The 226,276-nt window shown below is 36.9% G+C and overlaps 1 protein-coding gene across 3 annotated transcripts; it reads left to right on the plus strand.

Moving 5' to 3' along the window:
* Positions 1-26,770: 26,770 nt before the first annotated feature.
* Positions 26,771-192,475, plus strand: NOX4 (NADPH oxidase 4). Of its 3 annotated transcripts, XM_030333009.1 has the most exons (18): positions 26,771-26,852; positions 27,507-27,602; positions 47,990-48,100; positions 49,965-50,049; positions 53,387-53,484; positions 57,345-57,372; positions 64,808-64,880; positions 69,448-69,528; positions 87,551-87,767; positions 90,101-90,265; positions 90,398-90,460; positions 115,597-115,657; positions 141,193-141,274; positions 167,666-167,785; positions 170,011-170,119; positions 177,999-178,067; positions 179,499-179,599; positions 191,545-192,475. In XM_030333009.1, exons 1-18 carry the CDS (start codon positions 26,796-26,798, stop codon positions 191,663-191,665), a joined length of 1,737 nt encoding a protein of 578 aa, XP_030188869.1. In that variant the 5' UTR covers positions 26,771-26,795; the 3' UTR covers positions 191,666-192,475. The 3 variants fall into 3 exon arrangements, with proteins under 3 accessions (XP_030188869.1, XP_030188870.1, XP_030188871.1); XM_030333010.1 differs by lacking the exon at positions 191,545-192,475 and having other exon boundaries at positions 178,769-179,567; XM_030333011.1 differs by lacking the exons at positions 26,771-26,852; positions 27,507-27,602 and adding an exon at positions 27,383-27,456.
* The last annotated feature ends 33,801 nt before the right edge of the window (positions 192,476-226,276 follow it).

Below are 226,276 nucleotides of genomic sequence, written 5' to 3' on the forward strand. Positions count from 1 at the left end.
GTCTTCTGTAACATGACATTTTGCAAAATGGGGGATACCTGTATATACATACACATGCACGGATGCATATAACTTTATTGAGGTATCACTGATAAAAATTAAGCCACACAAAATGCAGTAATTTAAAGGGTACAATTTTATAAATTTTGACATATGAATACATCCATAATATCATTACAACTAGGATAACGAATATATCCATCACTGCCAGAAGATCCCTCAATGTCCTCCCTCCTAGATACAATCCCTTGTTGTAATAACTCTTAGGCACCCCTCCCTAGTCCATCCTACCCTATCCACAGGATATCACTGACCTGCTTTCTATCAATATAGAATAGTTTGTATTTCCTAGATGTTTTTAAAAATCAAATCATGCAGTGAAAACCCTTTTATGTCTGGCTTTCACTCAGAATAATTATTTTGAGATTCATATACACAGTATATATGAAGAGTTCATTCCTTTTTATTGGTGAATAGTACTGCATTGTATGGGTATTTAAAAGTTTCCCCTAAATTATTTATTGATTCCTTAGTATCACTGATAGTTTTTTTTTTATTCTTAGATATTCTGATAGGTATGCAGTGATATCTCATTATAGTTTTAATTTACTTTTCCTTTTTTAAAAAATATCTATTTATGATTTTGAGAGAGGGAGAGCAGGGGAGGGTGTAGAAGAGAGAGGGAGAGAGAGAATCCCAAGTAGGCTCTGCATTGTCAGCGCACAGCACAGCCTGATGCCAGGCTCAAACTCAAGAACCCCAACACAGGGCTTGAACTCACGAACTGTGACATCATGACCTGATCTGAAACCAAGAGTTGGACACCTAATTGACTGAGTTACCTAGGCATCCCTTAATTTTACTTTTTCTTACTGATTAATGGTGTTTCACATCTTTTCCTATGCTTATTTGCTAACCATATAACTTTAGTTAAGTATCTCTATACTTTTCATTGAACTATTTTTTTCTTTATCATTAAGTTTTGAAAGTCTTTTATATATTCCAGATCCATGTGCTTTTCAGATATATAGATTGCACATATTTTCTCCAAGTCTATAGCTTATGATTTCATTCTCTTAACACTATCTTTGATGAGCAGAAGTTTTTTTTTTATTTTGATGGAGTCTAATTTATCACTTTTTCTTATAAATCTTTCTTTTAGTGTTGTATTTAAGAAATTTTTGCCTAACCCAAGGTTACACCATCTTTTTTCCTATATTTACTTCTAGAAGTTTGGTAATTGTTGGTTTTAAATTTAGGTCTATAATATATTTTACATTAATATCTGCATAATAATGGAAAATAGAAATAGAACTCTCTCTTCCTCATCTTTCCTTTCTTTCTCTTTTCTTGCTTCTTTCCTTTCTTTCCCTTCCTTCCTTCTTTCTTTCCTTCCTTGCTTACTTTTCCTTCCTTCCTTCCTTCCTTCCTTCCTTCCTTCCTTCCTTCCTTCCTTCCTTCCTCTTCTTCCTTCCTTTTCATATAGGAGTATCCCAATATTTCAACACCATTTTTAAAAAGAATACATTTTCTCTACTGAATAGTCATTGGAATTTGGTCATGAATTAGTTTTCTGTACATGTGTGGATCTATTTTTGTGTTGTCTATTCAGTCCCATTGCTCTGTCTATGTTTATTCTAATGCCATACTGCCTTGACAACTATCATTTTATAAGTCTTAAAATCAGGGTAGTGCTAGTTCTCAACTTTTTTCTTTATTTGAAAAGTTGTTCTGGCTATTCTTGGTCATTTTTATTTCCATAAAAGTTTTAGAATCAACCAATTTCTACCAAAAATTTTTCATTGATATTGCATTGAATCTACATATAAATTTGGGAAGAATTTACATTCTAACAATATTGAGTCTTCCAATCCATGAACATGGTATATTGGTCCATATGTTTAGATATTCTTTAAAATCTCTCAGAAATTTTATTTTAGTTTTTTTTTATTATTAAGGTTTTATATTTTAAGAAAATTTTTAAATAGAAGGGGGGGGTACAGAAATTTCCCATATACCTCCTGCCCTCACACATGCACAACCTCTTCCATTATCAACACCTCCCACAAGAGTGGTACATTTGTTACAATTGATGAACCCAAACTAACACATCATAAACACCCAAACTCCATAGTTTACATTATGATTTACATTACATTACAACATTACATTTAGTGTTGTATATTCTATGGATTTGAATAAATATATAATCATATATATCCATCATTATGGCATTATAGAGTATTTTCACTGCTCTAAAAATTCTCTATGCTCTGCGAATGTATCCATCCCCACCCCCAACCACTGGCAACCATGATCCTTTTATTCTCTTCATAGTTTTTCTTTTTCAGAATGTCATGTTGTTGGAATCATATACTGTATAGCCTTTTCAGATTTGATTCTTTCATTTAGTAATATGTACTTAAAGTTCATGTCTTTTCATGGCTAATTAGTACATTTATTTTTAGTGATGAATAATATTCCATTATTTGGATGTACCATTTTATCCATTTACCTTCTGAAGGACATCTTGGTTGCTTCCAAGTTTTGATAACCATGAGTAAAGCTAATGTAAACATCAACATTTAGGTTTTTGTGTGGAAATAAATTTTCAACTCCTTTGGGTTAAATACCAAGGAGTACATTTGATGGACTGCATGGTAAGAGTATGTTTAGTTTCATAAGAAATTGCCTAACTGTCTTCCAAAGTGGCTGCACCATTTTGCATTCTTACCAGCAATGAATGAGAGTTCCTGTTGTTCCACATCCTCACCAGCCTTTGATGTCAGTGGTCTGGATTTGACCATTCTAATAGGTGTGTAGTGATATCTCATTTTAATTTGCTTTTTCTTGATGACTTAAGTTGTGGAGCATTTGTTCATGTGCTTATTTATCATCTGTATGTCTTCTTTGGTGAAGTGTCAGTTAAAGGTTTTTGGCTCTTGTTTTATTTATTTATTCTTTCTTATTGTTGAGTTTTGAGAGTTCTTTGTATATTTCATATAATGATCCTTTATTTCAGATGTGTCTTTTACAAATATTTTCTCCCTGTGACAGATTTGTCTTCTCATTCTCTTATTATTGTCTCTTACAGGACAGTCATTTTAAATTTTAATGAACTTCAACTGTCAGTTATTTCTTTCATTGATTATACCTTTGGTGTTGAATTTAAAATATCCAAGATCATCTAGGTTTTCTTCTAAGATGTTTATAGTTTGAGTCATTTTTAAGTCTTGTGATCCATTTTGAATTAATTTTTGTGAAGGGTGTAAGGCCTGTGTCTAGATTCACTTTTTTGCATGTGGATGACTGTTGTTTCAGAACCATTTGTTGCAAAGACTATCTTTGTTCCATTGTATTGTCTTACCCCCTTGTCAAATATCAGTTGACTATATCATATGGATCTATTTCTGGATTCTCCATTTTGTTTCATTGATCTAGATGTCTGTACTATCACAAATACTATACTTTCTGATTACTATAGCTTTATTGCTAGTCTTGAAATCAGGTAGTGATAGCCTTTCTAAGTTTGATATTGTCCTTCAATATTGTGTCACCTACAATATCCAATGTTGGATCTTCTACCTCTCCATATAAACTTTAGAAGAAGTTTGTAGATATCCACAAAATAATTTTCTGGGATTTTGATTGAGATTGCATTGAATCTATAAATCAATTTGGGAAGAACAGTCTTTTAAGCAATATTGAGTCTTCTTATCCATGAACTTGCAATATCTCTCCATTTATTTAGTTATTGGATTTCTTTAATCAGGTTCATAATTTTCCTTATGGATGTTTTGTAGTTTTTCACTAACACATTTGGACAGATTTAGCAGTTTTTTTTTTAAATTTTATTGATGTTATTGTAGAAGGTATTACATTCTAATACCAATTTATATTTTTTCAAGTTTATTTATTTATTTTGAGAAAGAGAGTGCGTAAGAGAGCAGAGAGAGAGGGAGAGAGGGAACCCCAAGCTGGCTCCATGCTGTCAGTGCAGAGCCCAACACGGGGCCCATTCCCGTGAAACAAACTGCCACAAGATCGTGACCTGAGCGGAAACCAAGAGTCAAACCTTTAATCCACTGAGCCACCCAGGTGCCCACTCATGTCAATTTCTGATTCTTCACTGCTAGCACATAATACAGTTGATTTTTTTCCCTTGATCTTTCCTCCTGCAACTTTGACTAACTTCCTTATGAATTGTACAAGTTTTTTCCCTGGGCACCTGGGCATCAGTTGGTTAAGCTTCTGACTTCTGCTTAGGTCCTGATCTTAGAGTTTGCAAGTCTGAGTCCCCCATCAGGTGAGCTCAAGCCTGGCTTTGGGTGACCATGAGCCTTGCTTCAGGTGAGCATGAGCCCCGCTTTGGGTGAGCCCTGCTTCTCTCTCTCTGCCCCTCGCTCACTTGTGCCCCCAAAAAAGAAAAAGTTCTTTTCCCCCTTAGATTCCAATTGAATATTCAGCTTAGATGAACATGTCACTTGTGAGTTAATATTATTTTATTTCTCTCTTTCCAATCTGGTCACATGTTTTCCTCCTTATTATATTGGCCAGAACCTCTTGAACGATGTAATGTTGAGTTGAAATGGTAAGAGGGGATGCCGACTTCTTGTTCCTGATCTTGGGATAAAAGCAGGCTTTCATCATCAAATATGAGGTTTGTTGTAAGCTTTTTGTAGATGCTCTTTACCCAGTTGAGGAAGTTACTTTCAGTTCCTAGTTTTTATAGAGTTTTTATCAGATATGTAATTATGATTTTATTAAATGCCTTTTCTGCATTTGATATTGAGATTATCAATATTGATTGATACTTGTTATTGAGATCATATTTTCCCTGTTCTAGTTTTTTATGGTCAATGTATTTATATTTATTAGTTTATTTTTATTTTTATTTTTTTGAGAGAGAGAGCGAGTGAGATCAGGGGAGGGGCAGAGAAAGAGGGAGAGAAAGAAACTCAAGCAGTCTCCACACCCAACACCCACACCCAACACGGGGCTGGATCTCCCAATTATGAGATCGTGACCCGAGCTGAAATCAAGAGTTGGACCCTTAACCAACTAAGCCACCCAGGTGCCCCTATATTTATTTTTAAATATTAACAAACTTTGCATTACAAGGATAAAAGGGACCATTTAATAACGATTAAGAGGTTACTTAATCAAGAAAACATAAAAATCCTAAACATTTTACTCCTAATAAAGGAACTTTAAAATACATGAAGAAAAACTGACACAACAAAAGAACAAAAAGATAAATCCTCACTTACAGTCAGAGATTTAAATACCTCTCTCTCAATAACTGGTAGAACATGTAGACAAAAAAATGAAATTTGAAGATGTGGAATATTTAACCAACATTACCAGCCAACTTGACCTGACATGTGCTGAAGACTCCACCAAAAAAAAGAATATATATTCTTTTCAATTTAATAAAATGTATCAGATTTATGGCCAGAAAACAATTAACAATATGTTTAAAAGGATTCAAGTCATACAGTTTTTTTCTCTAACCACAAAGGAATTAAATTGGAAACTGAAAACAAAAAGCCTCTGAGCAAATCCCCAAATATTAGAAACCAAGTGATAAACTTCAAAATAACCCTGGCAATATGTTTTACTATGAAATCTATTTTGTCCCATCTGAAATAGACACCCATCTTTCTATTTTTAGAAGCTAGAATAATATATCTTTGTATATATTTTTTTAAAGATCTTATTTTCAACTTACTTATGTCTTTGTACTTAAAGTGTGTGTTTTCAAGTGGTTTGTATAGTTGCTTCTTGCTTTTTGGGGGACAGTTGTTTTATGCAGTTGGACAATTCCAGATTATTAATTGGTATAGTTAGACCATCTTAATTTAATGTGATTAATTTTGTTTTGTATTTGTCACATCTCTGCTTTGTCCAATTTTTACCCCTTTTGTGCATTATTTTGGATACATTGAGCACTTTTAATGATTTAATTTTTATCTCCTTTGTTAGTCTGTTAGTTAACAACCTTTTGTTTTGTTATTTTAGTGATTACTCAGGGTTAACAATATACATCTCTCACTTTTCACAATTTATATTCAAGAGATTTTATACCACTAAACATTTTGTGTAAGAATCCTACAGTGGAGAGTTCTTTTTCTCCCCATCTCCAACCTTCAGCTACTGTTGTCATATATTTTACTTTTACATATGTGTTAAAGTCCATATTGCATTTTTGATAGTTTTGTTCTATTGATTTTTTAACATTTAAATACTATGAAAGGGGCACCTGTGTGGCTCAGTCAGTTAAACGTCTGACTTTGGCTCAGGTCATGATCCTGCGGTTCTTGAGTTCAAGCCCCACGTCAGGCTCTGTGCTGACAATTCAGAGCCTGGAGCCTGCTTCAGATTCTGTGTGTCTCCCTTTTCCTCTGCCCCTCCCCCACTTACACTCTGTCTCTCTCAAAAAGAAACATTAAAAAAATTTTTTTTTAAATCATATGAAAAAATCTTATACACTTACCCATTTTAGTCTTCCTTTGCAATGATTGTTATTCTTCTGTATAGATTATATTTCCATATGGTACCGTTTTTCTTTTGCCTGAAGGATTTCATTAACATTTATTATAGTGTGTGTCTGCTAGTGATAAACCCTTTCAGCTTTTGTGTATATGAGAAAGTATTTATTTCATCTTTATTTGTGAAAGATGTATTTACTAGGTGTAGGTTTGCAAGCCTGGGTATTTTATATTAGATAGTAGACATTGAATTTTACTTTATTTGGTGTTGGATAGTTTTGTATTCCTGTAGATATTCTTGAGGATTTTTTCTGGGTCTCAGTTAAGTTACATAAAAACAGTGATTCTGTTGCATATTGATTTTAAGTTTTGTCTTGTGGATCAAGACAACATTTAATCTAAGGCAAATTTTTCTCCACAACTGACATAAGAGCCTCCTGAGTACACTTCCTGATATCCTGTGAATTGCATAATTTCCAGGCTGAATGATGTGAAGGGGCACTCTTCCTGGCCCTGTATGGCCACTTTGTGTTGTTCCCTCTTAACTTTTGGATAGTCTTTCTCCATTTTCAGGTAGTTTCTTCACATGCATTTACTGACAAACACTCAAGGGAGACCTCTGAAGATCTCTGTAATTCTCTTGCCGTGCATTTTCTCTTCTGTGCGAAACCCCTTGGTCTTCCAGACTCTCAGCAGCATCCTGCCAATTCAGGAAGGCCATTGGGTTCCAGCTTGTCCCCATTGCCCACACCTCACCCTAAAAACTCGTAATACAGTACCTGCAGCAATTGTAGGACTCACCTTCTATTGTTTCCCATTTCTAGAGTTCATTATGCTTCATCATCTCATGTCCGATGTCTTGAAAGCCATTGTTTCATATATTTTGTCTGGTGGTTTAGTTGATTCAGAAGGAAGACTAACTCCTACTCCCTGTTTTACCATTCTGGTTGGAAGCAGACATCCAAATAATTGTATTGGAATGTTTTTATGCTGATAAATAGTATCACAATTTATAGTTAATTTTAGAGTTTCAAGATCTCTGTGTTTCCTTAACATTACACTTCCAGCGAATGACACAGCGTGCTTACTCTTCGGTAAATTCTTCCCCCAGTTATCTCCTTACTAGGTGGAGTCTGCCTGTATTAGCATGCTAAGCCTCATGGACTTCTACACTGATATTCTTTCTGGAATATCCTGAACCCAAATTTTCACCTAACTAAATTCGACTCCTCTGAGTTTCACCTTAAATATCAGCTTCTCAGAAAGGCCTTTCCTGACCCTCACTTTTCCGTTATTCCCATTTATTCTCCATCCAGTGCTTTTTTTTTTTTTTTTTAAGATTTATGCCACTTCTGAATTTATATTGTTTACTCATTTAACAATTATCTGTCTCATTCAAATTTAATCTCTCTATACTTATTTTGTCTTTCCCCCTTGTGGACCCAATTCACTTAATGTACTTTGTGTCTAGCAGTTAAGACAGACAATAACAATGTCTAACTTAAAAAGTGCCATAAAGAAAAAAAAAAAAAACGAAGGTGATACAGGAGTTTATAATGAGGAGAACTAATCGTCCGGTGTCAGGCTTTTCTGAGACCAAAGTAGTCATTAATCTGAGACCTGCCAAATAGATGAGTAACAGCTAACAAAGAGCGATGGGTAAAGAAGAAATTCCTGTACTTAGCCTGAGGAAAAGAGGGTTGCCGTGGAAGCTAGACAGAGGTAGAAGGAAAGGTGATAAGTGGCATAGCTACCTTGGCATGTTTGAACTGTGCCTTGTCAAAGAGAAATTAATCATAACCTCTATCACTTTGGTGTTCAGAGGTGAGATAAGAGAATTAAGGTGGTAATTAAAGTCAGGAAATTTTGACACAGTATCAGGAAGATCTCTCTAACATCTGGAACTGTCCAAAAACCAATTATTTTAAAATGCAGTAAATTCTCTGAAATTGGAGGTGCTCAAAGATTGTCTGACCACAGCTTAAAGGAATAAATGTGTACATTTCCGCATTCATTCAAAATGTAATATTCTATTCACAAGGACTCTGAAATATAATTTACACTGGGACTTAGACTAGCAATTGAATTTATCCATTCATTTATTCAACAATTATGCAGTGGATACCTACTATATATCAAATTATTATTATAGGTACTAAGTGAATAGAGGTCTTTAAGATAGCCCCAGTTCCTGTCCTTGAGCTTGAAATCTAGCAAGTATCAGTCCAGATATAGCAGTGAGACTTTACATGCAATACTCCTCCTTTGAGAACTTTTTTGAAACATCTTTGTGTCCTCAACGTGGCTAGTGCAGACCTTTCCTTGAATGAAAGCAACAATTTAAGAATGAATTGATTTACATATCTCTACAAGCTTGTTTTTTTTTTGTTTTGTTTTTTGTTTTTTGTCTAGAACTTTTCCTAACACCTCTTCTTTTGTCTTGCTAACTAGTACTTACACATAAGACTCAGCTCAGCAGTCACCTCCTTCAGAAAGTCTTCCCTGAACAACTATCAGTACTTAAGAGTACTTAGTGAGTACTTTGCAGCACTTACTCTTCCCTCTTAGCAGCTGGTTTGCTGTTCCCTCCTCCTCAGTTCGTGCTGACCCTAGACAAATGGTCATTCTGGGCAGGATATTTTGGCATCGCTTCGAAATAAATTCTTTAAATGTTGTTAAGTGTTTTTTTAATGATAAGAGAAACTGAGGCGAGGGTAGAGACAGAAGACTCTTGTCATGTCCAGTGACATGCTTCTCTCCTTCATTGCCGCCAGCGCTTACTTTGGACGCATACTGGGCATTTACACTACTCAGACTTGCTCCAGTTAAAAAAAAGCTCTCATTTTGAAATCCTCAGACCAAACCTCCTTTGTTTTGGAGATCCGCTTCCAAATTATTTACATGAAACCTCTTCTACCATTCAGAATTACGGCATCCAGTTCCTTGTCCCTTCTATTTTCTCTCTATTCATCAGCCTCCTCTCCCTCAAGTCCTGTACGTCTAGCATATATTTTTTAGTCTGCTGCCACAAGCATTTTTGTCATCTTTCCGTTTCCTTGCCCCTTTGTCCAGCCAAGCATCACAGATGACTAAATACAAGCTTCTCTCTGGATTTCTGGCTCTGTGCTCATGAAATTCACTTAAAGACAATGGTCCAGTGAAGCCGGGAAGTTGTTCTCTGACTCATGATTGCCTCTTTTAACTGTCTCAACCAGGTCTGGCAGTATTCCTGTGTTTCGCAGGTTAGCTATTTTTCCTACTTTCTAAAACTAGTATTTTAAACTTTCTCCATTCTCTTCAAACTTCTGATCTCTTACCCCACTTCCACCAATTTCAGCAGGTAAAACTTCTTCTATTTTGCAGAGAAAAATGGAAGTCATCATGAGGAGAGCACTTCAACTTCCTGTTTCCAAATTTATAAATCTTCCTGTATCTTTACTATCTTTTTTCTCCTTCCTTCCTGTTAAAGGATAAAGTCTACCTGTGATATGGATCTCATTCTCTTCTACCTGTTTAGGAACATTTCCTAACAGCTAGTCCCATTCTTCTTCTTCTTCTTCTTCTTCTTCTTCTTCTTCTTCTTCTTCTTCTAACTCTTATTCTTATCCCTATTATTATTCTTTCTTCTCCTCCTCCTCCTTTTTCTCCTTCTCCTCCCTCCTCCTCCCCATCCTTCCCTCATTCTCCCTCCACCTTCTACCTTCCTCCTCCTGTCCTTCCTCTTTCTTCTTTCACCATTATCTACTTTATTGGATCATTTACATCAATATTTAAACACATTCTCCCATCATTAAAAAAAAAAAATCCCTGGAGTTTTTCACCCTGAACTTTCAGCTAGTGTCCAATTTTTCTTCACCCGTTCATGGTCAAACAGTTGCAAAAGTACCCATCTCCATTACTTATCTCCTATTAATTTCTTAGTCCACTCACCATTCGTCAGTCAAAACCACTTCTGCTAAGCTCTCTAATGACTCCTGCGCCAATTATATTAGTAGCTTCTTTAAGTCCTCACTTTGACTTTTCAGCAGCTTTCTGTATAGTCAGTCATACTCTATTTCTAGGAGTACCATCTTATTTTGACTTCTTAACACTAAGTGTTCGGTCAGCCTCCACCACTGCCAACCTCTGCTACTTTTCTGATCACTTATCAGTTTTCTTGGGTTTTCTTCCTCTTTGATGTGAGCGTTAGATGTTGAATATCCTCAATGCTCTGTCCTGGGCCTTTTCCCATTTCCTTTTCTGCTCTCTTTTTCTGTTCTTCTCTCCTTTTCTGCTCTTTTCTTTCTATACTTTTCGACCTTGACAACTCAATCCACTCTCATTATTTTATTTTATTATTTTTTTAACGTTTAATTACATTTGAAGGAGAGAGAGACAGAGCGTGAGCGAGGAAGGGGCAGAGACAGAGGGAGACACAGAATCCGAAACGTGCTCCAGGCTCCGAGCTGTCAGCACAGAGCCCAACACGGGGCTCGAACCCACGAACCACATGATCATGACCTGAGCTGAAGTCAGTCGCTTAACCAACTGAGCCACCCAAGTGCCCCCACTCTCATCATTTTAAATACCATATACATGGTAACAGCTCCTGTCCTCATTATATATATATATATATATATATATATATATATATATATATTATATATAATATATATATATAATATATATTAAATATATACATTATAGATCCCAAACATCTATGAAAATTTAGACCTGTATATCCAAATGCTACTCAATGTTTTCCTTGGGTGTCACATAGGCAGCACAATGCATTATTTCAGGTTGCAATCTTTATTCTCTCTTCTTCACGAGGGGATGTAATACAGGTTGGTATATGTCATCTGCGTCTACTAGCTGCTGGAGCCTGAGAGTATGGAATGACCTTTGAAATCTCACCCTTCTTCAACACTAATATCCAAATTAATCACAATTTTGGTAGTCCTAGCTTCTAATATATCAAAAATCTATCCATTTATTTCCATTTTAACTATAAGAACCCTGTTAAAATCACTGTCATCTCTCATCTATCTGCTACATTAGCCTCTGATCTGGTTTCCTCATATCTGCAATTGCTATCTACAGTACTCCTCAGGAAGAGATAATGTTTTAAAGGCAAAACCACATTGCATCCTTACTTAAAACCCTCCTATCTCTTCCTGTATACCTTTGTACAGAGTCCAAAATACATACATTTGTGTTTAAAGCTCCAAAAGAACTGACCTTGCTTGCTTGTCCTGTTTCACTTTGCACCACTTTCTCCCTCATTCTGTGTTCTCCAGCAAGACTAGCTTGATTTCAGCAACTTAATTGGGCTAAGAACTCTCTTCCATCACAGGGAATTTGCTCAGCCTTTTCCTTTACATGGATTTCCCCTATGCTTTAGGTGTCAGCTTAAACATTGTTTTTTTAATTTATTTTTTATTTTTAAGTTTATTTATTTACTTTGAGAGAGAGAGAGCAAGAGATAGCAGGGGAGGGGGAGAGAGAGAGGGAGCGAGAATCCCAAGCAGGCTCTGCGCTGTCAGCACAGAGCCCAAAGCAGGGCTCTTTCTCAAAAACTGTGAGATCATGACCTGAGCCAAAATCAAGAGCCGGGTGCTTAACTGACTGAGCCACCCAAGAACGCCTCAGCTTAAACATTTCTTAATCAGAGAAGGTTCCCTAGCACTCTAGACTAAAACAGCTTTGTTTGCTTTATATCTTATATCATTGTCTACCTTCCTTGCTGTTAATTATTTAGTGTTATAATTATTATTATGTTCTTTGTCTTTCCACTTGACTGTAAATTCCAGAGGGGCAGAGATCATGTCTATCTTGGTCATTTACCTTCAACTTTGATCTAACATCGTGCCTAACACAAAGTGCATTGTTCAACTAACATATGTTAGATGAGTTTTTAATGTTACAGGATGGATTGGGAAATGTGTAGAATCATAAAACTCTACAACCAGAAAACACCTTAGTAATCATCTGGCCCATCCTACTCATCTCGTAAGTTAAGACTTCAAAGTTTAGAAAGGTTAAATTACTTTTCCAAAGTAAAAGAAAACAATTCAGTGGCAGAGCCAGGATTCAGTGCACTCTGGTCTTTGAACTCCAAATTCATTTCTCTGTCCAATAGATCCGAATGCCTCCCTAACACAGCATTTGCAATTTCATAACTGACATTTCACTTATGAGGAAAACAATACCATATCCAGTATTAATGAGCTTGAAGGAGGAAATGAAATTTGATAATCAACAGGAAAATGAGTGGTAGTTTTTCCTTCCATTGTGTTAAGTACTGTGGCCCAGTTATATTATTCCTGTGCTCTCCACACATATTCTTTATATATTCTGTTAGTGACCATATTAATGAGTATTGCCACCCAAGTAATTATCACAACGAGAACTGGATGCTTTTCCTATTTAAATTGGGTTTGCGTGGAAGAGGTTATTTGAGGACTTATTTCTATGTGACCTCATAATATTTTGGAATACTGTAGTATGGAATTTGCCACTGAAAATTTGGCTGTGAGACTATAAAAAATAGGAAAAGGAAGTTTTAAATCTTCTGCTAGCAAGCACATCTCCACACTTACTTACTAAATACTTTGTCCTCTGCTGTTCTGTGGCTGTAAAAGTAAATGATTAGAATTTTCTAAGACAAATAAGTCAGGATAAAGGGCATTTTTCATTCAGATAGGACAGATATGATGAGTAGTAAGTAATTCAATTCAAACCTTGATGAGAAGGCACAAGGCTAGACATTAGGGCAACAACTATAATTAATAGATAAAGGAGGTAGATTAATGTTCATTTAAAAAGGTATTTGAATCACACAGCCATTCTTATACTTTGCTATTGTCATTATGTGAATTACTTGATTAATTAATGAGAGAAATATGCATTGATTACCATGTCAGACAATAGAATAAATGCTAGGAATATGAAGATAAAGATACAGTCCCTTACTTATCAATAACTTAAGATGTACTGAAAACATTTAGAATGTTAATATTGTTGTGTTTCTAAATATCAAAAATAGTTCTTCATGATCAATCTATATTTTTATAATCTAATTATAATACATAGGGTTTAGACTAAGCTACTGTAAGATTAAAAGCACCAAAGACACAGTGAATTCATCAAGGTGGTACATTTTTCTCTCTCTAATATAGGAGTTTGTTCAATCTTGACTAGCAGGGATTTTGCTCCAAGGGGATCATTCAGGGAAACAATTTCTCCTACTGTGTTGTGCAACTTTCCTCCAGAGTATGGTCCTCTTGATAAAAAACAGTTCGCTGACCCATCTTTGTTCCAGTGCTATAAAAGGGGAAACAGAGAGGAAGTGAAATGTAAGCGATTCCTATGTAATGGATGTGACTAGAAGGTTTAACACATTACTTCTGCTAACATCCAGTTGTCCAGAACTTAGTCACCTCTCTCTTACCTTAAAGGTAGGTCAGGAAATGCAGTTTCTTACTGTAGGTTCTATGCTTAGAGAAACTCTGGGGGTTCTATTATTAGTAGACTAGGGCAGAATGAATATACATGGACACTTAGCAATTTCTGTCATACTTTTCCCTTTTAGCTACCTATGTATGTATCCTCATCTTTCCTCAAAAATACAGTCAAACCTTCTACAAGGGAGCTGCCTAAAATCCTTTCTAGTAATCCTTTCTAGTAATCCTATCTAATGCAGTTGAAAATCCAGGATCATAGCATAATAGTCTTCACTATTCAGTCTGAAAGTGGTCTTATGGTCTGGTAACCCATCAACTAAACACAAGTTGTAAGTCTTTCCCAATTCCAATATACAATGGTAGAGTAGGAAAAGGGCTTCCCCCCAGTTGTGTTATCCTGAGAAGGACACATTGCCTATGGAAATTTCCAGTCACGAATATATACAATGGAATATTAATCAACCATAAAAAGGAACAAAATTCTGACATTATGCAATAGCATGGATGAATATTGAAGACATTACGCTGAATGAAATAAACCAGACACAAAAAAGGGGACAAATACTGTATGATTCTACTTATATGAAGCACCTAGAAGAGTCAAATTCACAGAGAAAGAAAGAAAGCAGAATAGTGGTTATGAGGGGACAGGGTGGGATGGGAAGCTGTTGTTTCATTGGTACAGAATTTCAGTTTGGGAAGGTGAAAAAGTTCTGGAGATGGATGGTTGGTGATGGTAGCACAATAATGTGAATGTCATGAATGCCTCTGAACCGCATACTTAAAAAATGGTTAAAATGGTAAATTTTATGTTATCTATATTTATCACAATTGTTTTTTTTTTTTTTAATTCAAGAAAGAAATTAAAAAAAACACCCTTTGAGAAATGTAAGGAATGTAAATCTCAGTACTTTTCAGCTAAATTCAAATATGAAATTCTTCCAGGCAGGAACTGTGAAAGCTTACTGCTGGTGGAGGAAGTTTCTTGGTCACCCTGCCCTAAAGTATCTCCCTTGTTCATTGTTCTCTTAGGCTTTTGTTATGAGTGTTTGGGAGGTTTCTCCTGCCCACCATCCATATCAGTGAAGGCAAGAAAGAGTGCTCTCCTTGAGGCAGCTTCAGGAAACTACGCATTGGGTTAGAGATTTAATAATCATAGGCTCTTGAACACTAGACTTGTGATTTCTTGGGTAACAAATTTCCTCAATACCTTAGTAGTATTCTTGTCTTTTTGCTTCTAGTCAGTTCCACGTGCAATAGCCACATTCAAAGACCTCTTTTGGATACATTTCCACAGAGTCTATAGTCACTCATCTTTAATTTATTCTCTTCTCTACACTGCTCATCTCTCTTCCCCTTAACTTACTATTGGCTACCTTACTGCCATCTGAAACTGAAGTCTTGGGAAGCTGGCTGGGAAGCCGGTAATCTTTAACTGATCTTTGCCCCTCAGCTGGCTCTGACCACAATGTTATATCATGCTCTTTGGGGAATGGAAGCACTTGACTTTCCCAACCTTCTAGGGCTTCAAGTCAATGGCATTTTAATCCATTAAATTGCATTCACAGACAGATAGGCTCCACATTCGCAGAGCTATATTCCTTTCCATCTCTATATGCGAATGGGTCATTTTTGTCTAACTTTACCTCATGCCTCTTCTAGCACTTGGCTAAAAATTCCAAGTAGCAGCCAGTTCTCAAAGTTGTTTTTTTTTACCTGATTCTCCAAAGCTACGGGCTTGGTAGCAATGTGGTCTGTTTCCAAGTTAGCATATATTTTCAAGCAGCAAACACCTTTCTGGCCTGACTATGGTCCTCTCTACCTGCAACACAACTTGCTAAATGAATGCCACATATTTTGATTTTTATGATGATGGTATTTCATTTCCAGGAGCCAGTTTCTATAATAATAGAGTACAAGCTCAACAGATATAACCTAAAATATAGCCCCTGATATAAAGCAGAATTTTTATTTCTTTCCCTTACACCAATCAAGAAGTGAGCTCTATAGAGGGGAAGTTATAACTCACCTGCAAAGTTATCTAGGTTCTTAGTATCTTATTTCTTCATTACCATTCATTGTCCTTACCTTCATGTTCGAAGCATATTTCCAGGCTGCATGACAGGCAAAAAAGAAAGTGGAATGCAAGCAATTTCCTTTGTAGTAGGGATGTACACATCCCTTCTGCTCACATGGCATTTGTAGAAACATAGTCAGTGCCTACTCCTGACTGCCAGAGAGGCTAGGGCATGTAACAGCCAGCTGGACAGCTATGATTCAGCTGAACCTCTGGGTGATTTATTACTCAAATGAAGAAGAGGTATATAATAGGGGAAGATTTTCAAACTCTGCCGCTCCAATGAAATCCCACTGATATGGAAACAAATATGGGTAGCAAATAATTGCATCACAGTGTAACGTCTGAGCCTATCTAAGTTTGAACTAAAGAATTTGAAAGATTAGAGGAGGCACAGTGCTTCCTTTGGTAGGGATCTGATTCAAAAGGGGCTCCAACTAAAGAATTGAGGAAACTTTGAAGAAAAGGGGAAGAGGAAGCAAGAATGCAAAGCTTTTCTCCAAAAGTTTCAATTGTAGAATATGAAGCTGGAACTCTAAGTTGTAAGATCATTCCAGTTTCTTTTAAACCTTTGATCCCATACAGTATATTTTTTCAAGATCAGTTAGGCTACCCATACATTTAAGTTGCTCTGTTGGTCTAAGTGAGTCAATATGAGAGCATGAGAATAAAAACAATACTTCGAAATCTCCAATCTCAACTTTTTGGAGAGTGGAAAAAAAAAAGTTTTACCTGAAGGTTAAATTCCATGAAAATGGAGGAGGAGATAGACAAGGAAAAGTGAGTTTCTTTTCTTTTATGTTCTTGAACTTATTTCCCATCAATTCTAATGTTAAACCTTTGGCACATTCTGGGAAATTAGAGTAAGATTGGTGAGTGCTGATTTCTTATTTTGAAAATCCACCTTAACTGTTATTGTGTGCTAGGCTTTCATTCGTTCACTCATTCATGCAATATTTTGTGAGCAACTAGTATGTGCCAGGTTTTAAATAATGAAGAAGATTTTTCTGTTCTCAAAGTGCTCACATCTAGTTGAAAAAACAACAACCTAGGAAATGCATCAGTAAATGCATCTTGATAACTGCTTGGAGAGAGGGCTGCACACAGGGTGAGCCTGTGTTTCTGACCCAGCTGGGAAGAATCCATGTGGGCCCTAAGAGGGAAGCATACTTGTTGTGAGTTTGGAGACTAACTGAGTACCACTAGGTAGGGTGTGCCAGGAAGCAAAAATAACATGCACACCTGGATGAAGATGGGGGAAAACTGGATAATATATTTGGGGATGCTAAATAATTAAAGAAGTTCAGAATACCATGTCCGTGTAGAAAAGGAAAAGTCAGTGTGTAAATATTATGGTAAGAGAAGCTGGGAAATCTATTCTCCTCCTGGCATTCATCTCTTTAACCCAAAATAATCACTGGGCACTTAGTCATGTTCTAGGCCCTGGGAAATGAGAATGAACAAAAACATTACCTTTGGGGAGTTCACATTTTATAACAGAGATGGACATGAATCAAGTAAGCTCATGAATGAATATATAAATGCAAGCTTTCAGGTTGTGCAAAGGCTCAGTGGTATTGAGGGATGTTGGTGAATTTTAAGAGCAGAGAGAAGGGCTTCAGCTTCCTCTCTGTAAGTGGAAGTTATGATGTTCTCTAAAACTTTTTCTTATTCAGATGTTTTTGTGACTCTAACATGCATATCATTTAACATAGATTCTAACAGCTATGACTTCAGATTTTTATGATATGTTCAGAAAGTGATGCGATTCTGGGAGAGAAGTCCAATCTTACTTCCTTAATAGTTCAAAGCTATTTGAGGATGTGAGCAGAAATATGGAAGCAGGTGTTAAGAATATCTTTTGGCACCCTGGGACACTTCTATTTAAAACTTTAAAAACAATAAAACAACACAAACATCCAGGAATTATTCTGTTAATGGCTATGTTTAGGGAATGCCATGCAATAAAAAGGACAAATAATATCATAAACAATAGATGAGACAGTCTTTTGAGAATGTGCACCATCTGGGGAGTATAAAAGCCCACTGGTAAATCCCTGTACGCCTCAGATGACTGGGTGACTTGCCAATCATAGCTCCACTTGGAGTCTGAAATATTAGCTCAGAACTCATGGAAACCCTAGTCCATAGTGTCCAGGAAGGAACAGGGTATCGGCTTCTGGAATCTACTCCTTAACGTCTTGGTGATTGTGATATTGTGATTTATGATATGAAATGTATATTTGGTCTTTGTTCCCATTTCTGGCACAGAGCTTCTAAAACCTTTGGAATTTCCAAAGAGACGGATAAAAGATATAAAAGTATCTTTTGTTATATTAAGGAGGTGAATTTTGGAAAGTACCTAAGGATGAGGGCTGGTTGCCTAAGGAGCCAACCATGTGATTAGAAGGTGGGAATTTTCAGTCCCAACCTCCTTCCATCCCCCTACCCGAACCCTGAAAGGTAGGGGAGAGGGAGTGGAAGTTGAATGGATCACCAATGGCCAATCATGGTGATTGGGTTAATCAGTCATGTGTATGTAACAAGGCCTTCAAAAAACTCAAAAGGACAAAGTGTAGAGTTTCTTGCTTGGTAAACATGGGGTGCTAGGAAAGTGGCACCCCTGGAGAGAGCATGGAGGCTCTACACTCTTCCACATTCCTTTCCTTATGGATCTCTTCCATCTGGCTGTTCCTGAGTTATATCATTTTATGATAAACCAGTGATCCAGTTAGTAAAATGTTTCTCTGAGTTCTGTGAGCTGCTCTAGCTAAATAATTGAAACTGGGAAGGGGTTGGTGGGAACCTCTGGTCAGAAGTACAGGTAACAACCTGGGCATGAGACTGCCGTCTGAAGTAGGGTACAGAGTAGGGACAGTCTTTTAAGACTGTGTCCTTAACTTGTGTAATCTGATGCTATCTCTACATACATAGTGTCAGAATTGCGTTGAATTGCAGGACAGGCAGCTGGTGTGTGGAGAATTGCTTGTTGGTATGAGGAAGCTCCCCTCCTTCTCACTCTCCACACATTGGAACTGGGTCCAGAAACAAAAGAGTGACCTTGGGCAAGCTAGTTACTGTTCATGTGCCTTAGTTCCCTCATGTATAAAATGAGGGTGAAGATAAGAATGTCTGTAGCCATCTTATAGAAAAGATTTGAGGCTCAAGTGATGAAAAATAATCTGAGGAGAGAGGAGGAGAAGGAGAGAGAGAGAAAGGGAGGGAGAGAGAGAGAGATAGAGAGAGAGAGAGAGAATATAATGAGTTTCTGTGGAAGCTAAAGGTATTCAAAATTTCTTACAATTTTTATTTATTTTTGGTAGAAATGAATTTTCTTTAATAAATATGGAAGTGCATGATATTCTTTTTTTTAAAAAAAATTTTAATGTTTATTTATTTTGGAGACAGAGAGAGATAGCGCATGAGTGGGGGAGGGACAGAGAGAGAGAGGGAGACACAGAATCAGAAGCAGGCTCCAGGCTCTGAGCTGTCAGCACAGAGCCTGACATGGGGCTCGAACTCACAAACTGTGAGGTCATGACCTGAGCCCAAGTCAGTCGCTCAACCGACTGAGCCACCCAGGCACCCCAGGAAGTGCATGATGTTCTTGTTTATTTTTCATTTTAGAAGTTATCCTTTGCAGCAAAATTTGGATGGTCTGTGTTGGTTTCATTTTTTTTTTTTTTCTGTTGGAAATTTTGTCGGTCTATGAAATCTGGAAGTTTAGAAAACTGTTCTATATAGGGCAATTCCAAACAAAAATTTATTATTATTCAGTTGTATTCAATGAAACTATGTCCCTGAGACCCTTGGCAAGAAAGAGCCCCTCAGGAAACCAGCGAGAAATTCACAAGTCTGGGGACAAGTTCCAGACAGTGACTCATTGTCATTTCTATACAAAAACAAGTGTAAACCATCATCTGATTCAGTTATTTTGGAATGTCTACTGTGCACTCACACAGCTAGGTCAGTTCTTTGAGAAATACTGAAGCTAAAGAGGTTCTTACTCCCTCAAAGATACTTTGTTGGAAAATAAGGCTTACAAAGTAGTTTGCTTTCTCTTTAATGTCAGTTACTCCCACCTCTGGGATTCTCTGTCCACTCTGTCAGTAACGCTGGCATCCTAGGACAGATTTCCTATTTTCCTCTTTTCTGTTCATAAGAAAAACACACAGGCTCTTTTCATCTTGAGTTTAATGCTTATCACTCCTGATAATCAGATATGGGTTAACAAAAATAGTAAATCCAACCAAGTCAGGAAGGGGCAAGGTTCCTGACTTCTTGATTTCTTGCTAACTAGTAGGAGTCTCAAATTTTACTTCTTTCTTAAAACGTTTTTTTCATGTTTATTTAGAGACACAGAGCACGAGCAGGGGAGGGACAGAGAGAGAAGGAGACAGAATCCAAAGCAGGCTCCAGCCTCTGAGCTGTCAGCACGAGCCCAATGCAGGGCTAGAACGCACGAACCATGAGATCATGACCTGAGCTGAAATTGGGTTCTTAACCTACCGCCACCTAGGCACCCCTCAACTTTTATTTCTTAAGGTGAATTTCCTACTACAAGCCTGACATATCTACTAGGGAAATAAAATTAACACATGTTAATTTTGGTGTTATAGCAGGGTGAAAAATGACCACCAAAATATATCAGATTCTAATCCCAGAAACCTGTAAACCTGTAAATGGTACTTTAGAAGGAAAAGGGGAAAAATGGTTTTACAGATGTGATTAAGTTAAGGATCTTGAAATGGGGAGATTACTTCAGAGGGGGGCCAGACCCTAAATCCCTGAATATAATCAGGCATCCCTAGAAGAGAGAGGCAGAAGTGATTTGACACATACACAGAAGGCCAGTGCCCGTGGAGGTGGAGAGTGGAGTGGTACAGCCAGAAGGCAAGGTATGCCAGCTGCCACCAGACTGGGGAAGAGGCAAGGAACACATTCTCCCTTAGACTCTCAGGAAGGAGCGTGGCCCTGTCAACACCTTGATTTTGAACTAATCGTCTGATTTCAGACTTCTGGCTCCCAGACTTGTGGGAGAATACATTCCTGTTGTTTTAAACCATTGAATTTTTTTTTTAAATAAAGCTTATTTATTTATTTTGAGAGATACAGAAACAGTACCAGCAGGGTAGGGGCAGAGAAAGGGAGAGAGAGAGAATCCCAAGCAGGCTCTACACTGTCAGTGCAGAGCCCAATAGGGGGATCAAACTCATGAACCGTGAGATCATGACCTGAGCCAAAACCAAGACTTGGGAGATTAACAGACTGAGTCACTCAGGCACCCCTAAGCCACTGAACTTTGATAATTTGTTACTGCAGCCCCAAGAAACAAATTCAAGTGACAGCTTGTCTCAATTGCATATCTTATGGTTTGTGGTTTAGGTGACACTTATATTAAGGGGCTCTGGATCTATTGTTTGTCCTTACTGGTAATTAACTACCAAGCAGAGCAGAGACTTTTCTTCCATTACCAGAAAGTGACACTGGAGACACGAGTTTGAGACAGGCACAGAAAGAAGGAGAATATACTTAACTACTATTCACTCTGTAAGGTCCTGCTATGTTTTTTGTTTTTGTTTTTTTAATGTTTATTTATTTTTGAGAGAGAGAGAGCAAGCCAGTGAATGAGCAGGGGGAGGGCACCGAGCAAGGGAGATGAGAAACTGAAATAGACTCCAGGCTCTGAGCTGTCAGCACAGACCCTGATGCAGGGGCTCAAACCTGGGAACAGCAAGATCATGACCTGAGCCAAAGTCGGACACTTAACTGACTGAGCCACCCAGGCACCCCTAGAATTAAATGAATATGTGGAAAATGCAGTAGTGATTATGGGCACGGAGTATATGAGCACACAGGAGTTGGGGGCGGTGGCTAGGAAAAGTTTCCTGGCAAAGACATGCTTCTGAGCTGACACATAAAGGAGTGAACAAAGAAAGCAGGCCAGAGGGGTAAACTCTGATCAATATTTTTCCCCATGGATTTCATACTCTGAAGGACACTGTCTACCTTAGCCAGTATTTATTAAGTAATAAATAATAGATCAAAAACATCTCTAACTGCCAAACAGAGATTATAATCAGCATAGGATGGTCACTACTATTTTACTATTATTTAAGCCAAAAATAAAGGTATTTGTCATTTGATTTTTTTCCTGTGAAGTCTTTTCCTGGCAAAAATGTGATTTGTTTTTTCTTCCTTCCTTCCTTCCTTCCTTCCTTCCTTCCTTCCTTCCTTCCTTCCTTCCTTCCTCCCTCCCTCCCTCCCTCCCTCTCTCTCTCTTTCTTTCTTTCTTTTACTATGATTTTTGGAATGCTGATATAGCAACAGAATTCCTCATTACTTTCAAGGACAGGCTTTCCTATCTTGGTAAAGACAGTAACTACTTCACTAAACAATCTGGCCTAGGGGAAATGATATTGAAAAGAATTGCATTAATGAGAGTTCCTGCATGACAGAGTAATAGCTCTGTCCCCTGAGGGTAGCTTGCAGTATTGTTTCCCTGTAAGGCGACACACCCAGTCAGAACCTGAGCCCCTTCTGCAGAGCTCATACGAGATAATAGTGATCAATGTAATAATCAACACTTGTATGGCATTCTGTCGTTTTACAGAAGGATTTCACAAACGGGTCTGGTTATGGGTTGTTAGAACTGGAAGCAAATCCTGTTTTGCTATTCTGATTTTGATTTTTCTATCTTTATTTTAATGTTCTTATTCTTTCAGTTAACATAATATTTTTCCAGATTTATTGAGATATAATTGACGTAGAACATTATATAAGCTTAAAGTGTTCATTATGTTGATTTGGTATTAAATATGTTGATTTGATACTTATGGATTGTGAAATGATTACCATTGTAGCTTAGCTAACACCTCCATCACCTCATGTAGTTCTTTCTCTCTCTCTCTCTCTTTCTTTCTTTCTTTCTTTCTTTCTTTCTTTCTTTCTTTCTTGAGAAAGAGAAAGAGGAAGGCAGAAGGAGAGAGAGAATCTTTAGCAGGCTCCACACTCAACACAGAGCTGAACACAAGGCTCAAACTCACTATTGTGAGATCATGATCTGACCTGAAATCAAGACCTGGACACTTAACTGACTGAACCACCCAGGCACCCCTCTCATATCTTTTTTGTGGTGAGAACATTTAAGATCTACTCTCTTAGACACTTTCAAGTATATATTACAATATTGTTACCTATAATCATTGTGCTATATATTACACCTCCAGAACTTATTCATTATATAAGTGGAAGTTTATACTCTTTAACTAACATCTGCTTATTTCTCCCACCCTCTCAGGCAAGGGTAATCTCTTTAAGTTTCACCTTCTTTATCTTTAAAGTAGGGGCACTGACATCCACTTGGAGAACTATGAAGTGAATTAAGTGAGATTTTGAATATGAAGTACCAAGGACAGTGGCTGACAAGTAGTAGGTACATAGCAAGAGCTGGGTCCATTATTTTTGTTTGTTTTTCCCCCCCTAGAAGTAGCTGATCTTTAAAAAAAAAAAAAAAAAAAAATGGTCTTTGACCATCAACAAGGTGAAAAGACAACCTATGGAATCAGAACAAATGTTTGCAAAACATATATCCGATAAGTGGTTAATATCCAATATATATAAAGAACCCATACAACTTAATAGCAAAACCAAAAGCAAAAACAAAACAAACAGAAAACCTAAACAATTAAAAAATAGGCGAAGGTCCTGAAAAGACCTTTCTCCAAAGAAGATATATGAAAGATCACAGGTATATGCAAAGATGCTCAACATCACTAGTTTTTGGGGAAATGCAAATTAAAATCACAATGACATATCATCCCCTACTTATTAGAATGGCCATCATCAAAAAGACAAGGCATAGATGTGGAGAAAAGGGAACCCTTGTGTGCTGTTGGTGGATGATAAATTGGTATAGCAACTATGGAAAGAGTACAGAGGATCTTCCAAAAAATTAAAGATAGGACTGCTATACGATCCAGCAATGCCACCTTTGGAAATATATCCAGAGAAAATGAAAACACTAACTAGAAAAGGTATCTGCACCCTGGTGTCATGGCAACATTATTTACAGTAGCCAACACATGGAAATGACCTAAGTGTGAATGGATGGATGAATGGACAAAGAAGTTGTCTTTATTTTAATGTTCTTATTCTTTCAGTTAACATAATAATATGTACAACAATATAGTTGTACATCTATATACAATGGAATATTATTCAGATATTAAAAAAAAAAAAGGAAACCCTGCCATTTGTGACAACATGGATAGACCTTGAGGACACTATGCTACATGAAATAAGGCAGAGAAAGACAAATACTATATGATCTCACTTATCTTTTTTAAAAAAATTTTAATGTTTATTTATTTTCTGAAAAAGAGAGAGAGTGACAGAGCACAAGTGGGGAAGCACCAGAGAGAGAGACATGCACAGAGTCCGAAGCAGGCTCCAGGCTCTGAGCTGTTAGCTTAGAGCCTGACACGGGGCTCAAATTCACAAACCACGAGATCATGACCTGAGCCGAAGTCGGACACTCAACCGATTGAGCCACCCAGACGCCCCATATGATCTCACTTATAAGGGGAATTAGAGAAAAACAAACAAACAAACAAACAAACAAACAAAAAACAACTCAGAAAACTAGATCAGACTTGTTACCAGAAGCAGAGGGTCAGAGGAGAGGGGATTAGAGGAAGGTGGTCAAAAGTACAAACTTCCAGTGATGAGATAAATAAATATTAGAGACATAACATACAACATGATGACCATAGCTAACACTGTTATAGGATATATAGGAGTTAAGAGAGTAAATCCTAGGAGTTCTCATCACAAGGTAAATTCCCCCCCCTTTTCCTTTTTCTTTATTTTCATTTTATTTTATTCATATATTTCTATACGACATGATGCATGTTAGCTGATCCTATTATTATAATCATTTCACAATATGTAAATCAAACCATCTTATTGTATGCCTTAAACTTCTACAGTGATGTGTGTCAATTTCTCAATAAAATGGGGGAAAAAAGAACTAGATCAATTAAGTCAAGAAAAATTGCCTTTTATTTTACTATTCTTCAATTGCTTCATTCTTCTCCACTCATGGCAAGAACCAAAACGGTTTTCTGGACCTTCTTTACCTCACATCCATTGAACTTATGGCTCTGGGATGGTTACTTAGGGTGTAATTTGAGGAGTACCAGTGTGTCCCAGAATTTGACTTTCCCAGTGGTGACTCTCCTTGGGTTCTTTGTGTGGTATTTTTTGGGTCCTTTAGATATTACATGGTCAATATGAGTTTATAAACATGGGTTTATTCAATAATAAATTCCATAAGTAATAAATAACAAATTCAATATGAAATTATAAATAACATGCTTCTTATCCCCGGAAAGATTTAAAGCAGTTTTCAGGATTTGATATTGCATGAAACAGGAAAGTCCTTTACCAATGGAAAATGACAGGCTATTAGAAAGTTCTCTGCAAGAAATGTAACCCACACTTGATAGGGATTAATTCAAATTCTGAACTGAGGGTTGCAGTCATTAATCAGTTCATGAAATTAGTGAGGGAAGTACATTGCTGTAGTAAGAGAAGAAATTTCAGTTTCAATTACATATTAAGGCATGTGTTTTAAAATGAATTTTGTTTAAAAAAAAAGCTTAAAAGACATGAAATTAGGGTACTAGTGGCTTACCTTTTCTACCACTTGTTAGTTGTTAAAGTTTGGAAAGTCCTGATTTCATAAACTTTTGTTGAACACTTACTGTGTATCCGACATTCTTCTATGTGAATGATTTTTTTTTCTTTCCTAATATTGATAATTTGCGGTGTGCGAAAGGTAGGTAGCCTGTGTCAATGTCATACTCTCCGCACCCTTCACCAGGCCTCTGGCACAACTTTGAGAGGATTCCTATTACTAAACAGACTCTGATACTAGGTAATAAGACGCACATTTCTAAACAGAGTGAATCGGAGCTTCCCTAAAGCCCCTGAGAATGACGTCATCTTTAACCATTAAACCGCCGGGCTCTTTTTTATTCAAAATTTTCTTAAAAGCTTCGCAAGAATGTGGGTTGGGGTAGGGGTGAGGGACTGCGAAGAGGGAGGCAGAGGGAAGCTTTAGGTGAAGGTTGTCCAGGGGCCTTCGTTGGGGTTGGGATGCGTTCCTGAGGTTGGGCGGGAGAAGGGGGATGTTAGTACACAAAAGGCTATTTCCGGCTCAAATTTCGTTCCCGAGCGTCTTTGAGTGGAACTTTTTTGGGGAAAACGACCCATGCCTAGGAGCTAGGTGCGTGCGAGCGTACGAGGGGGCGGCGGGGTGCCCAGGGTACGGGTATCACTCCCCACATCGCGGTCGGTCTCCGCGAGCCTGCGGGGGGCGCCTCCCAGTCCCCAGCCGGGACATCCTGAACGGCGGCAGCCACAACAACAGGCTCGCCCGCAGACAAAGGGACTGGCGCGGCGGTGCAGACTCGCGCAGCCGGGCGGCGGGGCCGGCGAGCGCGCGCTCCGAGCGCGGGGCCGGGGCCGCCGAGCGCGCAGCGCAGACCCCGCGCGGGCCGCAGCCGCGGCGCCCGGAAGACCCGGCTCCGGGGCGCAGACCCCGCCCGGGCTGGCTCGGCGCCGGCCTCCGCTTCCACTCAGTCTTTGACCCTCCGTCCCCACCCGGCTCCCCCCCCTCCCCCCCCCCCCGGCCGCACAACTGTAACCGCTGTCCCGGCCGCCGCCGCTCCTTCGCGGGCCGGCGGCCGGAGAGCGCAGCGCGGCGGGGCCGGCGGCATGGCTGTGTCCTGGAGGAGCTGGCTGGCCAACGAAGGGGTTAAACACCTCTGCCTGGTAGGATGGCGGGCAAGGCTCTCTCCCTGCGTTTTGTCTGTCGTGCAGCAACTTTGATTCATTCTCTGAGCGTGCGCGGGTGGGAAGTTGGAAGTTTTGCCTCTAATTCCAACATTCTGAACTAACAAAACTTTCCGCTGTTAATACCTGGAGATAATAACGACACCCTCCCCTCACCCCTACTCCAAGTGCATGGGAACTTTCCTGCACACTGTTGGGAGAGCAGATGTGGAGGAAGAGAGATCACTTTTAGTGAACACAAGTTTTTCTTAACCCTTTAAACTTCTTTCCCCCTTTGCTCTTTTCCCGGATTGTTTCTGTTTGGTGTTGCATTTTAACAACATGCCATGCTCGGGACTGGGTGATGTCACTAATTTCTTAGTCTCGTTTTGTGCTGCAGGGGATATTTGCAGATGGTTTAGGAGACCTGCTTGCAACCCAGAATGCTTAATCTCAGGTGCAGGGACTGAGTGAGGTCAGATTTGTTTTCCTCTGAGTGGTCTTCAGCTTGCTGGTTAATTAAGAATGCTTTCTGCAACTACTAATCCAGCTTCCACTGAAAGTATTGTGTCCAACGAATGCACGTGAGGTTTCCACTTATCAGGTAACGTTTATTTTTAATTTTTGTTTTCTCTCTTTCTTTGTGTGATCTAGTTTGTCTGGCTCTCCCTGAATGTTTTGCTTTTCTGGAAAACCTTCCTGCTGTATAACCAAGGGCCAGAGTATCACTACCTCCACCAGATGTTAGGGGTAAGTGGGACTTGGGTGACCTGGTAGAATGTGTTTAAGGCGGGAAGACATTGCTACAAGGCTTGGTCAATTTTTCCATCTATTAAAGAAACATTGGTTGTTCACTTCAGAAAGGTTTGTCATTCTCTAAAGCGGTCAGGTTTTCCTGATGTATTATTTACACTCGTCTATGTTAAAAGAACCATCTTTTAAGAACCAAAAGATAACTATCTGCTGAAGTCAAAGGAATGAACCTGCAATACCAGGCTAGTAGTACCTGAGAGAAGTTGCTACATCTTGCCAGCTGCCAAGTGCCTTGAAGGATCTGCTTCACCATCAGGACCAGCCAATGACGGGCTTGTAGTTTTTACCAGTCAAGCCTTCAGCCTGCCCATAAGCTTATCCGGCGGATTTCTGCACTGTTTCCTTTTACTGCCAGTTCTCACAAAGTCTGTGTCCAATGCAGTTATTCATTTCTGGGCATTTCTCAACATCTTACCCTAGGTTTCTGGTTGATTATGGTTGCAGGGTTCTGGTCTAATATGAGAATGATTTTGTGCAGAACTTCACTCTGATTTATCTCATGTTGATATTCTTTTCTCTATTCCATGACATTTCTGATCTCATTATTTCCACTCCCTTTCTCCTTGACTCCTTAACAAAAGACAGAGGCACTGAGGACTTCTTACTTTGTATTAGGAGATAGCATTTTCTAAGCAACAAGCAAAAAGTATAAAATGTATTGAAAAATTTTGGGATGTCTGAAAAGGTAGATTTTGTCTTTCCTTTTCATTGGGCAAGAGAACCCATTGTGAGTAATAGATCCATGGTTTTCTTTTCCATAGTTTAATGATGATTTAAAATTGCTATCAGCTCACATGAATTTGGTGGAAGCAGCTTTCCAACTCCTGCTTTACATTTACAGATCTTATTTATCTTTAAGCCACAGCTCTGAGAGTAGTGTGCTTGGTACGTGCTAAGACTGCAATAAATTGCGGCTGAATTAGTTAGCGGGTGTTTTTATATAACAGAATACTATTTTTCATTATCTATTGATCACACAATGGATATTTTTAAGTTTAACACCTATTTTTTTAAGAGTTTTTTTGTTTTTGTTTTTTTTTTTTTTTGTTTTTTTTTAGAGCTGTTTAAGGTTCACAGTAAAACTGAGAGTAAGGTACAGAGATTTCCCATATGCTCCCTTACCCCCACACATGCATAGCCTCCCCCATTATCAGCATCCCCAACCAGGGCGATAACATGTTATAATTGATGAACCTAACCGACATGTCATAATCATTGCTCATCTCTGATTTTAACTAATGGGTTAAGAATAATAGTCTCAAAGATTAAACTCATTGCTAACTCTTAAATCTGAAATTTTCTTTCGTTTTTCATCCAACCAACCTTCCATTTAACCAGCAAACTGTTGTGAAACCTGCACTTTTCAAATGGGTACATACAGAGTAAGAGCTTGCCCCTGGCCTCAAGTTGCTTATAGTCTAATGGAAAATCAAACAAGTAAATACTTATAATTGAAGAAACAACTTAAGAAAAATTTTTTCTAATAGACATATAAAGGTCTGCTGACTTATCTTTTTAATTTTTTTTTTCCCCTAGAAAGTCCCCCTTAGGTGTGAATTAGTGAACACGAGATTTTTCAGTAGGAGATAGCTGGCCTATTATGTAACTATATGAATAACTTGAAGAAAACTCTAAAGAGTTATGATGGTAAATTTTGCTATCAAAAGTGGTACATTTTCACCAGGAGATATTTGTATTAAAATAAAATCTAAGAATAGACAAGTTGGAAGCCACAACTGAGTATTGGATCTCACTCTATGACATTTGTATAAGCTAAAATAATAACTTACTTACAAATTATGTTGGAAACCGAGTTAATTTTTCTGAACTTGGATGCGGTGTGATAACCTCAAATTTATTTTTGTTGACAAGTCAGATATGATGAAGAATATACACATACACACACATATAACCCAACTAATAAAAAAAACCCAAAAACAACGCTATGTGTGTTTTGCCTCTCTCTACTTCCATCTTACATTAATGCTTTTGTTTGAATAATATGACAGGCTAGTGAGGTACAATGGTGAGGCCTGCAGACCAGCTGGCACACAGGAAAGGCTCAGTAAATATTCATCAGATGAATAAAGAAAAAATGATAAAAGGACTAAATGGAAAACTATGAGTGAAAAATACAAGAAACAGATTAAAGAAGAGAGAGGTCATTGTAAATTAGTTTTTTTTTTTAATTTTTATTTTTTAATTCTTTTAAATATTTTTAAAATGTTTACTTATTTTTGAGAGAGAGACAGATCATGAGCAGGGGAGGGGCAGAGAGAGAGGGAGACACAGAATCTGAAGCAGGCTCCAGGCTCTGAGCTGTCAGCACAGAACCCAATGCTGGGCTTGAACCCTTGAACCCTAGAACCAAGAGGTCATGACCTGAGCCAAAGTAGGACACTTAACCGACTGAGCTACTCAGGTGCCCTGTAAATTAGGTTTTATGGAAACATAAGAATGATTGTATCATAGTGAGCTGACCCTTAAGCCATCCTGTCAGGAGTCAACATTGTATGAAAAGTCACCATGGGGAAGGATGGTTTTTCTTCTAGGCATCCTGCTGAAATGTGAAAGATGACTTCCAAACTTCTCATTTTTCAGTAATCACCTATTGAGTTTTCTAGGCATTAATTTATCTAAATCATTTTGGAATATTTTCAGTCTATATTACTCTACTTTTTAGTGAAAAAGGAACTCTATAATTTAACTATTTGCTTATGAAGGAGGATTTAATTTTATTTGTCCTAAGCTTATCTTTCCTAATCTTTTGATTATTATGGTATTACTTCATAGTACAAGAATTTGCAGGCATTTTTCAAATCGCAAAGAAAATAGAGTATAACAATAAGATATAATTAATTTTTAAATAAATATTTCTGGCTCCCATATTTTACATGTTTAATAACTATGCTTCATTATTATTAACTTAAGGTCACAGATAGAGTGTCTTTGGGCCTACTAAACACTCATAAGAACAAGGTCCCACTGTGATGAATTTTAGAAAGCCTGAAAAGAACATAATAAGTATTCTGATATTATTAAGTGTCTTTAAGGTGAATCCTAGGTTCATAAAAATCATGATGGTATTCCTGGAAATGAATTTGCTTCCACTAGAAGACACAAATGGAAAAAGTACCTCCAGTTGTTGAATATTTTGATAATAACATTGAGTATAAAGGTTGCTGTTACTCATCTTTAAGAGTAAGGTAATAATAAAGTTGCACTAGTATTAGGGGAAGAAAGGGTCCACAGAATATAGCCCATTTGCAAGAAGGCATAGATATTGAGAAGTAGTTAATTCTTAGTAGGTTGAGATCTCTGCTTTCTACTGAAAAACAACTATTCAACTGTTTCTTTATTACTATGATATAGCAGGCACTTTACAAATGTTTTTGTTTATGCGAGGAAACTATTCTTCCCATTTTACACATAGGAAAATGTAGGCCGAGGAAGCTGGCGACTTGTTCAGTGTCAGAGCTAGGATGCGAATACAGTCCTGCCTGACCTTTTTTGCTTTTTGCTCATGCTACGCAGATTTTCTAAATCACTTCACTGGCTCATCTCTGATACTTATGTCACTGGTTACTGTTACTCACCATCATTGCTGCCCAATAGAAATGTAGTATGAGTCATATGCAATTAAAAATTTTCTATAGCCCACTAGAAAAGTAAAAAGCAGTGGCATTAAATTTAATAATTTATTTTATTTTAAATAATAACAATATCCAAAGTATTGTAATAGATTGAAGTATTAAACATGTAGTCAGTATTTGTAAAAATATTCATGAGATATTCTATATGCTGTTGCCTACTCTTTGAAATATAGTATGCATTTTACACTTGTGCACATGAAAATTCAGTCACCAAATTTTCCTCAGAAATACTTGACCTGTGTTTAGATTTTGTAAAATTCTACAAATCAAAAAGTGAATGAATCCACATACCCACGTTGTTCCAAACTTATTTAAACATTTTCTGATAACACAAAGGAGTGTCAGCTCTTAATTAATTAATTAATTTGTACAGTTTATTTATTTATTTTGAGAGAGAGAGAGAGAGAGAGAGAGAGAGAGAAAGAAAGAGAGCCTAGCGTGGGTGGGGGAGGAACAGAGAGAGAGAGAATCCCAACCTGGCTCCACGCTGTCAGCCCAGAGGTGAGGCTGATGCGGGGCTGGAACTCATGGACCATGAGATCATGACCTGAGCCAAAGTCAAGAGTTGGATGCTTAACGAACTGAGCCACCCAGGCTCCCCTCAGCTTTAAGTTTAAATTAAAAAAAAAATTAATAAACCTAAAAACTCAGTTTCTTGGTAGGTGGGCCTACATACACTTCAAATGCTCAGTAACTCCCTGCAGTGAGTGGCTCCATCTTGGACAGTGTGAGTGTAGACTGTGGGGGAAAATATTCCTACTTTCATGGTCATATGCATGTATCATTTTGTTTTACAGCAAACAGCTGGCCACTAACCAGCCCAATAAAAGGACATCGGGATGTGGGTAGTTTTCTTGCTCTCTGTCTCCAAAACAGGAGTTGATATTGGATGGGAAGTTGTGGGCTCTAGTTATTGGTGTGTAACTATAAACAGATCTCTTCTCTCTAAATATCAGAACTTTTTGGTGGTGGGAACCTTTGAGAATGAAGGTAAAATCATTTAATTCTCAGAACCAGTGTACCCATTTTTTTATTTTTTTATTTTTAAAAGATTGGGTGATTGTTCAGACCAGAATTAACGATTAAAACAATTGCATAAGAATTGATAGAAAAAAGAAGATCTAAACTGATGGAAGATAAAATAACATTGAGGTTAATGTATCTTAAGGAGTTTTCATCATGACTGTTCTTTCCCAGGCTGGTCTGACCCAGACCTGGAGGCAGCATGGTCACGGCTGGTTTATGCCTGAGTTAATGTGCTAATCAGACTGTGTACTTCCTAGGAGATGTTTAATTATGACATGCTGTGAGTTTTGGAATCTTAAAATTAAGCTATGAAGAAACGAAAGTCTTTTGAGGGAAGCAAAACAACACACACACATACATACGCACACACTCACACACAACCAAACAATAACCCCCTCCTACTTCCCTAACAACCTTTTAAATAAAGGAGTACTTTGATTTTTTAAGATGACATCTATTTTTGATTTATTTATTTTCAAGGAATGGAAAATGTGATTGCTTGTACTTTACTAGAAAGTCCTAATGTGTTGTGACCAACTCAACTTTCGTTTCCTAGATTTTTTGAAATGTTGGAGCAGTTCAACTCAAAATATTATCCATAGAAGCCTTCATACTCAAGTTCACCTGTTTCTGAGTTATATTTCTGACATTTAATAATTAACAGATATAATTTAAATGATAAGAACATGTTAATTTGAAAAGAGAATGTGTTTTATGGTACCAGATTCAATGTGTCTTCATTTTATACCTTTTTCCTCCTAAACTAACATTTGTTTAATGACTGTTTAATTTCATCCCAGTTATTCCCATGGTGCCATAATGAGAAATTTAATTTTGTTGCTTTGTCACACAGTTATTATTTTATTTTTTTAAAGTATTTTATTTTTAAGTAATCTCTACACCCAGCATGGAGCTTGAACTTACAACCCTGAGATCAAGAGATGTAGGTTCTACTGATGGAGCCAGCCAGGTGCCCCTCACAATTATTATTTTAGATCTGCTGCATGGTCATGAAGATCTTCTCTTTTTTTTTTTAACCCCCCCAAAAAAAATGTTTATGTATTTATTTTGAAAGAGAGAGAGAGGGGCAGAGCACAAACCGGGGAGGGGCAGACACAGAGGGAGGCAGAGAATCCTAAGCAAGCTCTAGGCTATCAGCACAGAGCCCAAAGTGGGGCTCAATCTCACAAACAGTGAGGTCATGACCTGAGCCAAAATCAAGAGTTGGACGCTTAACCTACTGAGCCAGGTGCCCCTCATTTTTTAAACTTTGATTGAGATATGTATGTTAATTGGAAGAGAGCTGTGAGCACTGAGATTTTTTTCTAGTCTTGGTGATGATCTTTCTTTGGTCAATCATTATCGTCTCAAAAGTCCTAGAAGTTCTATCATAATTAACAATTTTCTGAGACAGAAATCTGATGTCATGTGAATTTGTTAAGGTCAAAGATTAGAGTCTCTGTACAAATGGACCCAGGATTTTAAGTTGGTATTGGTTTCATAGCTGACCCAGGTGGCTTTAGTTCTGTTGAGAAGGAGTATATACCATCTATTATTTTCTAGAAAAGGCTTGATCATTAATTCTTTCCATTTATTGCACAAAATATAATAGTTACTACCTAGATTTGCCCAGGTATGTATTGTGGTTTCAATCCAGGAGATATTTTTAACTGAATAGTTCTTTGTGTTTTTTGTTTGTTTGTTTCTAGCACTCTATTATTTGAAAATGATTTACTTCCTCTTTATAAACAGGTGAAATGACTTACATTTCATTGATGCAATCATATTCTTAAACTGTTTATGGTAGATAGAGAATTGTAGAATTTTAGAATTGGAAGTAAGCTTTGGTATCTTAGATTTCTTCCTCATTTTCTCAATCAGAAAAATGCAGTTAAAGTGATTTGCTCATCATCACCCACTGAATGAGTGGCTTGGTCACTTTTCTGGTCCATTAATCCTCTCGGTCCAATATTCAGTCCGTTAAGTTGACAATACATATGCACAAATTAAACACCACACTGTATAGACCACTAGCTTTCCATCTTAAGTGAACTGATATTTAGATGTTTAGCAATTTAAGAAGTCAAGGAAAATTACTGATTTACCCTCAAGATAACATTATTTTCAGCATTATAGTTGTTTTAGATTTGTCTCAGACAAATAATTAAGGTATTATGAGACATTTTTATTTCAATTATTTCTGTTTTCATAATATTCATCAGACTTTTAGCAATGTTTAACTTCCTTGTTATATACATCTGAATGCCCTCTGTATAATTTTCTTTTATCAATACCATCCAAAACAGTATAGAATTGGGAGGTGGAATTAAAATCAGAGATTTTCAAATCTTTCTTCATTTTGTTATTAATAATATTAGTAACATTAATAGCAGATTACATTCATTGAGGACTGTCTTGATAGCAGGTTTTAGTCTAATAGCTTTGTATGGACTAATTTGTTTAATCTTTCTATACATCCTGTGGATATACTTTTTTTAATGTTTATTTATTTTGAGAGAGAGAACAAGAGAGCATGAGCAGGGGAGGGGAAGAGAGAGAGGGAGAGAGAAACCCAAGTAGGCCCCACACTGCCACTGCAGAATCCAGCATGAGGCTCAAACTCATGAACATACCATGAGATCATGACTTGAGCTGAAATCGGGAGTCGGGCACTTAACTGACTGAGCCACCCAGGCACCCTAAGGAGTAGATATTTTTAATTTTTCAGCTGAGAAGCTGAATTAGGGAAATTCTGTAACTTGTTCCTGAGTGACAGAGGTGGGACTTCAACCCAAACATCCTGGTTCCAGAACTTATATTATTTTATTTTTTTAACGTTCACTTATTTATTTTTGAGAGAGAGAGAAAGAGAGCAAGCGAGGAAGGAGCAGAAAGAAAGGGAGAGAGAGACTCCCAAGTGGGCTCTGCACTGCCAGCCCAGAGCGCATTGTGGGGCTTGATCTCATGAACCCTAAGACCATGACCTGAGCTGAAATCAGGAGTCGGAAGCTTAACTGACTGAGCCACGCAGGCGCCCCAGTATCCCCAATTTAATGGAACTGTGTGATGTGACTGTAATCGAGCAATGTGGTAAAAGACCTTGTGAGAAGTAGTTTCTTTAGTGTTTTGGCAGAGTGGGACTAGAGAAAAAGTAGATTAAGGAGGAGATGGACTTTGCATGAGCAGTAGAATGTTTACGATTTTAGAAATTGGAAACTTGAATTTGACATTGATGCCTATCTATGGATAAATGAATCAAACACAAGTTCTATGGGGAACTTGCTTTAAATTACATGCTTTAATGGTTTTCATGAACTAGGAAATTGTTAAAGGTCTCCAGACGCATACCAAGGATATCAGAGTTAAAGGCAAGAAGAGATGAGTGAGGTACACAAAGTGAAAGTATTTTATAACCTGAAATTAAAAAAAAAAAACAAGTAGGCACTTCAGCACTAAGATAAATCTAAGAAATGATTTGTGGTGAATGCCTTTCTGACTATATTCCTTTTTCCTATGACAGGATTATCAAATAGCTGATTTCAAAGTGCAAGTAATTTCATTTCATGTGATCTTCAAAAGCTCAGGTGCATAGGAAGGATATGAAATGGTAGTGATCCATACAAGTTTCTTTTTTCTCCATGCTACACTTTTGATTCTCTTTGCTAACTTCCTCCCCCACGCCCCAAATGCTCTGACTTGTGCCTTCTGATTAGCATCTTACCTGAGTAACTGGCTGTCACCTTACCTTGAATGAGGACATTGGTTTCCAGGCTGGTGAGGGTGCCCCAAGAGAATTGTGGAACAAGAAAAGAAGAACCACCTCTTGAAAATATGTTGAAACAGGGTGATAAGAGTACTTTTACCTCTCACTGATTTCCCTTGGCCAAGTTGCTTTTGAGAAGTTACTTTGGGCCTTTAAGCTTTGTTAATTCTCTTAGTCTGAAAAGCATGGACCCAAAAACACATTTGTAAAGTGCTTTGAATTACGCAAACAAAGGTGAAGAATACTTTTTTCTTTCTCTCTCTCCCCCCCGCCCCACCCGCCCTTATAGCTCAGACTATCGAAAGGCAAAACTAACAAAGTTTCATCAGTGGTCTATATTAATGGATTCCAGTTGGAAAAAGAAATGACTCATATTAAGCCACAAGAATGCAGAGCTTCAATATGAATGTTCTTCTTCACTTGAGAACTAGCCTTTGCTGTTGGGCATTGTCTGTATCCCATTTGTTACCTCCCATGGAATTTTTCTGTAGGGGTGGGGCTTGGCTTGGACTGTGTAGAACCCATCACTGAATTATTCATTTTGATCTTGCACATTTTATAAAATGTAAGAGGGGAGGAATGAGTCAAATGAACATCTTAGAAGAGCTTATACTTACAATGGGTCTATAAGTTTACTTAATTTTGCTTTGCCTGAAGAAAACTAGTCTTGTACTTGTTTTAAAGCTTGAACATGTCATTCTTTTTTTTTTTTTAATGTTTATTTTTGAGAGAGAGAGCAAATAAGCAGGGGAGGGGAAGAGAGAGAAGGAGACACAGAATCCGAAGCAGCCTCCAGGCTCTGAGCTGTCAGCACAGAGCCCAATGTGGGGCTTGAACTCATGAACTATGAGATCATGACCTGAGTCGAAGTTGGATGCTCAACCAACTGAGCCACCCAGATGCCCCTTGAACATGTTGTTCTTAAAGAAGACAATATATCTTGTTAAACCCACAGATTTTAGATATATGAAATTTAATTTGTTGAAGTCTTATATGACATGTGTTCTAATTCTTGTTAAAACCAAGTGTCTGTGACCTTTTCCTCAGTATGGACTATTAGTTTAAATTTCAAATATAGTAATACCTGTGAAGATTCCAAAATATCAATGGAAACAATATAATGTAATGAAAAGAACATGGATTTTGTAGACAAACTGACCAAGTTTGTCATGACTTTGCCTTTTAAGAAATGTGTTTTTAAGTAATATATTGAAATAGTTTCGAACATAAGAAAAGCTTATGTTTCCTCAATTTTAAATTGAGAATTATAATATTAAGTTGAACTACATAAAAATTCCAGTATTAAAATGTTCTGTCTTACAAAAATGGCACTTTAACATAGTTTAACCTAATACCTCTTATAGGGTTTTGTTTTGTGTTTTGTGGAGAGGATTGAGTAGGATGAGGAAGAAATGAGTATGAGGCCTTCAAAAAGCATGACTTCCTGGAGCTCCTGAGTGGCTTAGTCAGTTAAGTGTCCACCTTTGGATCAGGTCATGATGTCACAGTTTGTGGGTTCGAGCCCCCATCAGGCTGTCTGCTGTCAGTATGGAGCTTGCTTGAGATCCTCTGTCCCCATCTCTCTTTGCTCCTCCCCCACTGGTTCTCTCTCTCTCTCTCTCTCTCTCTCTCTCTGTCTCTCAAAAATAAATAAATAAACTTAGAAAAAGGAGTATGACTTCCCTTTCTGGGAAGTTGTAGTAGACAGTGCTGGAATCATTTCTTTCAGGCTACATTTTGAAGTTAAAAATGTTTTGATGTTGAAATCTGTTTATAAATGGTTGCTAATGACTAAAAATTTCCAGCACTGAAGAGAAATTAACTCAACTCATTTCATACAATGTATACCTTCTAAATTATTTAAAGAGATTTTGCAGGTAGCAGTATGTTTTTCTTTCTGTTTATTTATTTTGAGAGGTGGGGGATCATGGGCAGGGGAGGGTCAGAGAGGGAGAGAGAGAATCCCAAGTAGCCTCCGCAGTGAAGAGTCCCGTAAGGGGCTTGAACTGACGAACCATGAGATCATGACCTGAGCCAAAATCAAGAGTTATATGCTTAACTGACTGAGCCACCCAGGTGCCCTGTTTATCTTTTCTATAATTCATTCCACTCTATCTACCTATCTTTTACATGTTCTCTCCTAGATTAATTCATTTCCTATACTTCTAAGTCTGATGTTGTATGTGTTATCATTGTTTCTTTTCCCGTAACTGTTATTTTAATACAACTGTTTTTTATTTTAATTTTTTTAATGTTTATTTATTTTTGAGAGAGACAGAGACAGAATGCGAGTGGGTTAGGGGCAGAGAGAGAGGGAGACACAGAATCTGAAGCAGGCTCCAGGCTCTGAGCTATCAGCACAGAGCCCGACATGGGGATCGAACTCACGAGCAGTGAGATCACGACCTGAGCCGAAGTCGGTCACTCAACTGACTGAGCCACCCAGGAGCCCCTTACCATTACTGTTTATATGACTTTTTGTTTGTTTGTTTGTTTAAATGGTTAATATTATGGGCAACACAGAAGAAAAAAGCCATGGGAATACAGAAATTAAATAATACTTAAAGTATTTGCTGCTTTCATCCCTTTAGTCATCAAGTAACCTTTAGATTTCTCACTGCAAACCAGTAAATACAACTGAGTGTCCATTTTTAGAAGTGCTCCATGTTTGACATCACCTCCACCTTTATCTTAATCTCACTAAAAACCATATTAACGAGTATATAGAAAGATCCTATGGTGTGTTACAATTTGAACAGGTTAGTTGTCCTTCAGTTTGGTGATATTTAATGTTGAGACCCATTTAAGTTGTAGTAGTGGTAAAGAACCAGTAACTGTTCTCACGCCCTCCCATGATCCCAGTAGTTCTTCTGTTCATTAACTGGAACCCCCCATCCCTTGCCAGCTGTAATGTCACTCATTATAACTTGCCCTCTTTCCTGTTCCTGCCTGGTTCTGTCCCATCCTGTTCTGTCCTATTTCATCCTGTCCTGTTCTGTCTGGTCCTGTCCCGCCCTGTCCTGTTGCATCCTATTTTGTCTTCTACTGTCCTTTCCTATCCTATATTGTCCTGTTGATCCTGAACTTTAAATAAAGTTCATTTAGATATGATCATTTAGAATAAACAATTTTGTATTTTCCTTTTAACATTTAGTGTTAAATATTACATTAGATTTATTTCTATTGTTATAGATTATGAAGCTTACATCATTAAACATACATTTCTTATTTTTAATATTTCACTGAATAAATACAAATACACCTATCTTAAACATTCCCAAATTTGTGCCTGGGTGGCTCAGTCGGTTAAGTGTCCAACTTCGGCTCAGGTCGTGATCTCACGGTCCGTGGGTTCGAGCCCCGCGTCGGGCTCTGTGCTGACAGCTCAGCCTGGAGTCTGCTTTGGATTCTGTGTCTCCCTCTCTCTCTGTTCCTCCCTTGCTCATACTCTGTCTCTCTCTGTCTGAAAAATAAATAAAAACATTAAAGAAAAAATTAAAAAAAATTCCCAAATTTTTAGACATCCAGTTGGCTTCTGTTCACTATTCCAGAAAATGCTGTGAAAAACATTGTGGGGAACCCAGGTGGCTCACTTGGTTAAGTGTCTGACTCTTGATTTTGACTCAGTTCATGATCTCATGGTTTGGGAGTTTGAGTCCCATGTCGGGCTTCGTGCTGACAGTATGGAGCCTGCCTGGGATTCTCTCTCTCTCCCTCTCTCTCTCTGCTCCTCCCCTGTTCATGCTGCATGCTCTCTCAAAATAAATAAATAAAGTTAAAAAAAAAATCATTGTACAGAATACCCCCCTCTGTTTTTATAATTATTTCCTTTGGCTATGTTATTAGAATTTCAAAGTATAATAACTCATTTAATTATACTTACTGTGAATTTCTTATTGTAATCTATCTGTTTAGTTCTTGGTACTTAATTGTTAAAATAAAGTACATTTCAAAAGAAATACATACTTCTGTACCTTGAATACTGGTGTCACAATAGAAAAAAAATTAGAAACTCCCCTTTACATCTAAGAGGTAACTAATGACTTCTGTATAATCTATAAACATAGAATCTATATAATCTGTGTTAATCTAGTCTGCATCTATCTCTCTATATATATGCCTATATATACAAATACACATATATGCACCTGCATATTAATTCAGCAATATATTATGGATATTGTTATTTAATTTCCATTATACAAGTTTCACTTATTTCCAATGGCTAAATACTATCCCATAATGTGTAGTTAATTTGTTGTATATTTCTCCACTGTTAGTCATTTTAGTTGTATTTGTTTTGTTTTTATATCACATACCATACTGCAGTGAGAATCCTTGTAGAAGTTTACATGCACACTTGGACAAGTATGTCTGTGTGCTGTTTTTTTTTTTTTTTTTTTTTTTTAAGAAATTCCAACATGAGTTATTTTGGACCTATTAAGTGTTAGCTTTTTAGGGAAAAAAAGATTATTTTTGATTTATACTTCCTCTCCTATACCGATTTATCATCTTACATTTGATGGAATGTGTTGTTCTACACTGTAAGTTGACCAGTTAAACTCTGAAGAATTTGTTGGAAGAGTCTAATGTGTAAATATGTATGCATCAGGAAGTTTAGACAGATAGTCTGTACCAAACAGTCCATTCATTCAGTCCATTTTACTGAGCACCTACTTTCTCAGGTATTTTGGGCATTTTGATGCATCCAGAATTCTTTTTCTTAGAATTGACAGCTTCTTCTTGGAGACAGTTTTTCATTTTGTTTTGTTTTGATTTCCTCTAAAGAAAGACTAGAAGAAATTCACCTGGATTCAAAGTTGAAAGCTAGGGTTAAAAGACAAGCCGAGTTAGCTAACTAGATTGCTAGTGTTTTGAGGGCAAAGATAGCACTTAAAGATAGCTTTATAGATTCAATGAAGAAGAGTTATTAACAAATAGGATTGAGTTCAGGAGGAGTAAAATAGAAATGCTTAATTGACACTCGTGTGAGAAAAATCTTAATATTGAAATCCTATATTCAGTCCATGAGTTTTAATATATGTCATTATGGATAGTCTGATTGCAGTCTTAACCAAGTGAGAACGTACCATTGCTATGACTGTTGTTTCCTTCCAAAAATTATTCCATGCATTCAAGCCACTAGTATATCTGTTTTGGCTTCTAAATCTTAGGAGGAATGTTGAGAAATTAAAAATGGTTTAAAGATGAGGAAGAATGATGCAAGGTTTTGGAATGATTGTTTCTGATGAAGAGTAGCTGAGGGTGACTAAATAAATATTCAGTAATTGTGATCAGATGTGCTGGATCTGTGATGGAGGAGAAACAGGGTCTGTCTCAGCTTTCCAGCCACCCATGCTCTACAAAATACATGCCATTCCTTGGTGCCTTTCCCTGTGCATGAATAATTCCTGCAGGAGGAAGAAATGTAGCAATGACATGAAAGCAAATGCACTGTAATTCTTGAGATCCTTGTTCTTGTGCTGTAGATAGGAGTAGAAGATAAGAGAGAGATAAGCAGTGAACATCCACAGGAATGTAAAGGGTGAATTAAAAAAAAATCCATTTTGTCAGCTAAAAAGGTCAAACCATTTTTATTTGATATATTTTTACCTTTTAGAATAGGTCTATGAGAGAAAGTGGAGGAGGTTTTTATTATTGTTTTGTTAAGTTCTGCAATTCTACATTTTAGAGGCAATGACCTTGGTAGAGGTCACAGGTATTAGCTGTGATAAAAATGCCATACCTCTTAATCTGGTGACCTGTTCAGTAGACAGCATTGCCTGTAGAAAGCCAGGAATGTGTTCAATGCAATTCTGGATCCCATTTATGTTGAACTTTAACTTTTGTAGACAGACACATGGTCTAGAAGTGAATCTCTTCTGTTCTCTGGGCTTTTGGCACAGGAAAAACAAGGTGGACAAAATCCGGACAGAAATACCATGTTACAATCCTGCTTTCTTCTCTCTATGTAAGAGCTACATTTCTTTCTGAGTTATAATAGACTTCTAAGGAAAGACTACATTTCTACTGTAGTCCTACTGAAAATGAAAGAAAGTTTATTTCTAGAAAGGGTAGAATGAAGGGTGATGACATATAAAAGAAAGATTTGAGTTAAGCATGAGGAAATATGGATGTAAAGTCAGGATGACTTCTGTTCTTTTAGTGGTCCCTTTAATTATATGGAAACAAATTTTTTCCTCCAGCTTCTTTCTTTAGAGACAGTGTTAAAAAAAAAAGGATTATAGATTGGAAGAGAGGTCGACTTGAGTCAAAAATTACATCATAGTTAAAAGTTTCCAGGGCAGTTAGTTGACAGAAACCAGCTAGGATCATTTGGCATGAATTATAGCTTATAATGGAATAAGGGACATTCATGAGCTTTTGGATATACCCCAAGACCACTGAATTGGTAGTTTATTGTAAAATTTTTTTAAAGAAATAATTACTCCAATTATTATTAACTGCTTTCTGATAGCTCATGGCATTTTATCCATTATTTTCATATGAAACTGTGTCAAAATAGGTAGTCAACTTTTGAAGTAACCTTTCATTGAAATATCATTTTTTTAATCCTTAAGTACAATCTTGTCTGCATGAAATAGCTATCATATTCTAAATTTATATCTCTTTTATAATATATTAATGGTACAAAGTGAAATTTAAACTATGACCAAAAGTTTGATTTAGAGGTATAGGAAAACTAAATTGTTCTGATTGTCTGTCATGGTTACTATAAAGACAATAAAAAATACCATTGCTTTGGAAAATTCTGTAGACTATGGGGTTTTCTCTCTTTGTTCATGTAACTGTCTCATGGTTACTTTTCTTTGGCTTTCATTGCTAAAAGCATATTTTCCTCAAGGAGTACTTTTTCAAGACAATTTTCACTATTAACAAGCATGAATTTTTGAGGTCCCCAACAACAAGAGGCAGTTTGGGCATTGCCATTTTGCAGTGCTGCCACTCTCTAACTTTGGGGGGGGGGCACAAGGAGATAAACAGGTAAAATATTACAATATAATGTGTAAAGTTCTGTAGAGGAAGTGTGGAGGTTGGAAGAGGTGGAATGCTATCACAAACAGAAGGAATGACAATGCATGAGCCATGGATGGGGAATGGAGATACGGGGTGAAACTTGGAATGACTAGTCTGGGTAATGCATCCAGGAGCAGCATTAAATATAAAAGTATAGCCAGTTGGCCCTATGAGGAGAGAGAGAGGGAGTGAGAGAGGGAGAGAGAGAGAGAATCCCAAGCAGGCTCTGTGCTGTCAGCACATAGCCCAAAGTGGGACTCGATCCCATGAATCATGAAATCATGACCTGAGCTGAAACTTCCCATTTGAGAGCAAAATGTTCATTTGAAAGTTAATTTACCAGAAAGGTTTTATTTTTTTTTTTTTATTTTTTTTTTTTTTTGCAAGTCAACTATTTCCACGGGATTTTGTTACACTTTAATAGGTCTGTCAAACACTTGGATGGAGAGGTGGAAAACATGAATGTAAAGTTTTCAGCTAAAGCAAAATTGAGAAGAAAAAAATATCAGAATATAGTATCTATACCCAATATGATAGAATAGTCTAAAACCATATCATTCTTGCATATATATATGCTCTCTCTCACCTTCATTTTTTTTTTTTTTTTCCACTGTAGGATAGGGGTCATTGCTTTGTAGTAACTCATGGGAGAAATCTCTTATGTTGTAAACTCAAGATGAGCCATTATGTAACATAGTTGCCCTATGATATAGCACAGTCTTAGAATTAGCAGAGATCAATCATGTGCTTTGTGAGGGAGATGAGGCTCTTCAGTACTGCCTGCTACTATTAGTCTATGTTGAGGATGTACTGAATTCTGGTGAACTGTGAAAAGTCACCGAGGTGAGAGGGAGTCCTAAAATTTTTTCAAGAATTTCAGAGACAACTAATTGTGTTTAGCATGAAGAAAACAAGATTGGACTAAGAAATCATTCTTTTATCTTCAGGTTAGGAATATTATTATCTAGAGGTGCCTGGTGGGTGGAAGTTACAGAGACATGGACTTCATGTAAGTGTAAGAAAGCAAAAGAGGTTTTTGACAGTGGAATGGCTGCTGTCTCTGAAACAATTCAACAGAAGCGTAGATTACCTTTGGTCAGAGCAATCATAGAAGGAGTGAGACTCTGGGGGACAGTGGGGTGTGGGGTAGGCTCTTTTAGTACTCCAGTTTTAGAGGTACATGTTTCAGTAAAGTATTTAGCAAAATAAATTCACTTATGCATACCATATTTAGTCAAAACTGGATCCTTTCTATATGCAAGACTGGGTCATAGTTACCGTAAGATGTAATTCTTGTCTCAAAATTTTTGTGATGATTAGCTGCACAAAGAAATGTGATGGCCCAAATTACTTTCTTCCAATTTGCTCTGCATACTTCCTTCAGACTAATCATTAGCACATTCTCACCTCTTTATACCGCCGTCCTACTTAAAACACATTCACTCTGCACTGATATTGGGATAAAGACACACATTCTTAATGTGACCTACACAAGCCAGCCAGGTCTATCCCTTCTCCAGTTTTATGTTGTGGCACCCTCAATTTCCAATCCTTGGATTGGAATCCTGACCTGCTATTAAATTCTCATATATACACCATATTCCCATTTGCTGTGCATTGGTTTTCACGCTGGTTTTCTCTGCGTGGATGTCTTTCTCCTTTTTGAATGACTTGTACTATCACCCTCAAGATCTCAGTTCACTTTTCAGGTAATTGGGGAAGCCTTCCTGACCTTCTTATTTAGCTTTCATTTCCTGTTATACGTGCTCATACTCTGTATTTCTCATTCACAGAATTGATCATTGTTAGAATTTACATTTGATTATATAGCTATTTGATTAGTGTCTGTTTCCCCTACTAAAATGCAAACATCTTAAGGAATAGGCATTCTCTGTTTTAGAACTCCTGGTGCCTTGGGATATGTACATATCACACAAAATATGTATTGAATGAATGATATAATGGAACAGATAACATTTACAGTAGAAGCATAGAAGAGAAAATTTAGAGAAAAGATGCGATATAGCGACACCAAGGCAATAAATTAATTTTGTATAGTGCTTGCATATTTTAGACTGATTTTTTTAGTTTTCACAAAAGTTCTAAGAGCTAGGATTATTGTATCATACCATATTACATTCATTTTACAGATAAGAAAAATTATCCCTCTTAATTTTGCAGAAAAGGACAGTTAACTAGCTCAAGATGAATATTAAATAGCAGATTTAAGATAAGAAACCATGTGTTTGAGATTTTTAGAAAAATAACCATATACTTGTTATACCCAGATGTTATATTATTTTATAACTTGCTTCAAATGGCATATTTCCTTATGATTTTTCTATAGGATTACATTAGGTCAGTCTGCTATAACAAAATACTATAGATTAGGTGGCTTAACGAATGTTTACTTCAGTTCTGGAGGCTGGGAAGTCTAAGATCAAGGTGCCAGCAGAATTGGTCTGGTGAGATCCCTTTCCTGGTTTGCAGAGAGCCACCTTGCTCTGTCCTCACAGAGAGTCTACAGAGAGCTGTGGCCTTTTCTTCTTCTTATAAAAGCACTAATTGCATAATGGGGGCCCTACCCTCAAAAACTTAATCTAAACCTAGTAAACTCTCCCAAGCTCTACCTCCAAATACTATGACATTAGGTTTCATCATATGAACTTGGGGGGAACAGACATCCAGTCCATAACAAGGAGGAAGCTATGTTTTCTTTGTATTTGCTCATCTAAAATATATTCATAGTTTTAAAATTACGTATAGATTTCTCAGTTAATTATGTTTTAGAGACCTTGACAGGTAGAATTTGAAACATGAAAGTAACACTGCCACCTAGTGACAACTAACTTGAATGAAGTTGGAAAAGCAAAGCAGCAATTAAGTTCTCTCAGAATGGTGACACAAGTCATTCAGGTAGAGTGGGCAGGGCACCAGACTTGGGCGGTCATTTCTTTTTAGTGAATATTTGAGATAGTTGATTCTTTCAATGATCATGCATTAATAATGACGAAACAAAACAAATTCCCTTAGCTATAGAATATTACCCATGTAGTAAATGGATAAAATGAATTCCTGGGAAATCATTGACTGGGATCTGTCTCCATTTTCCTCACTCTTTCCATTGCTTCCGAATGAGGGAGGTTTGTACTCTGATAACCTAATAAAAAGAAGTTTTCATCTTAATTTAGAGAACTAAGGATATTCAGGAACAAACATGTAGGTAGAAATGAGTCCTTGATAAAATTTCCGGTTAGATTTTACAGCATTGTAAGGAAGAGGTGGAATGCCAAAGATAAACTCCCATCTATCCTAAGGGGACACTTAAAGCCACTTTGAATTAAATTACTATGTGATTTAATGTAAGCACAACAATAAAACAGTTCCAGACATGCAGTAAACGTTTAGAAAATGAGGAATATAAGAATTTTCTTTAAATCATTGAACCACAAAGGAAAATTGAATAATTTATTTGTATCTTTTAAGTCCTACACTTATATGATAGATTTTAGCTGAAAAAATTTAAGTGAATTATTGTCCTGGTACATTAATATTGCAGATAAAATTATCATCTAAAATCCCTTGAGCTAAAATTTTCTTATCGTGTGCATATGCCAGATCAAAAGAGATAACAATTATTCTATTTCTCTGGAGGTCTAAATAACAAAAACCCATCACTCTGAAATGGTAATAATTTTGCTGATTGAGAAAAGAATGTTAGATTTAACTTTTTTTTTTTTTTTTAGATAGTCTGGAGGGGATTATTTCTATTTGTCTACTTAATGGTATATTCATTGCAATGTATCTCTAAGGTGTTCTAACTCATGGTGTAAAAATAGCCTAACTGGAAATATTAATTACTTTTTATATAAGTCAGTGAAAATTATTGTTTTCCTGACATGACTTATTACCCTCTCTCCCCTTCCGGAACAATATTTCATGTGCTAACAATAAACATTTTGTAATGGAGATGCTATTTGCCAAGAGTTAAGTTGGAAATCTCACGAGCATGAAGAATTTTAAGATAAGAAAAGCATCTGACTTATGCACATTTCTCAGTCAATATCCTTAAAACAAATACTTTTATGTTTATTTTAGGAGGAGAGTACAGATTTGACCCCATCTCTTGCTTTCATGTGCTACATTATTTATATGAAGAATGTAGATAAGTACCAGACAAGAGCAGATGACAATCTAGCAAGATAGTTGCCATGAAGTATTGCCTGGATACCAAGGGTTCCGATTCTTTGAAAAAAAAAAAAAAAAAAAAAAAAAAGATTGCACAATGTGGTTTTGATAATCTTCGTATGGGACACAGCTGATCTGGATCCCTCCTACCTTTGGGTCACTGAAGAACTCTAGAGGTGTAGTTCTTAAGGTGAAACCAGAAAGATGGGTAGAGTCAGTAAGGTGAAGAGCTGAAAGGCAGTGGTTTGGAAGGGGGTTGTGTAGTCAGAGCTTTGAATTTTTTGGTACCTTATCCATAAAAAAAGGATTCAACTACACCAGTGTGGAGGTGCATAAAATACTGGGGCTCTCTAGGGTTCTTAATACCCAGAACAGTATAGTGGGGGCAGAATAAGAAATTGACTTCACACCAGAAAAATGTACTTGGGTGATTCTAACACTAGTAGAAAGAGGGGAGACTAAGTTTCATGGCAGTATAGAGGAGAAAGAGACCAGTTTCTTTTAGGGGTTTCTGGTGAGAGGTGAGTTGTTCAAGATTCTTGAAGGAGTTGGCGTTTTTGCCATGATCCTTGAAGGAGGAACAGGGTGAAGCCTGTAGTAAGTTTGTAGTCTGTTTTTGCCTCGGCCGTGTTTTGACCCTTGCCTTATTTGTTCAGCTAGGATTGTGTCTAAGCAGAGCCTCCGCATCTGTTCTTAACCTCAACTGCAGCCTTATCCTTCTACCCATGTGCCGGACACTCCTGGCCTACCTTCGAGGATCCCAGAAGGTAAGCACGAATAATCCTAGTCACAGATTCCAGCACAGAAATCAAGTGTAACAGTGGCATGTTAGTAGCACTTAGTTTTCATGGTCTGATTTTCTACTAGACTGATTTCTCTTATTGGTTGTCATTTCCTAGATGAGAGTAAAGACCTCATCATCTGTCAGGATGATCCGTGAGCTACTCTGCAACGCTAGATAAGGGCAGTGGATGGGTAGAAATGGTTATTAATAGGGGCGCCTGGGTGGCTCAGTCGGTTAAACATCCGATTTTGGCCTAGGTCATGATCTCACCATTCCTGAGTTCTAGCCCTGCGTCAGGCTCTGTACTGACAGCTCAGAGCCTGAAACCTATTTCAGATTCTGCGGCTCCCTTTCTGTCTCTGCCCCTTCCCTGCTCATGCTCTGTCTCTCCCTCTCAAAAATAAATAAATGTTAAAAAAATTAAAAAAAAAAAGAAATGGTTATTAACAGTGGTATCAGGCACTGTGCGAAGCATTCCACATATGTAGCTAGGAATCCTCACAGTGATTCTGCAGGGATTGCTGATGAAGAACCTGAGGCATAGAGACGTTAAGTAACTGGACCAACATCATGAGACTAGTGAAATGGCAGAACTAAGATCAGTCCCAGTTCTGAGCTTTTTCCAGAATACTGTGCCTCATTGAGACCTTGTGTTTTCATTTAGTTAAGTGCAGGTGAGCAAGCGAGAGCCCTGTGGACTTTGGGCAATATATAGGGTGACTGCTGGTGTTGGTGGTGATTTACCTCCTTTTCAAACACAGACATGTTTTAAGCTATGTAGTAGGATTGGAGAAGATGTCTTGATTAAGATGTGATGTCGTGTGTGATATTTAGTGTTGCAAAATGAAGGTTGTAAGAAAACAGAAAAACGTTTTGGAAATTGAAACTCAATTGAAATTATTTTTTGTCTTCGGTTATCCTGGTGTGTGGTATATGTGTGTGTGTGTGTGTGTGTGTGTGTGTGTGTGTGTGTGTGTGGTTTCTTCATTGAGATAGTAAGGCATTGCTGGATCAATACTGATACTTTAAAAGAAGTTGTTAATATGAGGTCACTTTGATGTTCTGTGAAGTTTATATAAGCGGATTTACTGCAGTAAAACTTCTCAACCTTTTCATGTAATTATATTTAGAAACTCTTTACTTTTAATACAGTAATTTGTGGAAATAACTCTTTCTGTAGGTTGCCTGCCATTGTAAAATGCTAGGTTTTGTTGCCTATGGATGGCTATTGGCTTGGTGAGAAGAAAGAGAAGATAAACAGCAGGAAATGAAACGTGCCCACCTAAGTCTCTCAGTATTTAATAAGTCTTAAAGAACTGTCCCCTGATGTGAAACTAGGTACTCAAAGATGCTTGACATTTTATTTTTTATAAGATTATGAAGACATTTAAAACCATAGATGAAGTTGCTTCATTTAAAAATAATTTTATTTTCTTGACTACAAAAGGAAATAATATATATTGTACAACTCAAACATTACAGAAATCATGATCAGGGAAGGTTTCTCCTAATATTACTGATTACATTTTGGGGTAAATGCCTTCAGATTGGCATATACTGCCATTGACTTTAAACAATATGGGATTATAGTATAGTTTACATGTTATAATTGCTTTACCTAGCTGTTGTCTCACACATCTTTCCACATCAGTAATAAGCCTTCTTACATTCTCTGTAATGTTCGGGTGTTCCACTGATTAGATATATCATAATTCACCTCACCAGCTTTTACTTCCTAGGTTTCTGCTGTATTTCCAAAACTTTGACATCATAAACAATGCTTTAATGAAAAACTCTACAGGTATCTTATTTGCTGCATGATTTTCACCATGCCAAATTTTATTTAGGTTCCAAGCAGGAGAACCAGAAGACTGTTGGATAAAAGCAGAACATTCCATATAACCTGTGGTGTTACTATCTGCATTTTTTCAGGTGAGAAAACCAGAAGATATTAACATATTGTGTTAGAAGAACACATTTTATGAATGGTATTTTTATTGTTCCATAAATTATTTGCTGTCCAACTTGTGGTTTTCTTACTATATACCTTAATTTTTCTTTACTGTGTATTTAAAGAGAGTTGCCTAATGGTGTTACAGAAAATGAACATATCTTATACATTAAATATATATATATATGTGTGTGTGTGTGTTTCACATTATAATGTATGAAAGTTGGCCCTCAAGCTGCTAATAATTGTTTTCCAAAAGTAAATAATTTCATTCAGAAAGATGAAAAGAAATAGAATAAAAGTTTTTAAGGTTTAAAAGTGAAGATATGATAGGAGTTTAAATGCATACAAATTAGAATGTGAACTGTACCTTCATACAACGTGAGTCCATTCAAAATTATATTTGATAAATGTTTCTTTGATATTAATACTTGGGTTGAAGAGTAAATGTCAAAAAGCTTGTGGAAATGTATCCTGTTCAATTCCAAGTTAAAGTATCAAGTGAGAATCTTTTGGTTTTTAAAAGATCCTTTTAAAATAAATTTTTATCTTGAGCATTTATATGATACTTTTCAAATTTTTGGAACAGAAAATAATAAACATATTTATTAACTACATGGACTCTGCAGATGAATTGTGTACGCTCTATCCCCAACGCCCTCCTGCCTTACTGTGTGACATAAGCTCTCTGATCTTTGATTTGTTGTTGTTTTAATCATCAAATGGATTCACAATAGCACCTGCCTCATGGTTTTAAGACTAAAATGAGATCACCCATATGAAGTTTTTAGGATAGAATTAGTTTTGGTTTGTAATCTCAGGAGTTAATTATCTCAGTGGTGTAGCAACTGACATTTCTGTCTGGCCATTATTTGATAGGACATAGCTGTTTTGACACCAGGGACATTGGTCTGGATATGTATGTATGGCTATTTTGAATCAGACGTGTTTTGATGCAGCTATTATCAAGAGATCATTAAGCTTTCAGCTTTTAAAAAGTTGCCAAGTATTGTTGAAACAGGCATCTGCACCGTTTTATCCCTGGACATCCTCGTATTGGTGGTTTCCACCTCTGGAGGCGAGAGACAGGGAGAGGCTCAGGGGTGGGATCAGGAATCCATCCAGCCCAAAAGTCTGGGTATGGAGTAAGAATCCAGGATGAGATGAGGACCAAGGGTGTGGTAAGGGTTAGGGCTGGATTAGGACACAGAGAGTGAAAGGTCAGAAAAGGAGGAGCGTCAGGGAATGTTGACATATTTGTAACTTGATTTGTTCTAAACTGTAGCTGTGTCCAAATATTCTGGTTCAGCTGGCGAACAACCAGACTGAGACCGGGTAGAGTCTTGCCGTGAATAAACATTCCAGAGGGTTTGCTTTCTGCCACTCACTAGTTGTCTGACCTTAGCTACGTTGCCTCTTTTAACCTTAGTTTTTTTTTTCCTTCTTCTTTTTTTAATGTTTACTTACTTATTTTGAGAGAGGGAGAGAGAGAATGCACACCTGTGTGCAGGTGGGGGAGGGGCAGAGGGAGAAGGAGACAGAGAATCCCAAGATGACAGTATGGAGCCCCGTGCTGTGATCCCACAAACTGTGAGATCATGATTTGAGTGGAAATCAGGAGTTGGACACTTAACTTAACCGACTGTGCCACTCATGTGCCCCAAACCTTAATTTTCTTATCTGTAGAATAGGGATGCTTCTACCCACCTAATTGTTTTGCTGTGAGAATTAAATGGGAAAATCTATTCAAAATGTCTGGCCTGGCTTTCTCCCTGCTCCCTAAAATTAGAAGCCCTGAATCTAAAAATCTTTAAAGATCTTTTGACCTAAAAGATCTTTAAAGAAGGTGAATGTATCCCTTAAGGGTATATCTCATACAGCTGTTACCTAGGGCTTTTTTTCAGGAGAATTCAGAAAGAATGACCCATAATCTATGTATGTAGTTAACATATAAACCTTAAATTTAAAATGAAGGGATTTTTTTTAAAGCTTATATATTTCAGACATGATAAAGCTATAGGACACACAATTTTGCTTAAATTACACTTTATGCCTATGCCATAGTTGAGTCTCACCTGGGCACCCTTTTAAAAATTTCCTTAACTCTGTACTTGCTTGTTAGTTAACCCACTTCTAACTTCCTGTCTGCTTTTTATGGGACCTTTTCTTTTTTTGATTCTGGCAGGAGCTTATCAATCAGTTAGCTAACTTTTTATTTAGCATTCTAGTCTTTCTCTTACTTCTGTGTGCTTTCTGAGTACTTTAGAACTTTTGGCATATCTACATCTCATATGCTAGGTTGGAGGGGACCATAGAGTTTTCCAGTTTCCATACCATGTTTTCTGTTGAAACAGAAAATTTGTATAGACTGTAATGGTTCACAAACCAGTTTCAGGTTACTCATCTCATTAAATCTCCTATTTCTGTCATTGTCATTTTACAGAGAACTAATCTGAGGCGTTGGTAGGTAAACAGTGTGGCCAAGAAAACTGGATTTCCAACTATTATCTGTTGTTCTTTCACCTCCCTTATTTCACCTACAAGAAAAGATTGGGAAGGGGGAATGTGGTATCATTCAATGCACAAGTTTGTTTTCTGCTTCCTTTCCAGCCTCTTCAAGATAATTTTCCTTTTCCCTGGCCATGCCAAAATGAATTTGTCTTCAACTCTGTAGTAACTTCCTAACACGTGCATCTTTTGCAAGAGCTCTGAGTCAGTTGAGCTCTCTGTCTACTGTGCCACTATAGATAGATTGTTAAATGGTAATTATTACCTTCCCGAGTTTTTAATACCAACGAAGTGATTGCCAACACTTTTGCTGTTGGGTTTAGGATGCTATGATTTGAATTTATGGGTTGTGAGAAATTTTGACTAGTTAAAAGCCTTCCAGGGGGTCTATATTTTAGGTTGAGTGGCAGTGGAAAATCACAAGATATATGCAACAGATTTAGAGCTAGAGGAGAGATGAAAAATGTAGAACAACTCAAATATCCAGGAGCTGTTAAATAAGTAAATGCACGCTCATATCCTCATACATTTACGTGTGTAAGTGTGTATGTATGAGTTTCCTAACCCTCACTTGCTAGGGTTATTTTATTCTAGCTTTTGAAAATTCAGTTTCTTTACATGATTTCTAATACTAAACTGTCAGTAATCAAGATTTTTGTGTCTTTAAAATTTCCCCTTTCAATTTAATATTTTATTGCTCAGATCAGCTGTCAAAGTTTGACCCTGTGTTTACTGAGGGAGAGGAAATGAGCCCTCTTTGTGGAGCATATAGAAAAGCCCCACTGATTTGGGCCTCATGTGATTCCGTAGGTGTGCACGTGGCTGCCCATCTGGTGAACGCCCTCAATTTCTCAGTAAACTACAGTGAAGATTTCGTGGAACTGAATGCTGCAAGATACCGAGATGAGGTGGGTGGTCTCCCTCTTCTCATTTTCCTTTCACTTGTGGTGAGGTGACTGATGAAGGTCTGTGATTTTCACGGAAAATTTGTACCTTGCTGCTCCCTTTGAGTGCTTTTAAAATGCAGTTGTCAAGTTGAGTTTTGTTCCTTTTCAGTAGAAAATATAGGTAATTACTATTTCACAGTCTCTCCTGCTGCAAATGGGAGGTGGAGAGTGTCTACTTTTTATATTTCGCCGTGTTCCGACGGCTGCCACTCAGGCCTGCCTTCTGCCTCCCAACAGCGTTGTCTGGTTCCTATCCAGCGGAGATGGCCAGCGGTGTCTTTACAGGGCAAAAGTTCTTTTTTTTTTTTTTTTTAAGAACTTGGGCAAGAAAGGGCAGAGACCCAGGTTGACTATTTGAGGATCCTGAGTAATCAGTTTATTTGATTTAAAAAAATATTATTGGGTTCTAGTGGTTACTCGGTTTTGTTTTAATCCTTGAAATAGGTGACCTGGAGCTGAATTCTGGTGCGGGCATTGTTATTTAGGGCTGCTTTTCTCCATGTGAAGCCACGCATGAAGTGAAATTGTATGTGCGGGGTGGCGGGCCAGAGCCTGATGAACACACGTATAACCCTGGTTAGCTCTCTATTGCTCAGTACTTTCATCCTGACTTTTCCTGTCTTCCTTTGCTTCATGGCAAGACTGCATCAAAATCAAACTACTGGGCATCGAATTTGATCACACCCCCTCCCTGTTCTGCTAAGTCTGGTAGTGACTTTGTAGGATTGTTCCCTCTCTTCCCCAGCTCCATTTTCTCTTCCACGTATCACCTGAGTTATCTAGACGAATACTGCTATGGTTATGTGCTTGATCTCTTTTTCAAAACAAAACAAAGGGAACACCAACAACAAACACAGAAACAAGTCACAAAACCAAAATAGCAAGCAGCCTTTGCTAAGTTCTTTGACCAGACACTAGTATTCTTAAAAAAGTCAAAATGGTTTAACTGGTGTGCATTGGGGTCAAGCATTGATAATTGCACTGAGCACCCAGCATTAAGAACCACTGACAAATCCAGCTTCGTTGCATGCCAGTGGAAGCTCTTCACGTGTAATGATTTCAGAATGGAGCCACCACTTTTTCCATCTCCTGCTACCTACTCCTATTCCTGTATCCTCCTCTGCCCATAGCACACGGATTTCCTGGTTTCCTGCCTCTGCCACACAGAGACGTCCTGCCATGCCAAGGACGTCGCCAGGACCGAAGCGACTCCAGTCTTTATCTTTCCTTCTTTGCTTCTCTCTTTTGTTTTGGTAATCTTAGTCTTTAATAACTATAATGGTTCTATCATTTTTTTAAAAAAAATGTTTATTTTTGAGATGGACAGAGAGAGAGAGAGAGCAGGGGAGGGGCAGAGAATGAGGGAGAGAGAGAAGCTGAAGCAGGCTCTGCACGCTGTCAGTGCGGAGTCCCATGTGGGGCTTGATCTCATGAAACCGTGAGATCATGATCTGAGCTGAGATCAATAGTCAGGCGCTTAGCCAACTGAGCCACCCAAGTGCCCCTAAAGGTTCTATCATTTAAATGTCATATGCTTTTGCTTAATATTTTAATATTTTTAGTCATATTAGGGTCTGTAGTTATTAACTTTATTTAACTTTATGCAGCTTACATGCTCAAAAGAAAATATTTTAAAACTCTCAAGAAAATGAAGTTTAAAAAATGAAACCCTTTTCTCCAAAAGTAGCCACAGTTAATAACTTTCTGTTCTCTTATAAGATACTTTGAGTGGTATTTTATGAAACATACTCATCAACAATTTTCTTATTTCCATAATTACATGCACGGTAGCTTGCTGTATCAAAGAGTATAGATCTATCATTCTCTTCGTACTAATGTGTGATAGTTTATTTTAGACTTTTCCTTATTCACAGATGTTTAGGTTGTTGTTGAGTCTTTGTTATGAACCACTCTCCAATAAATCGACTTTTTTATATGCTTCCACTAGACAGATCCCTAGAAGTAGAATTTTGTTTCAAAGGTGTTCACATTTTTAGTTTTTTTATTTTTTTTATTTTTTTAAAGTTTATTTTTATTTTGAGAGAGAGAGCAAGCAAGAGAGAGCAGGGGAGGGGCAGAACCCCAAGCAGGCTCTGTGCTGTCAGCGAGGTGCTGGATGCAGGGCTTAAAGTTGCAAACAGCAAGATCATGACCTAAGCAGAGATCAAGCGTTGGCTGCTTAACCGACTGAGCCACCCACATATTTAATTTTTGCGACCTGCACATTTTTAATTTTGATGGACATTGCCAAATTGCCTTCCAAAAAGGCTTCACCAGTGGACATACTTCTACCAAGTTTGTCAGAATGCTTATAGCTACACCTGCCTTGTTTTTTGTTTTTCTTTAATTTCTGCCAGTCTGATGGATGAAAAATGGTAACTCATTGTTTTAATTTATATTTCTTTCTTTGTTTCCTTCCTTACTTCTTTCTCTTTTTTCTCCCTCTTCTTTATTTTTGAGCAACTTGTAGGTATCAGACAATGTGCTAGATGAAGATGAAAACAGAAGCACACGCACACACGCACACACACACGCGCGCGCGCACACATACACACACACACACACACACACACACTGCATGCATAAACAGAGTCTTCTGTGAGTTGTCTTTGAGAAAGAAGGATTTGTGACAAGCAACCTTTGTCCATGCTTTGTGGTCTCTGTCTGTCTTCTCCAGATTTCTAGTGACCCACCCTCGGGCTACTGGGTGGCACACTCTTTATGGCCTACCCGAATCTGCCTCATCCTGTCATGTGTGAAACTGTCTCCTGCTCTCTCACATTCCATCCTCATTCCCTGGCAGTAGTAATTGTTCCATCCTCTGAGTTCCCACAGCTATTGGTTCAGATTTCTGGTGTTACCTCTTTGTTCAGCTGGTCTTGTATTTTCACTAGCTGTTTATATATTAGGTTACTCTAGGTTACCCTTTAGCTATGTTCCTAATGTCAGAGATAGAAGTCATCTGGCCCCGGCAGGATGAAGTTATGCTCTTGCTGGGCAAGTGGCCCTTATTCAAGGCTTCTGCAATTATTTCATATAAATGGCTTCCCACTTTGTATATAGGTTGGGCTGACTCCAGCTTCAATGGAGGCATAGGAAAGAATTTCAAAAGTTGTGCAATATTAAGCACCATTAGGATGAAAAACAAATCCACAAATCTACTGGGGATTGATCTCAGAAGATACAAAGGGAGTTGCCTAAGGTCTATTACACCACAAGAGATGTAGTTTAAAGGAAAGATTACACTAACAAGATTAATTTTTATATTTCTGAGTAACAGGAACCCATCCTCTTTATTTGAATATTGTCACTACTTTTCACAGTATTTGAAATATTATAAGTGTTCCATTAGTATTCTTTGCACTGAATTTACAGTGTACAGCCCTCCCTATATATTTTATTACTTTTGATTTTCACTGTCTTGACATCTTAAAGGTGCAATTTGACAATTATGGTGGACAAAGTATGTATGAATGTTTCCACATTATAGCCAAAGCTATTGAGTCTCCAAATGGTCATAGTGTGGGCTTCAGGCCACTGCTACTAATTTGTAATTAGCCATGAAGTTGAAAGTCTACACTTTCTGACTCTTCATCCCGTGCTCTTTCTTTCTCAGAAGGATAGTCTTCTCTGTGTGATTTTGTACTTGTTATGATCTCCTCTAGTGTCATGAAAACATTATGAAACTTAATTGAATTTCTCATTTCCATTGGGAGAATGCATCTGAAATGCCTAATGGATCTGATACCCAGCAGATTCCTTGTAGAATTTTACATTATCAATGTTCTATTTTTCAGTCAATTTTTTTCCCTTTTTCTCAGGATCCTAGAAAACTTCTCTTCACAACTGGTAAGTTGTTATTCATTGCTCTTTCTGCAGATTCAGGGAAATCTTTGAAAATAAGCATCATCAAACTACATAGCAATTAAATATATGTTAAGATATAACATGGAAAATTTGCAACCAGAACCAATGTTAGAAGTTTAAGCGTAAGTTGCAACGAAAGCAGGGGACAAGGCAAACTGTGGGGTTCAGATGAACTAAGAGTAAAAATAAGTAAATGCATTTGCCTTCCATATGTTCTTCCAATAACAACAATGTGATGCCATAGGCTTTGTGCCCACGGCTGTGATAGTCCTGTTGGAGATGATACACATAGAATAGTCTCTTGCCCTCAAGGTACTGGAAAGAAACACCAAGCATTCTGAATATCCATGTGGCTCTTATAACTCAGTAATTTAGTAGGATATTTTGTCATCTTTATAATCTATGTAAAAAGGGGAGAAACAGTCATTAAAATCCATTAGTTTTCTTGCAATGGGACTCCTTTTTCATTTGTCATTTACTTTTCCTTTCTGAGCATGTTGTCCATGAAATCTCAGTCTAGACTATTAATTTGTTAAAGCGCATTTAAGCATCTCAAAATTTTGTCCTGTTGTTAGTATAATTCTTACTAAATTTCTTCTCTTTCTCAACCTTACACGATGAAAGGAGAAAACTGCATTTGGGGGATTTTTAGCACATATTTCAGTGGTAAGGACAATTAGGTAGTTGAGACGGTCTATCATAAAGGCTTGGCTATCACAAACACCCTATTAAGGATCAAAATTGCATCGGAGACTGAGGTGCATGGCTCTGTCAAATGCATTGTTTTTCTTTTCAATCAATATTATGATGAAAATAATAATAATTCAGATGTTTTTTCCCCTTCCTTGTCACAAGTGAGGACACAATGGTATATTTTGATTTATAAAATATGTTTTTTTTTCTGTCTGTGTATGCAAAGTATTCCACAGTTTTCTCTGTAGGAACACAATTTAGTTTTGTTTACAACTTTGCTCATTGAAAATATGTTTTTCATTTAAGCCTTAAGAATTGGATGAGAAATAAGAGGCAGAAAAAGCAGAAAAACAAAACCTTATGTGTGAATCAATGTATTTTTTGGTTCATATGAATTAATTTTACAGAAATATCCAAGAACTTTGTTTTAATATTATTTTGTACAGCACAAAGTATGGGTGAAACATGGAGACATTTAAAATGTTTGGGAAAGTTTAGTTTACAGACATATAAAAAGATGTCTCATATGACCAAGATATTACATTCAGAGTCTTAGTGTAATGAATACTTATATATAAGCAGGTGATCTCTCCATCTAGCATGAAACCCCACCATCCCATGTTTTTTCCCAGAAGTTTCCATGAGTGATGTTGGACTAAGTAGAGATGATACTTAAAAATACGAATTTCCAGGGGCGCCTGGGTGGCGCAGTCGGTTAAGCGTCCGACTTCAGCCAGGTCACGATCTCACGGTCCGTGAGTTCGAGCCCCGCGTCGGGCTCTGGGCTGATGGCTCAGAGCCTGGAGCCTGTTTCCGATTCTGTGTCTCCCTCTCTCTCTGCCCCTCCCCCGTTCATGCTCTGTCTCTCTCTGTCCCAAAAATAAATAAACGTTGAAAAAAAAAAATACGAATTTCCAGATTCCATTCTAGAGAACCTCTCTCTGTAGTGTGACCTGACCATGAATGTTATTAACCTTCCCAGGTATCTCAGGAGCTTCTGTTTCACCCTTACTGAACATCTCATCATACTGTTGTAATTCCCTTCTTGCAACACCTAACTTTTGTCTACTCTCTTACCCTATTCTCTCTCTCTCTCTCTCTTTTTTTTAACCTGCTCAGCTTCTGCTCAGCCTCCAGCCTCAGCTGACACACCCCATCATGCACAAATTCCTCCTTGAAGGCAGAGCTGCTCTCTTCTTTGGCATGGGTTCCTAAAGACACATAGTAAAATACTATGCTGGAGAATACTTTATTTCCTGCACATGCATGGTCTTTTCCACCTGAATGTGAGCTTTTCCAGTGTAAGGCAGGGCTTCCCCTAGGGCATGCAGAGCCTCAGGTACATTTTTTTGTGTTGTTTTGTTTTGTGGAGTTTCTGTCACTACAAACAATTTGAAAAACAAACCAGTATATCACTATCCTTTCAGTGTCCCAGTCTACACCATTTCATGAAAGAAATTCGGTGCTGGCCAGAAGGTGCCAGGTTCTCAGGTTGTCAGCTTGGAACACAGCCCAGAAGCCCTATGTATGAGTCTGGAGCTTCTAGAGCATCTGATTGACCCTACTGAGTAGTAGGTGAGAGACCAAAGCAGAATCAAAGAATGGCAATGGGAGAAGGGATGGTTTTCTACAAATAGACTTAGTCTAGCTTTGTATTACTAGTAAGTCTATGATTAAAATACCGTTTCATAGCTACGAATGTTGTTAGGTACAGTGCCGAGGAAAAATCAAGTTTCTTTTTTTTTAAAAGTTTTTTTTTTTTTTTGACGTTTATTTTTGAGACAGAGAGAGACAAAGCATGAATGGGGGAGGGTCAGAGAGAGGGAGACACAGAATCTGAAACAGGCTTCAGGCTCTGAGCTGTCAGCACAGAGCCTGACGCGGGGCTAGAACTCACGGACCGCGAGATCATGACCTGAGCCGAAGTCGGCCGCTTAACGGACGGAGCCACCCAGGCGCCCCTCAAGTTTCTTTTTTTTAAAAAAATTTTTAATGTTTATTTATTTCTGAGAGAGAGAGACAGAGTGTAAGCAGGGGAGGGACAGAGAGAGAGGGAGACACAGAATCCGAAGCAGACTCCAGGCTCTGAGCTATCAGCTCAGAGCCTGATGAGGGGCTCGAACTCACAGACCGCAAGATCATGACCTGAGCTAAAGTTGGACACCCAACTGACTGAGCCACCCTAGTGCCCCAAAAATCAAGTTTCTGATGGAGGAATGCATGCATGTTTTTAGGTGTTCTAGTGATAAAGTCTACCTTTTATTGGTTAATATATTTCTTAGATTTTAGGTTGTTTAATGTTACATAGAGTCTTCTCTCTGTCTTTACATATTTTTCAATGTAATCTACAACTGAGAAATTAAGATGGTTTTGTAGAAAATAAAGTCTGTGGCAGTTCAAGTGACATGAAATATGGTAGTTAGATCACTCAGTAAGAAATGTTAAAAACATTAAGAATTTATAAAATAAAACAAGTTTAAAAGATTGTATTATTCAAACATGGATTTCAAAATATTTAGTATGTCATTTCCAAATTTGGTAGTACCTTGTATGATGAGAATAAAATGCATACTATCCAGTTTCAATTAGAAAAGCCTTCGGGGCGCCTGGGTGGCGCAGTCGGTTGAGCGTCCGACTTCAGCCAGGTCACGATCTCGCGGTCCGTGAGTTCGAGCCCCGCGTCAGGCTCTGGGCTGATGGCTCGGAGCCTGGAGCCTGTTTCCGATTCTGTGTCTCCCTCTCTCTCTGCCCCTCCCCCGTTCATGCTCTGTCTCTCTCTGTCCCCAAAAGAAATAAACGTTAAAAAAAAAAAATTAAAAAAAAAAAAAAAAAAAAAGAAAAAAAAAAAAGAAAAGCCTTCAAAAACAAATAGAATTGTGTTTCCAGTTATGTTGGAAAAAAAACAGGATAATGAGTACAAGATGGTATATTTCTGACCACATCTGGATGTGGATGAAAACGTTCTGTCAGTTTCTTCTAGACTTGGGAGTATAGTGCAGTCCTTTTAAAGGCAACTAATTAATGAAATCTAATATGCATAGATAAAAAGTAATAAGAATAAACATACAAGCATGTCATTTCCTAAGGAAACAAGTGTAGGTTTTGCTTTATAATTTGAAGGATTCAGAGAGTTCATAATGTACTTTCTGGCAGGTAAGATGGCCCAGTAAGCTTTGACTAGCTCCATAATTTCCAACCTGTGCTTCCTGACTTTCGGAATGTGTGTAGTAATAGAAACTAATATATTGGGTCTTAGATGAGCTGTCATCGAAAGCTAGGTTAGGGTGCCCCTTGATGTACCCTGAAAACACTCAATGCTTAGCTCTCTTTCAGCACTTAATGCCCTTTGTTGCATTTGTCTGCTTATCTTGTCTCTCATACTGGACTAGAATTTCTTTTAGAGCAGGATTCATTTTTTCTATCACCTAATAGTACATTACAGATACCTAGAAAAAATACACTGAAGATAAAAGCCATTTGTGTAACTCTACTACTTGTTACATTGATCTTTACAACATCTAGATAATCAGTTAGCTAACCTTTGTTTAATTCCAATGTCAGAAATTGTAACTTCTTAAGGTACTCCCCTTTTTTTGACCATTGTAATTATAATAATTTTTTCCTTTTCATTGTTAATTATAAGTAACTTTTTCTTCTTCATTGAGCTGGCCTATTACTTTATAAATTACAAAGTCTGATCTTTTTATATTTCTGGGAGATAGAAAGGAAACATGAATCCTTTAGATAAAAAAGATAACTTCATAAATCTGAAAGAACATTAAAAAGTGTTGAATTGATTCTCCTCCAGTGAGATTAGAGTTTGGCCTAAGGGACAGTAATGGGAGCATTAATCCCAGGATGTGCATCCCATCGGCCAAGGTGTCTACTTCATCTTCAAGTGACTGATGTCAACTATTTCACCTCCTCTGAATCTTTCCAGTATGTTTTCCGTGTTCTGTTCTAAAAGGTGTTCACTGGTTATATGTTTGAGGAAAGATCTGTTTCTGGTTTCTTAGTGCTAGTACTTCCCAGAGACTTTAATATACTAATGTGTTCTGTGACTCTGTAAGGAATTATTATTATGCTTTTGAGAAATAGAAATTAATATCTCAAAGAATTACTGTTCAAATAATATACTTTGGAAATTATGCCTCTACACTAAACATACTTAGTTTTTTCAGGTGTCCTGATGAAGTGATTTGTAGACATTCCATAGCTAATCCTGGCATATTTAGAACCACATGGGAAGCCTTGTATGCAGACACAGTAGACCTTAATAAAGTCCCAAGAAAATTATTGGAAAGGCCTCTGCAACCACAAATTTTACATCATGGAGCCATCTGGGATTCTATCATTTATTTATTCATTTGGTCAAATAAGTTTTTTTTTTTTTTTTTAATTACTTGAAGCCAGAGAGAAAGACCACCTCTTTTTTTTTCTTTTTCAAATTTATTGACTTATAATTGGAGCCCAGTAGATAATGCATATGTAAATTATGCTATTTGATTTTTGACATATATATACACTTGTGAAGCCAAGACCAAAATCAAGATAACAAATATATTTATCATTCCACAAAGCTTTTTGTGCTTTTATAATGCATCCTGAGACTGATCTGCTTTCTATCACTGGAGAATGGTTTGAATTTTATAGAATATTATAAAAGAATCACAGAGTTTGTACTCTTGGAATTTTTTAAGTGGAAGAATGTCTGGCTGTTTTCACTCAGTCTAATAATTTTGTGATTCATGTATGTTGTTGCATATAGCACATGGTGGTTTTTTTAAATTGCTGATTAGTGTTTCAGGTAGAGATAATACCACAATTATTTACCCATTCATCTGTTGATGGAGATTTCAATTGTTTATAGGCCTTAGCTGTTAAAAAAATAAAGTGGCTATGAATATTTTTGAACAAGTCTTTGTGTAGATGTGTATTTGAGATTCTTTGGGGGAAATACTTGGGGGTGGAAAGGCTGGGCCATTTTGTAGGCATGCTGTTTTTTGTAAATACCATTTTTCTGTACTGTTAGTCCTTAAGTGTGAACTAGTTATATATAGTTGTCTTGTTCTTCTCTTACCCCTAGGAAGTTAGTATTCACCTGGGGCAATGGCAAAGAGGAAGGGGAGGGAGGGCCCTGGAAAAGAAGTATAGAGAAGAGATGATTTGGATTAGGCATATCAGGAAAGGCAAGTATTGTTAGGCTTCCAAATCTGTATATTGGGAAGACCAAGGAGGAGAGAGTGTTCAAGTGTTAAGCATACAAAAACTAGCTCCTTAATTTCTCATGTGGCCCTTTATAAGTAGAAACTTGTTTCTACTGTACTGAGATTTCTAGCATTTTCCAGTGATTCCAAACTGTTGGAATCCTAATGATGCACACCTGTATTGCTCCTGTATTGTTCCCAGCTTGTCTGCTTCTGCTAGTGGCTTACAGTTCATGATGGCCCTTCTATGTTCTAGGTGGTTCCCTGGCAAGGAGAGAAGTTGGGGAATGCCTATACTTTTGGAGACACAATTGTTTCAATAGCTTTCCATAAAGATTTAAGATGGAATCTCTCAGGTTATTTAGGGCTTACTGTTGCTTGTATGATTGTAAGAGCAAATAACAGTAGCTTATAGACGGGATATTTTATTTGGTATTAATAAGATAAATCGAAATGCAACTATTGTGATTTTAGTTGTTTTTGATCCAGCATATCAATTCTTCATTTTGGATATGCTGTACCGACTAACATTGGATTTAGCCATCTATCACATCAGTATCAAGTTTGCAAAGCATTGCACATTTTTTTCTTTGTTAAAAAATGATTATTATATCAGAAACGCTGATTAACAGCCTGTTTTTCCATACTAAGGTGATAGGCCTGCAAGTGTTCTTAAAACAGCAGCACTGTAATTCTTTTTTCTTGAACTCTACCATTTTTTGTTCTACAGTTGAAGTTGTGGTTTTTAGAAAGCTTTAGGTTTTGTTTATTTTTTCTTTAAAATTACTCCAGATAGTGAAGCCCAAAAGAAATTATTTGAATTGAGACTAGAGGAGCTATTAGTTCCATAAAAGGAGGGCTGAGGGAGTCAGGGAGTTTTCATACGGTGGTGGAAAAACCAAAACGGTAAAAGGTGTTGGATATCAACTCAGTCCCATTGCATATTTTTTCCTCCTTTAAAACAGCTTTATTCATGTAGAATTAGGATACAATTAATTGCATCTCTTTAATACACACTCATGTTTCATAAGTTTTAACACTTGGTATGTTTACAAAACCATCATCACTATCAATATAAGGAATAGATCTTAACACTCACCCTTTAAAATTTTTTTGTGCCTTTAGAAGTCTTTCCCTCCTGCTCCTCCTTGCCTCCCCATTAAACGTGTTTACTTTTTCTCTGTTGTTTTCATTATTGACATTTAATATCTTGTGTGCATTTGGGATAGCATGTCCCCGCAGAAGAATGTACACATCCAGCATTCTGAGTGGGATACATGAAAATACTAAGGTGGACTCTTCTTTTAAAGGTAGAAAAGATTGCTTTGTTTTAAGTACCTTGAATCTGTGCTAATTTTAAAAGGGCTTTTTTTGAGAAGGAACATACAAAGAGATATGTGATTTGAATTGGGCTTCCCACAGAGCACCGTAGCCCTTTGGATTTTAAGGTAATAATTTTTTGTACTTTTTTTCTCAGTATGGTTTAAGTTAAATGTACTTATATACCTTTTTTATAGTTCCTGGCCTGACAGGGGTCTGCATGGTGCTGGTGCTCTTCCTGATGATTACGGCTTCTACATACGCAATACGGTGAGTGTTGGGCCCATTATATCAATGTTTACTGGCCCGAGTATTTAAGTTTTCCTCAGATTATCTTCGTTTTCATATGCAGAAAAAGTGTTGATTAACTGGAATGCTTAGCAAGTGCAGCCAGTATTATGGTTAATGGACTATTCTGGAAAACTAAGAGTGAAGTAGAGACATTTCCATATATCATTTCCTGCTTTTGAAAAATCTCTTTGTTTAGTCAAATGTTCTGTGTTGGTAAGGAAACATGTGGAGACTTTTTGATGACTGAGGAAATTTGAGTTCTTCAGGGTCATCCTTCTGAAGGACAGTGTATCTCTACAAGACGTGAGATTGAAATCAACATGTATGCAAAGGAATATAACGTAATTATTTTATAACTCATTTCCTGTTGCAGTTTATTGTAGTATTTTAAATGAAGCTTTGGGAACATGGTTAGTTGACATCTGCTAAAATAATCAAAAATATCTGTATGCATATTTATTCTTCTGGTTACGAGATTTTGAGCAATTGCAGGCATACATTTTCATGAACACTTTCACATGTTCTTTTTGATAGATACATTCTGTATGTCATAATATTTTACAGCATCTTGTGTTTCTAGGTCCAACTTTTTGGTTCAGAAAGCAAAAAGAAGAAATAATACATAGTATTCAAAAATCCCCAATTATTGTACGTGAGATGGGAAATTTAATGGAAAAACATGCATACACATTTTGAAAATAATTACCTAATAGAATATCAAAATGATTCTATCTTTGCACTTCTGAGAACATCTCTGCACAAATTCACACACCCCAAAATGTCACAAGTAAACTCACCAGAGTTTAGCACTATAAACTTTCTGGTTTGATGTTTATAGGCTTAATCTTTCTTGCCTTTACTCACTCAGTCCTCACCTCCTACCTCCACCATCACTCTCTTTTTCCCCCTTTCACACTACTGATCTCTCTCTTCATATGTCTATGTATGTCACTAATACAGAATCATGTTATAGATGTTATTTTAAATCTGCTTCTTATTTAAATATGTTAGGAACATTTTTGTACATTAATAAATATCTCTCTGTCATCCTCTTTACTGTTAGAACAGCATATCATCCTATATACATAACTTTCCCAATTCCCCTATTGTTGGATATTTTAGGTTGATTCCATTTTTTATAGTATTTCAGTTCTGAAGCAAACACCCCCATCCATATGTCTTTGCATACTTTTGCACTTACGTCCTGAGGAAAACTATCTGGATGTAGAATGGCTTGGCAAAACAGTAAGCACACTTTTAAGACTTCTCATAAGAATTAAAACTCACCTTACAGAAAGGCAAATCAAATCTCTAACATTAGTGCTTAAGAGTGCCAATTTTGTGGGGAGAAATTTTATTTTAGTTAGGTAAGGCATATTAAAGAACATATATTTTTCAGTTTTCAGTGCTCTTAAAGGAAAATGAGGGCATCTGACATACTTATTTGCAAGATCAAAGATCTATGAATGTTCTATATCGATTAAAAATCCTTAATTGAGAGATAGTTTTATAAAATGGAGTATAAAGATCAGCTTCTATTTTCAACCGAGCCATTATATTTGTACTCATAATAATTCAGTGAATGTTCATCAATCTTCAGTTTTTCATGTCTTTAAAAGAGACTAAAACCAACTCTGCTTTTCTCCAAGCTTTATTGTGAATTCTTAAATGGATCACAGAGATAATCTTCTTCTTCCTCTTCTCTTTACCAGTGAGGAAATAAAGCATTAGAGAAATTAAGAGAATAAATGGCTCCAATGTTTGATTTCTTTTTTTCTTCTAATGGTTTATCTTTTTTAAAAAAAAGTTTTTTTAAACATTTATTCATTTTTGAGAGTGAGAGAGACAGAGCATGAGCAGGGGAGGGGCAGAGAGAGAGGGAGACACAGAATCTGAAGCAGGCTCCAGGCTCCGAGCTGTCAGCACAGGGCCCGATGCGGGGCTTGAACTCACGGACTGCAAGATCATGACCTGAGCCAAAGTCGGATGCTCAACCGAGTGAGCCACCCAGGCGCCCCTAATGTTTGATTTCTAACAGTTGAATGTAGTCTAGTAATCCACCAATGGTTCAGTATGGGTCAATCTATTAAAATAAGTAAATATTTTAATAGCAGGTGACAGGAATACAAACATTTTTATCTCAATAGATTTTTAAATGGTGGTTATTAAATCTTAGCCCTAGTTATGAATTAAAATAAGTAAACTAGGAATTAATTTCCTTTATAAAATTAAAAAAAAATAGAAAAGCCAGAACTAAACTCATGAAAGAAACATGAGATACATTCCTAAGAAAATTATGCCAAAAGTGATATTTTTAATTCTACCATTATTATATATGATAAGAAATGAAACATTTAGAATTAGTAGAAAGAATGCAACAATAAATCATCATTATTTCCAGAAAGGTATATGTAATTGTTCTGCCAGACAATCCAAGAGAATTATGGAAAAAAAAACATTAGTGTTATACCAAAGAAAAGAATTGTAATAGGTAAATGAATACAAAACAAATATTAAAAATAGCTTTTATATAATAGCTATTATCAGTTTGAAATTGAATAAAACTAAATAATAAAAACATGGAATATCTAGAAATAAACTTAATAAGAAACTAGTTAAAATCTATATAGAAAAACACAGAACTGCATTGAGGGAAATAAGTAGATATTTTAATAAAGATTGCATACTGCAAAAATGGAGTTCTTCCTCAGTCATTTTGTAGGCTTGTTGCAATTCCCATCAAAATCAAAGATAGAGGGGCGCCTGGGTGGCGCAGTCGGTTAAGCGTCCGACTTCAGCCAGGTCACGATCTCGCGGTCCGTGAGTTCGAGCCCCGCGTCAGGCTCTGGGCTGATGGCTCAGAGCCTGGAGCCTGTTTCCGATTCTGTGTCTCCCTCTCTCTCTGCCCCTCCTCCGTTCATGCTCTGTCTCTCTCTGTCCCAAAAATAAATAAACGTTGAAAAAAAAAAATTAAAAAAAAAAAAAAAAAAAAAACAAAATCAAAGATAGATTATTTTGTTTTTTGAATTCAGCAAAAACAGTTCTAAAGTTCACCTGAGGGAATATCCAAGTACATGTTCCAAAGAGAAGTAAAAGGGAATGTGGCTTACCAAACATTACCACAATTAAGCTTCAGTAACTTCAAACAGAATAGGACTTAATTGCAAAAATTACCAAGGAATTGAACCTAATGATAGAGTTGATAGAAAGCCCTGTAGGAGACTTTGATATATATAAAAAGCTGCTAAATAATAAAGATGCCATTACAAACTTATGAAGAAAGTAAGGCTTAAGTGAATGAAATTTGAGATAAATTAGAGGTAACTGTAAAAAAATTATGCCATTAAAATTTAAAAGAAACTTTGCCCAATAATAAATTCTTACAATCTTATGGAACATGCTTAAATTATATGGAACATGCTTAAAATTTAAACAGTTTACACACAACAATTAAGAAAAATATACTGTAGAAATGGATAATTATCATGAATAGATAAATCACAGAAGAATTTAAGGGGAGTAACACAGAAAGGAAATCATATCCAATTCCACTTACATAAAATAATGAAAATGTATAAAGAGGAGTTGGGGTTTGTGGAAACAGGCTCTCCTACTGTACAGTTGGGTTTATAATTGATAAACATTTTCAGAGAGCAATTGCCAGTGTGTATGAAAAACAAAATGAGTGTCCTTCAATGTAGCAATTCCACTTCTAGGAATTTAGGTTCAAAAAGAATCAGCTATGTGCAAAAAGGCGTATGATCCAAGAATATGAATGATCTTGCTTATAATAACAAAAGCTGTAGATGAAGTAAATGTCAAACCAGTTGGATATTGCTTATCTCAGGGGTTCTGAAAGTTCTAGGGGTTGTATCAGAATCCTCTAAGAAGCTTTTACTAATATCTGCCTTCCACCTCCAGGATTCTAATATTTGAATATCTACCCAGACATATGAAATAAAATGTTAGTCTTCTTACTTTTCTCAAAAGTTTTATAAATTGTGCTCACCATACCACTTCTTTTGAGGCTCTTTGTTTCCCCCAGGGCAGTAACACCAAGGTGTTTTTTTTGTTTTTTGTTTTTTTTGTTTTTTTTAACATGTAGGCTGTTCAGGAAAAGAATATAAAACTTTAATGAGCATCTATTTAGTTTCTCTCAATTTTACTTTCCTTTGGACTACTCTCACACTATGTATTAGGATAGGAGGATTATTTGTTTTAGGTATCATCTGAAAATTGAGAATATTGATCAAAAGGACAGTGAAAGTACATATTATCAGCCTATTACCTACTCCTCAAACTCATAATTACTTTAAACATTTCATTTTAATTCTTTCCATGTATCTTTATTTGAAATACAAAGAATCTTCAAAATTATGAAGTGTTAGTTATAATTTTGTCAGTTCTTTCTGCATGATATGTTAATACTTTTGTCTTAATAGATAAATCTCAGATGAACTCCTATTTTAACTTTCTTCAATTTTGACATATGTTTGAAATGATGGAATGTAAAGTGGCATTGAAATTAAGTTATTTGTTTTTTCAGAGTTTCTAATTATGACATCTTCTGGTATACTCATAATCTCTTCTTTGTCTTCTACATGCTGCTGATGTTGCATGTTTCAGGGTAAGTTTAAAAAATATTTAAAATATTTTTAAAATCATGTATACCTAAAAATAGGGTAATGATAGATAAATCTAGAGAAATTTTTATAGAAAGTGGTAAAATTATTTGGTTATATGGAATTGAGGGTAGTGTCAAGAATGAAGAAATAGTTCTGTTTTTATCATAGCATATATATTTTTTAAAGTTTTATTTTTTTGAGGGAGAGAGAGAGAGAGAGAACTTACACACATAAGTCTTGAGCAGGAGGGACAGGGCAGAGAGAGAGAGGGAGAGAGAATCCCAAGCAGGCTCCATGGTGTCAGCCCAGAGCCCGGCACAGGCTCGATCTCACAAAATGTGAAATCCTGACAGGAGCTGAAACCAAGAGTTGGGCACTTAACTGACTGAGCAACCCAGGCATCCCTATCATAGCATATTTTAATGAATCTAGTATAAAAGTATATTAAAATTGAAAGACAGTTACTTCTTTTACAATGTTGCAGTTTTTAAAGTCCATGTAGTATTATCGTGATAACGTCTAAGAGAAAGTTAGTAAGAAATAAAGAACTTCAACAAGGTATTTTAATGTTTCTTAAAAGTTTAGGAATTCCTAATGTCTTGCTGCTGTGGAATTTGTAACAATAGAGTTACCAGGTTTTAGTTTAAAAAAGCCTAGCAGCCTGTAGCAATATTTTTTCTAGATATGTCTTCTGAGGCAAGGGAAATAAAAGCAAAAAATAAACTATTAGGACTACATCAAAATAAAAAGCTTCTGCACAGCAAAGGAAAAAACAAAATTAAAAGACAACCTACTGAATGGGAAATGATATTTGCAAATGACATATCTGATAAAGGGTTAGTATACAAAATATATAAAGAACTTACACAACTCAGCACCAAAAAAACCAAATAATCCTATTGAAAAACAGACTCTTTTCCAAAGAAGATATCCAGATAGCCAGCAGACACATGGAAACATGCTCAGCATCACTAATCATCAGGGAAATGCAAATCAAAACCACACTGAGATATCACCTCACACCTGTCAGAATGGCTAAAATCAAACACACAAGCAGCAACAAGTGTTGGCAAGAATGTAGAGAAATAGAACTCTCCCCTTGTATTGTTGGTGGGAATGCAAAGTGGTGCAGCCACTGTGGGAACATTATGGGGGTTACTCTAAAGTTAAAAATAGAACTGTAGGGCACCTGGGTGTCTCAGTAGGTTAAGCATCTGACGTTGGCTCGGTCACTCTTTCATGGTTCATGGGTTCAAGCCCCATGTTAGCCTTTGTGCTGACAGCTCAGAGCCTGGAGCCTGCTTCAGATTCTGTGTCTCCCTATCTCTCTGCCCCTCCCCAGCTCATGCTCTGTCTCTGTCTCAAAAATAAATAAACATCAAAAAAAATAAAAAAAAATAGGACTATAGAACTACCCTATGATCTAGTGATGACACTATTGGGTATTTACCCAAAGAATACAAAAACGCTAATTCAAAGGGATACACATATCACTAGCAGCATTATTTACAATAGCTAAATGATGGAAACAGCCCATGTCCATAAATTGATGAATGGATAAAAAAGATGTAGTATATACACACAATGAAATATTATTCAGCCATAAAAAGAATGAAATCTTGCCATTGGCAACAATATGGATGCGCTTAGAGAGTATAATGCTAAGTGAAATCAGTCGGTCAGAGAAGGACAAATACCATATGATTTCACTCATGTGGAATTTAAGAAACAATACAAATGAGTAAAGGGACAAAAAAGGAGAGAAGCACAAACCAAGCAACAGACTCTTAACTCTGGGGAACAAACTGATGGTTACCAGAGGGAGGTGAGTGGGGGGATGGCTGAGATAGGTGAAAGGGCTTAAAGAGTATACTTATTATCATGAGCAATGACTAATGTATAGAGTTGTTGAATCACTATATTGTACACAAGAAACTAATATAACACTGTATGTTAACTATACTGGAATTAAGGTACAAAACTTAATGTAAATAAATAAAATTAAAAATTAAAAAAAACAAAAAAACAGGGACGCCTGGATGGCTCAGTTGGTTAAGCATCCGACTTAGGCTCAGGTCGTGATCTTGCTGTCTGTGAGTTCGAGTCACGCATCGGGCTCTGTGCTGACAGCTCAGAGCCTGGAGCCTGTTTCAGATTCTGTGTCTCCCTCTCTCTCTCTGACCCTCCCCCGTTCATGCTATGTCTGTCTCTGTCTCAAAAATAAATAAATGTTAAAAAAAAAAACAAAAAAACAAAAACCAAAATAACAACAAAGTAAAAAGGCCTACCCACAGTAGTGGTTGCAGAGAAAGCCTACATTGGTTTATAATGATCTGAGAGAAGGATCTGTCAATATCAGAAGATCACAAAGGGAAAAAGAAAGTATCCTAAGCTTGTTACAAAGAATATACACCAATTATTCTGAAAATGTGTGTCAACCCAAGCAGTGTACTCAAAGGTATAGTGCTTAAAATAATCTGTTTGGTTAGAGGAAGGAAATAATACATTTTTGTGTATGCATGTGTCTGTATGATCACTAGAGTGGACTATGGTTTTGTCTTGAGACTCATACTAATATGACACAATAGACCATTGTTTGGCATCAGGTTCACTTGATTGAGTAAGTGATACAGGGTAGAAATATAGAAAGTCAATAGGATAACGTCAGGTCGTTCTTCTGTGATGGTCTCTCTGGTTCTCCCACCTCCTCTCCCTTACCTCCCATGTAGTAGCTCAGTTTTGAGATTAATAAATAATAATTAATAAGTAATTCCAAGGCATAGACTACCTTGCTTTGGGTAAGACTCATGCTCCATAGGAACCAGTTTCTTGGTAGCGGCCCAGATCTCTTCAAGGGATACCCTCAGTTACAAGAATACACTGCACACAGGAAACTGAGGTCTGTGAGTCCTACATAGTTCATTCATAGTCTTCCTGGTGCAAATGCATTCCACCATTAATAAACAATGTTGCCTGGAAACACAGCTGGCATTCCCTGTTTATCATAGCCCAAAATGTTTCCAGGGAGACAGTGTTTGGAGAAAGCTTCAGATTTGCTGTTAATCTTTTCCTCAGAATGTTTTATAATGTACTTTGTCAGTACAGTAGGTCATATACATAAATTATGTATTTTTTTCAGGGTGCATGTTCAAAATGTTTTTTTTTTTCCTCTGATTTTGGAGGCCACTGATTTAAATAGCAGTTTTATATGGGTCTCTCTTCCATGTCTTGGCTCAATTTGTTCTATACTGGGTTCTAGAACATACAGTTGTAGAGCATCAGAAGCATGGCCACATATTATCATGGCTTCCAGTTAGTCATTCCTGCCACACAGGGAAGAGGGCCATGATCTGTGGAAGCTCTGGATTCTATTCTTTTCCCTTTTTTTTTTTTTTTTTTTGGGGATAATATGTTCTATGGACTATTAGGACACCAAGAAATCTCTCTGTACAAAAAATTTGTTTGCCTGTCAGAGCTATTATCATAAAATGGACTATGAGTAAGCAGATGTTACTAATGATAACAGTAATTGAAAACAATTACATAATGCTTACTATATGCCAAGGATAAATTCAAAATAATTGAGATACTTTATGTCTCCAAGGATCACAGTTTTATGAAGATAAACAATACTGTCACAACCCCTTAACAGGTCAGAAAACTGAAGTATAGAGAGAGTAAATAACTTCTGAAAGTTTACCTAACTGATGGATCCTGGATACAAATTCAGGCATTCTTACTCAAAACCTCCTTTTTTTTTTTTTTTTTTTTTTAACTGCTAGGTTCTGTATTTTTAGAGAGCTCTGTACTTAGAATTTAGTGTTAAGATTTTTTTTTTTTAAAGGTTAATATCTTGATTTGCCTGGGATTGTGATCTCTTTCATACATCTATCTGTAACAGAGAGAAAAATGCAATCATTTCTTAGTATAATTAATTATGCATTCTTTTGCCTTTATGTTGTATTAAGTTAAAACTGAAAATGTCTGTTTCTTTGTAATTCAAAATAGAGTCAATTTTTTTACAGGTTCAGGAGTTCAAACAGATTTCTTAAGCTTAAAGAGGATTGTATTGAGAGTTCTTCATTTTTTGTACATAAAAGAAGGCCTTCTTAAATTTTGCTTTTACTTTTGTAGAACAAGGGTCACAAACAGAAAGTGACTTTCATTTTTGCAAAGAAATAACAAAGGCATCTGCGGGATGAATTACATATAATCAATTTCTTATACCAATTTAATAATTATATATTATTAGTAAAAACAATTATTCTAATATTGAAATCAGTGTCATACAACAAATACATAATCCTATAAGCATTGTATAGTGCACAATTTTATGAAATTAAATTTTTATTTAAGTATAATTGACAAAATAATATATTTATAATATATTGCAAATTATATATCATTTAAGTTTTTTTTTTACAATGTGATGATAAACATATATGTTGTGAAATGATTACAACCAACCAAGTGAATTAACACATTCATATCACTTCAGTTACCTTTTTTTTATTTTCTGCTGGTGAGAACGCTTAAGATCTACTGTCTTAGGAAATCTCAAGTATACAATACTGTATTATTAACTGTAGACATCATGCTGTACATTAGATCCTCAAAACTTATTCTTCTTATAGCTAAAAGTTTTTAACCCAATGACGTTAAATTTTGAATACAGTCACACAGATAATGCTTCTGGTGTGGGAAAACTTACTAGTAGTAAATCTTGTGTTTTTTTTTTTTTTAATTTTTTTTTTAATGTTCATTTATTTTTGAGACAGAGAGAGACAGAGCATGAACGGGGGAGGGCCAGAGAGAGAGGGAGACACAGAATGTGAAGCAGGCTCCAGGCTCTGAGCTGTCAGCACAGAGCCCAACGTGGGGCTCGAACTCACGGACCGTGAGATCTGACCTGAGCTGAAGTCGGACGCTTAACCGACTGAGCCACCCAGGCGCCCCTACTAGTGGTAAATCTTACAGCTTTTTCAAAATGAAACATTTCTCAAAAAAGTCTTTTTATTCCTAAAGGATCTGTCTATAAGTAAATCTGTTGAAATTATTATCATTTGTGCCAATATTGAGAACTTAGACGTATCTTTGCTTATGAAATATCTTGATAATTTCATTCTATAACTTTTGGTTATATGAGTAAGGTGCAGTTATTCAAAGTAAGTTTCTTGGATTTATACTGAGATTTCTGTTAAAGAGCATACTTTAGATTGGAACAGGAAATCAGTATTTTCTGGGCATCTCTCCATCAGTGTGCTAACTACTATAATGAAGTATAGAAGAACAATATATGATCTTTAGTCTTCCAGCGTTGGTAATTAGTTTGCAATTAAAAACGTCAGTTGAAAGAGCTGGAGAGGGGTGCCTGGGTGGCGTAGTTGGTTAAGTGTCTGAGTCTTGATTTTGGCTCATGAGATCAAGCCCTGTGTCAGGCTCTGGGCTGATAGCATGGAGCCTGCTTGGGATTCTTTACCTCCTTTGCTCCATGCCCCTCCCCCATGTGCACGTGCTCTCTCACTCTCTTAAAATAAATAAATAAACTTAAAAAAGAACTAGAGAGAATTTTAGACTGCATATTTTCCAGCCATAAACATATTTTATTTTCAAGAATTCTAGTAGTTCAAAGAACAGAAGAATCAATGTAGGCTAGAAATTTTAGAAAATTTTAGACTTCAAGGATGAAGCCATGAGAAATTGTTGACTAGTTTCTCTATCTAAGCAGACTTTTGCAATAGGAAGACCAGTTGCTTCTGATGGTTTTCAAAGGTCCATTTTACTTTTGTAGAATCTCCAGTTTTGAAGGAAGCTTAAACGATATCTTGAGAAAGATGATTTTTGTCTCCCATGCAATCTAAGTAAATATCTAGTATTGAAAAGCCCATTCTGTCTTTGGGAGGCTCCTGTTTTCACAAAGTTCTTTTTCTTTTGAGCCAGAATTTATTTTACTTTAATTTAATCCAATGACTTCGATGTCTATGACTCTGTAGGCCATCAAAATTCAGTCCCCTCTCTTTTAAATTATGTTCATGTGTTCCTTGCTTTATGATATTTCAAGTCTCATCATTATTCGAAATTAAAAAAATACATATTCATAGTTAATATTCATTGAGTACTTATCTTGTACCTTACTAATGTTTGATCTCATTAAATCCTCCCAACAACCCTGGTAAAATATTCTGTTGTTATCATTATTATTAATATTTTATATTATTATTATCATTATTGCTATTATATCTTGTCCAGGTGATAGAACAGGGACAGCGAGAGGTGAAGGAACTTGTTAAAAGTCGTACATAATAAGTAGAAGAGTTTGGGTTTGAACCCAGGGATCATCAGATTCCTGAGGCCACATTCCTCATCACTAAATTAGGCTGGCTGCAGTTTGGTATGGCTTCCTTTGTATCCCCCCCCCCTTTTTTTTCTAAAGTTTTTTTTTTTTTTTTGAAGTTTTATTTATTTTTGAGAGAGAGCACGGGCGTGCAGGCACACAGGCACCTGAGTTGGGGAAGGGCGGAGAGAGAGGGAGACACAGAATCTGAAGCAGGCTCCAGGGCTCTGAGCCCTATGTGGGGCTTCAACTCCCCAGCCATGAGATCATGACCTGAGCCGAAGTCGGATACTTAGTCAACTGAGCCCCTTTTTTAAAAGTTTTTTTACTGATTTATTTATTTTTGAGAGAGAGAACTTTGTATCCCTTTTAAAGCTGGAAACCAAACTAAATGTAGTGCTCTGGTATATGTAATATGACATTGGCAACATAGAAAGTTTATCTTTCTCGCTGCAAATATTACGGTCATTATTTAGGACCTGATTGTCTTGTTCCATGATTATCCATGCACTTAGCTTAACTTAATTTTTATACTTGTTACCTATGTTTTGGAATTTTTAAATTCTTTCTCAGCAAATCTATTTATTGCGTGACATCCTTAAAAGAACACATTTCATACAAACCCAATCAGATGTGTCTTTTCGGTGGTCAAATGTATCTAAAATATGCTAATTTTCCTTTTCAAGAGATCAGTACAGCATGGCAATTAAGAGCTATACCATTAATAGCTCTATGACCTTGCCAGATAATTTGTCCTCTTTCTTAACTATTAGATGGGATTAATAAAGTCACCTACATTATAAGGTTGTCTCAGGTTTAAACAAGTGAATGTAGCAATATAGGCATAATAGAGACATACTCAAGTATTAGAAAAAAAAATTATACTTATACCAATACTAATAGCTGTATTAGGATGAAACTCTACATTTAACTGTTTGAAGAATCTTTTTTGTATAAATACACAGCACTTTTGAAGAGCCCAGATTTTCCTATCTGTAATCTGATAAATGTATAATGAAAACAGCTTAGCAGATCAAAAGAATATTCCTTGAAAGGGCAACATTTTTTATGACATTGTTAGGTCTCAAAAATTCAATTGGTGTTAACAATAAAGGTTTATTTTGGGATTTGCAAGACAAGCATCCTCCTGGGGAATTTTTTTCTTTTAATTTTTAATACACTTTTCTAGGAGGTTTGCTATTTGTGTGCTATATTATGGATATTTCAATTTGGAAGACGTTTGGGGAAAAAAAAAGCCAAAACTGTTTCCTCTTTTCAGACATGAATGTAACCGGACACTTCTTTATTTTCATTTGAAAAACTCATCAGGAGGAGATATATACTGCCATTCTCACTTACTGATAAAAGGGATATTGGAGTGAAAAGCAATTATGAGTGTCACAGAGCCTCAGCGGAGAGACTAACCCTACTCCTTTGACAGGCATGTGGAGAGAACATATTGTAAATGAGATCTGGCACCCTTGCCTCTCAGTCTTACCACAGTCACCACCCACTGGCTTTAGCTTGTATGTTGGGTGGATAATAATTGTATTTTGTTTTTTTATTTACATGAGAGAGGAATTATAATGTGACAATTCTTAAAAAGAGAGGGGGAAGGGCCTTCTCAAAAGCACATGTGGCAATGAGAGCCAGCTAATTGTATAAATAATTTTTTTGTGCTAGCTCTGCTGGGGCTCTCAGACCTCATTTTATTATATAAATTAATACATATTATTTATATATTACATAATACTTATTCTTTTAGACAGAGCTCTTTGCCATTTGGGACTATTTGCTGACAAGAGTTCATTATAGAGTGTGATTTATATTCTGTTTGAATCATGTTTTCTAGGGGGATTTAAAAGAATGGATTTCCATGTGCATGTTTCTAAAATCATCTGTTCTTTAAACCAGGGGGACACAGTGGGCAGCCTTTGTCAACAATGACATTAATGAACGAGAGGCACTGTTGGCTTCATAGGAGTTTAGGCTCAAGAAGTTAACCAGGGTTAGACAAACATTTATGAGGTTAGGCTTATTGCACTGGCTTATCCTCCTTCTACTATGCCCTTAGGAGAAGGAAATTAAGAACATTCTGTTGGGGGATGGAGGTATTTATGCAGTATAGACTAGTGCTGAAAGTTGCTGATTCCAAATATCTTCTCTTCTAGAAGCCACTTGCACTGAGTGTTCTTTTCACCCACACTGGCTTGTATGATCTTCCTACTAGAGAGAGGCATTTGCACTTAAAATGCCAATGGGAATTTGGTGAAGCCCAGGGAAAGGAAGGCCCAGAGGTTTTATGTTAAGCCAATTCTATTCTAGCACTGGGAGAGAAAAATTTATTTCCCTACACTTTCTTTTCAATTTTCCTTTCATTGCCTCTAGATTTGAATTGGCTATATAATTTATTGTTCAAACTAGACACTGAGAATGAAATGGGATACTGTGGATAATTAAGCAGTGACTTGTGGCTGAACCAGGACATATGGTTATTCTACCTATCCCTAGGCATAGGGGAAAGTTCTAGAGAGACTGAATCACAAAAGGAAACCTTACCTCAAATAGGGGCTCTACATGGGTACGTGGGAGCCTAGAACCTTCAAATAATAAACACAGTAGATTTGCCCAGCTTTGTCCCACTTTAGAGATCATAACTGGATGTGCTTTACCATGTTAGGTAGAAGGTTGAGGAGTTGCACGTTCATGGGAATTGCTAAATCTTTTGTATACTACGTGTCACCCTTAACAAGTGACCTGTTCTGAATAGTTTCTAGATGCTTAATTTCTACTAGGTGTGCATAATTATTTTAACGTTGATGCCCTTTATTTCTATTTCAAAATCCTACTTCTTTTTTAATAGAGTAGGAGTTCTCTACTTGGATTCATAATCTCTAGGAATCACTGAATGGGTGCCGGGGATCCATGAATTCCTGGAATACACCCACCACCCCCACAGTAGCTTGCATTAGATTCCCAAAGCTATTTGTGTCCCAAAGGAAGTTAAAAATAACTGAATGAAGCCTAAGCTAGGTTTTTACTAGAGAGCTATAATATTACATTGATACATCTTATATCTTCACTTGTTTTATCCAAAGTTAGAAACAATAGATTGTGGGGAAAATTAGAAACACTGGGACAATTTTCTTCTCACATGAAGGTTTCTGTAAGGAGAACTTACTGATAAATATGGTTATGCATCATCATTTTATTTTATTTTAAATGTTTGTTTATTTTGAGAGAGAGAGAGAGAGAGAGAGAGAGTGTGTGTGTGTGTGTGTGTGTGTGCATGTGTGCAAGCAGGGGAAGGGCAGAGAGGGAAAGAATCCCAAGCAGGGTCTGTGCGTCAGCTCAGAGCCTGATGGTGGGGATCGATCTCACAAACCATGAGATGATGACCCGAGCCGAAATCAAGAGTTGGACGCTTAACAGAGTGAACCACCCAGGTGCCCCTACATTATCATTTTAGAGGATAATAATGATACTATTGCTAATAATTTCCAAATTTTATATAATATTCAATGTTACAGGTACTGTTCTTAGCAATTTATGCCACATACATATATACATATATAACCTCTCACATGCACACATATGGAGTTTTTTGTTTTTTGTTTTTGTTTTGTTTTGTTTTTTTAATCTCATAGCACTATGAGGTCATTTTACAGATGGGAAAATGAGGCACAGAAGGTTAAATTAAATGATTATTTAAAGGCACCTGGCTAGTACCTGATAGGGCTGGGGATTGACCCACATTCTGACCCCAAAATTTATGCATTTAATTTCTAAACTTTTCTTGAATTAATGAATTATTTATTCATGATTTGGAGGGTACTTTGCTTTTGAATGAAGTATATTCATGTCATGTGAAAATCTGGGATAATTTTCTAATTTATCTATAAAAGTTGGCGAGTGTGTATGTGTGTGTTTTGTGTATTTTGAGTAAGAAGTTCAGTTTTGTTACAAGCTACATAGATTTCAAGGTTTTGAAATATAGTCCTCCCAGAAAACTGTAAGAAAATGGAACTTTTTTGTGTTGCTTTATAAATGTGTCTTAAAATGTACAACTTTGTTAAAGCATATAGTAAGTATATAATAATAAAATTATATCTATATAGTATTTTAACCTCCAAAATTATTCTACATAACTTGAAAATAGCAATGATTAAAGCTAGGATCTATACTAGAGCTAATAAAAATACAGTAGAAGAGATACTCTCACCAGTATTCTTGTTACACACCGTGGGTTTGTGGCTCTTCATCCAGTGAACAGGTGGTCCACATCTTTTTTTTTTTAATATTTATTTATTTTTGAGAGAGAGAGACAGAGTGTGAGCAGGGGAGGGCAGAGAGAGAGGGAGACACAGAATCTGAAATAGGCTCCAGGCACAGGGCTCGAACTCACAAACCAAGAGATCATGACCTGAGCCAAAGTCAGACAGTTAACCAACTGAGCCACCCAGGTGCCCTACATCTTTTAAAGTCTGTTACCAAGCCTCAGAATGGTGCCTGTCATTGCTACAATATAGATTAAGGAGAATGGGAATTGCTCAGAGAAAAAAAAAAAAAAAGAACCTACAGATACACTCCTTGAAAATATCCAGGGGAGAGAGGAATTTCACATAACCACCAAAAATCCTAAAGTACAGAAAAGTATACACTGTGTAAATCCTTATGTAAAAGGGAGAATGTTGGGCTATAGCTGAAGTCGAAATTGAATGGTAGAAAATTCCAGGGTTGTTTTCTGCCTACCCCATTATGTGTCTGTGAGTTCCAATATAAAAGAAAAAGCAACACAGCAATGATATATCGTAGGTAAACTATGGTGTTTTTGAGGGTCAGGTTTCTTACCCATTTTTATCAAGGGAATCCCTTTCACAAGGCATTACTCAGTTTGTGTTGAATTAAGGGGAATTATATTAATTGGCTTTTAGCTAGGAATTTGTTGTCCTTCTAAGCTCTTCCAAATTTCCTCAATTATCAAAGCACTGTCGGTAACAATAAAAAATAATCTGTGTATTTGTTTAAACGGAACTTGGATTCCCATTTTGGGACTCTCGTTTATATTTGTTGTTGTCTGGGTAATAAGTTCTTACACTGACTAGAATATCAATTCCTGTGCCAGAGGAATTAACTTTTAGGTCTTAACTGTTTTGGTTGTTTTGTAGATTGGCAAATTTTTGTTGGGGATTTTTATGTAATTCTGTGGCTAAAAATTCTTTGGATCACAGAAGAAAAAAAATTCATCTCTTTGTTTTCTTTTACTTTTTGGCCTTTGAATTTTTCATCCAAGTATATAGGGTGAATAAAATTCCTGGAGAATGAGGTCTTTCTTATATGAGATTCAAATCTCCCTCATATAATATTTACATATTTCCCATATGTTAATAGTATCATGTTCTATACAAATATGATCTTTAAGAAGTGGTTTTTTCTCCCCACTTCTAAGTTCCTATTCGTAGGACTGTTTTTCATTTTTGTGTAAAAATGATTCCTCTATATTATCCAATCTGGACTAAGGTCTTATGATTTATTTACTTTTGCTGATATTTTATACTGGAAAAAAGTAGGGGTAAGTATTGAGGTCATGTGGTATTTTCTCCCATAAGGATGCCATATGTATAGGTAGATATAGTATATACAGAGCATTTTCATGTACATAAATTCATTTGTGCTATAAGCTACTTTTGTTCATGAATTTTTAGTCTAAACTGAGTGTACTTCTCCTCCACTTAGAGGATAGAAATAGTGAGTTTTCAGACCAAATACTTTCTCACGTAATTTTAATCTCAGTTTTCCTCCTGGGACCTTATGCATAATAACAAGTGGTCCTGGCTGGAGGTACAGGGTAAGAAAGTTGAGGGAAGGAGAAGGAACAAGGTCTACATTTAAGAAACATTTTAGTACATTCATGTTTTTCTGAAATGTGAAGTAATCCTTTTATTCCCACTGCCAGTTTTGTAAAGCCTGAAAGCAGAGGATATACTAAGATATGTTGGATACTTACATATTTTTTTCTTCCCAAGAGATCAAAGTCCTTTCCTTTATATTGTGACTTAGACAGTAACATGTGCTATCTCACTTTTTCAGCCAAGGGAAATGAGAAGAAAAAAAAAAAAAAGAGTAAAATGGCCTGTTTAGTAAAATGGCCTATTTCACTTCACACACTTAGGAAACATTCTGGTCTTGAGCCTGTGTTCTTAGGCTCTAATGGTTAGTTTTGCCAGCTGCATAGTGTCTGTGGCTGGCAACTTCATTTGCAGGGCCCACTGCAAAATTAAACTGTGAGGCTCTTTGATAAAACATTACTAAGTATTTCAAGATGGTGACTACAGAGCATTGAACCAGCCACGGGACCTTTCTAAGAGAAGGTTCCTTGAGACTGCAGAAGTCACACACCTGTGATGCTGGCCCTGTGTTGCCTAGTCTCATGTCTTGGACAACACCATCAGCAAGAACAAGACAAAGTATGTGCTGCAGTCAAGTTGCAGGATGCGAATACACTCAGGCATCAGTTGCAAGTGCCCAGGAGAGAATGCAGAGGCAAGAAGCTGGCTAGACCAGACCAAGTAGGGATGGGAATAAAAGCTCTGGTTTGATACATACTCAGGTGCTTGGGGTTTCCCTGATGTGTGCTGGAAGTGGAGGCAAGCACTCCACTTCTACATGCTGCTACTAAGTAAGTAGGTTGATAACTTGACTCTCTTGATAATTTGTCTGCTTGATAAGAATTGGCTTAGGGTAAGGACAGGGCTGAAATCTTGGGTCAAACTTAGCAGTACTCAAGGGTAAAGAGGGATGATGTAAGTTGCAGACTGATTTTGTGCTATTTCTTGTATACATGGTTTACTTTATTTACTAAATATCATTTCCTAACATCTAGGCATCTTTTTTGAAGCTGGATTATGAGTTCCAATTCCCTTCTGTGTTTGTTAGAACCAGATGATGACTCAATCATGTGTTTCAACAACAACCAAAACAAAAAGTTGTTTGTACACTTCTGGTCATTCAGTAATTCATTCCATGAATAGATATTGAATGCTTGCTATAGATTGTATGCACTGTTCTAGTCACCAGCAATGCAGCTGAGGTACAGGACACATCCTTGACCTTAAGTAGTGTGCATTCTAGTGGATTCCACACAATCCAGTGAATTCCAGTGGGTTTTGAAGTGATGAATTAGGGTGTATTTTCTTAAGCTCTTTTTGTTTTTTTTTTTTTGTACTTGAAGCAGAGTAAAAAGAAGTGTCTGAAACAGGTTGTTCTATTTTTTCTGTAAAGACAAGAAACATTTTGTGTTATAGAATACTAGGAAAAAAGTAGGTTCCTCATGGGACAAGGATTTTTTTTTTCTCCACTGTAAAAAAGGTTTAAAATCACAAGCATAAAGGTTACGTAAGTGACACTGCATTTGTTAGACATTTTTAACGTGCAGTTAAAGTAGGAATGATTTTGTGTTTCTCCTTTCTGCAGTGTGGCATTTTGTAATATTTAATTTTTGCCATAAAATATTTTTATGATTTCTATGTTGTAACCTAGTGGGATTTATTCTGTGTATTGTATTATTTTCTGTGACTTTGTCATATAAAAAAATGGTAGTATGTCTATAATGCCTCTTAAGGAAAAAAAGGACAAAAAGAAAGAAACCTATTTTTTGAAACTCTGTTGAGTTTTGAAAGCACATCTTGAAATCCTTATGAGTACAAAAATAATAGCATCCACAACCACGTATTTGATACACCGTAAAATCCATGATTTCTCATGATAGAAGAACACTAGACATTCCAAAGATATTTCAAAATCTGTCCTTTGGAACATAATAAAACTAAAAAAAAATGAGTAATAAGTATTCCTATTCCTACACGGTCTGTGTGCTTCCTCCCCTTACCGCCTGCTCTGTCACTGCCTTAAGTTGGCAAGACTCTTTGTTTACCATTCATGGACATCTTTTTCCCTTCCTGGTTTTTCCTTTCAAATTATTTATCATTTAATATGAAAGATACAATAAAACATACAAGAATATTTTCTTTTTATTTTAACTTCTATGCACTTGTTATATTCAAACAAATTATGGGATTATTTGCTCTTAAAATCAATTCACTAGAAATTCATTGAAGATTTACTGTCTGCCAGAAACTTGCTAGAGAGAGGACAGGGTTTGGCAGTGAGTATGGACATATGGGTGGATATGTAAATGCATAAGACATGATCCCCTCTACTAATCTGGGAGCAAACCATGTGCATTTGTTCATACTATCCCTCTTACTGGAATGCCATTCTCCTGTTGTTAAACCATTAACATCTTCACATTTTTCAGTTGCTTCCTTCATGAATCCCTTTCCAAATTTCATAATCAAAGTTCACCATCCCTATATACTCTCAAGGGTCACCCTACCAATCTCCAATATGTGCTCACTTTGCTTTTTTGTTGTTACTGCTTTCATGTCTGATCATAGCTACTCAATTTAAGTTAATTAAAATGAAATAATGTGACAAATTCAGGTATTTGCCTGCACCAGTAAATTTTTGTTCAATATATACGTTGGTCTTTAATTTCATAGGTCTTTGTTCATAGGAAGAATGGAAGGGTGAGAGGGTTGGCCTTGTACAGGGGAGGGAGCATGGCCTTTGTTTGGACTTGGCCACTGGCTGACAGTGTGGTCTTAGGCAGATAACAGCTCAAAATGTGTTCACTTATTCTAAGATGGGGCCACTGATCTTTACCACATAAATTTGTTATAAAAAAAATAGGCAGTGAGGCATGAAGCACCTGTCTGGTATGCCCAGCACTTACCCTGTAAATACGGAGTTCGGAATGTGCCAGTATCCTTCCATATGAACCCATCAGTATCTTTTACTACCTTATTTAGCCAAATCTAACCTGAGATTCTGTGCTTGTGGGTTTTTTTTTAATGAATGATGTTTTTTGTTACCATTGTCTCTCTATAGATCTTTTCTCTCTTATCCATGACTATTTGTTAGCAACAATTACAAACCGAGACAAAGAAAACATTTTAATGGGGTTTTAAGACAGAGGTAATATGCCATTTAGCTTGAGTGTAGCTTAAAAGTAACATACAGCTTTCAAAGTAAAAAGGGATTTTACCATATTACATAGCCCTTGAAATACCAGGAATGGCAGTGTTTTGTTTGACTGAGCTGGCCCAAAGATTTGTACTGCATAGTAATGTTTGTCATTCTAAGGACCTCAGCACATGGGTCTTGCCCACCTGAACACTGTTAAGACTTAGGAGGAGTAAATAATGTTCCTTTTCCTGGTGTGTTAAACAGCCCCATCCAATACACACACACACACACACACACACACACACACACACACACACACGATCCGACTTTATTTCCAGGCGTTTGTTCATTTTGAAACTTCTTCCTTGATGTCTACTTCTTTAATCAACTGATTTGCTTTATATGATATAGGTTTGTAGAAGGAAGGAGATGATATTTCTGAATCCCATGCTTAGACTGCCATTTGGTTAATTTCTTACCCAAACAAAGCCTTAAGTTTCTCATCTGTGTAATGGGAAATCAAAACACTTATGCTGTATGATTATTTTGTTTTCAAGTTTAAGTGAGAAATAGATCTTTAAAAAATTCTTGACATACTTTCTTAATAAATATTAATCTTCCTCTTCCTTACCTTTTCACAGGTATGTTATAAGGATCCAATGAATTAACATTCTGTATAGTGACAGGTGGAGAGTTTAGAATTTCAGTCAGAAATGGGTTCAGATATTGGCACTGCCCCTTACCAGCTATGTGACCCTGGGGTGTTATTTAATATCTATGAAAATAGTTTCTTAATTTGTAAATGGGAATAATAATTACTTGCAGTTGTTGCATATATATGTGAAATGTATATGAATTGCTTTGGGGCCTGATGTCTACCAAACGTTACTAAGGTGTATTAAAATACTTTATTCCAGTTATTCGTGGTCTCAATTCCATTCAGCTTCTCCCAAGATGTCTTCTAACTAGATTTTATTTGTTTAGAGGTTCAGGGGCCAGATTTGACTCCTTACTGAACTTTGTAGAACCACCTAGAATAGTACCAAGTGCATTATGCCAATGGTTGTTCAATTTGAGGCTAGTAGAATAAATGTCTGAGATTTTTGACCTACCTACCTGATAACCACCACCCTTGGGATGGTCATTAGGAGCAACAGGTTTGGGTAATGGCCGCTGAATCAAATTCATAGGTTTTCTAACTATAATGCCACAATGATTGTTTTATATGACTAGAATTCTATGAAGGGTTCTGTATTTGGTTCACATTTCTGTAATAATAATTAATTCTTCTGTACCTAGGCCATATCTACTACATTACTTTAAAAGATGGGTGTGTGGCCTGCCATTGATGTTACATAATACATCTTGCTCCTTAATGATATACTATAACATATACTATATGCTCTTTAATGACTTCATTATGATTAGTTATAAGGAATAAAGTAATGTAAAAAGAAGGGATAAAAGGAATGAACATGAGCAAAAGGAAAACGATCAGGTTGAGTAGATGTTGAATTCCATAAAAGACTGCCTTGGCCCTTTCTAACTTTCCTATATTGGATCTATTTAGTCTTATTATTCGTGTTATAGTTTTTGTTGTTCCCAAATATTATCTTTGTAAAATCACCTATAAAATCACTATAGCTGTGATGTTCTTAAAATATACATTTTTTTAAATGTATTAATTATTTGGTAACTTAAAGAGTAATTTAAAAATATATTCTTGGCTAACTAGGAAAAATAATTTTGGACACCAAAATTTTAATGGCCTTAAAATAGAGCTAAAACACACTGACAAATTTCCAGTGCTTTTCAAAATCTTAATTTTTTCCTTCAAGATTTGCTTATGCAGTAGTGATCTTTTTGATGTTTTATATAATCTATCCATTGATGCACTATTCCCATGAAGTAGGTCTTGACTTTTTTTTTAAATTTATTAAAAATTTATTTAAAAAAATTTTATTATGTTTTTATACAAACATAGAAAGTAGAATGGTTTGTCTTAGAATGTCAGAAAATATACAACAATCAGAATTGATTTTAGGGGTTAGGCCCTCCTTCCTGATTACTTATTTTGAGTCTTTTATATGGTCTTCTTTATGGAGAAATTTTGAAAAGTAAACATGGGTAGGGTCTAATTGCTGTATATTAATTTGCAGACCAAACGAGATGCCAACTTCTAGTTCTTGTTATTGTGTTTGTTTAATATTTCTCTGTAAATCACCAAGGTCTGATTTATCCAGTCTCAGCCAAATCAAATATGATCCCTACACTTTCCCATTTGTGTTTGAAGATATAGCAAAAGTACTCATTATTATAGTATTTATTGAAGTGAAAACTTGTATATGGTTGTACAAATGCCTAATAGAGTTGAAATAAAGGCTGTGAAATTCCAGAGTAGTTGGAAATATTGATGTATTCTTCCCAACCATGTCTTTGTGGCCTTTGTTTAAGGGCTAAAAATCTTGGTTTAGTCCCATAGTAAAGAATTAATTAAAAGTTTTAGGATTTCTCAATTGCTCCTAAGTAAGATATATGAAAAGCACTTTCCAGATAAATGCTATGGAAAGTTAACAAGAAAAAGAGGCTATTTTCTCATACTATGTCCCCTGATTTCCATTTCATTTTCACCTTCTTTTTTTTTTTTTTTAATTTAATTTCAGAGGGCTGCTGAAGTATCAAACTAATTTAGATACCCACCCTCCTGGCTGCATCAATCTTAATGGAACCCACTACCAGAATATTCATTTACAAGATTATCTCTCAGAACATTTTCGTGAATCTTTTCCTGAAGGATTTGCAAAGCCAGATGAACTTACCCAAAAGAGATTTGTGAAGATTTGTATGGAAGAGCCCAGGTTCCAAGCTAATTTTCCACAGGTCAGATTGATTTTGTATCTTTGATGGTCTCTGCAAAGTTCATATTTCCATAATTATTGACCAACATTACATTTAAACATGTTTTTGGAGGTATATAAAACAATTGTTCTTGTAGAAAAGAACATTCTAGGATGTTTCAGCAGCAAGAGAGCACCTGTTTTTCCATTATAGGTAGCTGGTGTTCAAGGAGAAAACCCTATGATATTCTAGACTATGGAAAATTCCTGCTTAACTGACCATGTAATCTTTGCATACTGTGGCACTGGTGCTTGCCCTATCCGTTGAGAAAAGTAGGCTGAATAATAAAAACAATAGTGAAAGAACTAACACTAATAGTAATTATTATTATGGTATAGAATAATGTTACGGTACGATATTATGTATAATACTATAAATAATAAATTGTAAAGTCAATTTGTTGAATGCTTAGTATCATCTGTTATGTATTGTGCTAAAATGTACTGTATGCATAATTTCTTTTAATGTTCACAATAGCTCTTTGAAGCCATTACTATCATCCTTAATTTTCTGATGATAAAATTGTGGCTTAAATACATAAAATACCTTCAGCAAACTCTGCAACCTACTACATGACAGAAGTAGAGTAGAAAACCAGGTCTTTAACTAAAAAGTTTACTCTTAGAAAATATTCTTACCCAAATACCCAGTGAGTAGTTCAGCAAGGGCCCTGATCTTCCCATGTGGCTATGGGAGCTGTCCACATGGGAATTAACACCCTGTACTCTTTGCCTATAGCAGGTGGAAGTATGGTACAGTATGTCAAATGTCTGTTTTCAGAAGAGAAAAAGGAGTCGAAAAGTAGAGTGAATTTGTAGATGACTTTGGAATAAGTATATTAGTCTTGTGTTTATTGTCAGTAACAATCCTCTAGATTTCTAATAGACTTTGCAGTTTTCAGAATTTTCCGGGCTTCACACAGTGCTATATGTTAGGCAGGGCAGGTATTGTGACTCCCATTTTACTTACATGGCACTTGATGCTCAAAGGGTAAGTGACCATCTCAGAGTTGCCAGCCTGCTGCATTGCAGAGCTTGTCTTGTGATGTCTGCTACTCACACAGTAGCAAACAAAATATTAGGAAGAGGCATGATCTGTCTGCAAGGAAGGAGGAAGGTCTGAAATAGCTATGTAAGTAAGATTTAAAAAAGTAACCATTAAAATAAGTTTGGATCAGAGGTCTCCAAGTGATGAGGGAAATAAAGTGTGCAGTTCTAGAGGAAGGGTTGACCACACAGGCTTCCGTACTTCTGAGAGCATGCAGCTAGTTATCCTGGGATCTGGGATATCTATACAGCACACATGTGAAATTGTCACACTGCCCAAATTCTATATGTTATCTTCTGCTCCTATTACTTTTATTATGTAAAAGTTGTAAGCAGCATGCGTAGTATGTCCTATATTTTAAAATCTGTGCATAAACATATTTTGCATTGTATAAACGTGGAACAGATAGTAGCTGTACTTATCGTGAACATAGTATAATGTGTAAACTTGCCATATCACTAAGTTGTATACCTGAAACTAATGTAACATTGTGTGTCAACTACACTCAAATAAAAAATAAATAGATAAAAGTATTTAAAAAATACTCTAAATAAACTTACCTGACATTCTGAAGAATTCCAATTGCTCCTGCAAACTAAAACATTTTAATACCTTAAAAATAGAAAGAAAAATACATATATATCCAGGATTTTCTTTTTTTTTAACAGATATTGGAGTGGTACAATTTTTTCTGAAATCATCTTCAAATTGATTTGAACATTTAATTTCCCTTCTCTCTTTAGATAAAATACTGTATATGCATGCATTATGTGTTTATGGTATACATAGAGGGACATATGAAACAATGTATGCATACCTGTTAATATGGCACATCGGTTCCCCTTTTATTTTTCATTATTTATTTATTTTTAAAGTTTATTTATTTGAGAGAGAGAGAGAGAGTGGAAGAGGGGAAGAGAAAGGGAGAGAGAGAGGATACCAAGTAGGCTTCGCACTGTCAGCATGGAGCCCACTGTGGCACTTGAATTCACGAACTGTGAGATCATGACCTGAGCCGAAATCAAGAGTCAGATGTGTAACTGACCGAATCACCCAGGTGCTCCTCCCTTTTGATTTCATACTTTAGTCTTGTGTGAATAAGTTGCAGTGAGCATCTTATTTTTCATTCATTTTTCTTTACATTTTATTATTCAAAATATAGATTAAAATTTCATTACTGTAATGTATGACATAAACAATTGAGCAGGAGATAAGGATTCCTACGATACAAGTATTTCTTAAAGTATATTTCAAAAATTCTCCACTAGACTTGGCTTTGGATTTCTGGACCTTTGTGCCTGTATTGTGCTGAAAGACTTTACAGGTGTATCCGGAGCAATAAGCCAGTCACCATCATCTCGGTCATACGTCATCCCTCAGATGTCATGGAAATCCGAATGGTCAAAGAAAATTTTAAAGCGAGACCTGGCCAGGTGAGTCAGTGTTTAGTAACTTTTAAATTCCCTTTATCTTCATATAAGTTTTGAAAATCAGCATTCATGCCATCATTGGAATGCTTGAACTTCTCTTTTGGTCACTTAGAAACTATGTTTGTTGTTTTTTAGTATATTATTCTACATTGTCCCAGTGTGTCTGCGTTAGAAAACCATCCATTTACCCTCACAATGGTAAGAAACTTGTTTTTGATTTTAAGAATTTTTTTAGAGTGAAATGTGTGTTTCTTTTGTGTGTGTATATTCCACGTCATTCTAAAAATCATGCAAGGCTATCACAATATCCTACATGTCTAACTAAGCCTTTTTTTTAATCCAAAAAATATTATCTGTTCAGAAACTTTGTAGCTATTTATTATTTTCTGAGAGTTTACAATCCAGGAAGCAATACATTTAAATGTATTAAAGCTTATTGATTCAAAATACAGAAAATTTCCTGGCTATTTACATTTTTCCCATTATGAACTGTGTATCCAAATATAGTATGTATGGTTTTCTTTAGAGAGGTTGAATTTAATGATAAAGAGGGTACTCCGAGTTGAGTGGAAGCCTAAGAAAATCCAAGCAGTGTTTAGAAAAGAAAAAGTCCAGTGTAATTGGAGCCCAGGCTGTGTGTTGGGAGGGAAAGGAAAACCAAGTTAGAGAAATATAATGGAATAAATAATGGGTAGGGGGAAGATCTGGCTAAGTAATGACTTCATCAGATATTTTTAGCCTGTCAGCACATTGTTTAACATTCTTTTCTGCATTATAAATATAACATGAGTCTATTATCAAAAAGTAAACAATTCACAAATAGATGAGATAAAATGGGAACTTTTCCTCATTCCCCCCACTTTTCAATCCTTTCTTCCAGAATTTGGCATATATTCTTACAGACATTTTCCTGTAGAGTTAGGCATATATAGATGTTTGATATCTGTGTGCTAGATCATTTGTTTTATAATTTGCTCTTTTCACTCAGCAATATAACATGGCTGGAGAGCCTGGGTGGCTCAGTTTGTTAGGTGTCCAAGTATTGATTTCAGATCAGGTCATGATCTTACAGTTTATGGGATCTAGCCCCCCACTGGGCTCTGTGCTGACAGTGCAGAGCCTTCTTGGGATCCTCTCTCTCTCTCTCTCTCTCTCTCTCTCTCTCTGCCCCTCCCTCTCTCTCTCTTTCTGAAAATAAATAAACACAACAAAAGAAAACACAATATATCATGGACAGCTTTCCATGTTACTATATTTGTGTATGTCACATTGTTTTTAATGACTGCATAATATTTCACAGTAGGAAAGTACTGTAATTAATTTAGTATTTCCAATTGATGATGGAAATTGAGATTTTTTTTTTTCAATTTCTAGCAAAAGTAACTAAGAACAGGACCCACATGTTTAAATTTTTTTTTTTTTCAACATTTATTTATTTTTGGGACAGAGAGAGACAGAGCATGAACGGGGGAGGGGCAGAGAGAGAGGGAGACACAGAATCGGAAACAGGCTCCAGGCTCTGAGCCATCAGCCCAGAGCCTGACGCGGGGCTCGAACTCGTGGACCGCGAGATCGTGACCTGGCTGAAGTCGGACGCTTAACCGACTGCGCCACCCAGGCGCCCCGACCCACATGTTTAAATATATGCTTAAGATATGCAAATAAAATTGAACAGATGTGGGGGGGTGGGCAGCAAAATCACTGGTGCCTAAGTGCTGGGATGCAGGGGTAGGGTTGTACTGGGAATGGCAACCACTTTCAAATTTGATGTGTTATTTAAAAACATTTTTTTTTTATTTTTTTAATGTTTATTTATTTTGGAGAAAGAGACAGAGCCCGACAGAGCAGGGGAGGGGCAGAGAGAGAGGGAGATACAGAATCGGAAGCAGGCTCCAGGCTCCAAGCTGACAGCACAGAGCCCGACATGGGGCTTGAACTCATGAACTGTGAGTGAGATCGTGACCTGAGCCAAAGTCAGATGCCCAACTGACTGAGCCACCCAGGGGCCCCTAAAAATTTTTTTTTAACATATATTTATTTATTTTGAGAGAGAGAGAGAGAGAGAGAGAGAGAGAGAGGAAGAGCAGAGGAGGGGCAGAGAGAAAGGGAGAGAAAGAGAGAATCCCAAGCAGGCTTCCTACTGTCAGCGCAGAGCCCCATACGGGATTCAGACTCACTAGCCATGAGATCATGATCTAAGCTGAAATGAAGAGTCTGACGCTTAACTGACTGAACCACCTAGGCACCCCTCAAATTTGATGTGTTATGTTGAAAACTTGGAAACCTTGGCCAAGTTATTCATTTTTCTGTGCATTTATTCCACTAGAGTAATATTGCCATATAAACACATTGTCTATTCCTAGGTATGTTGTGTGTTTAAATGATCTCCTACAAGTAAAGTATGTAGAACAAAGCCTGGAACATGGAAAGTGTCAGGTACATGTAAACGTATGCTAGCAATTATTATGATTTGTATTTTCATTGTGAGTTTGTCCCTTGAGAACATATCCTTGTAAAGACAGCTAGGCCAGAAAAATCTATATTTAAAGGATAAAGGAAGCAGAAAGGAAGTGTCAAATGGTTAGAGAAAACACAGACATTTGCTCAATAGTATTTAATTGCTTCAAATTTCTCATTCTGTTTGTACATAGCAAACTTATTTATTAATGATTAAGGAAAGTTAGCTTGGGATCTAGTCCAGTGATTGACAATATCCCGTTTTATCAAGAAAGATGGGAATGCTGGCCTACTTTGTGGCAGACATTAATTTACAGTCGTTTATTCAGTCTGGTGACACCCTTTCATCTGGTGCCATGTGGGCAGCTGGATAGAGTGAGAAGGGAAATATGTTGTTATGAAGACCAGTGCAAACTTAGTTGTCCTCATGGGATTCAAAACCAGGACCACAGAGTCTAGGACCCAGCTGTTACCGGGAGCCACGGAGCCACATCATGGCCTTCACTCCTTTAGGATATGTATACCCTACAATGGGGTTAAATATTGCCCTTGTTCCATGAGACAGTAGGATGCTTGGCTAGTAAATGTGATGAAAAGACCTTCCTGTGTGATGGTTTGGCTGAATCATGAAGCCATTTTCACACAATTGCATCCACCACACCGTGTTTAGTTCTGATAGTTGTACGATGCATTTCCATGTCTCTGATTTCATACATCCCATAAACATGAAATTGGTAACAGTAATGAGAAAGGGAAGAATGGAAAAGGGAGAAAGTGCACACATATGTTTGTCTCTATGTAAGTAGTTTAAAAAGTTTGGTCTACTCTTGGGGTCATACAAAATTTACTTCCGAAGTTAATCTTGTGTTTGACTCTCTTTTTTTCCCAGCTTTATTGATGTGTAATTGAAAAATGAGAAATTGAGTATATTTAAGGTATACAACATGAGGCTTTATTTTGAAAATAGTTTCTTCACCATAACATTAAATAGAGAATATGGAATGAGAAAGGAAGATGGTTGCTGAATGTTAAATACAGAGAAGAGGGGTTTTTTACTTTTTTACAAAAATATTTCCCAACATACATAAAAGTAGAGAGAATGGTATAATAGACCTCCATGTTCTCATCATCCAACTTCGATAAAAACAGAAAAGATAGTTTACATTGTATCACTGAAAATGTTTATGCTCTCTCAAAACAGAAAAGCCAAGAATTTTTCTCCTATGCTACATGCCTAGTAGAAGCTTCTAGATCTACTCTCTGTTGGTTGTCCTAGGACCATTTCACAGGGCAAAAGGAGAAATTTAAAAGAGTGGCATGTAGGGCATAAGGGCTTTTGGCAAGTGCCTCCAGTGGCCTCATCTGCTTCCCAAACAGGTGCTGGGGAAAAAACTGTGATAGCCGTGGAGCTGGCTGCGGGCACAGGTAGTGATAGGAAAAATCTGTTATAAGATGGCCGACAGAACTGATAGGGAAATTCCGGTCCCACCCGAAGACTCCCCTCCAGGTTCTTCTGCCTACCCCACTTGCCACGTGTGCCAAGTTACTACTAATGTGGAATGCAGAAGTAACAGACGGTAAATGGTTCCCTCTGCTTACGCTCTGGGCTCAGACCTCTGGAGAGTGATCTCTGAGCCTGCAGGTGTGAAATAAACCTCCTGCCTTCCAAGATCTCCGAGTGCCAGAGTGCCACTTGGTTCTTCTTCCGGGTAATCCAGACCAGATTCTGTAACAGTAGGAGGGAAGGAAGAGGGGGCCAGGCGAAAGGCAGAAGAACTGAAAGTAGGAGAGAGAGTTGAGAAAGGGATTATATGTGATGAGAAAGGGTAGTGGGTATTCACACAAAGAACATGAAGTTGATGATTCAACCCCAGCTCTGTTGCTTATGAGTTCTGTGCTGGGAGTGTATTCCTGATGGGGGTCAGTACTTGGTAACTATACTATTATTTTTTTTTCATAATCTCAAAATGTTTCCTTTTAATTTGGATTATTGCCTTCACTTTTGCAGTTATGGTATATTGTTTTTTCTTTTTGTTGTTGTTGAGGAGCAGGGATAGGACATCAACATGTGGTTTTTCAATCTGAAAATGAGAAATTTGGGGGATATGACAGTCGTCTCAGCTTTTGAAAATCTGTCATGTAGATGAAGAATTAGATGTTTTTCCTCTGGGATCCTAAGGTGTACAAATAGCTAAAAAGTTTTAGAGAAATAAATTTTGATTCAATATGATAAAAACATTTCTAACAGTGAGACACCAGTCCAGAACCTTAGAAAGCTGTCTCCCCAGGATGTTTAGAAGGATGTTTGTGCTAGATCAGGACTTTTCAACCTCAGCATTATTGACATTTTGGGTTAGATAATTCTTTGATGTGGCATGTTGTCCTGCACATTATAAGATGTTTACCAACATCCTTAGCCTCTGCCAACTAGAATGTACTTATGGCAAAGGTGCTTGGAGGAGATACACTAAAGGCAAAGGGAAACAATCCATGGAAAACATCTGGTCAGAAACAATAAGTCCTTTTTCACCTCCCATCCCCCACTCCCTGGGCTCACAGTGGAAAAATTCCTTGTTCCTAATTTCTGTGCTTATCTGACAAATCCTATCAGTATTTCTCAGGTTTGACTAGCAACCCATACATTGAAATAGGTCTTTGTTTTGCAAGTTTAGGTTTTGTATTCAAATTTGTTCTTATTTTAAGTATATATATATATTTGTATCTCTATCTCATAGTTTAAATTGTAACAATGGTTGGCTTCCAAAAAAAATTAAGGCAAAGGAAATTCTTTTCATCGGACCATCTGTGTATCGTGTACTTGTGTAGGCTTAGGAAATGGTTTGTAGCCTTCCCAGATTTTGGGGGGTTACTGGCGGACTCAACTCCTACTATCCCCCAAGGGAGTTTCTGTTTTCATAAGAGGGAAAAGAGGCAAATCTTGCTGCTGCCTAGAAATGAATTTGAGTAAAACAAACATTTCTAAGCTAAATTTTATGTCATGCCATTATGTTAATTTATTGTCTTTTCCTGCCATTTCTTGTTTTTGTCCAATTACTTCTACTTGGCACTACATGTAAAATGCATGCTTCTCAAATATTTTCACTGGGTGTTTCCCTTAAGGGTTCCTTTAAAATAAAGCAAAACAAAGCAATTTCCCACTTGCTGATTCCCACTAAAAAGTATGTAAATTAGGGTTAATAGTCCCTACTAATTAAGTGCCTCAAAGTTCTTTCATAAGCTTTGAAAATATTATATTTTATTTATTTTTAAATTTTTTTGATGTTTATTTTGGGGGGGGGGAGTGTGAGTGAGTGGGGGAGGGACAAAGTGGGAGACACAGAATCTGAAGCAGGCTCCAGGCTCTGAGCTGTCAGCACAGAGCCCGATGAAGGGGCTCGAACCCATGAACTGCGAGTTCATGATCTGAGCTGAAGTTGAACACTTAACCGACTGAGCCACCAGGCTCCCTGAAAATAGTATATTTTTAATTTTTATTATATTCCTATGAAACACGTATTGTTCATCTTGTATGATGTAGAAAATAATGTGCCTCGGATTAAATAACATATGCAAAGTCATACAGCTCTTTTGTGGCACAGGTGAGATTCAAACACAGACCTGCCTGGCAGAAAATCATGTTGCCAGCTAAGCTATTCTATACTCTCTCCTGACTCATCATCCATCGATGTTCAGGGCATTCGTAGTTCTGAGACTCCTATTGCTTTTGGAAATCCTTGTTGCTGGAGAAAAGAGAACTGCCATTAAGAGAGAAATTTACTGAAACTATAAAAATGTTAGATAAATATGCAATTGAAAGTTTTGGATTGTGCATACTACTAAGTTCTTCTGTGTAGTGCAGAGTTGAAGTTCAGATTCCCCTACTAGAAAAGAATCTAATGCCTATTTTCCTATACAGTGCCAATGCACAGAAAAATAAAAACTATAAAATATACAACTATAAATTCAATAGTTTGACTTTTATCTCATTTTTTAAAAATGAAGATAAAACTTTTAAAACTGAAAATACAAAAACTGAGTACAAAAGATAATGTACAGAAGCACTATGTTATGTTTCACAATTTCAAAGTAAACCTAAACTTTGAGTACTGATTTAATTAGGCATGCAGAGGTTGGAGTTTTCATTCTTTAAAGTGCTTCAGCATTTCTTACACTTGACATTGACTTTCTTACACAAGGAACATGTGTTAATCTGGTGGTTGTTCCCAGGAATTCGTGATTATTTTCTTCGAATGCACCTGCATTCTCTCCAGCAGAACCACCAGGCATGTGTTTGCTGACAAGATTGATGGCAATCAGAGGCCATCCTGTAGTGTTAGACCATGGAGTTTGGAACCGTACAGCTTGGATTGGAGGCCTAGATTCCCCCACTTGGTCCTATGACTACTGACATAGTTTGGTTCACTTCTTTATTAAATGTGGCTAGGTTTCAAAGGCTCTCGAGGGAAGATGGCGGTGTAGGAGGACACTGGGCTCACCTACTCCTTCTGACCACTTAGATTCCACCCACATCTGCCTAAATAACCCAGAAAACTGCCAGAAGAATAGCAGAATGGACTCTCTGGAACCAAGCGTAGACAAGAGGCCCACGGAAGAGGGTAGGAAGGGCGGAGAGGTGGTGCGTGCTGCACGGACTGGCGGGAGGAAGCTGGGGTGGTGGAGGGGCAGCCTGCCGGGCAAGGTAGAGCCCCCAAAGTCTGGCTTGCAAAAGTGGAGGGGCCGGACTCTATGAGTTCAGACAGCCAGTGGGACCTAACATCTGGAATGTTAAAAGTCAACAGCTCTGCTCTCGGAGAGCGGGGAGGGCGAGAGGACACCAGGAAGGAGAGTTGCTCAGCCCCGGAAGACAGAGCTCAGTTCGGTGGGGAACAAAGGCGCTGGGAAGCGCCATCTCCCTCTCCCATCCGCAGCTGAAATTCCAAAGGGAACCAGCTCCTGTCACCGAACTTGCTTGCACCTTGCAAACACCCAATGCTGTGCTTCTGTGGATCCATCCCTCTGAAGGGTCTGCCTCCCTCCTGGTGCTGCAGGGCCCCTCCCGCAGGGGACCACTGACAGCAAAGCAAGCTAAGCCTGCCCCTCCTGCCCCTGTGTACCTTGTGGATCCACCCCGGCTAATATGCCAGATCCCATCAGAGCAGCACCACAAGCCCGGCAGTGTGCAAGTAGCCCAGACAGGGCCACACCACTCCACAGTGAGTCCTGCCTCTGGGAGAGGGGAAGATAAGGTACACACCAGTCTGATTGTGGCCCCAGAGGTGGGCTGGGGGCAGACATTGGGTCTGACTGCAGCCTTGCCCATGAACACAGGTTTCTCCAGACAGCACAGGGGAAGTGCCCTGCAGTTTGGAGCTACCGCAGGGTCTACCCAAAGGGACAAAACAGAAGAATTCTCCTCAAAAGAAACTCCAAGAAGTAATGACAGCTAACGAATTGATCAAAAAACGATTTAAGCAATAATGGATCAAGAATTTAGAATAATAGTCACAAAATTAATTGCTGGGCTTGAAAAAAGCATAGAGGACAGCAGAGAATCTATTGCTACAGAAATCAAGGGACTAAGAAATAGTCATGAGGAGTTAAAAAATGCTATAAATGAGGTGCAAAATAAAATGGAGGCGGCCACAGCTCAGATTGAAGAGGCAGAGGAGAGAATAGGTGAATTAGAAGATAAAATTATGGGGGCGCCTGGGTGGCGCAGTCGGTTAAGCGTCCGACTTCAGCCAGGTCACGATCTCGCGGTCTGGGAGTTCGAGCCCCGCGTCAGGCTCTGGGCTGATGGCTCGGAGCCTGGAGCCTGTTTCCGATTCTGTGTCTCCCTCTCTCTCTGCCCCTCCCCCGTTCATGCTCTGTCTCTCTCTGTCCCAAAAATAAATAAAAAACGTTGAAAAAAAAATTAAAAAAAAAATAAAAAAAAAAAGAAGATAAAATTATGGAAAAAGAGGAAGGTAAGAAAAAGAGAGTTAAAAAAATCCAGAGGTATGAAGGGAGAATTAGAGAACTAAGTGATGCAATCAAATGGAACAACATCTATATCATAGGAATTCCAGAAGAGGAAGAGAGAGAGAAAGGGGCTGAAGGTGTACTTGAACAAATCATAGCTGAGAACTTCCCTGATCTGGGGAAGGAAAAAGGCATTGAAATCCAAGAGGCATAGAGAACTTCCTTCAGACATAACTTGAATTGATCTTCTGCACGACATGTCAAGTGAAACTGGCAAAATACAACGGTAAAGAGAAAATTCTGAAAGCAGCTGGGGATAAACAGGCTCTAACTTACAAAGGGAGACCGATAAGACTAGTGATGGATTCATCTACTGAAACTTGGCAGTCCAGAAAGGAATGGCAGGAAATCTTCAGTGTGATGAACAGAAAAAAAGTATGCAGCCAAGAATCCTTTATCCAGCAAGTCTGTCATTAAGAATAGAAGGAGAGATAAAGGTCTTCCCAAAAAAACAAAAACTGAAGGAATTCATCACCACTAAACCAGCTCTACAAGAGATCCTAAGGGGGATTCTGTGAGTGAAATGTTGCAACGACCACAAAGTACCAGAGACATCACTACAAGCATGAAACCTACAGACATCACAATGACTCTAAACCCATATCTTTCTATAATAATACTGAAGGTAAATGCACTAAATGTTCCAACCAAAAGACATAGGGTATCAGAATGGATAAAAAAGCAAGACTCATCTATTTGCTGTCTACAAGAGACTCATTTCAGACCTGAGGACACTTTCAGTTGGAAAGTGAGGGGATAGAGAACTATCATGCTACTGGAAGTCAAAAGAAAGCCGGAGTAGCCATACTTCTATCAGACAAACTAGACTTTAAATTAAAGGCTATAACAAGAGATGAAGAAAGGCATTATATAATAATTACAGGGTCTATCCATCAGGAAGAGCTAACAATTATAAATGTCTAGGCACCGAATACAGAAGCCCTGAAATACATAAAACAATGAATCACAAACATCAGCAACCTTATTGATAAGAATGTGGTAATTTCAGGAGACTTTAATATCCCACTTAAAACAATGGATAGATCATCTAGACACAGAATCAGTAAAGAAACAAGGGCCCTGAATGATATATTGGATTAGATGGACTTGACAGATGTATTTAGAACTCTGCATACCAAAGCAACAGAATATACTTTCTTCCTGAGTGCGCATGGAACATTCTCCAAGATAAATCACATACTGGGTCACAAAACAGCCCTTCATAAGTATAAAGAATTGAGATCATACCATGTACACTTTCAGACCACAATGCTATAAAACTTGAAATCAACCACAGGAAAAAGTCTGGAAAACCTCCAAAAGCATGGAGGTTAAAGAAACCCTACTAAAAAATGAATGGGTCAACCAGGCAGTTAGAGAAGAAATTAAACAATATATGGAAAGAAATGAAAATGAAAACACAACAATCCAAATGCTTTGGGATGCAGTGAAGGCAGTCCTGAGAGGAAAATACATTGTAATCCAGGCCTGTCTCAAGAAACAAGAAAAATCCCAAATAAAAAATCTAACAGCACACCTAAAGGAAATAGAAGCAGAACAGCAAAGACACCTCAATCCCAGCAGAAGAGAAATAATAAAGATCAGAGCAGAAATAAACAATATAGAATCTAAAAAACTGTAGAGCAGATCAATGAAACCAAGAATTGGTTTTTTGAAAAAATAAACAAAATTGATAAACCGGTAGCCAGGCTTCTCAAAAAGAAAAGGGAGATGACCCAAATAGATAAAATCATGAATGAAAATAGAATTGTTACCACCAATCCCTCAGAAATACAAGCAATTATCAGGGAATACTATGAAAACTTATATGCCAACAAACTGGACAACCTGGAAGAAATGGACAAATTCCTAAGCACCCACACACTCCCAAAACTCAAACAGGGAGAACTAGAAAGCTTGAACAGACCCATAACCAGCGAAGAAATTGAATCGGTTATCAAAAATCTCCCAACAAATAAGAGTCCAGGACCAGATGGCTTCCCAGGGGAGTTCTACCAGACATTTAAAGCAGAGATAATACCTATTCTTCTCAAGCTGTTCCAAAACATTGAAAGGGAAGGAAAACTTCCAGACTCATTCTATGAAGTCAGCATTACTTTGACTTCTAAACCAGACAGAGACCCAACAAAAAAAGAGAACTACAGGCCAATATCCCTGATGAATATGGATGCAAAAATTCTCAATAAGATACTAGCAAGTCAAATTCAACAACATATAAAAAGAATTATTCACCATGATCAAGTGGGATTCATTCCTGGGCTGCAGGGCTGGTTCAACATTTGCAAATCAATCAGTGTGATACATCACATTAATAAAACAAAAGTAAAGAACCATATGATCCTGTCAATTGACGCAGAAAAAGCATTTGACAAAATTCAGCATCCTTTCTTAATAAAAACCCTTGAGAAAGTCGGGATAGAAGGAACATACTTAAACATCATAAAAGCCATTTATGAAAAGCCCACAGCTAATATCATCCTCAATGGGGAAAAACTGAGAACTTTTCCCCTGAGATCAGGAACACGACAGGGATGTCCACTCTCACCGCTGTTGTTTAACATAGTGTTGGAAGTTCTAGCATCAGCAAACAGACAACAAAAGGAAATCAAAGACATCAAAACTGGCAAAGATGAAGTCAAACTTTCACTTTTTGCAGATGACATGATATTGTACTTTGGAAACCCTCTAGACTCCACCAGAAGTCTGCTAGAACTGATACATGAATTCGGCAGTGTCGCAGAATACAAAATCAATGTACAGAAATCAGTTGCATTCTTATACACTAATAATGAAACAACAGGAAGACAAAGAAACTGATCCCATTCACAACTGCACCAAGAAGCATAAAATACCTAGGAATAAATCTAACCAAAGATGTAAAAGATCTGTGTGCTGAAAACTATAGAAAGCTTATGAAGGAGATTGAAGAAAATATAAAGAAATTCAAAAACATTCCATGCTCATGGATTGGAAGAATAAATATTGTTAAAATGTCACTACTACCCAAAGCTATCTACACATTCAGTGCAATCCCAATCAAAATTGCACCAGCATTCTTCTCGAAGCTAGAACAAGCAATCCTACAATTTGTATGGAACCACAAAAGACCCCGAATAGCCAAAGTAATTTTGAAGAAGACCAAAGTGGGAGGCATCACAATCCCAGACTTTAGCCTCTACTACAAAGCTGTAATCATTAAGACAGCATGGTATTGGCACAAAAACAGACACATAGACCAATGGAATAGAATAGAGACTCCAGAATTGGATCCACAAAAGTATGGCCAACTCATCTTTGACAAAGCAGGAAAGAATATCCAATGGAAAAAAGACAGTCTCTTTAGCAGATGGTGCTGGGAGAACTGGACAGCAACATGCAGAAGAATGAAACTAGACCACTGTCTTACACCATTCACAAAAATAAACTCAAAATGGATAAAGAACCTGAATGTGAGACAGGAAACCATCAAAACCCTAGAGGAGAAAGCAGGCAAAAACCTCTCTGACCTCAGCCACAGCAATTTCTTACTTGACACCTTTTCAAAGGCAAGGGAAAATGAACTAAAATTGCAAAAATAAAAGCACAAATGAATTATTGGGACCTCATGAAGATAAAAGCTTCTGCACAGCAAAGGAAACAACCAACAAAACTAAAAGGCAACCAACGGAATGGGAAAAGATATTTGCAAATGACATATCGGACAAAGGGCTAGTATCCAAAATCTATAAAGAGCTCACCAAACTTCACACCCGAAAAACAAATAACCCAGGGAAGAAATGGGCAGAAAACATGAATAGACACTTCTCTAAAGAAGACCTCCAGATGGCCAACAGGCACATGAAAAGATGCTCAACATCACTCCTCATCAGGGAAATATACATCAAAACCACACTCAGATACCATCTCATGCCAGTCAGAGTGGCTAAAATGAACAAATCAGGAGACTATAGATGCTGGCGAGGATGTGAAGAAATGGGAACCCTCTCGCACTGTTGGTGGGAATGCAAACTGGTACAGTCGCTCTGGAAAACAGTGTGGAGGTTCCTCAAAAAATTAAAAATAGATCTACCCTATGACTCAGCAATAGCACTGCTAGGAATTTACCCAAGGGATACCGGAGTACTGATGCATAGGGGCACTTGTACCCCAATGTTTATAGCAGCACGTTCAACAATAGCCAAATTATGGAAAGAGCCTAAATGTCCATCAACTGATGAATGGATAAAGAAATTGTGGTTTATAGACACAATGGAATATTACGTGGCAATGAGAAAGAATGAAATATGGCCTTTCGTAGCAACGTGGATGGAACTGGAGATTGTTATGCTAAGTGATGTAAGCCATATAGAGAAAGACAGACACCATATGTTTTTACTCTTATGTGGATCCTGAGAAACTTAATAGAAGACCATGGGGGAGGGGAAGGGGAAGGGGGAAAAAAAAAGAGAGGGAGGGAGACAAACCATAAGAGACTCTTAAGAACTGAGAATAAACTGAGGGTTGATGGAGGGTGGGAGGGAGGGTGATGGGTATTGAGTAGGGTACCTGTTGGGATAAGCGCTGGATGTTGTATGGAAACCAATCTGACAATAAATTTCATATTAAAAAAATAAATGTGGCTAATACTAGTAACTTCTCTAATGCAGTTACTCTGAATCTTAATTACAAAGGTATCATCAAGTGCTAAGCCTGGTACTTGGTATACAGTAAGTTCTCAGTAAGTTAGAAGCTGTTATGGTTGTAATTTCAGAGAATGACTGGAGAGCCACGATGCGATTAAATGGAATGGAATTGTTTCGTTTTGTTTGCCTCATTCTGCAGCATGCAGTGACTAAGTTCTGGCCCCAGATTGGTTTAGAAACAGTCATTTGGAGCAATGGAAATTTTGCCTCCTGTGGTTTACTAGCCTGTAGGATAAATGTTTTAAGTTGAGTTTCCTGGGAAACAGACTGAGAGGTAGAGATTTTCCTGAGGGAGGTTTGTGGAGAGCGCACTCAGGACAGCACCTGAGAACACAAGACAGGAGTTGAAATGCTGGGTAAAGGCTCAACAGAGGCCTCAGCAGGTCTGACAGCCACTACACATAAATGGTAGTTCAGGTTGTCCTGTATTGAGGTCAGGAAGCTACATCTTTGTACTTTGTAATTGGCTAGTCACTAGAGGTGAGATGTCTCCAGGAAAAGACACTTAGAGATGGGCATGCAAGCTTCCTTCTGTGGCTAGCAGTTCCTGGGGAGGGGCCTCAGGAATGAGCTCTACAGGAAACATTTTCAGCAGTGGGGAGGTTGAGGAATTTGTGTTTTAAACCTGAAAATTGGGAAGTGGGGGGAGGAAGAAGATGTGAGCAGTGCACCACCATTTCCACTACAAATGACATTTAAATGTATGTATTTAAATTATATATTTACATTCACTTATGTATTTATAAATACATTAAAAAGTATATGAAATACATATTTTGTGAAAAAAATCTTACTTTTTTAAAACTTGAAATTATATATGAGACACATAAAAAATCTTAGTTTATCAAAATTCATTGAACTTAAAAATATTGTAGTCCAAGGAGGATTAAGAGGTACAAACTTCCAACTATAAAATGAATCAGGGGTGCCTGCGTGGTTCAGTTGGTTAAGCGTCTGACTCAACTTTGGTTCAGGTCATGATCTCATGGTTCGTGGGTTCAAGCCCCACATCAGGCCGTCTGTTGGCAGCGTGGAGCCTGCTTGGGAGTCTTTCTCTGCCCTTCCCCCACTTGTGCTTGCTCTGTGCCCTTTCTCAAAATAAATACATAAACTTTAAAATAAAATAAAATAAAATAAAATAAAGTCACAGGAATAAAAACAGCATAAGGAGTATTGTCAATAAGATTGTAATAACTTTGTATGGTGATGGGTGGTGGCTACTCTTGCTATGGTGAGCATTTTATAAAGTACATAATTGTTGAATTAGTGTTGTACACCTGAAACTAATATATCATATGTCAACTATACATCAATTAAAAAACAGTTTGTAGTCCAAGCACCAGATTTATTTGTTTGCTTATTGTTGGGGAGAGGGGATATCTAAAGCATAGATTCTTTAAGTGATCAAAGCAAGTAACACCATTGATGACAAAGTTAGATCCAGAATTCATGTTTTCAGGTTCTTCTCCCTCTTTGGGCCTTCATTGGCTTAAAGTCCAGGTAGAGTTTTACATGTTGTTCTTCAACCGTGTAATGGATCTTTAACAGTGTTTTCCTGTCATGCTCTATAATTGCCAAAGTTTGGATTTTCTACCCGAACGAATCTATTCTATTCTGGTTTTTTCTTTATTCTATTCTTTAATCTATTCTTTTAAAGTATGCTTTCACCTAATTTATATATGTGAATCGGAGATGATTTTAAGAAGCCCAAGCTGGGGCACTTGGGTGGCTCAGTTGGTTGGGCATAAGGCACTCAGTTCAGGTCTTGATCTTAGGGTTGTGAGTTCAAGCCCTGCATTGAGCTCCATGTTGGGCATGGAGCCTACTTAGAAAATGAATGAATGAATGAATACCAAAACTTAAAGTATGAAAACTACTGCTTACAATGAAATATAGCATCTCTTAATATTTAACTGAGATAAACATTAATTATGTTCAATAATATTTTTCATGGATTCTCAACTAAAGAAATAATGCAGAATCTGTTTTTTTATGGAATTGAAGTTTGCATGAATACCTCTATATCCTTCCGTTATTATTTTTAATCAGAAGTACACATGTGCTTTCCTGACATCTGTATTCTAAGTTGTGTGATTCATTATTTTTAAGCTTGGATAACCTGATTTCACATATTTTTCCATGAGTCAGAGGCAAGTCTAGCTGTTGGTTTGTTATTGTCTGTGCTTTTACATAGCAAGCCTGTACTTGCCATCATTTTTCTGCTTTGTAGTTTTAATCTCTTAACCAGTCATTTTGGGAATAGTCTTTCCAGTTTTCAATGAAAACCAGACAAGAATGGTCATGGATTCCTTAAAGATTAGCAAATTTTTTGTTATTATTACTTATTTAATGTCTTGGGTTTAAATACAACCAGGAAGTCTGCATCAGCTGTTTTGATCTTGGGTCTTGCTTTCATTTGTGTAATTCTTAAAAAAAAAAATTGTTTTTCTCTAGCGTTTCACAAATCTTTTGCTTGGGCAGCTTAGAAACTCAGCTGGGATAGATGATAGATTAGCAAAGCAACAAGGTACCTTAACCATAGACCAGACATGGTCAAAATTGCCCCAAAAAGGTCACTAATGTTCATGAAACATAACAGGACATCTGAATTCCCTGAAAATTAAACATCTTCTAACTGCTGTAGTTTCATTTTTTTTTTCCAGGGGTAAAGAAAATATTCCTTCAGTGCCTAATGAGAACCTGCATGATAAATGTGAACCTAAATAGGTCAATGTATTCAGAGAAAACCAGCTATTTAATATTAAATTTGATTTATCCTATTGGTATTTTTAGATGCCTCCTTTTTACCTAGGTACAAAAGAGAAAATTGTGAATAAAAGCTCCTTTTTTTTTTTTTTCAACGTTTATTTATTTTTGGGACAGAGAGAGACAGAGCATGAACGGGGGAGGGGCAGAGAGAGAGGGAGACACAGAATCTGAAACAGGCTCCAGGCTCTGAGCCATCAGCCCAGAGCCCGACGCGGGGCTCGAACTCCCGGACCGCGAGATCGTGACCTGGCTGAAGTCGGACGCTTAACCGACTGCGCCACCCAGGCGCCCCAAAAGCTCCTTTCTTAACTCACATCTCCTTCCAGGTACATTTCCACTCATTTTGTCTTAAATCCACCAACTTTTTGCCCACAGCACCCTACAAAAACATTTTCAAGGTCAGCAATGACCATGTTACTGCTGCGTCCAGTGGTCATTTCTGAGTCCTTGATGGAATTGACCTTTTAGCAGCATTTAGCACAGCTGATCACTTGCTTTATTGAAACACTTTTTTCATTTTGTTTCCAGGACATCCAATTCACCTGGTTTTTCTCCTCATTTTCTGGCCACTTTTACTCAGTGTCTTTTTGCTGTTTCTTGCCAATCCTACAACTTCTAAATATCAGAACAGTTCAGTGCCCATTCCTTGAACCCCCTGTCTTCTCTAGCTAAACTCATTTCTCTCGTGATCTCATGCAGTCTTACTGATGCATCTGTGTGCTGTCATCTCCCAAATGTATATTTCCAGCCCCGCCTCCCAACTCTAAAATTCAAGCTCATGTATCCAGCTATTTTCCAGAAACTTCCATCTGGATGTCTAAAGGATATCTTAACATGTCTAAAACTCAACTCCTAATCTTCAACCTCCCAAATCTGTTTCACCCACAATCTTTCCCACCTCAGTTAATTCCAGCTCCATTGTTCAGGTTGCCCATGCTGAAAATCTGGATATTACTCTTGTTTTTTTGTTTGTTTGTTTGTTTGTTTGTTTGTTTTGATATAGTCAGTAATCTGTCCACTCATGTTCTTAGTTCTGTCTTCAAAACATGTCCACCATTTCTGCCGTGGCCCCCTGGTCCAGTCTACTACCGTCTGGTTAGCCTGCTAACTGATCTCCCTCTGCCTGCCCTTGCTCACCTGCCATTTAATCTTAAAGCAGCCGGAGTGATTATTTTATTTTATTTTTTATTTTATTTTTAAACGTTTATTTATTTTTGAGACAGAGAGAGACAGAGCATGAACAGGGGAGGGGCAGAGAGAGAGGGAGTCACAGAATCTGAAACAGGCTCCAGGCTCTGAGCTGTCAGCACAGAGCCCGACGCGGGGCTCGAACTCATGGACCGTGAGATCATGACCTGAGCCGAAGTCGGACGCTTAACCGACCAAGCCACCCAGGCGCCCCCGGAGTGATTATTTTAAAATGCAAATCAGATCATGTCATTTCTCTGCTCAAAATCAGCCAGTTTTCACCATGAGTTATACTTAATGCCAGTTGACTTGTAAGTGTGTATATGTGCGTGCCCAAGTGTGTGCATGGAAGAGAGGAGGTCAGTGTGGCTAGAACACAGTAAGAAAAAGGAAGGATGGTAGGAGATAATATCAGATAAGTCACGAGGAGTCAGCTTATGTAGGGTTTATAGGACATTGTAAAGATTCTGGATTTTACTTAGAGTGAGGAAGGGCCATTGGAGGCTTCTGAGTAGTGGAAGAGCATGATCAGACTTACTTTTTCATAGGATTACTCTTGCTGCTGTGCTAAGAGTAGATGAAGGGAAATGAACAGAAGTGGGAAGACCAGTTAAGAGGCTGTTGTGGACATCTGGTTGAGGTATGATGATTGTTTGGATGAGGGTGGTGACAGTGGAAGTAGTGAGAAGTGGTCATATTCTGAGTATATTTCAAGTTAGAGCTAACTGGATTTCTTTTTTTTTTTTTTTTTTTTTTATGTTTGTTTATTTTTGAGAGTCAGAGACAGAGTACGAGTCAGGGAGGGACAGGGAGAGAAAGGGAGACATAGAATCTGAAGCAGGCTCCAGTTTCTGAGCTGTTATTAGCACAGAGCCCAACTCAGGGCTTGAACCCACAAACTGTGAGATCATGACCTGGGCCGAAGTCGGATGCTTAACTGACTGATCCACCCATGCACCCCGATCTAAGAGGATTTCTTGATAGATTGGGTATGGAATGTGCAATAGAAGAGTCAAGGTTATCTTCACAGTGTTTGGTCTGAGCAGCTGGGGCTGCATTGAGATAGGGAAGACCATGGAGAGAGCAAATCCTGATGAGCATTTGTAGAGCTTAGTTTTGGAATGTAAATTTGAGATGGCATTTAGTGTGCATTCATTAAATATTTGCTGGGGTAATCATAAAAGTAGCAAATATCAGCCCTACTTTCCACTGTGTGGGTTATTCCTGCATCTAGAGCCCCTTTTGTCCCACCTCCGATTGTCTTTGGGTTTGTGGAAGGGTAACATGATTGTAGGGGTCAGATTATTTCACATACAGATAAGAACAGTTTCTCTTTCTCTTGTTTTTAATCATAAGCTGAGGTCTTCTGTGAGCAAAAGGTGGGCTTCTTCTTTTGCTCTGAGGTCTATTGCTCTGAGGTCTTCTGTGAGCGAAACGTGGGCTTACTTCTCAAGGTGACCCCACTTATGAAGGTAGTGGGGTTTCAGTTTCATCTGTTTCTTTCAGTCTATTCCCCAGCCACCATGTCATCCACATTTCTCCATTACAGATTTTGTTGATACCTCTCCATTGTTGTTATCACACCCCATCTTATCTTTGCTGTTTTAGTTTGTGTTTTTATATCCCTCAACTGTCATGTTAATGTTTTGTTTTTATGAAAGTTGAGATAAATACATACATTCCATCACAGTTCATAAACATTTCATGTACATACTTTTCCAGGATCTGTCTGTTTTAAGATTGAGTATATTTTTTCATGCAAGTATGCAAGTAAACACTAATTTTTTTCTTCAAGTTAACAAAGAGACATTAAGATGTTGTATTTGTCAAAATGTTTGGAGTCACATGTTGCATTAATTGTAATGAGTTCTGTGCTCCTGGCTCATTATCTCTTCTCTTACTTTTAGACAATCCTTATTTGTGAAATTGCATGAGCTCCTAGTATAGTCTCTGGAACACTTTGGACTCATTTGTTGAATGTATGAATAAATTATAGAAGAATTGCCCATTATTGAAGTCCTTATTCATTCTCAGGTTAATTCTCCAATACTTCACTGAATTGATATTTGAATGTATACCCACTATGGAAAATATGCTATGGATATACAGTAATGACTTAGAAATAGGCCTTGATCTCAAGACATTGCAAATGTATACTCATACAGAGAAAAAAATTACATACAGTTAAAGAGATGGACCATAATAAAGGGCATAGAAGTCAAATAATTTAGCGGGGGTCAGGGAAGTGAGGAATTTTCATGGCAGGGAAAATTAGGATTTCTTCATGAAAGTGGTAGCATTTGAGATGGGTCTTAACGAATTGCTAGTGTTCAATATGAGAAGTAGGAATGGAGGCTAGTAAGTGGGAAAGTGACGGGCAGGGAAATATATTAGCTGATCCATGTTGTCTTTGCTGGATTAGAGTGGTCAAAGAGGAACTTGCAATATAAAGTTGGAAAGAATTTGGAGCAGATGTGGTTGGCTATAGACTCTAGGAAAGAAAGAATGTGGGTGTTTTTCCTTAGGAGGACACAAAAGGTTAATCAATAGGAGATTGCTATAATCATACATTTTCTTTGGTAAGATTATTGTGAAGGACTTAAAAATTGATTGAATGTTGGCAGGAAGAGATACACATGATATTCCTCTGATATTTGAGCCCCTATTCTGATAAGGGCATGGGTTCTATGTTTGGACATAAAGGAATCAGAAAAGAAGGCAATATGGGAAGATACTGGGGTTTTTACATGTATTACATTTAGAGTGAATTTCAGGTGGGAACGTCTAACAGGGGTAGAAACTAGAGCTTTGGAAGAAGGGACTAAAAATAAGATCTGACACATTCTGTTCTGTGATGGTTTTCTGTGGTTTAACAAATTTGTTACATTGAAAATTTAGTTCTTAATATAGTAACATCCACTTTAGAATCATTTTTATTTTTTATTGCAAGGCTCTTGATTTAAAAACAAACACATTGTGGCTTTTAAATTTCTTTCCCATGTTGAATAAATCATTGTGCAGTGACATCATTTTTACATTTAGTTCTTAAATGTAAGATGATTACATAATATCTGTTTATATTTTTGTGGGGCTGTTATAAAATTATTAGTCATTTGAGTACTTTTAAAACTCAATGCCATAATGTACAAATAATTTGAAGGAAAACATTTTTACTCAAGGATATCAAAATAGAAACTCTTCCAGATCTGTTCTTACAAATTCTGTCACTTTATTTTCTTACCCTTAAAGTACGTGTTGTGTATTCTGGTGTATATATTATAGTCAACATAAGCCATACTCTTTGTCTTCATCTAGGAAACTTAAATGAGACTAAGTTGAGGGGCATCCGGGTGGCTCAGTCAGTTAAGCGTCTGACTTCAGCTTAGGTCATAATCTCACAGCTTGTGGGTTTGAGCCCCACATCAGGCTTTGCACTGACAGCACGGAGCCTGCTTTGGATTCTCTCTCTCCCTCTCTCTCTGCTGCTCCCCCACTCCTACATGTGTGTTCTCTCTCTTAAAATAAGGAAACTTAAAAAAAAAAAGATGATTTAAGTCTGAACTTTGAAGACAATGCCCCTTTTATCATCAAGCTTGGAATGGTTGGTAGTAGCCAAATGTGATACCAATCTGAGTTCTTTTTATTTCTTTGGAAGCGACTTGTTTATGTTTTCCATTCTGAAAGCTTACATAATTTTCCTTCACATTCAGAAATTTTGCCAAAATATTTCTAGGTTTAAATCTTTTTATCCCATTATATTTGATGGTTAGCAAATGCTTTAATATAAAAAAATGGCTTAAGATTATTGAAATTTATAGTCCTGGAGATGTTTATCACATTCACTCTATCCACCTCTTAGGTTTGATTACTTATATAGAATTAATATAACCGGATGGGGTGCCTGGGTGGCTTAGTCAGTTGAGCGTCCAACTTTGGCTCAGGTCATGATCTCATGGTTCATGAGTTCGAGCCCTGCATCGGGCTCTATGCTGACAGCGCAGAGCCTGGGGCCTGCTTCGGATTCTGTGTCTTCCTCTCTCCCTGCCCCTCCCTGCTCGCTCGCTCTCTCTCTCTCTCAAAAAATAAATAAATATTAAAAAAAATTAAATGAGACTAAGTTGAGACTCAGTAATATATTATTGCTTACATTTTAAACTTTTAAAATATTTAAAATTATAAACATTATAAAGGCTAATAATAATCTTAAAAGGGAGATATGTATGTAATGAATTCTCTTTTCTGTCTTCAGTTTTACTTCCCAGAAGTTAACATTCCTAATGCCATGTTATGTATTCTCTTCAACTTATTTCTATATATATATATAAAAATTCATATCTTTTTTTATATTAATAATGTGAACTTAAGTATGTGTATTATCCTGTAACTTTTTAAACCGAAAACTTGTCATAAGTATATTTCCTTATTAGGCTTCTAGGAAAGTCAGAGAGCCATGGATATCTGTACTTTACTATTTCATCCTGTTGAGAAGTTTTCTAAACGCTATTAAAAAGATAGTGAAGAGGCTTATCTAGGAAGAAGTTGTCATGGCCGTTGTCAAAAAGGTTACTCTCTGTGTTCTCCTCTAGGATTTTTATGCTTTCAGGTCTTACATTCAGATCTTTAATCCATTCTGAATTTATTTTCGTTTAAGGTGTAAGAACGTGGTCCAGTTTCATTCTTTTGCATGTTGCTCTCCAGTTTGTTATATATGCACAATGGAATATTACTCAGCCATAAAAAATAATGAAATCTTGCCATTTGCAATGACATGGATGGAGCTAAAGAGTATAATGCTAAATGAAATGAGTCAGAAAAAGACAAATAACATACTTCACACATATGTGGAATTTAAGAAACAAAACAAACAAACAAAGGGGGAAAAAAAGAGAGAGACAAACCAAGAAATAGACTCTTAACTATAGAGAACAAACATTGTGGGATGAGTTAAATAGGTGATGGGGATTAAGAAGTGCACCTGTTGTGATGAGCACTGGGTGTTGTATGGAAGTGTTCAATCAGTGCATCGTACACCTGAAGCTAATATTATTCTAACTGGAATTTGAATAAAAACATAAAAAAATAAAAAAGATAGTGAGGAGACATTAAAGAATCACTACACTATGTTTTTAGCTACATTAGTGAATCTGAACATTATTTGTGCAAAGCTGCTAGAATGTGATTCTAAGATCTCCAGTCATTGTTTCAAACCACACATGCTGAAGTCATTCTGTGTGTTAATCTGTGCAGGCCCCCTTCAAATGTGAGGCGATATGATTGGACAAAGACAATGTTAAATCCTGTATTCTTATACCTAGCTAGTTTGAGCAAGTATCAGTAACATAAAGGCATCTTTCCCAGACTTTGAAAGAAACCGTACTATGTTTTATCTGTTTGAAATCAGATCAACCTTAAAAACTATACTGATGCATTTGGCTGGCATCACATGAGGGAGGTTTATAGGCTCCTACAGGACCTGAGGGGGTGTTAAACACCACATGCAGTTATCTTTTGCAATGTTTACACTGAAAGATGGAATAGAGATATGAATATTTGGCAAGTTATATGTTTTCCTTTAGAGAATGAGATTAAATCAAATGCACACTCAGACTTACCAAAACTAACCTTTTTTGCTCTCTATTCTGATGCCTCCTTGACTTAGATCTTTTTTTAACCTAAGATGTAGTTCACAATGAGGGAATCATCAAGTGACATGTGGACAGATTGGTAGCTTAGGTTTTTGCTTTCTGGGAGCTACAACTTTTACTGCATTGAGGCTCTGGCCAGCCTTAAGTAGCAGGAAGTGAGAACAATGGTGGTGCCTGGGTGGCTCAGTTGGTTGACTTCAGCTCAGGTCATGATCTCCTGGTTTGTGAGTTTGAGCCCCATATCAGGCTCACTGCTGTCAGTGCAGAGCCTGCTCTGGATCCTTTGTCCTCTGCTCCCTTTGCCCCTCCCCCACTCATTCTCTCTCTCTCTCTCTCTCTCTCTCTCTCTCTCTCTCAAGAATGAATAAACATTACAAAAATTATGAGCGGTTTTTACAGATCACATCATCTTACTAAAGGTATGATCATTAAGATTTACTAGTTATAAAACTGATCTCAGAATTATTAAAAATCAGAATAAAAATGAAATAAATATTAAAGTCACAATTATAAATGAAATATTATAATTTTAATAGTATAAATAATTAAGTATTTTATAAGTGTTTTTTTTTTAAATTTTTATAGTGCTAACAATGATTCCATTAAAAACACTGATTGCAGATTCAGTGTCTCCCTCTCTCTCTGCCCCTCTTCCGTTAGCACTCTGTATCTCTCTGTCTCTCGAAAATGAATAAAAACATTAAGAAAAATAAAAAAAAAAAACACTGATTGCAGAGCAGTAGTTTGAAAATTCCGTGTTACGTTATTTCCCAATCCTGAACTTGATCACATACTTTTTATTAGTTTATGATTTGCTATGACCAAATGAGTAATACCTACCTTTTTATTTTAGTGTTTTCACTGGTTTCCAAGCTACCTTTTTGACTGTGGAGTTCTTTACGTATCTCCGTGGTGTGTTTATCTTCCCTTATTTCCTGTCCTTCTAGCACCCCAGTGTGACCTACATTAGTTGATTGACAAAGTGAATTTGAGGGTATTGGACTTGCTCTATTTGCAACCCCTTGTCTATCTCAGGACCCACCGAACCACATTGGTGCTTTGATTTTGGCCCATATTTCTACTTCATTCTTATTGTTGTACATGATTCTTGTAATCTTCAACAAATACTTTTCTCCCTCCTACTCCATTTGATCTCTCATGCTTACCTTAGTGGAGAGAGCGACTTGCCATAGTTAAGAACTATGTAGTCAGACAGACATGGGTCCAAATTCTGTCTTGTCTTCTTACTAGTTGTATGACTGGGCAAGTTAATATTTTTAAGTCTCAGTTAATTCAGTTTCCTTCAATATAAAGGACAGCTCACCAGGGTTATTGTGAGATTTTGGAAATAAAGCACTTAGCCCTGCCCTTGGTACATGGTATTCAAGGGAAGCTTGGTAGTCACAGGTTTGAGAAGTTAGTGTTGGAAAGGGGAACTAATTTCTGTAAAAATCAGGAAAGGACAGGTATTGTGTGGTAATAAAGGGATGTTTTAGGAGGTAGGACAGTTGAAAGAGCATATATCATACAGTTAAAAATAATAATGTATATAAAGTTCTTATCCATAACTCTCAGGTTAGATGTGTTTTCAGAATTCAGAATTTTGTAGATTTTAAAAGGTATGTATATTTCATATATTACATAAGATCTCTAGCAGGATATGGGGTAACATTCTTAAACAAATGGATATTTATGTAGGAAACACTTATATACGAATTTTTATACAGAAGTATTAGCCTCCCATCATTATCTCCCATAAATTCAAGTTAGATAGTGTCACCCAGTGAATTATGAAAAAACGTACTGTTACAATTTTTGAATCTTGGGGTTATGGATAAGTGTTTGGGGTTCTGAAAAATAAAAGGAGATTCTGCATTTTCTTATTGTGAGCCAAAAAGTACCATGTGGGTGTTTTCTGTATTTCCTGAACATGAGGCCATGGATACTTTTCTTACTTCCAGTACCCATGGCTCATTCTCCTTCCCAGATACCCTTGCCAGTTCACTCCAGATTTATTTCTTCTGAGAATTAAGGGAGGGAGTGAAATACAACTCTCTCAGTAGGAGTTTCCTTGTTGGACATGGAAAATTTAGGTCACATTGAGAAATATTTCTTTTCTTTGTTCCTGAAATTTGTTAAGATGTAAAGTGTATAATAATATCTGGGGAGAAAAAGACATTACAATCAGTCTCCATTTCTTCCTTTGTGGTTAAAAGCCATGTCCTCTGAAATATTTTAATTCCAAAAGTATTTGGCAATATTTGTCTTTAGATGTGATATCCTAACAGTTTTAGACTATGCATATTTTACCTTTTTTGTCTAAATACTTAGGAGCTTTTAGAGAAAGATATATTGTCTTATTAACTGGTTGATGTTGCTCTTTTTTAACTAATGAGGATCTATATGGATTTTCAGTTCATTCCTTCCTATTTTCTATTGACTTGGGGAATTTGCTATGAGAATGAAAGTTGTAATTAAATCATAGTTTGGTCATACATAACTGTTAATCAGAATTGATTCTACTATTTTATTTTATTTATTTTTTTTTTAGTGTCCTACTAAAACCAAAGCAACATTTGGTGTCCACCTCAAAATAGTAGGAGACTGGACAGGTATGTAGAATATAGAGTTTTAAGATACATGCTTTGAAAATAATGGGTCATATAATAGTTTGCATGTGTTTAAGTAATAGAACTACCAACATATCTAGATGTGTATATGTTCTCAGGCTGTGGTTTTGTTTTCTTTCTTTGCTTATTCAGTTTTGACATTCACATTTTCTTTTTGTAGGATGAATTTTTGCAATTCAAATACCTTGGATATCAATAATTGTTAATAATGTATTGTTTTCTCTGCAAATCATTGGTTTCTGCCTACTTGTCAGATGCACTGGCAATAGAAGGAACAATGAAATTCATGTTTTAGAAAACATGATTTTAAAATTAATGGTTTGTTTTACTCTCAAAATAATCAACACCTGCGATTGAGATCACATAAATTATGTTTCAGTTCTTACATGATCTTTTTGTGGTATTACCTATGTGTACATAGCAATTCCACAGCATCTTTGGAATAATGGTCATTTTTAATAGCAAGTCTATTGATGGATGATATGTTATTTATTCAATAAAAACTTTTGTGTTATCTGAGAGATGCATTGTATTAAGAGTTCTGAGTAAATAAAAAGAAACATTATTCATTCGTCTATTCCCTTGGTTCAACAGAGTAACTGACAAGTGAGTGCTCAGTATATATTAGCTTATTGGCTAGTTGTTTAGTTTGGTTGCTCAAGGGAAAGGATGTAGGTATAAACATGAATGCAAGTAGAAATAAAAATATTTTCGAATAGAATGCTAAACTAGGAGTTGGTTTGTGAAAACTACAGGGAATCAGCAAAAGGTAGATTCAGTGTAATCTAGGGTTATAGGAGCTTTACAGAGAAGATAGTATTTGAGCCAAACCTTGAAAAATCACACAAGTGAAGTAGGTCATTTAAGTAAAATTCACAGCATTGTCAAAAATCAGAGAAGGTAATGAGTAAACCATATTTGAGAAAGGTGTGTCAATCAGCTTAGCAGAAGCAAAGATTTCGTTCTGGGGAATACTATGGAATATCCATTTAGAGTCAGCTTGGTAAAGATTTTGAATGCCTTAACAAGATATTAAAATAACTTAGAGGTGCTAGAGAATGTTTGAAAGATTTAGAGCATCATAACAAAAATAGTATTTAATAATTTGCCAGTTGGATGGGTTAGAATCAAGGAAAGACTAGAAAACAGAGAAGAGTCAGTGGGGAGGGGTGGGAATGGGTACAGGACTCGAAGGAGTGGTTTTAAAAGCACAGGTTTGGGAAATTAGCATTGGAAAGGGGGGACTAATTTCTGGAAAAATCAGTAAAGAACAAGATATTGTGTAATAAGAAAGGGATATTTTAGGAAGGACAGTTGAAAGAGCTTATACAGTTAAAAAATCATAATGTGCATAAATTCTTTGTCTATAGAACAGGTAGCCAGCTTGGAATTGGAGACTTAATGAAAATGGAGAAAATATACAACATAGTATTTAATGGGAAAACAATGAAATTAATCAAAAGAGCTTTGAGCAGTAATGACCTATGGAACTGTGAAACATCAGGCTTAAGTATAGTTTAATACAGTCTAGCTCCATCCATGTATTATACCAAGTGAAATAAGTCAATCAGAGAAAGACAAATACCATGTGATTTCACTCATATGTGGAATATAAGAAATAAAACAGATGAACACAGGGTAAGGGAAGGACAAAAAGAAAGAGAGAGAGGAAGGGAGAGAGGGAGGGAGGGAGGGAGAAACCATAAGAGACTCTTAAATATAGAAAACAAATTGAGGTTTGATGGAGGAAGGTGGGTGGAGGATGGGTGATGGGCACTAAGGAAGGTACTAGTGATGAACACTGGGTGGTGTATGTAAGTGATGAATCACTAAATTCTATTCCTGTAACAAATATTGCACTGTATGTTAACTAAAATTTAAATAAAAAATAGATGAAGTTTATTTTATTGCATTCAAGAGAATATCATGGTAGCCCCATATTAGAAAAACACTGGTGTAAAAGAAAAGAAAAGAAAGGAAAAGAAAAGAAAAATGCTGGTGTAGTATGAAAATAGTAATTCTCATGATAAGCCCAGAACTAGTGGATATAATCGCAGCTGTTTTTCACCCGTTTGACAAATAAAGAAAGAGCAAAGTTCTTCTCTGGTAAGAATCCCAATAAAGTAAGAATTAGCTTCAGTAACGAATGGTAATCACTTAAATTCCAAAACTGAAGGGCAACACATTGAAGATATAATTGAATTTATCATGGTAAGGAGAAACTTCATGATAGATTATTACTGGCTATTGTTGTTGAGTTTCTTTATAAAGTTATTTTCTATTGTCAGTAGCTCATTAGAATAAATGATTATCTCATCATTTATTTCAATCTTTTCTATTAGGAACACTTAATAGTTTTAATTTTATCTTCCTATTTTATGTACTGTGCCATTGAGAGAGAAAACAGATCATTCTATTCAGAGTTTAGTTCCAGTCATATGCTTTTCAATTAATAGACCTTCTTGGTTGTTGATTTTAAATATTTGTTAACTTGGAAAAAAAATGTCAAGCATTCATGCATAGAACCCCTAAGAAGCAATCAAAGCGGCTACATAGCACAGGACAAGTCTGGCTTTTTATTATTTATTTATTTATTTATTTATTTATTTACATTTTAGAGAGAGAAGGAGAGAGAACATGTACGTGAGTGGAGGAGGGGCAGAGGGGGAGAGAATCATAAACAAGCTCCACACTCAGCATGCAATCTGATACGGGGCTCAATCCCATGACCCTACAATCATGACCTGAACTGAAATCATCAGATGCTCAACCATCTGAGTCACCCAGGCACCCCAACTAGCTTTTTATTTTAACCAGGTCTCTGTTGTACTTCTGAAGTGTGGGAAGAACTCATTAAGTTTGGAAGACTCTTCAAACCTCTTAAACACATTTCAGGTTTTTTCTTTAAATGATGGGAATAGAGGGGGTAGAGTGAATTACTCAAGTGGATTTATCTTTGACTTAACATTTTGTTGCTTTTCTAGAATAAGTCATGCTTTCCAATTTCAAATGCATGGTTACAGATTGCCTGTTGGCTTGATTACCATTCTGACTATCCAAAATTGTTTTGTTACTTTTTGCATTAGATGTCATTACTATTGAATAATGTCTGAGATCATGTTAAACTACTGGGTATTTTAATGGCCTAGATAGCAACTTACTCTAGAGAGGTTTAAGTTTTACTACAAAACCTTTTTATACATAATATCTGCATTCCAATTAATCTGAAAATTTTGTCATTTTTCCATTCAGTAATTAATGGATTGACAAGTGGATAAATATGCAACAGAGGGCTTATTGTATGTATCACAGAACAGCTTTTCCTTGAATCTTGGGTATTCATTTCCATATTGTCTATTGAAAAATCTTGCTACAGTCAGAAGATATGGTTGACTTTGAAGAATAAAAGTAGGAAAACAAGGCCATGTGACATCATGAATTTGCCTTGATTACATAATACATTGATACTCACAGAACAAGTAACCTTACAGTTTTAGTTAAAGATTAGGCCAGAGAAAGAGGTGATAATTCTCTCTAGACATGTTTTATACTTCATCTAGCTGATTGTTTATGAAAAGATTAAAACAATATGTGTGATGTATTAAAAGTATTTTTTTTTCATTTGGGGAGTTCTTTATAAGTCAGATTATGACTGTATGAATTATAATAATGTTTTTATTTTATTAAAAGAATGGATTTTGAACAACTGTGGTATCCACCTTACACTATATGTATCACAGGCTTTTAATTGCTGTAAGAAAAGCAAAAAATTAAAAATACTCCTATTGAATACCAATACTATTTTAGAGAACATGCCCCCAAAAAACTAGATTCCAAATAAGTTTGAGTAAACTGACCTTTTTGAACAGCACAGATCATACTTGCACATATGAAATATCATGGATCTTACATAGTGCATATTCACACAGTGTAAACTTTAGTTCAAGCCCAAAATAAGTATGAATTATCAATTGCTGTACCTGCAAAGGAGTGACTAGAAATACTCTTTTTGTTGTTGATATGACTAGCAAATTACAGTGGTTAGTCATTTGTGGAAAATAACATTTAGACTATCTGTTACTTTGGCTGATAATGAAATATAAACACCTACTGGATACCAGACACTGCACTGTGTCCGGAGATACAGAATTGACCAACACAGATAAGGTATCTGCACTTATAAGGATTATATTCTAGTCAGTAGAGATCTCCAGTAAACAAAAAACCAAATCAATGTATAATATGTTAGATAGTGATAATGCTATGAAGAAAAATAAAGGTAAGAGAGTAAGAATGATGAAGGGTAGGAGTGCTGTTTTAGATGGGGTGTTTAGTTACATGCAAGGAGATGAGGGAATAAGTCAAGTGGATTTCAGGAAGAAGTGTATTTAGAGTACGCAAAGAGAAAGTACAAAGTCCCTGAGGTGGTAATAAGTTTGGATATTCAAGGAACAGCAAGGAGGCCAGTAGGTCTGGAATAGAGACAGTGAAGGGGTGCGTAATAGAAAATAGATCAGAGAAGTGAGCAGGGGATTTGACACTATAGACTATAGGAAACCTTGTAGTTTTTAAAATTTATTTATTTAAATTCAAGTTAGTTAACATACAGTGTAGTATTGGTTTCAGGAGTAGAACCCAGTGATTCATCACTTACATATAACATCCAGTGCATTTTTATGTGACTGAGAAAAAAGGTATGGTTTTGAAATCTAAATCTGAATCATCATCCATTTAGTTTTAATACATACTACCTAGTGGTTATCAGGCTAAGGTTATTTATTTATTTATTTATTTATTTATTTTAAATGATTGAGTTTAGGGAGAAGGAAGAAAAAGTGGGGCTTCAGAGCATTGCAGAAAACAGGTCAAACTTTTTATTGGGGTGGGGAATGTATCATCATTTTAGAGATGATTCAGTAGTGGTTTTATCTTCTGCCATATGGTGCTGGTTTACAGGTTCTGGCAGCTTAGGGTCCCATTAGCCTTCATGGATGGTAGTAGCTTCTTTCTACTTTCTGGATTTGTCCATTGTTTTTGATTTAGCTTCAGTACTTCCTTCGCCTAAGTCATTAGTTCCCTGCATTAAATTCCTTTCACTTAAATCGTGAAGAGTTCACTTAAATCATTCTTGGTTTTGGTTGGATTTGGAGGTCAGCGAAGCCTTTTTGAACAGAACTCTGAATCTGGAGAAGTAATAGTGGGGAAGATAAGAGGACATGTAAAACCCTGAGGCAGTCCAATGTTTGTATTCAAGGACCAGTTAAAACTGGAATGTTGTAGGAAATAAAATCAGAGAATACCCATGGACTGGATATGGTAGGCTCTTATAAACTTCAATTTTATTATAAATGTTATAGAAAATCATTGGAGGATTTTGATTTGGGTCTGACTCACATTTTAAAATGGTAACTGTGGCTGCTGTATAGAGAATATGATAGGGGTAGACAACAGTGGGAATTAGAAGATGAGTTAAGACAGAAGCTCTTGCTGCTGTCTAGACAAGAGAAGGTGCTGGTATGCGTAGGATGATGGTGATTGGGTCATGAAGAGTGGGTGGATTCTGAGGGTATCTCACAGCTGTTGTTGAGGGACTGGAGGTGGGATGTAACAAGAGTTAGGAATCAAAGACAATTTAAGGTATTTAGTATCAATAGGTAAGTGGACAGTGCTTCTGTGTATTGAGATAAAGAACATTGCAGCATATCAGAGGCACAAGAGTGGACATTCAAATTCAGTTTTGTACATTTTAAATTTGAGATGCCTCTTAGACTTTCAAAAAGTAACGTTGAATTTTACATTGTATATATTATATATCGACATTGTATGTATTTGCACTGTATACCATTACATTAGTATATCTTTTATAGAATTTATGTACATTTTATATGCCTGCTTTACATTCTTAAAATGCAATTACAGATATTATGTACACAAATAACTTACAAAAACCAATATAATGTCCTAACCTTAGTATAAAGGAGCTATTAAGATAAAGTCATTTATAGTAAATGATTTACATTTCATATTTAAATTTTCAAGCATGACTATATTAGAAGTCATAATGAAATAGGTGACTTAAACCACATATAAAATGATCATGAATAAGACACTTCTAAATATAGAATCCCAATACAACTGAAATACTATGAGCACTGTTTTCTTTATGGTGTGATTTTACAAAATAGTGAACTTCTTTTGGTTAAATTCTAGTAGTCACAATAATTTACAATATTACTTCAGTGTACAGGGTGGTTGCAGTGTTGGGAGTTTTGGCACATATTTAGGTCATACAAAACCTTTGCATTTTTTATCTTTATAAATGAGTTTTTCATTTACGTGAATGTCTAGCAAGTCATGAAAAGCATGCAGGAAGCGAGACAATTCCTGATGTCTAATGTCTCTGATCCCTACCCTCTAAATTTTAGTAACCACTGATCATCATTGTGAGATCCAAATTACCTCCCCAAATTCTCAAAACTACTCCTACGAGGTGGCACTGTCCTGTCAAGAGTAACTACTTTAAGGTGTGTAGAGGGGAGCCTGCGTGGCTCCGTTGGTTAACCATCCAACACTTGATTTCAGCTCAGGTCTTGACTTTATGGTTTGTGAGATCAAACCTTGCATCAGGCTCTGTACCAACAGCATGGAGTCTACTTGGGATTCTCTCTCCCTCTCTCACTGCCCCTCCCCTGCTTGCGTGCTCTCTCTCACTCTCACTGCCCCTCCCCTGCTTGCGTGCTCTCTCTCACTCTCTCTCAAAATAAGTAACTTAAAAACAAGGAAACGTGTATAAATAGAGAAGAACTATAACAGAGCCCTGAGACTTTTTTAACATGTAGAGTCCAGCAAAAGTGACAAAGAAGGAATGGCCACTGAGGAAAGAGGGAGAGTTTGAATCCTGGACAGAATAGGGCAATATTAAAAAAAAAAAAAAAAAAAAAAAAAGAAAAGAAAAGAAAGAAAGAAAAAAGCATTGATCAATTGAAACAAATGCTACTGAGAAGTGGAGTAGAGTGAGGGCTGAATAAAGACACTGGGAGCTGTGTTTTTAATGAAGTATTGGGAACAGAAGTCTGTCTGAAGTAGGCTCAAGAGATAGCAAGAGAAGTAGAGATGGTCCATATAGACAAATCCAGAGATATGTTGGGGGCAGCTCCTATGAGTTCATTGGGTCATTGAATGCTTCTCTTCCAACTTTGTTAAGTGAGGTCATGTTTGACAGCTTTAAAATCATCCACAGTGTATTTATTCCACAGAAATTGACAGACATCATAAAATAAGGGTTTAAGAAATGTTTTTAAAGACTTGCCTGTTAAGTATTTGCCAAAACACTACTGGACAAATTCTAAGGAGTTTTGATATAAATGAAATAAAGAAATAAGTCAGTAGCTGAAGGAAGGAGGATATAGAGACAAGGCAGATGTGAGAGCACATTACAACATAAATACAGGTACACACACACACACACATATTTAATGTGAACTATTGTAATATGTTTACATACTTCGGGGAACAATGAGTAATGAGAATGAAGTAGAGGGAAAGAGCAGAGTCCACAAGGGCCTTTTAATGCATTTCACAGAAATTGGATTTCAATGTGCAAGTGGAGGAATTGACCGTAGATAAGGCATCTAGGCAGTTCATGCTTCATAACAGATTGGAAGACAGAGAAGATGGTTCCAGAGCATGGCTACCAATGGATTGGTAGGCTTGGATTGGGAAGTGTGGGATTTCTCTTCTGGTTTCTTCTGTTTCCTTGGTGAAAAAATAGTAAGCTTATCACTGAGACTGAGGATGTGGGAAGATATGTTGAATTTTGAGGAGGAGGAAGTAAATTGATGAATGAAGCATGGTAGCCCTTCTGAGATATGCCAATAGGCCTACTAAGATATGTGGTCCAAAATTTAAGTGAGACAACTTAGAATAATTGTGAGTTTTTTCCCCAGGATAGCTGGTCTTCAGATTAGCTACTGAGCAGGTAGGGAGATGGTGGTGTTGGATTTTACCAGCGTTGGTCCACTTCTGATTGAATTCGCTACAACTGTCACCTCCAATTCATTCTCTGCAGTGCAGCCAAAGAAACTTCAAAGCCTGAATCACATTAAATCACTTCTCTTCAATCACTTTAATAGCTTCCCATTGTTCCTAGGATAAAGATAAAAAAATCCTCATAGTGGCCTAGAAGGGCTCCCTGCTCTGGCCCTGACCTACCTCTCATCTTGATTCAATTTGTTTCTTCTTCTTTACACTATAGCAGCACTGGTCTTTTGGTTCCTTTTATTTTGCTTGTTTCCTCCCACCCCATGTCTGTCCTGATCCATATGTTTACAGTACTCTTCAGCATCCTGCTCACCCCTACCCATACATGTACCTGGGATCTTTAGACCACAGCTCAAGAGTCTTCTTCTGAGAAGCATTCTAGACACCTCAATTTTAGGTGTTTGTTATAGGCTGCTATATTTCTTTCCTTCTTAAATTTTTTTTTAAACATTTATTTATTTTTGAGAGACAGTGAGACAGAGCATGAGTGGGGAAGGGGCAGAGACAGAATCCAAAGCAGGCTCCAGGCTCTGAGCTGTCAGCCCAGAGCCCGATGTGGGGCTTGAACTAAGGTATCGCGAGATCATGACCTGAGCGGAAGTCAGATGCTTAACTGACTGAGCCACCCAGGCGCCCCATGCTATATTTCTTTCTTTAAGAGCAGTTATCTCTGTTGATAACTATATATTCAAAGTGTTATCATTGGTGTAGTGAGTTTCCTCCAATAGACTAAACCTTTTTAGGGTAGGGGGCTGTATTTTTTTTATGTTTACCATTATATTCAAAGGCCTATTAAAATGGTTGTTCGTGGTACATGTAATTATTTGTTAGGAAAAGGAATGAAGAGAGGAAGGAGAAAAGCAAGCAAGGAGGCAGGCAGGCATATCCCCTGCTTTACAAACACCCCCAACCTATTAGGCACAGGAGTCAAATACATAAACAAAGTGTAATGCTGTACTCCCCCAAAATGGAGGGTACAGATGCTTCTGGGAGGGGGATTTAGGAGGCTTTCTGGGCCAAGCAGTGTCAGGGTAAACAGGATTTGTCCATGGTAGGAGATTATTCCAGGGAAGGAGATAGCTTGAATAATGGCTCAGAGGTGTGAACTATCATGAAATGTGAGGAAAATGTCATGGGTTTGCGAGGCCAAGCTGGGATGGTATGCAAAAGCCATGTCATGGAGGAGCTTGTAGGAACTGCTGAGAAGTTTGGTCTTTTTTTCCCTAAAGATGTTGGTGAAAATTTGAAGGGCTTTAAATAGGAACTAAAGTAAAATTTGCACTTTATATGGATCATCTTGCTGGTATTATACAGATTGAAAAGAAGAAAGACCAGGTTAGAAGCAAAGACACCAAATTGAAGATTTGTAATATTGTCTAGGAAGCTGAGGAGATAAAAAGTTCTATTGAGGGAATGATCTATGGTGTCCAATTTAATAGGGCCAAACAATACCTATGGGAGAACAACAACTATGGGATTACTGCCAACTTTATAAAACTTATTGGGAAAATGCAGGGGAGAAGTTTGGGGATGGTATAGATTGCTGTGAATTACTGAGTATATTAGAGACCAGTAAATTGAGAAAATTAGTGTGCAAAAAGAAGCATATAGCAAATAGGCTTATTTCTAAATTCTTCCTATTTCTAAATTCTCCCAGATCTCTGAGAGTGACTGAATTTATAGTGTGGTCTGGCCTGTGATTCGTAGGAGATAAGTAGCAAATACATATGCAATTCTTTGTGTATTTATCTAGGTGAGTCTGGGTCAGGATGAGGATTAACATATTATGTCTTAATGTATATATTACATGTATAAGGGAACACTAATTCTGGTCTGATGTGAGTCTATGTGGAAATCATTGAGGACAATTAATTAGTTAATTTGATGGCATTTGATATAACGCATTTGCTATTATAATATAATAGATAATTCAATAAATATAAACTGGGGTTAAATTTCACATTCCATAGCCTCAGAAATCAAGGAAAATTTTCTATCAGGGAAATGAGTAATTTATATTATAATTTAAATGCCCATCTGCTCTCAGAAGAGAGTATAAATTATTTTCCCTTTGGTTTCTCAGTTTATGAACATGAAATCTGTGCTGTCATTCTTTAGTAGATGACAGCTCACTTATAATGCCACAGAATATGTTGAGACCGCTCAGTAAATGATTGGAGTTCACTACTCATTAAGTTTTATTCTACTGCAGTCATTTTACAACCTCAAAGACAGAGTAAAATGCAAAATTTTTGTTTTCTAGCCAATAAAAATTGTGACTTTTAATTCCTGAATATAAGCAAATTCTACAATTTCTGGACCTGGAAATAGAGTTGTTATAGCAAAGTGGTTTGTTTGCCTGAATTATTATGTTTTTAGTATGAACTGTTTTGTTTCTAAGAGAAGTTTGGACTTTCTGTTATCTACTATTTTCTGCTTGATTTTATACTATAATATGAAAGAAAATAAGAATAGTGAGGAGTTTTCTTGATAATATAATTTCTTAAGAATGTTAAAAATATGACAGTAATGTACTGGGCAGCCAAGAACATGTATGCCATTTTGCCAAGTTAGTCTAGTGTTATTGGATTAGCTAATTTACAAGAAGCCAAAAAGTCAAGAATTTTGTGCCATTATCATTATCATGAGGAACATTTTTAAGTATTCGTTTGTTTGATGCACTTGCAAAGCACTTTGTAAAGATTCTAGATGGATGTAGTTCCTGTTCTCTACACATACTATAATTTTTAAGGCAAAATTGTAACTTGATGGATTGTAACAATCCAGATAAAGTTCTTAAATGTCTTCCAAATGAACACACCAAAGACTTTAAGTATGTTAATACCAAAGGAAGGTGCTTATCTTCTGTGCATTCAAAGGAAACTGAGTTAGGGAATATGGGGAATAGTGTCTGGTGAAAATGCTACTGCTCTTATGATTTTTCAAGTCTAACAGAGGAGGAGGGTGAGGTATCATTAACAGATGTAAATAGAATGGTAAAATTAAATCCTTGCGTGAAGTAAGATTTTTAGAAAATTTGGAGGTGACAAATAATGGACATGAAATGCTAGAGAACCCCCCCCAAATGTGCCAAACTAAATAGACAGTAGAGTTAAAACTGTCTGCTGTATGTAGTATGATGAAGAGCTTAAAAATAGGAGGTGATCGTATTTTTTGTTGGCATTGTACTGAGAAACTAGTAAAATGTCTTGGGGTGCAGCTGTCAACACAATTAGGGAAGAAGGGAAAGAAGAGAAGATCTATGTAAAAAACTTTGCATATTCCAGTATTTTTAGTGACAATACCTAGTAGAAAGCTATGCCTCTAATTAGAACAAATAAAATGTGTTTTAAGAGTGAGACTGTCCTTTAAGGAATAGTCACGTGATTTGTCATCCTTTTGTCTCCCAACTCCTTCTCATTTATGACATAGTTCTCTGACTTTCTACTTTCACAGTAATAGTGAAAAATCTTTTGTTGATGCTGGAATGGTGGACTGTTCAATGGCAGTTTGAATATCGTGTCTGATCTGGTTGAGATAGTGTACTCAACCATGCAGACTTTCAAGGCTGGCAGTGAGCATAGAAGAAAAGAAAATCAGAGCCAAGATCCAAACCAATAGCTTGGGGATTTTTTCTTTTTTCTTTTCTTTTCTTTGCTTTGCTTTGCTTTTCTTTGTTTTGCTTTGCTTTTCTCTTTTCTTCTCTTTTTCTTTATTTACACGAATAAGTCTTCTTATTCTTGCTTTTTCCACAGAGTGGGAACAAAAGGCAACATTTTCCACATTAACTTTCAAAAAGAGGTTAAATTTTTTTTAATGTTTATTTATTTTGAGAGAGAGAGAGAGAGAGAGAGAGAGAGAGAGAGAGAATGAACAGGGGAGAAGCAGAGAGAGAGTGGGAGAGAGAGAATCCCAAGCAGGCTCCACTCTGTCAGCACAGAGCCCAACATGGGGCTCAAACTTAGAAACTGTGAGATCATGACCTGAGCCAAAATCAAGAGTTGGACACATAACCTACTGAGCCACCCACGCACCCCTCCAACAGAGGTTTTTAGTTGTAATGATTACATATTATATTTGTTTGCTTATGTATTTAGCTGGAGAAGTTAGCCTTTGTAAGCAGTCCTCTAACAAAAAAATTCCCTAAGCCTATCAAAGACATTAATTTTGTATTTATTATTTTTACCATACTAAAAAGAATGCACAGAGGGAAAAAACACTGATATAACTTCAATGAGAATTGAGAAACAAGCAATATTAAGAAAATGAAGGATTTTTTTTTTTTTTAAGGATAGAATAGTTCAGAGGGACATGCTGTTTCTAGCTATAAAGTCTGAATATTTAAAACTGTTAATTCTCCCCAAGGTAAATTACAGGCTTAATATAATTTCAGTTAAAATAAAAATTCAGGGGCACCTGGGTGGCTCAGTCCATTGTGCATTCCACTCTTGATTTTGGCACAGGTCACCTTCCCATGATTGAGCTCCCAAGTCTGGCTCCACGTCAGACTCATTCATTCATTCTCTCTCTCTCTCTCTCTCTCTCCCCCCCTCTCTCCCCCCTCTCTCCCTCCCCCCCACACACACTCTCTCTTTCTAAAATAAAAATGAGTAAATAAATCAAAATTCAAAGTCAAAAACAGTATTAGTGCTTATTTGAAAAATCAGAAGAAAATAATTAAAAATAAATTTAAAAATCTAGAACATTTCGAGTAACAAAGTAACACTGGCCCTATTAAAACGTGCTATAAAGTGAAATAAACTTTACAAACAAGCTAAGAATTTATAAGGCTAAAAAGATGTACTTAGAAACGTGAAGCTATTAAGTGGATCAGTTGAGATTTGAACTCAGGCTCATTGTATGCTAAAGCTTGTGCTAATTTACCACACTTCCTCCTATAATGTTGACCTAGTTTAATCTCTGTTACTAGAACAAAAATGACAAGAAATCTTTTAACAAAAGAGAAAAGATATCCTAGAAACAGGCCCTTAACTATGTGAAAGTATGTATCATAGATAAAGGAAGGTCCATAAGTCAATGTGAAGTATCAGTTTGTAAATAGCTAAAACAATTATCACTTAACTATTTAAAAAAATTAAATCTTTACTTTAGATGACCCAAAATTAATTCCAAATATATTAAATATTGTAACGTAAAAAAGTTAATCTGTAAAGGAATCAGAAGAAAATAGAAATTAATAATCAGCAAAAAAGGACTTTCTATCTAGAAGAATACACAGAGCAAACTAAGTAGGTTACACTATGTAAAAATATAAAAATTCCATCAAAACAGAAAATAGAATTGGACAGAATTTTATCTATCTATAAATATATAAAGAGCATCAATACATATATATGGTATAAACATATATCATACGTATGTATTGATCAATATATAAAGATTCCCTGGGGCACCTGGGTGGCTCAGTAGGTTGAGCGTCCAACTTCGGCTCAGGTCATGATCTCACAGCTCGTGAGTTTGAGCCCCACATCAGGCTCTGTGCTGACAGCTGAGAGCCTGGACCTGCTCACACTCTGTCTCTCTCTCTCTTTCAAAAACAAATAAACATTAAAAATAAGAAGAGCCCTGGAGTGCCTGGGTGGCTCAGTCAGTTAGGCTTCCGACTTTAGCCCAGGTCATGATCTCATGGTTTGTGCGCTTGAGCCCCACATTGAGCTCTGTGCTGACAGCTCTGAGCCTGGAGCCTGCTCCCGATTCTGTGTCTCCCTTTCTCTCTGCCCTCCTCTGCTTGCGTTCTCTCTCTTTCTCAAAAATAAATAAACGTTAAAAAAAATAAAAGAGCCCCTTCAATTTAATAAGAATCTCAAAAAGGGATAAATTATGTGAACATAGAAGATAGTAATAGTATTCAAATAAATGTTTATTAGGTAAAATACAGTATTATAGTTATTCTATCAGTTAACAGTTTTTTTATTGATAATATTTGTTGCTGTTAAGGATGCAAAATACTGACATTGGGAATGCATATGTAAAAAGAAAACCAGAAGTTTGTCCAATGAAACAACATAACAAAGGAAGCAGATTCGTGTATTTGCTTGTTGCTCTTCCCTAATCCATTTTATAGGCTTGTTCTTTGGCCAGGAGCTCCTGTATTTAAGAAAAGAGAAGACCCTCACTGTGTAGTTGGTTTTTATAAGCTTGAAAAGACCACATATTGCATGCCATTAATTTTGTTAGCCCAGGGTTTTAGGTTAGAACTTCATAAAAACATAAAAGAAAACCTCCAGTTTCTTTGGATCTTGGATAAAATTGCCTGTTCCTTATAGAATATGTACCCAGTGGGTATTCAGAGTTTGTGCAGAAAGCAGGAACTGAATTAGTATCAAGCTGAGTCTTGATCACTTTGAGGTGTTTCTTTTGTTGAATGCCAACATTGTTACAAAAGTGCATTTGCTGTGACAAATGAAAATATAACATTTTCCTTAAGAAGTGGATTGTGGAAAGCTTAGTAGCAATAATGTGTTTATCCAAAAATGCCTCTCTTATTTGCTTTCCCCTGAACCTCTGTTCTTTTATTTTTCCCTTGTCAATTTTTATTGTAGTTTAGCCTCTGTGGCAACGGAAGGGAATTTATGTTTTTTAAGAAGGCTAGTTATAGACATTGATTCACTGATGTATTAAGAGGCCAAGAAGTCTGTTTGCAGTTCTTTCAAAAGCTGCTTTTGAATTTTTTTTTTTAACAAGTATGTTTAACAAGTAGGACCCAGAATAATGAGTTTTAAAGAAACATACTTTTATCACTATGTTTCCTCTGGAAATAAAAGGATCCACTAAATAAATTACCTTCATATAATAGTGCACTGACTACCTTCAGACCTTATGATGTTAAAAGTACCACTTGTCTACGTATATACAGACTGTATATGACACTGCTGCCCTTTTCCTTCATTTTGTAACTCTTAAGAAGAAAGCAAGAAAGGGAGGAGGAGAGAAAAGGGAATACACCAGCATTTTCTCTCCCAAGAATGAGGGAAAGGAATAGTAAGGCAGCGGAAGGAACACTGGACTGAATTTTGAGGAGTTTGCTTTGTTCTTTAATCTCTTTGCCTCTTACTAGCCATGTGACCTTGGGTTGGTCAGTCCGCCTGTCTGGTTTTTAGCTTCCTCGTCTACAACAAGTTGCATTGAGGGAGCTGTCTCATTTCTCAGCTCATTGCTTGTATAAAGCTGTATAATTCTTCTCAGAGAAATAAGCTCTAGAATGTGGATAATTTAATTCCACATAAAGTAGGAATAATAAAAAAGATTAATGTTGGTATAGTTGAGAAAAGCTCAAGGGACTCTTGTGGAAGGATATATGTCAAGTACAGGATTTTTATGCTTCTCTTTTTTCTGCCATTTATTAAGGTTCTTGTTCACTTATTTGCTCTAGTTGTATATGCATTGTGCTATATGTCTTCATCTTCTGACTTACTAATGTGAGCTTGTTTTTTTGTTTTAATTTTTTTTCCTTGTACAAGACAAGCATGATTTTTTTTAATGTTTAAAAAAAGGTGGGGAGGGGGAGAGAAAGAAAGAGAAAGAGAACTTCAAGCACGTTCCTCTCTGCCAGCACAGAGCCCAATGTGGGCCTCGAACTCACGAACTGTGAGATAATGACCTGAGCCAAAAGCAAGAGTCAGACGCTTAACTGACTGAGCCATCAAGGCACCCCAAGATTTTGTTTTTTCATATTCCTTTGACATCGGCCTTCATATTTGTGGAGAAGGTAGTTAAAATAACCAGAGGGTTTAGCTGATTGCTTTTTTCTTCTAGAATTGCAGTCCATTTCCATTTTAATTCTACCAACAGATTTTTCTGTATCTCTAATATCAAAATACTTTTGCTCTGCAACTAGATTTCCTGATTTACCTAAAATAGTATTAATTTGAATGCCTTTGATGTTGCTTTGAAAGCAGTATTTTAAATAGCAACTATTTTTATTCAATACCGTTACCATGGTAATAAAGAACATTCACTTGATTTAAACTTTTCAGAAAAGGAAAACTTAGACTCTATATGTTTCTAGTTGGTTTGAATGTACCACTCTAAGTGTGCCCTTTTGTTCCTATTTTTTGAAGTAATTTGTTTTTCTAAGATTACTGTGCATATTTCTTTTTTTTTTTTGAGAAAATAAAACATCAAATTTTTACAAACCATTAATTTCTTTAAATCCCTAGGAGAACAGCTCTTCTTTCCCTTTTTAAGTAATTTTGTAATTACATTTTAAATCCCTTTTCAAGTAGCTCTAATGGAATTGCAATTCTTTTGTTGTCCTGGCATTTCCCTGTGATAAACAGAGCTGCCCTTGAGAATAAGAATCTTTTGTATTCATCATGTGTGACCAATAATAGGTACTTAATAAAAGTTTGTTGAGTGGGTGAATAAATGAATAAGATATGATTTAATTGATAAAAGTTCCTCCTGCTCAAAATATTAGTTTCACTCCCAATTTTAAGTTTTCTTCCATTACAAATTATTGATATATAGTAGACCACAAAAATATCAGCAGAATTATTTACTTCATCTAGCACCATGGGTCAGAAGAACTTCTTCTTTGGTCTTTGTTTCACTTTTTAAATAAAACCTGCCTGATTCTTTTGCTTCATATTACCAGCATATCCAGGCAATGTTGGTTGATCTGTTTTTATGGACCCTTGGAGTATACATTTAGCACTTATTTATTTGCAGGATACATATCTTTTGATGACATATGTGCTCATTACTAGACCTTAAGCTTATTGAGGACCTAACTTGGTGCCTGATCAATAAATATTTCCTGAAAAAGTAATTTTTAAATATTCATATTTTGTTTATATATTTAAACAGTACTTCCTAAATGTTATGTAAAAATAAATTTGTACCTTCTCTTTCAAGCAGCCGGTGTGTGTGTGTGTGTGTGTGTGTGTGTGTGTGTGTGCATGCATGTTGTGTTTCTTCATTGGTTTTATGACTTCCTTAGAAGGTAGAGGAGTGGACAGTGTTAAAACAACTAAAATGTAGGAAATGTGAATGACAAGTACTCTTGAAGACATGTTCATGTGTATGTACAATCATGGTATACACATCTATCTTTTAAAAAATACTACTCTTAGGTATGTACTATGGAGAATACAAACAGGGTATAGGTAAAATAAAAGTTAATGCCTTTTTTCTTTCATCTCATATCCTTAAATATATTCATTCTTGGTGTATATGTTTACAGACTTCTTACATATATTGTAGATGAAGTTATCCTGCACCTTGGGGAAATTGCACTGCTGGAGAAGATTTATTATGTATGATGGCTTATCAACTCCTTAAGTCCCATAAAGGATATTTTTCACTGTGGCTTTGGGAAATTCATTGGTGATAGGCACTCTAGAACCCTGAAAAACTCCCATGGTGACTCTTTGTTAGGCTAAGAGTGATAAGTGAGAGAGGCCATTATTGAAGTGGGGAGATGATGTGGTCCCTGAGAGGCGGGGGCTAAAAGACCACACTTAACTTATAAACTCAAGATGGCTGAAACAATGTTCTGATTCGATTGATTTGTAAGATATTTGGTGTTGACTAACTGACCATGCATCCTTAGAACTCAAATAGATGGGCAACCTATGGCAAAAAAAGGCATAATCTGAATCATCTCTCTACAAAGTACCGTCCTTCCACTCTCCAGACTTGAGCCAGTTCATAGATTTTGAACCCCTTTAATAAAGGGATAGTCAGGTCCCTTTGAGAAAAGACCCTTTTATTTGTCAAAATTAAACTGTACAATGATCTTATGATTTGGCAGGGTGAGTGCCTGGGTGAAAGGGGAACATTCAACCTTTGGGGAACTAAACATTGACTCTACGGTGACACTATATCCTGAGGAACCAAAACATTACTGTAGCAGACCACTAACAGGGCTGTTGGGAACTTAATGGAATTTTGACTCCAGTGTGTATCGCCATAGGCCCAGTGGTCCCTGACTCCACCCCAATTTCAGAATGCATGATTGCAATAAACATACTGAGCCACTGCCAGACACCCTTGTCTATATAATCTCCTTCCCTCCCTCTTTTATATTATATTTTTCTTACTCATGATGTTTTGTGCTTTTAGGTGGAAAGGAACATTTCCCATGTTTTATTGTTTGTCTGTCTTAAGTTTACTTCATCATCCATGCCATTGTTTTCTTCTTGAAGTCCAATAGTTAGACCCCATTCTTTTGTGTTTGTATAAATATTGTTAAAGATATGTGTTTAAAGACCTCGTTAACCATAACATGGTCTTTGCCAGCTTATTTTTTTACCTGCAATTCCCTTTCTAAAGAGAAGAATGTCCTTTGGAACTATTATTGCATTTTTATGATACAGTCAAAGGGGGTGGGTAGAAAATAGAGAAGTGAGAAAGAGGAATTTTCATTGAAATGACTTGTTTTCATTAAAAAAAGAGAAAGAACAGAAAATTGAATACGAGAGAGGAAAAATAGGAAAGAAAAAGGGAATTGAAATAAATACCTATTTTTCCCTATGAGCATATGAGCTAGAGACCCCTGGGATATAAAAGCTGCCTTGTAATAGAGAATGTTAAGATACACAACCCATGGAAGGAGTGTAAAGGAAGGTGTAAGAGGTTTGTGGACACTTAGAAAATATTCTTTCCTCACTCCTCCCCACCTTCCCATGTATCAATGGTTTGTTTTTGAGCAATAATATGAAATTAGAATTGCTTTATTAGTATCTTTTGATGAATTGTCAATCTATATTCACCATTATGCACAGAGACCAGGCCACCTGAATAGATCCCAATTACTGTAAAGCTATTTTTTTCCCCATAACATTGATCACCTACTAGACCTTCTACATATTTATGTGTTAAATTATCATCCTTGTGCATAGTTTTCATAAAATAATGAGTAACTTGTAAAGTAGGTGCTGATTCACTGTCAACAGATTTGATTGTTTTCATGTGTTCAATGAAATCATTATGGCCTCCTGGGTGGGTGGCAGATATTGACAAACATTTTGCTCAAGTTACATGTTCAACTCTTCTGAAAAAGTACAGTAAATTTAGTGTTTACTTTTTTATTAATCATTATGTTTTTTAGCTTAGTACTGTTGAAATGATTTCCTATACTTCATAATAAAGGACAAAATAAGAGCTTTCAGGCTGCTCTGTACAATTTAGGGTGGAGTATTTAACTCTAGTTCCTGTATAATTTTCATATCAGCCTAAATTATAGCTTTCTGCATTTCCCACCGACACCATCACCTGAATGAAACCTTGACGGCTGTGTGTATCTCACGGACTACAGCACAGGGTCTGGTGCAACAGGCTAGTATACCACATGGCCTGCAGGGTACTTAACTTACTTCTTCCACTATCAGCCCAACTGAATGGTGTTATTTGTCCCAAGGAATGTGTGTCTGAGAGCACTTCATTTTAACAATGGGCATCTGTACTTGTAATGAAGGTGTTAATTAGGTTACTTCTAGAAAGGGCTGGAAAGAAATTGATTTATTCTGACCTAACTACATGCATGTGCATCTTACCCAGTGGTAGCCAAAAACATAGCAGAAGCTCTACGCACAAAGTGGAGGTCTAACAAGGCCATCTGCTGCAGGTTGGGTTCACCAGAAACTGAGTCTGAGAAGTAATTTATGAATCTAAAATGTTTATTAGGGATCAGAGCCCCTGAAGGGAAAAGGAAGGATGTGGGATTGGGTTGAGGAAGAACTTGAACCACCATGCAGACTCTACGAAACCTTAGCCTAACTGGTGGGAAGCCCCGGAGCAAATACCAGATGACAGATACTTCACTGAAGCAGAATGTGGGGGAGGGGGTTGCTTCTCTGTATCAACCACAGCATCCCTAGCATATTTTATTAGTAACATTCAATTAAAAAATAAGATTCTGAGATGAATACTAAATTGAGCAGAATGCTAGCAAGTATAACCAGAACCGTCCTAGGTAAATCAAGACAGCTCCCTGTAAGATTCCCTTCATATCTCCCTGTAAGATTCCCTTCCGGAAGCATATGTTCTTTAAGGGACCTGAAGTTGAAAAGTGGTTTGAAAATCACTGAACTCATCTCACTCATTTGTATATTGAGAGAAGGGATTAAGAATAGAGGCAGAAATAGAGAACTCAGACTTTCTGACAACCAGTCTGGTATCTTTTCTAATATAACTTGTTGCTTCTAAGTACTGCAAACTATAAAGGAAGATTTGTTCTTTGGTCTACCCTGTATAATGCATATTCATTGATAATACTGCCTGTATTATGAGATAATCTTCAGTTTTCCTTGTAAAATAATAGTGATATTATGGTGTAATCATTTATGGATTTTGCTTGAATACTAAGAGCATGGGGATGATGTCTGTTTCCTTGCAACATTTATCTTATGGTTTCTGATACTACATTACTTTATACTAGTTATTTTTATTTTTATTTTTTTAATATGAAATTTATTGTCAAATTGGTTTCCATACAACACCCAGTGCTCATCCCAAAAGGTTATACTAGTTATTTTTAAAACTAAGGTTAAGTTTTTAACAAGTCTCTTTAATATCCCTTAAGGATTTTATTTTAATTCTTCTTGAAGAAAAAAAAATTAAAACTGGCAAATTAAGTGTAATATGAGCATTAAAAGAAAGAGGAGAGGGGCATCTGGGTAGTTTAGTAGGTTAAGCATCTGACTCTTGATTTTGGCCCAGGTCATGGTCTCAAGGTTTGTGAGATCAGGCCAGGAGTTGGCTCCATACTAAATGTGGAGCCTGCTTAATAATCTTTCTTTCTCTCTCTCTCTCAAAAGAAAAAGAAGAGGGAGAAAATTTATATCTATTAATAAAAATATCAGTAAATTCTTACCAGGTTTTTTAGAGCAACATTATCACTCTTTAGAGATGTTTTATTTGAGTTTCTTTCCTTGCCCATGATAACATAATACTTGAAGTAGTTATTATACTCATTTCCATAGTGGAGACTATGGAGAAACAAAGGTAAGGACAATGGATTACCTGGAAAGAAACCATGATTTGGAAATGGTAAAACTTTGACAGTGTTCCTCCAGCAAACAACAGCTATTTCTTAGGTTCTTATTGAAGATACCAATTAGGTGGCTATGATAACATCTTTAGATGCAAAGGACTTTTGCGTTACAGAAGGATGACATCATGTTTTCGTTTTCTTTTGTGCCTTTAATTTCCTTCTTTCTTTTTCTTTTTCTTCTCTTTTCTTTTTTTTTATTGTGACAGGGAGACTTTATTTTCTTATCTCAGGAGTTTGCATTTTGGTCTTTTGTTGTTATGAGAATTCTTTTTTTTTTTTCAATTTTTTTAAATGTATTTATTTTTATTTTTGAGACAGAGAGAGACAGAGCATGAGCAGGGGAGGGGCAGAGAGAGAGGGAGACACAGAATCCGAAGCAGGCTCCAGGCTCTGAGCTGTCAGCACAGAGCCTGATGCGGGGCTCCAACCCACGGACTGTGAGATCATGACCTGAGCTGAAGTCGGATGCTCAACCAACTGAACCACCCAGGCGCCCCTGTTGTTATGGGAATTCTTATTGTATTTGTTACATCTTATGTTTGGGGAGGATTACAAAGTGGCTGTTGTTCACAAAAGGGAAAATAAAGAATTGAGTCACAATAAATGTACAAAAGTTTGAGTTAGGATTGGAAAGATTATTTTATTTTTCTCATCTTTGATTTTAAATAATTAAGTGTATTGTCTCACAATTGATTGTCCAGAGAGCCCAAATCAGTGTAATCATGTGTAGTATGCCCTCCAGATCTGATAGCCTCAGGATCATTCTGTTGATTGGGAGAAGGGAAGAGTGGGTGAAAGTCTACAAAAGCTTATGCTAATTAAAGTATATCCCCGACTGGTAGAAAATCATGTTCAGACATCATTTCATCATTAGTCAACTCATCAGAAAATCCTCTCGTTCTTTTCATTGGCTTTAATGAAATTATTCTAAGAGCTTCATAGAAGGACTGAGATCCAGTGTTTGCATAACTGTCATTTTCTTAAGAAATAGACTTTGGGCCTCCTGAGAAAGCAGCTCATCTGGTGTGACATTTGCTGCAAGAGAATGAAGTATTATTTTAAAAATTTTGCTTCTTAACAAAGGAAATATCCGTCTGTTTTGGTCTTTTTCCCAGCGTCTGATAAACAATGGGTTGCTAATTAATTAGTTGATAGGCAGAAATCTAGGAGAGTAAAGAAGGACTAATGTAAGAATTCTAAATAATTTTTCACGTACTTGGATTTTTCTAAGGATAATTTCTTTTTAATGTTTATTCATTTTTGAGAAACAGAGAGAGAGCATGAGCGGGGAAGGGGCAGAGAGAGGGAGACACAGAATCTGAAACAGGCTCCAGGCTCTGAGCTCTCAGCACAGTCCCCAATGTGGGGCTCAAACTCACCAACTATGAGATCCTGACCTGAGCCGAAGTCTGACACTCAACCGACTGAGCCACCCAGGTGCCCCTCTAAGGATAATTTTTATTGTGTACTTTTATTCTCATAAAGAAAAAGTGAACAATCATACATTTATGGGATAAAGTTAGTCATATTTTGAAATTTATGAATATAATGATAAAAATAAACATTTTAAAAGGATGTAGTTTTAGGCTGCTATTTTCTATTTGTTATATGTGAACTTTTTTGACATTCATGATAGCTACTTGAAGGATCTTCATGTTTGCTTGGTATTGTTTGCATTTATGATATTCAGATTAAAGGATGCTTCGAATGTAGGAATATTCATTATAGATTTCATAGTTCAGGTGGCTTTGTAAATAATCTCTTACATGCTACTTTTGCTGTGTGTGTGTGTGTGTGTGTGTTTTAAATCCTATCAATATGTTATCTCTAGAGATTGTCTTCAGATTTACAATCAAATTTTGTGTGTGTGTGTGTGTGTATGTGTGTGTGTGTGTGTGTGTGTGTGTGTGTGTGTGAAAACCTCCAGCTATTTTATGTTATGGTTGTTTACATTAGGAATTCTGATTTTTCTTTGCATTTAAATCAGTTTGAGAATCATTCAGTAAAACTTTTATTTATATTTTTAGCACCCAAGGATATATCATATTCAATGTAGCTGTTTGATTGAACAGTTCTTTACTTGAGGTATAAAGTTCATGTTTGCTGTTGGGTTTTGGCTTTATTTTTCAAGATCTGTTTTGGGAAAGGGATAAATGGAGGGGGGAAAGGGAAAAGGAGAAACACTACAAATCATTCATTTAATGAAATGCTACAATAAATTGGAAAGTGCACTGAAAGACAATGGTCATATCAGAAGAATTTACTAGTCATTTCATTGAAATAAACATTAATTCTGTTCATTAAAAATAGCAGTAGATAAGTCAATAATATAATTTTATTTTTGAAAATATGAACTCAAAGAGGAAGTGTACTTGAAGAAGAAAAATAAATTGTGCTTTTTTGTTTCTGTGGACTCTTTTCTCAGTCCCTCCCCAGGTGCACTGTACGAATGTCAGAGTGGTGAACACAAGCAGGAGAATAGAGGCCAATTAAATATCTGGTTCAGTGTGTTTCAATAAATATGAAGAAAAATCCACATCCTGCTTCTCAGCCTACTTTGTAAACACTGTGTTCACAAATGTTTAACATCTGGCTCTTCAGTAACTGGGAAGTGGGGATTGTCATCAACTGCAGATTTTCAGTATTTTGTGGAAATTGCACACCTTCAGTTAGAGATGGATTTACTGCAGATTGGAGTTTCAGCTTTGCACTCTGTCTCAGCCTGATGGTGTGACCCTCTCAAGGCTGGAGGTCTGGTACCCTTGCTTTTCATGATTGATAGATGACCAGTTTTGCTTTTCTAAAAGGCATTATGATTAACTGGGGAAGTTTTCTTTATGCAATAAAAGTGGAAATATCATTTCAACTAATATTTACCTAACATTTTAATCTGTATCAGATAATGTTCTGTATCCTGGTGGCACTATACTTCTAGAGGGAGAAGGAGAGGTGTGTAGACAATTACACGTAACATTAGAAATGTAGGATGAAACATTCTGTAAGTGTAAGCACAGAGTATACTCAGAGTACACACAGTAGGGCCATCTATTCCAGATTTTGTAGGAGGAGAGAAAAAAAAGAGGAGGCATCAAGGAAGCCTTCCCATAGGAAAGACTAGAGGTAATGAGTATCTAGTTCTGGAAGTACGGGATTAGTATCAGAGTGATAGACTACTTTATGCAAGGCAGATAACTGTGCAGTACAACTATTTCTAAAGTAGAACTGAAGATCCTTCCTTACATTCCTCTTTTCTCTCTTTTTTTTTTTTGCTCGCATTTCCTTACTCTCTCTCCTCTCTCTTACCTTCTTCTCTCCCTCTTTTCTCCCTTCTTTTCCCTTCCCTCCTTCCTTCATTATGAACTTCATAAGCACAGAATTTTATTAATCAAATTTTTGGTTCATGGGCCAGTGCCATCATTGGATTATCCCTGGTCTGCATTCATTTATGTATTCATTTATGATGCAGTAGTTCATAGATATGAAATATTAACAATTATGACCTACCTTTTGCTTTTCTATTTCATCTTCTTACCCCTTCTAAAAGATAACCATTATCCTGGGTTATGTATATTATTCTTTTCTTTATTGGGCTGCTTTTTTTCATATATAACATATGTAAACAATACATTGGTTGTTTTTTTAACTCAATATATGATATTCTTCTGTATGTAATCTACTAGTATTTTTTCCACTCACTATTTTACTATGCTTTTATTTGTAACTGAATTCATTCTGTTTCACTTCAGTTAATATTCCATTGTGTGTCTATGCTACAAATTGTCAATTCTTCTGTTGATGGGCAATTGAGTGGTTTGTCTTTATGTTGTAATGAATAGTACTGCTATGAATGTTCTTTTACTTGCTGCCTAAGACATTATGTGACCGTTTCTGCAAGTATATACATCAGAATGGCAATAGAGGCATTTAGGTTGTGCAGAGGTTAAATTTAAAAGATAATCCCAAATTGTTTTCCAAAGCTATTGTACCAGTTTGCATTCCCACCAGAAATATATGAGCTTATGTTGATCCACATCCTAACACTTCATCTTGTGAGATTAATTTCTGTCAATCTAATGCCACATGATGTGAATGCTATCTATCCGTATGTAGTTTTGATTGCCACTTCCCAGGTTACTAATGAGATTGTGTATTTTCTAGGTATATTTATTGGTTATAAATATCTCTTCTAATCTTTCAATTATAAGATTTTGCTAGTCTACACTAATGAGTACTTTTTATATTTGTATTTGCAGTTGTTGCAATATCTTAATCATAAAAAGAGAGTCATTAAAGTAAAATAGACATATTTTAGTACTACATAAAATGGTGGGTACATTTCTAATAAAAGATGTGCAGTCAAAATAATTGACAAATTAAAAGAATAGGTAATAATTTCATTTTGACATTATTTTCATGAATGATTTTTTTCACAACTTGATGTTTATTTTTCTTTTGACAGAACGATTTCGAGACTTACTACTTCCTCCATCTAGTCAAGACTCTGAGATTCTACCCTTCGTTCAATCTAGAAATTATCCCAAGTAAGCACTAGGAGTTCAGTGGATCTTGGGAAGGGGAGGGGTGTGGTGACGGGAGAGATTTGGGAGGTAAAAAACAATGTTTTCTTTCTAAGGATTTCTGAAAAAGCTAGAATACCCTAACCTAATTAAGTAGGGCATCTCCTGTACTGTAATGTCTTAACCCACAGCTGGGTCAGAAAAAAAAGACTTGCTTGTGGTACAGCCCAGCTGTGACTGGGAGCATGTGCAGAGTGCAGACTGTAAGTTACCTGGTCTTATAGGTGCCTGACCGTGCTTCTTTTTGCTTGAATCTGTATCAGTAGCAACAGATATTTTGTGGGTGTTCCCTCATCTGGTTTCCTGTTTTCTAACCTTTAAATGCAAGGATTCATTCATGTTGTAATAAGTGGTTTTCAAATAACCCACATGTTAGCTATGATTTTAGTAATTTCTGTATATTCCTCTTTACTATCTTGATAATTATGGGAAGTGGAATCTCTTTCTTCTCTTAGATGCCAGAAGGTTACTTATTGGTTGAAGGAATATGCCTTCATCTTTCCAGAAAATAAGGAAGTAGCAGGGTTTTTTTTTTTTATTAGGCATCCTTTTCCCTAAAAGCTGATGGATGCCAGTATCTTGATCCCTCCTGTAGAAGCTCGGTGCACCTTCTACTTCATGAATGTCTTACTGTATTTACTAGCTACCATACAACAAGCTGGAGAGTGAATAATCTGGTATCTGATATAGAAAAGGAAGCTCACCAAGTTAAAGAATTAGAGCTTGATTTATATATATTTCATCAAAGCCAATCAATATGATAAATGACTCATTCTTTGGTTTGGCAGTGTTTTCAAGTATCCACTGAATTTCACTTTCTAGAATAATTTTTTCCTCTAATACTTAGCTTTGATAGTATTTCTTTAACTCTGATAACAAAATTAAATACAGAATCCAAATTACCTGTTCTTTGTCTTTGATATTAATCCAGATTTAATCTTAAGTAATAATCTTCTAGTCCCCTGATGGGGTTCCTCCTCAGGGACAGACAAAAAGCCTGGACAGCCTTCCATGCATACATGGTGTTTCATATACGTATTGACAGGGAGCACAGAGGAACCCGAAGGAATTGACACACGTCTGTCCGTGTTTTTGTCTCCAGCTGCTGTTTAGAGGCCACTGATGCCTGTTCTTCTGCCTCTTAGGCTTACTGTCCACCTGATACTTTTGCTTAAAGAGGGGAATCACAGTCATTTCTCTGTTGGTAATCTGTTTGCAGCTATTTCCCTAAGTTTCCTTAGCTGTATGTTCTTACATGTATCCTTTTTGCTCTTAGATTACTTTTCTGATAGTGATGTGATTCATGCTAATATTTAACAGAGATGCCATGTGGCAATCCTTTGTCAGTGTCTAATCCTTAGGGTAATCTTGTTTTGTTTTGTTTCGTTTTGTTTTGTTTGCATCTGTGGACTGGAAGAATAAAAGTCATCCACTGATGCCACATACCCCATGTCGTGGTGATTAAGAGTACAGACTGAAGCAGACTGTCTTACCAGCTGACTTTGTGACTTGGGTCACCTAACCCTCTGTGCCTCAGATCCACCTGTGTGGAAGGTGTGAGATAATAATACTTACCACTTAGGGGTGTTATGAAGATTGAATAAATTAATAAATGAAAAAATACTTAGAACTCAACTTGACACATACTTCATTCTAGCTGCAAGTGTTATTCGTTTAAAATTACATATAGAATTAACTAGAATTGCATGTTTCTAAACACCTTAGGAAAATAGATCGTTCATTGATCTTATAACAGGATACTTCTGTTAACCTGCCCTTACTAATATTTAGGGAAGTACTATTTATTTAATATTTCTAAACTATTGCTGATGTGAGGCACTGCTTTGGTGACCACTTAACAGCTTTATGAGTTTCAGTTTTCTGAACTATCAAATGAAAGCATGCTAATTAAAGGTTTCTGGGTCTGAATAACATTTATGAAAAAATTCTGGATTAAATACAGTTAGTTTATTCAAGTTATAGAATATTAAGCATCTGCATCCTCCCATTGCCCATATAATGTCTAGTTTGGCAGTGGAATTTTAGGAGGTGCTGAGAACAGAGAAAGGATAATAGAATTCTATTTGTGCTGTGCCTGAGGAGTGTTAAATTGGTCCAGAATAGAGCATAGGAACAAAAACTCTGGGCATGTAGTAATGCCCATGTAAAGAATGCTGGGGTAGAAGAGACCATTGTGCTAAGGGCCATTCAATAAATATAAGTGGGCAGGGATTTGTGTATGTCTAGACCTAATTTAAACTATTTTTGAATTATTCATGGTTTTAAATATCCTCATTTAGTCTCTCATTTGTGTTCACTTGCAAATATAATATCATTTATTTGTTATTGAAGATAACAAATAAGTCAAGGAATTTGTAATTTTGTGACATGCAAAAATTTCCAGAAAGCTGAAAATGTAATCAGACCATTAGTATTTGTTGCTTTCATTCATAATGCAGTATACCTGTTTACGCTAAGATTTTTTTCCCCTCACTTTTCTGCTTGTTTTAGTGACTCACTAAATACAGACTCTATTAGTGAGACATGTTTTAAAAGCTGAAATATGGTTTAAGAAGTAACTTGTTTGCCCTATATCGTGTAGTGTTACAGGGTGATTTTCGCAGAGCATAGTGTAGCTGACCTTCTAGTGATCCACACTCTACCCTGGTTAATAAAAGCTGATAAGTGGACAGTGGTAATTGAATTGAGGGTAGGATCTCCAGTCAGCATATTGTACCTATAATCTTAAGCATCTTGTTATCAAGAGATGACCTAACAGATAATGAAATAGGGAAAAGAGTACATTTTATTCAGTGAAAAAATATTTGTGAAGAAGAGAACTGACCAGTTCTTGAAGTGTGTGTGTGTGTGTGTGTGTGTGTGTGTGTGTGTGTGTGTTTTAATGGAAAGCCATTAGGGAAAAAAAAATGTTCCCTGCTGGGAAACATTATTCCAAAATATAATACTGTTCATTCATCACATTTTTACATTTGTGATCTTCCATTTGACCCATTGCCAAAGCCCAGCACATCGATTCTCATCAGGATGTATTTGGAGATGTTGTATCATGAAAATTCTTGGAGCATGAATAGGTGTGACCATTGTTAGAGACAGATGAGGGGTGCCTGAGTGGCTTAGTCAGTTAAGCGTCCAACTTCGGTTCATGTCATGATCTCACGGTTCGTGGGTTCGAGCCCCACATCTGGCTCTGTGCTGACAGCTCAGAGTCCGAAGCCTGCTTGGGATTCTGTGTCTCCCTCTCTCTCTGCCCCTCCCCTGCTTGCACTCTGTGTCTCTCTTTCTCAAAAATAAACATTAAAAAAAGAAACAGATGAATGAAAAGAAGAAAATGAATGTATACCCAGTACAAAACAAATGTTGATTCATAGGTTAGAGGAAAGAAATGGAGATAATGAAACATAAGGTTTGTTGCTCATTTCTTTGGTGTCACTGTCATTAACTTTGAAGGATTTAGGTTTATAATGTATTTAAACAAGAGAGTAGCTATAAATACTCATATCCTTATGGGTGCAGCTTGGAGACATAAAACGATTGGAAGACATTTGGAATAATTTTACTCACAAATGACTTGCAACCATTTTAGCAATTAGGCCAGCAAAACATGATCCAATGACTCTGGAAGTTTAACCAGAATGTGCATAAAAATACTGTGAAAATGTAGGAATAAAATGTTACATATCTTTATTTGGTTCTCATGAAGATCAAGTTCTCTGGATTTCATAATTATTAAGAGAAAGGAATATTATTTATGATAAAATTCAGAACTATTCCCCTTTGATGCGGTTTACTACCACAGGATAACCTTCATTATATAGACAATAAAAGCAATGCCTTACCATTTCTAATGGGCTGCTTAAAAATGGCTTCAAATGGTGATATCATGTGATACACTTAAACTGCGAAGCCTCAGAAGACTTTTCCAGATTTAATCTGTTTATTTAAATGAGGGTGAAGTGACTTATCCAAAATCATATGAAAGAGCTGGATCCCAAACTCAAGGTCTGCCTGGTCCCTAAATTATACCTAATTGTGCCATACTGTCTCTCATCCATTCTTCTCTCCACTTTTCCATTAATCCACCCTTCAAATATTTATTGAACAATTACTGTGCACTAGAGGCAGTCACAATTACTGAGAATACAAAAATAATAAGGACATAGCATGTGGCTTTGAGGGACCCAGGGTCTAGTGAGGAAAAGGCAGAATCAGACTTTAATGGAAAGGCCCATAGTTATAGATCAATGCACTAAATTCAGTGGAAGAAGAGAAGAGAAAGTGTCTTCCTATCTAGGTAATTCATGTGATGTTTAATTTTCCCTTTGAGTAAAGTCTTGACAAATGGTATGGAGCCAGATGAAGAGGTGCATAACAGCATATAGAGCCATGGAAGTGGGTTGTTCATTGATCACCTTCAGGTATTCTTGCTGAAAAGCCTTTGTGTGTGTGTGTGTGTGTGTGTGTGTGTGTGTGTGTGTGTGTACATGTGTGTATGTGCACATGTATACAATATGTGTGCACGTGTATACAATGTGTGTATGTGCACACGTATACAGTTTGTGTAAACACACACTGAAGGGCTAGGGTGTAAGGAGAAATGAGGGCAGGGACCACTCCATGAAGGAGCTGGATGGTCATTTACAAGAGCTTGGACTTTGTTGTGAAGACAATGGAACATCATAAAAGATCTTTAAGCAAAGGAGCAAAATCATTAGATTCACATTTTCATAGTTTACCATGGAGCCAGAGAGGGACATGAGGTACATGAGGACATGAGGGCTAGCACACTAGCTAGTTGATAATTTTATATTCAGGAAATCAATGAGAAAGGATCAATTTTGTGGTGATAGTAACAGGGAAAAGCAGGTAGATATCTCAGGATTTTAGGAGGCACATGACAAGAATGTCATGACTACTGGACAAAGGGCAGGAGGATGAAAACTGAAGGGGAGGGGCAGGGAGAAGAAGGAGTTCAAAGAAGGGTTTCAAGCATTTTCACTTGGATCACATCCTGGATTCATGGTCCTATGACTGAGGACAAGTGGCAGGTCTCTCTGAGCATTTTTTTTTTTTTTTGGTTTCTGTTTCAAATGGAGGTAATAATGGTACCATAGGAAAAACTCCCTATTTCTTTTACTCTCACATACAATTCTTCAGACACCAGATGTAGGGTGTGGTTTTTCCCACACCAGCCAATTCTTCAATACCAGCTGGGTGTCCTACATTCAATTCAGTTCAGACACTAACCAAAGTTAGTATAGACCCCATTCCCATATGAATGTCCACCCTCATTTCTAATGCCAACAGCAGGTAGTAGGTCCCCAGTGTACCCACAATCTCTATCCAAATTGGCTACAAATCAGAAATTCCCATGACCTTCTCCTCAGATTTAATCATTTACAAGAACAGCTTACAGAACCCAGAAATACTTTATGGATTTACTATGTAGTAAAGAATATGGTAAAGGACACAGATGAACATGAACAGCCAGATGAAGAGATACATAGGGCAAGGTCTAGAAGGGTCTTGAGTCCAGGAGCTTCTGTCACCATAGAGTTGAGCTGCACCACCCTCCCTAGACTGTAGATGTGTTCACCAACCTGGAAGCTCTCTGAACCCCACAGCATTGGAGTTATGGAGGTTTCATCACAGAGGCATGATTGATTATTAATTTCATTTCCTGCTCGGCTTCTCTCTCCAGAAAATATAGGGTAGAGCTGAACATTCCAAGCTTTTAATCATGGCCTGGTGCTTGTGGTGACTAGTAGCCCCCTTCCATGAGCCTACCAAGAAGCACCTCATTAGAAAAAAAATCACCCAGGAAATTCCAAGAGATTTAGGAGCTCTGTGTCAGGAGCCAGGGGCAGAGACCAAAATCAATATTTCTTATTATTTCACAAGTAGCTTCTCTCTAATATTGCTTTGAGGAATGCACAGTGCCTGGCATAATTCTACTCTGTAAGACTTTGTGACAGTTCAATAAAATAATACAAAGTACCTTGCAAATGCAGATTCTCTCCACCAGTCCTCATTCTCAGCTCTCTTCTGCCTTTTCTCGAAGCTGTGCCTTAACTCAGGGTGGGGGAAAGTTCCTACCACATGGCCTGCCTTAGTGTCTTCAGTCTGGATCCTGCCAGAAGGCACTCATTGTTCTGACAAAGGCAACTGTGTACAGCTTCCACAAGTACAGCTATGCCTAACATTTTAGTCTTGCCTTTCCCTAAAGGATTAATGTTTCTCATCTTCTCATCCCTGCACTTAGGTTTTCTTTTGTGTAGTGGGTGATATGCCAATACCCATCTGGCAAGAGATCTAACAAGTTGATATTCTGACTAGAGTATGGAATGCAGTAATGAGGATTCTCAGTTCATTTGATACTCGCAAAGGTAGGCAAGCAAGATGTCAGAATTAAGCTGGAAGTAGGTCCCAGCCCCTGGGCTGACAGTCACGCATAGAAACCCTGCTGTCAGGATTGCAGAAGCAAAGTGGACCGCCAAACCCTACAAACAACCCTACAAAAACTGAGGCAGTGCTGAAATTGGGAAGACTGGCCCAGACATGTGATAAGTCAAGAAATTATGTTAGTGCAAGGCTAGTGGGAAGGCAGCAAGGATACCTCAGTGCTGAGTGAGAGATGAGCTTATCCGGACTCAAATAAGGAGGGGATCAAGGATAGGGCCAAGAGGAACCTGCAGCTGGGAGGCCAGACAGCCAAAAATCCCAAAATGAGCTGAGAAAGTAAACAGTTTCTAGGGGATAAAGTACGCATGTGTGCTTTTCTATCTAGTGCCTTTGCGAGCTGTCTACTTACGTTGTTCTGCCCCGTCCTGCACTCTCTGCTATCATATATCTTCTCAGACACTAGGTATTTTTAGTTTCTGAGATTACTGTTCGTTGGTTTGTTTGTTTTGACTCAGAGATTGTCTGTCAGGTGAGAGAGAAAGTGGCCTGAAGTTCTTCTTTTGTTACAAATCTTAAATTCCCACCTTAACTTCCTTGGACTGGAACTACCTCCTTTTTTCATAAAGTGATTTCTAGCTCATTAACAATATTCTCAGCTCTACAAGAGGGTGGTGTCATCAGAGTTAAACCATGATTTCAGATGCTGTGTATGAATTCTATAGATTAGGTGAATTTTATCTTATTTATTCATTTTTTAAGTGTTTATTTTTAAGAGAGAATGGGGTAGGGGCAGGGAGAGAGGGACACAGAGAATCCCAAGCAGATTCTGTGCTGACAGCAGAGAACCCTATTTGGAGCTCGAACCCACAAACTGTGAGGTCATGACCTGAGCCAATATCAAGAGTTGGACACGTAACAGACCGAGCTACCCAGGGGCCCCTAGATTAGGTGAATTTTAAAGCAGTGCTGTTAGCGCAGAGCCTGGTTGGGATTATGTCTCTTCACCTGCCCCCCTCAAAAAATAAATAAACTTTAAAAAAAGCCTTATATTAAACTTATCAAGTCATAATGGTTTATGGTGGTATAATTTTAATAATATATCTGTTTGTTAGAATTCCTTGTCAGAATTTTTCTCTTTGCAAACCCTAAATTAATTAATGGCTTCTATTCATAAGACCTGATTGAATAATTCAGACTTTCAAGAAACAAACATCAGTCAAAGTGATTTTTTAAACAGTGTTGCTTTTATTTATACGTGATTGAATTAGGTAAAAAAATCACACATGAAGTAGAGATTTCTTAACCCGCTGCTGGTGAAGTGTCTTTCCTTAAGTTGTTCCTAAAGTCCAAACAATGTGGGCCATCACCTATCAATCCCACCAAGTCTTAACTGACATAGATGTTAAGGGCCTACCCTGATCAACATATTTAAAATCACCACCTGCCCCAGCTCACTCCCTATCCTCCTTATCTGCTCTACCAGCAACATCAATGTCACATGGGATAATGTTAGAAATAAAAATCTCAGATGTTAGCCCTGATTTACTGAGTCTGAAAATCTGGGGGTGGAACCCAGCCCTGTGTTTTTAATAAACCTTCTAGGAAATTCTGATGCACACTAATGTTCGAGAACCATTAGAGCAAGATAGATTTTAAATACCGTTTCAGCCTTTTTAACACCCTCTCACTTCTAGTTGTTTTTACTGATATGATTATCTCCTGGGAGTAGAATGGTCTAAAATTCCAAAACCATCCTCTCCAGAGAAACAGAGACATTCATCTTTTTCCCAGATAAAGAATTGTTATATGAAGGATGGCCCCAAACCCTTCCAGCCTGCAAAGCAGGATTTTCCAGAAGTTCCTTGGCACAGTGTGCCCTTTTCAGACTTTATTTGCCTTTTTGTTTTATCCCTAACCAAAATAATTTATTACTGTAATAAATTAATATGTGATCATTAAGGAAATGAGCTTTGGAATCAGACTCAAAAGGAACTGAATAAGTCTTTCCTGCCTCGGGAAAATTACTTAACATTTTTGAGCTTTAGTTCCTGGTCCAGCAAAAGGGGAGGTTATACCTCATGAGAAAGCTATCATGTGGATTAGGAGGGGAGCTGTATATAGAACAAGTGTAGGCCCTGGATTAAATTAAATGTTCAATGAAGAGTATCTGTTGTTAGTACACCTCATTTTAGGATTTGGAGCTAAGAGTCTGGGATAGTTTTTGATTTTTTTTTCATTAGAAGAACTTTTTATTTAAAGTGAAAGCTAATCAGATAAAGATAAGAAAGGAAAATAATTTTCCAAAAATGTACATTTAAATTAGCATTAAATGGATGCGAATTACAACCCTTTATTATTATTAATAATAATATCTAACGTTTGTCAAATGCTTACCGTGTCCAGGAACAGTGTTAAAAGCTGATCAGGTGTATTCCCATCCAGCTACATAAAATAGAAATGTAGCTTAAAATGATGAGGGCTTATTGTTCTCATGTAACAGGAAGTACCAAGATAATTGGTGGCTGGAATGTGTTCATCATCAGCACCTCACATCTGAGGTGTCTGTACCTCTCCTCCCGTTCGCTCTCATGGTTGCAAGAGGACTTCTCAGCTTCAGCCACCATATCCTCATTCCAGGCAGAAGGAAGAAGAGCAAAGTGCATGCAAGGTGCATGAGGGCTGAGTTGGCCTCCCTTTCAAGGAATTTCTCAGAACCCCAACCAAGAACTTCTTATACCTAGTTATCCTAAACTCTTTTTTAAGTGGGCACATTACTATAACACCACCCAAGAGTTAGGAATGAAGAAGGAAAAAGAGATAAAGGGTAGACAGCCAGTGGCCTTTGCCTTGCCTGAATTAACTCATTTAATCATCACAATAACCAGTGAGACATATATTGTTTAGGTCCCTGTCTATTTACAAAGGATGTAACTGAGGCACAGAGTGATAGGTAACTTGATCAAGGTCATGTAGCCACCATCTGGTAAAGCCATGATTTAAACTAGATCTGAGAACCTACATTCCAATTTTCTATGTTACTATATATTAAAAATATAGTTTTATTATCTTCCTTAAATTTTCCATAATAACTCTTTTAAGTTGTATTTTTCCTCCTACTAGGATTTTGAAAGGCAGATTTTTACTGTTAAAATTTCTGTACTGAAAAAAATTGCTGTGGAAGTTTTGAGAATAGAATATTTCACCCTACTAAGAGCATTCTCCCCCACAGTGAATGAGGACTTGACTATAGTGGTCTTGAAGTTAAAGGGAAATGAACATGTTGAACAGATTTTATTTTTTTCAGTACTTCTTTCAACAAATATTTGTTTGGTGCCTACTAATTACCAGCAACTGGAGATAACTAATGGGCTACACTATTTTAACACAGCATCCTGGTTTTCTTGGGTTTCTGACTTAGTGATAAAACCAAAGGAAGAAATCTGGCAATGTCTAGACAGTAGGGCTGGCTGTACTTAGAAAATTATGTTTTATTCTTATGGGGTTTCATTGTTTTCCAACCACTTCCATGTGTGGTATTTTGCCTGTTACACCTGTTTCTTCTGTCAATTTTACTTATTAATTATATAATTTCCCTCTTGTTTACTAAGAATCTCTGATCAATTGTTTAATAAGCATAGAAGCTAGAATGACTTAAACTTCTTGCAATAGAGTGATTATTTCATTCTGTCTGGAAAATGTTGCAGTTGGTAAATGTCTCAACATTGAAATCAACATTTTGGAGTTCACCTAGGAAAGGAAAAAAGGATGGCAGGGGAAGCTGAGGCAGGACATTAAAATCCATACACTCGTGAAATCTACTAATATTACAGTTAATTACCAAAGCCCATGCAACTTAATAGGGTGAGATTTTATTGATGGTATTCCTGAATTTTTAGTTTCTTGGACTTTATTTTTTTAGTTCTGTGCGATTGTAGTGGTTTGGTTTGGTTTTTGGAGACTATGGTTGTATGTAATTTGGACATTAGTTGCCTGTCTTCCATTTCAACCACTTTTTTTTTCTGTTAGTGCTTAGTGATTATTTTTCTATAACAGATATTCCCTGTCTCCTAGTAATGTTGAAGTCATGGGTTATGTGTGATTTTATTAACATTCTTTGTTGATCATACAATGTTGGGAAATACTCATATTCAGATAGTAGACATTATGCTCCAGATCTTGAAATCACTAGCTCATCACTTTCAGAAACTCTCAGAGAAGATAAAGTTCACAGAATACACAAGAAAAGTAAAGGGGAAATCCCACTTCACTATTGACATTATGCAGTTCCCTGGAAGATGCACAAGAGCAGTGCTTTTCAGACTTTAATATACATGTGAGTCACCCGAAATCTTAGTAAAACACAGATTCTGATTTAATAAATCTGAAGTTGGGACTTAAATTCTCTTTCTAACAAGTTATCTGGTAAAATTGATGCTGTTGATCTGAGAACCACACTTTGAAGAGAAACAAGCCACATCATCTTAGTCACAGCCTAATGAAGGGCTTTTCATTCCCTTCAGTCACATTTTACTACATCTGTTGCCAGGGAAGAGATACATGCTCAGCAGGCAAAGCAGGAGAGAAGAGAGTAGAAATGAGTCTTCCTCCTCATAGTCATCTGTCTTTGACGACAAAGGAAACATCTGAAAGCATAGATAGCTGGATTATTAGTAATTAACAACAGTATATCTATAGTAATGTTTTTCCTTAAAGTCTATTTTATCTGAAATCAATGTAACTGCAACTATTTTGCTTTTGCTAGAATTTCCATCCTATACTTTACCCTTTAACTTTCAACTTCTTTGTATAAAGTATACAAAGTATAAGTTTTATGTAAGACACCTAATCTTTTGAATCTCTTAAAAAGACCTGTTGCTCTGTTTTTGTTTTTGTTTTGTTTTTGTTTTTGTTTTATTGCAGCTTGACAGTCTTTTCATTTGAACGAAAGACTTTGGTTCATTTATACTGAATTACAGTCTGCAACATTATTTTGCTTAATTGTCCCACCTTTTCTGCCCCCCCTCCCCTCCATTCTCTCTCTCCTCTGTCTCTCTCTCTCCTTTTTTTTTCTTTTTGGCTTTGAAGACAGCAAGATGCATAATACAGTAGAAGCCATGGTCTATTTCCTAATTAAATTGAGCTCTCTCTAAACTAATGGAAAGGAAATAGCCAAAACAAAATATAATCTCAGGTATGAAAGCTTAAAGAAACTAAAGTTAGCCAGCAATTAAGAGAAAAGCTTTCTCTACAGCTAGCTTTCAGCAGGAAGATCAGTAGCTATGTAGGAAAAGGAGAGACAGGAAAATGATGGAATGACTTGTCTGAGAAAAAAAAATTGTAAAATATTTGAGCCTGAAGCCAAAGAAGTTGACAAGAAATAAATAATTCATTATTATCTAAATAAAAAACAGTTCAAATTAAATAAAATTTATAAAATAGGACTCTTGGTTGGAAAAGCTGATTGTAGTACAAAAGTCTAAAATCTAAACTCAATCTTAAAGGGTGTTTATTTTAACTGACTATATTCCCTCTAAAAGCTTTCAGAGGAAATTTTATTTTAGTGAGGGTTACAGCTGTGTTTAAATATATGTTAGAGTGGGGTGTGAAATTTGCCTAGATGTTACACTTGAAAATTTAGTAGGGATTGGTCAGCTTGTAATTCATGTTTCCAGTTAAGTACTAGTGTTTGAACAGTTGAACAGTTTGCTGGCTTTTCTTTAATGTTATTTTAACTGTTTTTTGCGTATGAATAGAAGTTTCAAGTTGCATGCTAGCAGATCAAGCCTACATTAGCCAATACATAAAACAAAATAAAAAGAGAAAAAACATTTCTCCTTAATTTTCTATAGGAACTAAGTTTAATAGTAAGGATTCATCTACATGTGTGTGTATGTGTGTGTGTGTGTGTATACTTAAGAGTGAAAAATAAATATAGTATACTAGATAATACAGCATGCAAAAAATCTAAAAATGTTTCCTAACACACACACACATACGTGCACGCGCACACGCGCGCACACACACACACACACACACACACTCAAATAGTTTTTAATGCATGTTTGAGATGGTAGAACATGAATGAATGACATTGCTCTGGGTCATAAACCATAAGAAGTTGCTATCTAGACTAGTAAGTGAAGTGAGTACTTGAGCTCATATTTGCTCTTACCAATGTGTCTATCTATCCCCAAATGTTAGAGCTGGTTTCAACGGGCTGTGTGTTGATGGACAAGAGATGAGGTCTGGACCCTGAGGAGGGTAGGAGAGTGAATCAGAGACCCCTGCAAATGGCCTAGAATCCATTCTCAGTGTATTAAGTAGAGATTAAATAGCCTGATATACAGAAGGGGATAGTGGGGATGATTGACTCACTTTGTCCTTGGCTCTGAGAAGAATTAAAAAAAAATTCTTCCCCAATACTTAGTGACCATACATTCCATCTCGCTTGGATTGGAACAGTGAAATTATAATATGTATGTAGCCCAATAAACCCAGAGACAAAAATTTAGAGTGATTGTAGATTCATGGCATCCTCCTGTTATCTGGTAGAGAAGAATGAAAATCCTCTTTGGGGGACACATTTTAATCTCCAAAGGATTCCTCTATACAAGACACCAAGGAATATGAGCTCATAGTTTTAAAAATGAGGGGAAAAATACCATGAGTATATTTTAATAGAAATTTTGTATTAAAAAAGTATACAACAAATGCTTAGTATATCTAAAAGAATAAACCAGAGCATTAGAATAATGATTAAGAGACAAAAGACAATCAAACTTCTCAAGGCAGCCTGGCAAGGGGGCCAATAGAGCCTCTACAAATGAAAGATACAATATCATAAACTTAACAGATTAACACAACCATAGATTGTCAAATAGAACTGAAATAATTATCAAGAATGTGGCATAAAGAGACACAAATATGGACAGTAGGAAAGAAAGGCTTAAGAAATAGTGGATGGAGGGAGACGTTCCTGCATTTCTTTTTTTTTTTAATTTTTATTTTTTTTTCAACGTTTTTTATTTATTTTGGGACAGAGAGAGACAGAGCATGAACGGGGGAGGGGCAGAGAGAGAGGGAGACACAGAATCGGAAACAGGCTCCAGGCTCCGAGCCATCAGCCCAGAGCCTGACGCGGGGCTCGAACTCACGGAGCGCGAGATCGTGACCTGGCTGAAGTCGGACGCTTAACCGACTGCGCCACCCAGGCGCCCCCTGCATTTCTTCATATTAGCCTTCCATTAGGAAGGGGAAAAAGAAAGAATATAGGCTATATATTTGAAGAAAAAATAGCTCAAATTCAGAGATACCAGTAAATCCCAAGCAACATCATAAAAATAAATTCACCATGTGAAACATTATAATTTACTTACAGAAAACTGAAAGCAGAGACTAACAATATAAAAGTAGTCAAGGAAGGAAGGGAGGGGAAGAAATAGTCAAAGAGAGACAGATAAACAGGACAAGATGACACTGTTGTAAGTGGCTCGCCTTAACTGAACTCAGTTCTACAGTTCAAAGAAAAGGCTGTAAGACTGGAATAATAGAGCAGTAGGCAGTTTTCAAGAGATTTGCTCAAAACAGAAAGATAAAGAAAGGCTGAAAGTAAAGAAGGTGAGGAATATGGTAGAGAAATTCTAATCAAAGCAAAATTATTTCAGATAAAATAGACTTTAAGGTAAAAATATTTCTGTGTGTAAAGGGAATTACTAATTGTTTATAAAACATTCAATTATTATTTCTCTGATTAGAAAACTCCTGTTTTGGAAAGTTTTGGGTTGTTTGTTTTCTAAAAAGAAATGGAGTTCTTTCAGGTGGTAGACATAAGCCCCTTATTAGATGTTTGGCCTTGAGCAAATATTTAAACTTCCAGAACCTCAGTCTCCTAATCAATGAAGTCAAATAATAACATTTAGCTCTCATTTAATAATGATAAATAATTCATCTAGAGCATTTAGCACTGTGCCAACCACACATAGCTCCATTGTTGTCAGGATAGGCAAGGAAAAGGGTGATGGTTTTGCATCGTAGTATCTTTCCATAAACAAAAAGACTAGGCCTATAAATTTATTATGGTCAGAAAAATAATCCTTTGGCTGTATAGTTAATTAAAGATAGCAATTCCCTATAGAAACCTCACTGCTCCTGAGGCTTGTTATCCCTTGAAACATCATTGAAAGCAATACTTCCTTTGACATCAACCCAGAGAGAATATATGGAGGAATGTACATTTTTGCCATATTTTGCTGACACACAATTGGTCTGAGATCAAATCAGAAATTCATACAAATGTGTTTTTTAATCTTTAAAACACCATAGAATTGTTGAGTGTTGTTATCCACCTAGTGACTATTACAAAAAAATATTTATTTCATCCTATCTTTGGATACTGCCTTTTTTTTTTTTTTAATTTTTTAGGATGCTGCCTTTTCACACCCTCCATTTCGAGTGGATCCAGCTAATAATCCCAAGATCTTTTATGTCTTAGGCTAGCACATCGCATCCTTTGTTTATTCTTTTAAAATATATTTATTGAGTATAGTCTATTCTTTTATAATGTGATATTTTTAATTCCTAAGAAACTTGTGTTTATCAAAATGTAATTAAACAGTAGTTTTATGGTGACAGAGAAATCAAGGATGGAGAATTTCAGAATGGTAACCACAGAGCTATTCAACCTCCCCACCCCCATGTCGGTCCTTGGTGGAACCTCTACAACGAAAGTGTTTTTTAAACAGTGCGAGTGCATGGGTGTAACACCTAAACACCACTGAACAGTTCCAACATTTAAACCCATTTAGCTTTCGCTGAGGGCAGTGGTTCCTCTTCCTCTCGCTGCAAAGACTATCATTGGCAAAGTGTCTTTATGCATTCTTTTTCACTTTTATCACCTGTAGGATGGAACCCATGGCTGCTCAGACAAAGCAGCTGTGTGGCAATGGTGCTCTTCCTTTCCTGCAGTCAGAGTTAGTTCCAGGTAATTCTCACATTTGACCAATGGCCATCATGAAAGCACATCTTATTTCTGAGCAGGAAGATGTATTTAGATCTGTGACAGATGCATAAACTAGAAGGTTCTCTTTACAGACTAGACCCTGACCCTGATCTGTCTCTCCTCACCTTTACTCTTCCTCATCCTCCATCTGAACATGTGGAATTTCAGACCAGTCATGGCACCTCTCCTGGTCTCAGGGTCCTCATTTGCTACATGGGGATAATAGTACTATAACTACCTCATAAGGTGTTAAGATTATGACAGATAATATGTGAAAAGTACAAAGCGTTGTGTATATATGGAACATGGATATATAACACACGTTAAGTAACTTCTCAGATGGTGCTTCGTTTTATACTAAGTGCGGTGTCCCTGCAACTTCCCACTTTGCATCCCTCTTGTGGACAGACATTACAGTTAATTGTCTTTCTGGGTTTTTTTGTTGGTTTGTTTTTTTTTTTTTTTTTTCTTTTTTTGCTGCAGCAGGTAGTAGTGGGCTTTACTTATGGTAACTTTCCATTATTACATGTTAAATAAATAAATGCACTTTAATTCCCACCCACTTAATCTTTAAAATAATTTTTGCAATGTCTATTGTAGCAAAAGGTATTCTTTCTGAAACCTAGCAAGGACAATAGTCTGTTAAAGAGTAATACTTTGTCTTGATTCTCCATTTCTAACTTGTTCCCTATTCTCTAAAATCTTGGCAGATATTTTATGGAGAAACAATTTATGATGAAATAATGTTTACAAAGTATTGTTTACCCCTGCCTGGAGATTTATAAGGCATTCTTGGCATGTGAAAGGTCTAGAGGAGTTTTGAATTAAATAAATTTTTAAATAAACAAATAATAAAAACTTCCTTAACACATTTCCAAAATTTATTTGACTACAAAGTACTTTTTTCTCCCTTACAGTATTGTTCTTTGAAGCTCCTTTTGGGAAATATTGGTATAATTAGTATCTATTTTCTTTTTTTTTATTTTCATAAATGTTTTTGTTTATTTTTGAGAGAGAAAGAGCAAGCAGGAGAGGGGCAGAGAGAGACAGAGAGAGAGAGAGAGAGAGAGAGAGAGAGAGAGAGAGAGAGAGAAACAGACAGAATCTGAAGCAGCCTCCAGGCTCTGAGCTGTCGGCACAGAGCCCGACACAGGGCTCGAACTCCCAAACCATGAGATCATGACCTGAGCCGGTCAGATGCTTAACTGACTGAGACACCCAGCTGCCCCAATTTTCTTAAATTAATAAACATCTTTCTTACAGTAATTTTATAAATTCTCAGATTGTCTAAGTTCTATTTTCATTTATTATGATATCAATTTGTTTTGAGGGAAGTAATAGGAAGTATTGAGGAACAAGATTTCAAGAAGTGTTGGTTGTAATTTTATTTGTTAATATAGTTGGATTAATTTGCATATGATGGATTTTTCCATTGAGAAAAAAGAGATCTGATATACTTGGTCTATCAGCTGATTAACATTACACATGAAAACAAGTAAATCAATTTTAAATATGTTAAGTGGATTCCACTTTCAAGGAAAAAGTTACTGAGTTTTTGAAAAAATGTTTATATATGTTCGAATGGTCCAGGAAAGAGGACCTCTCCTCTTCTTAGAATTCTTTTCTATCCAGAGTCCTTCACAATGGAACTTTTTATTAGTCATCAGCTGAAGTTTAAAAATATGTCAGGTTGATCTCACCTCTATTATGTTGTTACAAGACTTTGGAGAGTTGCCTTTAGTTTCTGTAATTTTGTCACATATATAACAATAATAGGAATATAGCATTCCTTTAAAGAGCAGGTACTAACATGGGAGAAAAATCACTGCTCATAAATTAAAGGCAATGGATTTTACACACTAATCACATTAAATATATGAAAAATGACTTCAGTAGTTTGTCTTTCTGCCTCTCTCAAAAACCCAGCTGTTGCCAAATTACCAGTAATTTCATTCTTCATCTTTCCTCCCAAAGAAGCAAAATGTTGTTTCTCCTTGTGTGAAAACACATTTCTAGCAAACAAACAAAACAAAATTTAAAAAAGACAGAGAAGATACAGGCTGGAAAGATGGCCGAGTATGAGGACTCTGAGCTCGCCTCGTCGCATGAATACAACTAGGTAACACTCATTGACGTCGGTGTTGATAACACAGGAAACAATCTGAAGATTGGCAGAACAACCTCCACAACTAAAGATAGAGAAGGGGACATACTGCAGAAGGTAGGAAGGGCGAAGGCGTGATTTGGGAGTAAAATGGCCCTGATGCTACTGACCGATGCCAGTGGTGAAACAGACAGAATAGTCTGCAGATGGCCCCAGGAGATCACTCTGTGTTTCCTGGACAATAAACCAACTGTAACCAATAGTCTCCTTTCCCTGTTTCTTCCAAACTTAGCTTCCCACAGCATGGGTGGCTTTTTCCCTCCCAGTAGGAGGGGCCACAACTTCCTACCTACACCCAAGGATTCTAGATACAGGTCCCCTGACTGTCCACAGTGGGGAGAGAGCCAGGGATGTGGAGAAGGGTGAGAAACAGACTTGCACACTGGCTAGCTCCTGAACAGGGAGGACAAATCACCATAACATTTGGGTATGAAAGCAAGAGGGGCTCAATCTCATGAGTTCTTACAACCAGTGGGACTTAAAGCCTGGAATTTTAAAAGCCAATGTGCTCAGCTCTGGGAGAACCTGGACAGCTTTAGGAAGCTGATTCCCTACCCTTAAAGAGAAGGCACTGTATGCTAACTAATTTGGATGTAACTTTTAAATTAATGAATTAAAAATTTTAAAAAGAGAGATAAAGGACCACAATCAGCAGAGACACAACGTGGAAGCAGCAGTTTGAAAAACGGTGGGATGAGAAGAGGGAGAGTGATTTCTTCATCTCAGAGTGTGACCCAGAGATCAGGGATCACAGGGAGACTCCAGGAACAAAGGAGCTGGTCTGTGCAGTTTCATTCCCCTACCCCCCAGCATAAACAACAGCCACCTGTGGGAACCAATAAGGCTCTGCAACCTAACTTGGCTTGCACCACACTTCACCCCCTGTTCTTTAGCAGATCTTCCCTTCCCAGTAACATTTGCCTCAGTCCTGGTACTATGGGCCCCTGCCCCAGAAGACCTGCATAAGCCGCACCATATCTCCCAACCTGCATGTTTTTCAGGGCCTCATCACACAGTGGTGGCAGGTGTCATTTTGCAGGCATACCACTGCATACCCATTAAAATGTGTCCCACCCAGCTAGGGAGCAAACACTGCCCAAAACAAGCAAAGGGAGCCTCTGCGGGCAACTGGAATGAAGGAAAAAGACCAAGACTCAACAGCAGAGCACACCATCACACTTAGTAGATATTCCCTTTGCCAGGCCCTGGGGATACTGCACTGCAGGGCACTAGAGGACCTCTTCTTCATAATGTCATTACCATCAAGAACAAGAGGCATAACTGAGCTGACTTACCTAAAACACCGAAACAGACATCAAGAGTTAGACAAAATGAGGACACAAAGAAATATGTCCCAACTGAAAAACTACCAAGCCACAGCACAAATGGCATAACCTACCAAAACTAAAGCAGGAAGAAACAGAAAATTTGAGCAGACTGATGACCAGCAAAGAAATTGAATCAGTAATCAAAAAAACACAACAAACAAAAGTCCAGAACCAGATGGCTTCATAAGCAAATTCTACAAAATATTTAGAGAACAGTTAATACCTATTTTCAAACTATTCCAAAAATAGAAAAGGAGGGAAAACTTCAAATTAATTCTATGAGACCAGCATTACCCTGATACCAAAACCAGATAAAGACACTGCAAAAAAAGAACTACAGGCCAATATCTCTGATGAACATAGATACAAAAATCCTCAACAAAATACTAGCAAACCAAATCCAACAATACATTAAAAAAATCACTCGCCGTGATCAAATGTGATTTATTCCTCGGATGCAAGGGTGGTTCAATATTTGCAAATCAATCAACGTAATACATCACATCAATAAGAGGAAGGATAAAAACCATATGATCATTTGAATAGATGCAGAAAAAGCATTTGACAAAGTACAACATCCATTCATGATAGACACCCTCAACAAAGTAGGTCTAGAGGAAACATACCTTAACCTACCAAAGACCTTATGTGAAAAATCCACAGTGAGCATCATACTATATGGGGGAAACAGAGCTTTTCCTCTAAAGTCAGGAATAAAATAAAAACGTTTACTCTCACCACTTTTATTCAGCATAGTACTGGAAGTCCTAGCCACAGCAATCAGACAACAAAAAGAAATAAAAGGCATTCAAATTGTTAAGGAAGAAGTAAACCTTTCACTTTTTGCAGATGGCATGATAGTATAAATAGAAAAATCCTAAAGACCCCAACAAAAATATACTAGAACTGATAAATGAATTCAGTAAAGTCACAAGATACAAAATCAATGTAAAGAAGTCTGTTGTATTCCCATACACTAATAATGAAGTGGCACAAAGTGATACCATTTACAATTACACCAAAAACAATAAGATACCTAGGAATATACATAACCAAGAGATAAAAGACCTATACTCTGAAAAGTGTAAAACACCGATGAAAGAAATACAAAATGACACAAAGAAATGGAAAGACATTCCATTCTCATGGATTGGAAGACCAAATATTGTTAAAATGTGTATACTACCCAAAGTAATCTACACATTCAATGAAATCCCTATCAAAATAACACCAGCATTCTTCACAGAGCCAGAACAAACAATCCTAAAATTTTTTATGGAACCACAAAAGACCCTGAATAGCCAGAGCAATGTTGAAAAAGCGAAATAAAATTGGAGGTATCACAATTCTAAACTTTAAGTTATATTACAAACTGTAGTAATCAAAACAGTATGGTGCTGGCATAAAACAAACACATAGATCAATGGAACAGAGTAAAAAATCTAGAAATAAACCCATGATTATATGCTCAATTAATCTTTGACTAAGTAGAAAAGAATATACAATGGGAAAAGATGGTCTCTTCAACAAATGGTGTTGGGAAAACTGGACAGCACCATGCAGAGGCATGAAACTGGGCCGCTTTCTTAATGCTATATACAAAAATAAACAGAAAATGGATTAAAGACCTAAATATGAGACCATAAAAATCCTAGAAGAGAGCATAGGCAGTAATTTCTCTGAAATTGGCTGTAGCAGCATTTTTTTAGATATATCTCCTGAGGCAAAGGAAACTAAAGCAAAATGAAATATTGAGATTACACTGAAATAAAAAGCTTCTTCACAGTGAAGAAAACAATCAACCAAACTAAAAGGCAACCTATTGAATAGAGGATATTTGCAAATGACATATCCGATAAAGGGTTAGTACCCAAAATATTTAAAGAACTGATACAACTCAACATCTGAAAAGTCAAATAATCCAATTAAAAAATGGGCAGAGGACCTGAATAGACATTTTTCCAAAGAAGATATACAGAAAGCTAACAGACACATGAAAAGATGCTCAACATCACTCATCATCAGGGAAATGTAAATTAAGAGTATAATGAGATACCAACTCACACCTGTCAGAATGGCTAAAGTAAAAAACACAAGAAACAAGTGTTGATGGTGATGTAGAGATAAAGGAACACTAATGCAACAACAACTGTTGTTGAGAATGCAAACTGCAGCAGCCACTCTAGAAAACAGTAATGCGGTTCCTCAAGAAGTTAGAAATAGAACTACCCTACCATTCAGTAATCACACTACTGGTATTTATCCAAAGAATACAGGAACACTAATTCAAAGGGATACATGCATCCCTATGTTTATTGCAGCATTATTTACAATAGCCAAATTATGGAAGCAGCCCAAGTGTCTGTCGATAGATGAATGGAAAAGAAGTGGTATATACATACAATGAAATATTATTCAGCTGTAAAAAGGAATGAAATCTTGGGTCCTGGGTAGCTCATTTGGTTAAGCATTTGACTTAGGCTCAGGTCATGAACTCACGGTCCATGAGTTTGAGCCCCACGTCAGGCTCTGTGCTGACAGCTCAGAGCCTGGAGCCTGCTTCAGATTCTGTGTCTCCCCCTCTTTATGCCCCTCCCCTGCTCTCTCTCTCTCTCTCTCTCTCTCTCTCTCTTTCAAAAATAAATAAACATTAAAAAATTTTTTAATAAGAATGAAATCTTACCATTTGCAACGACATGGATAGAGTTAGAGATTATAATGCTAAGAGAAGTAAGTCAGAGAAAGACAAATACCATGCAGAGACAAAACAAAGCAACAAAGGAAAAAAAGAGAGAGAGACAAACCAAAAACAGACTCTTATAGAGAACAAACTGATAGTTACCAGAGGGGATGTGGGTGGGAGGATGGGTGAAATAGGTGATGAGGATGAAGAGTACACATACCATGATGAGCACTGACTAATGTATAGAATTGTTGAATCACTATATTGTACACCTGAAACAACTTTAACACTGTGTATCATCTATACTGGAATTAAAAAACAAAACTTAATAAAAATAAGGAAAAAAAATCAATGGAAAGGTACGAAAAAACCCCAGCTGATTATCTAAGGTCCTTCACACCACATTCCCATCAACATTTCTCATGTCACACTGGACCTCTCAGTTGGCCTGACAGGGCACTGCAGGTGCTCTTTGATGCCATTAACAAAGAGCATTTCTGATATTGGTGGCCTTGTACAACTCTTAAGCAGACTTTTTTCTGTGTCACCACATTTCAGTGGTCCTTTTTGAAGCAAGGAAATCAGATATTGAGAGGACAAGTATGTGGCCCATGATCCCAAGCCTAGTAAATGTCTAGAACCCTGAATTCTTGTCTTCTTTCTAAAACTTATTCTGGAACATCAAACGTGGGGAGGGTGTATGTGGGGGGCGGGGTGGGTGGGTTGTAAAGCAAACAAGTAGGAGAGAGGTGTTTTTCATGATTTTGCTCTTATCCTTAGCTGGTCACATAACATGTCTGTCCTTGTATCTGTTTTTTTCTTATAAGAAGCAGACACAAGTAAAGAAGTGGGCAGCACCATAATTGAGGAGATATACTTGTCTATCTCTAGGACTTTGCACAAAAAAGATTCTTAATAAGTATATGCAAATGAAAGATGGGTTAGATAATCACACCAGAGAGAAGCCCTCTCCAAGGACAGGGATATTTGTCTCTTGTTCACTGCCATAATTTCCAGAGCCTAAAAAGTTCTTTTTATTGGATAGGAGCTAAAAATTTTGTTAATGAACAAAGGACGGGGATTGATCCAAACAGAGTGTCAGTCCTGATAAAGAAAAATTCATAAATAAAGTTAGCAGGAGATTGAATGAAGAAACTGAGCTGAAATTTCCCGAGAAGAGTTTAGCTGGTGTGAACATATCATTCAGCCAAAATGCTTTGTTTATTTATACTTCCTGTTATTCCTGCTGGAAAGATTCTTTTTCCAGGTGTTTTTGCATCTTGCCCTTTCACTTCATTCAGGTCTTTGTTCAATTGCCTTATGCACAGAGACTCACTCTCTGACTATCCCTTTAAACTGCCTATGCAAAATTTCAAGCATATATAAAAGTAAACAGAACAGTATAATGCATTTTTATGTAACAGTCACATAACTTCAGTAATTATTACATATTACCTGTTTTTAAAAGCACTTAGCACTCTATGACATTATATATATTTTTGTGTCTTTATTTATGGGCTAGCTCCTCTTCCACTAGAATCAAAGAACCAAGGGGCCAAGGACTTTTTCATCCTTGTTCATTTCTGTTTCCCTGACACGTCAAACACTGTCACATTACAGGTGCATAAGAGTATTTGTTCAATGAATGAATGACTAAGAGAAGATTGTACTAGGTGTAATGGATTCTAAAGTAGAATCCTCCATTGCTGTAGACATTTGCAATCTGTTTTTGCAGTTGAAGTATTTATTTTTAAGCCCAATTTTCTTATTTAATGTTTATATTCTAGATTTGCTTACATGGTGAGAAGTGGTAGAATCAATTCACATATGTTGTTTCTGAGCCACGGATAATGTTGAGATTTCTATCAATAATCTAATGTAGTAATCTTTAGTTTTCAAATATCTTCTAGTAGCTTTGTTTTAAGGTTGCTCTTTTTCTGTTTAGTGAAAATACCTTTATAAAATGAAAATACGCATTGCACTTGAGGAGCTAAATACATTTAGATAAATATAAAGAATCCTATCCTAAGTTCTGCTTTTTAAATACATATTAAAACCATCTGCCAATTTTATCTCTGATGTTTTTAAAGATATTATCTTTAAAATTTTTTTTGAAAAAAAATTATTCCTTTTTAATGTTTATTCATTTTAACATTTATTCATTTTAATGTTTATTCAGAGAGAGACAGTGTGAGTGGGGGAGGGGCAGAGAGAGAGGGAGACACAGAATCTGAAGCAGGTTCCAGGCTCCAAGCTGTCAGGGCAGAACCTGATGTGGGGCTTGAACTCACAAAGTCTGAGATCATGACCCAACTAAAGTTGAATGCTTAACTGACTGAGCCACCCAAGTGCCCCAAGAAGATCTTACCTTCAAAAAGATCAAAGCATTGTAGTAATTTTTTCATCCTCCAATCCATTTAATGTGATTTTCATATGAAGATGGAAAAGCTCTGGTAAGGTCATTCTTTAAAATGTTTTAAAAAAATGTTTATTTTTTGAGAGAGACAGAGCATGAGTGGAGGAGGGACAGAGAGAGAGGGAGACAGAATCTGAAGCAGGCTCCAGGCTCTGAGCTGTCAGCACAGAGCCTGATGAGGGGCTCGAACTCACGGACCATGAGATCATGGCCTGGGCCAGAGTCAGATGCTCAATTGTCTGAGCCACCCATGCACCCCTCTAGTAAAGTCATTTTTGATGTCATGGTGTCAGTTTTATCTTTGAGTCCAAAATAGTATCACAGAGCTAGTTGGCACATAGTGCATGTTTGTTGAGTGAATAATTTATAAAGTATGGATAAGATGGATGTAGTAAGAATTGGTATATTGTGTGTATCTGATCTGTCAATATTTTCTGAATTTCTGCTGTGTTTAGAACACTACCTTAAGCATTCAAACTTTGGTTATTGTTCCTTGAGGTACAATAAGTAGGTTTTTTTATTAGATACAGTATTTTTTAAAGCAGTACTTTTGCAAAGTCCTTTGAGGATTTAAATATAAACCCTATACGTGGTGGTCATGATGGTCTAAGCTCTGCTATAGTAACTAGTCAACCTTGAAATATCCTGAAAATGTGATAAGACACAAAACAGACTTATTTCTTACTCATGAAGTGACTTTTGTGAGTCAGTAGATCGAAAACAACTGCTTCAAGTGATAAGTCAGGGATTCAGTTGCCTTTTGTCTTCTGGTTCAACTCATGGCTTTTAGTTCTTCTCATAGAGGGGACAACGCTTTTCTCTGCCTTATTCTGGAAGTAGCAAGTATTGCCTCTACTCACAGCCCAGTGGTCAGAATTAGATATATGGCTCAATATAACCACAAAAACTTCCGAGAAGTATAGTCTATAAGTACCCAGGAGGAAAGGAAACCAAATCCTGACATGGGTAGTGGTACACAACTTAGACTACATGCCATAGAGCTCAGAGGTCCAAAGACTGTCCATTCATTAATTCATTCAGCATTTAACCAGTAAGTTCACAAATGCTTGATATTAAATGATCTATCATCGCAGTCGTTCCTTACAATAAAAGGTACATGTATCATAACACTGACAACATAAATATACTTCGGAGGACAGTTGCTATGTTTTAGCAAAGTTTATATATATATGTAAATAAATATATATATAAATATATATATAAATATTTATATATAAATATATATATAAATATATATAAATATATATATTTATATAAATATATATATAAATATATATAAAATATATAAAAAAGAGCATTAAAGTGTCAGTGCCTTTAACATATCTTTAACATTAAGATACCTAGAACAAGGTAGTTTTTTAGAGGCTATATTAATTTTACAGCCATCAAAGACAAGTATTAAGCCCATCAAGTCAACATTTTAGGTACTAAGAAGAAAGAAAAAAAGGAAAGGGAGGAATAAAGAGATGCAACTTTCAACTGAGACAGCTTCCTTCAGGGAGCCTTCCAATTTTTCCGGTTGTACTTCCATTTACGTCACATCAACAAGTTCATAGTCACACAGTCAAAATAAATGCAATAGATTTTAGGCAGTGTAGTGTTTCAGCTGGTCACTTTGCTTCCCTGAATAAATTAATAGTTTTGTTATTAAGAAAGTATGGAGGAAAAATATTAAGTGAACAATTAGCAAGTTTTGTTGAAGTTAAGGATTTCACACACACACACACACACACACACACACACACACACACACACTTGCTTGAATATACAATCCCAAGTAAGTGGAGATTCCTTTGAGATTATTCTCCAGCTGTTTCTATACTAATAAATCTCAATAGGGAAAGAGGAGGAACAGTTTCTTTATTTTTTTCTTCTATTACTTTTCTGTTCACTTAGTAAATGTTTCTGTAAATATTGCTACTACTGACTTTGCTATTGAAGAGAACCCTTACTTACTGAATTTAGACACAGTAAACCAATTGATATTTTAATTTAATCAAATATACTAATATGATCAGAGCTTTAACTTGTCCTTAGCTATCTGTCATGGTCCTATAAATGCTTCTCTATACTTTTAATTAATGTTAAAATATTTTTTTTTATTTCCCTCAAAAGGGACGGCTTAGAAACAGATGTACTTCTTTTAGCATTGAGAGTTTATACATAACATTTCTTATTCCTTTAGGTTTGTCAGTATGAGAAGTGATGAAATAAGGCCTGAGCCATACAGAGCCTAGAAATTGGATTCAGCATGTTTGCTACATACTACAGAGAATTAATTTAACTTCTTTTCATTTTTCCCACCTTTGTCTGCCTTCTCCACAGGCTGTACATTGATGGTCCATTTGGAAGTCCATTTGAGGAATCCTTGAACTACGAGGTTAGCCTCTGTGTGGCCGGAGGCATTGGAGTAACTCCATTTGCATCAATACTCAACACCCTGCTGTATGTCATTTTGATCCATTTTATTAGTTCAAATAGGGAACTATCAATATTTCAAACATCTCCCATTTAGTATGAGGTAATTCCTCACAGAATTTGTCTACAGTAGTCCTCCCTCTTGCACACAGGGAATACATTCCAAGATCCCCAGTGTATGCCTGAAACTGCAGATGGTGCTAAACCCTACATATACTCTGCTTTTTTCTGTAAGCTTAACATCAATTATGCACAATAAGAGATAATAACAAATATTAAAATAGGAAAATTATAATATACTGTGATGAAAGTTTTGTGAGTGTGGTATCTCTCTCTCAAAATATTTTATCGTAATGTAGTCACCCTTCTTGCGATGAGGTGAGATCATAAAATGCCTAGGTGATGAGATGAAGTGAAGCGAATGATGTAAGCATTGTGTGCTGTTGACCTTCCGACAATATGTCAGGTGGAGCAGTGATTATCTGCTTCCCTGCCGCGGATGACCGTGAGGGTAACTGAAACCACAGAAAGTGAAACCACAGATAAGGAGGCACTACTTTACTTGTTGTTCATGGAACTCCATTTACTGATTGATGAGGGGAGTAATTCGGTGTTTCTCAATATGTGGTCTGTGGCTTTCAGCATGCTCTCTTGTAAAACATCACAATTTGGCATTCATCTGTCCTTTTTTAAAATTATTTTTTAAAAAGTTTATTTCTTCATTTCTGTGAGAGAGTGAGCGAACAGGGGAGGGTCAGAGAGAGAGGGAGAGAGAGACGGAATCCCAGACAGGTTCCGCACTGTCAGCCCGTAGAGCGCGATGTGGGGCTCCATCTCATGAACCGTGAGATCATGACCTGAGCCCAGACCAAGAGTCAGAAGCTCAGCTGATGGAGCCACCCAGGCTCCCCATTCCTGTGTCCTTTGAAAATTATTCCACCAACCTTCATTTCTCTACTTCCTCATAAATAGTAAGTGGTACTGTTCATCCATTCTGTCAACAAATACTTTGGAGCACCTACATGCCAAACCATCTTATAGGGACTGGTAATACAGTCAAGAATGAAACATAGTCCCTGCCCTTAAAAAGCTTCCATTCAGATGGAGCAGGTGAAAAATAAACCAGTGAGAAATTCATAATAACATTATTTCAGAAAATATTAGAACTATGATAAAAAGAAGAAAGGATAATGGGATAAAAAAATAAAGGGTTGGGGTTATTGTAGAATTTTGGTCAGGAAAAGTTTTTCTCTGGAGTTAACAAATGAGCACATGATGCCTTGGCCTATTACTCAGCAAAGTTATAACAGACTGAAGAATAAAAATTTCAAATATGAGACTGCTTACCGAGTAAATACTTTTTCAGTTATTTTAGTTCTAAGGTTATAAGCAAAAATTAATTAATATTAATTTTCATGAAAAAATAAACATAATGGTAAAAAATTATTCTCAAATGTATTCCATTCACTTTTCAAGAAGGCACAATTTGCGTTAAAACTCTTTTATGGAGTACTAAAACAAGGAATAATAAAGTTGAAATGATGTGTTTGAATGATATTCAATTTTAAGTGCTTGTTACAAATTTGGGACTTTTTGGAGGTTCTTAGAAAAATAACCATATTCCAAGCCAGGAATCATTTGCTTCTGAAAACATACTGCAAGTTATTTGGGCACTCCAAGTTAAGAAAAAGAGAAAATATTTTCTTAACCTCAAGTCGACTTCATAATTATAAATAGGAATCCAGACTTGGAATTATGAGTTACTGGAATGCATTACATAGTAGGTGGCTGTTACATCTCTTTCTTTAAGGATTATTGAGAAGGGGATAAACAACCAGCTTTCTGGAATGGTTTTGGCTCATTTTGCCTGGAGGCCAGGACACGACTGATGTCCAGTGGAGCCCTGCTGAGTGATAGAATTCACAGAAAATAGAGAACTTTTTTCTGAGATGCAGGGTTCATATTATTCTGGTCCAGGAGTTTATTGCCTTCACACTGGAAATGGGTGATCTGCATATAATATTCACAAATAATAAACACTTTAATTCATGGAGTGTATCATTCCTCTGAGTCGGTATATTGCATTTTAAATTCGTTTGAGAGCTGTAGCAAGTCCTATGACAAATGATAAAATGTAAATGACTGGTTTTTCTGTGGGTTGCTTGCTTACTAATGAAAAGCAAATTTTCAGATACAGGGATTCTTAATTTTTTTTTCATCCTAATCCCTGCTGCGTTCTTTTAATTTTACAGGGATGACTGGGAACCGTACAAGCTCAGAAGACTATATTTTATTTGGGTGTGCAGAGACATCCAGTCCTTCCGTTGGTTTGCAGACTTACTCTGTGTGTTACATAACAAGGTAAAATTCGGTTGGTTATTTTTTTCATTAAAAATACTATTTTTTTTCAAGTGACAAAAATAATACTTATTACAGAATAAACCAGGAAATATGCAGATAAGTTGAAAGAACGAGAAAAAATTCTTAAGAGAACAGGAATAGCATGTTAATAATTTAGTACGCACATTTTCAGATGTTGCTATCTGAGAATATGTGTATATATCTATGGTATTTTTTAACATAGAAATGCTCATATTTGTGTTTTAATGTAGAATATTTTAACCTGGAAATGTAGGCTTATGGTCCGTGAGGTATGCATATGGGGTGATGAGGGAAAGCATGTAGAGGGCCACATCAGCAGGCGGTTGCTACTATACTTTCCATCCTTCGTTCTGTTAGCTCTAATCTCTTATTTCCGCCTTTAATATTCCAAATGGACCATCACCAAACTTTTGGCACACTAGGCAGAATGTCAAAAATCCCAAATTCTAAGTTTTATTTCTTAAATAAAAAGCAGGCCTCCTTCATCTATCCTACATGTAGGTTTTTATTTATCTGTTGATATATAGATCTTAATTTTTGCAAATTATACAAGTAATACAAATAAGCATTTTTGCTATAAATTTTTTCTTTTTAGTTGTAGGATAGTTGACATACGGTGTTTTATTAGTTTCAGATGTATAGCATAGTGATTTGACAATTACACATTACAAACTGCTTACCACAATACATGTAGTCATAATCTTTCACCATAAAAAGTTATTATAAATTATTGACTAGCTTCCCTATGCTATAATTTTCATCTTTATAACTGGAAGTCTGTACCTCTCAATCCTTTTCACCTGTTTCATCTATACCACAACCCCCCTTCCCTTTGGCTACCCCCCAGTTTGTTCTCTGTATTTATGAGCCTATTTCTGTATGTTTGTTTTGTGTTTTAAAAAATTTTTAATGTTTATATTTTTGAGAGAGAGATAGAGTATGAGTGGGGGAGGAGAAGAGAGAGAGAGGGAGACACAGAAACCAAAGCAGGCTCCAGGCTCTGAGCTGTCAGCACAGAACCTGATGCAGGACCTGAATTCATGAGTCGTGAGATCATGACCTGAGCCAAAGTTGGACACTTAACTGACTGAGCTACCTGGGTGCCTTATTTGTTTTGTTTTTTAGATTCTACATAGAAGTGAAATCATATGGTATTTGTCTTTCTCTGATTTCATTCACTTAGCATAATACCCTCTAGGTCAATCCATATTGTTGCAAATGACAAGATTTATTTCTCATTATATATATATTATATATATAATATATATATTTCTCATTTATCTCTCTCTCTATATATATATATACATATGTATATAGGAACATTCCATTCATGTATCGGAAAACATTTAAGTTGCTTCAAAAATTTGGCTATTGCAAATAATGCTGCAATAAACATAGGGGTGCATATGTCTTTTCAGATTAGTGTCTGAACTTTCTTTGGGTAAATTACCCAGTAGTAGAATTACTGGATCATATGGTATTTCCATTTTTAATATTCTGAGGTACTTCTCTTACTGTTTTCCACAGTGGTTGCATTGCCACCAGCAGTACATGAGGGTTATCTTTCCTCCATGTCCTCATGAACACTTAGTATTTCTTTTTTAATACTAGCCATTTTGACAGATGTGTGGTGATATCTCATTGTGATTTTGATTTGCATTTTCACAATGATTAGTGATGTTGAGCATTTTTTTCATGTGTCTCTTTGTAATCCATATGCCTTCTTTGGAAAAGTGTCAAATCATTCAGATAAACCAAATCCTCCCTTAATATTTTCCTCACCCAATCTGTGTAACCAGAGGTAACTCAAGAGTGTTGTATAAATTCTACCATACTATTTGTATTGTTCTATGAATTGCTTAGTTTAAGCTTATCACTATGTCTTGAACATTTTTAATAATAGCACTTAATAGAGTTACCTCATTCTTTTTACTGCTATATTTTGTAATACAGATGTACTTAGTACTTTATTTAACCATCCCTTAATGATAGATCTTTTTTATTACAAAGAACACTGCAGTGAGTATCATACATGTCTTTGTATGCAGATATTCATTTATTCAGTCTGTCATTCTGTCACTCATCAAATAATCACTCATTGCCTGCCATGAATCACAGACTGTTCTGGGACCTGGAGCTACATTGGAGAACAAAACAAAAACAAGTTTTTGAGCTCATCCTAAGTGGGGAAGATAGACAACAAACTACTAAATACATAGGATGCCTGATTCTGATTAGGACAAAGAAGAAAAAGAAAGTGGGATAAAGCAACAGAGTAAACCATAAAGGACACACTAATTATATATTGTGTAATTGGGAATTCAGCTCCCAGAAAGGTATTTTAGCAGAACCCTTAGTGAAATGAATGAGCAGACTAGGCAGAAATCTTGTAGAAAAGGGGATCTAACTCCATAGGCTAGGGCTCTGATGCAGTCGTATGCTTGGTAGTTTGGGAAGATGAAAGAAATCTGTGTGGGCAAAGCAAAGTAAGAAAGGGGGAAAATAGTAAGAGAATCAATCAGAGAGAGACCTGGTGTGTATGATGTTTTGGAGGAAAAGTGGATGACATAAAGTCTTTGGATTTTATGCAAAAAATAAATGGTTTCTGGAGATAGAAGAACTGAAAGCAAGGATTTGAACAGATATTTGTACACTGGTATTCATAGCAGCATTATTCACAATAGCCAAATAACCCAAACGCCTGGTGATGGATAAAGAAAATGTGGCATATACATAGAAGGGAATAATATTTCTTAAAAAAGAATGAAGTTCTGAGAAGTGCAGTGTGGATGAACCTCGAAAATGTTATACTAAATGAATTAAATCAGACGTAAAAGGACAAATATTGTACAACTCTGTTTATATGAGGTACATAGATGTCTAGTTCATAGACACAGAAAGTAGAACAGTGGTTGCCAGGGACTCAGGAAACATGAACAGAGGGTTATTGTTTGGTGGGCATGGGGTTTCAGTTTAGAAAGATGACACGGTTCTGGAGGTGGATGGTGGTGATGGCTGCACAGCAGTGTGGACGTATTTAATGTCATGAACTGTACACTTAAGGACAGTTATGTATATTTTACCACAATTGGGAAAAAAAAGTACAGATTCCTGGGACCTACCAGGGACCTGCTGAATCAGGAGGGGACAAACGGGAGGGATGAGAAGCCATTGAAAGGATTTGAGCAAGACTGATATAAATGTAGATCTTGGAAGTGTGTGTGAAAACATCAAGCTCTGGGATATTGCAGTTTCTGGAGGCACAGAAGATGAATTACAGCCAACAAAGGAGGCTGGTCAGACTGGCCAGTGAGTTAGCAGGAAAACCATGAGAGAGTTCTGTCTTTGAGGCTAAAGGAGGAAAAGCTTTTAAGAGCAAAATCACCACTCTTTGATTTGTGAGTATTTTTTCCTGGGTTGATCCCCAGGACTGACTTTCTGAGTTGGAGGTTATGAGGAGGTTGTGAATGAATTTAAATTTTTAATATATACTGATAAAACACTCTCCAAAGAGAAATTTTCATTTCTACCAAAGAGTATGAGAGACATTTATTTTAAAACATTATATTACCAATCTTGTTAATTTCTACCAATCTCTTAAACAGTGAGATCTCATTCTATTTTCTCCTGAATGCTAATAAGATTGAACCTCTCTTCATATGATTATTAACCAGTTGTATTACTTATGGGATTTCCTAATTCTACCTTTTGTTTTTCTAATTTTTTAATCTTTCTTGAACTGATATCTAAAACCTGTACTTTTTTTTAAATAAAAGGCCATAATTGGATCCAAGATGAGGAAAGGCACATTTGAATAATAGATGTTGTATAAGGCAAGTAGTAGGGAAGGAAAGGATTAAAGGAAAGACAAGAATGTTAAGTGGCTGGACCTTCAAAGGAGTTGAATCTTAAGATTTATGTTTTCATTTCAAGTTTTTTGATGGATGTGCTTTATCCTTAAGATTCTGTGGAGTAAATAATATACAAGCTTTAAACTAGTGTAAACAATACAGTGATGACTATCTTCTATACACACTTCTGCACCCAGATTTTGATTTTTCACATCAGCGGGATGAACATTGGTCCTTCAGTTTTGCCTCTAAGGATGATGTGTTTGCAACTGTGTTACCAAGTTCAGAGTGTGTGTGTGTGTGTGTGTGTGTGTGTGTGTGTGTATGTGTGAGAGAGAGAGAGAGAGACAGAGAGACAGAGAGACAGAGAGATCAACTGCAATACAGCATAGTGACTTTACATACAGTTTATGTGAGAGTAGTGAAAATGTTTTTGAAAACCAATGAAAATATAGAGTCTTTCAATCTTGTTCCCACTGTGTTTCACATTATTCTAGAATGCCTAAGACAAAGTTACCTTAGTTGCCCTAGTGACTGTCTTGGTGTCAGACTATCTGCCGTGATGACAAATGTGGATCTTAAGTGGATCTTGCTTGGGCAGATTGTCCCAACCTGGTGAATGAAGGAGACCACGGGGCCAGATGTCAGGTGGTCTGGTACCAGCTCTGCTAATATCTAACCACATGACTTACTCCAAGTCACTTCATCTCTGTGGGTCATATTGGCAAAATCAAAATGAGGGATCAAGGCTACATCAGGCATTTGGATTCTGTCATTTACAATGGAACAGTGGTTCTACCTCATATGAACTGCAAGTCCTTGAGTAAATCACTTAATCTCTATAAACCTGATTTATGCTTTCAATTTGTAAAGGAGGCTACCAGCACTTGAAACCTGATGTGAGACTTAGCTTTAACATATCTAAAGTATCTATCATTTTGAAGGCATTTAAGAAATGATTACCATGATTCCTCTTAGTGATCTGTAAAGTTCCTTCCAGGACTCACATCCTGTTATTTTTTATTTGTGAGAAAAATAAGGAAGGGTGATAGGCAGGAGAAGCAAAAATGAAGAACATAATATTTGTGCATGATCCTACAGTCCAAATCTATTTGCAAGATTGTGTTGATCCATATATTTATTTTTTCCCTTATTTTTTTTCCCTTTTCCTTTTATTTGTAGAAAATTGTTCCTTTAGTAGATATTATTATCTTCATTGAGGGGTAGGTTAAAGTGGAGACATTGACATCATTAAAAACATCATTCACATTTCCATAGTTCTTACTAGGGGCTGTGGGTACCAAATACCAGTTATCGATGCAGGAGTCATTGGACTGATCTCAGAACAGCATCCTGGTAAACATTTAAGACAAGAATCAACAAAAGCCATGTGTTTTTTGAGGTGCTATTCATCACTGGCATCTAGAAACTTCTGTTTTTTTGGAACTAAAAGTCATAAATCCTCATTCAGTTCCGAAAGGGCCTAAAAATGAATTTAGCATTTGGCTGTAACTTGAGGCAGCTATTTGATGGTATATAATTAACGATTATATTTTAAGAGTATGATGGGAGCTGAGAATGATCATTTATCACTTTTAAAGTAAATATGTTTTTATTGGGGCTTTATAACTCAGAGTTTCCACCTGTCAGAAAATGTATAGTTTTACATCTGAAAAGAGATGATGACATTCAGCCCTACCATTGTCCTGATGAAAAACCTGAGGCCTAGATGAGTGAGTAAATCCTTAGAAGTCTCAGGGCCAATATGGGAAGAGAGACAAGTCACCTGCCACGTGTTCCTCCCACGGTAAATGGGGCCAGAGGGGTGATGAAACCCTACTTAACCCCCCCACCATTTGCAATGTGCCTTTTTTTTTTTTTTTTGCATTCCTGAAACTTCTACTTTGAGTCCCAATGTATCATTTTTTATATTAAATTAAATTAAATTAAATACTTATTTTTAAATTTTTATTTAAATTCCAGTTAGTTATAACAGACACTGTAATATTAGTTTCAGGTGTACAATATAGTGATTCAGCACTTCCATACATCACCTGGTGCTCTTTGCAAGTGCACTCCTTAATCCCCATAACCTGTTTAACCTATCCCCACCCCACCTCCTCTGTGATAACCATGCAGTATAGTTAAGAGTGTATTAAAAAAAAAAGTCTGTTTCTTGGTTTGCCCCCTCTCTTTTTTTTCCCTATGCGTGTTTGTTTTATTTCTTAAATTACACATATGAGTGAAATCATATGGCATTTGTCCTTCTCTGACTTATTTCACTTAGCATTATACTCTCTGGCTCCACCCATGTCATTGCAAATGGCAAGTTTTCATTTGCTTTTATAGCTGAGTAATATTCCATTGTATATATACCACATCTTCTTTATCCATTCATCAGTCGGCGGACACTTGGGCTGTTTCCATAACTTGGCCATTGTAGATAATGTTGCTATAAACTTGGCCACTGTAGATAATGTAGATAACGTATCATAGTATAATATAGAAATAATACTTTGAATCAGTGGATCCTCTTGCTGCAGTAAAGTCCAACAAAACATTACCATCTAAAGCAAACCCGCTATGCTGATCTCTGTTCAAGAAATGGTTTGTCTTTTGAAGAAGTGCTGTTCCTATTGATGCCTTTCCTGGGATCCACACCTCAAACACTCCTCTCTGTTCTCCAAGGAGCCCACCAGGTGGAGGTGCTCCTCTCCTTCTCTTCCACTTTTGATGCCTTGTCCTTATAGGGTGATGAAAGGAGGCCCTAAGAAGAAGAATACTTTTAAAAATAAAAAAAAAATTATAAAAATTATTTTTAAACTTATATTTGTATAACATTTAAAAATATTTAAAATTTTTGTTTAAATTCCAGTTTAGGTTATTTAAATTCCAATTAGCTAACATGCAGTGTAATATTAATTTCAAGTGCAAAAATATTTTTAAAATAACAGATTTCAGAAGTCAGGGTTCATTCAGAGGAAGGCCAATTATTAGTAGGTTCATTTTTGTCTTCTAGAAAAAGGCAGCATACAGAGACAAGAACAACCCTTTTACCCTCTTTGCTGAGTTTATTTTCCTGTAGGTGATATTTTTCTTATTTTATTTTTCAAGGCATTGAAATGTTTGAGATTTTTTTTTGAGACTATTTTATTTTGGCAGGTATGTTTACAGCCTCATACATTTTTGTACAAGGAAAACTACTGCCGAGTAAGAGGAAGGCAAGAATAAGAACTCTGCCTTTTGTTTTTGTTTTTGTTTGTTTTGTATTTTTTTTTTTGTGATTCCTAGCATGCATATTTTATATCATTATTTGTGGTTTGTTTTTTGTTTTTTTTTTTAAAGAAAATCATGTTCTTTAGGAGTGAACTCTTGGCTCTAATTTAGGGACTCTTAAGGAATAAAATAAGGGATACAGGGAAAGGATTTAGGGGATATCAGTGTAATATTTCACATGCTTGGTTTGTATGTATAAAGATAACATAGGGATTCCTGGGTGGCTCAGTCAGTTGAGCATCCTACCTCTTGATTTCGGTTCAGGTCATGATCCCAGGGTAGTGGATTGAGTCCCATGTGTAGCTCCATGCTGAGTGTGGAGACTGGGATTCTCTCTCTCTCTTCTGTCTCTCTTTCTCTCTCTCTCTCTCTCTCTCCCTCTGTGTCCCTCTCTCACCCACTCACTCTCTTTATCTCTCTCTCTAAAAAAATTAAAAAGTGAAATAAGATAACAGGATTGTTGTCTTGCACTGCTACCATCTACTATTCCCTTATCACTACTACTACTGCTTGCACTAATTGTGCCAATAGGCGCACGTTATTAATGTCAGAATCTGGCATGTATATGACATGCATATATGTACCTATGTATATATACACATTTGCTAGTAAAGGTTGACTGTGATTAGACACCATACATCTTAAATTGTAGAATCACATATGTTAGAATAGGAGAAAGTCTGAGTACACGGAAGGAATTCTCATGTCTATTTACTTTTATGTCCTCTCAGTTTTGGCAAGAGAACAGACCTGACTATGTCAACATCCAGCTGTACCTCAGTCAAACAGATGGGATACAGGTATGTGGTTGGATGTTTTCATAAATTAAACAAGCCTCTTGATAATAGAAGATCTACTCTAAGGGCCATGCTGGAAGAACATTTCTGCAGGTGGTTTGAATAGAAGTTTCCCAGAGGAAGGCCTCTTTTGGAATGTGTCCAGAAAACCCATGGCTTGTCCTTGAAGCTAACCATATTAGGTCTTTCATCTGTCCTCCTCACAGGGAGCGGGAACAGACCTTTGAGTTCATCTCTCTCCTTTTCACTGTTATCTCAAACTCTTTACCTCCAGAAATCAGACCATGAGTGAACAGTCTCATGATTGTGTTCATCGAGGGGAGTTTTTATGTGGAGAGACAAGATAAGATCATATGTAGTTAAGCTTATTTCTCTTCAAGGGAAACTAAACAACATAGTAATAGCCATTACGCATCATGTACTTACTATACTAGGGACCCTGTGCTCAGCATCTCATATTCATTATCTTGTGTAATTGCAACAGATCCAAGAGGTAGATGATATTGCCATCCTCACATTATAGATGAGGAAGCTGAGGTTTACAGATGGCATGGAAGTGCTGCACAGGTGTATAAATCTGGGCATGAATGCTTTTACAAGTTTTATTTTAGTATTTTCCATTATATATTTTCTATAATACTTTGAATACAAACTATGAATGCTTGTCAGTTACTTCAAAACTAACCTAACCCTATTTTTTCTAGTCAGATTTCTACCCCACTTGGTATGTAAAAAAATATTTCATTTTCCTATTCTCATGAAGCAAGTCAGTATCGCTATTCCTCATGGTATGGCTGTAATTAAGGTATGGAGCATAAATTGCATTGGTTCTCCATTTGTCTGCCTGGAACTCAGACACTCTCCCCCTGTCTTCTCACTTCCCTCTGACCCTTCATTGCCAATCCAGATCTAATATTCTGTTAATTGCAAACACCAACCCGTTAGAAGTTATTTTGTTGATCGACTCAAGATGTGGAGCTCTTCTGTCTTAGGCTGTCTTGTCTAGGATCATTTCCCCAAATTTATGATGACAATTTGTAGTATTTTACTCCTACAATGAGCCAAATATGACAACTGTATTTGCAGTGCAAAAACACTTCAATAAAGTCTATGTGCTACACCCTTTTTGAGAGTAGGCAATTAAAATGCCTTCTTTAACATTGTGGTTGTTAAAAATGAAGCAACTAACTGAAGTCTAGGAAAATCAGCCATTTGTAATAATGGAATTCAAGAAGATAATGGATTTTAAAGGAAAAGAGGAAGGAAATGATGTTTCTAAATGACTATACTTAATAGCTTGCCATTTGATACTTATATTCTTTAAATCACAGCAATTTGGTAGGAAGCCACAGCACCAGTAGAAAATGATGTTAGAGAAATAAGTTATTCGTCCAACTCTGTGTCATATAAAATATAGTGCTTTCTTTTTGGCAGAAGATAATTGGAGAAAAATACCAAGCGCTGAATTCAAGACTTTTTATTGGACGTCCTCGGTGGAAACTTCTGTTTGATGAAATAGCAAAATGTAACAGAGGGTAAGTACTAATTCTCAGGAAATTTACCATGTGGCTAATGATCAAATTAAAGTATTCTCAAGTCATAACATGTAGTTTTTAAAGATGAATTAGGTAATGGGTTTACAAATGGCAAAGTCACTTAAACACTCAATTATCACTCTCAAAGAAGGAAGCAAGTCAGGGACCACCTCACACATATCTGTAACATCAAATAATTAAAATTTGGCTTAGAAATAGTCTATAAAGAATTTATGAGGAAACTATCCTACGTACTTTCAAATTTGCATAGACCCATATTAAAATGGGTATTCATTCCAACATCATGTATCAGGTGATCACTGGAAAAATTTTTCAAAATCATGTTGGCAAACAAGGGAACTCTACCAGCATTTCTAACAATGAATGCACTTAAGAATCAGGCATTTGCATTTTTTTTTATCAGAATGAATAAACTTTTAAAATCCTTAGTGGTAATATGGAGTCTCTAATACAGGAGTATTTCCAAACATAATTTTTTTTCTTGGAAGCTATAATTCTATGAAGAATCTTAGTATGATGAAATACGTGTCTATGGTGTAAAGAGATTACCGTTTAAGGAAAGCATTCACTGTAAGGCACAGACTAGCCACAACTCCCCTTTTTTTGTAAACTTATTGTTCAAGGCAGTGGTCTATAAGAATTCTAAGAGTATTTTGAAAACAATATACCCACTCACACATTTTAAATTTGGTATTGAAATAGTTTCATCATAAGTTTAAATAGTTGCAAAGGCTCTAATTTCTAACATATTGCACATGCTGACATTTTAAAATTAATGTAACTCTTTTAAACCTGTCTACTGGAATTAAAATATCAGTTTTTTGATACCAACCTCATATATTTGTAAAGATATACAAAAAGCTTTCATTAGCAATTGGAAATTTTACATTATTTTTTCTTTAAAAAATTTTTTTATTAATATTTATTTTTGAGAGAGAGAGAGAAACAGAGCATGAGCGGGGGAGGGGCAGAAAGAGAGAGAGAGGGAGACACAGAATCTAATGCAGGGTCCAGGCTCTGAGCTGTCAGCACAGAGTCCGACATGGTGCTCTAACTCACGAACCATGAGCTTATGACCTGAGCCAAAGTCAGACGCTTAACCAACTGAGCCACCCAGGCGCCCATACATTATTTTTTCTACTTGAACTTGTATTTCCATTGTATTTAACCTATAGAATTTATCAAAATTCAATATGTTTTTACATTTGAACTAGTTGTATTTTTGTTGCTTAAGTAAACATACTTCTGTAATAAGAATGTACATAAATTGAAGTTTTAATTTTTAAAATATCCTTTGTTGCTCTCCTAGATTGATTTACTATTACAATTACTAGTATATAGTTAATCAATTCACAATTAAAAAAATACATTTTTATAAATATAAAAAGGATATTTGTGAATAAATGAGACAGCTTATCAGATGAAGAGTTTTAAAAATGCTTCAGTTCATGAACTCCTAGATAAATACAATTTATTGAAAGAATCACTGACGTATCATGGCTCCTGGCTCCATCTTCAGAGATTTTGTTTTAGGAATTGTAATGGCTCCTGGAGCCCCGGGAACAAAATTTAAAAAAAAGTATATGGTTGACTCCTGACAAGCATCCTTTTGTTAATTTTCTTGGTATAGTGATGAAAACTTTGGGATTTTGTTATTGTTGCTATTGTTTTTCCTCAATTCGGAAGCCAAATTCTATTACAGGAAAGGATCATTTATAAGAAATTAGATTGGGATTCTTGATTTCTTTGGTTCCTTCTTAAGAATTCTCATTAGTTAAACTGTTCATGATTTAGATTGATTTTGTATGTTTATTTGCTTGGTTGTTCATTTCCTTCAAACAGCAAAGCTGGTTTAAGAAGAACAAGTGTATACCATCTACTGTTGACATTTTGTACAACACTTTCACTTTCTGTATTTGCTCTGGCCAAGCACCTAAAAACGCATTATTTTTAAAGAATTTTTACATGGCATATTTAGGAAAAGAATGGATGAACATCTTAAGGTTCATTAACTAGAAAAAAGGTGCTACTTAAAGAGAAGTCCTCATTTGAGATATAAAATTTTGGTTAACCTCATGTACATGAATTACTGAAAGAATATATAAAGTCACATACATACATACTTATACATGTACATTTATATGTATGCATATATATTTAAAATCTATATACTGAAAATATGAACCTTAAATTTTAATGCAAATTGAATGAATCTATTACATAGAATTCTTTAATGTAGTCTTTTTCAGATACACTCATATATGGTTCATGGATGATTTCCATGTAATTCTACCTCACAGTATTCTACAGTATGGATATATAGGTTACCTCCAGTTCTCTACCATTACTAACAGTGCTATAGTAATTATCTTTGCACATACTTTCTCAGGCTCTTTGGGAGTTGCAGTTCAAGGTTAGAATCCTTGAAATGGAATTGCTGGCTCAAAGAGTATACACATTTAAATACTGTCCTATCAAAACCAAAAGGCTGAATCAGTTTATGCTCAATTTACTTTGCACACATGTATGAGGTGGTTCCTTCCTTGTGTGGCTTTTTTAAATTCAGGAAATGAATTATGTAATGGTATTACATGATCAAGGAAAGTGAAGGAGCTTTTGAAGTCACCCTATTTTCATCATTATTTGACAAAAGAAGGAACTAGGACCCAAAAGGTAATGATTTATCTCAAGCTATGGTTAATGAGTCAGAATTTATACATGAACCCTATCTTCTGACTGTAAAGTTCAATGTGCTTTATTTACAGCAAAACATTGTCCCAAATAGAAAGAATAGCAATTTTATTTTACCATGTCCCTCTTAGGGACAGTGAGATGTTGCAAGTGAGATGTGTTCATTATGTGTATTACAGCAGAATATTAACTATAATACACCAAAAGTCAACAACTAATTTTTCAAAAGTATAAAAAGATTCTAGATATTACTTCATAAGCCATTCAGTATTAAAAGCATGTCAGGAAATTTTTTGTTATGCCTAACCAAAGTCCAGTTTCCTCTTACTTGTAATAAAAATGCGTATCATATCATAAATTAGTCAAATTTATGCATTATACAAAAGGAGAAATAAAGGATTAACTTTATGTGGCCTTTGGAGTAGAGAACTAATACTCTGGGATTGAGTAAAATGTTTGAGACCGTATCTGTATATCTTTCTCCTGGTGTTTTAAAAAATACAAATCTCTGTATCCATTCTAGCAATTTTGGGTAGAGTCTTTCAGGTTTTCTACATAGAGTACCATGTCGTCTGCGAATGGGAAACTTTGCCTTCTTCTTTGTTCATTTGTATGCTTTTATTTATATTTGTTGTCTGATTGCTGAGGCTAGGATTTCTAGTCCCAGTAGTATACTGAATAGCAATGGTGAGAGTGGACATCCCTGTCTTGTTCCTGACCTTAGAGGAAAAGCTCTCAGTTTTTCCCCACTGAGGATGATACTAGCTGTGGGTCTTTTGTATATTTATGATGATGAGGTGTGTTCCCTTTATCCCTACTTTGTTGAGGGTTTTAATTAAGAATGGATGCTGTATTTTTTAAATATACCTGGGTCTGATCTCTCACATTCGATCTTATGTCCCTGGGTCAAGTCACTCAAACCTTCTGAATCTATATTCACAAGGAATGAATAAACTGTCATTATTATGAGATCCCACACTTGCAAATCTGCACGGAAAAACAACGATTGGTATAATATGCACAAATATACAATATGCACAAATATGTTGAACATTATGGAACTGGTTCCCAACATCTGGCCCCAAACAACATTCTCTGCTTAACATCTATTTCTACCCATCTCAGCAAAGTTTTTGTAGACAAATCTCCAGATGGTTGTTGGACTGCAGAAACCAAATACAAATTTAGTGCAAATGGATTGCAGAGATTAAGTGTAGATCTTGAAAAAGTTACAGGATCTCATTGTTAGTGAAACTCACACTGGGGAACTCCTCAAATTACACAAAGATCTACTAGAGTTAACCTAGTTAACAACTGAAATACAAAAATGTAAAAAATATGATATATGGGTGCCTTAAAAATGATGATTTTAGGGGCACTGGGATGGCTTAGTGGGTTAAGCATCCAACTCTTGAGTTCAGCTCAGATCATGATCTCACAGTTGTGAGATAGAGCCCTGCATGGGGTTCTGCACTAGGCATGGAGCCTGCTTGGGATTCTCTCTCTCTCTCTCTCTCTCTCTCTCTCTCTCTCACTCTCTGCCTCTCTCTCTCCTTCTCTCCCCCTCCCTCCCAACCCCCGCCCCCGCTCATGCTCTCTCCCTCTCAAGAAAAAATAATTTAAGAGAAGCCATCAGGAAATCTGTAAAAATTGAAAAATGAACTTTATAATTGCCCTGTGAAGAAAGTAATGTTATCTTACTGTAATGCAGCATGACAGAGAATGTACACAAACAAACAATGACTCACTGCCTACTCATTTTCATGAAAGCCACACTAGGTTTTTTGTTTGTTTTTGTTTTTTGGTGGTGTAAATTGAATTGTTCAATTTTATTCAATCTAAGTAACCTAGTGTGTTACTAGGTTTCAGATCTAGTGTGTCTATATCTGGTTTTAATAATAATCTAAATTGTATTATGTATAAGGCAATTTATTTTCATGTTTCTTTTTAATTTTCTTCTCACTTGGGGTTTACTTAGGTTTTCTTTTGCTAGTTTCTTAAAGTAGAACCTTATATCATTGATTTCAGACCCTTTTTATTTTCTAATAAAAGTGTTCAATACTATAAATTTCCTTCCCTCTCCACACTTCAGCTACATCACACAAATGTGGATATGTTTTGTTTGTGTTTTTATACACTTCAAAATATTTTTAAGTTTTCTATGTGATTTCTTCTTTGACCCATTCGTTATTTTAGAAGTATGTTGTTTAATTTCCAAACATGTGGGGATTTTACATATATCTTTTTGGTTTTGATTCCTAGTTCAATTGGGTTCTGTTGAGAAAATATACTCTTTGTGATTTCTATCCTTTAAAATGTATTGAGACGTGTTTTATTGCCCAAAATATGGTCGGTGTTGATGAACATTCCGCATGCACTTGAAAAGAATTTATATTCCATTGTCTGGGGATAGAGCACACTGTAAATATTAGTTACAATTGGTTGTTAATGGTATTTAGGTCTTCAGTACGCTTACTGATTTTCTGTTTTTTCTATCAATTACAGAGAGGAGTGTTGAAATCATCAACTGTAACTCTAGCTTTATTTGTCTTTATAGTCCTATTAGTTTTTGTTTCATGTATATCAGAATTTTTTAGTTGGAGGTTTTAATTGTAGTGTTTAAACTATTTCATTACATATTATTATTATTATTATTATTCTATGTATAATATTATATGTATTCATTACAAAATATATTACACTTTATTATTTCATGGAATAAAAAATATTGTTTGATTTTTTCCAGCTTTCTTGAGATATCATTAACATATAATATTATATAAATTGAATATGTACCATATAATATTTGATATATATAATGATTTGATATATGTGTATATATTGCAAAATGACTACCATAAGAAGGTTAGTTAGTCAACACAGCCAGCCATGACCTCATGTAATTACAATTTGTGTGTGTGTGTAAAGAAAACTTTAACAATCTACTCTCTTAGCACCTTTCAAATATACAACACCGTATTGTTAACTATAGTCACCATGCTGTACATTACATTCCCAGAACTTATTCTTACAATTGGAAGTTTATAATTCTCTGTCAGCCTTCACCCATTCCCTACCTCTTTTGCCTGGCCCTGACAACCACCAATATGCTCTCTGTTTCTACACAGTATTTGTCTTTCTTTGTCTGATTTATATCACTTAGTACAATATCCTCCAGTTGCAATCATGTTGTTGCAAATGGCAGGATTTCGTTCTTTTTTATGGGTGAATAATATTGTTCTGTGTGTATGCGTGTATGTATGTGTGATATTAATAGTTAATATATAAATTATATGTATATCACATGATTTCTTTATTCATTTATCCATTGATGAACACTGAGGTTGTTTCCATGTCTTGACTATTCTAATAAAGCTGCAATGAACATGGAGGGGCAGGTATCTTTCTGAGATAATAATTTTATTTCCTTCAGATGTATACATAGAAGAGGAATTGCTGGATCATATAGTACTTCTATTTACAATTTTTTTTTTTTTACATTTTGTTTTTATTTTTGAGAGACAGAGAGAGACAGAGCACAAGCAGGGGAAGGGCAGAGAGAGAGGGAGACACAGAACCCGAAGCAGGCCCCAGGCTCTGAGCTGTCAGCACAGAGCCCAATGCAGGGCTCGAACTCATGAACCGGGAGATCATGACCTGAGCTGAAGTTGGACACTTAACCAACTGAGCCACCCAGGCGCCCTAGTCTATTTAAAACTTTTTGAGAAACCTCCATACTGTTATCCATAGTGGCTGTACCAATTTACATTCCCAACAGTAGTGTACAAGAGTTTCCCTTTCTCCATATCCTTGCCAACATTTGTCTCTTTATCTTTTTTGATGATAGCCTTTCTAACAAGTGTGAGGTGATATCCTAGTGTGGTTTTGATTTGCATTTCCTTGATGATTAGTGATGCTGAGCACTGTCATGTGCCATTTGGCTGTTTGAACATCTTTTTCAGAAAACGTCTATTCAGGTTCTTTGCCTATTTTTACTTCAATTATTATTTCTTTTTTTGCTATTGTGTTGTATGTATTTCTTATATATTTTGGATATTAACCCCTTATTCGATATGTATTTTTACAAATATTTTCTCCCATCCCATATGCTATCTTTTCATTTTGTTGAGCATTTCTTGTGTTGTGTAGAAGCTTTTTAATTCGATGTAATACCACATATTTATTTTTGCATTTATTGCTTGTACTGCTGGTGTCCTATCCATGAAATCAATGCCAAGACTATTATCAAGGAGATTTTTCCATTTTCTTCTAGGAATTTGATGATTTCAGACCTTACCTCTAAGTCTTTAATTCTCTGACTTAATTTTGTGAGTGGTGTAAGATAGGGGTCTGGTTTCATTCCTTTGCATGTAAATATCTAGCAGTTTACTGTTGTTTTCTATTTATCACATTTGTTCTTTTTCTTTCTTCATCTACTTTCTTTTGGATTGAGTACATTTATGATTCCATTTGTTACTCCTATATTGGCATATTAGCCATACTTCTCTGTTTGCTTTTAGTGTTTTATTTGAGGTATTGGTTCCCAAACTTCATTCCTTGGACCAACATCCCCTGGAACTTGTTAGATTCTTGAACCCTATCCAAAGTCTCCTGTATCAGAAGCTCTAGGGGTGGTCCATGGACCAGGTGGTTTGTGGTCTGGGAAGTCCCTCAGGTACTTTTGATGAGGCTGAAATCAGAGAAACATTCTAGGTTTAGAGTGTATATCATTAGCTTCACAGTGCACCCTGAATAATATTATACTGCTTTATGTACTACCATTCCCCCTGCATCTTTTTGGCTGTGGTTTCTCTCTTTCTTTCTTTCTTTCTTTCTTTCTTTCTTTCTTTCTTTCTTTCTTTCTTTTTCTTTCTTTCTTTTCTTTCTTTGGAGAAAGAGAGAGAGCATGAGCAGGAAGGGGTGAGGAGAGAGGCAGAGGGAGAGAAAGAATCTTTTTTTTTATTTTAATTAATTTTTAAAAAATACTTATTTATTTTTGAGAGAGAAAGCATGAGTTAGGGGAGGGGCAGAGAGAGAAGGGGACAGAGGATCTGAAGTGGGCTCTGCGCTGACAGCCCAACGCAGGGCTCAAACTCATAAACCGTGAGATCATGACCTGAGCCAAAGTTGGACGCTTAACAACTGAGTCACCCAGGTGCCCTGAGAGAGAAAGAATTTTAAGCAGGCTCCACTCTCAGTGCAGAGTCTAATGCACTGAGATCTAATGACCCTGAGATCATGACCTGAGCCAAAATCAAGAGTCAGATGCTCAACCAACTGAGCTACCCAGGCGCCCCACTTTGGTTATTGTTCTTATTCATCTTTCTTCATATACTGTAAACTCCATAATGCATAGTTATTACTTTTGTTTTAACTATCAATTATATTTTAAAGAGATTAAAAATTAAGTAAAATACACATTGTGTTTATTCACCAATTTACCATCTTGGTGCTCTTCATTCCTCTAGGTAGATTCAAATTTCCCTCTGATATCACTCTCCGTCCTGAAGAATTTCCTTTAATATACTTTATAGTGCTGGTTTGCTGGTGCTGATTTCTCTCACCTTTTGTTTAAGAAGTTCGTATTCCTTCCTCAGTTTTGAAAATTATTTTTGTTTAGAATTTGATATAGTACAGTTGACATTTTCGCTTGTCTTTCAACACTTTGAAGAGGTCACTTCATTGCCTTCTGACATGCATAGTTTTTGACAAGAACTCCATCTTTCATCTGCTGTTTATTATTTGTAAAGTGTCCTTTTACCCCTCTGGCTGTTTTTGTTTTTCTCTTTGAAAACTGTCATTTTTGGTTTTACTTTAAATTGACTTACCGTGGTTTTCTTTGCGTATGTTCTCTTTGGGGTTCATTAGATCCTTGGATCTATGTATTTGTTTTCTTCAAATTTGGAAAAAGGGCAACTATTTCTTAAGTGTTTTTTCTCTTTCCCTCTGCCTTTTCTCATGTTGGGGCTACAATTCCATCCATGTTAGACTAGTTGATATTGTACCACAGGTCACTGAGCCTCTATTCATTTTTTTTCCCCAATTTTTGTTCTTGGTGTGGTCCATTGGGATAGATTGTAGTGCTAGGTCTTTAAGTTTAATTATCTTTTCTTCTGCAGTGCCTATTTTTCTGTTAACCCATCAGTATATTTATCATTTTAAATATTGCATTTAATCACTAGAATTTCCATTTAGGCCTTTAAAAAATCTTCTGTTTCTCTTCCCATCATGTTGATGTTTACCTTTGAATATAATGAAGGGTGTTTCTCATCACTGTTTCAATGATGTCTGATAGATAATTCCATCAAATTTGTTGTTCTGGACCTGTTTCTATTAACTGATCTTTCTCCTGTATTAGTTTGATAGGGCTTGCTTCCATAACAAAATCCCTCAGACTTGAGTGGATTAAACAACAGAAATTTATTTTCTCAAATTTCTCGAGGCAGGACATCTAAGATCAAGATGGTGGCAGGGTTGATTTCCTCTGAGACCTCCCTCCTCTGCTTACAGGTGACTACCCTCTTATTGTCTCTTCACATGGTCTTTTGCTTTGTGCATGTGTCTCCTCTCATGTCTCTTCATGTGTCCACATTTTCTCTTCTTATAAACATTCTTGAAGACTGGAGTAGGATACACTCTGACAGCTTTATTTTAACTTAATAACATCTTTAAATGTTTTATCTCCAAATACAGCTATATTATGAGGTATTGGGGGTTTGGTTTTTCAACATACGAATTTTGAGGGGACATAATTCAGCCCATAACACTCCTAGTTAAGGTTCATAATTTCTTGCTCTGTAAAGCTCTTACTAATTTTCTATTGGATACTGTACATTTTGAAGTTTAGATGTTAAATGCCATAGGGTGCCTGGGTACCTCAGTCGGTTAAGCATCCAGCTCTTGATTTCGGCTGAGGTCATGATCTCACAGTCGTGAGATCAAGCCCTGCGTCAGGCTCTGGGCTGACAGCACAGAACCTGCTTGGGATTCTCTCTCTCCCTCTCTCTGTGCTGCTCCCCCCGCCACTGTCTCTCAAAATAAATAAATAAACATTAGATGTTAAATGCCAAATTTTGATCTTTCTTTTCAATATTGTTGGACTTGTTTCAGGCATGCAGTCTTGTGACTTGGATTCAGTCTGATCTTCCTAAGTCTTGCTTTTAAGCTTTGTTAGTATAGATCCAGGGCACCTTCCATCTATGGCAAAGTTTTCCAACATCCACCCTGCCTCTTGCCTCAAGCAAGGTGATAACTTTCTAGAATACTATCCATTGCCCACATATGAAATACAGATCTTTTCATTCTGGTTTGTGGGAATATGAATTATTCACAACCTTGTGTAAACTCGGAATGGTTTTGCCTTACTGCTTTCTGCTACTTCCTTACCCAGATTCATGTAGTTTCCTCTCACACCTGAGCAAATCAGTGTTCAGCCAAAGACTTGAAGGTTCACCTCTACAGATCCCCAAAGCTTCCTTCTGTGGATCACTCTTTCTTTCTTTCTTTCTTTCTTTCTTTCTTTCTTTCTTTCTTTCTTTCTTTCTTTCTATGTTTTTTTTTTTTTAATTTTTTTTTCAACGTTTTTTATTTATTTATTTTTTTTTTTGGGACAGAGAGAAACAGCATGAACGGGCGAGGGGCAGAGAGAGAGGGAGACACAGCATCAGAAACAGGCTCCAGGCTCCAAGCCATCAGCCCAGAGCCTGACGCGGGGCTCGAACTCACAGACCGCGAGATCGTGACCTGGCTGAAGTCGGACGCTTAACCGACTGCGCCACCCAGGCGCCCCTTTAATGTTTATTTTTGAGAAAGAGTGCATGCAAACTGGAGAGGGACAGAGAGAGAGGGAAACAGAGGATATGATGCAGGCTCTGTGCTGTCAGCACAGAGCCCAACATGGAGCTCGAACCCACAAACCATGAGATCATGAGCCAAAGTTGGGCACTCAACTGACTGAGTCACCCAGGTGCCCCAGTCTCTCTTCCTTTCCACATTCTTCACAGATTCTAGCTGTTTTGTCCTCCATGAATTCCATTCTTTGTCTCTTCAGCTCAGAGCCCCAATCTCAGCATGAATTTCCCTGTTTTGCAGCCTGTAGATTGCCTTCAGGCAATAAGCAGAGACAATTGCTGGACTCATCTTGGTTTCTTGTTTTTTGTTTTTTTTTTTTTCTTTTTCTAGTGAATCGCTGTTCTGTTCTACCTACTGTCAAGTATCTGAAAATATGTTACTTCATATATTGGGGTTTTTCCCCTAGTTTTTCAATGCATGAGGATAAATCTAGTCTCCACTACTCCATCATGGCTGCAAGTGCAAGTTCTATTTTTGTAGTTCTTTGTTTCATTTTTCAAGATGAAATGTTTTAGTAAAACCATTGTTTAAGTATTTATTATAAAATCTTGATACCCGTTTAAGTGGATTTACCAGGTTTGTTTTTCCAGCACCAATTATTCTCAGCCAAGCTAATGAGGACACACTATATTTGCCTAAGATATGATATGAATTGTTAGTAATTTTGATATCCCAGGAAGAATTCAATGCAAATAATAAATTTTGGAAGAAGATCAATGTGAAATACTAGTTATTTCCTGGGATTTATTTAGTCTATTTGTTAGGGATATGTATAATTTATCTACTAAAATTTTATGTTAGCAAATAATAAAATCTGTTTGGCATTTATTACAGTTCTTAGAGTGTATAAATAAAAAATGAATTGTATACAGATTAATATGCTTTTGTTTCAACTTGGATATAAATTAGTTACTTAAAATTATCCTTTCAAATTGGTAGTAGCTTTTCTTTGTCTTAATCATCACTGCCAGTGCAAATTCATGGGCTCTTTAGAGAAATGCATATAAAGCATCTAGTAAGAGAAGACTGACATGATCCAGTGTGGACGGACATCTATCACTTGCTGTTCTTGATTTTGTTTCTGCATGTAACGGAAAGGCTAAGGCAGACTTCTCACTTTCTGTCTGATAATAAGCAAATATGTGCTCGTAGTTGCATTCTTTGAGCTATCCTGATTTCTAGTGGGAATAGCATGAAGTAAATAATGTATCTTCATGGTGATCACTTACATTTGGAAATAATTGAGAAATTAATTAACTCAGTATGCAAAGCAGCAATAAATGGATTTTGTTAATACCTTAAACATGTTTGTAACACATACTTCTTGTTATGTTCTGCCTAATTTTTCACCTGATTTTCCATTTTCTCCTCTGTCTTACCAGGAAAACAGTTGGTGTTTTCTGCTGTGGACCCAGTTCAATTTCTAAGACCCTTCATAAACTGAGTAACCGAAACAATTCATATGGGACAAGATTTGAATACAATAAAGAATCTTTCAGCTGAAAACCTTTGAGATGAACCAGGACTCTGAACAAGGAATGAGTGCAATTTCTAAGACTGAAACTCAGCTGAATCAACCAGCTGTGTCATACCAAAGAGTAGCAAGGTTTTCTTATTTATGATTATTTAAAATGGAAATACAGAGAATGTGGCAAGATGACAGGTCACATTACATGTTTAATCTGGAAACCAAAGAGGCCCTGAAGAATAGTTGATGTGATGATTCACTTTTCAATGCTCAGATTAAAAGAAAACTATTAGATGCACACTGTTGATTTTTATGGCAGATTCAAGAACTCCCTAGTGAGGAGCTGTGCTTGCTCACTGTGACGCTGATAGCCTTGGTCCTCTTTAAATTGTTTTTGGTTGAACAAATGCAACATTGAACAAAATTAAAAATTCATTGAAACTCAGATTACATTTTCTACGTGAGTTTAAACAAGAGTAGCTTTGATTTTGAAAAGCTTCAGGCAAATATATTAGATGTTTGAAGATATAGCACAGGACTCTATTAATACGGGTACTTTGTATCTAATCTTCCTCACTACTGATGCTAATACCTCTGTTTGATGTCTGTAGACTTTATGCTAAATGAACTTTTATAAATGTTGATATAGTATCTATTTTTACATTTTTCTTTCTTCTTTTTTCCTGTCTATAAGGAAATCTTCCCTCCTTTGCATGCATTAGAGACAGTGATTTAATAGGCCCTTTCCATCCACAATTTACTTAATCTATTACTGTTGCATAGTAATGAGGAAAATATCATTACTCTAAATTATAAAGAAATATATAGACTTTCCTTTTTCAGCATTTTGGCCTCTATTATTTTTATTTACTCCGTCTCCCCCCCCCCCCCCCAGAATAGATTGTCTTATTTTTAGCCTGTTAAGGTACTTTAATTTGCACTTTGAGACCAAAGAGCATTGTGTCTCTCAGTGGTCACCAAGATAGAAGACATCTCTCTTTTGCCACACATTGGTTTATACTGGAGACAATGAAAGTACAGTGCCATTCCTGAACAAAAGAACATGTACTTTACTTTCTACACAAGAAGAAATACTTCATTAGTATTTAGGTTCAGAATCAAGAATATTATTTGTTGCACCATCTGGTATTCTGAGTCTTGATAGAATCTAATTATTGAATTTCAAGTCACTGTTGGGACTACACTGCATGATCCTATCAATTTAGGCTTGCTGGCCATTTCATTCTTGGCTCAGAGGAAAAGTCGTCTTCCCTACTTTAAGAATTAAGGCATTTTTGCAGTTTAGTGATTTTGTTGTGTAGACATCTATCAATTGCTATTGAATATAGCTGAAATAAGCAGAATGACTTGTCTGTCAAAATATTGCATGGTATAATAGAACATGATAAATGCTACTGTTACTTTTTGCTCTGATTCACTGATAGCAATCAAGCATGTTAAAACATCTAGCATTGAATGCCCATAAACATATTACTTGTAGATATTTCTTCCTTCCCTTGGAATTTTTTCTTCTTCCTTCTGTGGAAGGATAATCAGAAAAGGATATGGGAAATGTGCAATATTCCTGCAGATTTAGCTCTGAAGGCATATTTGATAACCAATACATCTTGGCAACACCTGCTAAACTAAAAAGAATTTTCATAAACACACACAACAGAAGTAGGAAAAAGAACTGTGAGTTAGTACAGGCTTGATGTGCAATGCTGACTCTTTACTGATCATAGTTTATTTATGTGATTGTATTAATACACCTAATTTCAGTAAAACAGGTAGAAGATTTTTCAAAAAAAGAAACATCTTTCTTGGTAGGTCTACTATTCTAGATGAACATCCTGTCTCTTTTAAATTCTAGCTGATGTTCAAACATGAAGTGTTAAACACAGCTAATCTTTGCTTCTGTAGGTAGTAATAAATTAGGTTTTCATCACACATGTAGAAGAGAGTTTTGTTTTTTGAGGGATTTTTTGCTCTGGGGCTACTTCTTGTCATACAGATCTTTGTCATATGGTCATTTTGGTGGCAATAAATGTTAAAATTGAAATGGAATCTTTGAGATGTCTATAACCTCGCCCTTTGCAACAAGCAGACAGTTTTTTCGCAAGATGATGCAAGTTGAAGAAACAGTCTATTTGCATGCATGTTAGCATGCATGAGCAACCTTAGGGGTTTGAGTTTTTGTTTTTGTTTTTTTTTTAAGTTTATTTATTTTATTTTATTTTTTGAGAGGGAGAAAGAGAGAGCGTGAGCAGGAGAAGGGTCAGAGAAGGATAAAGAGAATCCCAAGCAGGATCTGCACTGTTAGTGTGGAGCCTGATGTGGGACTCAAACCCACAAACCACGAGATCATGACCTGAGCTGAAACCAAGAGCCAGTTAACCGACTGCGCCACCCAGGCCTTCCCGAGGGGTTTTGAGTTCTATGGCCTTGGATGTCATTGGCTAGTGGTGTGAATATAACAAGTTGCTCCCACTCTGGGATTAAAATTTTTTCATTTAAACTAGATTAGTAGTTATCAATCATACCTGGGTAATATATCTCTTTGGAACCCTGATTAAAAGTAAATATGGGGGGAGGGGCTCCTGGGTGGCTCAGTTGAACGACAGACTCTTGGTTTCAGCTCAAGTCATGATCTCATAGTTGGTGAATTCTGGACTCACCTCGGGCTCTGCACTGATTCTCTGTCTTGGGATTCTCTCTCTCTCTGCCCCTCCCCTGCTCGTGCTCTCTCACCTTCTCAAAATAAATAAACTTTTTTTAAAAAGTGAATATTATGACATTAATACACAATATTACATACAGTGTAACTACAAATAACCTCCAACAGCAAGGACCCCAGTTTAAGAACCTCTGAACAAAATAATCCATCACTCTAGGTCTTTCTACCTATGCTTTTCTGTTATATTTTTTGCAAGAAACCATCCATTTTTATAAGATTATAGTGGGAAATTAACTCTGTGGACAAAGGAAAGGAAATTCTCTTCATATGCTCTCAAACAGAATCCAAGTTCTCCTGCTTTATGCAAGAGAAGGCTGTGATTTTGTATAACAATAATAATGAAAGACTCAGATTCATACAGATACATACATATATACATACATAAATACATATATACCACACATAAATTCAGGGCTTCCTTTTTTTTTTCCTTTTTCTTTTAAGTCAGGTTAAAAATGAAAAGATTGATAGTTTTCTTTTTTTTTTTTTTCATTTAGCGACTTAAAATGCCAGTTGGAGGATTGTAATGATAGAGTCACTTAAAGCAAAGAAATAAAAACATGACAGACAAAGATAGGCTGAATTGATTTAGTCTCTATCTCCGAGTTACTTACAACTCCCCAAATCAGTGTTTACTTGGAGCATTCAGAGAGGTAATAGACTTAAATCATAAGGCATTGTTAAAGAGGATGACCAGAAGCAAATGAGCCACAGTCATCAACAGATAATGCTAGTGCTAAAGAGTGTTCATTATATTAAAGAGGAAAAAAATTTACTTAAGGTTAACCCAGCTGAACGTTGTTGTTGTTGTTGTTTTAAAACAATGAGACACATTTTTCAGTGCTACTTACGGTAAACATTTCCTTTTTGTGTGCTATCCAGGACATTTTCATATCCAGCCATGTTATACAAACATAACTGAAGTTAGGAGTACTCTTATTTTGTTGTCGAGAAAACTGAGGCATAAAGGGAAGTGGTAGCTTGCTTGTCATCCACTGAGTGAGAAGTATGGCATAGGGAATACATAGTAACATTGCAGTAACTTATGGTTACAGGTGGCGACTGCACTTTTTGTGGTGGGGAAAAAAAAGTCATCCATTGAGTTTGTCACAGAGCTGAAACTGGGGTTCAGCTTTCCCCATCTCTGTGTTTTCCCTCCCCATGACATACATACATATCTAGTAAGACGTATCTTACTCCCTGTGAAGCCTATTTAGTGGTAGGTGGAAAATAAGGTGCTATGTGTTAATTCCAGATTCAGGTGCAGAGAATCACTCTTATTCCCTATGTATCTTCCGAGTCTAAATGTGGTAGTCCTATATGTTTTGCAATTAGAACCTATTTCCAGAAGTCAGTTTTGAAGTATGGCAATGGTGCTAAAGAGATTATGTTCTCCAGAACTTTGTTGTGGAGAAATGTGTAATAGTGTAATTTTTAGGAAAAACTAATATTTAACTTTAAATTTGGATTCGTAAACAGAAGTCATAACTTCCCTGCTTTCTAACCTCCCAGGGAAATGTTGATATTAAAACAGATGATTATTGTTCTCTACTCATATGACCATAATGTTGAGGAGAAAAGAATCAGCTTTTTGTTAACTAGTAAGACAGGAAATAAATGAAATCAAGCATAATGAGCATTTACTTCAACCAGCACAGAACAATGAGAATTCTCTGTCTCCTTCTGTCTAAATCTCCACTCCATTACCCCTGCTTCTTTATTCCACACTGTGGTATTCTCAAAGGACAGAGTTGCAAAAGCTAGCTAGATGAAGTTTTCTAAAGAAAAGAAGCAGAAGACTTCCAATACTTATCAAAGAAGGGTCCATTAAGAGAAAAAGCAAAAAAAAGGCCATACCAGTAATTTAAAATTAGTAAAGAGTTAAGCAATGTTGCTTTAGAACAGAGACCAGAATTTTTTTTTGAAGTGAATATACAGAATTTTTACTTTCTCCTATACGAAATTTTATATTCCTCTTGGTAATATCTAAAAGTGGATTTCTTATTTTACACTGGCAAATATTACCAGTAATCTTAATGCAGTGTTAGGCTACAATGTAAGCTTGGTAAGGGCAAGAAATGCCTCCTAAAAGCAAAACTGGGAGGAAGAAAAAAAAGGAGTCAAAGAAAAATTATTTAACACATCAGGACATGATAATGCTTTTCTTTTCATAACTCTATAGATGTTCAAGTGTGTGGCAGAACTGACTATTACTGTGTTTTGGGAAGATGTAATGTTTGGTCATTTCACATTTTGATTGCCACTAGAATTTTAGCAGAAACTTTACCTTTGATCAGAATTACATCTGGCTTCTATAAGAATTAGAGCTTTGACAAGCTGCTGGTTGACCTAGAGACAACCCCATTTAGATGAGAGCCAGCCCTGTGTAAATGCTCTAATATATGTAGCAATAAAGAAGGGGAGTCTGCCATGGATTTTGCCAGCTGCATACACTGCATATTAGAATCCTGTCAGTGCAAGGTCATATTTCTCAGTTCTTATCCTTCTACCCAGAGAATGAAACCTTCTTAACAAATGGGGATCCTGAGATACAGAAATTCCCTCTTGTATCTTAACAGTGTGTCTGTTCACCTATATCGGCACATTCATTTGAAACTAATTATCAATTAGGATGACTATAATTCATTTTAGTGGTGAGAAACCTCCACAATAAAATGGGGGCCTTGCTTGTCTGCTAAAAAATATATGGTAGAAAACACATTGGCTAGGGAGAAGTACTTCAATCTTCTATTTTTTCCTCTCCACTGATTCTTAAAGGATTATAAAATTCCTTAGCACACATATGTTGGAATATGACCTGAGTTGTACTTCCGTGCTCTGTGATTAGATGGTTTACTCTTGATTTTGTCCAGTTCAGGAAAATTCTAGCTCTTAAGTCAGCTTAGCATCTTTCATCACAGTAGTTGGGTGTCCACCAGGTGCAATTATATCCTTATTTAAAGATGGCCGTTATTTGCTTACCAAATGGCATTAACAGGGAAATTTTTTTCTCGTCTCATTAAAATGTGATTCAGATTCAAAGTTGGGAAAAGTAGAAATTACTTTGAAAAGTGGGAGTGATTGACTGAAGTTCTGTTTACCCGGAGAATGCCAGTGTCATCATTTTATCCAGCCACCTCCAGTGTATAGAGTGAACAGAATCCTAGGTTAGAAATCAGAGAATTTGTAGCCTTTATCCCTGAAGAGTATTCAGTTATGTACCTAAAAATGTGTGTAATTTCTACCTCTACCTACATCCCTTGTACTGGGATGTAGTGGGGCAAGCGTATGGGGGAGAAGAGGAAAAGAATGGTCAGGAAAGAGAAATGTCCTAGGTAAATGTTCCTTAGTGGTTTTTTTTTTTGATAATATAGTAAAAATAAAATGCCACTCTGAGAAAGTAAAAACCCAGGCTTTTATGAGTCACAGTCCACTGTAACTGAAAGGGTCAGTATTTAATTATGTTTTCTGGGCAAGTAGAAAACATAAACACCACTCTCTATCTTTGTTTTCTGGAGATTCCCCTACACAAAGTTGTTGTATCCAATATAGCTGCCTTCTGGATTCCTCTTAAGATTTTGGTCAGGCCCAATATGGCTAGAGATAGCTGTATTGATAGGACAATCAAGCTAGGAATTGCTGGAGGGTGATATACATTATCCTACTTACTTAAGGTTTGGTGTAGGAAAAAGCAGGTGTATATAAGACATCTTACTGAATTAAAACCAAGGCCTCTATCTTAGAACTTTAAGTAATTCTATAGTAGGGGGAAAAAAGCACTACACAGTAGCTACTTTTTTCCTAGATGGAATAAAATTAATTTATCTTTTTCTAACTCTCACCAAAGATACTTCACACTGTATCTTCATCAAAACTTTGTTATATTGTAGTTATTTGTATTTAAATTGTGTGTGTGTGTGTGTGTGTGTGTGTGTGTGTGAGAGAGAGAGAGAGAGAGAGAGAGTAGAGTAAATTGCCTGAATGAAAATGACATTCTGCAGTAGTGTAGAATGACACTTTCCAACTTTCATAACTAAGCATCCGATGGCGGCAGGTATGCAAAGGGAGGAAGCATATTTCTCCCATCAAAATGTGCTATGCTCAGCAATCCAGGTGTGGCATTTGATTCTTGTCTGGCTAAACTGAGGTGTGTGTTTATACACTGCTAGAGAGGAAGCACTAACCCAGATTCAAAACTTGGAAAGAATTAGAAAAATATATACAGTTATTTTTTAAAAATAATTTTATTATTGTAAAGACATGGTATGTTTTAGAAAATACTGTTTCAGAAAATGGCATAGTGCTTAAAAGCTAAACAAATAAAAGTTGGACAAATATACTTAAAGTCCCTCTCATTAAAAACTAATTGTGTACCTTTGGCGCTAATAATCAAGAATTTTTCCAGGGTTTTTAGAACAAGTTAGTGTTATTTTCATCCTAATGAAGGACCCAATTATCACACTAATCTTACTTATGAAGATACTAAACAAGTAGTGTTTAAGACATGTTACTTTGAAACCTTGAAAGTATTCTAATCCCAAGTTTCTCAACACTCCTGTAACTTTCATTTCATCAGATGTATAATTGGGAGTTATAGATTTCTAATCTCTAAGTTTAATATCCTGGGTTTGGCTTTAGCCTTTCCAAGGCTTTACCTTGGTTTCTTTTTGTGGTATTATTCCTCAATGACATAATAATGTCCATTAAAACATTGAAATATTTATACAATTTTAAGATGTCAACATTATATTTTTATGCATAGAAAACTAATAAAATGTAATGTTCATTATGAAGTCTAAACGGTGAGATTTTATACTTTATCACTGATGGTTTCAGTTTTACCTAAACATTGAGTATGTTGTAAAGATTTACGCCCATATGTTAACTCTTGCTCAAAGGATTTTGTTTACAGTATTCCCCTTTATCTGCGGTTTTGCTTTCCGTGGTTTTGGCTTCAGTTATGTGCAGTCAATGGTGTTCTAGAAGCAGATGATCCTCCTTCTGACATGTAGTCAGAAGGTCATTTGTTGTAGCAGCAAAACACTATGTCCAGCTGCCTGTGTTGTTCACCTGACTTCATCTCTTTTTTTTATTTTTTTAATACAATTTATTGTCAAATTGGCTAACATACAGTGTGTAAAGTATGCTCTTGGTTTTGGGGGTAGACGCCCATGGTTCATCACTTACATACAACACCCAGAGCTAATCCCAACAAGTGCCCTTCTCAATGCCCATCGCCCAATTTCCCCTCTCCATCAGCCCCCCATCCACCTTCAGTTTGTTCTCTGTGTTCAAGAGTCTTGTATGGTGTGCCTCCCTCCGTCTGTCTGTAACTATTTTTTCTCCTTCCCTCCACCATGGTCTTCTGTTAAGTTTCTTAAGATCCACATATGAGAGAAAACATATGATATCTGTTCTTCTCTGACTGACTTATTTCACTCAGCATAATACCTTCCAGTTCCACCCACGTTGCTACAAATGGCATGATTTCATTCTTTCTCATTGCCAAGTAGTATTCTATTGTATGTATAAGCCACATCTTCTTTATCCATTCATCAGTTGATGGACATTTAGGCTCTTTCCATAATTTGGCTATTGTTGAAAATGCTGCTATAAACATTGGGGTACATGTGCCCCTATGAATCAGCACTCCTGTATCCCTTGGATAAATTCCTTGTAGTGCTATTCCTGGGTCATAGGGTAGTTCTATTTTTAATTTTTTGAGGAACCTTCACACTGTTTTCCAGAATGGCTGCACCAGTTTGCATTCCCACCAACAGTGCAAGAGGGTTCCCATTTCTCCATATCCTCACCAGCATCTGTTATTTCCTGAGGTGTTCATTTTAGCTACTCTGACCAGCATGAGGTAGCATCTCAGTGTGGTTTTGATTTGTATTTCCCTGATGATGAGTGACATGGAGCATCTTTTCATGTGTCTGTTGGCCATCTGGATGTCTTCTTTGGAAAAGTGTCTATTCATGTCTTCTGCACATTTCTTCACTGGATTATTTATTTTTTGGGTTTTGAGTTTGGTAAGTTCTATATAGGTTTTGGATACTAACCCTTTATCCAATATGTCATTTGAAAATATCTTTTCCCATGTCATAGGTTGCCTTTCAGTTTTGTTGATTGTTTCCTTTGCAATGCAGAAGCTTTTTGTCTTGATGAGGTCCCAATAGTTCATGTTTGCTTTTAATTTCCTTGCCTTTGGGGATGTGTTGAGCAAGGAATTGCTGCGGCTGAAGTCAAAGAGGTTGTTGCCTGCTCTCTCCTCTAGGGTTTGGATGGTTTCCTGTCTCACATTTAGGTCTTTCATCCATTTTGAGTTTATTTTTGTGTATGGTTTAAGAAAGTGGTCTAGTTTCATTCTTTTGCATGTTGCTGTCCAGTTCTCCCAGCACCATCTGCTAAAGAGACTGTCTTTTTTCCATTGGATATTCTTTCCTGCTTTCTCAAAGATTAGTTGGCCATACTTTTGTGGGTCCAATTCTGGAGTCTCTATTCTATACCGTTGGTCTATGTGTCTGTTTTTGTGCCAATACCATAATGTCTTGATGGTTACAGCTTTGTAGTAGAGGCTAAAGTTGGATTGTGATGCCTCCCGCTTTGGTTTTCTTCTTCAATGTTACTTTGGCTATTCAGGGTCTTTTGTGGTTCCATACAAATTTTACGATTGCTTGTTCTAGCTTCGAGAAGAATGCTGGTACAATTTTGATTGGGATTGCATTGAATGTGTACATTGCTTTGGATAGTATTGAAATTTTAACAGTATTTATTCTTCCAATCCATGAGCATGGAATGTTTTTCCATTTCTTTGTGACTTCTTCAATTTCATGTATCAGTACTAGCAGCCTTTTGGTGGAGTCTTTTAGATTTACATGTAGAGTATCGTGTCTGTGAAAAGTGAAAGTTTGACATTTTTGCCAATTTTTATGCCTTTTATTTTTTTGTCTGATTGTTGATGCTAAGACTTCCAACACTATATTAAATGACAGCGGTGAGAGTGGACATCCCTGTCGTGTTCCTGATCTCAGGAGGAAAGCTCTCAGTTTTTCCCTATTGAGGATGATATTAGCTGTGGGCTTTTCATGTACGGCTTTTATGATGTTTAAGTATGTTCCTTCTATCCCGACTTTCTTGAAGTTTTTTTTTTTTTTTTCAAGAAAGCATGCTGTATTTTATCAAATGTTTTTTTCTGCATCTATTGACAGGATCATAAAGTTCTTATATTTTCTTCTATTAATGTGATGTATCACATTGTTTGATTTGCAAATATTGAACCAGCCCTGCAGCCCAGGAATGAATCCCACTTGATCATGTTGAATAATTCTTTTTATATGCTGTTGAATTTGATTTGCTAGTATCTTGTTGAGGATTTTGGCATCCATGTTCATCAGGGATATTGGCCTGTAATTCTCCTTTATTGCTGGGTCTCTGTCTGGTTTGGGAATCAAGGTAAAGTTGGCTTCATAGAATGATTATGGAAGTTTTCCTTCCCTTTCTATTTTTTTGGAACAGCTTGAGAAGTATAGGTATTAACTCTGCTTTAAATGTCTGCTAGAATTCCCCAGGGAAGCCATCTCGTCCAGGACTCTTATTTGTTGGGAGATTTTTGATAACTGATTCAATTTCTTCACTAGTTACAGGTTTGTTCAGATTTTGTATTTCTTCCCGTTTGAATTTTGGTAGGTGTGGGTGTCTAGGGATTTGTCCATTTCTTCCAGGTTGTCCAGTTTGTTGGCAGATAATTTTTCATAGTATTCTCTGATAATTGCTTGTATTTCTGAGGGATTGGTTGTGATAAATCCATTTTCATTTGTGATTTTATCTATTTGGTTCCTCTCTCTTTTCTTTTTGAGAAGTCTGGCTAGGGGTTTATCAATTTTGTTTATTTTTTCAAAATGAAAATAACTGAATTTCATTGGTCTGTTCTTTTCTTTTTTGTTTTGGATTCTATATTGTTATTTCTGCTCTGATCTTTATTATTTCTCTTCTTCTGCTGGGTTTGGGATTTCTTCGTTGTTCTGCTTCTGGTTCCTTTAGGTGTGCTGTTAGATTTTGTATTTGGGATTTTTCTTGTTTCTTGAGATAGGCTTGGATTGCAATGTATTTTCCTCTTAGGACTGCCTTTGGTGCATCCCTAAGGGTTTTGATTATTGTGTTTTCATTTTCACTTGTGTCTGTATTTTTTTTTTAATGTTTATTTATTTTTGAGACAGAGAAAGTGTGAGTGGGAGGGGGGGAGCAGAGAGAGAGGGAGACACAGAATCTGAAGCAAGCTCCAGGCTCTGAGCTGTCAGCACAGAGCCCGATGTGGGGCTCGAACTCATGAACCGTGAGATCATGACCTGAACTGAAGTTAGACGCTAACCGACTGAACCACCCAGGCGCCCCAACTTGTTTCCGTATTTTTAAAAATTTCTTCTTTAATTGCCTAGTTGACCCATTCATTTTTTAGTAGGATGTTCTTTAGCCTCCATGCATTTCCTGTGGTTGATTTCAAGTTTGATAGTATTGTGATCTGAAAGCATGCATGGTATGATCTCAATTCTTTTATATTTATTTACGGCTGTTATGTGGCCAAGTATGTGATCTATTTGGAGAAGGTTCCATGTGTACTCGAGAAGAATGTATATTCTGCTATTAGGATGAAAAGTTCTGAATATATCTGTCAAGTCCATCTGGTTCAATATATCATTCAGGGCAATTGTTTCTTTACTGATTTTCTGTCTAGATGATCTGTCCATTGTTGTAAGTGGAGTATTAAAGTCCCCTACAATTACCACATTCTTACCTATAAAATTGCTTATGTTTATGATTAATTGTTTTGCTGTAAGCAGAGTATTAAAGTCCCCTACAATTACCACATTCTTACCTATAAAATTGCTTATGTTTATGATTAGTTGTTTTATATATTTGGGTGCTTCCAAATTGTCACATAAACATTTATAATTGTTATCTCTTCTTGATGGATAGACCCCATAATTATGATATAATGTCCTTGTTCATCTCTTGTTACAGCCTTTAGTTTAAAATCTAGTTTCTCTGATGTAAGTATGGCTACTCCAACTTTCTTTAGACTTCCAGTAGCATGAGAGATGGTTTTCCATCCCCTTACTTTCAATCTGAAGGTGTCCTCAGGTCTAAAATTAGTCTCTTGTAGACAGCAAATACATGGGTCTTGTTTTTTGTTTTTTGTTTTTGTTATCCATTCTGATACCCTATGTCTTTTGACTGGAGCATTTATTCCATTTACATTCAGTGTTATTATTGAAAGATACAGGTTTAGAGTCATTGTGTTATCTTTCGGTTTCATGCTTGTAGGGATGTCTCTTGTCTTTTGTAGTCTTTGCAACATTCCACTCATAGAATCCCCCTTCACATCTCTTGTAAGGCTGGCTTAGTGGTGATGAATTCCTTCAGATTTTGTTTATCTGGGAAGACCTTTATGTCTCCTTCTACTCTGAATGACAGGGTTTCTGGACAAAGGATTCTTGGCTGCATATATTTCCTATTCAACACATTGAAAATTTCCTGCCACTCCTTTCTGGCCTGCCAAGTTTCAGTAGATAGGTCTTCTAGTACCCTTATGTGTCTACCCTTGTAGGTTAAGTCCTGTTTATCCCTAGCTGCTTTCAGAATTCTCTCTTTATCCTTGTATTTTGCCAATTTCACTATGATATGTCGTGCAGAAGATCGATTCAAGTTACATCTGAAGGAAGTTCTCTGTGCCTCTTGGATTTCAATGCCTGTTTCCTTTCCCAGATCAGGGAAGTTCTCAGCTATGATTTGTTCAAGTACACCTTCAGTCCCTTTCTCTCTCTCCTCTTCTTCTGGAACTCCTATGATATGGATATTGTTCCATTTCATTGAATCACTTAGTTGTCTAATTCTCCCCTCATGGACCAGAATTTTTTCATCTCTCTCAGCTTCATATTTTTCCAAAATTTCTATTTCATTTAATCTTCTATTTCACGTAATCTCCCCTCTGCCTCTCCAATCCTTGCTTTTACCACCTCTAGTTTATTTTGCATCTCATTTACAGCATTTTTAAATTCATCATGACTATTTTTCTGTTCCTTGATCTCTGCAGCAATAGATTCTCTGCTGTCTTCAATGCTTTTTTCAAGCCCAGCAGTTAATCTTATGACTATTATTCTAAATTCTTGTTCAGTTATATTCTTTATATCTGTTTTGAGCAATTCTTTTTTTTTTTTAATGTTTATTTTTGAGACAGAGAGAGACAGAGCATGAACGGGGGAGGGTCAGAGAGAGGGAGACACAGAATCTGAAACAGTCTCCAGGCTCTGAGCTGTCAGCACATAGCCCAACGTGGGGCTTGAACTCATGGACAGCGAAATCATGACCTGAGCCGAAGTCGGCCACTTAACCGACTGAGCCACCCAGGCGCCCCGTGTTTTAAGCAATTCTTTAGCTGTCATTTCTTCCTGGAATTTCCTTTAAGGGGTATTCTTCCATTTCATCATTTTGGCTAGTTTTCTGTCCCTAATGTGTTTTAAAAGCTTGTTATGTGCCCTGAACCTGTGAGCACTAACATCAAAGAGGGGTCATACACTATCCAGGACCTGGCCCTTCGGGAGGTTTTTTGTTGTTGTTGTTGTTGTTGTTGTTGTTTTGAGAGGGTTACTTGCTCTCTGTTGTGTGACTCTAGTCACTTTATCTCCCTACTCATAGTGATGTTTTAGACCTTCCACTAGATGTGCTTTGATTTGTTCCTTGATGTAGCCCTGGAAAGGAAAACAAACAAATAAACAAACAAAATCAACCAGAAAACAAAAAACAAGCAGATCCACAAACAGAAAACCCAAAAAACTAGAAACCCCAGCTACAATTAAACAACAGAGTGGAGGCAGTACTGATGGAAGAGGCCTTTTTCCTTACAAAGAGAGAAATGCCAGGGAGGGAAAAATAAAATAAAAATTGACCAGACAGATAAACTATATGGCTTAATCCAGAGATGGAGAAAGGAAAATAAAGAAGGAGGAAGGGAAAAAGAAAAGAAAATTGACCAGAGAAACTATACAGCTTAATCCAGAGAGAAAGGAAAATAAAGGAGGTGTAGAACATGTATCAAGAGAATAGATTAAATATGTCTGCTTAAACAAACCAACAACCAAAGTAACCAGACTATAGGGGGGAAGAGATAAGAAGGAGAAAAGGAAGGAAGAATATATCTATATAATAAGAATCTTCCAAGAATTAATCCAGGCAGTGCAGCAGCGCTGGTCTGGAGTAGGGGCTGCCTGGTTCATCAGCGTCTATCCTCAGTTACCAGGCACTGAGGGGCGTGGTTTGGTGTAGTCGGGTCCCGCCTCCACTGTGGGCTCCGCCAAACCGATCCCTGAGGCCCTGCCTTGGTAGTGGTGGGGAGAAAAATGCAACACCCCAGTCCCTCCTCTACAACCGGGTGTCCCAAACCACTCTGTTCAAGCCATCCTTACTGTGCCATGGGCACAAACGACAGTGGGCCATTTGTCCCACTCTGCTGACTCCCATGCTTCTCTGGCACTAGGCTGGGGCTTAAACCCCAATGTATTTAAGATTCCCCCTCTGTGTGCCCTGATTTCAGGGAAGTGCTGGTCTGTTGAGCGGATATATACCTTCTTCCCACAGCACTCTGGGGAGGAAATTGCTTTCTTCCACTGAGGGCTGAGCCTCTGAGCTAGTTATCGAGCCAGGGGCTGGCTCCACTCCTCCCCAGCTGCGGGAACAGGGCAAACGGCCCCAGTCCAGAGAAAGCCCCGCAGTTAGAGATTGCACCTTTCTGTGTCAGCTCCGTGGTTTTTTTGTTGCCCAGATACAATCCTATACTTCCCCAGCCTCTCTTTCTCTTCCCTTAGTCTCTCTGCAGAAGGGGATCCCTCTTCTCTGTTTGTTTTATCTCTCTCAGTTCTCAATCACACACCTATGGCCTGTCTTGTCTCACTGGGTCCCTGGAAGCATCTCTGTTGCTTTGCCGCCCAGACTCTTGGAGTTCAAAGTCCTTTGGCCTCAACACTGCTTTGTATGAGAGACGAGGGAACTTTGGATCCCCCTACTTCTCCGTCATGTTGGCCCCTCTCCTGACTTCATCTCCTAACGTCAGCATTTTATCATCACATCATCACAAGAAGGGTGAGTACAGTACAATAAGATATTTTGAGAGAGAAAAAGACTGCATTCACATAACTTTTATTACACTATATTGTTATAATTGTTCATTGTATTTTTTTAATCTTTCACTGTGCCTAACTTATAAATTAATTTTATCATAGATATATATATGCATAGAAAAAATATGGTATTCACAGGGTTCACTACTGTCATTTCAGGCATCCACTGAGGGTCTTGAAATGGACAGGAGGCATTTTTTTTCCAACATATCCCCATCTCCCTTGTTTAAAAGCCTGTGAATTACACAAAATAAGGATGCCAGTAGAGTAACTCAGGTTTTCCTGACATTTACTTAGGTGGGAAATGAGCAGGTTGCCATAAGCTCTGTCTTAGAGACACCTGTGTTCCAGCACCATCTGAAAACTAGCTGTGTGATTTTCCCATCAGAATAACGCAGATGAGAAATTTGTCTAAGACTCATTCCATGTGGTCTTCTTGTGTTGGCTGTGAACCTTTAATTTGATGGTGGACAGGATGAGTGAAAATGCTTCAGTATGTATGATTGTGGTCCACCTTTAGGTCCTAAGATATGCCTCTCAAGGTATACAAAGTTGAAAAGCCCTTTTTCACTAGGAGAATGAAAAGCTATTTGCTTCAGAGTGAAGGATGTCATACTTTCCGTGGTTATAAACGTATGTTCTTTACATTAAAGTATTATTCATTGTTTTCTCTAATCTGAACATCATTCATGGGTCAAGTAAGATGCTACAGGGCTCTAATTTTGGAGCTCTTATAAGTGGCGACTTGTTTCTAGGGCTTAAGCAGGTTATTTCACTGTGTGGTAGTGCGCATTGTTCCCAATCAGTTCCTACCACGTTGCAGTCCTCCAAGTGATTTATGTTCAAAGAGTCTGCTTTCCTCAGATGGTGTCTTATTCCTGTATTTTGCCAGGATGTCATGCATTCTGTAATGGGCATTTCAATAGGTCAGGTTCAAATGCATTTAAAGGCAAGATTAGCAGTTATGTGCTCGCATTCCCTACGTGCATTATTTGCTTTGTGTCACAAAGGGGTCATGAGTGCATGCTTTAATAGCATTAGTGTTGTAAAATTACTCAGCGGCAGCAGCCAGCAAGGGAAAACCGCAAAAGATAATGGGGAAAAAATGTTTTGGGGGTGTGCAAATCAAGGAGACTTTGATGTAAATCTCAATTCTGAAGATTAAAAGTTCCTCTAAAATGCCTTCCTTTATTCATATTGATTACCCTGCTGTCAGGAATGTGTTTGCCAGAGCTCAGAAATATGAAAATGTGTGACAGTAAAAGTTCCTCATCAGACTTTTTATTAGGCACTGAAATCTATAAGAAATCTTTTTAAGTGGCTTGTGTTGCAGGGGCTCTGTTTGCAGCTTGCTAATAAATGTGTCATCAACTGGGAAATGTAAGCAAACATCTAAAACTTGATTTTGCATTTCAGATATAGACCCAAGGTATTGTGTAAAAAACACTTCTGTGACTTAGAGTGACTGTTAATTGTGACAGATTTCAAAGTCACCTTGCACGCATTTTGACAAGGTGAGTTATGAAATGAAATTTCCAGTTTGTTCCGACAAAAGACTTTAGTGGGAGGTTTTGATTATTAAACAAATCCAGACTTCAAGTTTTTAAAATAGCTGTCTGTTTGCCTCAGGTTTCTTTTATGATGGTGGTAAGAAGTGGTTAATTATTGGTTTTTAAATCCCTGATGGGATACTTGGGGGGAAAACACATTTTGATCTTCCAGAGCAGATGGAAACAATATGCCTAGTGGTGTGTTACAACTGTGTAGGTTTTGTGAGGCTTGCCTTTCAGAGCTGTTGGCCTCCCCTTTCACCGCAATCTGTCAGTAACAGGAAGGGTGCTCCTAAGTAGATCAACTGGCAGACCCCTGGGAGCCACAGTCATGATCCGAACCCTTGCTATGACCACAGTTTCTCTTTTCCATGGCCTATATAAACTCCATTCTTTATTTCCTTGAAACCAGCTTTAACCTGGAACCTTTATGAGGATATAATTTTTTTCTGTTGTTTCCTAACCCAGCTGTAGATCTTAGAACCCCTGGGTCCTATAGCCTATTTGTTTAGGTCCTTGGATTAACCTAGGCTCTGCTTCTGTTTTCCATTCAACCCCTGAATTAACCTACTGTCCTTGGTTATGACTTTCCTTTGTTTCAGGGCTTACAGGAGTCATCCAGGCACTGGCCCTGACCAGCCATGGCTTCTCTGTGCCCATGGTCACTTTGACTGCCATTCACACACAGTATGCTATAGAACCATGTATCATTATGGTAAACTTTATATGTAGAGTTTATTCACATGTGAAGTGATGTTCCAGCTACAGATAGGTCTTGGTTTTTTTCTGGTAGTTTTTTCTTCTATAAACATGCCACACACATACCGAATCAGTGAACACTAAACCATTGCGCCCATTTCAGTTCTTGTGAGCCTCTGATCACAATACTTTTTCAACCAGTCGGTACATAACCATATGTGTGTTTCTCATTTAGTAGAACTCATGGCCAACAGCGTTTGTAACTCATGCCCAAATGAAGCTTATCTAATGCAGTATGTTTTCCATAAGGCACATCCCTGCCATCTTACACTTAGGAACACTAGATGGGACTTCATTATTTTTAGGGACCATTTTAAGCAGTAACATCACCAAGAAAAAGCACAAACATGCAAAAAATGTGGCACTAAATAAACCATGAACAGGACGCTTGATTGTAGTATGGGAGCTGAAGCAAGAAGGCAGAGAGATGCCATATTTTACATCAGCTGGGGACACGGGCCTCAAGCGACTCAAATATTTCATTGCTCTGTGCAGGTCTGCAAATGACCAAGAAAGTGCAGCAAATATTGATTTTAGGGTTACAAAAAATTTATCAAGTAGGTCACTGGCACATAAGGAATCCATGAATAACAAGGTTCGACTATGTCTGCTTTTCCTAGATATTGTCACTGGGAAGGAAGATTCTGTGCCCTTTGGTAGCTTTTATCTTTATTCTTCACTTATTGCTGATTTTGAACTAACCTGGAGCATCTTCTCTATAGATGAGAAAGATACTTCTCCATCTTGGTCTTCTTCTCTTCTAATCCTTTTCCTTCCTCCGCCTCAAAAATATAAAATGTTGATTCAATTGGACAGAGTATGAAATTTTTATTGGCTCATATTTATTAATAGGTAGGGTTATTGTGTGTAAAAGATTGTGCATATACTTGTGTTCAGGAAAAAGTTAACATCCAGCCCTGTGACTGATGTCCTTGTTAGCAAGGCCTGCTTGCAAGGTTGGCCATTCGCTTGCAAGGTTGGCCTTCACTGGCATCTGGGAACTTATATTTCAGGTGTGTTCCCACCACCCTAACTGATAAGACTGGCTTGATGTGACTTAACTTTAAAACAGTAAGGTTTAGGGGCGCCTGGGTGGCTCAGTTGGTTAAGCATCTGCCTTCGGCTCAGGTCATGATCTCACCGTTTGTGAGTTCGAGCCCCACGTCAGGCTCTGTGCTGACAGCTTGGAGCCTGGAACCTGCTTTGGATTCTGTGTCTCCCCCTCTCTCTACTCCTCCCTTGCTCATGCTCTGTGTCTCTCTGTGTCTCAATAATAAACGTTAAAAAAATTTTTAAAAAATAAAAAAAAACAGTAAGGTTTATACTGAACACTTGATTTTCTTCTGGGAGTCAGATTTTGATAAGTGCTAGGCAGAGGTACCTGTGTGGTCAATCCCCAGCAAAAATTTTGAGTCCCTACTGAGCTTTCCTTATAGATATTTCACAAAGATTTTCACAACTTGTTGCTGGAAGAATCATGTGTATGTTGTATGACTCCGCTAGGAGGGCCTCTCGGAAGCCTGTGCCCTGTTTCCTCTGTACTTCACCCCACACACCTTTCCCGTTTACTGATTTTCCTTTGTATCCTTCACTGTAATAAATCTTAGCTGTGAGTACAACTGTACACAGAGTCCTGTGAGTCCTCCTAGAGAGTCACCCAACCTATGTTGTATTGGGCACCCCGATGCAACCTGCATGCCTTTTGGTATGTTGTGTCTCACTATTCCCCTATGTGCCTGGGAGGCAGTGGACACAGGCCCTTATCCCATACTCTCAGTTGTCTCCCCCATTTCTAAGGGCATATAGCTGATCCTTAAAGCAGCCTGTCTGAAAGTTGCTATCTTCTTTGTTGTGTGTCTTTTCTCTCTTCACTTTCTTTTCTCCATCTGACAGCCTAAGGGCAGCAAATGCCCTCGATTTGGAGTCATCCTTTACAAACAGTTGAAGGCTCCATTTGAGACTATCGCTTAAGTCCTATGCATCAACTTACCTCTACCAGAGAACCCCAAATTGGGGTTAGACACTGGCCCGGTTACTAACACCACTTTTTCTCCCCTTTACATATTGGTTACCTCTTATATAATACGTGACACACACAAAATAAGAGTACCTGACGCAAAACAGAAGTAATTGGCAGAGCAGGATTCAAACATTCTTTGATCCCTTTTGCTAAATGTCATTAAAATACCACACACAACCCTGATACTCCTCATCAGTTTCTTTTATTTTCTACCCATCTTCCTCTCCAACCTGTCACCAGCTTTTTTTTTTAGTGCGTTGTGGTGAATGTGGGCTGTGCTGTGAGGATTAGCTGTTCTAAGATAGCATTTTTTTTCTTTTTTCTCTCGCTTGCATTGTCCAACCTATCTCTCTTTATCAAATCTCATAATTCTAACTGTAACTTACTTAACTTACAGAACAGCTTATATTCCCAGGAAAAAAACAAACTTTACTTCATCAGCCATTTTTATTACACACTTCAAAAGTACCAGAGACCGGTTTTCCCACCATTACTTGGTTTATTTCATACAGAAGAATCACCCCACCTGAAACAGCAGTCATACAGTCAACACATGTACACGATGATGCCAATTTGATTGTGTATCAAGTGCCACATTTTTAGGGTTATGCTTTGTCAAGCAGCCTTTAGGTTTCTGTCAAGATGGAGGCTAATGACTTGCTTTAATTCACTTCATTTATCAGTGTCTTTCCAGATCCATGGAATTCAAGAGTTGACCACATAACACAATGGTTACACTCCCTTTTGAGACAAAGTCTCTGAATTTTAGAGTCATACTGCTTTAGTTAAAATCCTGCCTAATGTTAGCTTTGTTATCTTGGGCAATTTTTTTAATTAACTTTTTTAGCTTTAGATTTCTTATCTATTGAATGAAAATTAAATGAATGAATAGATGTGAAGTATTTAGGGACACAAAGTAAGTACTCAATGCTGTGAATAACAATGATAATTTTATTAAATAGAGAAGATGGGTATGAAAGTCTAAAAACAGTATGGTAGAGCAGACAGGTGTGAATTGAAAGTCTAGTTTTGTGACTTTTGGACAGGCCTCTGTTCTTTGAGCTTCTACCTTATTAAAATTAAGATAACACATCCACTTGAAGGATTTGTACAAGAAGTAGCAATTATGTAATAATTGTGCTTAGAATTATGTCTGATGTATAATACATAAAAAGGTAACTATCTTAAGTATTATGGAAGAAATTAGGCCAGCCTGAAAAAATCTGGTAGTGGACTAAGGATAATTAGTTACTTTTTCTGTATAATGATCTTATTTATGAAAATGTGTTTTAAGATATTGCTCTGAGGTGATAATATTTCCATTACAATTTCATAGTTACTTGTCTGCGTGCCTAACACCTCCAGTAATTGTTCATTTCTTTAATGAAGTGCACAGTCTTAGGACCTTAATCATCTTTATATTCTGGTTCCTAGCAAAATAGCTGATTCTCAATAGGTTCTCAGTAACTTCTTGCTAAATTAAATCTAGTTCTTATTGTTATTATAAGTAAGGAGCATACTGAAAGGAAATACTGGGTATTGCTAGAGGTACTTCTAAGCATAGAAAGAATCTTCAAATAGTCCTCAAGAAAGAGAAAAATATTATAAAGAAAAACCGAAAAGGATCTGTTAATAATTTTTATGATCTAAGATGATTTTTTAGACTTACACATTAATTATTTGACTAGTTAGGGAAAAGGTATAATCAGACTTCAAAACTTAAATATTAATTTTGAATTTTCCTCTCTGTTACTTATGAAACCAAGTCCTCTTAATTTTTCCTTTTTGAAATTTCTTGCATCTATCCTTTTCTCTTCCCATGGCTAATATCCTACTTGTAGATACAACTTCAATACCAGTGCATTAATCATTGGCCAAAATATAGAGTAGAATTGGAGACTGCTCACATTACATAATAGAAATGATTATTTCGATGTATTCATAAAGAATAATTGGTATCCATAGCTCTGGCCTTCTTTTTTACTTAATAGATGGCTACAGTCAAAATTCTTTTAGGCATTGACTAAGGATGCATCACAGCAAAAAGTTTCAGAGAGTGCTCACCCCAGTCACCTGTAGCCAGGAGGAGGAGGAGAACAGGGTTTTGTTTTGCTTTGCTAGAAAATCTCCATTATTATCAAAGGAAACAAACTCAAATTTCTCACATACTCTTTTCTGTCTTACATTCAAACCTTGATTCAAGACATACCAGTCATCTGCATAAGCAGAAAGATTAGCTCAAATGTCATTACTTCCTTGAACTTTCTTAATGCTATCAGCAGATGCACACATAAACACACGAACACACAATCACATATATGTGGCAAATAGCTATACCAATGTACATTAGAAAATCCATGAACTTTGTAATCAGATATAGGTTTGAATCCCAACTCCACATTAGCAGTATGACCTTGGGCATGCTGATTAGCCTTTTGATATTCTAGCTTCCTTTTCTTTCAAACAAGGAGAATACTAAACTCACAGAATTTTAGTGACAATGGAATGAGACCAAATGCATAATATGCCCAGATCTTGACATGGCATATGAAACAATCTGCTGCTGGGGCGCCTGGGTGGCTCAGTCGGTTAAGCGTCTGACTTCCGCTCAGGTCATGATCTCACCATCCGTGAGTTCAAGCCCCACATCAGGCTCTGTGCTGACAGCTCAGAGCCTGTAGCCTGCCTTGGATTCTGTGTCTCCCTCTCTCTCTGACCCTCCCCTGTTCATGCTCCGTCTCTCTCTGTCTCAAAAATAAATAAACATTAAAAAAAATTTAAAAAAAAGAAAAAATCTGTTGTAAACATTAAGTTCACCAAGTCTTTAAACTCCTATAATTCTTCTCCACTGACCCCAGCCCACATCTGCTTTATCTTTATAGTTTGTGCATGTAAGTATCTCTTCTATTTCTTCCTGGACTTGAAACATCTTAAGAGCAGAACCTCTGTCTATTCACTTCTGTATGCCCACAAATACAAGCCTCAGGATGCCTAATTCCAGCCCATGATTTTATCGATTGCTTTCTACAAAGAAATGTTCTGATCTAAACTATTTTTATAAATTATTCCAGTATTGTATATCATTAATGGCCTTTTCATCATGATTTATCATGCTATGAAAGCTCTAATGGGGATGTTCACCATGTGATCTGAGAACACTGTCGTCTAGAACCATTAGCAGATTTATCATGTCATTGTGCTTTCAATTCCTGTGAGCACTTCTCTCTTCTCGGGCTATTTTCACCAGCTTTTCCATTTTCTTTTATTAGGAGTATTACCTAGTTTATTTATTTTATAATGTTTATCTATTTTGAGAGAGAGAGATCACATGAGAGAGCAACAGAGAGATGATGAGAGAGACAATCCCAACCAGGCTCCGTGCTGTCAGAGCAGAGCCTGATGTGGGGCTAGAAACTCATGAACCATGAGATCATGAGCTGAGTCAAAAGCAAGAGTCGGATTCCCAGCTGACTGAGCCACCCAGGTGCCCCAGGAGTATTCCTTAGTTTACTGCAAGCTGGACCTTTTGCAGAACTATCAGCAGCCCTGAATGTTTGGAAGTCCCATGCTGAAGTGGGGGCTAACATTATTTTCTATGTACAAAGTGTGTTTATTCTGTTTTTAGTTTTCTCTATTTGCCGAGATCTAAGTTTTGTTGATTTCACTTTCATTCTTCCATTTACTATCTATCACATACTTACTGGAGTCCAGGCATTGGGAATATGCCTGAAAATCAATGCAGGCCTTGTCTTCATTGAGCTTATATAGTGGAAGGAAATACATTAAACTACATGTACACAAATAGTTTTGTAATGCAAAGCTGTGGTAAATGCCTTGAAATATGTGATGAGAGGTTATGGGAAGAAAGATCTGAGTCAGACTGGGAAGGCTGTTTTGTGAAAATGGCATTTGAGATCTAAAGCATGAGTAGGAATTTGGGGCAAGAGTGGAGTGAAATCACAGGTGCTCTGATGGCAGAAAAAAATCACACTTTTAATGAGCTAAAAAAAAGAAAAGACAAAGAAAAACAAACCATGGTGTGGCACTGCAGGTAAGAAGCAGAATGGAATGAAGTAGGTCTGAAAAGACAGGCAGGCCCCAAATAAGGAAACCTTGTTGAGGACCTGGAATTTAACCGGAGAGGAATGTTAACCTTCCGAAGTGTTACAAGCATGCTTAAAAATAGCCACTTCAGGGGCGCCTGGGTGGCGCAGTGGGTTAAGCGTCCGACGTCAGCCAGGTCACGATCTCGCGGTCTGTGAGTTCGAGCCCCGCGTCGGGCTCTGGGCTGATGGCTCAGAGCCAGGAGCCTGTTTCTGATTCTGTGTCTCCCTCTCTCTCTGCCCCTCCCCCGTTCATGCTCTGTCTCTCTCTGTCCCAAAAATAAATAAACGTTGAAAAAAAAATTAAAAAAAAAATAGCCACTTCAATTGCTGTGGGGATTAGAAAAAGGCAAGTGAAGAAGGTAGAATCCAGCCAGAGGTTGTTGCAGTAGTTGAGCGATAGATGCTGATGGCTTAGACCAGACCTGAAGCACAGAGCTTACTGTCATGCAGAGGGCAGGTGAGAAATAAGTGGAGACTTTACACTGTACTCAAGGTAGAACTGGGGTGCCTGGGTAGCTCAGTTGGTTAAGAGTTCAGCTCTTGATTTAGGCTCAGGTCATGATTTCATGGTGAGCGCCTCATTGGGCTTCATGCTGACAGCCTGGAGCCTGCTTGGGATTCTCTCTCTCTCTCTCTCTCTCTCTCTCTCTCTTCCCTTCCCCCATCCCTCTCTCTATGTCTCTCTCTCTCTCTCTCTCTCTCTCTCTCTCTCTCTCTCACACACACACACACACACACACACATATACATACACACTAAATAAACTTTTTTAAAAAAGAAAGTAGAACCAAGAGTACTACTTACAGATGGAGGGTAAAGGGGGATGAGATATTAGAAGAGACTTCAAATAGCTAGGGCATAGGTGTCATTTACTAATGTGTGCCAGTTTGGAGAAGGAAGTAATTTTTACAAGGATATTAAGAGTTCATTTAGAAGTCGCTGGGTTGCTTTGCCAGTTAAGCTTCCGACTTTGGCTCTGGTCATGATCTCACAGTCTGTGGGTTTGAGCCCCATATCGGGCTCTGTGCTGACAGCTCAGAGCCTAGAGCCTGCTTCAGATTCTGTGTCTGCCTCTCCTCTGCTCATGCTCTGTCTCTCTCCATCTCTGAAAAATGAATAAATGTTAAAAAGTTAAAAAAAGAGTTCATTAAAAAATTATTTTTTAATGTTTATTTATTTGGGGGAGAGAAAGAGAGAGAGAGCATTAGCAGAGAAGGGGCAGAGAAAGGAAGACACAGAATCTGAAGCAGGCTCCAGACTCTGAGCTGTCAGCACAGAGCTGTTCACAGGGGGCTTGAATTAATAAACCGCGAGATCATGACCTGAGCCAAAGTCGGATGCTCAACCGACTGAGGCACCCAGGTGCCCCAAGAGTTCATTTTTAAATGTAAGTTTTAATTCCTGCAGGATATTTATATAAATTAAAAAGTAAGCAGTTGGGGAACCCCTGTGTGGCTCTGTTGGTTGAATGTCCGATGCTTGATTTTGGTTCAGGTTATGATCCCAGGATTGTGAGATCGAGCCCCGCATTGGGCTCCATGCTGAGCATGGAGTCTGCTTGGGATTCTCTCTCTTTCCCTCTGTCTCCCCAACTCATGCTCTCTCTCTCTGTCTCTCTCAACTAAAAAAAATGAAAAATAAAAAAAAAATAAGCTGTTGGAGGTGTCTGTCAGGAAATCTGAAAAGAAACTGGGACTAGAGATAGAAGCTTGAAAATTGTCAATAATTGTGGAAATTTTAGAAGAGAAAAGTCATAAGGAAAGAATGGGAAGATAAGCGTATCTTAGGGATGCTGTGTTGTGCTGAACAGATTGCTCCTTCAGGACTGAGACACTCATTTCCCGAGCTACTGGCAGTGTGGGCTGGAGATTGTGCATAGCTGAATCCCTTGCCAGGAACTGGAAGGGAATCTCTTGCCCAAATTTATACTTCCTCCCCTGGGACAGCTCAGACACAATGAGTAGACAAGGTGGATAAATTGAAGTTAAAGATCCTTGGTTTGATGTGGGACAGTTTGAAAGAACTATGTCAGCTTCAAATAGCTCTAGGATCAGCTGAGACCTCTGCAGAAACCACATGAAGACATCTGGTGTCAGAAGTGGTCTTAGGAAGCAGGCTCTGAAATAGGAACTTGCTGTTGGAAAACCTACCAGTTAATTGGCAATTAAGATTCTATCACTCTATCCCTAGTCATCCTTGGAGAGTGGATAACTCCTAGCTTGTTGTAGTGAGTAGTTACTACAAACTTCACCTGGAATAGGCTAATGGCATGAAATGCACCTGTAACTAAAGCATAATTTAGGGGGGTTTGAGAAGTTTAAGGCAAATGACTCTTGTTAAACACTGTTGATGCATTGAAAAAAAAAGACAATGAAAGGCTGGTAGTAATTATTTTAAGCTGAATTGTGAAAGCCAGTGAACCTATAATTCAAACTGATATGTGAAAGCTAGAGAGCTTCCTTGGCAGAATCTAAAGAGGATTTCATCCCCTGCCACCAGAGGATAGAACCACAAGATGATCAGTCTAGGACTTACTAATAATGGGAAACTCAAACAAAGCTTGAATTTTCAACCTTGTCAATTCTGATACCTAAAGATCAGGGCTCTGGTTGGAACTAAGTGGAATCCTGAGTCAAGATGGAGACATTTCGGTTGATGCACTCAGAAATCTTGAACCCTCAGCTTCCCCTCAACTCTCTGCGCTGCAAAAGTGGTCTACTCATCCCTCCTAAAGGCTAGTCCTCCCCTCTTGTTTGAAAATGATGCCAACTTTGCTATGCAAGACAACACATACCTCTTTCAGTCCCTACTTCTAATTCTCTTCATGAACATCAGACCAGTAATTGACCAATAATAGGGTTAAGTGACAACATAAACTTCTTGGGGACATACTGGGTGAGTTAAAAGAGGAAAAAGTGTACACACCAATGAGTTACAGATTTAGCTGATATATACCCAGGAAGATCTAGGAGAAGATATAGGAGTCTGGATCCTGAGGAAGCTGATCAAGATGGGAAAGAAAAAATTACCAAAATGGGAACATCTCCCCCAATATAGAATTTAACATTCTTGAAAAAGATCCCAGAAGACAGTGCTAACATGCTGCAAGGATCACTCTTGTATATTTGAGGAAAAGATGGCCCACATTAATGAAAATGAAATGTCGGAACTCCATGGTTGATAGTGGAGGAAAGATCAAAGGGCAGGCCAGCATGGATATGGTAGGTAAGACTGGAAAACCCACTTGCTGACTGTCTCATGGTAAGGCTTCAAGACATCTCCATTTACCAATGGGATTAAGAATTTCTTAGAAGGGCACCAGTATTTCTGAGAAGCTCACTAGTGTATGTGCTCTGTAAGTCAGAACCAATAGTAGATGTAGTTTTAAAACTGATTCCAGTGGGGATCATAGGATTCTAACACTGTACAACAAAGAAGATGTGGCAATGAGCACATGACCATAAGATCCAGTGGGTCTGTCACATACCACACCCCCAAAAGCTGCCAGCTTGTCCATTTGAAGTTGTGGCCTGAGAATGGCACAGAGTAAGGAGGATCTGGTTTACTCACCATGTGTGTCAAGGTGGCTATACTGAACTACATGTATGTTTCTAGTTCTTTTCTGGTATGTTTCTAGAATGAACCACGAGGAAAGTTCTCTCACAAAGTTGGAAGAAGCATTTAGTAGCATACACCCATCTTCAGTTATTTGGTCAGGCACTAATCCAAGTGCTGTCATGAAGGGAGTTTGTAGGTATGATTAAAGGTCCCAGTCAGTTGATTTTAAGTTAATCAAAAGGGAGATCATTCTGAGCAGGCCTGACTCAGTCAATTGGAAGGCCTTTCAACAGGGTTTGGCCTTTCCTGATGAAAGAGACTCATACTGTGTAGACATTTCAGCTTATGTTCTTGGGATTCCAGTTTCTTGTTATTTTCCCTTCTGAATTAACTACCCTAAGGGCTTTAGAGTTATTTCATAATTACCCATTGTTATATAAGATATATAATATATAAAATATAAGATGTATAACTCCTTATAATAATTCCTTATAATTTTTATATTTTTATAAATCTATTATAATACTATTATTTTTATATAATAATATTAGTGTATATGTATATATACTATTCATATCTGTTCTAGCTGCATATATACAAACTATAACTGTATCTATATCTATGATTCTCTCTGTACCAAAGAACTTTATATCTTAATAAACTGGCAAAACAATAGAATAACAAGAAAATGAATGATTGTTACAGTTGTTAAGGTGGAATTTTCTTTCATGATTTTATACCCACATTTATTTCTCCTCCATCACTCTGAATTTCTTGATTTGATTTAGGCCAGGAGTCAAGTAAACATTTTCAGTAATGGGCCAGATAGTGAATATCATATAGGCTTGTGGGGTGGGCACATGGTTTTTGTTGCAACCTTTCAACTCTTATCACTGTAGCATGAAAACAGCCATTGACAGAATGTAATATAAATGAATGAATGTGGCTGTGTTCCAATAAAACTACATTTACAAAAACAGGTGGCAGGCAGGATTTTGGCAATGGCCATAGTTTGTCAACACTTGTCTTTATCATGCCAAGATTTTGTTGAGACTCTCTACCACCTCATCTAATGGGTGAACTTCAAGAGTTCAATTTATTTATCCATTTCTTTTTGAAATCAATCAAAGATACGACTACCAAAGAATTATGAGAGTGGTATTGCAAATCTGGCTTTGAAGATGAAGATGGAGGGAGGATTGGAATATTAGATGGTGTTGAGAATCTGTAAAACGTAGGGAAATGACATCGTCCTCAGAGCCTCCACAAAGAACACAGTCTTACTGCCACCTTGGTTTTAGCTCAGTGAGACCCATGTTGGATTTATAATCTACTGAATTACAAAATAACAATTTTGTATTGTTTATACCACTGTGTTTGTGGTAATTTATGACAGTGACAATAACAATGAAATCCACAAAATTCTCTCTAATATTGGAGAGAAGTGAAAAAATTTTAGTCTTTATTTTCTGTTTCACTCTTATTTTCTCTACACACACACACACACACACACACACACACACAAACACATCTATGCTTTCCAATTATTCTTGCAAATATTTGCAATTATCTATCCCAATAGCTGACCCTGCCTCTGTGTTGATTCGGACTGTTTTGATGCCTTGTGCTTATTCTTCCAAGGATGGATTTCTAGTGTTGCTGGGGTTTGTTGTTGTTGTTGTTGTTTTTCCCTGCATGATAGCTTGAGGCACACACACCTCTACCTAGCTAAGATGAACACATTTCTGAAAACATCTCATTTTGAGAGCAATTTACATTCATGTTATGCTCTATCTCTCTAAAATTGCTTCAGTCTGAATTTTCTTTTAATTTTAGTGAGAGAAAATGCCCATTGAATTGATGTTATAATTCTACAAAGATTTATGAAAAGAAGCAATACTCCCAAGTGACAATTAGGGTCTTCAGTTCCTCTCAAAGAGAATTGCAACTCTTCCTTCTTTTAAATTCTTCACCTCTTCATTTTCTTCTTCATTCCTTTTGATCTCTTATTTTTACATTTTGTCTCTGCATTTTTAAATCTGTGCAACCCTTTTCAAAAGCAGTGTGTCAATTCATTAGAAAAGCCATAAAATTGTTCATTTGCTTTGATCCAGAGATTGAGCTCCTGCAAAATAATTTAAGAGAAATTAGATGCCAAATACACCCAAATATTCCATGTGGCACTAAACATAATTTAAAAACTAGATAAAACATAGAATGGGTGAATCACCATATTGTACACCTGAAACTAATTCAGCACTGTACATTAATTATACTGGAATTTAAGAAAATTAATTAAAAAATAAAAATAAAAACTAGATAAAACCTAAATGTCCAGTAGTGAGGAATTGGCAAGTGACAGCACATCAACATAATTAAATAAAAAAATGATGAAATTTGTCATTATGAAGGAGGAATTGGATTGAAATCCCAGCTAAATTACGTAAACTACTGAACAGACATATAAACCTAGGCAAAGTGTGTCTCCTATTTAAGTGTTCATTTCCTCATTTGAAAGCACAAATAATACTTATTCCCATATTGATGACATGAAGAATAAATGAGTTCACATATATGAAGTGCTCAGTGAAGTTCTTGGAGCATCATAACTACTCACTACATTGCAACACCTTTGCTACTTATCTTTAAATAAGGAATTAGAGAGGCGCAGGGTGGCTCAGTCAATTAAGCTTCAGATTTTGGATCAGGTCATGATCTCAAGGCTTATGAGTTCGAGCCCCATGTCGAGCTCTGTGCTGACAGCTCAGAGCCTGGAGCCTGCTTCGGATTCTGTGTCTCCCTCTCTCTCTCTCTGCCTCTCCTCTACTTGCGCGTGCACTCGCTCTCAAAAATAAATAAGAAATTAGAAATCACTACGATCATGATTATAAAACACACAGGCATTGGTATATTAACATGAAGTTATAAGTGATGAGGTTTTTGGGGGTGATAGTGGTGTCTGGAGCCAACAGCCAAGAAAGAATTCTTTTTTTTTTTTTTTTTCTGTTTTAGTACTTTTAATGCCCCTTTTTTCTTGCTTTCTGAACAAGAAGTCTCACTATTTTACACTGAGACAAACCCTGACCCATGTCCAAATGACCAACCTCTCTCTATCAAGAGAGAAGATTGTGCCTCCGTTTTGCCCCAGAAAGAGATAATGCCCTTCCAAGACCATGGTTAATACATTCAGTTGATTTCCTGCTTCATATTTCATTCATTCAACAAATACTTGTGCCTGTGTATAGTTACAATTTAAATAACAAAGCACTAACTATTTGCTCAAGAGAATGAGTACTTCTTCTTTTTTTTTTTTTTATGAAATTTATTGACAAATTGGTTTCCATACAACACCCAGTGCTCATCCCAAAAGGTGCCCTCCTCAATACCCATCACCCACCCTCCCCTCCCTCCCACCCCCCATCAACCCACAGTTTGTTCTCAGTTTTTAACAGTCTCTTATGCTTTGGCTCTCTCCCACTCTAACCTCTTTTTTTTTTTTTCCTTCCCCTCCCCCATGGGTTCCTGTTAAGTTTCTCAGGATCCACATAAGAGTGAAACCATATGGTATCTGTCTTTCTCTGTATGGCTTATTTCACTTAGCATCACACTCTCCAGTTCCATCCACGTTGCTACAAAAGGCCATATTTCATTTTTTCTCATTGCCACGTAGTATTCCATTGTGTATATAAACCACAATTTCTTTATCCATTCATCAGTTGATGGACATTTAGGCTCTTTCCATAATTTGGCTATTGTTGAGAGTGCTGCTATGAACATTGGGGTACAAGTGCCCCTATGCATCAGTACTCCTGTATCCCTTGGGTAGATTCCTAGCAGTGCTATTGCTGGGTCATAGGGTAGGTCTATTTTTAATTTTCTGAGGAACCTCCACACTGCTTTCCAGAGCGGCTGCACCAATTTGCATTCCCACCAACAGTGCAAGAGGGTTCCCGTTTCTCCACATCCTCTCCAGCATCTATAGTCTCCTGATTTGTTCATTTTGGCCACTCTGACTGGCGTGAGGTGATACCTGAGTGTGGTTTTGATTTGTATTTCCCTGATAAGGAGCGACGCTGAACATCTTTTCATGTGCCTGTTGGCCATCTGGATGTCTTCTTTAGAGAAGTGTCTATTCATGTTTTCTGCCCATTTCTTCACTGGGTTATTTGTTTTTCGGGTGTGGAGTTTGGTGAGCTCTTTATAGATTTTAGATACTAGCCCTTTGTCCGATATGTCATTTGCAAATATCTTTTCCCATTCCGTTGGTTGCCTTTTAGTTTTGTTGGTTGTTTCCTTTGCTGTGCAGAAGCTTTTGATCTTCATAAGGTCCCAGTAATTCACTTTTGCTTTTAATTCCCTTGCCTTTGGGGATGTGTCGAGTAAGAGATTGCTACGGCTGAGGTCAGAGAGGTCTTTTCCTGCTTTCTCCTCTAAGGTTTTGATGGTTTCCTGTCTCACATTTAAGTCCTTTATCCATTTTGAGTTTATTTTTGTAAATGGTGTGAGAAAGTGGTCTAGTTTCAACCTTCTGCATGTTGCTGTCCAGTTCTCCCAGCACCATTTGTTAAAGAGGCTGTCTTTTTTCCATTGGATGTTCTTTCCTGCTTTGTCAAAGATGAGTTGGCCATACGTTTGTGGGTCTAGTTCTGGGGTTTCTATTCTATTCCATTGGTCTTTGTGTCTGTTTTTGTGCCAATACCATGCTGTCTTGATGATGACAGCTTTGTAGTAGAGGCTAAAGTCTGGGATTGTGATGCCTCCTGCTTTGGTCTTCTTCTTCAAAATTCCTTTGGCTATTCGGGGCCTTTTGTGGTTCCATATGAATTTTAGGATTGCTTGTTCTAATTTCGAGAAGAATGCTGGTGCAATTTTGATTGGGATTGCATTGAATTTGTAGATAGCTTTGGGTAGTATTGACATTTTGACAATATTTATTTTTCCAATCCATGAGCAGGGAATGTCTTTCCATTTCTTTAAGTCTTCTTCAATTACCTTCATAAGCTTTCTATAGTTTTCAGCATACAGATCCTTTACATCTTTGGTTAGATTTATTCCTAGGTATTTTATGCTTCTTGGTGCAATTGTGAATGGGATCATTTTCTTTATTTGTCTTTCTGTTGCTTCATTGTTAGTGTATAAGAATGCAACTGATTTCTGGACATTGATTTTGTATCCTGCAACTTTGCTGAATTCATGTATCAGTTCTAGCAGACTTTTGGTGGAGTCTATCGGATTTTCCATGTATAATATCATGTCATCTGCAAAAAGCGAAAGCTTGACTTCATCTTTGCCAATTTTGATGCCTTTGATTTCCTTTTGTTGTCTGATTGCTGATGCTAGAACTTCCAGCACTATGTTAAACAACAGCGGTGAGAGTGGGCATCCCTGTCGTGTTCCTGATCTCAGGGAAAAAGCTCTCAGTTTTTCCCCGTTGAGGATGATGTTAGCTGTGGGCTTTTCATAAATGGCTTTTATGATCTTTAAGTATGTTCCTTCTATCCCGACTTTCTCAAGGGTTTTTATTAAGAAAGGGTGCTGGATTTTGTCAAAGGCCTTTTCTGCATCGATTGACAGGATCATATGGTTCTTCTCTTTTTTTTTGTTAATGTGATGTATCACGTTGATTGATTTGCGAATGTTGAACCAGCCCTGCATCCCAGGAATGAATCCCACTTGATCATGGTGAATAATTCTTTTTATATGCTGTTGAATTCGATTTGCTAGTATCTTATTGAGAATTTTTGCATCCATATTCATCAGGGATATTGGCCTGTAGTTCTCTTTTTTTACTGGGTCTCTGTCTGGTTTAGGAATCAAAGTAATACTGGCTTCATAGAAGGAGTCTGGAAGTTTTCCTTCCCTTTCTATTTCTTGGAATAGCTTGAGAAGGATAGGTATTATCTCTGCTTTAAATGTCTGGTAGAACTCCCCTGGGAAGCCATCTGGTCCTGGACTCTTATTTGTTGGGAGATTTTTGATAACCGATTCAATTTCTTCGCTGGTTATGGGTCTGTTCAAGCTTTCTATTTCCTCCTGATTGAGTTTTGGAAGAGTGTGGGTGTTCAGGAATGTGTCCATTTCTTCCAGGTTGTCCAATTTGTTGGCATATAATTTTTCATAGTATTCCCTGATAATTGTTTGTATCTCTGAGGGATTGGTTGTAATAATTCCATTTTCATTCATGATTTTATCTATTTGGGTCATCTCCCTTTTCTTTTTGAGAAGCCTGGCTAGAGGTTTGTCAATTTTGTTTATCTTTTCAAAAAACCAACTCTTGGTTTCGTTGATCTGCTCTACAGTTTTTTTAGATTCTATATTGTTTATTTCTGCTCTGATCTTTATTATTTCTCTTCTTCTGCTGGGTTTAGGCTGCCTTTGCTGTTCTGCTTCTATTTCCTTTAGGTGTGCAGTTAGATTTTGTATTTGGGATTTTTCTTGTTTCTTGAGATAGGCCTGGATTGCAATGTATTTTCCTCTCAGGACTGCCTTCGCTGCGTCCCAAAGCGTTTGGATTGTTGTATTTTCATTTTCGTTTGTTTCCATATATTTTTTGATTTCTTCTCTAATTGCCTGGTTGACCCACTCATTCGTTAGTAGGGTGTTCTTTAACCTCCACGCTTTTGGAGGTTTTCCAGACTTTTTCCTGTGGTTGATTTCAAGCTTCATAGCATTGTGGTCTGAAAGTATGCATGGTATGATTTCAATTCTTGTAAACTTATGAAGGGCTGTTTTGTGACCCAGTATATGATCTATCTTGGAGAATGTTCCATGTGCACTCGAGAAGAAAGTATATTCTGTTGCTTTGGGATGCAGAGTTCTAAATATATCTGTCAAGTCCATCTGATCCAATGTCTCATTCAGGGCCCTTGTTTCTTTATTGACCATGTGTCTAGATGATCTATCCATTTCTGTAAGTGGGGTGTTAAAGTCCCCTGCAATTACCACATTCTTATCAATAAGGTTGCTTCTGTTTATGAGTAATTGTTTTATATACTTGGGGGCTCCGGTATTCGGCGCATAGACATTTATAATTGTTAGCTCTTCCTGATGGATAGATCCTGTAACTATTATATAATGTCCTTCTTCATCTCTTGTTACAGCCTTTAATTTAAAGTCTAGTTTGTCTGATATAAGTATGGCTACTCCAGCTTTCTTTTGGCTTCCAGTAGCATGATAAATAGTTTTCCATCCCCTCACTCTGAATCTAAAGGTGTCCTCAGGTCTAAAATGAGTCTCTTGTAGACAGCAAATAGATGGGTCTTGTTTTTTTATCCATTCTGATACCCTATGTCTTTTGGTTGGCGCATTTAATCCGTTTACATTCAGTGTTATTATAGAAAGATACAGGTTTAGAGTCATTGTGATGTCTGTATGTTTTATGCTTGTAGTGATGTCTCTGGTACTTTGTCTCACAGGGTCCCCCTTAGGATCTCTTGTAGGGCTGGTTTAGTGGTGACAAATTCCTTCAGTTTTTGTTTGTTTGGGAAGACCTTTATCTCTCCTTCTATTCTAAATGACAGACTTGCTGGATAAAGGATTCTCGGCTGCATATTTTTGCTGTCTAGCACCCTGAAAATCTCGTGCCAATTCTTTCTGGCCTGCCAAGTTTCAAAAGAGAGATCAGTCACGAGTCTTATAGGTCTCCCTTTATATGTGAGGGCACGTTTACCCCTTGCTGCTTTCAGAATTTTCTCTTTATCCTTGTATTTTGCCAGTTTCACTATGATATGTCGTGCAGAAGAT

The sequence above is a fragment of the Lynx canadensis genome, chromosome D1, assembly GCF_007474595.2.
Source record: "Lynx canadensis isolate LIC74 chromosome D1, mLynCan4.pri.v2, whole genome shotgun sequence".
NCBI lineage: Eukaryota > Metazoa > Chordata > Mammalia > Carnivora > Felidae > Lynx > Lynx canadensis.

Excerpts from the sequence above, each read along its gene's own strand:
- NOX4 (XM_030333009.1), top strand. The coding sequence starts at position 26,796 with ATGGCTGTGTCCTGGAGGAGCTGGCTGGCCAACGAAGGGGTTAAACAC. Across the intron at positions 87,768-90,100 it reads TCCAAGCTAATTTTCCACAG|ACTTGGCTTTGGATTTCTGG; the intron begins GTCAGATTGATT and ends ATTCTCCACTAG. Across the intron at positions 115,658-141,192 it reads AATAGTAGGAGACTGGACAG|AACGATTTCGAGACTTACTA; the intron begins GTATGTAGAATA and ends TTCTTTTGACAG.